The sequence below is a fragment of the Balaenoptera borealis genome (genome assembly GCF_965194805.1).
Source record: "Balaenoptera borealis genome assembly, chromosome: 11".
NCBI classification, from domain to species: domain Eukaryota; kingdom Metazoa; phylum Chordata; class Mammalia; order Artiodactyla; family Balaenopteridae; genus Balaenoptera; species Balaenoptera borealis.
In genome coordinates, this window is record NC_138868.1 from 53,541,612 (window position 1) to 53,807,896 (window position 266,285).

The 266,285-nt window shown below is 41.4% G+C and overlaps 4 protein-coding genes and 2 pseudogenes across 29 annotated transcripts; 4 read left to right on the top strand and 2 right to left on the bottom strand.

Moving 5' to 3' along the window:
• The first annotated feature begins 8,097 nt into the window (after positions 1-8,097).
• RNF169 (ring finger protein 169) lies at positions 8,098-99,987 on the top strand. The gene is made up of 6 exons (XM_082343158.1): positions 8,098-8,643; positions 41,222-41,295; positions 62,030-62,176; positions 67,652-67,770; positions 91,627-91,726; positions 92,178-99,987. Exons 1-6 carry the CDS (start codon positions 8,142-8,144, stop codon positions 93,360-93,362), a joined length of 2,127 nt encoding a protein of 708 aa, XP_082199284.1. The 5' UTR covers positions 8,098-8,141; the 3' UTR covers positions 93,363-99,987.
• On the bottom strand, positions 44,834-50,715 carry LOC309605857 (small ribosomal subunit protein mS31 pseudogene; annotated as a pseudogene). Its single transcript has 2 exons — positions 50,694-50,715; positions 44,834-50,216 (listed from the first exon to the last, which is right to left on the bottom strand). The product of its transcript is annotated as a small ribosomal subunit protein mS31 pseudogene (transcript).
• Positions 50,341-56,635, top strand: LOC309606307 (glyoxalase domain-containing protein 4 pseudogene; annotated as a pseudogene). The gene has a single exon. The product of its transcript is annotated as a glyoxalase domain-containing protein 4 pseudogene (transcript).
• Positions 99,988-100,914: 927 nt separating the features above from the next.
• On the bottom strand, positions 100,915-186,758 carry XRRA1 (X-ray radiation resistance associated 1). Of its 24 annotated transcripts, XM_082343156.1 has the most exons (19): positions 186,499-186,626; positions 183,866-183,921; positions 181,145-181,242; positions 175,951-176,132; positions 172,627-172,698; positions 171,365-171,437; positions 168,139-168,236; positions 162,485-162,618; positions 142,890-143,018; positions 141,915-142,132; positions 130,870-130,910; positions 127,423-127,548; positions 109,898-109,991; positions 109,010-109,125; positions 105,720-106,064; positions 102,985-103,183; positions 102,106-102,221; positions 101,789-101,894; positions 100,915-101,394 (listed from the first exon to the last, which is right to left on the bottom strand). In XM_082343156.1, the coding sequence occupies exons 3-19, from the start codon at positions 181,236-181,238 to the stop codon at positions 101,138-101,140; spliced, it is 2,400 nt and encodes a 799-aa protein (XP_082199282.1). In that variant the 5' UTR covers positions 181,239-181,242; positions 183,866-183,921; positions 186,499-186,626; the 3' UTR covers positions 100,915-101,137. The 24 variants fall into 24 exon arrangements, with proteins under 24 accessions (XP_082199282.1, XP_082199270.1, XP_082199280.1 ...); XM_082343144.1 differs by lacking the exon at positions 127,423-127,548 and having other exon boundaries at positions 186,499-186,575; XM_082343154.1 differs by lacking the exon at positions 105,720-106,064 and having other exon boundaries at positions 186,499-186,575.
• Positions 186,759-186,812: 54 nt separating this feature from the next.
• On the top strand, positions 186,813-211,788 carry SPCS2 (signal peptidase complex subunit 2). The gene is made up of 5 exons (XM_082343234.1): positions 186,813-186,972; positions 199,070-199,153; positions 199,755-199,914; positions 204,472-204,607; positions 211,004-211,788. Exons 1-5 carry the CDS (start codon positions 186,859-186,861, stop codon positions 211,188-211,190), a joined length of 681 nt encoding a protein of 226 aa, XP_082199360.1. The 5' UTR covers positions 186,813-186,858; the 3' UTR covers positions 211,191-211,788.
• Positions 211,789-218,512: 6,724 nt separating this feature from the next.
• NEU3 (neuraminidase 3) lies at positions 218,513-240,415 on the top strand. The gene is given in 4 exon segments (XM_082343192.1): positions 218,513-222,148; positions 226,450-226,661; positions 235,391-236,452; positions 236,454-240,415. Coding segments are annotated over 4 exon segments (1,356 nt in total). The 5' UTR covers positions 218,513-222,123; the 3' UTR covers positions 236,511-240,415.
• The last annotated feature ends 25,870 nt before the right edge of the window (positions 240,416-266,285 follow it).

The following is a 266,285-nucleotide window of genomic DNA, read 5'->3' on the forward strand; positions in this document are numbered from 1 at the left end:
TGGACCCTAAACTCAAGACTCCAAATCCTCGGAATTCAACCACGCTTGTATTTTCATCATTATTATTACTGCTCTCACTTTTAATATCATCTCACAACCTACAACAGTGCCGCATGGCACATGGGGGTACTTACGGTCTGTAGAATGAACGAGTGAATGAATAGACATCAACTTTACAGCTGACCTCAAACTTCGTTCCTAGCCTTATTTGCTACTCCATCCCCAGTCCAGCTTCTTATATATACTAAGCTCCAGTTACTCAAAACCAATCGTTTTCACCTGACACACCATATCTTCATGTCTCTGTGTGTTGGCTTATTCTACTATTCCTTCTATTTAGAATTCCCATTCCCTGTCTTTGATGAGTTCTCATTCTTCCTTAGGACCCAGTTTTGTATCCCATCCAGGTAGTTAGTCACTTCCTCTTCTTGTGCTTCACTTTGTCTACACCACTGTTAAAAACTCATCTCCTGAATTATAGTCATTTGTTGACATATCTGCCTTCTCCTCCAGATAGTGAGCTCCTTGTGGACAGGGACAATATTTTTTCATCTCTGTGTTCTCAGGAACCATTGCTGGGCCTACCACATAGCAGTTTCACAATATCTGTTGAAATCCTGCATCTGGTATTGGGCATAGGCTGCCTACAGGGGCATATGCTAGGTTCTGAAGCAGAAGATGTACAATGTTGGGCAAAACATGGTCCCTGGCCCCAAGGATTTACAATCTAATTAGAGAGACAAGTCCTTTTTATGGAAAGGATGTTATTAAAAACCAGTGTGTTCTAGAATTAAATATGAGACAGGAGAAAGCTTGGTGTGGTAGAACACGTATAGGACTGGAATAGCCAGTAGACTTGTTCCTGGTTCTGACTTTACCATTAATTCACTATGTGGCCTTGACAAATGATTTCTTTTCTTTAGGCCTTGGTTTTCTTCCCTGTAAAGAAAGATGTTTGATCAGAAGCCTTGGATGGTTTCTAAAGCGGATTCCAGCTCTGACATTCCGAGTTTGGCTCCATGGAAACTGGGTGTTAAGAGATGGCAGGGAGAGCTCAGTAGTCTTGGTTTGCCCCCTGGTGGTCGCTCAGCGACATCACAATCCCGGGAGACCCGGCTTTTCTCCCGGGTGGAGATAGCAGAGCCCAGAGCCTACTAAACAAAGAACTGTGGAACAATGACCATTCTAGAAGAGAACCAATCAGCTGGTCACTGGTGGATTGGTATAGAATCCTATCCTCCTTCAGGACGAAGGAACTTGGGAGATCATGCTCTCTGTTCTCGGCCTCCAGCTAAATCCATCTCATATCTGTTTCTATTCAAACCAGTGGAAGTCAATCTTTAGAGGCTCTTTTGTAGTCCCCCTGACTTTTTATTCTGCTCCCATCACAGTACTCTCTCTGAGGCAAATTTTTTTTTCTATTTTCAGAATAATTGAGGAATTGTACTCCTCCATTCTCTCTTTGTTCTTATTTCACATGGAAAGAAACCGATCCTTAGAGCACCGCCTCTTGTCTCCAGCTAGTTTGGGTTCAGAAGAATTGGACAGTGATATGAGTACATAATCCATTGTCCCTCTTGGCCAAATTCGAGTCTAAGGACAGATGAATTTGAAGTTGTAGTTCTGAACCCCAGTGTCCTCCAACTCTACCCCTCCCCCTTGGGCTTTCTGATACATATTTTACAGGAGAGCAATTGAACATCCAGAAGAAAGCAGAGGCAGATTTTTCATTCTGGTCAGTATTACTATCCACCCATTTATTTATGACAAAATGAGGGTTTTTGCTCCTTTCCACTCTTTTCCTGGAGTAGGGCCATGAGCCCCTCCTTCTGGGGCACTCGGTCCAGAGAAAGTGAAGGTAGCAGAAGGATTTCTTTGATGAGATGAGAAAAACAGACAGACTAGAATAAGACATGTTATTATACTGTAAAAGGTAATCAATAATAGCAGAGAAAAGTTTGTCTTTTACTATCATTCTTTTTTAGATTCATGCTTTATATTTTTCTTCCAGTTTTATTGAGATTGAATTCATATACAACACTGTATAAGTTTCAGGTGTGCAGCATAGTGATTTGACTTACATACAACGTGAAATGATTACCACAATAAGTTCAGGGAACATCCCTTATCTCATATAGATACAAAATTTTAAAAAAAGAAATTTTTTTCTGTGGTGAGAACTCTTAGGGTTTAACAACTTTCATATGTAACATACAACAGTGTTAATTACATTAATCAAGTAGTACATTGCATCCCTAGTACTTATTTATCTTATAACTAGAAGTTTATACTTTTTGATCACCTTCATCTAATTCCACCTCCACCTCCATGCCCCCCAGATTCATACTTTAGAAAGATCATTCATTCTGGCTGCAAGACAGAAAATAGAAGAAGGCAGGACTAGATGGAAAATGTGCTGTATATTTTCTGTTTGCCTCTCCAGATATTCTCTCCACCCTGCTCCACCTGTTCTGTGTCCCAGAAGTTTGACCTATGTGGGCTCCCAATGGACCCCAAAGTTTTGCCTTTTAGGTGTCTCACTCTGAAGTGGAGTTAAGAAGGGCCATTTATTTCCTTATTCTCTATATGTTGAACCTAAAGGATTTCTTAGAGCCACCTCTATTCCCTTAAGAGAAGAACAACCAAATAAAAGAGGGAATTCTTTGCTTGGAATCTTGGGCCAGAGCCTGAGGGTAGGGAAGAGAGGAAGCAAGACCAAGGGGATGGGAGGGAGGTGCAGAGAGCGAAAGAGAGAGAGTGAAACCAGCTGTGGATTTTAGGTGGATTTATAGGTATCTAGAGGGGGAAGTTTAAAGAAATTAAAGAATTATTTTTCTCCACCAATGTGCTTGTTGGTTAAACAGATTTTTTTCTTTTCTGGCAATGCACTGCTCTTTGAACCTTGCTAAACACTAAAGACATAACTAAGGGTATAACATTCATTCATTCCGCAGCATCTAGAATGTGCCAAATACTGTACCTAAAGCTGGTCCCACCAAACCTGGCCCAGCATCCACACCTTGCCTGCCTTGTTCACTGCTGAATTCTCAGCACCTATATTATCCTACCACATAGTAGGTACTCTCTAGATACTTGTTGAATATATAAATGTTAAGTGCACTATACTTTCTCCAATGACATCTCAACTCCATGGAGGTGGGATGAAGTCTGCTTAGATTATTTTTATTCCTCACTGGTAATTATAAGATCGAGAGGTATCCTTATAAAATACAAATCTATACCTAACACTCCCTTGGTCCAAATATTAAACTTTTCAGTGGTCCCCCAACAGCCTGAATTTATTTCTCTGTAATATGGAGATAATAATATACTCAGCTCACAGGGTTACTTTAGATTTAAATGAGATAGATGGATTACTGCTGGGCATGTGCCTAGCATGTGGTAGTTGCTCAATAAATTCTAGTTCCTTTTCTTCTCCAATTTTCTAGCCTCATGTCCAACCCAGTGTTCTAGCCACATCAAATTGCTCATTAGTTCCACACAGATCCTGAACTTTCATACGTTTGTGCTTCTGCTCTTGTTTTCCCTCTGCCTGGAATGCCTTTCCTGTGTCTACCTAGTGAACTCTTCCTCATCGTCCAAAACAGAGCTCACATGTCTCCTCCTCTGGGAAACTTTTCCTACTGCCCCCTCCCCACCAACTTTGCTCTCTGCTTCCATAGCACCTTGTACGTGTCTCAGCTTTAGAGCTTGTAATTCTGTTATAATTGTCTCTTTTTTTTCTGTGATAATTATTTATGTATAGTTTTGCCTCTCTGTTAGGCTGTGACCTTGAGGGGGGCAGGAACCAAGTCTTATTTGTATTTGTAGAGCATTTGGAAAGAATCTGGAGGAGGCTGGAAAGACGACAGGTAGAAGGATGAGCTTTGCAAAAAGAACTACCTCTTCCCCTGAAACAAAAGGGAAGGAACTGAAGATGAGTGACAGTAAGAATGTAGCAAGAACCTTTAAAGCAAAAGGGAAGGGGGCCAAATCACAAGGGGAAATCTGGCTTGAGGGAGGAAGAGTACAGGAAGAAGAGGCCACCAGCAGAGATGAGCAGGGCAAAGGAGGGGTGGGGCTGGTGGGGTCTGAGGGACTGAGCCTTCTCCTTCCTAGATGTTTGAGGCCTCAGGAGGGACTCAGTGCCTGGGCTGGCACAAAGGGGTTTGGGGGCCCACAGGGAGGAACAGCCTGTCTCCACCTGGAACGAAGCCAAGTAGCTTTGCTTCACATTTGAGTCTTTCAGTCCAGCAGGAAGTAGCTGGAGCCTCCAGCTGGAGGGAAGAGGGTAGGTTTGCAGTGATGTGGATGAGGAGAGCTAAAGTGATGGCGGTGGTATGGACCATAGAGTGCTAGTTAGGGACACACTATGAGGAGGATGGCAGGGAATTTTGGCAGTGATGCAATCGTCAGAAAGTATGGCAGGAGTGGCAGAGAAAAGACAGCTGGAGAGGAAGCACTGTAGGTGTGGCTGCACCGCGACCTGTTCCAGTGGGCATCCTCAGTGACTGCATTCGAGCAAGCCTGTAAGTCCTTCTTCCCTGGGTGGGCTGTGGTACAGGTGGGGGCTTCGGGAAAAAGCAACACATGCAACTTGGGCTTCTTCTACTCTAGGCTGTCTGACTAAGCTTCTCAGATGGTTTCATATTGGGTCTCCATTGCTGCACGCAGGCTTTCTCTAGTTGTGGCGAGCAGGGGCTACTCTTCGTTGTGGTGCACAGGCTTCTCATTGCAGTGGCTTCTCTTGTTGCGGAGCATGGGCTCTAGGCACACAGGCTTCAGTAGTTGTGGCCCGTGGGCTTCAGTAGTTGTGGCACATGGGCTCCATAGTTGTGGCTCGCGGGCTCTAGAGCACAGGCTCAGTAGTTGTGGCGCTCGGGCTTAGCTGCTCCGCGGCATGTGGGATCTTCCCGGATCAGGGATCAAACCCGTGTCCCCTGCACTGGCAGGCGGATTCTCAACCACTGCACCATCAGGGAAGTCCTTTCAGGTGACATTTTAAAAACAACAAACCAGCGTCTCAGTCAGAGTACTTTGCTGCAAACAACAGAAATTGTAATTTAAGGAAAAAAAAAGACATTTACTCAAAGGATATAGAGAGTTGACAGGAAGGCTGGCAAGCTGGATTGTGGAAAATGGGTTGTAACCTAGGAAGGCCAGGCAGCAGGCACTACGGCCAAGTTCATGCCTCAGGAACAATCTGGCATGGCCACCATCACCATGGTAGGGACACTCCCCCGTCTACCCCAACCCCCAAGGGACCCACTGTGGTTGGACACCTACTGTCTCCGTTCCTGTGAATAATTCTAAACTTGTCAATATGCCTTTGTGTCATCCCCTAAAGATTCAAAGTTCAGAGAGGAGTGGCCACGTGGCCGAGCCTAGGTCATATTTCATGTTCTGGCTGCCCTGGGGCAGGGAGAAGGCTCTCTCCCTGGTTCAGCTTCCCTAGTCTCAGCAAAACTGCACAGAACGGGTCATTCCCCCAAACAGGAGGAAGTTTTGGATCCTGATGGTAACTAAATAAAGCAAAATGCCTACCATGACCTCATCTTTCAGACTGTTTTTCCTTCCCAGTTACTCTCTTTTGTTAGTTGTGATTCGAGATCATAATCTCAGGCTTCCCAGGCTTGACACTTTAAAACCATCCTCATCGCCCTCATTTTCCCACATAGTGAATAACTCTCCAAATTTCTTAGATTTGCCTTGCCTTCTGTCACAGATACTGCTTTAGTAAGATTACTTTGGCAACAGCATAGAGGAGAGAAGAGACTGGAAATTGGGAGTCAGACTTCTAGAATGTTAGAGCTAGAAAGGACCTTTGAATTTATTTATTGTAGTGGTCTTATCTAGGAGTATTCATTAGAATTCCTATGGCATTATAAAAATTTACATGCTGGCATCCCATCCTCAGTTTTTGGGTTCAGTAGATCTGAAAAGGGACATTGGCATATGTGTATATATGTGTGTGTTCGTGTGTGCGCATGTGTGTGTCTTTCTGAAGTGTATCCCAGGTTGAGAACTGCTGAATTCCAGTACACTTGTTTTAAAGATGAGGTGACTAAGGTCCAGAGAGAATTTATCTGTTTGAAATTATCCAAATTAATGAAATGGAGAAAGTGGTCATGACCAATCCTAGATTTCCTGGCTTTTGGTCTAGTATTACTCAGAACTCTTTGCTTTTTCCCTCTGCAAAAAGAAATTTCCTGTCTTTATTTGTATTCGAGAAAGCATGCTACACTGCTATGGTTCAGCTTCTCCAATAGAAAGTAGACTTCAGATTGAGAGCCCCAAACTGTCAAGAGTGAACAGCCCATACCAAGGGCCCCGTCTCTAAGAGTAATTGGCTTGATCTCTGGACCACAGGCCTCCCTTGTCAGAATCTGGGCAAAGCATCCTCAAGAACCTCAAGTGGGAAGTGAAATGAAGAGGACCTTTGGAAGGACAGCCTAGATGAAGCCATACTTCTGAGTTTGTCAGGATTCTGACTGTCTGGGCCTCTGTGCACACAAGCCCTTGTTTCAATTACTCATTGACCCTTCTTCAATTCTTCACTGTCCTTTAGCCATCTGGTTCTCATTTTGGGAATCCACTTCTTTCTTTGCTCTGCTGACTTCCACCAATCACTCTGCCTTGGACTGGTTTACTATCAGCTCAGGCACTGTTTCCAGGCAATCTCATGGAAACCCAGGGCCTCTGATGCCTTCCATTATATTATGTTACTTTTTTTTTTTGCTCTCCATACAAAACTTGTGCTTTCTTATAAAGATTCCCAAGAGGAAATGCCATTTGCTGAATGCCTTCCTGCTCCAAATCTACTTTAGTGCAAAAAAAGCCAAGGGTGGGAGAATTGCTGTAGCAGAACCTTCTCTCTGTCAGAGGGAAGCCATTGTTTCTTTTGTACCCTCTGCATCCAGAAAGGGGACTGGCACCAAAGTTTGAGCACCTCACTCAGTGACTAAGTCAAGCAGGAATGGTGTGGTCAGAGCTGTTCTTTAGGAAGTAACTCTAAGAACTATGGAGGATGGATTGGAGGAAGAGAGTCTGTGGGCAGGGAGACAATTTATAGAAGCTTCTGCAATAATCTAGGTGAGAGATGATGAGACCTGAATTGGGCAGTGGGAATGGGATGAAGAGGAGAGGATAGGTAGGAAAATGGTCATTTTGGTGGGAGAATTGACAGAACTAAGAAACTGACAGATGTGGGAGATGAGGGAGAAGTAAAGATTACCAGGTTTGGAGCTTGAGGAACTGGGAGAATAGTACCTTTACTGGAATGAGGGAAATAAGAAGAGCTGTTTTGAAAGGAGGGTGGAAGACAGTGACTTTAGTTTGGTACATGAGGGATGCAGACATTCAAGATGATGCTTCCATCAGGCAGTTGACTATGCAGGGCTGGACTCAGGATGTCTGGACTGCAGATATCAATTCGAGAGTTTCAGCTGGAAGAACATGTGAGGTGGGGTATGGGCTGGGGGGGCAATACACGGAAAGGAGTAGAGGACTGAGGCCTGAGCCTAGAGGAATACCCACATTTAAGCCCGAAACAAGGGGGAGGGCTCAAGAAAGGAGTCTGAGAAAGAGCTGAGAGGGGGGGAAAAAAACCAAGGAAAGTGTGGCTTTGCCAGCCAAAGGAGGGACGTTTCAGGAAGGAATCTGGAGAGAGAGTATACTGAGATGTGGACTGACAAGAAGCTGCTATTTTTGGCAGTTAGTTGCTGGTCAGGGTAGGACTGGTCTCAGTCACAACAGCTATGAAGCAGAGGCAGGGTTCTGAGTAATTCACATACTCCCCAATCACATTAGCCTCAGTTATCAGGGTATTGCAGGATAAATAAGTGTAATTGCTTCACAAAGTTTAATATCTTTCAGTTTCCAAATAAATCCCCTCAGTCCTCAACTTAATTTGGCTCAATAAGAGGAAATCGCAAAGACTAGAAGGCGAGGCCGAAGACCAGACATATAAAGGATAACTAATAAATATTAATGAGGTTTCACCTCATGCCAACCAGGTCTCGAGAGACCCTCTCCTGGAGCCCCGCCCCTCATGAATATGTATATAGCGGTGCCCGCCGCGCACTGCCCCGCCCTCTACTCTTCTCCCTCGCAACGGACTCTCCCTACAAACGGGAAATAAGATGGCGGCGGCAGGTCCGAGTACTCGGGCCTCTTCCGCGGCGGCAGCGGCAGCTCTGAATCGGCGGGGTCGGCGGGGCCGCTGTGACGAGATGGCGGCAGCCAAGACTGGGACCCCGGGCCCGGCCTCTGGCCCCGCGCTGCTGGTGTTGGCGCCGCCGTTGCTGCAGCCGCCGCCACCGCCGCGGTCGGAGGAGTCGGACTGCGCTGGGTGCCTGGAGACCCCGGGGGAAGCGGCGGCCCTGCCGTGCGGCCACTCGCTGTGCCGAGGCTGCGCCCAACGCGCCGCCGACGCGGCGGGCCCGGGTTGCCCGCGCTGCCGCGTCCGCGGTCCGGGCTGGGCCCGCCGTCGGGCCCGCGACAACTGGCAGCCCGACGCGGAGGTGCTGGGCGAGCGCGCCCGCCGCGGCCCACCCGAGCGCTGCCGCCCGCGTCGTGACGGGGGCGCGGCCGCCGCGGGGCCCAGGCCCGAGCAGGAGACGCGCGCCGCGCCCGCGGAGCCAGGTGGAGCTTCCTCTCCTCCCCTTGGGGTCCGGAGCGAGGCCGCCGCGCCCCGGCCTGGCCTGGTTAGGGGGTGGAGGGTCCCAGGCCCTGGCCCTGCTCGAGCGGGTGTCGAGAGTTCTCGTAGGGTTGGAACCGGGCTCTGCCCAGGTGCAGATGTGTTTCTGAATTTTGAACTTCGGGATGAAGTACGGGCACGATGGATTTGGAGTCAGAAGTTTGGAGGGAGCCATAGGATTTCTTGGAACAAGTTAGGGCCAGGTTGGAATTGGTGAGTGGAGGAGGGTACTGAACTTTGTAGGGGCAGTGGAGGATCCGAGAAGTGCTTGATTTAGTGTTGGGTGAAGAGCTTGGGGTTGAATTGCTTGTAAAGATGTGATCCCTGGGCCTGAATGGGTCAGTGAGAGGTGTGGCATATACGGAGTTTGAGGGGCAGATTAGATTGATTTTGAGGATGCGAAGGGAGCTTTTCAGACTGGAGCGTCTGAGCTCATATGTGCAGTTTTCACAAAATCTTGAAAAACGCAAGAGCCTGGCACGTAGAGAAGACGTAATAAACGACGGCTATTTATATCTATAATAACTAATAATAAGCTCCAGCAGTGCTCTACAAAAAAAGATGGATGGGGTTTAAAAGTTTTGGAAGCGGAGATTGGTTGGCGGAGGCTGCGTCTATCTCGATGGCAGTGTAGGTTTCCTACTATTTTCCTGGCAATTAGGAGTCCGTTGAAGGACTGTTGTCTTCAACTTCTTTGCCTTCCCCCCGTCCCCATCCCCACCCCACAGCAGCCTGCCACTCTTTGGTGCTGAGCTTGACATAGACAGTGCCCTGTTGAAAACACAAAACAAAACTGTGTTATAACTTGGGACTCTTTGAGACACACCCAGTCAACACAACAGCTAGAGTTCTTTGATAAAAGCTTACCTAGGAAGAGATTTTTCAAGAAACATAATTAGGAAAGAACAGATATTTGCACCTTTTGTGTTGGGAATTCTGCCATGTGCTATTTTCAGTAGGGAAAAGGAGACATTGCTTGTGTATGAAAGTGCAGTCACTAGAAACTACAGGTTCCAGAATGCAGTCTGTTTTGATTCAAGCAGTCAGACACCTGCCACTGTCCTAGGATACCTTACTTTTATTTCTGTCTTACTTTCTGTGTTCCTTATTATTCCTTTTAAGCTTCATAGCATCCTTATGAGATAGGTACTTGTATTTCCATTTTATAGGTGGAACTGAGGCCAAGAGAGGTTAAGTAAGTTGCCCAAGGATGAAAACCCAGTTCCACCTGATTTCTGCTCAGAAAAGGGATGAAGACCTCCCCAAACATCATCTATGCTATTTAATTTGCTTCAAATTCTGAGATTATGGTAAAAAAAATTAAGACAATATTTATCTGGTCTCCATACTAGTACTATTGATATGGTCCCGTAGGATAGAAATTTCTATTTCCGAAGCCTGTACTCCCTTGTGGAATATCAGGTCTGAGATTTGAACCATGAGAGGGTGTATGACTTGATGATTTGTGCAAACTTTTTCCTTGAAGAAATTTGTGTATCAGTGATTAAGAAAAACAATATAAAGTGAGATTTCAAATTAGGCTCTGTTGAGTCACTGAATATCCACCAATTACTTTATATGTTTGTATGAGGACCATCATGAAAAATATTTTTCCTTAAATGTTCTTATTGTTGGATCATTGAGTGTATATAATTACATGCTTGTTAAGTCAAAACATTATAGAAGAGTATTGCTGAACAGGGTTTGGGAATGATCTTCTAGCTTTAGCAAGTTGTCTAGACCTCTTGAGTTTATACGCAATATTTTTTAATTTAAAGCTTTAATAGGCAATTCACATAATTCAAACAAAAATATAAGAAAGTATACAATGAAAAGGTTCCTCCTACTCCTTTCTTCATTTCCCATTTTCACCAAAGATTCATGTTGATTCTTCCACAGTTTTGTTATGCTTATACATGGAAATTCAAATATATTTATTTTATTTTTTGATCTTTTTACATAAAAGGTTATATATTATATGCACTGGTGCTTTTTTCATATAACAATACATGATGGATATCTTTTCATATCAGTACATAGAAGGTTTCTTCATTGTACTTATAGTTACAAGGAATTTCATTGAATGGATGTAACATAATTTACTTAATCATCTATTGGTGGATATTTAGGTTGTTTCCAGTCTTTTACCATTATGAATTATTGTTTATAAAATTGTTTTACAATGTATATGTACATTTTTATGAATAGTTCACCTGTAGCTTTCACCAGATTCTCCAAGGGTTGCAAAAAAAAAGGTTAAGTACTTTTGTTTTAACCCAGTTCCCTCATTCTACAGAAGAGAGAACTGAGGCCCAGAACAGAGAAGAGAATGACCAGGTCATTGTGGGTTAGTAGCAGATAACAAGGGCTGAAAGGCTAACCCTTAAATAAGGGCTAAAACATAACCTAATTCACAGTTAAATGTTCATGATGGTTTGTAATAGACAGAGTAAAAATACCAGTTTCATAATAATTACATCACACTTTTATGAGTGGGAAACAGCAACATAATTAGCAATTTTAGGTAAATACAGAAGTATATTGCTTAGCAGTATTCTTTTGGCATAATTAGGTCAATTGATAAAAGAAAGGGCAGACCTGCTTTATAAAACAGGAAATAAAATTTTGTAGTAAATTCACTGGTATTTAAGTGAAATTCTTACTTTTTTTTTTTTTTAATTTCTTGAAGTCCCATGGCTCTTTTGGAATTGAATCAAATTGAATTTTGGAATTTTTTCTGAAAAAAGTGGAAGAGTTTGTGTGTGTTGAAAATTTTGGTTGTGCTGGTGATATTTTTGTTTTTTGTCAGCTTCTTGGCAAGATTTAAAGTTCAGAACCTTAATAACTTCTGTATTAAGTGTTTTATTTTATTCTTACATACACTGTCAGTTTGCTTCTGGATACAGTATCAGTTAATTTGTGCAGCAGTGTGTGTTGAAGGCTAAGTCGTTGATCATTTCAAGATGAACCTAGACTTCAACTGTATGTTCTTTGAGGATCTGCAGCTCATTGTATGTATTGACATATTAAGTATTTGGACCATATTGAGCAATATTCAGCAAGTATGTAATGAGTGCCTACTCTGTGCCAGACACTGTTCTAGATCCTTGGGTGACATCAGTGAATGAAATAGTCAAAGATCCCTCCCTCTTAGAGCTTATATTCTAAATTTAGAAACAGTCCTGGTCCATTGATTTTTAAAAAAGATTTACCATACAGACATACATAGGTAGATTTACAAATACAAGAACACTTAAGCCTCATTGATAATACTCTTTTTAAATTAATTAATTAATTAACTTATTTTTGGCTGAGTTGGGTCTTCGTTGCTGCGCGCGGGTTTTCTCTAGTTGCAGCGAGCGGGGGCTACTCTTCATTGCGGTGCGTGGGCTTCTCATTTCGGTGGCTTCTCTTGTTGTTGAGCACGGGCTCTAGGCGCGCTGGCTTCAGTAGTTATGGCGCAGGGGCTTAGGTGCTCCACATGTGGGATCTTCCCGGACCAGGGCTTGAACCCATGTCCCCCTATACTGGCAGGCGGATTCTTAACCACTGTGCCACCAGGGAAGTCCCAAGCCTCATTGATAATAATTAACTTTAAGAATTCATTTAGTCTTTTGATTTGAAATCAAGGATGATCATTCTAAATTATGCTGCCTTTGAACTTGAAACCAAGACCTTTTTAGGACAGTTCTTTTTCCTTTTACCATGGGTAATAATTGAAGAGAAAAGCTAGACAAAGGCTGATGAATCTTTCAAATTGGCAGTTTAATTTTTTTTCTATTTGTAATGTTAAAAGTGCATTTCAAAAATTGAATAATTCAAAAAAATTGAATAGTGCCCCATTTATTCCTTCCCTTTATCCCACCCCAACCTCCCTGTTCACTTAGGGTTGACATTTATCCATTAAAAAAATTTCTTCTTTCTGTGAAAAACAAGTAGTTCTGGTTTATTACTCAGCTGGCAGACAATGTTTGCTATGTGTGCAAACCTAAATTGCATGTAAGACTAATGAATAATGAAATCATGTGATTGTAGTGTAAAAGGACAGGAATTTCCCTTGTCTGAAGGGATTTGTCTTAAAATGTGTAAAATGACTCAACTTTTTATCCTAGTAACACATATTCCAGAATTTGAGTGTCCTTATGTGTTTTACTAATGTGGAAATATTTGCCTTGTGTTTTTTAAAACTCAGGATGAGATTACCTCATAAACTAAGCCTTAATTGCCATTGACAGAATAGCTCCATTCTGTAGAATTCGGGATTGAGCAGCAGGAATTTAGGTGATATTTGTTTTTCATTCATGTTTCTACTCCCTGTCTAACTTCCATTTAATCTTAGAAGACTTGACTGCCTTGAATTCATTTGAATCTGAGTTTGCTTTAGTGTAGGATGTCGGATATGTTTGTCAAATTTCATTCCACTAATTCAGTGAGCATTTAGGGTACACACTTCTGTAAGAGAATACAATAAAAAAGATGAGTAAGACATGGTTCCTGTCCTTTAAGATTCCACAGTCTTGTTGGGGAAACACACCTTATCAAATAATAATACAAAGTGGTAAGTGAGGTAAATGCATAATGCCAAGAAGAATAGAACAGTGGGATAACTGACAGTCTTTTGAGGAAACTTGAGGAAGGCATTTGCGCTGTGTGTTGGAAAAAGAATAGGAGTTCACCAGGTGAGGGAAGAGGAGATGGCCATTCTCGGCAAAAGAACCTGCACACACAAAGGCATGAAGGCATTTGGCATATTCAGAGACTGCCAGGAAGTTAAATATAGATGGAATGTGGGGCTGGAGTGGGGAAGGAGGAGAGAAGAGACTACAGAAGTTTGATCATGAAGGTCATGGTATGTCATGCTGAAGGAATTTGGGACTTTATCCTATAGACAGTGTGGAGCCCTTAAAAATATTTAAGTAATGGAATGACACTGTCATAATGTGCTTTAGAAAGACAGTATTGGTTGGAGTGTGGAGGAAAGATGGGAATAGAAACTGGAGGAAGGGAGTCTAGTTAGGGGACTGTTTCAGTAGTTCAGACAAGAGGTGAAGACGGGCTGGACTAATGCAGTGACTATGGGGATGTTTCCTTTAGTTATTCATTAATTTAGTAACCATCTGAGTTGAGGGCCTTCTGTGTGCTAGGCACTGGGGCTGCAAATAGAAATAAAGCATAATTCTGTCTCTTAAGGTCAGTGTAGTTGAGAAGATTGCTATATAAACGTGTAACTGGAATGTGGGGTAATAAATGCAATAACTGTAACGCAAGATATAATTGTAGAACGCAATATGGTATATATTAATCGAGCAAGTTAATGGAGCAGGATCTGGAGACAGACTATCTGTGTTCAAATTCCAGGTCTGCCATTTATAGCTGTTTGTCTTTGGGCACATTGCTTAACTTCTCTGTACCTTAGTTTCCTCATTTTGAAAATGGGGATAGTAGTGGTAGCAAAATCATAAGGTTGTTGTTAAGACTGAATGAGTTATTAGCATATAAAGAGCTCAACGAATGTTAGCTCTTTTCACAAAAAAAGAGAACCCAGCTTGGATGGGTCAGGAGTGGCTTCCTGGAAAGGCAGACACTTGACCATGAGTATTCAGTAGGCAGATGAAGGCAGGATGAAACTGAGGGAAATAAGTACTTTTAAAAGCATAAGAGTATGAAACAAAAGGAGATTTCTAGGGATTGCAAATATGGGTAGTTGGAGCATAGAGTACATGTGGGAGAGTGGAAGGAGGCAGAATTGCAGAAATAAGCAGTTACTGGATAATAGTGGACTTTGAATGCCATGCTAAGAAGGGGGGATCCACGGAAGAGTTTGAAAGAGGAGTACATCTTTGCATTCTAGAGAGATCACTCCTATAGGGGTAATATGCATCTTTCAGTCAGATGCATATTAAAAATTGAAGGATAATCACTAAAAGAAAAGAAATACAATGTATAACTTGATCTACTATGTATATATAGAACCATACACTTCCCAAATTAGAGAATATACATTCTTTTTAATTAAATGCGAAATATTTATGTAATTTTATGTAATTTATGTAATTAGGCACAAAGAAATTTTCAACAAATACCAAAGCTTGATATATAAACCATGTTTTCTGACCCCAATACAATAAAATTAGAAATTAATAACAAATATAACTGATTCCCCTCACCTCCTATCCATGTTTGGAAATTTAAAAAGTAAAAGCAAAAATAAACTAAAAATAAATGGATGAAGAACAAAATCATGGAAACTGGAAAATATTTAGAATTAAATAACAATGGAAACACTATATGTCAAAATCTGTGGAATACAGCAAAGCAGTACTAAGAGGAAAATTTTTTTTCATCTTTATTGGAGTATAATTGCTTTACAATGTTGTGTTAGTTTCTGCTGTACAACGAAGTGAATCAGCTATATGTATACATATATCCCCATATCCCCTCCCTCTTGTGTCTCCCTCCCAACCTCCCTATCCCACCCCTCTAGGTGGTCACTAAGCACTGAGCAGATCTCCCTGTGCTATGAGGCTGCTTCCCACTAGCTATCTATTTTACATTTGGTAGTGTATATATGTCAGTGCTACTCTCTCACTTCGTCCAGCTTCCCCTTCCCCTCCTGTGTCCTCAAGTCCGTTCTCTACGTCTGTGTCATTATTCCTGCCCTGCCACTAGGTTCATCAGTACCAGTTTTTTAGATTCCATATGTATGTGTTAGCATACGGTATTTGTTTTTCTCTTTCTGACTTACTTCACTCTGTATGATAGCCTCTAGGTCCATCCACCTCATTACAAATAACTCAATTTTGTTCCTTTTTATGGCTGAGTAATATTCCATTGTATATATGTGCCACATCTTCTTTATCCATTCGTCTGTCAATGGACATTTAGGTTGCTTCCATGTCCTGGCTATTGTAAATAGTGCTGCGATGAACATTGTGGTACATGACACTTTTTGAATTATGGTTTTCTCAGGGTATATGCCCAGTAGTGGGATTGCTGGGTCGTATGGTAGTTCTATTTTTAGTTTTTTAAGGAACCTCCATACTGTTCTCCATAGTGGCTGTATCAATTTACATTCCCATCAACAGTGCAGGAGGGTTCCCTTTTCTCCATACCCTCTCCAGCATTTACTGTTTCTAGATTTTTTGATGATGGCCATTCTGATTGGTGTGAGGTGATACCTGATTGTGGTTTTGATTTGCATTTCTCTAATGATTAGTGATGTTGAGCATCTTTTCATGTGTTTGTTGGCAATCTGTATGTCTTCTTTGGAGAAATGTCTATTTAGGTCTTCTGCCCATTTTTGGATTGGGTTGTTTGTTTTTGTGTTATTGAGCTGAATGAGCTGCTTGTAAATTTTGGAGATTAATCCTTTGTCAGTTGCTTCATTTGCAAATATTTTCTCCCATTCTGAGGGTTGTCTTTTTGTCTTGTTTATGGTTTCATTTGCTGTGCATAAAGCTTTTAAGTTTCATGAGGTCCCATTTGTTTATTTTTGTTTTTATTTCCATTACTCTAGGAGGTGGGTCAAAACGGATCTTGCTGTGATTTATGTCATAGCGTGTTCTGCCTATGTTTTCCTCTAAGAGTTTGATAGTGTCTGGCCTTACATTTAGGTCTTTAATCCATTTTGAGTTTATTTTTGTGTATGATGTTAGGGAGTGTTCTAATTTCATTCTTTTACATGTAGCTGTCCAGTTTTCCCAGCACCACTTATTGAAGAGACTGTCTTTTCTCCATTGTATATTCTTGCCTCTTCTGTCAAAGATAAGGTGACCATATGTGAATGGGTTTATCTCTGGGCTTTCTATCCTGTTCCATTGATCAATATTTCTGTTTTTGTGCCAGTACCATACTGTCTTGATTACTATAGCTTTGTAGTATAGTCTGAAGTCCGGGAGCCTGATTCTTTCAGCTCCATTTTTCTTTCTCAAGATTGCTTTGGCTATTTGGGGTCTTTTGGGTTTCCATACAAATTGTAAAATTTTTTGTTCTTATTCTGTGAAAAATGCCATTGGGAATTTAATGGGGATTGCATTGAATCTGTAGATTGCTTTGGGTAGTATAGTCATTTTCACACTGTTGATTCTTCTAATCCAAGAACATGATATATCTCTCCATCTGTTTGTATCATCTTTGATTTCTTTCATCAGTGTCTTATAGTTTTCTGCATACAGGTCTTTTGCCTCCTTAGGCAGGTTTATTTCTAGGTATTTTATTCTTTTTGTTGCAGTGATAAGTGGGAGTGTTTCCTTAATTTCCTAAGAGGAAAATTTAAGTGCCTATATCATATTTCATTGAATCTTAAGATGTCATCATTTGTGAGATGGACTATTACTTTTCAAATACAGTGCTTTCCTATCACTTAGACTTTGAAACTTTATGCTTACTGAAAGAACTCTTACATGTTTACTTAGATATAGATTTAGCATATCACTCATGCATATATTTATAAAAGGAAGTGAAGTAACAAATTAGTAGAATATTCCTGTGACTTCATATGCAGAGTTTGATTCTTCTAAATCACTTTCTGATGGAATCACAGAGGTTTGTGTTTTTCTACATAGTATTGCTCACTATGTCATTGAGAGCATTGGTGATAGAACATTTCTTAAAAGAGTGCTCCACAGCTATCTCCAGCATTTTCTTTCAAATTGCTGGCACCCATCAAATTTTTTTTTTTTTAATTATTAGCACCTTTAATTATTATTTATTTATTTATTTGGCTGTGTTGGGTCTTTGTTTCTGTGCGAGGGCTTCCTCTAGCTGCGGCAAGTGGGGGCCACTCTTCATCGCAGTGCGCGGGCCTCTTACTATCGTGGCCTCTCTTGTTGCGGAGCACAGGCTCCAGACGCGCAGGCTCAGTAGTTGTGGCTCACGGGCCTAGTTGCTCTGCGGCATGTGGGATCTTCCCAGACCAGGGCTCGAACCCGTGTCCCCTGTATTAGCAGGCAGATTCTCAACCACTGTGCCACCAGGGAAGCCCCCATCAAATTTTGATACTGATGTTTTCTTGAACTGGCCAGCAGGTATCAACAAAAGGTTTTCAGATGAGACTCCTAGTTCTTTGTCAGATGGTCTGTAATAGGTTTATTGACTAACATTGAGAAGTTACAGTTGTCTAGTCATGCCACCAGGTATAACTGCCAAGTAACTACTACTTTTGCAAGCTTATTCTTTAATTGTTTATGTTCATACATATATAAGCAATGACAGTTGCACCATCACTGCTTGCCCGACTGACGGTGATTGTAAGACTGATTGTAAGAAACATCCCAATTTCAGCAATATTAATATGAAAAAATTTATGTCCTAGAATCTGTACGGTTTTTGAATAGAAGAAAGGCTGAAAATTATTAAGTGGCTAACTGAAGAAGCTAGGAAAGTAATAGCAGATTAAACCCACAGGAAGTAGAAGTTAGGAAAGAATAAAGATAAGAATAGAAATTAATGGAGTAGAAAACAGTGAAGAGGATTAATAAAACCAAAATCTAACTCATTGAAGATATTAATATAGGCTCTATGTTATAGACAAATCTCAGGCAAAATTGGTCAATGAAAAAGAAACACAAGAAAGCATGAACTATGTTAGGAATGAAACAGGGAATATGACTATAGCTATGCTAAGGATTTCTAAAAACCCATACATATTGAATATGGAAAACTTTATGCACGTGAATTTGGAAGATTGTGTAAAATAGTCGGTTTCCTAAAAAATACAACCTATTGCAGCTGAGTCAAGAATAAGTAGAAAATATTAATAGAAATGTCACTGAAAAAGAAATTGAGTAGTAAAATATACCCACTAAGTAATATGTGGATGCAGTGAGCAAAATCCAGAATGTGGGAAACTACAGGACAGATGGCCCATTTTTTTCCCCACAAATATGTGAAGAAGAAGGGGAGAAAAGCAATACATAGAAGGGAAGCCTGCAGATTAAAAGACAAAACCAATTTAAGCGTATGGACTAATTTGGATTCTGATTTGAAAAACTGTATAGAAATATTTGATAGGAATTTGAATACTGACTGGATATTTGTTGGTATTAAAGATTATTAAATTTTTAGTGTGAAATCTTTTTTCTGGTTACATATTTTAAAGAGTCCTTACTTTTAAGAGAGATGCTAAAATGTTCATAGGTAAGATGATATGGTGTCTGGGATTTCTTCAAAACAATTTATTCAAGGGGAGAGGGAACAAGTAAAGATTTGGGAAATAGATGAAATAAGATTGACAATGGGTTGACTGTTGAAGCTGGGTGATGGATATGTTGGGGTTCATTGTACTGGTGTCTCTAATAAATATGTGAGTCATTTTCATAGTAAAAAGCAGGAAAAAAAATTCTATCCATTAAAGGAACACAAGGCACAGATGGTTTTACAGGTTACCCAAATATTGAAGGATGGATAATCCTTGTGCAGACCATTCCAGGGAATAAAAAATGTTTCTAGACTCATTTTGGGGGGCTTTTACAACATGATATCAAAATCCCACAAAGACAGTATAAGAAAGGAAAAATATAGGCCAATGAACGTAGATTTTAAAAGTCCCAAGTGAAATCTGCACTAGTCTAGTAGTGTATTTTTTTTTTTTTAATCACAATCAAGTAGTATTTATTTTGGGAATGAGAGTTCAGTTTAACATTAAGAATCTAATGTAATTCACCATATTAATAAAGAGTAAAACCATATGATCATCTCAGTAGATGCTCAAAAGAGCATTTGACAGAATTTACCATTCATTTATTATTTTAAAAGCTAGAACACTTGGAATAGAAGGGAATTTTTTTTTAATTTTAATTTTTTTTAGTGGAGCTTGTCAATACGAATGATTAGTGGCCAAGAACACTGAAGCAAGGTTAAATAGTTTAAAAAGTAATTAAGGGTCCAGTAACATGTCCTCATATATTTGAATTTGGTAGATGACAGGTGGCATTACAAATCAATGGGACAAAAATATTTTCAGTTGTGGATAGTTAGCTAACCTTACAGAAAACAAGGAAAAATAGATCTTTACCTCACACCATACACAGAAAGTTAATACCAGATCGATTAAAGGTCAAACTATAAAACTTAGAAAATACTAGGAGTATCTATGAAAATGAGATAGGAAGAATTCTTTAAACAAAAAATACAGAGTAAAGGAAAAGATTGATAATTTGGTCACATTAAAATCAAAACTTCTGTATGATAAAAGATAAAGTAGGGAGATGAACCACAGAATGTGAGAAAATACTTCCAATGTAATAATTAACAAAAGATTAATGTCCAAAATATATGAAGAACTACAAATCACTATGACAGACACCTCATTAGAAAAATGGTGAGGGGATTTGAATAGACATTTCACAGAAGAGGGAAACTGAAAGGCCAATAAAACACCTGGAATGATTCTCAGTATCGTTAGTAGCTAGGGATGAGATCTAGAATACCAAGGGAAGATTGAGCTTATACATGAACAGGGATATTTCTCCCATTCTGGTGACTCTGTACTCATTGCTGTCTAGTTTTGGACAGTGTTAATTGTTTGAAAGTTAAGTTTCTAGTGAATCAAAATATTCTTCCCTAGTTTCAATATTCAAATATTTAAAGACCATGATTTTTTCTATCTAAATTTTTAGGCTAAACTTCTCAAATTCATCTCTTTGGTCCTCTTTCTCCCTTTCCCAAATTTCTGGTCATGCTACACTACTTACAGTTCTTGTAATATAGTATGCTTTTTGAAACCTTTCTGACCTTTTGTCACCTATGATTATTCTGTCTGGAATAGTCTTCCCTCTTATCCTTCTGTCAGATTATACTCAGGTGAAACAAGTGCTCTGTGAATTTTTTTCTCAAATAGGAGTTGATTGCCTTCCTTTGTGCCACCACGTGAGTATGTGTATTCGTCATGTCACTGGATTTCAGTTCCTTGTTTGTGTGTCTGTCTCTGGCATTACACTGAACTCTTTGAGGTCAGGGACTATGTCTTTGTGTATTCAGCACTTAATATGGTACCTAGAATGTTTTAGATACTCAGTAATAAAGGAAAAAGAGTCCTAAAAAAAATCCTTTAAAAAAAGATTTTTGATTATATATCATGATTCCTTTATCCTTCTGTTCATCTTTAAATATGCCACTCAGAATTGACCCTCATGCTTTAAATAATGCCTGACCAGTGCAAAATGTAGTGAGGTTTACCGTCTCTCCATCTGGATGCTAAATTCTTATTAATGCTGCCAAAGATTGCATTGGCCTTGCTTATCCTGTAGGCAATAGAACTACAGATTCAGGATGAGCAACTCAGTTCTCAGAACAGAACTGAGCCAGTCTTCCTCATTACATGTGTGTACAATTAAATTTTTAAGCCTGAAGACAACTTATATCCAGTTTGGTTTTTATTTTTCTAAATAACAGTGGACCTATTTTCCCTTTACTTCTGTTTTGCCATTTCTCTTGTGTTTTGTCTAGTGTTTGGTTCTGTAAAACTATTATGATAAAACCTCAAAACATTGGACCCTGTTAATTTGGTGTTGACTTGGACTTTACTAAAGTTTACTTTTGGTTTCATTATAAAGAAAAGCTTTACAAATTGATCTTCCTTCAGACAACAAATTCTTTAAAAGATCTTAGTACAAAATGGTGCTGGTTTTAAAGCACTTTCTCATTGGTACATTCAACAAAAAAAATCTTAAGCCACTGTTTTATACTGAGACACATACCTAGAGATCATCCCCATGGGTTCAAGAAAATCTCCTAGTTTGGGGAATCAGAGGCAGAAACAAGTAATTATAACACAGGTAATAAATCCTACTACAATTGAGGTAAGTGCAGAATGTCGTGAGGACCTGCAGAAGGCTAATGTAATTCTCCCTGGGTTAAGTGAGAAATGCTTTGCAAAGGAGAGGGCAATAAACAGGGCTTTGAACTAATTATCATATAGTGAAAAAGAGAAAAAACATTGTGGGAAGAGGAAGTGGCATATGTAAAGAGACAGGGTCTGGCATATCTAGGAATAGTGATACTGTGTGAAGGCTGGGGAGGGGAGAGTATTGAGGGAATATGAGAAAATATGGGGAGGTAGACTGAGTCTTGTTTATAAATCTTGGAGGCAGAGGGAAGCCAATGAAAGTTATTAAGCAGGAGGATGATAGGGTCAGGTCTCTGCTTTATAAAGAACTAGGGAAGCAGTGTTGAAGATAGAAAGGCAAAGAGTCTTAAGAGACCCGCCAGTTAGGCTACCATTTTAATGTGCACAGAATCTGTACCAAGAGGGTACTGGAGGATTAGATGAGGTAAACATCCCTGTTAATGGAGGTATTACTCCCATTTTATGGATGAAGAAATAGGCTTAGCAAGGATAAATACTGGTAGATACAAAGCCAGTGGGTAGTAGATTTGAATGCAGGTTGGTATGGTTCGAAATCCTACACTCTTTCTAATTTTGGTACCATTCCACCTTGTGGACTATTGTGGATGATTCTTCACCTCAAAAAGAGCAGAAATTAAGTCCAAAGGCTTTTGTCCAGGGTGGTGGTGGATCTAGAGATGGGGACACCCACATGGTCTTGGTCTGCCTAGGTCTGCACGGCCTTCATCTCTGCAGCATTCCTGTACCTACATTTGCTTTTGCGACCTCCCTTATTGTGTGCCTCATGCTTGGACTGTGCTGATCCAGTGTGGGCTGCCTTGCTATGCCTGTTGTTTGGGCCATTTCTGGATTCAACAAGGAACCTTATACTTTTGACTCTACTCTTGGTTAGTACCTGCTTTTGCAAATTTTATTGATCTCTCTTACTTTGTCTTTTTCTAATCTAGATGTCTTAGTCAATTTGGGTTGTGATAACAGAATACCATGGACTGGGTGGCTTAAAAACAACAGAAATTTACTTGTCACAGTCCTAGAGGGTGGCAAGTCAAAGATCAAGACTGGTAGATTCAGTGTCTCGTGACGGCCTGCCTCCTGGTTAATGGATGGCAGTCTTCGTGCTGTGTCCTCACCTGGTGGAAGGGGCAAGGGAGCTCTCTGGGGTCTCTCTTTTATTATTTTTTTTAACATCTTTATTGGAGTATAATTGCTTTACAATGGTGTGTTAGTTTCTGCTTTATGACAAAGTGAATCTGGGGTCTCTTTTATAAGCGCCGTAATCCCATTCATGAGAGCTTTGCCCTCATGACCTAATCACCTTTCCAAGACCCCATCACCAAATACCATCACATTGGGGATTAGGTTTCAACGTATAAATTGTGTAGGGGACACAACATTCAATCTATAGCACCAGGGGTTAGGAAATTACATTCAGCAGGCCAGATCTAGCCTACTGCTTATTTTTGTACATTTTTATTGGAACACAGCCATACTTATTCATATTATCTATGGCTGCTTTCATGCTACAATGGCAGAATTGAGCAGCTGTCTTTTGGTCTGCAAAGCTGAAAATATTTACTATCTGGCCGTAAGTCTACACAGACTTAGGCTGCTTAAGACTCATTATTCTTTCCAGATCGAGGTACAAATCACGGTAATTTTTTAAGCTAAGGAAGCAAGATGCAACTTGGAATTTGAATATTTATCATTAATTTTTATTAGCAGTTAATAAGCACTATCTAGTTGTCCCACTTATATATAGAGAAAAAAATCTCTGATGCCATTTTTTTTCATTGAATCCCTTATACTTTCCTACAATTCTGAGAAATTTCTATCCCTGAAAAGATTAAGTAGAATTTTTCCTTATAAGGATGTATCTAACACTTAATGAATATCAATTATATATCCAGCATTGTACAAGACATTACTTTAAATCATGTCATTTAATCATTCATAACAATTTATTTGGGAAGTGGGGAAACTGAGGGCTAGAGAAGTAGTGTGCCCAGTGTCACACTGATAAGTGATGGAGTCTGATTGGTCTCCACAGCCTGGGATCTTTCTACTTTTGAAAGTTATCCGGCAAACACGTGTGGATGGTGAAGTGCTGTAACTGTGTATGGGGAAGATCCTGCCCAAATTTGGCATTGTTACCACATAAAATTAAGGAACATCTTATTCCCCAAGCATGCTGGATAACTGAAGTTTTATTGTTTATTAATAGTTTTATTAATATTAATAAGATTAAATATGGTGGTATCCTTGTTGATGACAGGATGAGTTTAGATTCCCTAGCCTAATATTGAAGGTTCTCTATAATTTGGCCCCAACCTACTCTTTCTGGCCTATACAACTCTCCTACATAAACTTTCTGCTCTAGCAGAATGTATTTATTTACTATCCAGCCTTCACGCTTAATTAAAATTGTGGTAAAAACACATAACTTGAAACTTACTGTCTTAACCTTTTAAATGTGCAGTTCAGTAGTGTTATCACACTTTGGTCATGCTTTGTTGTTCACATGGATTGCTCTTCATCTCTTTTTTTTTTTTTATTTTATTTTTTTTTTTTTAAACATCTTTATTGAAGTATAATTGCCTTACAATGGTGTGTTAGCTTCTGCTTTATAACAAAGTGAATCAGTTATACATATACAATATGTTCCCATATCTCTTCCCTCTTGCATCTCCCTCCCTCCCACCCTCCCCATCCCACCCCTCTAGGTGGTCACAAAGCACCGAGCTGATCTCCCTGTGCTATGCGGCTACTTCCCACTAGCTACCTATTTTACATTTGGTAGTGTATATATGTCCATGACACTCTCTCACCCTGTCACATCTCACCCCACCCCCTCCCCATATCCTCAAGTCCATTCTCTAGTAGGTCTGTGTCTTTATTCCCGTCTTGCCACGAGGTTCTTCATGGCTTTTTTTTCCCTTAGATTCCATATATATGTGTTAGCATACTGTATTTGTTTTTCTCTTTCTGACTTACTTCACTCTGTATGACAGACTCTAACTCCATCCACCTCATTACAAATACCTCCATTTCATTTCTTTTTATGGCTGAGTAATATTCCATTGTATATATGTGCCACATCTTCTTTATCCATTCATCTGTCGATGGACATTTAGGTTGCTTCCATGTCCTGGCTATTGTAAATAGAGCTGCAATGAACATTTTGGTACAAGAGTCTTTTTGACCTATGGTTTTCTCAGGGTATATGCCCAGTAGTGGGATTGCTGGATCGTATGGTAGTTCTATTTGTAGTTTTTTAAGGAACCTCCATACTGTTCTCCATAGTGGCTGTATCAATTTACATTCCCACCAACAGTGCAAGAGAGTTCCCTTTCCTCCACACCCTCTCCAGCATTTATTGTTTCTAGATTTTTTGATGATGGCCATTCTGACCGGTGTGAGATGATATCTCATTGTAGTTTTGATTTGCATTTCTCTAATGATTAATGATGTTGAGCATTCTTTCATGTGTCTGTTGGCCATCTGTATATCTTCTTTGGAGAAATGTCTATTTAGGTCTTCTGCCCATTTTTGGATTGGGTTGTTCGTTTTTTTGTTATTGAGCTGCATGAGCTGCTTGTAAATCTTGGAGATTAATCCTTTGTCAGTTGCTTCATTTGCAAATATTTTCTCCCATTCTGATGGTTGTCTTTTGGTCTTGTTTATGGTTTCCTTTGCTGTGCAAAAGCTTTTAAGTTTCATTAGGTCCCATTTGTTTATTTGTGTTCTTATTTCCATTTCTCTGGGAGCTGGGTCAAAAAGAATCTTGCTGTGATGTATGTCATAGAATGTTCTGCCTATGTTTTCCTCTAAGAGTTTGATAGTGTCTGGTCTTACACTTAGGTCTTTAATCCATTTTGAGTTTATTTTTGTGCATGGTGTCAGGGAGTGTTCTAATTTCATACTTTTACATGTATCTGTCCGATTTTCCCAGCACCACTTATTGAAGAGGCTGTCTTTTCTCCACTGTATATGCTTGCCTCCTTTATCAAAGATAAGGTGACCATATGTGCGTGGGTTTATCTCTGGGCTTTCTATCCTGTTCCATTGATCAATATTTCTGTTTTTGTGCCAGTACCAAACTGTCTTGATTACTGTAGCTTTGTAATATAGTCTGAAGTCAGGGAGCCTGATTCCCCCAGCTCCATTTTTCGTTCTCAAGATTGCTTTGGCTATTCGGGGTCTTTTGTGTTTCCATACAAATTGTGAAATTTTTTGTTCTAGTTCTGTGAAAAATGCCAGTGGTAGTTTGATAGGGATTGCATTGAATCTGTAGATTGCTTTGGGTAGTAGAGTCATTTTCACAATGTTGATTCTTCCAATCCAGGAACATGGTATATCTTTCCATCTATTTGTATCATCTTTAATTTCTTTCATCAGTGTCTTATAATTTTCTGCATACAGGTCTTTTGTCTCCTTAGGTAGGTTTATTCCTAGATATTTTATTCTTTTTGTTGCAATGGTAAACGGGAGTGTTTTCTTAATTTCACTTTCAGATTTTTCGTCATTAGTGTATAGAAATGCAAGAGATTTCTGTGCATTAATTTTGTATCCTGCTACTTTACCAAATTCATTGATTAGCTCTAGGAGTTTTCTGGTAGCATCTTTAGGATTCTCTATGTATAGTATCATGTCATCTGCAAACAGTGACAACTTTACTTCTTCTTTTCCGATTTGGATTCCTTTTATTTCTTTGTCTTCTCTGATTGCTGTGGCTAACACTTCCAAAACTATGTTGAATAATAGTGGTGAGAGTGGGCAACCTTGTCTTGTTCCTGATCTTAGTGGAAATGGTTTCAGTTTTTCACCATTGAGGACAATGTTGGCTGTGGGTTTGTCATATATGGCCTTTATTATGTTGAGGAAAGTTCCCTCTATGCCTACTTTCTGCAGGACTTTTATCATAAATGGGTGTTGAATTTTGTCGAAAGCTTTCTCTGCATCTATTGAGATGATCATATGGTTTTTCTCCTTCAATTTGTTAATATGGTGTATCACATTGATTGATTTACGTATATTGAAGAATCCTTGCATTCCTGGGATAAACCCCACTTGATCATGGTGTATGATCCTTTTAATGTGCTGTTGGATTCTGTTTGCGAGTATTTTGTTGAGGATTTTTGCATCTATGTTCATCAGTGATATTGGCCTGTAGTTTTCTTTCTTTGTGACATCTTTGTCTGGTTTTGGTATCAGGGTGATGGTGGCCTCGTAGAATGAGTTTGGGAGTGTTCCTCCCTCTGCAATATTTTGGAAGAGTTTGAGAAGGATAGGTGTTAGCTCTTCTCTAATCATCTCTTTTTTTTTTTAAAAGACGTTCAAAAAAAATTTATCTGGCTGCGCTGGGTCTTTTTTTTTTTTTTTTTACAAATTTATTTATTTATATTTTTAAATTTTTGGCTGCGTTGGATCTTCGTTGCTGCGTGTGGGTGGCGAGCGGGAGCTACTCTTTGTTGTGGTGCGCGGGCTTCTCATTGCGGTGGTTTCTCTTCTTGAGGAGCACGGGCTCTAGGTGCACGGGCTTCAGTAGTTGTGGCTCGCAGGCTCTAGAGCACAGGCTCAGTTGTTGTGGCGCACGGGCTTAGTTGCTCTGCAGCATGTGGGATCTTCCCAGACCAGGGCTCGAACCCGTGTCCCCTGCATTGGCGGGTGGATTCTTAACCACTTGCACCGGGTCTTAGTTGTGGCACAGGGGATCTTTGTTGTGGCGTGCAGGCTCTTTGTTGTGGCATGCTTCGAACCCGGGCCCCCTGCATTGGGCGCGCGGAGACTTAACCACTGGACCACCAGGAAAGTCCCCTTCCGTCTTTTAACTTAATCTAAGTTTTATCAGTTAGGCTCAGCTTCATCCAACCTTCCTAAAGCCTTGACTCTCCTTCCCAGCCCTTGTTCTCTTGCTCTTACAGATGTCTGTTGGAACATTTGCTTGTAAGATGCATTTGGCACTTGTTCATTTTGTGACTTTGCATTTGTCATAGTCTCTGTAATTATTTAAATCTCTTCTTACAACTTTTTATGACTTTGTCTTAGCTAATAAGCTATGTTAATAAGTGCTTTGGGGAAAGGGTCTCATGGCTTTTTTTGGTGTATTTTCTCTTCCCACAGCACCTCCCTCTTCCTCACTGCTCACTTCCCTCTTTAACTTCCCGATCTCTGATAACGGTTTTCATTATTCTTACACACTTATGTATGATAACTTGATATGTTATCATTAATATTTTCTTCTCCCTTTGTGACTTCTACAATTATATTGTTATTTCTTTTTCCATTTGTTATTTCCATTTCTATATTTAATGTTCATGTTTGAAATTATAAGGCATATTCAGTCTGGCATCTGCATCTCTCATTTAGCATAAATGGTTTCCTATCTAATTAAAGCAATATTGCATTTTTTATAATTTATTTTATTTTACTTATTTTTGGCTGTGTTGGGTCTTTGTTGCTGTGCGCGGGCTTTCTCTAGTTGCGGCGAGCAGGGGCTACTCTTTGTTGCAGTGCGCAGGCTTCTCATTGTAGTGGCTTCTCTTGTTGCAGAGCACAGGCTCTAGATGCGCGGGCTTCAGTAGTTGTGGCTCACGGGCTCAGTAGTTGTGGCTCGCGGGCTCTAGAGCACAGGCTCAGTAGTTGTGGCGCATGGGCTTAGCTGCTCCGCGGCATGTGGGATCTTCCCAGACCACGGCTCGAACCCGTGTCCCCTGCATTGGCAGGCGGATTCTTAACCAGTGCACCACCAGGGAAGCCCAATATTGCATATTATTAAAAAAATCTTTCTATATAATTTTGATGCCAGGATAATAGTACATTGTATGGACTGTCCGTAATTAGCCTAATCATTCCCTCAATATTGGACATTTAGGTTATTCTCAGTTTTTGTTTTGCAGTTATGAACAATGTTTCAATGAAAATCTTTTTATGTAAAAGTTTTTCTGTATTTTAGATTATTTTCTAAGATTCCTAGAAATTATTAGGTCAAAAGTTACAAACATGTTTTAAGTTCTTGGTATGTGAGTTGTGACATCTTGATTTAATTAGTTCTTTGCCAAGGATAGTTTCAAAACACAGTTTGAGTTACTAAGGCAGTAATCTGTGGTGTTAATTATGGTACTTAGGTAAGCAGCTTTAAAATTTAATATGAATATTTTCTTAACTTTTAATTTTTCTCTGTGCACTTCCTCTTCTTTCCAGGTAAACGCTCTTTATATTGCCTACTGTAAATTGTTAATGTCTTGGGCAAGTAGGTAAAGGAGCAATTGCATTAGTTTAAGACAGTTGGTACTTGGCTGTCATCTGCACTCTTGGAGAGTTAGAAGGAGTAAACCAAGAAAATAGTAGATAAAATGGAAAGCACTTTAGTTTGGTTTTAGAACGTATTTGTGGTTCACTCCCCATGTTTCCACCTTCCTACTTCTAAATGGTATGCCTAATTTAACATTAAAGTTTCTCATTTTGAATATTCCATTTGAAGATCGTTCAGAAGTTTGGTGGGTAGTATAAGCAGGTAACCTTGAGATTAATATGGATAATGGCCTCTTGTTTCCTGTGTATCTTTGCACATACATAGGTTTTGTTGTAGAAGATGTACTTTGATTCATTGTCTTCTTTTGCTGTTGTGTACCTCTACCTCATGCTGTTCTGAGCTGCAGTCAGGTGTTTAGTTTTATAACTCTTTGACATTCTGTAGTAGTTTCACTCGCGTATGTTTTTCATTCCCTAGTAAGATTGTAAGTTTCTTTAGTACTTGGACCACACATTTTCTACCTTTATTCGATTCCTTTCTTGACTTTCTTAAAAGAATATTTTCCCCTTTTGTCTTCTTCCTCACTGCTTGTTCCCTCTTTATTAATGGTTTGTGGTTTCACGACGAAAATCTTGTCTTCTCCATTGCTTATGAAGAATGTAGATTTTGCTTCTGGCTATGATGGAGCAGATTGTAGCAGACCAAAACTCCTGCTGAGAATAACTAGAAAAGCCTGATTAAAAAAAAAAAAAATCTATATGAAGGCATTGGTAAATTGCCAAGGCAGCCAGGACTTCAGACATTTGTGGATTCTTGGCAAAGGGAGAGTATAGCTATTAAGAGGCAAAAAAGCCAGCAGAGCTTTCTTCATGGGGCTAGGGATACAAAAATTATAGTTCAGGGCTGCCAAGGCAGCCAAAACTTGAGAGGCCAAGATCCCAGAGAGAAGGGAGGTGCATCTCCCCCCCCCCACTCCCTCCGCCCCAGCCTCTCCACCTGCTTTTTTTTCTCTTGAGGCATTTGCAGATTCTTTAACTGTGTAGGGTAAAAGGTTAAGAAGCTTCCCAGAAGCCTAATGAAAAGCAGAGCACTCTTTTAGCAGTTCTTCAGTGTTGAGGAGAGAAAAGTTGAGGACCTTCCAAGGAAGGCAGGCTTGGAAGATACCCTTAACTCTCAGTTGGATCCTTGGAGGGCTACAAACTAGGGTAGATCAAACTTTTCAAGCTTTACAAAGCCTGCAGCCAACCTTGAATAAGCTCATGTCCTGAATGGATTGTGAGGTGATCTACCCTTAGTCTAATTGCCTGTCAGAGAACATGGTGAATCTTCTGTAGGAGTGTTATATCGTCCACAGCCTTTATAGTTTTTCATAACGCAATGAATGGCATTCTAACAAAAATTATGTGGTAAACCAAGAAACCAGACCAGGAATAAAAACAGACAGTATAGGAAAGGATCCATTGTATCCCAGTCACTTATAATTTATTCAGTCATTCTAAAATAGAAGGACATTTAGGTTGTTTCCAGCCTTTAGTATTGTGATTGATCTGCAGTGAATATTCTTGTCTGTACATCTTTGTAAACATGTATGATATATCATTAAGATAACGAATACCCTTGCTAACTCTTGTCTTTATCAATTTTTTTGATATTTGCCAATCTGGTATATAAAAGCATTTTGTTTCAGAAGTTTTTAATATCTTGAAATGAGCGAAATTGAGCATATTTTAATTTGTTTACAAGTCATCTGAATTTATGTTTCTGTAAACTGCCTGTTCATGTCCTTTGCCCATTGTCATATAGGGTTGTTCAGCTTCTTTTTCTTTTTCTTTTTAATATTAAAGAGGTAATAAAGAACAGTGGGTAAGAGGACCGATTCTGGAGCCAGATTGCCTGAGTTTAAATCATAGCTCTTTCATTTACAGCAGTGTAGCCTTGGGCAAGTTATATGCTCTGTGCTTCAGTTTCTTCATCTGTAAAGTGGGGGTAATAGCATCTCCCCATTGGGTCATTATGAAGATTAGATGAGTTAAAATATAGAGTCCTTAGAAATGGGCCTGGCATAGTGAAAGTGCTATATAACTGCCAGTCATCAGAATGATACTGGTGGTGGAGATAGAGATGGAAATTAGCAAAGAGAATTTTTTATTTGCCCAAGGACAAATAACTAGTAAGTGGAAGTATTCAAATTAGGATCAAGATCTTGGGACTCTTAAGTCCAAAGTTCTTTTTCATTCTGCTGCACTAATAAGAAATTGAACGTACAGGGGTAAAAACTCAAGCATAGCCAGGTACCAAGGGATGTTTACCTTTGGATTTGAGAGTTATTGGGGTAGCGTCTTCCCAATATAGTTCAGTGAGGTTCTTTTTCTAATTTTGTATTGAGTGTGGATTCTTTGACAATGATACTTTATTCCTGAGGGTTTGGTGCAGTTAGCAAAATGCTAGTCTTATAGTTTGTTTTGTTTGTTTGCCTTTATTAATAACCAGTCACCCCACCCTAGAGAAAATCTTTTTCAGGAAGGACCATCAAGGAAGTATAGCTGCTCCTACAGTTCACATTAGACTGAATGCAGTACTCAGCTTTGGTCATTGGCCATGTGTGTTTGTCATTCTTAGGGTATCATATCCTTAGAGAGTTTCTCTTTTAAACATGGTGCAGTTGACCCTTGAACAACATGGGGATTACCGGCACCGACCCCCTGCACAGTTGAAAATCTGTGTATAACCTTATGTGGATAAGTGGATTCAACCAACCTTAGATTCAACCGCAGATCATATGGTACCGTAGTATGTATTTATTGAAAAAAAATCTGCATATAAGTGGACCTGTGCAGTTCAAACCTGTGTTGTTCAAGGGTCAACTATAGTTGTCAGAGGACAGGCATTAAGAAAGTACTTCCACCACTGGATACATTTATAAATACTAAGATACTCAGCAGCTCGGTGACACCTGGAATAGTTTCTAGTATTTCTTTTCTGTGAGATGAAGGAAGGATGAATGGTTGTTTCTGTGCTACTGAAACACTTGAAAATCCCTATAGATTCTGGTGGAGGGATTGGTGGGTTTTGGGACTAATTCCTCTGGGCTAAGGAGGGTGATGTTGCCTTTTCTGCTGCTTTTGACATGTTGTTGCTGTGCTCCGCCCCTCCCCACCCCCACCCCCCACCCCCACCGCCAGCCCAAGAATTTATTTCTTAGGGCAGTTTTAGTTTTACAACAAAATTGAGAGGAAGGTACAGAGATACCCCATATGATCCCTGCCCCCCACACATTCATAGCCTCCCGCATTATCACTGTCACTCACCAGAATGGTAGATTTGACTCTTGGTGTTGTACATTCTGTGGGTTTGGACAAATGTATAATGAAATTTGTCCATCATTATAATATTAGAAAGAGTCTTTTCACTGCCCTAAGAATCCTCTGCTCTGCCTACTCATCCCTACCTTCTCCGTCCTTGGAACTACTGATCTTTTTATTGTCTCTAAAGTTTTATCTTTTCCAGAATGTCATATAGTTGGAGACATGCAGTATGTAGCATTTTCAGATTGGCTTCTCTCATTTAGTAATATGCATTAAAGGTTCCTCCATGTCTTTTCATAGCTTTGAAAGCTCATTTTTTTTCTTTTTTTTCTAATCATAATTACATTTTATTTATTTTTAAAAATTTTTATTGGAGTATAGTTGATTTACAATGTTGTGTTAGTTTCAGGTGTACAGCAAAGTGAATCAGTTATATGTATACATATATCCACTCTTTTTTTAGATTCTTTCCCATATTGGTCATTACAGAGTATTGAGTAGAGTTTCCTGTGCTATACAGTAGGTCCTTATTAGTTATCTGTTTTATATATAGTAGTGTGCATATGTCAATACCAATCTCCCAATTTATCCCTCCTCCCTCCTTCCCCCAAGTAACCATGTTTGTTTTCTACATCTGTGACTATTTGTGCTTTGTAAATAAGTTCATTTGTACCATTTTTTTAGATTCCACATATAAGCGATATCCTGTGATATTTGTCCTGTCTGACTTACTTCACTTAGTATGATAATCTCTAGGTCCATCCATGTTGCTCCAAATGCCATTATTTCATTCTTTTTTACAGCTGAGTAATATTCCATTGTATATAAGTACCACATCTTCTTTATCCATTCATCTGTCGATGGACATTTAGGTTGCTTCCATGTCTTGGCTATTGTAAACGGTGCTGCTGTGAACATTGGGGTGCATGTATCTTTTCTAATTAGAGTTTTCTCCAGATATATGCCCAGGAGTGGGATTCCTGGATCATATGGTAGTTCTATTTTTAGTTTTTTAAGGAACCTCTATATTGTTCTCCATAATGGTTGTACCAATTTACATTCCCACCAGCAGTGTAGGAGAGTTTCCTTTTTCTCCACACCCTCTCCAGCATATATTGTTTATAGACTTTTTGATGATGGCCAATCTGACTAGTGTGAGGGGATACCTCATTGTAGTTTTGATTTGCATTTCTCTGATAATTAGCATCTTTTCATGTGCTTTTTGGCCATCTGTATATCTTTTCTGGAGAATTGTCTATTTAGATCTTCTGCCTGTTTTTTGATTGGGTTGTTTGTTTGTTTGTTTTTGACATAGAGCTGCATGAGCTGTTTGTATATCTTGGATATTAATCCCTTGTCAGTTACTTTGTTTGGAAATATTTTCTCCCATTCTGAGGGTTGTCTTTTTGTTTTGTTTATAGTTCCTTTTGCTGTGCAGAAGAAGTTTACTTAGGTCCCATTTGTTTATTTTTGTTTTTATTTTCATTACTGTAGGAGGTGGATCAAAAAAGATATTGCTGCAATTTATGTCAAAGAGTGTTCTGCCTATGTTTTCCTCTAAGAGTTTTATAGTGTCTGGCCTTGAATTTAGGTCTTTAATCCATTTGGAGTTCATTTTTGTATGTGGTGTTAGTGTTCTAATTTCATTGTTTTACATGTAGCTGTCCTGTTTTCCCAGACTTATTGAAGAGGCTGTCTTTTCTCCATTGTATATTCTTGCCTCCTTTGTCGTAGGTTAGTCGACCATGGGTATGTGAGTTTGTTTCTGGACTTTCTATCCTGTTCCATTGATGTATATTTCTGTTTTTGTGCCAGTACTATAGTGTTTCGGTTACTGTAGCTTTGTAGTATAGTCTGAAGTTGAGGAGTCTGATTCCTCCAGCTCCATTTTTCTTTCTCAGGATTGCTTTGGCTATTTGGGGTCTTTTGTGTTTCCATATAAATTATAGAATTTTTTGTTCTAGTTCTGTGAAAAAAATGCCATAGGTAACTTGATAGGGATTGCATTGAATCTGTAGATTGCCTTGAGTAGTATATTCATTTTGACAGTATTGATTCTTCCAATCCAATAACTTGGTATATCGTTCCAGCTGTTTGTGTTATCTCCGATTTTTTTCATCAGTGTTGAAAACTCATTTCTTTTTAGCACTGAATAATATTCCATTGTCTGGATTATCAACTTTCATAATATAATAGCCAGTTATTTTACCAGCAAAAGTGAGTTTATTTGGGAATAGCCAGAGGAATTGCAGTTCGGGATATGCAAACTATGGCAGACCAGAGACAAATCCAGAGATTGTACAAGGAAGCGGAATTTGCTTTTATAGGGAAAAGAGGGGAGTTGGGAAGGGCTGTAATAACCAAAGAGTCCATTGGAGGAAGCTGGGAGTCCAAAGTATGGAGGCGTCTCATCAGTTGAGCTGCTGCATATCTGATTGGTGGAGCTGTTTTTGGGTGGAGAGAAGTTTTCTTCTTCCTGCTGGATAGTAAAGTAAGCAACACCTTCCTGTCATAGGTGTAGATGTATAGCTCTTCCTATTTGGAGTAACTGATGGATGCATGGGGGGGCATGACCGCTCCCCCTACAGGCCTGTCCCTACTCTTAATTTTAGCTGAGGTTTCTTTAATTAATTTCACTGTATGTACCTCAGTTTATTTATCCATTTACCTTCTGAAGGATATCTTGTTTGCTTCCAAGTTTTGGCAGTTATGGCCAAAGCTGCTATAAACATTTATTTACAGGTTTTTGTGTGGATGCAAGTTTTTAACTCATTTGGGTAAATATCAAGGAGTGCAATTACTGGATTGTATGGTAAAACTATGTTTAGTTTTGTAAGAAATTGCCAGATTGCCTTCCAAAGTGGCTCTACCATTTTGCATTCCCACCAGCAGCGTATGAGAATTTTTGTTGCTCCACATCTTCACCAGCATTTGGTGTTGTCAGTGTTTTGGATGTTAGCCCTTCTAATTAGGGGTGTAGTGCCATCTCGTTTTAATTTGTAATTCCCTAATGACATACAATGTTGGGCGTTTTTTTCATTTTATTTGCTGTGTCTTCTTCTTTGCCATATATTTTCTTTGGTGAGGTGTCTGTTAAGGTCTCTTGCCCATTAAAAAAAAATCAGGTTGTTTTCCGATTAAGTTTTGATAGTTCTTTGTTTATTTTGGATAACAGTCTTATATCAAATACATCTGTTACAAATGTTTTCTTCCAATCTGTGGCTTTTGTTCTCACTCTCTTGACATTGTCTTTTGCAGAGCAGAAATTTTTAATTTTAATGAAGTCCAGCTTATCAATTACTTATTTTATGAATCATATCTTTGATATTATGTCTAAAAAGGCATCACCATACCAAGTCATCTAGGTTTTCTCCTGTTGCTCTGATTTTATGATAGTATTGCAGGAGTTTCAATCACAATTTCAACTTTTGGAGTGGAGGGAGCTGACATATGACTCTAGGAAGGCAGAGGGAAGTAAAGAGAATATTAAGAAAAGTCAAGTCCCGCATCAGCAGACAGGAACTATTTTATTATAAATGAGTGTTCTTTCTGTACCAGAAGTCAGGGAACCTGAAAGGTTAATCATGACTGATAAATATCTTAGTATAATTAATAATGTTGAGTGTATACATGTTCTCCAGTAAGCTTTAAGAGACACTGTAAAAGACTTTGATTTAAAAGGGGAGATTTTCATTTTTCTGACCTTTTTCCAGGTGGATTGAAACCATATTTCATAAGGCTTCAAAGAAATTATTTTCATGTTATAGCTACTGTTATATAAGTTTAAAATCCTAATAGCATTTTTACCTATTATATTAAACTTTAATAGAGTATTTCAGAATTTAGAGAAACCTGTTGAGTAGTAAATGAAAATGAAATAAAAATATTATTACAGGCATACCTTGGAGATATTGAGAGTTTGGTTCCAGACCACTGTAATAAAGTGAATACTGCAATAAAGCGAGTCACATGAATTTTTTGGTTTCCCGGTGCACATAAAAGTTAGGTTTATACTATACTGTAGTCTGTTAAGTGTGCAATAGCATCATGGTTTAAAAAACAATATACCCACCTTAATTTAAAAATACTTTATTACTAAAAAATGCTAATTATCATCTGACAACACAGGGTTGCCATAAACCTTCAATTTGTAAAAACCACAGTATCTGTGAAGTGCAAGAAAGTGAAGTGCAATAAAACAAGGAATGCCTGTGTTGAATCATTAACTTCAGAAGTTATATAGTGTGTTGACTTCATTTCTCTAGTAGAAACTGAGATCTAAAGAGATTTTAGTCCATGATATGTGTGTATGTGTGTCTCAGGAGGGCTCCAAGACACCCCGCCCCCCGGCCCCCCACCACAGGTTCGATGATTCACTAAGAGTGCTCACAGGACTCAGCATATAGTCCTACTCATGGCTGTGATTCATTACAGTGAAAGGATACGGATTAAAATCAGCAAAGGGAAAAGGTACATGGGACAAAGTCCAGGGGAAACCAGGCATAAGCTTCTAGAGTCCTCTCTCAGTTGAGTCTCATAGGACATGCTTACTTCCCCCAGCAACAAGTTGTGACAGTATGTGTTAAATGGTGCCAGCCAGGGAAGCTTCTTGGAGACTTAGTGCCCAGAGTGTTTATTAGGGGCTGATAATGTAAGGACTGTCTGCCTAGCATATACCAAAATTCCAGAATCCCATCAGGAAAGAAGGTATTCAGCATAACTACATTGTACTACAAACAATTTAGGTACAATGAACCTGTACCTAATCAGAGAGGGTGGGAACTCTCCTGAAATCCAAGTTCCTAGGCACCAGCCAAGGGCCAACCCTGTAAGCAGGCCTTAAGATTGGTTAGGCCTATCTTAAGTTAGGCCTGCTATTGTTAAGTCTTTTCTGCATTCTCTGTGTGTGTATGTGTGCAACATTTAGCATATAGTGTGCTCTTATTAAATGTTAGCTGTTTTTATTTATTATAGGGATTCTTCACTGATTACTACTACTACTATTAATTGTGGTCTTCTGCATTCCTATGAGGTAGGTTTGGCCAGTATTTTAATTTCCATTTGATAGGTGCGACCAAGGCAAAGAGAAGCTTTGATATATCTAAATATTCTCACTTAATTGACAGAGCAGGTATCAGAACCTAATATGCTCTTTTTGCAAGCCAGTAGGGAAAAAAAAGAATTTTTTTTTTGCCTTGTTGACGTTTCTAGAGGGCGTTACTAAAATAGGAAATAGGCTTAAATATTTAAATTAATGTCATATCGGACCAATTCATGACCTGTTATGCTTAACTGTTTTTGTATTCAAGAGTTACTTTGTTGACTATGTAATTTTTTGAGCTTTTGGGCATGATGCCAGTTAATGTAGCACAATCCTTTTGGGGGAAGAAGTTGCAAAAAGTGACTATTTCGCATTTTGTATTTTTAAAGCATTAAACATCATTAATCTTAATCCAAGAGTAAGCTAATCTATATCAGTACTAATTTTGGTGAAGATAAATTAGTACTCCACCCCTACCCCTGCCATTACCTTTCACTCTCAAATGAGTCAGGGCATAGTAATATTTCAGTCAGTGTGCCGAGTTCCTACTTGGCCTTATATTATGAACTTTGAGATTTCTTAAGTATCCCAAAGTGAATTTAACTTTTCATATAATATATGTATCAAAGCAGTTGGGTCATTATCTTTGTTTCTTGTAAGTTGTACTTGCAAATAAATCAAACCAAACTACCATTTCTTTATCTCACCAACACCAGAGACAATTTTATAGTTATCAGATTCTACTGCATGCCACTCTACTGGCTGAAAATAGTTTACAAAGTATTTTCACTCTCATTATATTCATTTGATCCTCATAATGGCCTGTCATAATAGGTATTATTCTGGTTTTACAGAAGAGGAAGTTGAGACTGACTTATCCAAGACTCTGGAAGCTTCTAAGTTTTGGGGATCAGGCTTTTAATTTTGTATTATTTACACTATATAATGAAGATGTTAACCTCTTTGGACATTTTCTTCTAAATGTCAGCAAGAACTATTTTAGAGAAAGCAAATTCTCTAACAGTAAGTAAAAATTATAATCATTTTTACTAGTGTATCATTAAAATATTTTTGGTCCCTTGTGTTGGATCATAGACTTAGTAAAAGACTGAATAACATTATGCTCCTTATGTTGCTTCCAAATAAATATACAGATTTAGAATTTTTAAAAGTAGATATGAGAAGAATCTTATACTTTGTACCAGAAGAAACTGTGGTAGAATTTGTTATTGTATCTTGGCCTGAGGAAGGTCTTTCCAAATATGATACAAAATGCAGAAGCCATAAAGGAGAAGTTTGATTAATATAACTACACAAAAATCACCACTATAAGCAAAGTCAAGACAGATGATAAACTAGGAAAAGTATTGCTATTCATGTGACATAAGGGTAATTTTCCTTACCTAGACAGAGCTTTAACAAATCAAGAAGAAAAAGTTAACTCCAACAGGAGTAAAGGAAATGTATATACTTTTCACATCAAAGGAAATGCAAATTACTCAAACATGTGAAAAGTATTCAGTTTCACTCATTCAGTGCATAAGATACAGAATTTCACCAATTAGATTGGCAAAGCTAAAAAATTTCAACCCTCATTGTGCCGGGAAAGGTGTGAGGAAATGGCGCTCTCATGCATCACTGGTGGGATTATAAATCTGTACAGGCTTTATGAAGGGTGATTTGGTATTGTCTGTCAGAATTACAGAAGCACATATTCTTTGACTCAGCAGTTCTGATTCCAGCACTTTAATCTATGGATATACTTGCAGACATGCAAAATGATGTATGTGCAAGATCACTCATTATAACATTGTTTTGATAGTTGCTGGAGATTTAAACTCGCCTTGATATTTCTAATTTGGTCCTCAGTTTTATTCTTAGTATTAATTTGTCGTCTCTTTCCTTTTTTTTCTTAACCAGTTTTAGTAGAGTTTTGTTTATTAGTCATCTCATAGTACCATGTGAAAAATAGAATCAGCCAGTGGTTGTTAGTTTTAATCAGCAGAAATGTACTCTGCCAAATTTAGGCAGATAAGGAATTTATTGGGAAAGAATACTGAGTAATCCAAAGTAATCAGCCAGGTAGCTACAGAACTTGGCTTGGAAAATGGCAGCTAAGACCCAAGAGCAAAGTCTGTATAATATGAATACTTTGAAATTTTTTGCAACTTCTTTGAGTCCTAGTGTATTTTTAATTGTCCCTTGTTTGCTTTAAGGAATATATATTTTGTTCATTGAGTTCATAAATATAGATAATCAAGTTTGTTAATTTTATTGTTCAATTTTTCTTTATTTTTATTACCTCTTGATCCTCCTGATCTACCTGTTTTTAATTGTGGTGTGTTACAATTTTTTACTATAATTTTGGATTTATTAATTTCTCTTATAATCTTTTTTTTGCTCTGCTGTAGGTTCATACAAGTGCATAAATATTATAGCTTCTTGATGGGTTGCCTTTTTCGTCATTATGTAATTTCCCTCTTTATACCTGTTAATTCTTTTTCTCTTAATTTTGCCATGTGCTAGTTGTGTGGCCTTGGGCAAGTCACTAACCTCTCATTTTCCTTATTGTAAAATGGGTATAATACCTACCTTATAAAGTTTCTGTGAAGATTCACTGAGAAAATATAAAGTATCGTTCAGGTAATAGGTTCTCCATAAATGGATTAAAAGTATTTTTTTGCCTTAAGGGTTTTGCTTTTCTCTTCCTTCTTCCCCTCCTCTTTTAAAGCATCTGGTTTTAGATACTATTTGCCTATAATTAGAAATGTACTTAAGAGATATGATTAAAATAGTCATCAGGACTTTTTGTTTAAGTGGGTGAAGGTGATGTAGTGTTTGCCTCCCAAGCCCCGGTTCTAATAATTCTCTGCAGCTTGGTAGAGCTTTAAGTTACTGTTTTCTGCATCTGTATTACGTCCAGTGTTTCTGTCTAAGAATCTTCCACATTTCTCTGGTGTATATGAGCCTTTTTAAGGTAGTTGAGACAACTGAAAAAGGACAAAAGTCAACTTTTTGAGGAGCCCACTTTTCTACAACAAATATTATCAACCTGAATGGGATATAGAGTTATTAGTAAGTCTTCAAATAAATACTGTGTTTAAGTTGCTAAATATACATAGGGGTATATCGAAGTGTTGTGTACATTTAAGGAGAGAGAAGTGCGTATTTTCTCCTTCCTTTTTGATAGCATTTAGGACTTATCTTTTATTCCTGTTCTTAAGTTGGATTTTTATCATTTATATAACCAGTGTGTATTGTGTGCCTCCTGTGGGCCTGGATATAGAGAAGGGGAGAAAAGAGAATTTCAGCTGAGAAACAGCATAAAAGGGTTAGAAGTATATGGCATATATATATTGTAACCAGATAGTCAAGAGATGAGAGACACTTTAGAAAGATAAAGTTGTGATCAGTCTCTGGAAAACCTTGAGTGACATGTTGAAGAGTTTTGACTTTATTCTGTAAGCTGATCAAAACCACTGAAGGCTTTGAGGATAAAAAATCGGTTATATACTGAAAATATTTATAAGTTGTATACAGGAAAATAGTCTGTTGGCAATGTTGAAAAAGAAGTAGAAAGAAACATTAGTAACAAAGTATTATGAGTAAAACTTCAGCTTATTTAAAATGTTACTTGGTAACGTTGAACTAGGAGCTTTAAATATAGTTTTCCTTGAGGTCTTTTAACATGTTACTTTATCAGGGAGACCCTTCAGACCATTCTATACATTGATAAAGTAATCTTCCAGCCTGTGTTTATTTTCCTCCATAGCCCTTAGTACCACCAGTTGTATTATATACACACACTTGTTTGTTCATTGTCTCTTTCCCCCCACAATATTGTAAGCTCCATGATAGTAAGGACTTTATTTGTTCAGTGCTTCTCCCCAGTGCTTAGAACTGTGCCTGGTTTATACCCTTTAATAAGTATTCGTTAAATAAATGAATGAGTATTCAAATTGTGGAAGATGACCACAATTTTTATGTGGTTTATGATGTGGGGGCAGCAGTAGGACGAGATCTTGGTTTCTTCCTAGAAAGTTTTGTTAAAAAGTGTTTTCTTTTCCCTTTCCTCCAGAGTTTATATTCAGAGCACCAATCAAATTAAGCAAGCCTGGGGAACTTCGTGAGGAATATGAAAGCCTGCGAAAGGTACAGTATAACAGTATACATATCATTATGCCATTCATTTTCTTAAAGTTAATTGAAATGATGACATTAAAGAATGCTTAGTGGGAGTTTTGATTTACTAGGGATTTTTAAAATTTATAATGCAGAGCCTGTCTTTCTGTACCCTACCTTACACTGGTCTAGTTAGATTCTGTAACTATAATGGAAGTAGAGTAAACCTTAACTCAGAACCCCTTTTAAGCTGTCCTTTCAAAGATGAAAATGTAGCTCACACGGCCTATCACACACCTGCTGCAATAACGTCACCAAGAGAGGTGTTCTTGGCATTTAAGTGTTAGATAAAAGCTAACATTTAAGCTTTAATAATAATAGTTTGTCTTATTTTTCTTGATCTTGCAAGGTTCTTCTAATTACATGTAGCTGGTATTATCTTTTACTGCTTTCACTCTCTTAAGTACTCCAGAAGAACTGTAACTTAGACTGGTAAGGGTAGTGGAATAATTTTCTAGTTAGAGAACGTTTACCATTGGGAAAGCTTTTAGCTGTGTCCACATCATCTTATTTTTGATGTTCTCAAGCTAATAGTCTGGGAATCACTTGGAAAATTAAGACTTCAGAAAGACTGGTAATAAGAAGTATGTTATAAGATTTGAATCATCCTTCCCCAGCCCTCTCCCTGAACCACCATCCCTTACCCAAGTTCATAAATGATTAGATAATCATTCTACATGTAGAAATTTAATGTTTTATAAAGGCAAATAATCCACTTAATCTGAATCAGACATCATCATAAAACAGAGGCAAGACAATAACATTATGGTGGCATTTTAGACTGAATGAAAAAAAATCAGTATTTAATAAGGTCATGTTAAAAAGAAAAGATAAAAAGCTGTGCTTAATTACTGTATATTTCTGATCTTTTCTTTTAAATGAGAGTGTCAAATGTTGACTTGGGTCCTCATGCTCCTTTTGTATCGGTGTTGTGAGTTTTTTTGTTTTTCGTTTTAAATCAGTTACAAAGCTTTTTTCCACATAGAAACAAATTATTCTCAGGGGCTACATCAAAAGAACCACAAATTTCTCTTAAATAAAATTCCAGAATATGCAGATATTTAGTTTTAATATAACTTTTCAGAAACTTGGAGAATATGGAAATTTTGAAGCTGTCAGCTTGAAGATAATGAGAAAACAGGGACTTGGAGGTAGAAAAAGGAGGTAAAGCAGAAGGCATAGTGAGTGCAGAGATTTTTTATAAGCCTTGGGAGAGAGAAGGATACCTTGGGGAACTGTTCTTTCATTCCTGTTAAGAAGGAAGGACAGGAAAATGGCTTTAAAAGCGACTGATAGCATAATGCTGTTGAGTGAAGCTAGGACAATCTCATTCTGCATAAACTGGATTGGGTTTGAAAAACACTCACCTGTGTCATTTGTGTTAAATAAACGTTAAATAGGTTTCCCCCCACCCATACTCCAAGTACCCAGGTTATCCTACACTCATTGTATAACCTGGAAAATGGAAATCCCAAGTCATAAAATCAAAAGGCACTAATATGGCATACCCATATAATGGAATACTATTCAGCAATAAGAAGGAATGAACCACTGATACATGCTACCAGATGGATGAGCCTCAAAAAGATGCTCAGTGAAAGAAACCAGATAAAAGAGACCACATATTATATGTTTACATTTATAGAAAATGTCTAGGAATAGACAGAAGTATAGAGACAGACAGTAGATTAATGGTTGATTGAGAAGGGGTGAGAATGGGGATTAACAGTAAATGGTCATGAGTGATTTTATTACAACGATGAAGATTTCTAAAACTGATTTATGGTGTGTTCCACAACCTGGTAAATGTACTAAAAATCATCGAATTATATACTTGAAATGGATGAATTATATAATATGTAAAAATATGCCTCAATAAAGTAAAAAAAATTAAGGCACTAGACATTTGGATGGAGAACTTGATAAAAAAGATGTCTCTTAGAATGCATATTTTCTGAAACAAAACAAATATATAATTATCTAGATGAATCCCTGGGGGAGGGTGATGTTTAAAAGTTTCTACTGAGCAAGCGATGGAAATTAATTCTATACAACTCATCATTACTAATTTGATGTGTAATACACTTTTTATTTAGTATACTTTATTATTTTGTTTAAATGACAGTAAAAACCTTTATAAGGGCTATAAAAAGTTAACAGGAAATTTTATTACCCTAATTCTAGTTCTTTTAAAAGATGTTTGCTTATTAATCATAGATCCCTCTACCCATGGTGTAGTGTTATGCTTACTGAGGTTACTATGTTTCTAAATTTTATGATTCTATAAATAGGTTTATATTTCTAAATATGTTTAATATTTTCTTCCTGCCATGTGTTGTAGTTAATTTTGTCTTTTTTATGCAGAAATATGCAGAGCAAAATGTGAAAGTTCTCCTTTTTCTTATTTTCTACTTTCTTCCCCAGATATAACTAGTGTCAACAGTTTAGTGTATATCCTAGATCCTTTATATATTTACACACACACACACACACACACACACACACACATATGTTTTAGTCTTTTTTAGTATAAATAAGATCATGATGTATATTCATTTATTCATCATATATTTATTATGTCCTTACTGTGTGCCAGGTACTAGGAATATGATGCTGAAGAAGACACCCAAGGTTCTTGACCTCAGGGAGATTTCATTCCAGTGGGGAAGATGTATAGTAAATAAGCAAAAAAAATTTAATATATATTAATAAAGCAGGGTAAGGAGAGTTAGAGGGGAGTGGAAGGGAAACTTGAGACACAAAAAGACTGTTTTCGATACAGTGATCAGGGAAAGTCTCAGAGAAGGCAACATTTGAGTTGCTACCTGAAAGAGATGAGGGAGCAAGCCAAGTAAACTTAATGAGTAAAGAGCATTCCCAGCAAAGAGAACAGCAAATGCAAAGGCCCTGCGACGGAAACAAGTTTGGCTTGTTTAAGGAACACTGTGGCTCTAACTGAGTGTACAAGTTGTGGAAGGGTGGAAGGGTGGTATGGGGATTTGGTAAGATGTAAGTTGGGAGAGATAGAGGGCCAGATCAAAGAAGGCCTAGTTGCTTGGTAAGGACCCTAAATTTATTTTAGGGTCCTTACCTTGGGAGAGAGAAGGATACCTTGGGAGATAATCATTCTACATGTAGAAATTTAATGTTTTATAAACATTAAAGGAAGCCAGTAATATGATCTGAATTATACTTTTAAAAGGTCTCTGGTTGTTGTGTGGGGAATAAACTGTAATGGGTCTAAGAATTAGGAATTGGATTTACTGTGAATAGTAGAGACCCCAAAATAGTGACTCAAATAAATTAGGAGTTTTACTTTTCTCCAGTAACAAAAAGCTGGAGGTAAGCTGTCCAGGGCTGATTATGGCAGCTGTAGGACATCAGGGGTTCAGGCTCCTTTTGTTTTTCTGTTTAGACATCTTCAAGTGTGCCTGTCTCCTTGTGATGTGGATCAACCATCGTTGATCCTTCTGTAGAATCCCATCTAGACAGAAGGTAAGGCGGAAGGGCATATGTCAGCTGAATTGGGTCTTTTAAAGAGCCTTCTCCAAAGCCGCACCCAGTGACTTCACCTGTATTTTGTAGTTTAGTGTCACAGACTCCCTCTAGCTGCCAGGAAAGCTGGGAAGCATAGTGTTTTAGCTGGGTACATTAACTTCCTAAGTAAAATTAGGGTTCTTTTATTTATTTATTTTTATAAATTTGTTTATTTATTGTTATTTTTGGCTGCGTTGGGTCTTTGTTGCTGCGTGGGCTTTCTCTAGTTGCGGCACATGTGGGCTACTCTTCGTTGCGGTGCACAAACTTTTCATTGCGGTGGCTTCTCTTGTTGTGGAGCATGGGCTCTAGGCACGTGGGCTTCAGCAGTTGTGGCATGCAGGCTCAGCAGTTGTGGCTCGCGGGCCCTAGAGCGCAGGCTCAGTAGTTGTGGTGCACGGGCTTAGTTGCTCCGTGGCATGTGGGATCTTCCTGGACCAGCGATCGAACCCGTGTCCCCTGCATTGGTAGGCAGATTCTTAACCGCTGCACCACCAGGGAAATCCCTAGGGTTGTTTTAGTAAGAAATGAAAGAATGAATACTGGGTAGGCAGCTAGCTGTCTCTGCCTCATGGGACAAGAATGGAAATAAGACCAATTAGAATAATTTTGGAGTAAGCAAAGGGTTGGGTTTAACGAGGGTTAGGATTTTACCAAAAGTATGACAGAGGGAATGATGCAGTGGACTTGAAGGTGTATACAAGGAAGTTGTTGTAGTTTTGGACCATGGTTATTTTAAGGAGGTTGTTTGAGGAAGGAATTGAGGACATGATGGACAATGAGAGTGGTAGAGTCAGTGGACTGGAAGTTTTGATGGTGCTAAAGAATTATAAAAGTAGGGTGACTAGCATATAAGTGAAGTTGGAAACCTAGAAGTCGTGGTCTAAATGTGAGAGGGTTAAATGTGAGACTGGGAGGTGGTTTAGTTATTGAACATGACAGAGTTTAGGGTATGATTATGGGAGGAGGTAACTGAAGTAGGATGGAAGAAAAGATTTATCTAGAAGGAAGTGAAGAAACTGAGAGAATATACTGATATTGAAATCTTCAGGAATATCACTGGAGTAGCTGGGCAGAAACTTAAGTGCTAAGGTTTTCTGTGAATAAGGGGAGTTGACAGGTGACTACCTCAAAGAGGGGTTGTGGGTATTACAGTCTGATGGTAAATACTTCAAAGAAGCTAGGAGTTTTGAGGAATAATATGATCTATTCTGTAGCCAGTTTTTCTTTTTTTTCCTCTAACAATATGTGCTTTTTTTGTGGAGGGGCAGCAGGTGCTTTCATATAGGTACTTTTTTCATACTGAATGGTATTTCATAGTGTGGGTGAGGCATAATTCATTTAACCATCGATCATTTAAATTGTTTTCCATTTCCCCCAGTTTTGAAGAGATGTTGCACTAAACATACATGAACATATCTGAGCAAATACTGCCTTTAAGTTAGATTCCTAGAAGTGAAAGTGCAGGTCAGATTGTATATACACTTTGTATTTTGGTGGATATTCAAAAGACTTTTTTCAACTTAACTCTCTTACCAACAGTAAAAGAGAGTCCCTTTTCTTTAAATCCTTGCTAAGCCTTTATCATTATTTTTAATATTTTGCTATCTGCTGAATAAAATATCTCATTGTTTTAATTTACATTGCCCTGGTTACTAGAGAGAAGGAGCATCTTGTGCTTACTGGCCATTTACAGGTTTTCTATGAACTGCTTTCTTATAACCTTTAGGTGTGAAAACTAGTTCCATCTTTTGGATATTTGTGATCTTGATTGCTAATGGCATGCTATTTTTTCTGTGCTTTTATAGATGTATTCTATTAAAAAGAAGTTTTCTGACATTTTATGGTGTTTTAAGTAGAAGGAGAAAATTAGCATGTGCTCAGTCCTCCATCTTGTTACATTGATTGGGGAAAGAATTTTGTTGTATTCATTCTTGAATATTTATATTCTCTTTTTTTTTTAATTATTATTTATTTATTTATTTTTGGCTGTGTTGGGTCTTCGTTTCTGTGCAAGGGCTTTCTCCAGTTGCGGCGAGCGGGGGCCACTCTTCATCGCGGTGCGCGGGCCTCTCACTATCGCGGCCTCTCTTGTTGCGGAGCACAGGCTCCAGACGCGCAGGCTCAGTAGTTGTGGCTCACGGGTTTAGTTGCTCCGCGGCATGTGGGAATCTTCCCAGACCAGGGCTCGAACCCGTGTCCCCTGCATTGGCAGGCAGACTCTTAACCACTGCGCCACCAGGGAAGCCCCTATATTCTCTTTTTTTAAATTTAACTTTATTTATTTTTTTATACAGCAGGTCCTTATTAGTCATCAGTTTTATACACATCAGTGTATACATGTCAATCCCAATCGCCCATCTTGTTATATTCTTGTCTGCAGTAAATATATGTTGAAATGAAAAAATAAGTTTTATGGAGAAATTATTTCAATATTGATCTCTTTATGGTTCTAATCTATATAAGATTGACTGTTAGTCATTTTGTGTTTTGAAATAATTGATTCATCCCTATAAATTCTATATATTGGTTGCATTAAGCTTATTATTTACACCATTATTCCTTCTGCTTATACAGTTCGTTAGGTGCTTAACTTTGACCACATGGTTAAACAATAGTTGCTTTATATTAGATTTTGGAAACATATAATCCAGCATGCCCTTGTTTGTCTTCTTTGAATCATTAGACTCTGAAAGGTTAAAGTTAGGGGAAAAAAAAACAGCCTTTGCTTCTAGACTGCTTATCTCCCTCGTTTCTGTAGTGGGAAAGATGAACTACTTTTGATAATTCTGCGGATCACATGAGTGGTTTAGGCTTTCTCTGAATTGGTTTCCTGACCTATCCATTTTCTTTTTTCTCCCTCACCACTGGTTCGTTTTTGAGGAGTATTTTCTCCCCATTGCTGGCTGAATTATTCAAGTAGTAAGCATGCAGTTCTAGTCCTTAGCCAGAGCACAGAGTAATCAGATACGGTCAATGGGTTACTGAAGTGAGTAATGACTCTATAAGGCAGACATTAACTTTTCTGAAGGAGTTTTTTAAAGGTAAGTAAACTTTTAGGGCCTAATTATCTTTGAAATAATATATCTTTAAAGTTCCTTTTATTATTTTTCTGCCATAAACTGTAAAATATAATGTACTTTATTAAAGCTCGAACATTTCACTTAAATCTGTTTGGCTGTACAGTGCATCATGAGCTGAATATTGAGCTGGCCTTTCCCTTATTTTTTTAATTTACTTACTTTAAAAGAAGCTTGTATTTATTAAAATATGTTCTGTTGTACCATGGAAGCAGCAGGTTGTTTGCTTATTTAAAAAATTTTTCTCCTATTAGATTGTAAAATCTTTCAAGATGGATCTGTTTGTTTAGTCTCTTTAACTCTCCACCACTTCTAATATAATATCTTGCACTTATATATTTATTACATACGGATTGAATTGTTGATCATCCAGTTTCAAAGCCCCTTCTTTTAAGAGAAATGACTTGTGTAAGGATATACAGCTGGTTCATGATAGAACTAGATGTATTTTAAGATTTCTAGAGTTCTTTTTACTACATTATTTTCTATTCTTCTTCCTCTGAAATGTGAATATGTAATCTTTGAGGAAATGCATACTTGGGTATGTGCTGATGTGCATCTTTTAGAATAAGAAATAAATACAGAATCTCATAGTACATCTTTAAGAGCAGGTAAGCTGTATGGTACTAAGAAGGAAAAACTCTCAAAAGAATGTTTTGACTGCACGAGGGAACAACTGTTTAGTTTATAGGATGTTCAAATCTGAAAATGTTAACGTGGTTGTTTTTTGCTATTTACAACTACCCAGACAAGGAGAAACAACTTTATCAAGTTATATGCTTTTCAAAGAAAACAACACATTTGGGAAATTCAAAGCATGATCAAATTTAATTAGAATTGCATGTTATTCATGTTATATCTGTAACGCCCTGTTTTTCCTTGTCTCTTTCATTTATGAGAAGAGACGATCAATAGTTATAAGGTTACTACATTAGTATAATATTTTATATGGTTTAGAGACTAGTTTAAATAAAATCATTTCAGTGCTACTTGAAAGCCAAATGAGAGAATTTTCTAGAAACAGTCACAACTCTTCTGTCCCTAGTACAAAATAAAACATTTTGTTCAAGTATCTGATTAGTGAAGCTTATAGTAAATTTAAACAGCTTTATTTTTTCTTATTTATAAAAGTAAGCAGAATTATAAAATTCTGTGAATTGTAAAAAGAAAAAAAATTATAAGATTTAAAGGAGAAAGGGAAAATTACCAGTAATTCTGCCACCTAATAACCATATTTAAATGTTTATCATATTTTTTTCTAGTCAAATTATTTTATTTGGTTATAATACCAATCTCCAATAGCTTGAAATAAAAATTTCCAGTTGAACTGTATGCCACTCTCTTTTAGAACGTCCTGTTTTTCGTTAAAATAATTTCTAAACCACTCTACGTGTTCGACCTTCTGCTTAACACTCAGATATGGGTTTTTGGAAAGGCCAGGTCACCAGCTCCATGAAGTGGCGAGTTGATCCTTGTTTTGGAAAATCCTCCAGGTATTTATCCAGAAATATATGTTCATGAAATTCTGAACCCTTATCATCAAAACCTGCTTCATTGTTAATTGGGACTCCCACAGGTTCTCCTCTTTTGTCCATTGGCTCATCTCTTCGGAATCGTTCTGAAAGGACTGTTCATTGACTGCGCTAACTGCTTCGCAAATTCCACAATCCAAAGTGAAGGTGCTGTCTCTGTGTGTCAGGTGCCTCTTTAGTAACTGCCTTAAGCCCAAAAATATTAAGCCTCTTGCCTTTGAATATATTTTTCCTAAAACTTGTTCTAAGCTCAGTGGTCTTAAGATCAGGTTGAAGTTCCTGACCAACATCATCATCAGCTCCTTCATCAAACTGCATCTGATTCACTAGTCTTGTACTAACTCTAGCTGGGGCAGGCAGATCTGGCAACTTTCGTAGCTGATATGATGTTACTGAAACTAATTTTAGGTCTTTCGCCCTCTTTCTGTGCCCTTGAGTCTTCCTTGTGCTGCTGGAGCAGCTCTGACTTGGTCGTCTGCTTGTCAAAAGGGAGAGTCTGCAACAGCAGATGCAGCCACCACCAACTCAGGACTCAGGGACTCACTTCTCTTTTGGGGGCATCTTCTGGAGCTTTTTGAAGTCTGCTAGTTGTAGCCTCCACACTTTTAAGTTGTCTTCTGTTGGGCGGCTTTGTTGTTTGTACATTTACTGTGCTTTCAACTTTTCATGCCCTTGATAATATTTATCAAGTCTTTTTTCTTATTCTTCTTTACACTGTCTTGGCTGTCTCTCTCCTTGGAATCTCATGGATTGGAGCCAAATCTTATCTTTCTTGCTGTAGATCATGCTGTTAGTACCAAAATATCTTTGGATATTATTTTTTTTGTTCTGACTGTTATATTCAGAGAAGGAAATAACACAAATCGCAGCTACCAATTCCTCTGGGCCTCCAGAGCACAAAGGGAGGTGGGAAAGGGGGCAAAGGGGTAGGGTCCCCCAAACACTTGGAAACATTGTGAAGAAACAAGCTGAAGTGGGAATACAATGGGGGTAGTACATCCTCTGCCAAACATGCCCCACCCCTATTACACTTAGTGAATAAGTCAGACAGAGACCAATACTGTATGATTTCACTCATATGTGGAATCTAAAAAACAAAACAAATGAACAGACATAACAAAACAGAAACAGTTATAGATACAGAGAACAAACAGGTGGTTGCCAGAGGGGAGAGGGGAGGAAAGAAATAGGTGAGGGAGCTTAAGAGGTACAGACTTACAGTTGCAGAACAAATGAGTCATGAGTATGAAATGTACAGTGTGGGGAAATATAGTCAATTACTATGTAATATCATTGTATTGTGACAGATCATAACTAGATTTATCATGGTGATCCTCTTGAGTACAGAAGTATTGAATCACTATGTTGTGTAACAGGACCTAACATAGTGTTGTAGGTCAGTTGTACTTCAAGAACAAACAAGCAAACTTACAGAAAAAGAGATCAGATTTGTGGTTACCAGAGGCAGGAGGTGGTGGGAAAGGGAATTGGATGATGACAGTCAAAAGGTATAAAGTTCCAAGTTATAAGATAAATAAATACCAAGGAGATAAGGTACAACATGATAAATATAATTAACACTGCTGTATATGAAAGTTAAGAGAGGGACTTCCCTGGTCGCGCAGTGATTAAGAATCTGCCTGCTAATGCAGGGGACACGGGTTTGAGCCCTGGTCCAGGAAGATCCCACATGCCACGGAGCAACTAAGTCCATGTGCCACAACTAGTGAGCCTGTGCTCTAGAGCCCACGAGCCACAACTACTGAAGACCACGTGCCTAGAGCCCGTGCTCCACACAGGAGAAGCCACGACAATGGGAAGACTGTGCACCGCAACAAAGAGTAGCCCCTACTCACTGCAACTAGAAAAAGCCCGCATGCAGCAACGAAGACCCAATGCCCCCCAAAATAAATAAATTAATTAATTTTTTAAAAAAAGAAGAAAGTTAAGAGTAAATCCTGAGTTCTCATCACAAGGAAAAAAATTTTTCTTCTTTAATGTTGTATCTGTATGAGATGATGGATGTTCTCTACACTTACTGTGGTCATCATTTCATGATGTATGTAAGTCAAATCATTATGCTACACTTTGAACTTGTACAGTGCTGTCAATTGAGATACAATGTCAATTGTATGTCAATAAAACTGGAAGGAAAAATGTTTATCATAAACTTAAGCTTAAGACTTTTTACAAAATAGATTTAGGATCACACTTTACATGCCATTTTTACTGACCGTTTTATTTAACATATCATATGAAGCTTTCCATATCAGTGTATTTCGATCCATGCCAACATTTTTAATGGCGATATAAAATAACAGAAAATATCATTGTGATATATTACATGCGTGCCAATATTTTACTTAAAGCCAAACCATTCAAGAATCAGAAATCACTTTTAAAAATATGATATTAAAAACGATTCCAGGGCTTCCCTGGTGGCACAGTGGTTGGGAGTCTGCCTGCCAATGCAGGGGACACGGGTTCGAGCCCTGCTCTGGGAGGATCCCACATGCCGCGGAGCAGCTGGGCCCGTGAGCCACAATTGCTGAGCCTGCGCGTCTGGAGCCTGTGCTCCCAACAGGAGAGGCCGCGATAGTGAGAGGCCCGCGCACCGCGATGAAGAGTGGCCCCCGCTTGCCACAACTAGAGAAAGCCCTCGCACAGAAACGAAGACCCAACACAGCCATAAATAAATAAAAAAAAAAAAACAAAAAAAAAACGATTCCACAAGATAATTTGTAAAATTTCCCATCTCTATCCAAATCTGTGTAAAAATTCACTGGTAATCTGCTTTGAGTAAAATTGCAAGCTTGGTTTTATTTTTCTGGATTCAGATGAGAGTTTAAAACCTCCTTTTGCTGTTTACATCTGAGAGTCAACTTTTTGTTTGTTTATCTCAAACTTTAAAAAAAAATTGCAGGTGCTCAGTAAATCACAATACAAATGATGTGCTATTTTGCCCTTAGCTGTGAGAGGCAGTTTATTAAAGTGCTTAAGAGCCATCTGTCTAAGTTCAAATCCTGACTCTCCATGTGAATTTGGGCAAGTTAGTTCATCTCTCCACTTCTTAGTTTCCTGGTCTGTAAAATGGACCCCATAGTACCTAGCTTATAGGGTTATTGTGAAATAGTGCCTGGCACATAGTAATCCATATATAAGAATTATTATTATTCTTTAAAATTTGGAATTTAAAAAAATCTAGCACAAAGTAACCCCCCTCCATTACTGACATTTTTTAATTTGTTCATTTGAGTGAGAAGTGGCTGACTGTCAAAAAGTCATGGTTGGAAGCTGGAAAGTTAGTGGTATGAACCATAAATGATTCCCAGTTTTCTTTAACTTTGGACAGTGAAGACCTGTCTTTGCCTTTTCATAATCAATGACTTAGAGCTCTTACTTTATACTTCTTGTGAGTGCACGCCCCTTCATTTAGCCTTTTAGCTTGGCAACTAAACATATGACTTAGTATCTGCTGGTTCCATTTATGTATAAACTTTAACACTTAAAATTAATTTTATATGCATTTCTGTAGAGCACATGTAATAATTTAAAACCTATATTGAAGTAATTTAAAACACTTTATTACATAAAGGAGAAAATTTGTAAAATGTTATATTGGCATAAATATTTACATATACTTTATTCTAAACATAACATTTAAATTGAAAGGTGTTAAGAATTTAAAGTGAAGAGAGCATAGTGTCATCAGTGTGATTTTGTTAAAATTAGGTAAGAATCATAAGAGCAAATAGTTGCTTTGGTGCTATTTATGTGATTGTTCAAGTAGAAGTCATGACTTTTGCCTTGTATGCAAGATTTGCTATGATTTCTTGATTCTGTGAGATGGAAGCATCAAGTAGTCCTTACTTAACCCCGAACACTTTCTTTTTGTGGGTAGCATCAGCAATAGTCACCAATTAGACTCTGTATAAGTGGTAACTGTTAGTATCAAATGAGAGCCTAGGAACCAGATGGAAGATGCAAAGCATTGATCACTATAGATACCAAAGTAAATTGAAATGTTCTGACATTAATTTGAATATCTAACAAGTTCATCATGGTCTGGAGCAGTGTTTCTGAAGCAGTGGTCCCCAACTTTATCAGCTTATAATATATACTCTTTTCATAACCCCCTTAACAATTTAAAATATTGTTAATGTCTTCTATTAAAGAATAAGCCCTAGATAAGCAACAAAAATGTATTCAACCTATTTATTGAGGTATTTAGTGGGTAGAACCTTATGGACTGTAAGTATATGATTTGTTAGATTGTTAAAAATATATTGAAAATTAAAGATTTCCATCGCTACCTTTGTGAATTCTCTTAAGGGTCTGGGGTCCCAGTTTGAGAACCTTTGGCCCAGAGATAACTAGAAAATGTAAGAAATGAGTTATATATGTATAACTCATATAATTTACTGTATGTTTTTATATATAATCATATTTTATAGGAAAAATCTGTTAGTTGTGTGTTAGGGGAAAGATTAAGGAAACTCCATGAGGCTAGAAGGTCCTACAACTCTCACAAATTATTTCTGTAGTCTACTATCATAGGATGGTGGACCATTTTACCAATTTAGATATGAAAATGAGAAAATTATGGATGCATGAGCCTCTAATCTTTAAAGTGCCATTGGGATTACTGTGCTGGTGTCATCTGTGGGCAGTGCGGCGCTGTACGCGTGAGGGGTGGGTAGTGTAGGCGTTCATGGCGACTCTCAGGGCTCTGCACTTCATGTTCCAAGTGGGAAACCGCTTCCAGATGGTGTGTTTCTATTGTGATGTCCTGGGGATGAAGGCCTTATGATGGGAAATGGAGTAAATCAGTGATAAAATTTGGACCTGAGGATGATCATTTTGTTGCAGAACTGACTTAACAGTTATGGCATCGAAGACTGTAGCTTGGCAATGACTTCATGGGTATCACGCTTGCTTCTAGCCAGGCTGTCTGCAAAGCCAGGAAGCTGGAGTGGCCACTCAATGAAGTTGCAGTAGGTGTTTTTGAAACCAAAGCCCCCAGAGGATATAAGTTCTATTTGCAGAACCGCAGTCCACCTCAGTCAGATCCTGTATTAAAAGTAACTCTAGCGGTTTCTGATCTTCAGAAGTCCTTGAACTACTGGTCTAATCTGCTGGGAATGAAAATGTATGAAAAAGATGAAAAGAAGCAGAGAGTTTTGCTGGGCTGTGCTGATAACCAGTGTAAGCTGGAGCTACAGGGCATCCAGGGGGCAGTTGATCATGCAGCAGCTTTTGGACGAATTGCCTTTTCTTGCCCCCAGAAAGAGTTGTCAGACTTAGAAGACTTGATAAAAAGGGAGAACCAAAAGATTCTGACTCTCCTCATGAGTCTGGACATTCCAGGGAAAGCAACAGTGCAAGTGATCATTCTGACTGACCCTGATGGACATGAAATTTGCTTTGTGGGGGATGAAGCATTTCGAGAACTCTCGAAGATGGATCCAGACGGAAGCAAATTATTGGCTGATGCAATGGCAGAAGTAAAAAGAGATGAATGGTTTGCTCCACAAAATAAACCAAAGGCTTCAGGTTAACTGAAGACATCACGTGGAACAAGCATTAGTGATTCCTGTCGAACACCTGTGAGGCCTGATGTGTGATAAATGCTCTCACAACTTGATGGTTTCCTATACAGGCAAAGAGGCTGGGGTGGTGAAAATTTGTGTATTTTAACCTTTGAGAGCTCTGATATATTTTAGAGAGAAAATCCTATCATTATCAGTCCATTTAGAGGAGAACTCTTGCTGTCATCTGCGCTGTCACTGTAAGGCCACATTCTGTGTGTGACTGTGTTAGATAAGTCATAAATTCTTCTCCAGCCTGGGACAGCTATATGGAACATTATCTTTGGTTGGGGATGGAGGGAATTTTGATAAGCATGTAGATTTAATGAGAACAATTAAATCCAAATTTTAAAAAAAATGCCATTGAGCAGCACTCTTCCCACGAGCCCTGTGTTCATAGCACTGTCGGGTTGGTTACCTTTTATTGTGGAATTGAGAGAAGCTCCCCAAAGCATGGGGACTGGTAGAGTCACCAAAATAGGTATAGTTTGTATTGTAGAGAATATTTGTTGGAAGACCTTTTAAAAATTGATTAGTCCAATCACATCTTTCATTTCAATCACATTCTTACAGTATATAAGCACCATGCAAACAACTTTGTCATTTTTGATCAGGGCTGTATCCTCAGCACTAAAAGCAATGCCTAACACATAGACTCTAGTGCTCTGTAAATATTTGTGGAATTAAACTTATTGAATACAGGCCCTATGTCCAGAACTAAAGTGGGAGGGGGGAAATCAAGGATGAATAGCATGGTTCCAGGTTGAAAGAAGCTCATAGTGTCTGAGGGAAGGAAAATTTGAAAACAAGCAACTGGACACAAGCAATTTGTGTTAAAAATCCATGATAGAAAGAAGTATGTTCTGGATGTTATGAAATGTATTTTAAAATATTTCATTTGAAACAGTGTGGTGTATATGTGTTTTACTTTAAACTCTAAGGATGGCTAGTTAACATTGAAGTACTAATAGGGAATACATACTCTGGAGTAGTAACTTAGCATTTGAGAGACTATAATCAGAACTTTCTCTGCATAGGCTCCTATAAGCCCTTCAATTATTTCTATAATCACCCAGCATCTGAGGTTTTTTAACTTGCACAATGGATGTTATAAATGATTTCTAAATTTTTAATTTGTGTAATATTTAAACAAATATTAAAAAAGAACAAGAAAATGAACAATAAAACCCCTGTATACCCATCACTCAGATTCTACAGTTATTTTATTTTATTTTTTTTATAAATTTATTTTTGGCTGCATTGGGTCTTCGTTGCTGCACGTGGGCTTTTCTCTAGTCGCGGCAAGCGGGGGGCTGCTCTTCATTATGGTACTCAGGCTTCTCATTGCGGTGGCTTCCCCTGTTGTGGAGCACGGGGTCTAGGCGCATGGGCTTCAGTAGTTGTGGCACGCGGGCTCAGCAGCTGTGGTTCACGGGCTCCAGAGCGCAGGTTCAGCAGCTGTGGCGCACGGGCCCAGTTGCTCCACGGCATGTGGGATCCTCCCGGACCAGGGCTCGAACCCATGTCTCCTGCATTGGCAGGCAGATTCTTAACCACTGCACCACCAGGGAAGTCCCAGATTCTACAATTATGAAGATAAATAATTTTTCGTGGTGAAATGAATATTATTCCAAGACATATGGATTAGCTACAAATATTCTATAGGCATCTCCACCCTTGCATGAACAGGATTTAAGAATCTAGTGAGCTCAACCGTCTATTCCTTTGATGGCGCCTTGCCCTATGGCTAGGAATTCTGTTTGCCCCTGTGTTTAGCTGTTTGACATTCAACTACCTGATTCTAATCAGAAGACTAGTTGAAGCCTTCTACTAGGATATTGCCTTGAGTAAACCTGTCATACAGATTGTTTATTGTAGTATCTAAAAGGATAGAAAGCTAGCTGGAGCTTCATGATACTTATATAATAGGTTGTGCTGTAAAATATATATGGCATAAAATTTGCCATTTTAACCGCTTTAAGTGTACAATTCAGTGGCCTTAAGTACATTCACAGTGTTGTGCAATCATCACTGCTTTCTTTTTCCAAAATATTTTGATTACTCCAAACAGAAACTGTGTACCCATTAATATCTCCCCATTCTACCATCACCCCAGGCCCTAGTAACCTCTAACCTTCTTTCTACAAATTTGCCTATTCTAGATATGTAAGTGGAATCATATCATATTTGTCCTTTTGTGACCTGGCTTATTTCACTCAGCATAATGTTTTCAAGGTTCATTCACATTGTAACATGTTTTAGTACTACATTCCTTTTTTTGGCTGGATATCCCATTGTATGCATATATCACATTTTGTTGATCCTTTCATCTCCTTCCCACTTTTTGGCTCTTGTGAATAATGCTGCAATAAACATTGGAATACAAGTATCTGTTTGACTCCTGGTTTTATTTTGGGTATATAATTAGGAGTGGAATTGCCGGGTCATGGGAATAATTGAATGTTTAATTTTTTGCGAAATCATCATACTGTTTTCTACAGCAGCTGCACCGTTTTACATTCCTACTAGCAATGTATGAGGGCTCCAATTACTCTATGTTCTTGTTAGCACTTGTTACTTTCTGATTTTTAAAAAAATAATCATTCTAGTGGGTATCTCATTAGGTTTTGATTTGCATTTCCCTAATGAATAATGATGTTGAGCCTTTTTTCATGTGCTTATTGACCATTTTATATCTCTTCTTTGGAGAAATGTCTATTCAAGTCTTTTGCTTAGTTTTTTTTGTTTTTTTTTTGTTTTTGTTTTTTAAATGTACATCCTAGTTTTTTCTTTTTTTTTTTAAACTTTGGGTTTGTTTATTTATTTATTTATTTATGGCTGTGTTTGGTCTTCGTTTCTGTGTGAGGGCTTTCTCTAGTTGCGGCAAGTGGGGGCCACTCTTCATCGCGGTGCGCGGGCCTCTCATTATCGCGGCCTCTCGTTGCGGAGCACAGGCTCCAGACGCGCAGGCTCAGTGATTGTGGCTCACGGGCCTAGTTGCTCCGCGGCATGTGGAATCTTCCCAGACCAGGGCTCGAACCCGTGTCCCCTGCATTGGCAGGCAGATTCTCAACCACTGCGCCACCAGGGAAGCCCTTTTGCTTAGTTTTGAATTGGGTTGTTTGTCTTTTGGTTGTTGAGTTGTAAGAGTTTTTTATGTATTCTGAATATTAAATCCTTATCAGATACATGATTTGCAAATATTTTCTCCCACTCTATAGGTTGTCTTTTCACTTTTTTGATAGTGTCCTTTGCACAAAAGTTTTAAATTTTGATGAAGTCCAATTAACCTGTTTGTTCTTTTTGGCATAAGTTGTTTATGCTTTTCTATTTGGCTTTTTCACTCAGCATAATTATTTTGAGATTCATTCACTTGTTACATGTATAAATAGTTTATTCTTTTTTATTGCAGAGTACTATTTCATTGTATAGATATGTCACCATTTGTTTATCTATTTGCCTGTTAATAGACATTTGGGTTGTTTCCAGTTCTTGGCTATTACAAATAAAGCTACTGTGAACATTCACATGCAAGTCTTTGTATAGAATAACATTTTTTTTCTCTTAGGTAAATACTTAGGCATGAGATGGCTGGATCATATGGTAGGTGTGTGTCCTTTTTTAAGAAACTGCCAAACTTTTCCAAAGTGGTTTTACCATTTTAATTCCTACCAGTAGAGTATGAAAGTTCTGGTTTCTCTCAATCTTTGTCAACGTTTGCTGTGGTCAGTCTTTTTAATTTTATCAATTCTAATTGGTGTGTAGTGGTATCTCATTGTGGTTTTAATTTGTATTTCCCTGATGACCAGTGATGTTGAGCATCTTTTCATGTGTTTATTTGTATTTTCTTGCTGTTGAATTTTGAAAGATCTTCAGATACAAGTCTTAACAGGTATATGCTTTGCAAATATTTTTCTCCCAGTGTGTGTCAGGTTTTTCATTTTCTTAGAGCCTTTTGATGGCTTTAACTTTTGAAGTTTTTAACTTTCAAAAAATACAGTTTAGGGCTTCCCTGGTGGTGCAGTGGTTAGGACTCCCCGCTTCCACTGCAGGGGACATGGGTTCCATCCTTGGTCAGGGAACTAAGATCCCGTGAGCTGCTGGGTGTGGCCAATAAATTAAAAAAAAAAAAATGGGGGCAGTAATAAGCATTCCACTTGCAGTGGTGGGTGGCTTCACTTGGTACAAGCTGAGATCTCTTTTGTTTTGGCTCCTACTGCTTGCCTCTTGCTTTTAGCTCTAGGGCTTCTCTGTGGTTGCTGCTGCAGTCCCTACCATGAGAACTTACTTGAGTTGTACAAGCCAGTGTCAGGGGTATTTAACATCCAGTGGAGCAAACTTTGGTCAGCAGGATGTGGGAGTCTATTTATATACATATATATATATATATGCTTCCCCCTTTCTCACTTCTGATTGATAGTCTTGAGCTGCATTGCATACAGTTTCTCATACTGTCTTCTGTAGCCAACTGTCAAGCCAACCACTTTTATTGGCTCGCTGTCTCTCCTTGTTATACTACTTCATCCTTAACTCCTGCTCCCCAATAAAGTATTCATGAATCAGCCTTCTACTCAGACTCTGACCTGCTCCCCGTAACAAAGAATTATCTAGCCCAAGATGTCAGTAGTGCTGAGGTTGAGAAACCGTGGTATTTGAAGCCAGTGGTTTGCTTTAAAATCTAAGCTCTTCGATATTCAAACACTGACTTCAGGAAATAACCACTGAATGTCAATTTTTGTGTCTATAAAATGATAATGATAAGGTAAGCTCTATAAACTTAATGCCTGAAACATGGAAGAGTTCAATAAAACAGCAGCTATTGATACTTCTTATTCAAGTTTATATGCTATTTTCTGACACTCAGTCATTTTCGCTGAGTATAAAAACTCTTTCCTAGATACCAAGTTCTCAAGTCCTTATAAGTAACCATCAAAAGGGACAAAAAAAAAAAAGCATCTGCAGAACCCAATATAGAGAAAACACCAACATGATTCATGTGAAGATTTAAATGTGTATATGGGTTTTTCAATTTTGTAAATTTTTAGCTTTAAGGTGATGCTGTGTTAGCAGAGACTCAACACGGCAATGAGAAGGTTGTTTTGCCAACAACACACAAGTTCATTGTCAAAAACTTTGAGAGCAGCCATAAACATTATTAGGAGGCAAAGGATGCATTCTAAAACACTAGAAAAGCCAGAGAACATAGTATGTAGACACAATTAAGCACAAAACAAAATAACACTAAAATACGTAAAACAGGAAATTTAATATTTAGTTTTTTAAAAATAGCAACGTCTGTGTATGTATATATTGTTGGGGGCTATCCTATGCATTTCGGATGTTTAGTAGCAGTTCCTGGCCTCTACCCGCTAGATGCCAGTAGCACCACACACCTTATCCCCTCAGTTGTGACAGCCAAAAGTGTCTCCAGACATTGCCAGATGTATCCTGAGAGGCAAAATCAGCCTTGGTTGAGAACAACTGAGGTAAACATAGATTTGAATTCCAGCTCCAAGGCTATTATGGCTCTGTGAATTTGCCATAGTTTTTTTTAAACCTTAGTTTTGTTTTTTAATTTTTAAAGTAGAGATAATGAGATAATTTAACAGTGCTTTAGCTCTGCATCTGACACATAGAGTTCAGTAAATGATAACGTGATGCTAAAACCTGTTTTTTGTGTGTGCCACTCCGCTTTCTATCCTCTAATAGTGAAATGCCCCTCTGTAGCCTGTGGTCATCTAAGATCATTAAAAGGCATTGATCTAAGATCATTAAAAGGCATTGATCTTTCATGTGGGCAGTTAGCATAGACTTCAGGTTTGCTTTCTACCTAGCTATGGATTAGCTTTCTCCTCCTGATGTAACATTGTTTATGGTGTTCTTTGCATATTCATAACCTCTTGAATTAGACTCAGCATGTTAAAGACTAGTTCAGGCTTATTGGAATCATACCTATAGAAATTGGAAAGATAAGACTAAATCTTTATTGTTGTTTATTGTTATTGTTGTTTTTGTTTTTTAACCCAGTTGACAGCCAATGAAAAATATTTATTTGTTCTTTAATTTTATTTTATAAGTATGATTAAAAATATTAATAGCCTAGAATTGCTTTCATATACATTGTCATTTAAATTTTATTAAAATCCCAGGCAATGAAAAGAGAATAAAGGGAGGTTAGGAAAGGGAACTCTTGATATACTGTAAGTATATAGCAAGATACTACAGTAAATACTTTATATTATTATCTCATTTATTTCTTACAGCAATATCTGCAAAGTAAGTAGCATTGTCCTATTTTGTAGGTGAGCATATGGTGGTTCATTTGCCCAAGATCATATAGCTGCTAAATAAGTGACAGAACCACTAGAACCCAGGTTTTAAATTCCAAAACCCATCTTATTTTCATAATGCCGTGCTACCTCCCCCAAATGAGGAGCATATTAGTCTGCCTTAACTTTCTTTGTACGCCATGTATCTTGACCTATTCTGTGGATCACAAGATCCACATAAATTGTAGGACGTTGGAACTGTGATAAGCCATTTTTTCTGTTTCCAGTAGGCCCAAAGACCTGTCTTGCCTAGACCAACTTCTCTGGCCCTCTGTGGCCTACATCTTTGCTGTTCTCCTGGTCCAGTGCAGTTATATCTGGTTTATGAGAGTAAGGAAAGTTTTTAGGTTCCGCCTTTTTTGGCTAAGTGAATAAACCTTATTTTTTGATTATGTGTATTATCTTAGCCTTTGTGATTTCATATTGCTCAAGAATGCAGAGCAGTTAAATCTTAAGCCATGAAGGGAATGTTTGGCAAGATTCAAGTAAAAGTAGACTTAAAAATTAAGAGGGCTTTATATCAAATAAGAAAATAGTCTCAAAACTTTCCTGTTTGTTCTAATAGACTACTGCGTAAAAGATGTTTTTAAGTCTATAGTTGCCTAAAACTACTGTCTTGGTGTGATTTGTATTTTTAGCTGAGAGAAGAAAAGTTACAAGAGGAGAAAACCTCTGAAGATCAAATCCACAGGCTGTTACCAGAGGATACAGAAATGGGAAAAAGGAAAATGGATGAACAGAAAAAAAGAGATGAGCCATTAGTACTGAAGACAAATCTAGAGCGCGTAAGTAGATCACCTTTTTGATGGACGCCTGCCTCAAAATCAGCAGTTGGCCCAGGTGATGTGGATCTGAAAAACCTTTGTTGGTGAACAGTAACAGTCATTGACTGTGCAGCTTAGGAGTAGTGAAGAACTTAGCGTTCAGATGGAGAGCTGGAGAAAATGATTTGTGAATGGGACAATGAGACTTGTGTGGAAAGATTAAGGGGGAACAGTGGGGGAAAAAGGTGAGTGAGAGGAAAAACCTAGTATAGTATACTACTTGTGGTAAGTTTTATACATATATTGTCATTTTGATTTATGAGTTGTTATTTGACATCTGAGTTCTGTATGTGTTATATCCTCAACTAGATTTCCTTATAGTTTGTATTTTACTTCCCTTTACTCTTTATAATGCCCCAAACAGCACAGTTCTATTTACAAAGTAGGTCCTCAATATTAGATTACTTAGTTTAAACTTAACCTAATTATACTTCTAATTGGGCCAAATCTTGCCTGAATTTTTTTTCGTTACTTATTTACCAAGCAAATTACTGGAAAATGTTGTAAATGGTATATTTAACTAATACAAGAAAGCACTTTTGGAGGATCCACTGATTACGGCTCAAATGGATGATTATACTTGTTTTTTTAATTTAGTAATTCATATTGGATTAGACATCTTCTATTACTTGCTATATGTACTTAGCATACCTTTAGAGTCATATCTATTAAAATGTTTTGTGATTCAGGCTCGTTAGTATTTCAGGCTATATTTTTAATTAGGTGGATTTAATAAAGCTTTACCATATATAAAGACAGACAACATACCAGAATAGAGGGGAAAAAAATCTCTAGACCTGAAGTCTGCCTGTTAAACAGGTTCCAGCGTTGTTACAGATTGTACAACTTTGGCCAGGTTACTTAATTTCTCTGTGCTTTAGGTTTACTCTTTGCAAAGGCATTTTCCCTGAACTTCAAAATTTGAGATTACTTAAGCTTTCTTGGATTGATAGTATTTGCTGACTGTCAATGTATATGTGGGGTTTTTTAACCCAGTTATAATAATAATAATTGTTACTATTTAATTATTGTTAAAAGCAACCATTTGCATTCCAACCTTCTAAAAGATTCAGTGTAACAAATATGAAATGCTTATGTACTCTCAATGCTCTGTTCATTGGGAACTACAAAAGGAAAAAGACTGCTTTTGGAGAGAATACAGTTTATCTAGGAAGGCAAGAATAAAATATATGATAGTCTTGTGCATATAGTATGTCTTCTGACTAATAGCCCCAACTGTTGTCTGTAGTCTCTAAAGACCGCAAACTCTGCCTCTTCACCCCAACAGGACTGTCCGTTAGTGTCCTCAGGGAAAACAGCCCAGAAAGGCATTTCTTTTTAGGACAAACCAATTTTGACAAAGAGAGCTTACTCTTTACTATGGTCCTTTGATAGAAAGAACCTATTGTTTTCGGCCTTGCCAGATCTAGGTTTCCTCCAGGAAATGATCTCTAGTATTAATTCATAGCAAGGATGGGAAATTGCTCTAATTATTTTTTCTTTTGCCACTATAATCTTTGAAGTAGAAATTCATTACATCAACCTAAAATTTAATCTTAAAAGGAATCAGGAAGTACAAATCCTGATTGGCAATGGCCAGTTTTGCAAAATTTCCTGTACATTGAATAAAATCAGATCTATGAACACTTTAAGTTTTAGATTTTTGTGATTTTACCTTTCTTCTGTTTGCTTTTATATTTTATATTTTTGAGGACTTTTACAATTTTACTTTAAATATGTCTTAAGAAATTTCGGTGTTGAACAAATAATTTCATTTAGTTTGGCCAAGGATACATTCATATTGGGACTGAAAAGAAGCTCAAGTGGTCTCAGTGGAAAGCCAGCTGAAGGATTATATTTTATAGAGAGACTATTATGATTAGAGCTGGACTGATCATTTCACCCTCCTGCTCCAAAAACCTCAGTGGCTCCCCATTTCCTGTGGAATTAAATGAGAGCTCTTCACCCCAACATTCAGGTCCTTAGTATTATTCTAGCTTATCTTTCCATTTTTGCTTACATCCGAGAACTCCAGGGAACAGAGCTGTTTGCTTTCCCCCAAATGTATAATCTATGCTTTCCCTCCTGAGAATCCTTGCTCTTGCATTTCATCTCATTGAAATGCCACTGACCTTACCTGTTGAAAGGCTATTTATCTTTCCATGTCCAGTTCAAAAGCTGTCACCTTCCTGGAACCTATAGGGATTCCTCACTTTTTTCTCCACTCCCATCATCCATTCTCTTCAACTTTCCTCTCCTCACTTTGTAACTTTTATAGGACTTATTTCATTCTTCCTTACATTATGGTTATTTGTGTGTTTGTGTTTCTCTACTTAATTTGTAAGTTTGTTAAGTATAGGAAATGTGTCTTACCATTTTTTAAATCTCCCATAGTACCTTGCACATCACAAGTGTTTGATACGTGTTTATCAAGTTGAATCCAAACAGAGGAAGAAAAGTGCTTATTCTAGAAACAGTTATTTGTTCAGAAAGAAAATAAAATAGGCACGATGTTTAATTTATTACGATTTGTTATGGTGCAGTTAATACCGACAATAGTGCAAATTGTTGGAAAACAATTTGGTGTAACAATTATAGTCATACAAAAGGTTATAAAGTTGAAAGTGAAAAATTGCTTGTCATCCCATAACCTAGAGATAACTCCTATAAACATTTTGGTGAATATCCTTCCAGACTTCTTTTCTAAGTGTGTTTGTGTGTGTGTGTGTGTGTGTGTGTGTGTGTGTGTGTGTATAAAATATATTGTTTTTCTTTTCAGAAAATGTAACCCAGGATACATACTGTTTTATAACCTTCTTTAATAAATTATAAGTCCTGGATGTCTTTCCATATAAATAAAGAATCCCATATCATTATTTAGTGGTCTGCTAGTTATTCTTTACTGTAGAATTTATCCAATTAATTTGTTTAATTAATCTGTTGATATTTTGCTGTCTTAAACCACTGCTGTGATGAAATCCACATGTCTCATTAGTTCCTTATAAATTACTAGAAGTGGAATGATCAGATCAAAGGGAGTGTACTTTTTAAGACTTTTTGGTACTTATTATTCAGTTGACCTCCAGAAAGTTTGTATTAAACTTTGAACTTTAAAGTTTGTATTAAACAATAGTAAACAAATGTGCTAAACTAATTTCCTCACACCCTTGCCAACCCTGGGTATTATCATTCTTTTAATTTTTTTTAGGCACAACATTAAAAAAAATACCATTTTAGAGATTTCCATTTTAGGAATCGATTGTCCTATAGGCTTGTTTTTATCCAAAGTTAAAGATGAGAGGTAAATATTTTCCTATCTTATGGCTCTAGGTTTTGTGAGGGTAGAAATATAGAGGGATTGGGGGTCAGGGTACCTTCTGTTTATATAATTATTTATTTATAATAATGTAAATTTATTTTCAACAATTAAAAGGAACCTGGCATATACCTACTATAATACCAGAGTTTTTTCTTAAAAGATTAATAGTATTAAAATTGATATAAATAAAATCTGTCTTTTGTTGAGCACTTACTACTTGTGAGCTAATGCACTATGTGTTTTTAATGGTTTATCACAATATGTGTAGTAGACAGATCATTTTTAATTTTATAGATGAGAAACTGAGGCTCAAAAAGGTAAAGCAGCTAACCTATAGTGACAGTGATAGCTAAGTAATAGAGCTGGAATTTGAGCATTCTTTTATTTGGTACCGAATTGATTATGCAGAAAGACCTAAAAAAAAATTGCCATTATTTATCCCCTGTTGAGTCTGTTGATGTCAAAACTTTTTCTTTCTTTCCAATAAATTTGGTAATGGGTTAGTGCTATTAAAGTTTCTCCAGTGAATAGTTTGTACAACAGGGTTCTTTAAGGAGTGATAGATACCCTACAAAATTGAAAAGCTTCTCTGTAAATTGTAATCCTTCAACTGTTTCTCAAAGGCTGTTGGAAACATAGCCTGTTGTATGAATGTGCCTATCAACCTAGAGAATAACAAAGCATTTAAGGAATACAGGGTACTCTGAGCCATAAGATGCCTTGCATGCCTCTGTCTACAACTCTAACTTTGATAGTCATTTAATCATTAGAAAACTGGTTAATCATTAGATTATTAGACTTTTTTGTTTACCTACTATATAATGGTATCAGAAGTTTTAAAGAAAAGGTGGTCACTTGCTCTCAAAGAGTCTGTTGTCTACAGCAGAAATCAGACTCCTAAATAAGAAGCTACGGTTCAGTGTGATTAGTTGCTCCCCCTAGAAAGAAGACACTCATATTGAATCATGAGCAAATCCTCATATGTGTATGCAAAAGACACACGTAAAAGAAACTTTGAATGTAAATTTAAAGACTCAAAAAGAGACTCTAAAATAAAATGAAGGTAAATGAATGAGTGTCAGCAAGATGGAAAAAGCTGATCTAAGGGTATTTGGAAGCGAAAGTGACATTTAAGATGCCTCTGAAAGGCCAGTGAATATTTTAGGCAGAGAATGTGGAAGGAGAATCTTAGGCAAAGGGACTAATAGCATGTACAAAAGAATAGGAGTTTTGAAAGACTATGATGGTACATGTGGAGAGTAGAAAGTAGTATGATTACAGTAGAGCTCAAGGAGTTCCCTGTGTGGGAACTGGTGGGAGAAAAACTTGGAAGAAGATTGGATCTAGTTTCTGAAGGTTATTGGATCATGCTGAGGTATTTAGACTTTATCCTGAAGTCACCAACGGTTAAGCAGGGGAGTGATGGGATTCTGTCTGTGTGTTTGATAACATGGAGGGGATTGGAGTGAAGGAAGGCTGGAGAGAGCAAGACCCATAAGTAGATTATTGCAGTAGTCAAGGCAGAAGATGATGAGAATCTAAGGAAAGGCAGTGACAATGAGTATACATGAGAAGAGTTAGATCTGAAAGACATTCGAGGAGTAGAATGGAGCAAAGTAGAAATAACGTGGAGGCAGTTTGGAGACAGATGCTCTGGATCACAGTGCCAACGTTAACTACTTATTAACTCCACAATCCTAGACAAATTAACTACCCTGAGCCTCAGTTTGCCATCTGTAAAAGGTAATAATCCCTTCTTAGTGGGGTAGGTTAAAGAGTAGATGAAATAAAATATTTGGATGTGTTGGGGTACTCAAAACCTATATACAATGTTATTAATGACTTTGAAGAAAGGAAAGGAAAGAGTCATGGGTGACATTGAAGCTTCTAACTGGGTTGGTAGGGGGACTTAGAGAAGAGAAATACTGAGTTTGATTTTGGATATATTAAGTTTGAGCTGCATTTGGGATATCCAGATTGGGATCCCAAGAGGCAGTTGGAAACATAGATTGGAACTCAGAGAGAACATGTAATAGAAAGAGAGATTTGAACAATAGCTTTGGGAGATTCCGTGGGAACCCCAAATGGACAGTGTTGTCTCCCTTGTCTCCTGCCAGTGTCCTGCACGTCTCTCAGATTCAGAGAATGAAGAACCTTCTCGAGGCAAGATGATACAGACACACCGCTCGGCATTTGTTTCCAAGAACAACTCCTACTCCTTATCTTTCCTGGCAGGGTAAGAGACTGATACTGAATTCAGTCAGGGTTCTTTCATTTTGGGATATGAGACAAAAGGGACTGGGGGAGCTTTAAAGTGTTTGTTGTAGCTACTTTGGGGGAGGTGGGAGTGAGGGAAAATGGGGGAACTGGTTTTCAAATATGGGTTAGGAATAATGGGCCGACCTGAAATTTTAAAGAAAAGTAAATTTTACCCATTTCGGGTATCCTCAGGATAAGATTGTACTAATTGCTCTGCTGCAGAGTTGAACTTTCTTTTCTGGGAGGAAACAACAAAGCCTTCTTCAACAACCATTGATATTGAAGACAATATCCATGGATTTTCTTTGTGGACTTTTTTCTCTTAATAGGAACTTGAGGCCAGAGTTGATTTATTTACAATGCCTGGAACTAAAATATATATTGATAGGTTTCAAGAGGGTAAACTAAAAAGTTTTTAAGACCTTTGTCAAGGCATTTCTTGTTCCTTTAGACTTTGCAGGCCCTGGGGAGGAAAGGAAGGAGGAATTGGATGAATGTTGGGTGATGGAAGAATAATGAAGGGCTTGGTGGAAGGAAGGAAAGAAGGATGGATAGATGGATGGATAGGTAGGTAGGTAGGTAGGTAGATAGATAGCAGGAGGGAAAGGAAGGGAAGAAGAAATGAAAGAAGGGAGGAAGGCTGGAAGGAATCATTTATTCAACAGACAGTAGGTACTATGTGCCATGCCCTCTCTTTTAATATAAAAAGACACAGTCTTTACCCCATTTTGTTGTCTTTTTTGATTTAAAGCTGGCATTGCTCACCCTTATTTCTAGGGTTCTTCTCCTCCTTCCCACAGCACTATGAAGTGTATCTCTCTTGCTGTTCCTATGGACATATACCTGGACCCTTTATATCTTAAGGCTTTTTATTGCTACTCACTAATAAATATGACCAAAAAAATCTACCAAGTTTAAGAATGTTATAAAGTTCATACTATTGTGATCCCTGTTGTTTTTATATCTGAATCCTTTTGGTATATGTTCTGATTTTCCTGTTCTTTCTTTTTTTTTTTTAATTTTATTGGAGTATAGTTGATTTACAATGTTGTGTTAGTTTCAGGTATACAGCAAAGTGATTCAGTTATACATATACATATATTCATTCTTTTTCAGATTCTTTTCCCATATAGGTTATTACAGAATATTGAGTATTTCCTGTTATTTCTGTGAGTAAAATTCACTAAACCTCTCCTTCTCTTAAATGCCTCCCCTTCTCTGGGTGATGGTAACTCCTTCCAGGAAGGCCCTTTCCTAAACTGTTTATTCACTCATTTGACATTTGTTGAATGGCCACTGGATTGTAGCCACTGTAGCTTGACTGATGAAATGAGAACCCAATACATAAGATGTAAGCCATTGTACTTAACCGTTTATGGTGATGATGAAACTCTTGCTCTTTGCATATGAGCTTGAACTATAGATGCCCTGTAAAGTTAAAAAATTCAAGATTGCTTGACTAAGAATCGTCAGCTTCTGAATGTGTACGTGGATTTTCCCCCATTTATAGTGGGTGTATCTTAATGATTATTAGAGGGATCTACTGAAAAGAGAAAAAGATCATATTAATTCCAATCAAGTCACAATAAATATCCCCTGAAACAAATAAATGTTGCTTTATGCAGTCTGTGATTAGTTAATTAATATCTCTTCATTTGAAATTACTTGGGAAAAAGGAAAATTTTATTAAAACCCAAATATGATGCCAAGGCCAAATTGCCCCAATTAATTGGAGTGGACACTGGATAGGTGAACTACTTATTACCAATTCCAGTCTCTACCCCTGTAATTCATTATTTTAAAGTGGGTAGAAGGTTAATATGTTGATACTTAGAAATGCCTACCAAGGAACTTAGAAAATTCTTCTCTAAAGGGCAAAATGTAAAGTCTATACAGAGGGGTGTGCTTTTGATTATGTGTGGCTCTGGAATATGTGTAGTATATCTTCTTTTCCTGCTCCTTGGCCCATCCTTGCCCTTAGTATGTATCGTTGAGTCACAATGGGATTAATTTATAGGAAAATATTTACTTAACATGTTATTGTTAAGAAATGTTGCAATCAGTATTATACATTTATGGATTTCAGCATTTATTTTTTCCAAATATCCAAGGTTGTGGGCTGAGTTCAGTTATTAGTACAGTTTTTTAAAAAATTAATTGGATTTGGTTGGTAGGGTTATCTTTTTAGGAAATAGTTTGCTGATGTCATGGAAACTTTAGGTTGGGAAATCTATTATGGTAATACTGTGAATTGCATCTCTTATTTAGTCAACATGTTTTACTTCTTAGTTAAGAAAATATTAAGTTTCAATTCTAAATGATATTTAGGAAAACAATATGAAGTTGTTAGTGCTGACAATGAGATGAGGCATATGGATATATTAAAAAAAGAATTAGCGTGGTGATGGTTGCATAGCGATGTGCCTGTAAACTTAAAATGGTTAAAATGGTAACTTTCATGTTATATATATTTTACCACAAGAAAAAAAGAATTAACACTGTTAACAGTTTTGGGATTTTTCAAATGCATTTTTTTCTGTCTGTTAAGCAATAACAGAAGAATAGGTTTTTCTCTGCAAGTTTGTTTCCTAAAGAGAGTTCATCTGTAAAAGCTTTAAAGTTTTTTACATCTGTATTTAAATCAAATTAATCTGCATTTATTTTACTTATCTACTTTATAAACTTTTCTTTCTTAAGCCCAAAAGCATGGAGTTAAGAGTGAGTAGTCCTGATAGGATGGTTGTTTTGGAAGGAATCCATCAATAGATTCTGGCGGAGTCTTGCCAGTAGCTCAGTCTATTTTCATTTGAAACATTCAAAGCAAAGAATGTTTTGCAGCACTATTAATAAAGTTCTATAGCCCTTTTAAAATGAAACTTTTTCCAAATAGGCACATAGAGTAATAGTTAACCCAAGGTCATTTCTAAGTTAATTATAAAATATATGTGAATTGAAAAGAATTAACTTGAACCATAAGATATATAATTATAAAGTTAGGCTTTTATTTTAAATATCGGAAAAACTGGTTTGTTTATTTGTTTAAATTTATTTCCCTTCATTCCTCATGCCCTCTTCACCACTAGAAGAATCAAACAAAAAACGTTGTTGCAAGTTATTCTAAAAGCTCAGTCTGGAAAAACTTTCTCTGTTGAGCTAGTGTCTTTTCTAAGAGCTACACGTTCAGTTGTGTTTTCCTCTTTGCTTTGGCTGTCAGGAAGTGTAGAATTAAGACAGAGTTTTCAATTCAGTCATCATGGCCTTCCAACATGGCATATAATTTAAAAAAATAATTTTTGGTATACTCTTCTCATATTTATTACTTAATGTGGTCTTTATTAACGCTCATTCTTTATGTATTTTTACTGTAAGTCACTTAAAATTCTTCTTGGGAATAGGGTATAACCATAAAAAGAAATATAATCAAACCATCTATCCTCCTTCCAGTTTAAAAAATGAAAAAAAGAAAGTGATGCAGTAATGCCAGTACTGCCATTCTGTACAAAACTGTATCTTAAGTAAATGGTGAGATTACCGGCATATGATAAGCCTTCAGTGAGTATAGCTGCTGCTATTTTGTTGTTATCTTCTTTTAGAACTCTTAGAACTGAAAAGGATCTTAAATATTGTTTTATCTAATTCCTTTGTTTTATGGGTGAGAAGACCAAAGCTCAGGGAGAGACCATGGCTTGCCAAATCTTAGACTGCTAGAGTAGTAGGACGATGAGTTAGAACTGAGATTTCTTGGCTCTTTCCACTATACCCTTTTGTCCCCCATGACTTTCTTATAGATCCCTATGCTGCCTCTGCCCATTTTCCCACTAGGCTTTAAATCCTTTGCAAGCAGGGACAAAAATCTTGTTTACCATTGTATTCACAGTACTTAGTATAGTGCCTGGCACATAGTAGAGGCTCAATAAATACTTGTGGAATGTTTAATGAGATAGGTCTTGTGCCCTTGGGTAGGTTAAAGGGGGCTTTGTCAGAATTGTCAAACTTGCAGTCTCTAGGAGGGAGGACTCTGGGAGCTGTGGAGGAAACAGATTGGCTGGTGGCTGTTGTTTAGACTAGATTCCATAGGATTAATATGGGATTTAGGGGGAGTCTAATAACCACATTGATAAAGCTTTTATACTATAAAGTTGCCTTTAGCTCTTTAATACATTAGCAGTAGCTTATGAGGATCCTTTTTATAGATTCTGTAAAAGAAAAATCTGTGTTACACTGAGTAATAATTAAGCCTTAATTAAGTAGAAATTAACTACATTATTTTGTTTTCTAATGTCCAAATACTTTAAGCCTGAGTCTGTGGTTCAGAGTGGGGTGCAGCAAAAGAGACCTGAAGTGTCTGTGCTTCCTCTAAGGTGTGTGTGTAAGGAGAGATAGAGACAGAGACTGACTGCAGACTCAGTCATATTAACTGCATGCCCAGCCAGTGTTGGAGTGAATTAAAATATGCAGACTTGTTCCTCTTTTTTAAAATGAACGAATGAAAATATAGATGCTTTCAGCAGACAGATACCAGACACATAAATGATGTGATACTGGAGGACTAGCTTTATTATTTTTTAATTAATTTATTTTATTTTTGGCTGTGTTGGGTCTTCGTTGCTGTGCACAGGCTTTCTCTAGGTGCAGCGAGTGGGGGCTACTCTTCCTTGTGGTGCATGGACTTCTCATCGCGGTGGCTTCTCTTGTTGTGGAGCATGGGCTCTAGGCACGCGGGCTTCAGTAATTGTGGCTCGTGGGCTCTAGAGCGGAGGCTCAGTAGTTGTGGCGCGCAGGCTTAGTTGCTCCGCGGCATGTGGGATCTTACTGGACCAGGGCTTGAACCTGTGTCTCCTGCATTGGCAGGCGGATTCTTAACCACTGCACCACCAGGGAAGCCCTGGAGGACTAGCTTTAGAATTGATGAAAGGAGGCAAACCAGAGAGGTGAGGGTGGAGAAACCAGTCTAGGGAGTTTTAGGGAAGTAGTGGTGTGAGCTTGAGTAAAATCAGTTGACCTCCTTCTGTATCATTTATGTAAAATGCAAGTTGTTATGCCCTACCTATTGCTGGGCAGGGGATTTCCCTGAATGATTTCTTAAGATTCTTTTCACCTCTAAAACTGAAGTGTCTAGAAGTGGCTTAGAGCAGGGTTTTTAAAGGTGGAGGAAATGTGACCAGGGCATGAAAAGGAAAGGGTAAGGGCAGTTAGTGAGTTCTGTAAAAATCTCAGGATTAGACTTAGCAAGTTATGTGTGGGGAATAGTCCAAACATTAACCATGAGGGATAGGAGACTATGAGAGAAAAATGAGGTAGTGATTTAAAAGAAATCACAAGGCTTGATGATGGCCTGGGGCAGGTCGTGTGTGTGCGTGTGTGTGCGTGTGTGTGTGTGTTGGGGGAGGGATAAAAGAATAGAAACGAATCAAGTGGATGAGCTGGTTAAGAGGACAAATCTTGTTAAGAGTATGGAGTACAGATGGAAAAGGAAGATAGCTTAAGCAGAAGTGATGTGGAATTTAAGGAGCAGGTTTTAGAGGTGTCAGTAATCTCTCTGCCATACTAAAATAGGAATATACTGGTGGTTTTCAGAGGGGTCTGGCAGGATGGTGAAGGGTAGCATCAGGGAACTAGCTTTTTCCCAGGGCTTCCTGCCATGTTCAGTACTTTACAGACCTCGTTTCCTTTAGTTCTTACATTAATCCTATAAGATTTATAACATTCTCATTTTTCAGCTAAGGAAAATGCAGTTCAAAGAGGTTACGTAACTCGCCCCAGAACTTCTCACCTGAGTAGAGTGACAGAGATGGAATTGGAACTCAGGTCTCTCTTGACTCCAAACCTGTGCTCTTTCTAGCAAACCATTGTCAGAACCCTGTGACAGAAGGCTCTGTGCTTAGCTCTTTGTCTTGAAATGATCTACCTTTACAACAGAAAGCTTCCTTCCTTCTGTTTGTTTAAAGAATTTATACCCTGTCTTGTTCTAAAAAAACACAAGGTTGTACAGAGGTGGGTAAGAAGCTGTCCAGTTATCCTGTTGTTTTAGGGGACTCAAATCCTTTTGCATTACTCTAGGCCTTTTGAAATACAGCTGTGGAAACAATGTTCCTATCCATCAGCAAACAAATACTAGTGCATGTCCAGAATAGGCAAACATGTAGAGACAGAAATTAGATCAGTGGTTGCTTAGGGCTGGAGGAGAAGGCGGGGTTTAGGAGTAATAGCTAAAGGGTATGAGGTTTCTTTATGAGGTGATGAAAATGTTTTAAAATTGTGGTGATGGTTAAATAACTCTGTGAATATACTAAAAACCATTAAATTTTACACTTTAAAAAAAGAAAGAGGGACTTCCCTGGTGGCGCAGTGGTTAAGAATCCGCCGGCCAATGCAGCGGACACGGGTTCGAGCCCTGGTCCGGGAAGATCCCACATGCCGCGGAGCAACTAAGCCTGTGCGCCACAACTACTGAGCCTGTGCTCTAGAGCCCGTGAGCCACAAGTACTGGAGCCCATGTGCCACAACTACCGAAGCCCACCCGCCTAGAGCCTGTGCTCCGCAACAAGAGAAGCCACCGCAATGAGAAGCCCGTGCACCGCAACGAAGACCCAATGCAGCCACAAATAAATAAATAAATAAATAAATAAATAAATAAGTTAGTTAGTTAAAAAAAAAGAAAGAAAGAATGCTAGTATACACAAGGCAGATAACCCAACAATAAATATACAACAGAAGGATCGTAACAAAATCTTACCCATTTCTGGGTGCATGGCAGCTACAGCTAGGCCTAAGGAAGCTGCTGCTTTTATCCAAGTACGTGTGTGGGGGTGGGAGGCCTCACACACCCAGGCTAGGGGCTGGGAGGAGGATCCTCTCAGACCTTCAGCTTCTTGGTGGAACTCAGCTCTGCCAGACCCCTGAGAGTTTGTTTAAAAAACTAATGTGGTATGGGTATGTGAGAGACAGAGAGAGTGATGAGTGAGCAATTAATAACATGAGCTATCTAATGTTTTATATCATGTAATACCATTTGAAAACCCTTTAAGCAGTGTTTTATAAGCATTAAATCTTCTAGCTTTCCAGCTGCATGTTTATACTGGCTGCTCCTCCTTTTCTTTGCTTGTAAGTCAGATGCATTGTGGTTGTGGGTATTTTTAGCTTAACTAGAAATCCCAGAAACCATCTGGTCCCTTGGCAGTGGAAATTTTAAGCTAGTTGCCTTTCAGACAATGCTGCTGTCTCTTGTTTATGACTTCATTATGTGTTTGGAAGAGAGAACTTCTCTAGACGTGCTGGGTCTATTCTATGGCAGAGTAGAGTAGAATGTAAGATCAGTATGCTGTGGTAGAAAGAGCACAGGCCTTAGAGTCTTGGAGATACAGGTTTAAACTTTGGCTTCAGCTGTGTGACCTGGAAAAATCACTTCCTTCAGTTCTTTGTCTGTAAATTGAGGATGCTGATTTATAGGGTTTCTATATGGATTAAATGAGATACAGTATATTTAAAACACACAATGCCTGATAGATAATAGATTGCTAATAAATGATGAAGTTTTCTTTCCTTTCCTTAAGGATGTCATAGGCATTTCTGTATATATTTTTATTCACTTATAAGAAATTTATTGGATATATCCACTGTGTGTTAGGCACTGTATGAGGGTTTGGGAATATAGAAATGGATGTGCACAAAGGTGGGAGGAGTAGTTACTTCCTCTATTTTTTAGCAAAAGTATTGTTTGAGCTCTTAAATCTTAGGAACATTATCAAGTTTACTGCTGATGATTCTCAGCCAGCATTGAAGCATCTTAACCTGACCAAATACTACAATAATAATATCTATATATTATGTTGATGGTTTACACGATATTTTCACATTCATGATTTTTGTGACTCTTCATGTGACAATAACAACATTGGGGGAATATAGTTATATAGGAACGAAGTTTATGTATGCTATTGAAATTGAGTTGGTATTAATTTGAAATATATTGTTTTCAATTAAGATGTTAATTGTAATTCCCCAGGGCAACCACTAAGAAAATAACTAAAACATACATAGTTAAAGAAATAAGAAGGAAATCAAAATGGTACAGTAGGAGATATCTAACACAAAAGAAGGCATTAATGGAGACATTGTGGAACAAAAAAGGTATAAGACATACAGAAAATAAATAGAAAAATTGCAGAAGTCCTTCCTTATCAGTAATTACATTAAATGTAAATGAATTAAACTCTCCAATTAAAAGGCAGAGATTGGCAGAATGGATTTTAAAACAGTATAGTCCAAATATATGATGAGACTCACTTTAGATCCAGAGACAGAGGTAGGTTGAAAGTGAAAGATGTAAACAGTGACCAAAAGAGAACTAGAATAGCTATACAATATCAGACAACGTAGACTTCAGGACAAAAATAATTACAAGAGACAAAGAGAGGCATTGTATAATTATAAAAGGGTCAATCCTCAAGAAGATATAACAGCTGTAAACACATGTACACCTAATTATGGGTCCATAAATTATGTGAAGCAAAAACTGAAAGAATTAAGGGAAATAATAGACATTTTAATATTAATAGTTGGAGACTTTAACACCCACTTTCAATGATGGGTAGACTATACAGATGAAAGATAAACAAAGGATATAGAAGACTTGAATAATACTGTATACCTAGCTAGAAACAAAATACCTAACTGATTCAAGAAGAAATTGAAAATCTGAATAGACCTATAACAAGTGAAAAGGTTGAACCAGTAATCAAAAAACATCTGGCAAAGAAAAGCCCAGGACCAGATGGCTTCACTGGTGTTACTACCAAGCATTTAAAAAAGAATCAACATGAATGTTTCTCAGACTCTTTCAAAAATTAGAAGAGGAGTGAACACTTCCCGACTCATTCATTCTTTGAAGCCAGTATTACCCTGATACCAAAGCTATATGCAGACATCACAAGAAAAGAAAACTACAGACCAATATCCTTTATGAATCTATATTCCAACACACCATTGGAGGAAAAAAAGTACAAGCTTTGATGCATTAGAGAGGGTAAGAGAAACACTTTGACTTAACCTGCATCACCCCTACCCCAAGGCAGCAGAACTCAAGTTCAAGAGAGATTTTCCTGGCTGGTGATTGCCCCTGTGGGAGAAAGTAAGAGCATGTGAGTGAACACCTGGCTTCTCCAACTGTATAAGAAGCCCATTTCTCTCCTGCCTCAACCAGAGTATTGAATCATGATCTACATGACCTAGGGGAAGGAAGAGTCTGGGAAAGCAGCAGATAGGACTCTCAGAGGGCATTAAAGGGATGAGGATCTTACTAACTACATTACAGACTCCACCCCAAGTCACTGGGGAAGCCTCACCTGTGGATCCTCCCAACTGGCCCATGGGCACTCCCATCGCTCCACATGCCTCATTCACACATGCTTCCACCCTGTGGCCAGTTCCTTGTGCATGCTCCCAGTGGCAGTGAGCGAGTTTTGGCAGATGGCCAGTAAGCATGTGTAGAAAGCCAGCTAGAATCTGTGGGCAAGGGAGAGACCACAAATGAGCTTTATTGCCACCCTTGGGAAAACAAAATGGAGGCTGTCAGCTTTCGGCCTGGTGTGTTGGAGGATCAAGAGAAGGCATACAAACTTGAGAATTTTGCCACAGAGGGAGAAAGCAAGGAGCTGATGTATCCATAGAAGATCTGAGAAAATCCCAGCATCCCTACCAGAGCTGTTGGAAGGTTTTTCTCTCCTGAAGGCAGTTAGTAAAGTTCAGAGGAGGTGACTGCTACTTCAAATGTGAGGACAGCAATGCAAAACATCAAGGAACATGAAAAATCAAGGAAACATGACAGCATCAAAAGATCACAACAATCTTCCAGTATTGGATCCCAAAAAACATGGAGATCTGTGATTTATCCAACAAAGACTTCAAATTAGCTGTTTTAAGGAAGCTCAATGAGCTACAAGATATGGGGATATATGTATACGTATAGCCGATTCACCTTGTTGTACAGTAGAAACTAACACAACACTGTAAAGCAATTATACTCCAATAAAGATGTAAAACTAAATTAATTAATTAATAAGAGCTGAGAACTTCCCAAATCTGGGGAGAGATTTGGATATCTAAGTTTGTGAAGCTCATAGGTCACCAAACAAACTCAACTTAAAGCCATTCTCTCCAAGACACTGTATTATCAGGCCACCCAAGATGGCTGTTCTCTTGCTCTCTGTACATCCCCTGCTCAACCAGTCCCTGCTTCACCTACACCCTACTCACATAACCGACCTTCCCTCTTAATCATAGAGCCTAATCAGTAAATGCCTATATACTTGTACCCCCTCCCCCCTCCCCATCTAGTGATTGTTCTAATCTTTAGATCAGAACATCTCCACCATGATAGCTTATCAAAGGGGCAGTAAGGGGCATGCTCCTCTGCTCATTTCCCTGGTAACTGATGAGCCAACATGACATCAATTCCCCCTATAACTGGTAACCTTCCTCTCCCCCTCGTAGTGAAGACCACTGCCATGTCTTGCCCACTGTCTGCTGCACCCAGTGGGGTGTCACTCCAGGACCTTGCTTCAGACATGTGAGATCCCTGTTTAATCCCATTAAACTATTGATGTCTCTGTTGCTGACTCTGGGCTCTTTCTTCCGTCTTGAGGCTGGGCAAGTACAGGGCTTGCAGGCCTACAGGGTATGGCTCAACAGACACATTATGATAAAACTGTCAAATATAAAAGACAAAGTGAGCATCTTAAAAGCAGCAAGAGAAAAGGATTATAACTTACAAGGGAACTCACATAAGGCTATCAGTAGAATTCTCAACAGAAACGATACAGTCCAGAAGAGTAGGATGATATATTCAGAGCACTGAAAGGAAAAAAAAAAACTGCCAACCAAAATACTCTGTCTAGTAAAATTGCACTTCATATATGAAGGAGAGGTAAAGACTTTCCCAGACACACAAAAGCTGAGGGAGTTCACCACCACTAGACCTGCCTTACAAGAAATGCTGAAAGGAGTTCTTCAGGCTGAAACAAAATTATACTAATTAGTAACATGAAAACATATGAAAATATACAACACTCTGGTAAAGGTAAGTATATAGTCAAATTAAGAATACTTTAATAATGTAAACATGGTGATATGTTAACCACTTAACTCTAGTATAAATGTTAAAAGGACAAGAGTTTTAAAAATAACTATAGCTAAACTAATTTGTTAATGAATACACAATATAAAAAGACATCAAGTGTTTTGTGACATTGAAATGTTTTGTGACATTAGAAACAAAATGGATGTTTTGTGACATTAGAAACAAAATGGAGGAGAGTAAAAGGGTAAAGTTTTGTATGCGATCAAAGTTAAGTTGTTATCAAGCGTAAAATAGACTCTTATATCTATAAGATGTTTTATGTAAACCTCATGATAGCCACAAAGCAAAAACCTACAGTGGATTCACATAAAATAAAAAGGGAAGCAAAGCATACCTCTATAGAAAATCATCAATTCACAAAGGAAGGCCACAAGAGAGGGATAAAGGAACAAGAGAACTACAAAACAGCTAGAAAACAATGACTAAGATGACATTAGTAAATCCTTACCTATCAATAATCACTCTAAATGTAAATGGATTAAATTCTCCAATCAAAAGGCATAGAGTGGACTTGCACAAGCCTCTTAGATAGCCTCATCCACCAGAGGGCAGACAGCAGAAGCAAGAAGAACTACAATCCTGCAGCCCGTGGAACAAAAACCACATTCACAGAAAAATAGACAAGATGAGAAGGCAGAGGGCTATGTACCAGATGAAGGAACAAGATAAAACTCCAGAAAAAAAAAACTAAATGAAGTGGAGATAGGCAACCTTCCAGGAAAAGAATTCAGAATAATGATAGTCAAGATGATCCAGGATCTCGGAAAAAGAATGGAGGCAAAGATCGAGAAGATGCAAGAAATGTTTAAAAAAGACCTAGAAGAATTAAATAACAAACAAACAGAGATGAACAATACAATAACTGAAATGAAAACTACACTAGAAGGAATCAATAGCAGAATAACTGAGGCAGAAGAACGCATAAGTGACCTGGAAGACAGAATGGTGGAATTCACTGCTGTAGAACAGAATAAAGAAAAAAGAATGAAAAGAAATGAAGACAGAAGAGAGAAAGGACCCGAGAAAATATTTGAAGAGATTATAGTCAAAAACTTCCCTAACTTAGGAAAGGAAATAGCCACCCAAGTCCAGGAAGCACAGAGAGTCCCATACAGGATAAACCCAAGGAGAAACATGCTGAGACACATAGTAATCAAACTGGCAAAAATTAAAGACAAAGAAAAATTATTGAAAGCAGCAAGGGAAAAACGACAAATAACATACAAGGGAACTCACATAAGGTTAACAGCTGATATCTTAGCAGAAACTCTAGAAGCCAGAGGGAGTGGCATGATATACTTAAAGTGATGAAAGGGAAGAACCTACAACCAAGATTACTCTACCCAGCAAGAATCTCATTCAGATTCCATGGAGAAATCAAAAGCTTCACAGACAAGCAAAAGCTAAGAGAATTCAGCACCACAAAATCAGCTCTGCAACAAATGCTAAAGGAACTTCTCTAAGTGGGAAACACAAGAGAAGAAAAGGACCTACAAAAACAAACCCAAAACAATTAAGAAAATGGTCATAGGAACATACATATCGATAATTACCTTAAACGTGAATGGATTAAATGTTCCAACCAAAAGACACAGGCTTGCTGAATGGATACAAAAACAAGACCCATATATATGCTGTCTAAAAGAGACCCACTTCAGACGTAGGGCCACATACAGACTGAAAGTGAGGGGATGGAAAAAGATATTCCATGCAAATGGAAATCAAAAGAAAGCTGGAGTAGCAATACTCATATCAGATAAAATAGACTTTAAAATAAAGAATGTTACAAGAGACCAGGGAGGACACTACATAATGATCAAGGGATCAATCCAAGAAGATATAACAATTATAAATATATATGCACCCAAGATAGGAGCACCTCAATACATAAGGTAACTGCTAACAGCTCTAAAAGAGGAAATCGACAGTAACACAATAATAGTGGGGGACTTTAACACCTCACTTACGCCAATGGACAGATCATCCAAAATGAAAATAAATAAGGAAACAGAAGCTTTAAATGACACAACAGACCAGATAGATTTAATTGATATTTATAGGACATTCCATCCCAAAACAGCAGATTACACTTCCTTCTCAAGTACACACGGAACATTCTGCAGGATAGATCACATCTTGGGTCACAAATCAAGCCACAGTAAATTTAAGAAAATTGAAATCATATCAAGTATCTTTTCTGACCACAAGCTATGAGATTAGAAATGAATTACAGGGAAAAAAACATAAAAAACAGAAACACATGGAGACTAAATAGTATGTTACTAAATAACCAAGAGATCAATGAAGAAATCAAAGAGGAAATCAAAAAATACTTAGAGACAAATGACAATGAAAACACCACGATCCAAAACCTATGGGATGCAGCAAAAGCAGTTCTAAGAGGGAAGTTTATAGCTATACAAGCCTACTTGTATAGGCTCAAGAAACAAGAAAAATCTCAAATATACAATCTGACCTTACACCTAAAGGAACTAGAGATAGAAGAACAAACAAAACCCGAAGTTAGCAGAAGGAAAGAAATCATAAAGATCAGAGCAGAAATAAATGAAATAGAAACAAAAAAACAATAGCAAGGATCAATACAACTAAAAGCTGGTTCTTTGAGAAAATAAACAAAATTGATAAACCATTAGCCAGATTCATCAAGAAAAAGAGGGAGAGGACTCAAATCAATAAAATTAGAAATGAAAAGGGAGAAGTTACAACAGACACTGCAGAAATACAAAGCATCCTAAGAGACAAGCAACTCTATGCCAATAAAATGGACAACCTGGCAGAAATGGACAAATTCTTAGAAAGGTATAACCTTCCAAGACTGAACCAGGAAGAAATAGGAAATATGAACAGACTAGTCACAAGTAATGAAATTGAAACTGTGATTAAAAATCTGTCAACAAACAAAAGTCCAGGACCAGATGGCTTCACAGGTGAATTCTATCAAACATTTAGAGAATAGCTAACACCCATCCTTCTCAAACTCTTCCAAAAAATTGCGGAGGAAGGAACACTCCCAAACTCATTCTATGAGGCCACCATCACCCTGATACCAAAACCAGACAAAGAGACTACAAAAAAAGAAAACTACAGACCAATATCACTGATGAATATAGATGCAAAAATCCTCAACAAAATACTAGCAAACAGAATCCAACAACACATTAAAAGGATCATACACCATGATCAAGTGGGATTTATCCCAGGGATGCAAGGATTCTTCAATATATGTAAATCAATCAATGTGATACACCATATTAACAAATTGAAGAAGAAAAACCATATGATCATCTCAATAGATGCAGAAAAAGCTTTTGACAAAATTCAACACCCATTTATGATAAAAACTCTCCAGAAAGTGGGCATAGAGGGAACCTACCTCAACATAATAAATACCATATATGACAAACCCACAGCAAACATCATTCTCAGTGGTGAAAAACTGAAAGCATTTGCTCTAAGATCAGGAACAAGACAAGGATGTCCACTCTCACCACTATTATTCAACATAGTTTGGGAAGTCCTAACCACGGCAATCAGAGAAGAAAAAGAAATAAAAGGAATACAAATTGGAAAAGAAGAAGTAAAACTGTCACTGTTTGCAGATGACATGATACTATACATAGAGAATCCTAAAGATGCCACCAGAAAACTACTAGAGCTAATCAATGAATTTGGTAAAGTAGCAGGATACAAAATTAATGCACAGAAATCTCTTGCATTCCTATACACGAATGATGAAAAATCTGAAAGAGAAATTAAGGAAACACTCCCATTTACCACTGCAACAAAAAGAATAAAATACCTAGGAATAAACCTACCTAGGGAGACAAAAGATCTGTATGCAGAAAACTCTAAGACACTGATGAAAGAAATTAAAGATGATACCAACAGGTGGAGAGATATACCATGTTCTTGGGTTGGAAGAATGAATATTGTGAAAATGACTGTACTACCCAAAGCAATCTACAGTTTCAGTGCAATTCCTATCAAATTACCAGTGGCATTTTTTACGGAACTAGAACAAAAAATCTTAAAATTTGTATGGAAACACAAAAGACCCCGAATAGCCAAAGTAGTCTTGAGGGAAAAAATTGGAGCTGGAGGAATCAGGCTCCCTGACTTCAGAGTATACTTCAAAACTACAGTAATCAAGACAATATGGTACTGGCACAAAAACAGAAATATAGATCAATGGAACAAGATAGAAAGCCCAGAGATAAACCCACGCACCTATGGTCAACTAATCTATGACAAAGGAGGCAAGGATATACAATGCAGGAAAGGCAGTCTCTTCAATAAGTGGTGCTGGGAAAACTGGACAGCTACATGTAAAAGAATGAAATTAGAACATTCCCTAACACCACACACAAAAATAAACTCAAAATGGATTCGAGACCTCAATGTAAGACCGGACACTATAAAACTCTTAGAGGAAAACATAGGAAGAACACTCTTTGACATATACATCACAGCAAGATCTTTTTTGATCCACCTCCTAGAGTAATGGAAATGAAACCAAAAATAAACAAATGGGACCTAATGAAACTTCAAAGCTTTTGCACAGCAAAGGAAACTGTAAACAAGACGAAAAGACAACCCTCAGAATGGGAGAAAATATTTGCAAACGAATCAACGGACAAAGGATTAATCTCCAAAATATATAAACAGCTCATGCAGCTCAATATTAAAGAAACAAGCAACCCAATCCAAAAATGGGCAGAAGACCTAAGGAGACATTTCTCCAAAGAAGACATACAGATGGCCAAGAAGCACATAAAAAGCTGCTCAACATCACTAATTATTAGAGAAATGCAAATCAAAACTACAATGAGGTATCACCTCACACCAGTTTGAATGGGCATCATCAGAAAATGTACAAACAACAAATGCTGGAGAGGGTGTGAAGAAAAGGGAACCGTCTTGCATTGTTGGTGGGAATGTAAATTGATACAGCCACCTTGGAGAACAGTATGGAGGTTCCTTAAAAAACGAAAAATTGAATTACCATATGATCCAGCAATCCCACTACTGGGCATATACCCAGAGAAAACTATAATTCAAAAAGACACATGCACCCCAATGTTCATTGCAGCACTATTTACAATAGCCAGGTCATGGAAGTAACCTAAATGCCCATCGACAGACGAATGGATAAAGAAGATGTGGTACATATATACAATGGAATATTACTCAACCATAAAAAGGAACGAAATTGGGTCATTTGTAGAGACATGGATGGATCTAGAGACTGTCATACAGAGTGAAGTAAGTTAGAAAGAGAAAAACAAATATCGTATATTGACGCATATATGTGGAACCTAGAAAAATGGTACAGATGAACTGGTTTGCAGGGCAGAAATTGAGACACAGATGTAGAGAACAAACGTATGGACACCAAGGGGGGAAAACGGTGGGGGGTTGTCTGTGTGATGAATTGGGCTGTTGGGATTGACATGTATTCACTGATGTGTGTAAAATTGACGACTAATAAAAAAAAAGGTCATAGAGTGGCTGGATGAATAAAAAAACAAGACTCAACTATATGCTGCCTACTAGTGACTCACTTCAACTTTACTGATACACATAGGCTCAAAGTGAAAGGGTGGGAAAAGACATTCCATACAAATGAAAACTGAAGTGGGAAAAGAGAGTGGGAGTAGCTCATTTTATATCAGAGAAAATGGACTTTAAGCCAAAAATGGTAACAACAGACAAAGAAGGGCATTATATAATGAAAAAGAGGTCAATTTATCAAGAAGATAAAACAGTTGTAAATATATATGCACCCAGAATTGGAGCACCTAAATATATTAAGCAAATACTAACAGATCTGAAGGGAGAAATAGACAACAATACAATATTAGTAGAGGACTCCAGCAGCTTACTTAAATCAACAATGGATAGATCATCCAGACAGGAAATCAGTAAGGAAATGTTGGAACTGAACTATATTTTAGACCAAATGGACCAAACAGACATATACAGAACATTCCATCCAACAGCAGCAGAGTACACATTCTTCTCAAGTGCCTATGGAACATTCTCTAGGATAGATCTTACAAGTCACAAAACAAGTCAGCAAATTTAAGAAGATTGAAATCATACAAAGTATCTTTTCTGAGCAGAATGGTGTGAAACTAGAAATGAATAACAGGAGGAAAACTGGAAAATTCACAGATATAGGGGCATTAATCAGCAATTAGTCAACCAGTTAGTCAAAGAAGAAATCAAAAGGGAAATAAAAAATATCTTGAAAGAAGCAAAAATGGAAACACAACATACCAAACTCATGGGATGCAGCAAAAGCAGTTCTGAGAGGGAAGCATAATATATAGTGATAAACACCTATGTTAAGAAAAAAGAAAGATCTCAAGTAAACAACCTAACTTTATACCTCAAGGAACTAGAAAAAGAAGAGCAAATTAAGGCCAAGGTTGCAGAAGGAAGGAAATAACAAAGTCCAGAGCAGAAATAAATGGAAACCAGAAAAAAAATAGAAAAGATCAATGAGACTGAGAGCTGATTTTTTTAAAAGATAAAATTACCAAACTTTTAGCTGGGCTAACTAAGGAAAAAGGCTCAAAAAAATAAAATCAGAAATGCAAGAGGAGACATCACAGGTGATACCACAGAAGTACAAAGAATCCCAAGAGACTACTGTGAACAATTATATGCCAACAAATTGGATAACCTAAAAGAAATGGATAAATTCCTAGAAACATAACAACCAACCAAGATTGAATCATGAAGAAATAGAAGATCTGAACAGAGTAATGAAATTGAGTATTGAGTAATGAAATTGAAATTAGTAATGAAATTGAATCGGTAATAAAATACCTTCCAACAAAGAAAAGCCCAAGACCAGATGGTTTCCCTGGTGAATTCTACCAAACATTTAAAGAAGATTTAATGCTGGTCCTTCTCTAACTCTTCCAAAAAATTGTAGGGGAGAGAACACTCCTAAACTCACTTTATGAATCCAGCATTACCCTGATACCAAAGCCAAATAAGGACACCACAAGAAAAGAAAACTAGAGGTCAATATCCCTGATTAATATAGATGCAAATATTCCAAATAGAATATTAGCAAACTGAATTCAACAGCACATTGAAAGGCTCATACACCATGACCAAGTGGTATTATCCTTGGGTTGCAAGGATGGTTCAACATAGGTAAATCAGTAAATGTGATACACCACATTAATAGAATGAAAGATGATGGGACTTCCCTGGTGATGCAGTGGTTAAGAATCTGCCTGCCAATGCAGGGGACACGGGTTTGAGCCCTGGTCCGGGAAGATCCCACATGCTGTGGAGCAACTAAGCCCATGCGCCACAACTACTGAGCCTGCGCTCTAGAGCCTGCGAGCCACAACTGCTGGGCCCACATGCTGCAATTACTGAAGCCCGCGCTCCTAGAGCCCGTGCTCCGCAACAAGAGAAGCCACTGCAATGAGAAGCCCACGCACCCCAACAAAGAGTAGCCCCCGCTCACCGCAACTAGAGAAAGCCCGCGCATAGCAATGAAGACCCAACACAGCCAAAAATAAAAATTAGGAAAAAAAAGACATAAGGGGAAAGCTCTTTGACATTGGTCTCACAACAGTATTTTGGAGATGACACTAAGCAACAAAAGCAAAAATAAGTAAGTGGGGCTACATAAGACTAAAAAGCTTCTGCACAGCAAAAGAAAATCAACAAAATGAAAAGGCAACCTATGGAATGGGAGGAAATATTTGCAAATTTTCTATTTGATAAGGGGTTAATATCCAAAATATATAAGGAACTCATACAATTCAAAAGCAAACATTCCAAGCAATCCAGTTAAAAATTGGCAGAGGAACTGAACGTTTTCCGAAGAAGACATACAGATGGCCAACAGTTACATGGAAAGTTGCTCAGCGTCACTAATTATCAGTGAAATGTAAATCAAAACCACAATGAGATATCACCTCACACCTGTTAGAATGGCTGTCCTCAAGAATATGAGATGATGAGTGTTGGCAAAGATGTAGAGAAAGGGAAGGAACCGTTGTGCACTGTTAGTAGGAATGTAAACTGGTGCAGCCACTGTGGAAAACAGTATGGAGGGTCCTCAAAAAATTGAAAATAGAACTACCATATGATCCAGCAATCCCACTTCTGGGTATGTATCCAAAGAAATGAAATCAGGATCTCAAAGAGATATCTGCACTCCCACGTTCATTGCAGCATTATTCACAATAGCCAAGATATGGAAACAATCTTTAAGTGTCCATACGTGGATGAATTGATAAAGAAAATGTGAGATAGATATGGGTGTGTGTGTGTGTGTGTGTGTGTTTATATATAATTCAGCCATGAGATAGAAGAAAATCCTGCCATTTTCAACAACATGGATGGACCTTGAGGGCATTGTGCTAAGTGAAGTAAGTCAGAGAGAAAGACAGATATTGTATGTCACTTATAAATGGAATCTTAAAAAGCCAAACTCATAAAAACAGAGAGTATAATGGTGGTTGCCAGAGGGTGGGGGAAATGGGGAGATGTTGGTCACAGGGTACAAACTTCCAGTTGTAAGATGAGTAAGTTCTGGGCATCTAATGTACAACATGGTGATTATAGTCAACAATACTGTATTATGTATTTGAAAGTTGCTAAGAGAGTAGATCTTAAATGTTCTCACCACAAAAAATAAATGGTAATTATGTGAGGTGATGGAGGTGTTAACTATCCTTACCATGGAATCATTTCACAATATATGTGTATCAAATCTCAACACATTGTACACTTTAAACTTACACAATGTTATATGTCAAACATATCTCAGTAAAAATGGGAGAAAAGAAAAAGCATCCAGATTGCAAAGGAAGAAGTATTCTTCCTTTCACCTCTCTATTCACAGATGATATGGTATTATTCGTAGAAGATCCTAAGGAATTCATGAAAAAACTATTAGAGCTAATAAACAAATTTAGCAAAGTTGCAGGATACAAGATCACCACACAAAAATCAGTTGCATTTTTGTATATTAGCAGTGAACAATGTGAAACTGTAATTAGGGAGGTAATTTCATTTACAGTAGCATCAAAAAAACAAAAACCCATCAACCTAAATTAGGAATCAACCTAAATGCCCATCGACAGACGAATGGATAAAGAAGATGTGGTACATATATACAGTGGAATATTACTCAGCCATAAAAAGGAACGAAATTGGGTCATTTGTAGAGACGTGGATGGATCTAGAGACTGTCATACAGAGTGAAGTAAGCCAGAAAGAGAAAAACAAATATTGTATATTAACACATATATGTGGAACCTAGAAAAATGGTACAGATGAACCGGTTTGCAGGGCAGAAATTGAGACACAGATGTAGAGAACAAACATATGGACACAAGGGGGGAAAGTGGCGGCGGGGTGGGGGTGGTGGTGTGATGAATTGGGCAATTGGGATTGACATGTATACACTGATGTGTATAAAATAGATAACTAATAAGAATCTGCTGTATAAAAAATAAATTAATTAAAATACAAAAATTCAAAAAACAAAAACAAAAACCCAGAATAGTTATGAATAAATTTAACCAAGGAGGTGCAAGACATGTACACTAAAAACTACAAAACGTTGAAAGAAATTAAAGAAGACTTTAAGAAATGAAAAGATTTTCTGTGCTCATGGATTAGAAGACTTAATATTGTTAATATGGCAGTACTTCCCAATTTGTTTTTTACACATTCATTACAATACCTATTTAAATTCCAATCTCTTTTTTCACAGAAATGAATCAGCTGACCCTGAAATTCACATGGAATTGCAAAGGATCCCAAATAGCTAAAACAATCCTGAAAAAGAACAAAGGTGGAGGACTCACACTTCCTGATTTCAAAACTTACCGCAAAGCTACAGAAATCAATAGTATGGTTCTGAAATAAGGGAAGATATATCAATCAGTGGAATAGAATTGAGAGTCCAGGAATAAACCCATACATCTGTGGTCAGTTGATTGTCAGTAATGGTGCCAAGACCATTCAGTGGAGGGAAGAAGAGTCTCTTCACATATGGTGCCGAGACTACTGGATATCCACATGCTAAAGAATGAAGTTGGACTCCAACTTCACACCATGTACAAAAATTAAGTCAAACTGATTTAGATACCTAAATGTAAGAGATAAAACTATGAAACTTTTAAAAGAAAACACTTGAAGAGTTTAGTTGTATAATTACTGCTCTCTTATAGCCCTTTTGTGGTATGTTGTGGTGAACTTCAGTGACTGGCTGCTTCTGTGGGTCAAAATTATCTTTTCATCAACCTGTCTCAAGTGCTTTGCACAGAGTTGGTGCTCAGCAAAGTCTGCTGATCAAATGAATGGAAGAGATAATGACGGTTTCAGCCATACTGAGGTTTACCAAAAAGATTTTAGATTGTCAGAAACTATTTAGGTGTCCTTGTTGTGTGCTTGAGTGCTGCAAGTGTGAGTTTCTTCCCTGGGCCTTTTCTCTCACCAAAACAGAGTTTAGAGGGTATGTTAAGAAGTTCTCCCCAGCAACAAGTAGTTGTCATTTGTACATCAGATAACTTGGGCATGTCGCCAGTGTCTTTAAATTTGACTGTTATTGCTGACAAAATGGATGCATAGCCTGTTTTTTGAAAAGTATATATATTAAGCTAATTGTAAATTTTGGAATGTTTGGACCTTAAAGTATAGATCCAGCCTCAGTTTGAACACCTCTAATGACATGGAGCTTAGTACTTCCCAAGGCAGATATCATTGAACTGCTCTTACTATTGAAAGTTATAAAGTTCTTTCTTATGTTGATCAGGAAATCTTTTCCTTTAAGTTTGTACTTGTTTCTCCAATGGAATCATGTGAAACAAGTCACATATTTGACATAGTAATGCTGTCTCTTTCAGCTCTATATCCATTCCTCTTGACCCAAAGTAAATGTTATTCATCCCAGCATTTTAACATACTGTACAGTTTACTTTTGGGTAACTTGCACCACTGACAGTTTGTGTGAGTTCTGGGAATGCAAATGAATTTCAGTATTATTCTAGGTAAAATACAAACCAAGCTGACTTGTAAGCAGCTGCCTTTATAGGGTAATGTTGAAGTTTCCTACTTGCTCCAAAATATACCTCCCACCAGATGGTACAACTCTCACATTATTTTTATTTTTTGGTTCAGTGTTGAATTTTCTTGGTAAAATGCAAACATGTGATACAGGTTGGCCATCATTTTCTCCTATTAATACCATAGCATAGATTAGTTCATCAGATTGGAGCCATCTAGCAAGGTGATGTGGCTATGAGACATAGGATGAGAGGGGTTTGAATGGGAGGAATAACACAGAAATGCTGGAATAGGTAGGCTAGGCCTTCACTAGAGATGTAGGGAGAGGAGAGGAACTCTGGGAATGTATACCTTATTACCTCCTTTATAAGTTTTCTCTGAACTAATCTGGCATAGTAAAATTTTAAATCTTTTGCTCAAAAGAGTAGATATGATTATTCCATTCCAGAGCTAAATAGAATCACTCAAGGAAATAATTTCTGTTTGGGATCATCTATGTGGCCATGTGTCCATCTTGCCTTCTGGCAAATTCTTATTTATCCTTCAAAATATATATGCCATAGGAAGGCTTTTGCAACCCTGCTCTCACTCCATCCCAGGTAATTAATAACTCTCTCTTTTATGCCATTCTTAGGCATAATTTTGTTGTTGTACCATTTCACTGTATTGTATTGAATTATTTGTCTGCTTCACTGGACTCTGATTCCTTGAAGACCTAGACTGTACCTCATTCTTTTCTGTATTTCCAGTGCCGAGATAGTGCTCATCAGTGACTGGCATATAGTAAGTGTATGTTAAATGCTTATAGAGCAGAGTTGTATCACAGGTAAAATATCTCTTGCAAACATTTGTAAAAGCATTAGTCTCACCAGACATGTATTAGGCAAGAGTTGGAGAGTAGAAAACAAAGGTGAGTAATAAGATAGTCAAGAATCCCTACTTACAGTCTCTGGGGCAGGTGACAGTCATCTGTACATAATTCTTACACAGTAAGATTAATGTTATAATATAGGTAATTTGGTTTTTGGTTTGCATTGTAAAGTCATAATGTAATGCATGCATAAGACAAAAAAAGAAAAGTCATGTGTTCTTGAAACCTCTTAATTCCAAAGGATGTAGGCCTTTGGAAGCTCAAATGTAATGGATTAAGGGAGAGACTATATTTAATTTTTACTCCTTGCATAGGAATCTAGTGCATTGCTATGCATTTTATAAGTTCTTAAATATTTGTTTCATGGCTGATTTAGATTGCTTGAGGAGAGGTTTGGGCCTAATCAAAGGAAAAAAATGTATTGTTTGTAAAGGTGATTTAATACTGTATCCACCCTATTAAGGAAGGTGAGGTGTCCCTACATTTCTCTAAGCGTGAGTGAAATAGCCATTGGTCTTGCGTTACTTAGGCAGGATCTGAGTTTGGAAACAAAGGCTTAAACCAGATGTCCTCTCTGGAGAATTCCCTCTCTCTTTGGACAGGATTTGTTCTTAGAATGTATTTTGTTAATAAATTAATTCATTTTCTATTGTAGCTGCGTGGCTTTGAAAGCACAGAAGAGATTGTCATTCTTTTTCCTTAGCAATCATGGGCTACTTTTGACTATTTGTCTTTTATTTATTCTCTTTTAGGAACCTAAATTCCAAGATGGAAAGGAGTCAGAGCTGCAGTGACACTGGTCAGGACAGAGTGAAGGGCAGACTGAGAGCAGCCCCAACCAGCAAAGCCAAGGTAGACCTCAGACACAGGCTTCTGGGACTCTCTAGTCCCGTCCTGCACACGGCCACAGGAGAAACTGTTCCAGATGAGAAGAGGCAGAATGGGTCCTAGGCATACTGATTATGTTGGAGAATTTTATAAAATAGATGTGAAGGAAGAGAGTTTGAATTAGTAGCCAGATGGGTGGAATGAGGGCCACTAGAAGAACCTTCTTAAAAGTTCTGGATGAGTTATTTTTCCCCCAGAATTTTCAATTTCATTAATTGTTTTAAGTATGTAGGAATTTCTGCAAATGGTGGGTGCGTTCTAGGTTAGGGATTTTCCACATTTCTTAGGCTCATATGATCCTTTATCCCTTTTCTTACCCTTTTCCTCCCTATCCCTCTACCATCAAGAAGGAATTACGACGAAAAAAAATATGTATATATATGTATGTATCTGTAATCTTTTAAATCTCTTTCAGGTCACAACCATGACCCCAGCCTCCAACCCTATCATTGGCGTCCTCTTGTCCACCCAAAACAACCGCTGCCTCTCGGCCCCTGACTTAACCATTGAAAAGCGTCTGCCCTTCAGCTCCCTCTCATCCTTGGCTTCCTTGCATAAGCCAGAGCGCTCCATCAGCCCTGAGAGCAACGACAGCATCTCCGAAGAACTAAACCATTTCAAGCCCATTGTCTGCTCACCGTGTACTCCTCCCAAGAGGCTCCCTGATGGCCGTGTACTGAGTCCCCTCATCATCAAATCAACACCCCGCAACCTAAACAGAAGCCTGCAGAAGCAGACTTCTTATGAGGCCAGTCCACGGATCCTCAAAAAGTGGGAACAGATCTTTCAGGAGCGGCAGATCAAAAAGACCCTTTCGAAAGCCACCCTCACCTCCCTGGCTCCAGAAACAGGGGAAGACTTACTCGTCACTGAAGTTACCCATTCTAGCAAGGAGAAGCCACTTCTGGCTTTAAATACAAGACTGTCCAGTGGGCAAGTACTCTCTGAGTATACAGGACCTACCCCCACTGACCTTGATTATTTCCCCTCTGTTAGCCAGACAAAAGCAGAACAGGGCGGTGACAGTAAAAGGAGCACTGAGATCCCATTAGAAACCTGCTGTTCTTCAGAACTCAGACTGGGAGCCAGTGGGACTTCTTTGGAGAGAGAGCAGTTTGAAGGGTCAGGGTCATCCCCAGATGCCAAGTTAGATAAAACCTGTATAACAACAACTATGAGAATCTCAGCAGTTAATTCAGTGCTACCTAAAAACAGTGTGTTGGGCGGGGTCCTCAAAACAAAGAAACAGCTGAAGACAGTGAATCATTTTGAGCTGCCTAACGGTGTTCTGGCAGACAACCTAGGTGAGGAGCCACTTCCTTCCTTGCGTCGGGGCAGGAAAAGACGCTGTAAGACCAAGCACTTGGAACAAAATGGCTCCCTTAAGAAACTGCGACAAAGCAGTGGTGAGGTGGGTCTGGCCCCAGCAGACCCAGTACTGCGAGAGATGGAGCAGAAATTGCAGCAAGAGGAAGAGGACCGGCAGCTCGCTCTGCACTTGCAGCGCATGTTTGACAGTGAGAGGCGGACTGTGAGTCGGCGGAAAGGAAGCGTGGATCAGTACCTCTTGCGGTCCAGTAGCATGGCTGGGGCCAAGTAGCACCCGCTGAACAGTGTTGCCTATTTTTCAGAGGTCTTTGGGCTTGATCATTCACCCCGAAGAAATGAGTGTTCTCACTTTGGGTGTCTTTTAATGGCAAAACACTGTCTAGCATGATTCTGAGAGGTCTCGGGCCTTCGTAGTATATATATCCAAGGGAGCTGCATCTCTGCCTCCCTGTGACCCAGGCCAGAAGCGCTCCTCACCCCCTAAGTGACCCACCCCTTAGGGCGTCTGGGCCAAAGCTGGCAGCACCTGCTTGGAATGAGATTCAGGAGCACAATGGCCAGGGTTAGAAATGGTAGAGGAAAAGGGGATACCTTCTCAAACTGATAGACCTCCTGACTTCTTTCAACAGGTGTTGTTTTATATCAGCCGTGCAGATAAAAATTAGTTCCATCTTTTTTTAAAGAAGTGGAACAGTGTAGTTCTTGGGCAGATCCAAAAAGATTATGTTCCCCCTTCTTACCCTTGCCACAAGTAAATATTCCTAATTAAATCAGTTTTTATGCTTCTACAAAAGTTAATTTACATTCCTTGTTTAAAAAATAACATTTGATTAATGCTATATAGTTGACAGGCCACATTCGTAGTCATTGTTTAATTTGGTCTTTTCAGGAGACCTAACATGTAAGTGGTATTAGTCCCATTTTTAGATGATGAAACTGCAGTGCAGATGTTCAGGTTCTCTCAACTACTAAGGGCATAGCCCAGACTGACTGCTGGGTCTCCCAACAACAAATCCCATGGATTTTCCACACTTAAGAGGTTGCCATAATGGACAGCGATCCAAGGACGTACCAGGGGAGCCTAGAGAAAGCTAGCTGGGCTTTGAATGTTGATTGTGCAAAATCCACATGCAGATAATTGAGACTAACTGGAAGTGTAAACATATACTGTGCAATTATCCCCATCCCTACAGTGTATAGCCTTCTGTTTTCCCGGGGTTCCACTCTGTTAGATAAACTACGATTGGACTTCATTGTTACTCTCCATATGGCCAAGAGTTATCTGCAGTGTTGATCTAAAATCCAAAAAATTTGCCCAGAAGTCAGGCAAGAACAATACTGAAACTCCCTACTGTGGAAACAAGGAATCTAGCTGGATGCAGCTGGTAAATTCAGTCCCATGGACCTTTGGGGTTTATTTTCCTTAGCAGCTGACACCATGTGTCTTTTGCATCTCTGGTGGTGCTTGGTGCTTCTGCCCATCTGGGCTCATTGAGAGTAGGGATTAAGATACGATTTTAGGGAATCTCAGGTGGCCTGGCATTCCCTGTGCATGTACGAGCTGTTACTATAAAGTCATGTGACTGGCATTTTAACAAACCTTTCAGATCTTATATATCCCAATGTATGTTGTTCCCCTCAGGTGGCCTCAGCAGGATGCTGCATAGTTTTCCCAATGATGTTGCCATTGGTGAAAACATCTCTGGAACTGTCCTCAAAGTCTAGAGACATCTAGACATCTAATGTTCGAACTGCAAAGGACGTTAATGGTCATCTATTCCAACTTCCTCCTCTTACTAAGGCAGAAGCTAAGATCCAGAACAACGACTCACTTATCAAGATCACAAAGGATTTACTATATCACCTACTTTTGCTTCTTCTCAGGAGATTTGCCTCCCTTCTTCTCGGCAAATCTTTAATCTTTGGGGTTATAGGAAAGAGAATTTTAGTTTGAAACTAGTCAGAAGCTATTTGAAGCTTCTGGAAGAGAAGGTAGGTTACCTAGAGGGTTTGGAGTCAGAAATGAGGTGCATCTGTAAAGCAGTCAGAGCCGTTTTCTTGGGCAGCTCATAAACAGTTCCCAAAGAGGCGTTCCAGAGATGTCTTAAGTATTTTGGTAATCACTGAGATATGTGGAACCTCCTCAGTGACTACTTTGGTGGGGAGTGTCACTTACCTGAATGTATGTATTCTGTGTTCTGTGTGTTTGTGTGTGCACATGTGCAGATGTTTGTTTAGAAAATATACATCAGTACTTTCTATTCATACCACTTCAGTTTTAGGTCCTACCAGCAACATACGCCCTCCAAAGGCTGCTGGAGGGCATATTGGTGCCCAAGATAGAAGAGCTGGCACTGGTTTGTAGAGGACAGGGAGGGTGACTTACTAAATGCCCTCAGAGAAGACATCAGTTAACTGCCATTTCATGGAGTTCCTTTTCGATCTTAGTAAATGTTATTGGAAGGCTAGTCTCATTGGTAGTAGCAAAGACACTTATTTTTCCACTTGTCACCTTTTTCTATATCTTCAATCATTTGAAAAACACTTCAGTTGGAACTGATTTTTGGTTTTGGAAAAAAGATAAATATTTTTAATAGAAAAGATATATATTTTAAATATTTCCCCCAAATAATACTTTCATTTTAAGAAATTGCTTAGCAGTAGCAACAAGTTTTAGCATCAGGTGCAGAGTGAAAATTTCTTGTTAGGCAAATATTCCAAAAGCTGGATCCAGCTTACTGACCACTTACTGTGGAACCTCGAATGGTATTGACAGTTGTTGTTTCCAAACTTCCAGCTGAGCAGCAGTCCTTCAAATATAGACAAAGCAGTTTAGGTTAAGGAGGGAGGAGGCTTAATCTTTAATCTGCTTGGCTTTGGAGGAGGGTAAAACCACTAAGGTATTATCTGTATTTTAAGATGCTTCCCATACTTAACAACTAAAACCTGAACACTTCTTTCTGGAAAATTTCCCTCTCCTGTTGCTTGATTGTGAAGTTGGTCACAAATGGAGTTGTTGACGTGAATTCTTTGGAGAAAAAGACAAAGGAAAACAATGATGGGGAGGGTTTGTGAGCTAGAATGAAAGATACGGTATCTCAGAAAACAAACATTTCTCACAAATCACTGGAATCTGATTCACCATAGAAATTTCCCATGTTCTCCTAACTCTGTTCCTTGTGTATATGCTTTCTGTGTTTTTTCTTATTAAAGGGGAAGTTATGAGAGGTTGGAGGGTAGAGGTCATTCTGATGGGAAATCCAAGAAATGTAATGCCCTAAGAAGGGGGCTCTCAGCCCTTTTTTTATCAAGTGGGAAAGATACTTCGGGAACATGTTCATGATCCGTTGATTGTATCTGCTGAAAGAAGTCATCTGGGCCTGTTGGGTTAATGTCAAATCTGGGGATTATGTATCTAGCTCCTGGCCCCTTTCATGTAATTGCCTCTTTTTAGAAGGCTGCTGCTTCTTGGCTGAAGCTTCCCAGGAAAACCTTTTTTAAGTGGCTTCATTTATTTTTTTAAACTTAATCTTTAAATTTTTGCCTGGAGGAAGCACTGGTGATGAATGCTTTCTGTGTTTTTTGTTCATTTTCTCTTAAGGAAAAATGCCCTTAAGAGATTAAAGCTGCTTAATTAATTGCTATGTTATTACAAACAGACAAACTAAGATGGAAAGCTGCCATTGTGCTTGACTGGTGAAGCTGATGACCGAAGGCTGTGCCGTTTGTCCTTTTTGTTCCATTTGACAGATATTTCCTGAGCTTCGAACTTGTGCCAACCCTGTGCAAAGTCATGGCTATAAAGATGGAAAGGACAGCCCTGCTCTTGATGAGCTCAGTGTCTACTGGAATGTATTTGAATGCATGTGTGGCTGGAGAGCTCGTTAATGGTTTCATGAAAGACCATAGTGATGATTTGGATGGCCCATTGAAGGTACTGTCCAGCACCCTTGAACATTTTAGATACCCCCATCAGTATTTGTGAATTTGATTGCAATACTGCTCTCCATTTCTTAAGTAATTTTACCAGTGGAGAATGATTTTTCTCCTCCAGTGATTATAGGACAATCGCATCTCTTTAGGAGCTGCTTTTAGTGTAAAGCCCCAAGAAATGAGGAAGGTTGTGGGTCACTGACATGGTCAGAGGAGGCTCACTCTCAACTTAGTAACCTACTAACCTCTTCCCCAACCAGACCTCTCACCAGAGCTGGCAGCAACTTGGGATTCCTTTCCTTTTTCCTGCATGGCTTTCCATTGAGATGGAAGGCGAGCAGGTGAGGAAGGGAAGAAAAATGAAGGCTGGATCATAATCATAAAATGTTAGGTAGCTGGAATGGGCATGGAAATTATCCAAGTCAAACTATACCCCCTGATGCCCTTCTTCTTTTTTTTTAAGAAATGAGGAACTTGAGGTTCAGTGCCCTGTGTCATATTTGTACTGTAGTTGTCTAGGGTCTGAATGAATAGTCCTCTAAGTTACACACACACAATCTGCTAATGAGGGGGACACCCAAATGATTGTTTTAAGTTTTTTCTTCCTGCTTTTTACAGTTAGAATTAAAATGTACCCAGATCCCCTGAATACACACCCAGGCAGGGAAAACCCCCATAGTGAGAGTAATGTGAATGTGAAATCTTGGGAAGTGATATATTTTGATTGGAATAGCCATCATTTAAACTACCAAGGATTAGAACCCAACCAACCCTTCACTTTTCTTTGAAAATCAGGAACTCCTTAGGGACTTAATTTTTCTCAGCCAGCCTTTTTCTTATCAACCCAGATTGGTTCCTTTGACTTGGCTTTTAGAAGTGAGTATAGCTGTTTATAAATTCTTGTGACTCAATGAGAAAGCAGGTCTTTTTTTTTTTTTTTTTTTTTTTTTTTGAGGGTTGGGGGTGGGATTCTAGGAAAAGAGGATGCTGAATAGACTTTCCTCTAAAGATGATCCAGAAATGCATCTTTACACGTTATCCACAGTGAATATATACAGAAGTCACCCGTTTAGAAATTGGTTAAATTGTATGAAGGAAAAGTACCAAGACTGAATGTGCACATTGTTCTATGTATTATCAGTATTTTTTTTCCTAAGAGAAATATTTAGACATTTTGCTTTGTGAGAAAATGCTTCCTTAATGCCTTGTTTCAGTAATTGTGGGAGGCAACCTCAAACTGGGGGCAGGCTCTCTTTCTACGTTTTCTGGTGTCTTAAGTCAAGAATTAGTTGGACAAAGCCAGGGTAAGGCCAGGCTTGTTCTTCTTCCTTTCCTCTCATTTAATAAGGGGTAGAAACAGGGAATGTACTCCTCAAAGATCAAGCCATGAGAGCTCAGGAGCAGCTTTCGGGACCGGCTCCAGACGGCGGCAGCAGATTCTCCCTTGTTGGCCCTGCCCCCTCTCCAAGCTGTGCCACCAGTAGGAGCAGGGCTTTCCCTCAGTGGGTTCAACCCTTAACCTCCAGCAGAACCTTCGAGTCCTAATGAGAATGGGTAACTATGTAAAGGAAAAATGATTATCTTAAATGCCAACTAATGGATTTTTTTGTCTGTGTGTGACTGATGTACTATTTACTCTTAGTTCTTCGTATAAACAGCTGTCCTTAGGGCCTTATCCCCTCCAACCTAGAAGTAGAAAATGGTTTGGAGTTTGGTTTCATTCAACCTGCTGTCTGCATTAGATTGCAGAAGGGGCCCAGACCCTTGGCACTGCCATTGCTGGCTGCCTCCTCTCCAGCTCATTACAAGGAGCTTTTTGACAAAGACAGAGGACTCAGAACAGGTGTGCCCTGTCAGGGATACTTCTGCTAAGGGATCAAATGGGATGATGTGCTGTTTAAACAACACCAAAGTGCATTCTTCAGTGTAGGCTTGCCAGGTTGAGGAGAGGCCCAAGTTGAGAATACAGTAAAGCAAACTCATGAATGTTCTGTTTCTAGTCAGTCGTATCTCTGGAGAGCAATCTCAGGCAAATCTGAGCTGAGCTTAAACTATGTGTGTTTGAGTTTTGGTGCTATCTTTGCTCTGGGAGATGCCCTGTGTTGGAATGTCTTGCTTCGGCATTCAGAATGATGGGAGAACCAATTTATTCAGATGGTATCCCATGTGGAATAACTGAGAAAGTTAAGAGCGCCTGGCCTAGATAGGTATAGCCTCTTCAGGATAGTCTCGTATCGGTAAAGGGCCAGCCTGGCAGAGAGAGCAGATATACTCTGGGCCCAAAAGCAGAGTTAGGACTACTGAGGGACTTAGGCAGATGCTTAGTCCAATGGCTAGAGCCATCCAATAGTTTTCCCAACAAAGGAAGGGACAGCCTTTGTAGGGAATGAGCGCCCTGTCACTAGATGTGCAAGCAGGAGCTGAATGATCTGTTGGGGAGATTGCAAGAGGCTTCATGCCTTGAGGCTGGGATAGGATGTTCCCAGGAGCCTTTCAGGCCTGAGAGCTTATGGTTTGATAGTGTTTCTGGCGGAAGGGAGCATTCCAAATCTCCCGAACTTAAACCTAGCGAGGTTTACAGTGTGAATGTTGGGGTGGGTTCTCCTTCCTAACATTAGTGGAAGGATGATTTTGGGCCTAGGAGATCCAACGTGGTAAGTCAGCAACATGCCCCAGCACATGAGTGCCGCTGAGGGTAGCACTGTGTTTATTACCTGAATCTGTCCAGGTGCCTGTGCGAATGAGTGAGATGTAACTGACTTTGTAACTTGATATGTGTATGGGACTGTATGTGATCGTGTATGTGACTGTCTGAACTTGAATATGTGTCTGGTATGACCACAGCTTGGTGTAAATATGTAACTGGCCACATGTATGTGACTGTGGTTGGTTGAGTGTGATAATATGCGAACACTTGTGTCCTAATAGTCTCACACTTGAAATACAGCAGATACTGCACCACAGACCTGTGGCTACAAGACTGTATTTCTATAATCGCCTTAATTGCACCTTAGGTTGTGGGAGTTTGTGCCTTGCTGTGGGTCCTTAATCCTTATGCCACTGCTTCCTGGACCCTGGGAACTGCAGACCTGCTCCCCAGGTCTGAATTGTAGGCACCTCCAGGAAAGCAGTCTTAGGAGAAATCATTGCCCAGGTGACTAGGTCACACCCAGCACCCACACCCAAATGCACATCTCTGGAATTCAGCCCCAGTGGCCTTCTCCTGATCCTCCTCTATAGTAGGTGCTGACTACTATGCATTCATGAGAATGGGGCAACCCCATAGGCTGCTTTGGCCAGAACTAGCTTACTTAACCTGAGTCCAGGTTGACCTTGCACAGTCCCAGGGTCTGTTTTAGAGCCACATCCCACTGTATTTGCATATGGGACTTCAGCTTATGTCCTGGATTAGAAAACCTTGGGAAACTCCATGTAAGCCCTCCCCTCAACTTGTCCCAACTTTGTGGTCATGGCCATCTAATAAGGAAATTCCCAATCCTCTCTTCCCTCTCCCCACATTTGCCTTCACAGTGGAAAAAGCTGCCCAACAGAGAAAGCCTAGAGGCTTTTGGGGGCCTAGAGGCCTCAGTTTTGTACCCGCCCTGCTCCCAACGTGCACGCGCGCACACACACACACACACTCACTCACTAGTGGCTGTGGGCAAGTTAGTTAACGTCTCTGAGCTTTAGATTCTGTGCTGTTTCTCTGTTTCATCAACCCTGTTTTCCGTCCTAGTGCTTATCCCAGCTCTGTGGGGTAACACAGTGTTGTTATCACTCTGTGTGACTCAGGCAGGTTTCCCACAGGACTCTAGGGAGGCGCATCAGCTGGGGTTTCTTTCCCCAGTGCGACAACCTGGCCTAGGCTCCAAAAAGGCATGAGGCCTACCTTGCTTTATGCACCCACTCTTTATTGCTGTTGGGCCACGTGCCGGTTCCTGCCCGGCCCAGGGAGAGGAGGTCCTGACGAGCTCCCCACTCTCGGCGGCCAGCGAGTGAGGCTGAGCAGAGCCCGGAGGCCCGCACCCGTCCCAAGGAGCAGTCAAGGGCACGGAGCCCTTGCGGAGGGTGTGGGGCGCAGGCGGGGCGGCGCACATGGCCCCGTGCGCAGCCCTAGCCTTTCGAGTCACTGGCCGTGGGCTCCTGGCAGAACTCATCCATGAACTCGAGGAAGCGGCTGAACTTCTTAGGCTGGCCCTCGCTCAGTGCCGGGCGGACCTGGGGTGGTGCCGTGGCCCCGAACACCGACCACAGTGAGCAGCGCACCAGCCGCCGGTACCGCGCACGAAACTCCTTCAGCAGCCTTTTGGCCTCCAGGTACTGCTTCTGGTTCACCAGCCGCCGCTCTGGCCGCTGGCACAGGACAGCTCCTGCAGGGAGACAAGCCGCGAGGGCCCCCAAGGTCACCCTGGGTCCCACCTATCCCAAAGCGGCGGGGACTGGGTCCAGAGCCCCCCAGAAAGTGGGAGGGGTGGGAAGAGGATGTTGAGGGCCTGAAAATGGTCTCTCCAGTTTGGGCACTAGAAAGCCAGAGGTATCCCCTTCTGATTCTGTCTCAAGCCATTGGTAACATGCTGTGTGACTTTAGGCAACTCTCTGCCTCACTCAGGCCTCAGTTTCTCCATCTGCACACAGGAAGGTCTGGGGCAGATGCTCTCTAAGGGCCCTTCCTGCTCCAACACAAGCCCTTTGCCTATACCAGCAGGTGAGTAAACTTCTAGATCTTGGATCCTGGCAGCTGAGGACTGGGGGTCAGAGCCGTACCTAGTGGTGCCTCAGTAATGTTCCAGGGGTCCCGCATGCGAATGAGGACGTCATCCAGCAGCTGGGCTCGAGTCTTCCGGGGGGGTGGAATAGGGATCCTCTGGGTCTGGCGGGAGGTAGGAGAGCACAGTGTTATCCCAGTCTTCTCCTCAGACTTTCATGGCCTCACCTCCTCATACAGTCACAGTGACAGGCAGGGGAGAACTTGGGGGCACTAGGGAAAAGCATGGCTCTTTGAAGGTCCCAAGGTGACAGCCACCTCTGTACCCGTGGGGTCCTGAGGGGCAGTTCACATACACAGTGAGGTGGAGGTTTACCCGTTTCTCCTTGGGAACATAGTGTTTCTGAAGAGCGTCCAGCCTGGGCTTGCAGGAGCGGTACACGAGCGGATGTTTCAACATGTGCTGCAAGGCCTGTGCATTCTTCTGGATTCCTAGGGCAAAAAGACAAGGTCAAGGCCCATCCCCCTCCTCCTGGATGCCTCCCCCAATTTCTTCATTCCCCATTTCATAGCAGCCCTAGGTAAAAAGATGAGGGGCTCCAAGAAGAAAACACTGTTCCTATATCCTGCCCTGATCTGTTGTGGTGCCAGAAGTTCCATCATTTGTTCAGTGAATACTTGTTTCCTATGTGCACAGATCCTGATGGAAAAATAGCATAGGAGTGGGGAAAGGGAGTAACCCCAAGTAACCCATTAACCTCAGGGGGTTACACTGCAGAGAATGACACCCAACAGAGCACAGCTGAGCACCACTGCAGATACTGTTAATACAGCAGAGTCTGAAATAAGGGGCCGGAGAAGGCACTGCCTCCCTTGTCTCAAACCACACAGGGAGGATTTTGGGTGTTCGCTTTGGAGATTAACTGGGCTGGGGAGGACCCTGGGAATCTGACCAGTCTGGGTGTTTGTTCGTCACACCCTTCCTGGAGAGACTTTTCCAACCAAAGCAGTTGGGTCCAGACTGGCTGGAATCTCTGAACAGCTGTGGTTCCCCAAAAGCCAATGAAGGTCCAGGCCAGGGGTCCTGACAAGTAGGGCTCCAAACCAGAACACCCTCAGTGGCCCTTTGACAGACATTCAGACAGAAGATGACACCCTGGCCCGGAAAAGAGGCTTGGCACCCGCCTTGGCTTTGCCCTGACTTGCTCTGGGCCATGGAGAGAGCCCCTTGCCTGGAGCCATTCTCCTCACGTACCTTTCGGCTCAGTGAAGGCTGGATCAGGCTTGGCTGTGAGCAGCTCCTCAGAGCCGTGGTACTTTCTGGGGAAGGAGGCAGATGGGAGCTTCTTCTGAGTCCTCTTCACCTCTCTGGGTGCTGTGGGTGGTGGTCTTTGGTCTTTCTCCTTTATCTCTGTATCATCCCTCTGGAAGATGGAGGAAGACAGCCCACTGACCTGTGCCCCAGAAGAAAAAGAAAATGCATTCCCTTAACACTTCTGAGCTCTGTGTGGGTCCCCATGCTGGATCCTGTTATGGGCAAGAACCCAGACTGGGGTGAGAGGAAGCAGACATGAAAATAGACAGTTACCATACACTGTGATAAATGCTGTCACAGGAGAGAGCACAAGGGTTCAGGGTGAGCCCACAGGAAGCCCTAAACAGCCTGGGGGGCCAGGAAGCTCACTGGAGGGGTTGTTGCCTTAGCCTGAGCGAAGTCTTGAAGAACCAGGAGAGCCATTCCCAGGTAGACGGCAAGTGATGAGAAAGGAGGACTGTTGCAGGCAGGGAAGAGCATGGGCAAAGATGCATAGTTAAGACACAGCAAAGTGCATTTGCGGGGAGTAAAATATTGCTGTGGTTGGAGGGTACCGTAAAGAGATAGGCAGCTGGAGCAATAAGCAGGGCCCAGCTCAGTAAGGACCTTTAAATGCCAAGCTGAGGGTGTTTGTTTTGTTTTTGTTTGTATTTTCTTTATCCTCACTGTAATGGCAAGCCATGGAAGAGTTTTAAAAGGGGTCAGTGAACATTGTCTGAATTCACTTTTTTAGCCTTACTGTGATGGTGTTATAAGAAGCATCTTTATGAAACCAGTAGGAATGTAGTTATACCCTTAATTAAAACTTATGGCTGACTAAAGAAGAAATAGAAAATCTGGGTAGACCTATAACAAGTAAAGATATCAAATTAGTAATTTAAAAACTTCCCACAAAGAAAAGCCAAGGATCAGATGGCTTCAGTAGTGAATTCTACCAAACATTTAAAGAATTAACACCAACCCTTCATAAACTCTTCCAAAAAAAAAATAGAGGAAGAGGGAACACTCATTCTCTGAAGTCAGTATTACCCTGAAACCCAAACTAGGGAAAGACATCACAAGAAAGGAAAACTACAGACCAATATCCCTATGAATATAAACACAGAAATACCCACCAAATACTAGCAAACTGAACCAGCAACATATAAAAAGGATTATATGCCATGTCAAAGTGGGATATATCCCAGGTATGCAGGGTTGATTTAACATCTGGAAATCAATTAATGTAATATACCATATCAACAGATAAAGGACAAAAACCACATGATTGCAACAGACACAGAAAAAGCACTTGGCAAAATCTAACACCCCTTCATGATAGAAAATACTCAACAAGCTATGAATAGAAAGAAATTTCCTTGACCTGATAAAGGGCATTTATGAAAAACCCACGGTTAATCATACTTAATGATGAAAGACTGAACGTTTGTCTGCTAAGATCAGGAGGAAACAGACAACATTGTATTGGAGGTTATAGCCTGGGCAATTGGGGGATTGTTTTTTTCAATCATGGTGACTCATAATTGACTGTATTGCTTAGGCCGCTAGGAAGCTCGAACTGCATTTTGGCAATAGACCTCTATTATGAGAGTGGCAGTGCATGATGTGCACATTTGAGTGACAGAATTGGCCTTGCACTCATTATTTCCTTTCCTGTGCATATCTTCCTTTTATCCAACTATCTCAATTATTTTTTAATACTTGTTTATACTCTGTTTTGTTCCAAGAAGGTTCTGATTTAGTTCATAAAGATACTTTTATATTGTACGAATTTGTATGTCACTATAAGTCATGTGTGGAACAAGTACGAGATGAATGGATAGAGAGTTAGGTAATTTATGGGTGGATGTACATCTTGGAAAGATCTGGCAGATTGGAGGGGCAAGACTGGAGGCAGGAAGATCAGGGAGGATATAATGTTACAATAATAAAGTTCAAGGGGGCCCTACCAACTCCTCCAGCCTAAACTTCCCTTTTCCTACATGTCACCTTTCTACTGTATTTACAATGGATCATTCATGGTTCTGTACGTACCATTTTAATTTCCTTCCTCTGTACCCTGCTTCACGCTGTTCACTCTGCCCAGAATGTCCTTGCTACCCAGCTCTTCACCTTGTTAACTCCTACTCAGCCTGCAAAGCTCAGCTCATTTGAACTGCTTCTAGGAAGCCCTCCTGGTCTAGGACAAAGGCATCCCTCCTTCCTCCAGGCTCCCAGCCCCTGAGTTTTCCTCAGTCTCAGCACTGACTGCACGCATAGTTCCTGTCCATCTCCCCTATTAGACTGAGGACATCTTGAGGGCAGGACCCATGTCTCATCCATCTGTGCTCCCAGGATTCAGATGCAACATCAGAAGTGAGGTGACCTTATGCAGATAGGCAGAGGCAGCAGCAAATCCTTCCAAGAAACTGGTCTGACCAACGCCCCAGCCAAATCGCAGATGTTGTCTGTGCTACAGGACCATGACTTATCCCCATGGGTGTCCCTACCAGTAGCCCTGGATCAGTGGAACTCCCAGAAGGGGCTTGCAGGCTCGGCCAAGGCTGCTGCTTTCTGGTTTCCAGAACTGCCTTGTGCTTAGTTCCAGCTGCCTACAGCAGTCCAGCTGTCTAAGGGTTGGACAGGAACCCATGGGAGCTGGGAACGAGTGGGCAGGGGCAGGTGGGTCCAGGCACCTGGGTCAAGAAGATGGACTCTGTGCTCTTGGTGTCCTCATCTGACGGGTGGTCTGGGCTGAGGCGGCCAGCAGCGTCGCTCTGGCGGGATGTGTCCTCACTATGCACAGTGGAGTCGGAGCAGATGGGAGGCAGTGGCACGAAGGCCCGGTGGGAGAGGGGAAGGCCATCCGGGCCCTCGATGGGCATCTCTCGCTCCACAGAAATAGTCTTGGTGGCGGGCAGCTCTTTAGTCAACTCTGCCTCTGTTTCCAGCATCTCCTTTGAGGAAGCCTTGATTGTGGTCATGGGTGGGTGATGGAGACTCAGAGGCTGCTTTGGCACCTTTGGGACTTGGGTTTTCACCTGTCATGGGAGAAGGGCTGAATTGGCTTGCTTCCTAATCAGAATCTCTCCTCCTGGATATCACCAGCCTAAGGCTAACTGGTATAGTGGTCAAAGCACTGGGTGAGGTCTCATAGGGGGAGGGAGGGGGCAAAACCACACTTACTGGGCATCTACGATGTACCCGGTACATGACATGTAGTTTTATTTACACCTCAAACTACCCAGTGAATAAGTGTCCTCATTTTATAAATAAGGAAACTGGGGCTCAGAGAGGTAAAATGACTTGTCCAAGGTCACAGTTGTTCAGTGGCAGAGGCTCCAGGCCTCATTCTAGATGACTGACCATGTCACTCTGGCTTGCAGCAGCCTCATTCCTCTGATCAAGGTGTCCCACCGTGCCCTTGACTCCCCTCGGGGACTCCTAGGAGGGCCTGGGGGAGGTGGTCCCACGTTCTCTGGAAGGCAGCAGCACCAGGCCCCTTTCAGGGTGCTAGTCCCTGCACCTTATATAAAGACCCCTATATAAGGCAAATCTCTCTCAGGGTTTAGACCCAAGGCAATAACTTCTTTCCCACTGAACTGCTCAGCTTCCTTAGTTAGCAAAAGCCTGTCATCCTTCCCCACTCCTCCTCCTCTGCCTCATCTGCCAGGAGAGAGCTGTGGGCCCAGTCTCCCTCAGCTGGGCTTAGTTCTGCTTCCCCTCCCTAGTTATACAGTGAATTGTTTTTATTCTTTGTCAAAGGTATTTGGTCCACTTATATCTGTACTTTGACAGGCACGCAGTGCAGTGGGAAGATCTCAAGCACAGTCTATCGTTTGAGCTTACAAAATGGGAGAATAGTCCCTGCCTGCCTGTCTCGCAGAGTTCTCCCAAATGAGATGGTGTGCACACATGTACCTAACAAACTAGGGAGTGTGACGGATGACTTTTATGTAATAGGATTTATAGGATTTACAAAATAGGATTTTATAAAATAGGATTCTAAGAAAATATTTCCTTTTTGAAATATGTAAAATCTCAGTGTTTAGACTTGAAGCCTGAGGGACCCAGAGTCTTTTTTCAGAACTCATGCCTCAGTGTCCAAAACACCAAGTGCCGTCATTTGCCGGCTGGTGGAGAAGGGGCCACATTTATTCCTCCCTCTCACTGGTCTAGTAGAGGATAAACACCAAGTATCAGTGGCCAGATGAGAAGCACATCAATGCTTTGTGAATCTAGGCAAACACCAAGTGCCGTCATTTGCCGGCTGGTGGAGAAGGGGCCACATTTATTCCTCCCGCTCACAGGTCTGTGCTGGAGGAGTGCTGGGGACACTCTCTATCCCACCACCACTTTCCTGAGGGAAGACTGGATAATCTGATTGCTCAGAGGCTGAGAGTCATTGGACCCTGTGTCCCAGATGGGCTGGACTGCTGAGCATCAAGGGCAGGCCGTTTGATCTTCCCTTTGTGTTCTCACACATAGAGGCCTCATACAGCGTTTTGGTTACACGTTGGGTGGGTCCAGGCCTGCTCTGGCAGGTTCTCCATTTCCCCCCTGTCTTGTCCATGCCTAGTATGAGGGAGGGCCAGCAACCTTGGTCTGTGTAACTGAGTGAGTAAAAGGCTATACATCCAGCCCATCTCTGGGAGCGCACAGGGGACATGTAGGCATCTCCAACCTGCCTGCAGGCCACACAACACTCTCCAGTCTAGCCTGCATTGGAGGTTAGATGGTGTTTGCCTAGATTCACAAAGCATTGATGTGCTTCTCATTTGGCCACTGATACTTAGTGTTTATCCTCTTACTAGTTGGAACTGTAGCGGTGCCCCTGGACCCCAACACTACCTTTTAACAAATAAGTTATTTCACCTCTCTGAGCCTGTTTCCTTGTCTGTGGGTGAGGGTTACAGGGTAGCACGTGTGCAAGTTCTCAGCATGGGTGTTCTGTACGTGGGAGAGGGGATTACGTACTTAGCACCCGGCTCACTGACTGTGCCCTTCCCCAGCTGGCTGATGGGAAGGGAAGTAGCAGGATCCTTAGAGGAGGCAACAGACAAGGGGAAAGATGATGGAAACCCTCTGAATTTCTATTTCTGGTTTTACATGCTGCTCTGGTCCTCTGAGGGCTCAAGACAAGAGCTGGGCTGTACAGAAGCAGACTGGGGGGGGGGGGTGGGGGGTGGGCAGGGAATAACTGTAATTAACTTTCGGGATCAGCAATGCCCAGTCCAGCTTTTGGCTGTAGGAAGACTAAAGTTCAGGAGGGAGCAGCATTTCACAGAAATTTCTGAAATCCTTCGGATGAAAGAGGGATTTGACTTACTTTACAGCATCCCAGAAGGCAAATCTAAGACCACTAGCTGGGGGAGGTACTGAGGGAGCAGACTGCTGTCAACGGTAGGAAACGCTTCCTAAGATTCAGGCAGGAGATGTGTATTCTAGGCCTGGAGCAGCCATTCACGATTCCCATAGGTGACTGTAACCTGCATTCGTAGGGGTTTTGGGAGTTTATAAAGTATTTTTATATCTGTTGCTTCATCCAGTCCTCTCAGCAGCTCTGAGAGGTTTTAGAGTTGAGAAGCTGAAGCTCAGAGAGTGGAAATCTTGCCCCAGTTCAGGCAGCTAGAAAAATGATGCAGCCAGACTCACACCTGGGTCTTCTGACTGATTTCTCTCCACTTCTCCACAGCGTCTTCTCTGGACCTCAGTTTCTCTGTAAAGTTAGGGGGTCAGACTCAATGCCCTCCCAGGCTCCTCCCTACTCTGACTTTTGGGTCTCTGGCTGGCTGTCTTGTCTCTCCTGGGTATATCTGTATGTAAGAGAGCGAGGGAAGGAGAAGACAAAACTGCTGCTACAAACCTAACGGAGGGATCCCAGATATTGTGGGAGGGAGCAGCTCTGCTGCCAGGTTGGTCTGCAGGCATTAAAATAGGCTCCACTCCCCCTGGGCTTGGGGGGGTCCTGCCTTTGAAGCCTTACCTTCCGAGAGTCCTTCCGAGGCATCAAAATGTGATGCTTAGCCTTTACCATCTTCCTTCGGATTAAGTGGATTCCCAGCCGCTCCTGGAGGAAGCTTTTTAGCAGTGGAGGGACGCCTGGAGCCATGGTGGGAAAATAAGATGACGATTAGCTAACATTTACTGGGGGCTTCTGTGTGCCAGGCACTGTTCACGTACATGTATAAACTTACTTAATTCTCGCACCAGCTCTAGGAGGTAGGTACCTATATTATGCCCATTTGACAGGTGAGGAAACTGAGGCACAGAGAGGTTAAGGAATTTGCCCAAGGCAATGAAGACAGTGTAGAGTAGAGATTAGAATACCCTAGTGTCACTCCAGGGCCCAGGATTCTAAAATGCCTCCAGCTGCTGCATCTTTGACAGTGGGTTCCAGTACTGACAGAGCATCTACTGCATTCAGCATGCTCTGGGTGGGGAGGGCTCAGCAGTTCGGCCTCCCACTCCTCCCCAACTGGGAAATGGGTAGTGAGGTCACAACAGACCTGTTCCACAAAGCAAAGTGTTGTTGTAGAGCCCATGCAGGATCTAGATAATTCTACACTCCATTTCCAGCGCTGCCTCTTTGTTGCTGTGTGACGTTGGGTAGATTGTGACCCTCTCTGATCCTCAGTTTCATCTACTGTGCACGGGGACAAAAATGCCCGCTTCACAGGTTTGCCGTCAGGGTGAGTTAGTGCAGAGCATGTGCTCAGAGGTCTCTGTTGCTTTCTACAGCCCCCCAATGCACTATGAACCTTGTCCACCCACGATGCAGAGCAGAGCAGGGCTCGGCACTGAGGTAGGGATGAGGATGCCCACGTTGCTTCTTGGAGACTGGGTTCAGGGGGCAGGTTTGTGGGTACCATACCTTGTGTATGGGCCACCAGAGGGTTGTTATGAAAGATGAGCTCGCAGAGAGATGGGAAGAGAGCTACCGGCAGAATGGCATCTTCCTTTGCAATCTGTAAGGAATGTGGGAGAGCATCAGATCGACACCGCCCTCACCTCTGCCCAAGTGCTTCAAGGCCCCACAATGCAGGGCTGCATGCTTGCTAGGTCTGGGGCGAGGGTGGGGCTGGAGGAGTGAGGCTGCTAGGGACAGGACTTACTGCTGGGCAGTGTCTTATCCTGCAGTTTCACCTGTTCACACTCAGAATACCTTTGCCCCTCCTGTTCAAAATTCCACCATCACATCACTGTTACACATTTGAAAGGTAAGAATTTTTTTCCCTTCTCCACACTGGATAGGTAGCTTATACCAAATATTAAGGATGCTGGTGACAAAATAATAAGAACAAATACATTTAGCACTTGTCTCCCAAGGAGGCTGGAAATTTGGCAAGGCGTGGACTTTGACTTCAGGATACGTTTTGTCTCACACTTCACCTTCCTCAGTGCAACCTCTACACACCCGGTCAGCCTGTCAACAGCACTGATAGTCTCTTTCACTAAAGCCTGTTCTGGGGAGGGATAGGGGACAGGAGGTCAAGGGGACACACACATCTAAGGGATAAGCAGAGCCAGTGGGGTAAGGGAGACCACGTGGCTGTCTGGGGCCCTGACGCCACCCTACCCCTATGAGGCCAGCCTCTGAAGGGCAAAAATACACAATCCTTGTTGAGAAGAGTGGCTGGAACATCTGGGGACAACCTTGGGCAGGGTGTCTATTAGCAATGAAATAGTATCAGAGGGGCCAGGAGCTGGGCAGTGGCCTTTCAGATGCCTAGACACACTGAAAGGTGTTGAGTCAGATTTGGGACCCACAGATAGCACTAAGGGCTGGGAGTGGGATGGTATTTCAGTCTGACTTCCTCTGGAGCCACACTGGGTAGCAGTAGATGCCCATGGGGCAATTACCTATTCATTTTCTTTCATTTTGGTTCCTTCAGTCAACAAATATTCACTGAATGACTACATGTACCAAGCACTGGGTTGGGACTGAGCAAAAGAGATACAATTCCTATCCTCGAGGAACAGTACCTAGTGGGAAACAAGCACAGAAGAAACAGTAACACAAAGGAGCATGAATTTACAACAGTGATTACTGCCACAAAAGAGAGGCGCATGAAGGACTAGGGTGATTTGACCTAGTCACAGAGGTAAGAGAAGGCGTCCCTGAGATCTGAAGGACGGGCAGGAGGTAATCAGTGAATGCAGCGGGGGATGTAGTATGTGTCAAAGAAATCTCTGGATTAACCAAAGCCATTCCCTCTACTTTCTGGGCACACAGCTAGACTGTTTCTTCCTGCCTCCTAGGCAGCTAGATGTGGGCATATGACTCAGTTCTAGCCAGTGCACCTGGGTGGAAGTGATAAATGCTGTTTCCAGGTACAGGCCATTCAAAACCTCCTGTAGGATCCTCTACGTCTCTCACCACCCTCCCCCCACTCAACCATCTATCCACCAGTTGCACAGGATCCAATAAAGTACTCTTAAGGTCCCATGGGATGACAGAGCCATAGCCAGAAGGGACCTGGCTCTCTGAAGGATCATGTGGAAGGCCACCTACCAACCAGGAATATCCACAATAGATTTTGTAAAAGCAAGAAATAAACTTTTGTGTTCAGTCATTGACATTTTTAAGTTTGTCGCAGCAGCTAGTATTAAACTTACTCTAATGCAGAGAGGAAATGTTCTGTACAAAGAGAAGAATGTGTGAAAGGTCTCACAGCAAAGAGGAGGAATGCCTGTTGGAAGGATTTAAAGAAGGCTAGTGTGACTAAAAGCAGAGGGAAAGGGTGGCTGGTGCAGAATGAGGCTGGGGATGCAAGTATGGGCCAGACCAAAGATTAGAAGCCATGAGATGAATTTTTAGAAATATGAGGACCTAGGCTAGTGCTTCAGGAGGGGGATACAGATGGTAGAGTAAGAGGATGTGGAGCTCACCTGACCCCACAAACACATAAAAATCACATCTACGTGCAGAACAGTTCTCATGGAAAACTAACTGGAAACTGGCAGAAGAACTCCTAAACCACCAAGGCTGCAAGAAAGATTCCCACGTAATCAGGTAGGACAGAAGAAAAGTACTTGGTCAGGACCTGTGCCCCGGGGAGGGGACTAAGAGGAAAAGGGAGATCGCATGGGTGGGGAGTGAGCGGGTTGAGCCACAGACAGGGTGTCCCCTGAGGGGACGAGGGGTCCTGCAGGGAGGAGACAAGCCCCTTGGCTGTCTGGAGAAATGCCAGGACAGATAGAAAGGCTGAAGAAGCCTAGACTCCACTTGTGAGGAGTGCACGGGTGCAGGCTCACCCCCAGACACGGTGGAGAGAGGTCTGCCTAGCAGCTGCCGCCGCACCGCACTCCCCAGTGTAAGCCGAGAGAACACCCCAGTCCCGCTCTTCCGTGCCACAGCCTGGCACGGGATCTAGGGCAGTCAGGTCCCGGGAAAAGACTCCATCTAGGTGGCTCGGGGGCCTGGGGTGTGGTCTAGGTGGGCGGTGGCAGCCACTGTTGCACTTACTCAAATAGCACTACAGAAGCAGCCCAACTTCCCACAGCTGCGCAGAGCTTCAATTCCTGAACCAAAACACCGTGATCCCCAGTCCCAGCCTAGGGAAGGCTCCAGCCCTGCTCATTCTATGCCACAACCTTGCACTGGATCTGGGCCAAACATAACGGGGAAAAGATGTGACCTTGGGCTGCAGCTGCGTGGAGCTGCAGACGCCTACACAGGCGGAGCACCGGACCTCTATGAGCGCACAAGCCCCGCTTACTTCAGCACTCCCCTCCTCCAGGGCAAGGCCCCAGTGTGGGGAGAAGGGAGACACACACACTTAAAGGGAACAGAGCCAGCTCAAGCTGGACCCTCAGGGCTTCTGCTCCAGCAACTAGGCAGCAGGCCCCACCCCCGACAGAGTGACGGTGGCCACTGAGCAGAGAGGAAGTCCTGCCTCACACTCTGCTGGAGGCTCTAGCTAATCCAACACCAGCCACACCCTCATTTTAGTGGCCAGCACACCCTGAGGAAAGATGTGGCTGCCATCCACATCAGATCCAGCCGTCACCCCAAAGTCACTGGGTACACCCAGTCTACATATGGATGCTCCCACATAAAAACATCATTCAAGACCGGGGATTGGCCAAGATGGTAGAGTAGAAAGACCCTAAGCTCACCCCCTCTCACAGGCACACCAAAATCACAACTATTTATGGAACAACCATTGATGAAAAGGACCAGAAGCTAACAGAAAAGGTCTTCTATGCCTAAGGATATAAAGAAGGAACCACAATGAGATGGGTAGGAGGGGTGGAGTTGCAATATAGTCAAGTCCCATACCCCTGGGTGGGCAACCCACGAACAGGAGAATAATGACAATTGCAGAGGTTCTCCCAAAGAAGTGAGAGGTCCAAGCCCCACACTGAACTCCCCAGACCAGGGGTCCTGCACTGGGAAGATGAGCCTCCAGAGCATCTGGCTTTGAGGGCCAGCAGGGCTTACTTTAGAGAGTCCCAGAGGGCTGGGGGAAATAGAGACCACTCGTAAAGCACATAAAAATATCACACTCTGGGACCCAGGGCAGAAGCAGTAATTTGGTACGAGCCTGGATTAGACCCATCTGCTGATCTTGGAGTCTCCTGGAGAAGCAGGATGCAACTGGAGCTCACCATGGGGACATACACACTGGTGGCAGCCATCTGGGGAGCTCATTCTGCCACATGGACACTGGTGCTGGCAAGCGCCATCTTAGAATCCTCCCTCTAGCTTATTAGTCCCAGGATGCAGTGCTGCCCTGGTTCAACAGTCTGTAGACATCAGTACTGGGAGGCCTCAGGCCAGGCAACTAACTGGGAAAGGACACAGCCCTACTCATGAGCAGACAGGCTGCCTTAAGAACCCCTGAGCCCAGAGCCACACCTGGACATGGCCCTGCCCACCAGAGGGCCCAGGACCTGGCCCCATACACCAGAGTGCAGGCACTAGACCTGAGGCCCCAGGAACCAGCTCCACCCACCAGTGGACAGGCCCCAGCCCCATAATCCCTTGGACCCAGCCCCACCCTCCAAGGATTCTGCTCTAGCCTCGGGCCCATTTTTACCCACCAGTGGGCAGAGAGCAGCCATAAGAAAACCGCAGCCCCCCAGTCTGCAGACATGGCCTACCCAATAGCAAGTCAGACCCTGCCCTGGGACCTGCTGGGCCCTGGCCCTGCCCACCAGAGAACCTGGTCTAGCGTCAGGCCCAGCTTCACCCACCAGCAGGCAGACACCAGCCACAAGAAAACCACAGCCTACGGAACCAGCCCACTCACTAGTAGGCCATATCCTGCCCTGGGAATGGCTGGGCCCTAGCCCGCCCACTAGCAGGCCGACATGCACTTCAGGATACCCCAGACCCCACAACCAACTGTGTTAGGAATCAGCCCACCCACCAGCAATCTGACACCACCTCTAGGACCTTTGCACCCTGCAACCAGACCCCAGGAAACAGCTCTGCCCACCAGTAGTCCAGCACTAGCCCCAGAACCTTCCTTCACCCACCAGTGGACACACAAGAGACTGAGGCCTCCTGGACCCTGATTCTGCCCACCAGTAAGCTGGACCCAGGGCGCACCAAGATTCCGCAGTCAGCCACCTCATGACTGGGTCCTACGAACCAGCGACAGGCAGCCTCCACACAAGGCAGGGTCTGGCAACCAACAGGACCAGGGGCCAATCAAGTCTAGCAGACCACCCACATGCTCAGACTGTGCACACAGTCAGCCTGCCACAAAAGATCCACACAGCATACATAGCTCTGGTGATGAGAGGGTAGCGTACTGCTGGGACACACAGGACATCTCCTACAAAAGGACACTTCTCCAAAGTCGGGAAACAGAACCAACTTGCCAAATCCATAAAAATAAAAACAGCAACTTAGGCAAAATGAGGTGAAATAGGAACATGTTCCAGATGAAGGAACAAGCTAAAACTTCAGAAGAAAAACTAAGTGGAGATAGGCAATCTACCTGAGAAAGAGTTCAGGGTAATGATCATAAGGATGATCAAAGAACTTGGACAAAGAATGGATGCACAGAGAGAGAAGTTAGAAGTTTTTAAACAAAGAATTAGAAAATATAAAGAACAAACAAAGATGAAGAATGCAATAACTGAAATGAAAATACTATGAGGAATCAATAGTAGACTATATAACACAGAGGAACAGATCAGTGAGCTGGAAGACAGAGTAGTGGAAATCACTGCCACTGAACAGAAAAAAAGACAAAGAAAAGAAATGAGAACAGTTAGAGACCTCTGGGACCACATCAAGTGCACAAATATTTGCACTATAGGGGTCTCAGAAAGAGAAGCGAGAAAGGGGCTGAGAACATAACTGAAGACATAATAGCTGAAAACTTGCCTCACTGGGAAAGGAAACAGACATCTAAGTGCAGGAAGCACAGAGAGTCCCATACAGGATTAACTCAAAAGAGGAATACATCAAGACACATTGTAACTAAAATGACAAAAATTAAAGATAAAGAGAGAATACAAGAAGCAGCAAGGAAACTCCCATAAGGCTATCAGCTGATTTTTCATCAGAAACTCTGCAGGCCAGAAGGAAGTGGCATGATATATTTAGAGTGATGAAAGGGAATAATCTACAACCAAGAATACTCTACCCTGCAAGGCAGTGCTTCAGATTTGATGGAGAAATCAAAAGCTTTACACACAAGGAAAAGCTAAAAGAATTCAGCACCACAAAACCAGCTTTACAACAAAGCTGAAAGGAACTTCACTAGGCAAAAAAGAAAAGGCCAAAAGTGGAAATAAGAAAATTACGAAAGAAAAACCAGTCTTTAAAATAAAGACTGTTACAAGAGACAAGGAAACTACATAATGATCAAGGGATCAATCCAAGAATATATAACAATTGTAAATATATATGCATGCAACATAGGAGCACACCAATGTATAAGGTAAATGCTAATAGCCATAAAAGGAGAAATCGATAGTAACACAATAATAGTGGGGGACTTTAACACCCCACTTACATCAATGGACAGATCATCCAGATAGAAAATCAATAAGGAAACACAAGCCTTAAATAACACATTAGATCACATTGACTTAATTGATATTTATGGAATATTCCATCTGAAAGCAGCAGAATACACATTCTTCTCAAGTGCACATGGAACATTCTCCAAGACAGTTCACATGCTGGGCCACAAAGCAAGCCATGGTAAATTTAAGAAAACTGAAATCTTATCAAGCATCTTTTCTGACCACAACGCTGAGATTAGAAATCAACTACAAGAAAAAAAAAACTGTAAAAAAACACAAACACTTGGAGGATAAATAGTATGCTACTAAACAACCAATGGATCACTGAAGAAATCAAAGATGAAATTAAAAATATACCTAGAGACAAATGAAAACAAAAACACGACAATCCAAAACCTATGGGACTCAGCAAAAGCACTTATAAAAGGAAAGTTTATGGCAATACAGTGTTACCTCAGGAAATAAGAAAAAATCTCAAACAACCCCAACTTACACCTAAAGCAACTAGAGAAAGAAGAACAAACAAAACCCAAAGTTAGTAGAAGGAAAGAAATCATAAAGATCAGAGCAGAAATAAATGAAATAGAAATGAAGAAAACAATAGAAAAGATCAATGAAACTAAAAGTTGGTTCTTTGAAAAGAAAAACAAAATTAATAAACCTTTAGCCAGACTCATCAAGGAAAGAAGGGAGAGGGCTCAAATCAATAAAATCAGAAGTGAAAAAGAAGTTAAAACTGACACCACAGAAATACAAAGGATCATAAGAGACTACTATAATCAACTACATGACAATAAAATGGACAACCTAGAAGAAATGGACAAATTCCTAGAAAGGTACAATCTTCCAAGAGTGAACCAGTAAGAAATAGAAAATATGAACAGATCAATTACCAGTACTGAAATTAAAACTCTGATTTTAAAAAGTCCAACAAACAAAAGTCCAGGACCAGATGGCTTCACAGGCAAATTCTATCAAACATTTAGAGAAGAGTTAACACCAATCCTTATGAAACTATTCCAAAAAATTGCAGAGGAAGGAACACTCCCAAACTCATTCTGTGAGTCCATCATCACCCTGATACCAAAACCACACAAAGATATGACAAAAAAAGAAAATTACAGGCCAATATCACTGATGAACAGAGATGCAAAAATCCTCAACAAAATCCTAGCAATCCAAATCCAACAATACATTAAAAGGATCATACACCATGATCAAGTGGGATTTATCCCAGGGATGCAAGGATTCTTCAATATATGCAAATCAAACAGTGTGATACACCACATCAACAGATTGAAGAATAAAAACCATATGACCATCTCAATAGATGCAGCAAAAGCTTTTGACAAAATTCAACACCCATTTATGATAAAAACTCTCCAGCAAGTGGGCATAGTGGGAATGTACCTCAACATAATAAAGGCCATATATGACAAACCCACAGCTAACATCATACTCAACAGTGAAAAGCTGAAAGCATTTCTTCTAAGATCAGAAACAAGACAAGGATGTCCACTCTAGCCACTTTTATTCAACATAGTTTTGGAAGTCCTAGCTACGATAGTCAGAGATGAAAAAGAAATAAAGGGAATCCAAATTGGAAAGGAAGAAGTAAAACTGTCACCATTTGCAGTTGATGCAATAGTACATATAGAAAATCCTAAAGACACCACCAGAAAACTACTAACGCTCATCACTGAATTCAGTAAAGTTGCAGGATATAAAATCAATATACAGAAATCTGTTCCATTCCTACACATTAACAATGAACTATCATAAAGAAAAATTAAGGAAACAATACCATTTACCATCACATCAAAAAGAATAAAATATCTAGGAATAAACCTACCTAAGGAGGCAAAAGAACTGTATTCGGAAAAGTATAAGACACTGTTGAAAGAAAAAGAAGATGACAAACAGATGGAAAGATACACCGTGTTCTTGGATTGGAAGAATCAATATTGTTAAAATGACCATACTACCAAAGGCAATCTACAGATTCAATGCAATCCCTATCAAAATATCAATGGACATGGGGGGAAGGGGAAGCTGGGACGAAGTGAGAGAGTAGCACTGACATATATACACTACCAAATGTAAAATGGATGGCTAGTGGGAAGCTGCTGCATAGCACAGGGAGATCAGCTTGATGCTTTCTGATGACCTAGAGGGGTGGGATAGGGAGGGTGGGAGGGAGACTCAAGAGGGAGGGGATATGGGGATATATGTATACATATAGCTGATTCACTGTGTTGTACAGCAGAAACTAACAGAACATTGTAAAGCAATTAAACTCCAATAAGGATATTAAAATTCAAAAAAAAATATGAATGGCATTTTTCAAAGAACCAGAACAAACTATATTAAAATTTGTATTGAAACACAAAAGAACCCAAATAGTCAAAACAGTCTTGATAAAGAATAACAGATCTGTAGGAATCATGCTCCCTGACTTCAGACTATATTACAAAGCTACAGTAATCAAAACATTATGGTACTGGCATAAAAAGAGACATCAATGCAACAGTAGAGAGAGCCCAGGAAAAAACCATGCACTTATAATCAATTAATCTATGACAAAGGAGGCAAGAATATACAATGGAGAAACGATAATCTCTTCAAATAAGTGGTACTGGGAAAACTGGACAGCTAAATGTAAAAGAATGAAGTTAAAACATTCTCGAACACCATATACAAAAATAAAGTCAAAATGGATTAAAGACCTAAATGTAAGACTGGATACTATAATACTTTTAGAGGAAAACAAAGGCAGAACAGTCTTTGACATAAATCATAGCGATATTTTTTTGGATCTGTTTCCTAAACCAAAGGAAATAAATGCAAAAATAAACAAATGGAACCTAATTAAACCTAAAAGTTTTTGCACAGCAATAGAAGCCATTGAAAAAAGGAAAAGACAACCTCCTGAGTAGGAGAAAATGATATGACCAATAAGGGATTAATATCCAATATATATATAAATAGCTCATACAACTCAACATCAAAAAAACCAAACAACCCGATTAAAAAATGGGCAGAAGAACTGAAGACATTTTTCTAAAGAGCAAATGCATATGGCCAACAGGCCCATGAAAAGATGCTGAACACTGCTAATCATTAGGGAAATGCAAATCAAAACCACAATGAGATATCACCTCACACCTCTCAGAATGGCTATCATCAAAAAGAACACAAATATAACAATTGTTGGAGAGGATATGGAGAAAAGACAACCCTCATGCACTGTTGGTGGGAATGTAAACTGTACAGCCATTGTGGAAAACAGTATGGAGGTTTCTCAAGAAACTTAAAATAGAACTACCATTGACCAAGCAATTCTACTCCTGGGTAAATATCTGAAAAAAACAAAAGCACTAATTTGAAAAGGTACATGCATCCCAGTGTTCACAGCAGCATTGTTTACAACTGGCAAGATATGGAAGCAACCTAAGTGACCATCAACAGATGAATGGATAAAGAAGACGTGGTATACACACACACACACACACACACACACACACACACACACAATGGACTAATACTCAGCCATAAAAAAGAATGAAATCTTGCCATTTGCAGCAACACGGATGGACTTGGAGGGTATTATTTTAAGTGAAATAAGTCAGAGAAAGACAAATGCTGTATGATATCACTTAGTTGTGGAATCTAAAAAATACAGGAAACTAGTGAATATAATAAGAAAGAAGCAGACTTACAGATATAGAAAACAAACTAGTGGTGACCAGTGGGGAAAGGGAAGGGGGAAGGGGCAATATAGGTGTAGAGAAGAAAGATGTACAAACTATTAGGTATAAAATAAGTTACAAGGATATATTGTACAACACAGGGAATATAGACATTACTTTATAGTAATTATAAATGGAGTACAACCTTTAAAAACTATGAATCACTATGGTACACCTGTAACTTATATAATATTGTACAGCAACTATATTTCAATTAAAAACATTTTTTAAATTGCATCCGAAAAATACCTAGGAATAAACTTATCCAAGGAAGTGAAAGCCTGTATTTGGAAAACTGTAAAACATCGATGAAGGAAATTAAAGATGATTCAATGAAATGGAAAGATATCCCATGCTGGAGGATAGGAAGATTTTAATATTGTTAAAATGGCCATACTACCCAAAGTAATCTACACATTTAATGCAATCCCTATCAAAATACCCATTACTTTTTTCAGAGAACTAGAAGAAATAATACTAAAATTTATATGGAATCACAAAAGACCCAGAATTGCCAAAGCAGTCCCGAGGAAAAAGAACAAAGCTGGAGGTATAACCCTCCCAGACTTCAAACTATACTATAAAGCTATAGTAATCAAAAACAGCATGGTGTTTACACAAAAACAGACACATACATCAATGGAACAGAATAAAAAGCTAAGAAATAAAGCCACACACCTACGGTCAATTAATCTACGACAAAGGAGGCAAGAATATAAATGGAAAAAAGACAGTCTCCTCAGTAAGTGGTGCTGGGAAAACTGGACAGCTACATGTAAAAAAAAAAAATATTAGAACATTCTCTTGGGAACTCCCTGGCAGTCCAGTGTTTAGGACTCCATGCTTTCACTGCCAAGAGCCCAGGTTCAATCCCTGGTTGGGGAACTAAGATCCCACAAGCTGCGCAGCACGGCCAAAAAAAAAAAAAAAAGAACATTCTCTTACACCATATACAAAAATAAACTCAAAATGGTTTAATCACCTAAATGTAAGACCTGAAATCATAAAAGTCCTAGAAGAGAACATAGAACACTCTTTGACATAAATTATGGCAATATTTTCTTGCATCACTTTCCTAAGGCAAAAGAAATAAGAGCAAAAATAAACAGATGGGACCTAATTAAACTTAAAAGCTTCTGCATAGCAAAGGAAACCACTGACAAAACAAAAAGGCAATCTGTGGAATGGGGGAAAATATTTGCAAATGATGCAACTAACAAGGGGTTAATATCTAAAACATACAAACAGCTCATACAACTCATTATCAAGAAAACCCAAATAATACAATTGAAAAGTGGGCAGAAGATTTGAATAGACATTTTTCCAAAGACATACAGATGGCCAACAGTCACATGAAATATGCTCAACATCACTAATAGAGTAATGCAAATCAAAACCACAATGAGATATCACCTTACATCTGTCAGAATGGCTATCATCAAAAAGTCTACCATGGGACTTCCCTGGTGGCACAGTGGTTAAGAATTTGCCCGCCAATGCAGGGGACATAGGTTCGAGCCTGGTCTGGGAAGACCCCACATGCTGCAGAGCAACTAAGCCCGTGCGCCACAACTACTAAGCCTGCACTCTAGAGCCAGTGAGCCACAACTACTGAAGCCCGCATGCCTAGAGCCCATGCTCTGCAACAAGAGAAGCCACCACAATAAGCCCACGCACCACAACGAACAGTAGCCCCTGCTCACTGCAACTAGAGAAAGCCTGCATGCAGCAACGAAGACCCAACACAGCCAAAAGTAAATAAATAAATAAAATTTTACAAATATTAAAAAAAAAAAGTCTACCAATAACAAATGTTGGAGAAGATGTGGAGAAAAGGGAACCCTCGTATACTATTGGTGGGAATGTAAACTGACGGTATTACTCAGCTATAAAGAAAATGAAATAATGCCATTTGCAGCAACATGCATAGACCTAGAAAATATTACGTTTAGTGAAATAAGTTAGACAGAGAAAGACAAATGCTGTATGATATCACTTATATTGGAATCTAAAAAATAATATAAATGAATGTATATACAAAACAGAAACAGACTCACAGATACAGAAAACAAACTTGTGGTTACCAAAGGAGAGAGTGAAGCAGGGAAGGACAAATTAGGGGTATGGGATTAAGAAATATAAACTATTATATATAAAATAGATAAGCAACAAGGATATACTGTATAGCACAGGGAATTATACTCAGTCTTGTAATAACCTGTAATGGAATATAATCTGCAAAAATATTGAATCACTATGCTATACACCTGAAACTAACACAATATTGTAAATCAACTATAATTCCATAAAAAAAAGAAATATGGAGACTTAAATTTGACAAGACTTGGATTAGATATGGGTGGGGAGGAGGGATGTACAGGAGAGAGAAGTATCAAAGATGACAACCAGGTTTTGGCTCAAGTACCTGAACAGAGTCAATAGCTCAAGTAACTCAGCTATTGACTACGATATGGAATCATGGAAGAACATCCATTTTTGAATTGATAAGATCATTAATTCACTTTGGATATGTGTTTTTGGAGGTGCCTTTTAGACCTCCAAGTAGAAATTCAAGTAGACAGTAGATACACTGGTCTCGGGTACAAAGGAGTTATAAGTTTGTGAGGCATTGGTCATGGGCAATGGGTATGTGAAGCCAGCCTCGGGAGAAAACACAGAGTAAGAGGAGAAAAGGGACTCAAAGTAGGCCTTGAAGGACTTTGACATTTGATCATCTAGACCAGGGGTCAGCAAACCTTTTCTGTCAAAGGCCAGATAATAAATGTTTTAGGCTTTGCAGGCCATACGGTCTCTGTTGCAACTACTCAACTTTGCTGTTGTAGCACAAAAACAGCCATAGACAATTCATAAGTAAATAAGTGTGGTGACTCTTCCAACAAAACTTTATTTATGGACTCTGAAATTTGAATTTCACATAATTTTCATGGGTCATGAAGTATTATTCTTCTTTTGATTTTTTCAACCATTTAAAAATGTAAGAATCACTCTTAGCCAAAGAATATACAAAAACCAGGGTCAGCAGATAAAGCCTGTGGGCCAAAATATAGGTCCCTATCTGTTTAATAAGGTTTCATTAGAACACTGCCATGCTCATTCACTTATGTATTGCCTTTTGTGCTACAAGGGCAGAGTTGACTAGTTGTGACAGAGTAATACATTTACTATCTGGCTCTTTTACAGAAAAAGTTTTGCTGACTTCTTATCTAGACTGTAGAAAAAGAGGGAAGGAAGATGAATCTACGAAGAAACCTAATATGTGTTGATAAATGACTATATAATGATGGTTAAAGAGGGTGCAGAGTCGCTTTTGTGCAAATCAAGTAGTCAAGAAGCAGTCACCACAAAATGGGGGATGGAGAATTTAATTTTGTCAGGATGCAAAATTACATCCATCCAAATCAGGTAGCTAAAAAGTTGAAGCAAGTTACAATTAAAACTGGTGGAGGGACTTCCCTCATGGTGAAGGGGTTAAGAATCCGCCTGCCAACGCAGGGGACACAGGCTCGAGCCCTGGTCTGGGAAGATCCCACATGCCGCGGAGCAACTAAGCCTGTGCGCCACAACTACTGAGCCTGCGCTCTAGAGCCCGTGAGCCAAAACTACTGAGCCCACGTGCCACAACTACTGAAACCCACACGCCTAGAGCCCGTGCTCCACAACAAGAGAAGAAGCCACCGCAATGAGAAGCCCACGCACCGCAACAAAGAGTAGCCCCCACTCGCCGCAACTACCGCAGGCAGCAAGGAAGACCCAATGCAGCCAAAAATATAAATAAATAAATTTATATAAAAAAAAAACTGGTGGAAAGTTGAAAGATATTCAGGGCACGTGTGTCATATTTTCTGTGAAATTAAGTCCCAGCTGAAAGATACGGGCTTAGGATTCTGGCTGATTATTTTAAGCAGAATTTGACCATCAGGTTAGCCTGTTCCTCATAAGGTGAGTTTAATGCCCCTGGAAATAAATTCAGATTCCAATGACACCTTGAAATTTCTGCCCAATTTTTCATTGGGTTAGGGTGACTATAACTTAACAGTCAAACTTACGAAGTAAGTAAATATTAGTTAAAGGTGGAGTGAAAGTGATTATTTTACTTTTGGCACAAAAATTACTAGATTTCTAAGTGAATATTCTAGATGTATATAAGTTCTTTTTGAAGGCATAACTGGTTTTAAAATTTTTAACTTTAATAAATTGAATATTAATTTCAACACAGGTTGCCTGAGTACTCCTTGACATGATCAGAACATCACTCATTCATCTCACAAACATACTGAGCACCTAACATGTATCAGGTGCTATTTGAAAAGATGATGAAATAGTTGTAAACAAAACAAAGTCACAGCTCTCAAAAGAACCTACATTCTGGCAGTAGACAACTGATCACAGACAAAAAGATACATGTAAGGGGAAAAATGTTTAAAAACTCAAGTGAAATGTAGAAAAAAGGAAAGACTGCTGCTCGCCTCCTAACAACAATATAAAAACTGAATAACCTACACCTGCACAACTTTTCTTGAGTCCAACAGAGAGCTAAGGTCTCAGGGCAATCAAGTGGCCTGAAATATAAGGAAAGTAGGGCACCTCCAAGGAGGGATGGGACACGGACCCTGGCTCACCTGTGGCAGAACATGGGAGGAAGAGATGATGAGTGCCATTTAAGTATTTAAGAAGTCAGCTAAAATTTTTAATGAATTGCTAAAGGCCAAGTGTGGGCTACAGTAGGAGAATAGAACTCCTGAGAGCTGCAGACACAAGGGGAATTCACGCCCACTTGTAGGCAAAAGACTGGACACAGTGAGGGAGACTGGAGAAAGCCTTCCTTGGGGTGTAGGCCTGGAAGAGGAGAGCAGCTGCCATTGTAGGAAAGGCAGGAAGCCCTGCCAACCCTGTTCCCTAGTGAACAAAAGCCTTAAGTTGCTGAGGAAGGTCAGCAAACCCTGTTGGGCCCAGTGCCCTGCATCTGGGGAGGGAAAAAATTAAAACCTGCTACTCCTGGGGTAGGGGAGGAATTCAACCTGGCCCACTACATTAGAAGTCGCCTACTGCTGGGACAGGGGTAGGACCACTGAGAAGCGTCCATCCTTGAGACACAGGAACCCAGGGCCTACTTAAGACAGGGGTTGGGCCCTCCCACTGGCACCCTACCACCAGACTAGCAAGCACTAAGTAACAAGCAAAAGCAGTCACTGCTGGGGGAGGAACAAGAGTGTGGAGATAAACCCTCTGAGGTGTAGGAACACAGAAAAGGCTGCAAGATGAGGATAGAGCAGGAATGCTGAGAAAATGCTGCAGCATCCCAGCAAGAACCAACTATATGCTGTCTCAGTGAGATACACTTTAAATACAAAGCTATAAATAGGTTGAGAGTAAAAGGAAAGAACGATACACCATGCAAAGAGTAAGCATAAGAGAGCTGTGCATCTATACTAAAATCAGACAAAACAGACATTAAAACAAGGAGTATTATTAGAGGCAAAGGAAGACAAGTCATAATAACAAAAGGATAAACACATCAAATAGATATAAAAATTCTAAAGGAATATGTACCCGAGAGTAGAGCTTCAAAATACATGCAGCAAAAACTGACAGAACTAAAGGGAGAAATAAACAAATCCACAATCATGGCTGGAGATTTTAGCATACTGCTCTCAATAATTAACAGAACAAATAAAACAATAGTACATAAAAGATCTGAGTGACACCACCAACCACCTTAACTTAGTTGATATTTATAGAACACTATCCCCCAAAACCGCAGAATATACATTTTTTTCCTAAGTGCACACAGAATGTTCACCAAGCTAAAATATAGGGTGGACCATAAAATAAGTTTAAATAAATTTCAGAAGAATGAAATCTTACAGATTATGTTATCTGACTACAACAGAATTAAATTAGAACTCAACAAATATAAGTTATCTAGAAGATCCCCATGTATTTGGAAATAAAACAACTCACTTCTAAACAACCCAAGGGTCAAAGAAGAAATCACAAAAAAATAAAAATATTTTAATTGAATGAAAATCAAAACACAATTTATAGGATGCAGCTCCAACAGTGCTTAAAGAAGATATTTATAGCTGTACATGCTTATATTAAAAAGAAGAAAGGTCTAAATCAATGATCTAATATTATACTATTTATGAATCTAGAAAAAGAAGAGCCAATTAAGCTCATTGTGAGTAGGACAGAAATAAAGTTATGAGCAGAAATCAATGAAATGGAAAACAGACTATAGAGAAATCCAAAGAAACCAGCACCTAGCTTAGTGGTTTTTCTAAAAAAAGTCAATAAAAGGGATAACTTCTAACTATTTTGGATCAGTTAAATAAAAGACACAAATTACCAGTTTCAAGAATGAAAGGAGGACCCATAATACATCTATGATCCACTGATTTTCAACAAGGGTGAGCAGACCACTCAATGGGGAAAGAACAGTCTTTTCAATAAATGGTGTTGAAGGACTTCCCTGGTGGTGCAGTGGTTAAGAATCTGACTGTCAATGCAAGGGACACGGGTTGGAGCCCTGGTCTGGGAAGATCCCACATGCTGTGGAGCAACTAACCTCGTGCGCCACAACTACTGAGCCTGCGCTCTAGAGCCTGCAAGCCACAACTACTGAAGCCCACGTGCCTAGAACCCATGCTCTGCAACAAGAGAAGTCACTGCAATGAGAAGCCCGCGCGCCACAACAGAGTAGCCCCCGCTCGCTGCCACTAGAGAAAGCCCGCGCACAGCAATGAAGATCCAATGCAGCCAAATATAAATAAATTTATTTAAAAAAATAAATAAATGGTGTTGAGAAAACTGCATATCCACATACAAAAGAATGAAGCCGGACCCCTATCTCACACCATATATAAAGATTAACTCAAAATGGATCAAAGACCTAAATGTTACAGCTAAGATTATAACTCTTAGAAGAAAACACGCAGGAAGTTTGGCTGTACTAATCACTTGCCTCAGAAGGAATGTAAGCAGAGTACCTTAAAAGTTGCCTGCATTTCACACCTGAGTAGGGCTCAATTAGTGGGGTTTACTGGAAGGTTTATAGGACATGGCTGTTGGAAAAATATGTTAACATAAAACATGTTAAGGAAACACATGTTAAATCTGTCCCATGGACTTTACCTCTGCTGTTCCCTTAGGCTAGAACATTTCTCACTTCACTCTACCCTCACTCTTCACCTCATTAAACTCACTGATTCCCATCTCAGCTTAAACACCACTCTGTGGAGAACCTTCCCTGATCCCAAATATTAGGTGAGACCCCCTGTCCTGTCACATACTTCATAGCACTGTGAATGTCTTCGTAACACTGAGCAGTCTTATATTGTGATTATTTGTCCAGTATCAGTCTTCAGATTCAGAGGCTGAATCTTTCTTTGCACAGCTGTATCCCCAGTGCCTAGCACAGAGCCTGGCACATGTTAAGTGCTAAATCAATATCTGTGACTGAATGGATGGACTCCTGCCTTGGCCTGCATGCCCTGCTTCCCCCCACCCTGAGAGTTCCTGAGCCTGCATACTGCTGATGCAGGGAACGGGAGGGTTGGCTTTCAGGCCAGAGCAGCTCACACCCCACCCTCCTGTCTGTGCCCCTGAGGAAAGAGTTAGAGAAGCAGAGAGTCACCTTGTTGTAGGCCAGGCTAAGGTACCTCAGCTCTGGGAAGGGCAGGGCCAGCATCTGGTTCCTCGCCTTCAGTGACTTCACGGGAAGAGTCTCGAATATGGGAGGAAGTGCACATACCTTGGTTGTCTTAGAAGGAAAAGAAAGTCAAAGTCAAAGTGCCCTGGTGATAAGAAGTGGGCCAACAGACCCTTCCTAGGGAGTGTGGTGGAAAGAGTGACCACTCTAGAGAGGCTGGGTCAAAAGAGACATCCAGGGTCATAAGGGGGGATGTCAGCAAGGGCCCAGAGTTCTGGCTCCAAGCTTCCTGTCACATGGTGAGCTAGTTCTCTGGCACCCAAAGTTCCAGTTTCAAGTTCTCTGAAGCCAACGTACAATACAGCAGTGTACCGCTGCTGAGGCTCTTTGCTCTCACCTCCCACTTTCTGCCCTATAGCGGCTTATCCTGAACAAGCCCCTCTATACAGTTGGGTTAAAGTTTCTCCAGAAGGTGAAAGGGCAGGGCTTGCATTGTTAAGGGGACTTTTCCTAGTGAGGAGATGGAGCAGGAGTGACCTGAGCCTTGAACACCTGCTCTGACGGGCTAGTCCACCTCCTACAGTGGAGGCTCTTCATTCCGAGATAAAACAACAGCTAAGTCCTGGGCGATTTCAGGCAGGCTGTGGGGCCTGGGTGTAGCCAGTGCATCTAGCTCACTTGCAGCGTCATGGTCTCTCAGCACAACTCAGCCTGCCTTAGGGTCAACATGGTTGATCAAGTAGAAAATGGAAGTCGCTGGATTAACCATGCCAAACTCAGTTCACTCACTGATTCCTTGAGTTAGATGGAGCCAAAGGACATCACAGCGTAGATGCTGGGCTAACGACTGGGTTCAGATGAACTAGATTCATCGAAGCTCCATTAATTGCTGTGTAATCTCGAGCAAGTCACTTAAATTTCCTTTGCTCATTCAATGACCATTTGTGGAGCACCTACTTTTTTTTTTTACAGCAATCCCTTTTTATTTATTTTTTATTTATTTATTTTTAAGTTTTTGGCCGCACCCCACGGCATGTGGGATCTTAGTTCCCCGACCAGGGATCGAACACACGCCTCCTGCACTGTAAGGCAGGGTCTTAACCACTGGACCGCTGGGGAAGTCCCTGGAGCACCTACTATTGGCCAAGTATTTTTGTCCCCTCCTGGGGTCCAACTTGTACAGCCACAAGTGAGACGGATGAGTCATGGGTGACAGTAAAACAGAAACCAGTGATGGTGCTTGGGAACTCTCCTCTCAAGAAAATCTGAATGCAATCTCCAAGAGGCTGAGTGGAATGTGGTGGCAGTCTGGTAAGGTATCTCCTCAACTGTGCAATTCCCTACCTGGAGCGAGGCTGTGTGAGCCAAAGGGGGCAAGTCAGACTGGAGCACAGAGAAGAAAAAGCCAGACAGGCTTGGGGGTTATCTAGCCCTGTCCAGTGGCAGGAATGTCCTGATCCGAGGGCACGACTGGCTCTGCTGGGGACAGAAAGGGCCCTGTCTTAGAGGGGGATGTATCTGACATTGATAGAGAGGCCGCTAAAAGTTTCAACCATTCAACTCAGTCTCTACATTCTCAGATGCCACACAGTTGGGATCTGAGCACTAAGCAACCTAATTCTGTGGCCATAAGCCCCTCTATCCCTTATGCATGCGCTTGTGTGACCTTGCTGCTCCTCCCATTCAGACGTGGAGTCTGTATCTCTAATCCCTTGAAACTAGACTGGCTGCTGTATAATAAAGAATTTGTCTGGTCTTTGTCCTGGATTCTTGGCACTGACCTTCTAAAACCCCTGGAATCTCCTGAGTGATAGGAATGTCTTTGTTATGCATGACCCTTGGATCATACCTGAGTTCACGCTAATGAGATGACTTAGGATGGCGGCTGGTCATACTATAAAGACAACCACGTGATCAGAGGATTGGAGTTGAGCCAGCCTGACCTCTGGGGAAGGGAGAGGGGCTAGAAACTGAGTTCAATCATGTGGCCAATGGTTCGATCAATCGTGGCTATGTAATGAAACTCCAGTGAAAGCTCTGGACACTGAGGCTCAAGTGAGCTTCCTGGTTGGTGAACACATCAGATGTGCTGGGAGGGTGACACACTCTCATTCCACAGTAAGAGGGCAAAGAGGCTTTGCGTTCCGAACCCTCCCAGCCCTCATTATGTGCCTTTTTATTTGGCTCGTCCTGATTTGTATCCTTTATAGCCAAACTGTGATTGTAAGTATAGTGCTCTCCTGAGTTCTATGAGTCATTCTAGCAAATTATTGAACCAGAGGGGATCACTGGAACTTTAGAATTTATTGCCAGTAGGTCAAGTAGCCTGGGGGCCCCCAAACTTGCAGCTAGTGTCTAAAGTGAGGGCAGTCTTATTGGGGACTGTGCCCTTAACTTGTGGGACGCATGCTAATTCCAGGTGACTAGCATCAGAATTGTACTGCCGGAGTATACTGGCCTTATGACTCGCTTTGATCAACAGAAAATGCCATTGTTTGAATTTCAGAGCCTTGCTCTCTTGGAACCCTGATGCCACCAGGCTGTAAAGAAGTCCAGGATGAAAAGACAACAAAGGATGCCAAGCCGTGCCAGCTGTCCATGAGTCCAGCTCCCAGCTAACCAGCCAGCTGCAGGCATGTGCCCTGGCTAAACATCAATAGAACCACCTAACCAACCCAAATAATTGTGAGAAATAATAAATTGCTATTGTTTGAAGTCAACAATTGTGTTGGTTTGTTAAGTGGCAATAATATAGCAATTGATATAATTTCTCACCCAGTTGTATGTGTGGGGAGGAGGTATACTGAGTTGCGTCCCAAGGATGCAGGTTGGCTAACTGTATAGTGGTACTTCTTACTATAAATGAATGAATGAATAAATGAATAAATAAATAAATTTTCAGTTACCGTGTCAGTCTTCGTGAGCTTGCTTAGTGAGCATCTACTCTGAGAGAAAAGACAATTTTCTGTGCTGACAAAAATCAAGTGTCTAGGCCTGTGACACCAAGGATTAGACCCCGGATGGTGGTGTGTTTGGCCAGGATCACTCTAACTTTGGGGGTTTTTTTTTGTTTTTCTTTTTCACTCTAGCTTTGGGGCGGGGGCTCTTGTTAGGGAGCTATTGGGCTTCATCCTGGTGGCAGCCTCACTTCAGTGCCAGCTTGATCACTTGAGGCAGCAACCATTACTACTGAACAGCATCTGAGAACAGTGGAAGCTAGTCTGTGGGCAGTGTGAGGTCTGGGACCTGTCTGTTGAGTCCGCTGTTGCATCTCCATAGGCCAGCATAGTGCCTGGAACATGGTCGGTTCAGTGAATGGGCCTCCTCAGTGTTATATATGTAAATGCCTCTCATGGCTCCATTAACCTATTTTTGTTTATTAAAATTAATGTTCTGACTCAAGGATGCAAATATAAAGTAGGCAGTTCCTACCTCTGAGGTTGAAAATCCAGGATGAGATGAGAACACAACCTCTGAAATAAAAGAGAAACAGAATGAAGGTTGGTGAGAGCACTAACTGACCCCCGGAGAGGCCAGGGTCTGGGTCTACCACCCATTGTATGCAGCAGGGTACCTCCTAGAGGGAGTACTCATTGGTCCTGAGGTTCAGTGCTAACTAGGAAGAGGAACAGCTGTGACATGTGTCAGGTAATAAGCCCTTTGTGCTTAGAAAAAAATTCAAACTCCTTGGCCAGGCTTTTGAGGTCCTGCCTGATCTGGCCCCTGCCTACTTCTCTAATCTTATCTCATGCTACCCTGCCCCTCACTCACTATATTTCAGCCACACTGACCTTCTTCCTGACTTTGCAACATGCACGCTCTTTCAAGCCTCAGAACTATTGGGCAGTCAGTATTGGTCAGAAGGCAAACCAACTGTCTTAGAAGAGAAAAATGTATATAAAAGATAGTCTATCAGAGGATTTGAAAATACTGTTTGTTATATTAGTACAAATAGAGTGTGTTAAGACAGTGAATTCAGGAGAGATAAGTAACTAAGGAGGAGGCTGCAGAGTGATTTCATTCTTGGGATCATCAGACTAAGATGAGCCAATAAAGAGCTCAGTTCAACCTAATAAAGCAAAGCATCTGCTGGGACTGGATCCTGTGCAGGGACCACTCACCTTTGCCCTGACTAATGGGATCCCTTCCACATGTTAATGATATTATGCTGAGAAGGTTACATTAAAATGAAATAAGCAATAGTATGGGTGGAACATCACATGGCATAAACAACTCCTATGACAAGGGTCTGAAAGGAATTTGGGAAAGGTTTGTGCAAGGAACAAAGTAGGAGTTAGCTGCAAGATGGGCCGTGGTCACAAGTGTAGGTGCTAAGCAGTGATCTTCTGGGCAGATAGAGAGCCCCCATATCTAGAAAGATGAACTGAGGTGCACTCTATCCAAACTCATGTCCTGGCCCTCCCCAAAATTACAGGAAGCAACTCCAGAAACCAGAACATGCATTCTAAATTTCAGACTGGAGACTGTTCAAGAGAAAGATGCACAATCAAGCACTTCCTAATGTCTGAGGAAAATTAACAATATGAAAGAAAGTTATGAAATATAAAAGAAGAACTAGCATCTGAAAAAAACAAAATTTAACCAAAAGAATAAAAACTTTAAATAGAATAATTGGTGTCCTCTAAGGAATTCAAAAGGCTATTTCATTCTAGAACAAAATCAGTCATTATGGAAGAGAAACTATTAATAATTTTGTAATTTTAAAGTATGATAATCAAATAAAAGATTTAATAAATATGTTGTACAGAAGAAAAGATCCATTTGAAGAGCCAATTCATAAAATGGAGAATGGAAAGGGGATAAGAAAGAAAATTTTTCCAAGATGATGGAAACCATCTTGGAAAGAATACAAAGTATCTAACAGGATAAACAAAAAAGAATTGCACACCCAGATGCATCTTAGTCAAATTTCCAAAGGAAAAAAGGGAAATCTTAAGAGATTCCAGGGAGCAAAAATAGGCTTGCTACAAAGGGATGGGAATCAGATTGGTGTCAGACTTCTCATTGGCAGCAATGGATTTAGAAGGCAATGGAGTAGTATCTTCAAAGTTTTCAGTAAAAATTATTTTAAGGCTAGAGTTCTCTATTCAGCAAACTAGCATTCAAGTATGATAACAAAATAAAGGTAATTTTGGATATTTTATGGGCTGAGAAAAATCTACTCTATGTAAACCCTCTTTGAAAGAATCATTCAAACAGCAAAATGAAAAGCAATACAGAATAGGAAACTATCTTTGTGACTATGAGAAAGGGAGATACTTCTCAAACAAGAACCCAAAGGCATAAACCATAAGATAAAATTGTATAGATTTGGTGTGATGGACTGAACTGTGTCGTTCCCCCCACCCCAATTCATATGTTGGAAGTCCTAACCCCTAGTACCACAGAATGTGACTGTATTTGGAAACAGTGCCTTTAAGGAGGTAATTAAGGTTAATAAGGTCATTAGGATAGCCCTAATTCAATATGAAAGGTCTCCTTGTAAGAAGAGGAGATTAGGACATAGACAATTCAGACAGAGGGATGACCAAATGAGGATACAGCTAGAAGGTAGCCTTCTATAAGCCAAGAAGAAAGCCCTCAAAAGAAACCAAATCTGACAACACCTTGATCTTGGACTTCCAGCCTCCAGAACCATGAGAAAATAAATATCTGTTGTTTAAAACAAACAGCCTATGGTATTCTGTTACGGCAGTCTTAGCAAACTAATACATTTAGTTAAATCAAAATTAAGAACTTCTCTTCAAAATGTCATCTCTACCATTACAGATGAAGTAAACAGACAGGTGATGACAGAATAAAAGAAGAAATTGAAAATATTAAAATTATCAAGGGAGATGAAATAGCAATTCATAAAAGTTGAAAACCAAATGGCTAAGTAAATGAAGAAATACTTAACATCACAAATATTTAGAAAAATTGAAATTAAAACAATGAAATATCACTTTATACCTACAAAATAACAAAACTTAGAACAATTAAAAAGTTGGGGAATATCAAGTGCAGGCAAGGTTGTAAGGAAACAGGAACCCTGATGTACTACTGGTGTGAGTGTACACTAGAGCCACCATTTTGAAGAACAATCAGGTGGCACTTCTTTAAACTACATATGCATATATTCTGTGATCCAACAAAACCACTACTAGGTAAATATTCCAGAAAAACTCTGGCACAGAGGTATATGCAAGAAACATACACAAGGTAGGCGACCTAGGTGTCCATTAGCAAGGGAATAGATGAATTAAAGTGTGGTTAGAGCATAGTGTGGAATAGTACGCATTAGATAAAAAGAAAGAACTGGATGGGCATACAGCAATAAGAACAATCTTAAAAACAGTGCTGAGTGAAAAAACTTAAGTAACAGAATGAGCTCAACAGCATATTACCACTATATAAACTAAAAACACATTACACACAAAATAATATATACTTTACAAGATACATCCATATATCCAGGAAAATATACCCAGCAAAAAAAAAACAGATACTTACATGAAAATGGGAAATGGGGGTAGGGATTAAGAATGAAGGAGAAAAAATAAAATAGGGCAAGAGGAGCTTTATAAAGACTAATGGTTAAAGTGCTAATAACCTGAGTTTTATTATTAAATCAACTCTCTGCTCCTAAGTTATACACAGACACACAACAGGGAATGTAAGAAGGAGGAAGATCTGCGATCTGAGCAGCCGTGGTGAGTACAGAAGTAAGTAAAACTGAAAGTTCAATCTCTCAGTGTAATTGTTGATGCATAATTTAAAAAAATTAAAACCACTCAAATCATTATTAGTGTTTATTACTTTATGGGAAGTGATGGGGTAGGGCGGAGTAGGTAAACACATATTAAGATTTTTTTCTTATTAAAGAATAACACTTGAATTTGGTTGATTCTAGGTATTGATAGACAAAGGTGAGTTTAAATATGTGGATTAAGAGGTCTAGGGTAACTATTGAAATGGAAATGAGATGTATAACTTTAAACAACTAGAGAAAAAGTAGAATTAAAAGAAAACTCATTCAGTGCTCACAGGAGGCACAAAAGAAGGAAAAGAACATGGTAAATAGAAAACATATGGAGAAGGAAATCAAGATGGTGCAGCAGAGGGACGTGGAGCTCACCTCCTCCCACAACAGTTCTCACAGAATACCGACTAAAAGCTGGCAGAAGATCTCATACAACCAAAGCTGCAAGAAAGATCCCCATATAACCAGGTAGGAGGAGGGGAAAAGGGAGAAGAAGAGGAATTGGGATGGGACCTGCACGCTTGGGAGGGAGCTGTGAAAGAGGAAAGCTTCCCTTACCCTGGGAACCTCCTTCACCACCAGTTGGGAGGTCCGCCAGGACAGACAAGGAGATTCAGAGGCCCGAGAGGAGACTGTGGGAGCTGGCCTGCAGCCCCACAGTGTAGAGACTGACCAGCACAGATGGTCCTGGCCACGCTGCTGCATTTCCCAGACCGAGACACGCGCCTGCTGGTGTGTGCGTATTGGGTGCTGAAACTTGGGCTTCAGAGAACAGACCCCGGGAAAGGGCTAGGTTTGGCTGTGCGGAGACAGCCCGAAGCACCTGGAGCGTGGCCCAGCCCGCAACTGGGGGCACATGCAGGACACAGCGTGAGTCCAGCAGAGGAGCCCCACTGTCAACACGGGAAAGGAGGGGCATGGGTCCACCACAGCAGCCTTATTGTCAGCGTGCTCACAGCAGGTGTGGCTCTGGTCGCCGCAGGTTCTGTGCACTTGGTGGGCCCACGGGCAGATGCACGCCTGAGGGATGTCTGAGCTGATTACCAGCAATCCCACTGCTGGTGCCCAGGATGCAGCTGTGGTGGGTTCTCACTGGCGGATTTGGGGGCCAGGACTGCACACACAGGCCTGAGGGCGATCTGAGCTGACTATCTGTGGGCTTAGGGGACACAGTTCCTGCAGGTTTATGCGCCAGTGGCTTTGTGAGAGCACATGCGTGCCTAAGGGACCTCTGAGCTGAATACCGGAGCTCCTAAGCAGAGGCGACCACCCAGGACAATGCCAGCAACAGTGATCTCTGTGGGCACTCACACCGGGTGGCAGGTGGCATCATAGAATCACACGTTCTGGCAGACAGCTCCTAGGGAAGAACACTCAGTGGCTCTTTTCCCAGTAGGAGCACTCCAGTCCTGCTTACCTCACACCACAGCTTAGAACCGGATCTGGGGGCTTCTACTCGAACAGCTGGGGAGCAGACCCTGCCCCCAACAGGGCTGAGACAACCAAAGAGCACAGAGGAGGCCCCGCCTAATATCCAGTGCAGGCTCTCACAACACCAAACGCACCCCCTCTATCAAGGGGACAAAGGCCAGCAGACCTTTAGGAAAGACGTGGCAGGCATCCATACTAAACACAGCCCTCGTACCAAAAATACTGGACACAAGCAGGCTACACAGGGATGCTCCCACATGAAAACAGCCCTTGAAGACCACGGTAGATAACTGTTTCTCCTGAATTCATAGAGTCTGAGATATACAAGAAAAATGAAAAAGCAGAGGACGTACAGGTGGCCAACAGGCACATGAAAAGATGTTCAACATTGCTAATTATTAGAGAAATGCAAATCGAAACTACAATGAGGTATCACCTCACACCAATCAGAACGGCCATCATCTGAAAGTCTACAAATAATAAATGCTGGAGCAGGTGTGGAGAAAAGGGAACCCTTGTACACTGTTGGTGGGAATGTAAATTGGTGCAGCCACTGTGGAAAACAGTATGGAGGTTCCTTAAAAAACTAAAAATGGAGTTTCCATATGATCCAGCAATCCCACTCTTGGGCATATATCCAGAAAAGATGAAAACTCTAATTCAAAGTGAAACATGCACCCTCAATGTTCACAGCAGCACCATTTACAATAGCCATGGCATGGAAGCAACCTAAGTGTCCATAAATAGATGAATGGATAAAGAAGATGTGATACACACAAATAGAATACTACTCAGCCATATAGAAGAATGAAATAATGCCATTTGCAGCAACACGCACGGACCTACAGATTATACTAAGTGAAGGAAGTCAGACAGAGAAAGACAAATATATGATATCACTTATATGTGGAACCTAAAAAACAGTACAAATGAACTTATTTACAAAGCAGAAACAGACACAAAGATATAGAAAACAAACTCATGGTTACCAAAGGGGAAGAAGGGAGAGGCATAATTGGGAGTATGGGATTAACAGATGCATACCACTATATATAAAGTAGATAAACAACAAGGATTTACTGTATAACACAGGAAACTATTTTCACTATCTTGTAATAAACTAAAATGGAAAATAATCGGGAAAAAAGAATATAGATATATACATACATATGTATAACTGAATCACTCTGATGTACACCTGAAACTAATACAATATTGTAAATCAACTGTATTTTAATTTAAAAAAGGGAAAAAAAGAATATATCTTAAACATTTAAAAAAAGAAAATATACACTACTGATGATAGAAATAAATCAAAACATCAATAATCACAATGTGAGTGAGTTAAATTCTTCTATTAAAAGTAAAAGACCCATATTGGGGAAAATAGGAGGGTTATATTGTTTTTGAGATATTCCAAAATAAGTGTTCATATCAAACAAAATGGAGGCCCAGGCTGAGGCCAAAAGTATTAAGATAAGGTGGAGTATTTTACAGTGATTAAAAGATACAATGTACTAGGTAATAGTCATGATCCTCATAATGGAACTGAACCAATTAATAATAAAAAGTGCCAGAAACATAGGAGATACTGACAAACCCAAAATAGTGGTAAGAGACTTTAATATACCTGTTTCCAAAGTTAGCAAACCAAGTAGACACAAAAATAATCTTGGGGAAAATCTGAATAACATAATTGTGCCAATTATTAAGCTATTATTTTTTACTTCCAAACCCACCCTTCTCTATTCTGCTTTGGGATGTTGGAGCTGGGGTTCTGAAAACCACTTTTCTGCTTTGCCAGCTGCTTTCCTGTTAGACTCTGACAATAGGGGTTGGGGCTAGAAGGAGACTGCAAAGCTGGAAGAGGAAGAAGAGGCTTGCTTCCACCAGTCTGCTTCCCATGGGTTTCCCGACTGCTTGTGATATGAATGTCGCTGGAGTAATGTCACTTCATCCCAGCTTCAGCAAGTCTCTCCCCAGCAGCAGCTGAATCCAGTTTGCAGTTTTCCAACCTTTATAAACCAGCTTCAGGGATACCAGCACCAGCCAGTCAGTCTCCTCCTTGCAGAGATTTGGGGTCTCAGCTCCATGAGGCCCCTCTGAGCTCAGAGACACCAGCAGCCAAGCTCTAAAGGGCTTCTCTTCCAAGCTTCTGAATTTTAATAATTCCAACCTCTTCCCACAAAGGAAAGCCCAGGCTCAGATGGCTTCATGGTGAATTCTTCCAAAATTTAAGGAAGATATAATCTCAATCTTATACAAACTTTCCCAAGCAACAGAAAAACAGTGAATATTTCTCCAAACGCATTTTATGAGGCAAACATAACTTTGATTGTAAATCCTGACAAGAACATTATAACAAAAGAAAATAATATACCCACATATCTCCTGAACATAGATTTTAAAATCCTTGACAAAATATCAATCAGCAAGTTAAATCATGACCAAGTGGCGTTTATCTTGGGAATGCAAGGCTGGTTCAACATTCAAAAATTGATATAAAATAAACAGGTGGGATTATATCAAACTAAAAAGCTTTTGCACAGCAAAGGGAACCATCAACAAAATGAAAAGACAACCTACTGAATGGGAGAACATATTTTTAAATTCTATATCTGGCCAAGGGGTTACTATCCAAAAATATGTTTTTAAAAAACTCAGAAAACTCAGTAGCAAAAAAACAATCAATCAAGAGGATATGAATAGACATCTTTCCAAAGAAGATATGCAAATGGCCGACAGGTACATGAAAATATGCTCAACATCACTAATCATCAAGGAGAAGCAAATCAAAACCACAATGAGATATTACCTCACACCTGTTAGAATGGCTGTTATCAAAAAGAAAAGAAATAACAAGTGTTGGCGAGGATGTGGAGAAAAGGGAACTGTTGTGCACTGTTGGTGGGAATGTAAATTGGTGCAGCTATTATGGAAAACAGTATGGAGGTTCATCAAAAAAACTGAAAACAGAACTACAATATGATCCAGAAGTTCCACTTCCTGGTACCTACCCAAAGAAAATAAAATGTACCTTTATGTTCACTGCAGCATCATTTACAATAGCCAAGACATGGAAACAACCTAAATGTCCATCGATGGATGAATGGATAAGGAAAATGTGATTTTATATATATGTACACACACACACATAAGTAAATTATTCAGCCGTAAAAAAGAATGATACCTTGCCATTTGCAACAACATGGTTAGGCCCTGAAGGCATTATATAAAGTGAAATAAGCTAGACAGAAAAAGATAAATACCATATTATCTCCCTTAAATGTGGAATCTAAAGAAAAACACAAAAACCAACCCAAACCAAAACAAAAAAATTGAGCTCATGGATATAAAGAACAGACTGGTGGCTGCCTGAGGCAGGGGGTTGGGGGTGGGCGAAATGGGTGAAGGGGGTGAAAAGGTACAAATTCCCAGTTATATATGGGAATGTAATGAATATAGAACGATGTCTAGAGTTAACAATACTGTATTGTGCATTTCAAAGTAGCTAGGAGAGTGGATCTTGAAAGTTCTCATTACATGAAAAAAATTTTTTTGTAACTAGGTATGGTGACAGATACCAACTGAACTTAAAAAAAATCAATGTAATGAACCATATTAGTAGATTAAAGAAAAATCACATGATTGTCTCAATAGATGCAGAAAAAGCATTTGACAAAATTCAATACCTATGCATAATAAAAACTGTCAGCAAACTAGGAAAACAAAGAAATTTCTTTAATCTGATAAAAGGTGTTTACAAAAATATCTACAGCTAACTCATAATTTTGAAATACTGAACAGTTTCCCCCTGAGGTTGGGAACAACACAAGGATGTTCACTATCACCACTTCTCTCAACATCGTACTAAAGTCTTAGCCAGTGAAATAAAGAAATAAAAAGGCATAAGAGGCATAAGATTGGTAGAGAATAAATGAAATGGTCATTATCTGTAAACGTCATGATCATGAACATAGATAATCCGAAAGAACCTGCAAATGACTAAAAGTGATAAGTGAATTTAGAAAGGTTACTGGATACATGTTCAATATTGGAAATGAAATATAAAAAAGAAATACCATTGATGATAGCATAAAGAAGACCAAATACCTAGGAATAAATCTAATGAAAGATATGCATAACCTTGCCATTGAAGCCTACAAAGCATTGTTGAGAAGAATTTTAAAAGATCTAAAAAATGGTAGGATATATTATTTTAATGAGGCAATTCTCTCCAAATTGGTCTGTAGGTTCAATGCAATTCCAATCAAAATCCCAGCAGGATTTTGTTTGGAAGTTGATAAGCTGATTCTAAAATTTGCATATAATTTGCATACTGTTTGTATGCAAAGATCTTACAATACCTGTAGCAATTTTGAAGAATAACATCACAGCTGTAGAATTTCACCATCAGTTGTCGAAACTTGTTACAAAGCTACAGTCGTTTAGATACATACACTGTCACCTGCCTTACCACAATGCCTCCCCAACAACTCAGTGGGGAAAATGATATAGTCTTTTCAACAAATGGTGCTAGGTCAATCAGATATCCATGTAAAAGAGTTAACTTTGACTCTACCTCACACTATATACAAAAATTAATTCTAGATAGATCATAGACCAAATGTAAAAACTAAAATAATCAAGCTTCTAGAAGGAAATATAGAAAAATATCTTCATGGCTTGAGACACGCAAAAAAGTCTTGATCAGGAAATAGAAAGCACTAACTATATATAAAGATTGATGAATTGAATTTCATTAAAATTAAGAACTTCTGTTCACCAAAATTCACCAGTAATATGAAAAAGCAAGCCACAGACTGAGAAAAGATTTTTGTGATATACGGATCTACCAGGAACTTGTATCCAGGATATATAAAGGACTCAAATCAACAACAACAACAAAAAGGATACACAACCCAATTTAAATACAGGCAAGAGGCGAGTAAGCACTTCCAAAAGAGGATATCAAAGTGACCAATAAACATATAAAAAGGTACTCAACATCATTAGTCACTTGAGAAATGCAAATCGAAAGCACAATGAGATATCACTACCTATCTACCAAAACCAGTAAAATGAAAAAGACTGATGGTACCAAGTATTTGTGAAGATATGGAATAACTGGAAATCTCTTACATTAATATGGGATTGAAAATTGCTACAACCCCATTGGAAAAGTATTTGGCAGTATCCACTAATGCTAAACAAACTTTTACACTCTGCGGCTCAGCAATTCCACTCCTGGGTATATACCCAACAGAAGCAAGTGCTTATGTCCACCAAAAGATGTGTAAAAAAATGTTCACAGCAGCTTTATCCATAATAGCTCCCAAATAGAAATAACCAAAATGTCTATCAACAGTAAAAAGTGTAAATAAATTGTGGCATAAATGGAATAAAAAAGAGAAAAAAAAAAGAGTGAACCACTGACATAGGCAACAACATGAATGAATCCCACAGATTTAACGTTGAGTGATACATGAATTTCAAATCAGGCAAAACTCATCTGTGGTGACAGAAGTCAGAACAGTGGTTATTCTTAGAGGAGATACTGATTGGGAAGGTACCACATGGGATGCTGAAAACGTTCTATATTGTAATATGGGTGATAGTTAAAAGAGTATATATATGTAAAAACTCAAGCTCTGCACAAGATTTCTGTATTTTACTCTATGTAAATTATTCCTCAATTTAAAATAAATGTTAAGGAAAAACAGTGTGGTATTGGCACAGTAATAGAGAATTAGATCAGTGGAGCAGAATATGTAATCCACAAATACACTCATGCATTAAAGGGATTTTGGTTTATAATAAAGGCAACGTTTCTTTCATTTTCTGCCTCCAAATGTTGCCATCTGGATGTGATTCTTGGGACTGTGGTAGCAACCTTGAGACCTCAATGGGAACCAGCCTAAAAGAACAAGCAAGAAGGACAAGCAAGCAGGCCAAGGATGGAGAGGAGAGGATGGAAAGAGCCTGAGCCCCTTGAGGATATCAATGCACCCCAGAATTAACCATCTCTGGAAAGCCTTACTTCTCAGTTTCTCGTTATTTGAGATAAAAAGGAAAAAATCCACTTGTAACTGGGTTGTAAAAGCATCTTCACTGACAGAACCAGTTAGGAAGTCATAGAAATAGTTCATGTAGGACCATGATCTCCCCTGGCCCAGCAGTTGAAAAGCAGCAGCTCCCCAGGGAGCCACAGACTCTCAGAATAAACTCTTGGAAGCTTATTCACACCATGGGGCTAGCATCTGCAACAAGTGGTATCACTAACCTGTCCGGTCAACATCCTTTTTCATGGGCAGTACAGTATAATCCGGTTGGTCATCCGAGGCCTCAAATATCCACGACTTGGGCTGCAGCATGGATTGGGGCTCTTTCCTGGGACTTCCCCTGCCTCCAACCCAGTCTCCAGACCCATCTCGGAGCTGAACCTGCTGTAGGTACGGGATCCGGAAAATCTTGTTTTGGTCCAGGCTTAACTTCTTCAGTCTTCAATTAAGGAAAGTGAACATAGAATCACAGCAGTAATGATACCTCAGGGACATTTACCAAGCAACTTTAGGGAAAGAACATGGAATCAGGCTTCGACAGTCACTTCTCTTGCGTGACCTTGAGCCAGTGACTTACCCTCTCTGGGCCTCAATGTCCCTATCTCTAAAATGGGGATAGTATTTATTAACCTTTCAAGGGTCTTGTGAAGATTAAATGAGACAATATGTAAACGGTGCCACAAAGTAGTGTTCAGTAAATGGTATTTGAATCCAAAGTAAATTTTCCAGGGATCTAAAACTTAACCATTTAAATGCCAGCATTTCATTACTTTAACCAAATATAGTCAGCCCTCCATATCTGTGGGTTCTACGTTGGTTGAATCTGTGGACGCAAAACCCAGATACAGAGGGCCAACTACAGGTAGAGCTCAGAGTTTAACTTACCTTTCTGATTCTGATTCTTTTTTTTTTTTTGGCTCCTCTCTTAGGGTCAGGATCCCATATCACCTCCTACCCTCCTTTCTCTTTACTGCTTCTAATCCAGTCACATGATCAGAAATATCTTTACTGATGCCTCACTTTTTTGGCTTGAGCTAAAACTCAGAGGGGAGATGACTTACCCATGGCCACACAGCAGAGATAAGTGATGGAGCTGGGATTTAAACCCAGGCATTTTGGCTTCCAGAGCAGCACTCAAGGTGTGAGCAAGGCTGGGGGTTATAGAGGGCCCTGCAGAGAGAGGCTTGTAGCTTTACCTCCTGAGCCCGGCCAGGCTGGCAAAGCAATTGGGGTTGGAGAGTTTGTTGTCATCCAGCATCAGGGTCTCTAGCGCCGGGAACCTCAGGATGTACCTCTTGCTGGTCAGCGATGTTACATATGCCTCCCTGTGGGTGCAAAGACCTTGGGTAATGAACAAGGGCAGGGGACAAGCGCTACCATTCCCAGGAAGAAATGGAGGATAGGAAATCAATCAAGAGGCCTAACCAGCTTGGGAACTTCTCTAGTGCCCAAGAGTGGTCTCCGCAGTGAGGGACCAAAAGGTGTAATTCCCTCTTCAACTGACCCCCTTCCCCAAACCCCACTCACACATACAATCTTTTGTATGGAGAAAGGTTGCACATATTCACTGATGGACTCAGTGAGACCAGTTTGCAGCAGGATGGAGGGGCACTAGTAATGTTCACGGAAAACACCAGGGTGACAGAGTTAGGGGAAGCATTCTGTAGGAACAACACTACACAATTTTGGGTCAGGGCGGACTCCCAAGTATGCTGTGTCACCCCCAAGAAGTGGTAACCACGGAAGTACCAGGAGACAATGCCCTTGGCAGAGATTAAGTGGGGTAAGGTAGGATGGATGAAGGGCACCATCCCTAGCCGCAGTGAGGCTCTCCTCTAAAGTGACTTTGTAAAGTGCACACATCAGTATGGAATTGGGAAGTCTTTTCTTAAATTCAAACTCTCTGAGGATTCCCAGAAACACTTGAGAGTGGGATTTAACAGGCTGAAGTCCTGAATCACACAGGTGGGGCAGGAAGTGGTGGCATCATTGATGGTGGTACTACCATCAATGATGTGACCTCATTTGTGTCCCCAGGTGGATGAGGCCTAGGTATTTACTTTTAAGCACACGAAAGGCAGATGACTCACATCGTGTTTTCATTCCTCCCTCCAACTCCATCCTCTGTATACACGAAAACAAACACATAGGGATATCCAGTCACAAAACATACATACACATATGTAAATCACAGACGTGCCTACAATAAGAGGACAGGAAAGCAGCCTTTCTTCCGAGCCTACTGCATTCCTGGAATTGTTAGCTGTTTTATACATGTCATCTTAGAATAGCACTTGAGAAGGACTGGTGTTATCCATCTCCTGTTCAGATGAAGAAATTCAGACTCAGCGTCACTTGCCCAAAATCTCACGGCCAGAAAGTGGTAGAGCTCAAACTAGACTCCAAACCCCAGGCCCTCTCCACTGCAGCACCCGCCTCTCACATCACATCTTCAAGCTCTCTGTGGATTAAAGGGTGGGGAAGTGGAAGGGTAGCTGTTGGCTGGGCTGGAGAGAACTTGACAAAGGTAGGCAATGAGTTCAAAAGTCCAAAAGGATTGTAAGAGTACACCTAAAGGCAGGAATATTTCAAAGATGAATTTAGAGACAGCATATATCCAGCCGTGTAGTCGTTCATTCATTCATTCATTCATTCACACTCATGAATTTCTTCAACACGTATTTGTGGAGCCAGGGACTGGGAATACAAAGAGAAAAAGAACACATCTCCCTCTCAAGGTGCTTATTAGAGTCTCGTGGAGGAGACAGATGCACAGCACACAGTGAGACAAATGCTCCGGCAGAGGCAGGCATGACGCGTGATGGGAGTCACCCACCCCGGTGGGGAGGACCCAGGGAAGGCAGTGTTTAAGCGAAACCATGAAGAATGGAGAGGGAGGGAATTCCCTGGCAGCCCAGCGGTTAAGGGTTAAGACTCCATGCTCTCACTGCTGAGGGCCCGGGTTTGATCTCTGGCTGGGAAACTAAAATCCCTTAAGCTGCATGGTGTGGCCAAAAAAAAAAAAAAAAAAAAAAAGAATGGAGAAGGAATTTGCCATGTTCTTAAGAACTGCGAGAGAGGGAGAGGAACAGGAGAAAAATCATTTCTTTGTGGCTGGAGCTGTAATATTTTTAGGAGCTCTGGCCGGTCATGTGTGGCCCATCACGGGGCCCAGAGAGAGACAGGTGCTCACCCGTAAAGACAAATGGAGCGAGTCACAGGGACGAGCATATGTGAAAGCTGAGAGACAGAACTTCTGGGCTGTTCCACAATGCTCAGGACCTACATTCAGTATGTCCCTAAGGCATGGCTGTTAGATGCCCCGTTGTTCTTATAGTAAACTCCTCCTTTTCTGTTACTCTAATATTGATGGATTTCTGTAGATTATAACCATGATAGTTCTGACTAAAAAAAAGGCACAGGTCAGATATGGTTTCCAAAAGAGCCCTGGCAAGGTGTGGGGGAAGAGGCTTGAAGTCCAAAGACCAGAGAAACTCAACAGAGAAGGAAAGAAGCCTTTAGTTCATGGTACTTTTCAGGGTCATGGATGACTCTTTGCCTCTTCCTGAAAGGGCCAACTTTCATACACTGACGTTTTAATCTACCTGAAAGCAATTACAGGACGGTGCCCAGAAGCTCTGTTGATTTATAAATAACTGGCCAATCTTTATTTTGCTCCAATGGAATATGAAACAGCTAAGAAATAAGCCTTCAAAAAATTCCTCTTAAGCCCCCTAACAAACCTTCTTAAAGTTCAACTCTAATTGTAACATAGAGAAGTTTCATTCTGTCTCTAAAATAGATGTCTTAAAATAGGGGGGCCATCAATAGGTAGTTGAGGAAGACAAGATGCAAAGCTTCACAGGAAAGCATCAGACTCCCCCAGTGAGCCCTTCCCGTGGCAGTTTTGGGAGAAGAGCTTTTTGCAGTGGCAGGAGTCTGTCAGTAACGGAGAAACCGAGGTTTCCAGCTGTTCAGAGTAGTGCTATTTTTATTATACCTTCTCTTGGCAAAAGGAATTGATACGATTTAAAATCTGATGGCTTTAAAGGAATTTTTTAGCAGGTAGAAGTATGCCCCAGTGGTTGGATTCCCATTCAGGAATGGGAACTCGTGCCCCATATTAGAAAAAGCATGGGAGTGGGGATCAGGAGCCCTGGGCTCTGGTTCTGGTGGTGCTGCTGCTTTGCCTGCTGTGTGATTTCTAGTTGGTGCCAAGCATCTCTGGGCCCAGTCAGTTCCTCCCTCTATCTATATGATGGAAGAGGATTTCTTTTACTTTACATTGTAAGACTTTGTATTAGGCTAAAATTATTGTTCAACAGACTAGACCAAGGACTATAGCAAACAAGACAAAATTTAGCAAACACTGATGTTTGTTCAAATTCAGTTCAGCTTCTGTGATAAGATACAGAAAACCCACCACGCAAACACAGGATGAGGGAGACATGGCTTAACAGCTTGTTTGTGTAAGAAAGGACTTATGATGTGGCTGCTAAAAGCTAGTGCTCTTTCAAGTGGCATTATTAGGCATATAGTGATGAGAAAAAAGGAGGTCACAATGCCCCTCTGCTCTGTGCTGGTCAAGCCTAAGAGCCGACTCTTGAGGTCCAAGGGGGAAAGGGAATAGGCCTAATGGGAGAGGCAAAGTATCAGCTGTCAGTCAAAACAAGTAAGAGAGCAGTCTAAAGATGGAGTAGGTCAAATATGATTCCCCTAACTCACCCAGACAGACTGTGATCTACCCGGAAATGGAGATATAAATAGTTCAGAATTGATGAGGTATGTTGTGAAATGGAAAAAAGGAAGGAGAACAGAGGATGGAGAAATAGGCAGAGTCAAGTCCTGAAAAGCCTTGTAATCAATGTTAATGGAGTTTAGAACGTTGGGAAGCTGCGGAAGGACTTTAAGCAGGGCGGTGATAGAATCAGATGTGCATTTTAGAAACATCACTCTGGCTGATGGTGAGGAGGATGGACTGGGAGGTGAGAAACTGGAGACTGAAACCAAACAGGAGGATAACAGAAAAGGGCAAGTTTAAGAAAAATTTAGGAAGTACAATGCACAGAATCTGGAGACTGAATGGATGTGCAAGGTGAGGAAGGAAAGAATTCAGGCTGCTGACCGTGTTTCTAGCCTGCACAACTGCACAGCAGATGAAGAGCAGTGCCCACCACTGAGGACAGGGACGCGGGAGGAGGAGATGTTGGCATGGGCATGTGTCTGATGAGTTTGGTATGATAAGCAGGATACATGGGCGTACAGCTCAGAAGACAGAAGTGAAGTAGAGAAATAACTAAGACTTGGGAAGGGATGAGACCACTAAGAAAGACTGTAAAGATTAAGAAAAACAGTGGGTTGAGAGTGGACAATGGGGGACCACCAAGATTTAAGAGATTGGCAGAAAAGGGGAATCCATAGAGCATACTGAGTGTGGACAGATGTGCAGGGAGGAAATGACCATAGCAGTTGTCTGGAGTCTCATCGCTTTCAAAGCATAATTATTTCCGTTGTAAGCAGGAGTACATTTATTCTCCTGATGTAAGCAGGAGTAAGCAGGAGTACATTTATTCTCCTTTTCTTATATGTAAAGAACTAGGAAGTGCAGAGTGGTGGAGACTTGCCTTACTTTATGTAATAAGACTTTCCACTTGAAAACAACTAGAATGATGAATAAAGTATAAAAAGAAAAAAGACCCATCATTTAGAGCTACCATATGATCCAGTAATCCTGCTCCTGGGCATATATCCAGAGAAAAACCATACTTTGGAAAGATACATGCACCCCAATGTTCATTGCAGCACTATTTATAACAGCCAGGACATGGAAGCAACCTAAATATCCATCGACAGATGAATGGATAAAGAAGATGTGGTACATATATACAATGGAATATTACTCAGCCATATAAAAGAACGAAATAATGCCATTTGCAGCAACATGGATGGACCTAGAGGTTACCATACTGAGTGAAGTACGTCAGAGAAAGACAAATATCATATGATATCACTTATATGTGGAATCTAAAAAAAGAGTACAAATAAACTTATTTACAAAACAGAAACAGAGTCACAGATGGAGAAAACAAACTTATGGTTTCCAAGGGGGAAAGGAGGGGGGAGGGATAAATTGGGAGATTGGGCTTGACATATACACACTACTATATGTAAAATAGATAACTAATAAGGCCCTACTACTGTATAGCACAGGGAACTCTACTCAATACTCTGTAATGACCTATATGGGAAAAGAATCTAAAAAAGAGTGGATATGTGTACACATATAACTGATTCACTTTGCTGTACACCTGAAACTAACACAACATTGTAAATCAACTATACTCCAATAAAAATTTTTAAAATAAATAAATAAAACCATGTAAGAGATGCAAAGACAGTAAGGAAGTAGTGTGCCACAATCTAAAACTCCAGAGACAGAAACTGAGCACAAGAAGCCACTTTTGCCTTAAGGATATTTGCTATCTTATACAAAGAGAAGGCAGGCATGTAATTGGAGACCCCCCCCCCCCACGTGAATCTGGGATCCTAAAGAGAGGTACCCTCAGGACAGAGTGAACCAGAACTAAACCCATTCCCCTCATCCCACAACCAGGGGAAAACTACCTTGGAGTGAACAGAGAAGGGGAGGGGCGAGGGCAGGCTGGTCCTCTTGAAAACTCTAGCCCAAATTTGGATTGTCAGAGTGGTTCATAAAATATCCAACTAGTTAAGTTTAGTTTAAAATGGTTCCATACCAGGCACCTAGGCACCTGGCCAAAATAAATGGAAAGGCTTTGGGTCCTGCAGACTAAATAACGTGAGGCAACTCTCCCCTAAGTAAAAACTATAAAATCCAGACAAAATATATACATTAAAAATAATCTTCTTTAAGACATCTGGGAACTAACAAGCTGTGAAAAGTTGGGGGACCAAGATTTAGAAGAAGGAGGAAACCCAAAGGGATTCATGTACCATTTGGGGCCACTTTTCCCCTACGGCTCCCCTCTAACTACGGAAGTGGGTGAGAGGCTAAGAAGCTGAGCAGAGATTCTGACAACCTTGTTAGCCCAGGAGGCCAAAAATTGGAGTCCAGGGTGCGCTACAGAAAGGGAGCCCTAATCAACTGCCCCTGTTTTAAGTTAGGGCAGTGGAGGACTAAATCCTAGGAGGAAGTGTGAACTAGAAACAGTGTGTTCCTTGCAGGGATTGAAGACTAGCTTCAAACAACTTCAATTTCTGTAAATGAATTAAGATGATTTGGAATTATTGGTGATCTATATAACCAAAAACTCTAGATCTGGTGAGAAAAAAAAAGTGATTTGAGTTGCCCGAAAGGGAGAGTCATGGTCTCTCATTCAGTTCCTGACTATTTACATTTAAATTAAAACTAATTAAACTTAATAAAATGAAATATTCAGCTCCTCAGTCACACTAACCACATTTCAAGTGCTCAATATGACTAGTGGCTACCATACTGGACAATGCAGATATAGAACATTTCCAACATTACAGAAAGTTCTAATGAACACTGCTTTCAAGGATTACTAGTTACTAGAAAATATCTGCAAACTGGTGTTAATGTCTGGGGATATGAAAGGCATGGGTGGCCCACCATGCAAAGTGGGGGATTGTGAAGATCTGATGGGAGAATGGAAATTTAGCCTGTGAATGGACCCAGTGAAGTCACAAACCTACTGTGTGGTTATATCCCCAGTTCCTGAATGTATAAATAGACATACTGAGCAACTGACAGAATAACCACACTTTTCTTACTGACCAACAAAGCGAGGGCTATTATAATAGGAGGGGCCAAATTGAAGCCCTAGGAATTTTGCTTCCAAAACAGTAAACCAAAAATAATTCCGCAACCCTGAGGTAATTGCAGAGATTACTGCAAACACTAAAGACTGGAAAGGTAGAAGGATAATGAGTCCTATGACATCCCTGTTTAACTTATTTGGCTTGTGCAGAAGACGGGTCTTGAGTAATTACTGTAGATTACTATCAACTCAATCAAGTGGTGATTCCAATTTCAGCTGCTGTTCCATATGTAGACTCTTCTTACTGTAGCACATCCCCTAGCACTTGTGATACAGCTAAGGACGTGCCAGATGTTTCTTTCTCTTTATCAATGAACAAGAACTACCAGAAGCCGTATGCTTTCGCCTGACAGGGACAGCAGTATATCTTTGTCCTCTTCTCTGGGGGCTACATCAACTCTTTAGCCCTATTATAATCTATTGCACAGGGATCTTGATTATTTTGGTATTCCACAGAACACCATGTTGATTGGAGCTGATGGGCAGGAAATTCAAATACCTCAGATGCCTCAGTATGGAGTGTACCACAGGATGCAGGTAAACCTTGTAAAAATTCAAGGAACTGACACCCTGATTAATTTTCTTGATGTCCAGGTATCTGGAGCATGTTGGAATATACCTCCAATGTGAAAGACACCTTTCACCACCTGCTACTAAGAAAAAGGCACAAAGCTTTGTTGGCCTTTTTTGATTTGGGCAGCTACGCATAAAACATTTGTGCTATTCTGATCCATTTACTGAGGCTGCCAGTTTTGTGTGGGATCCAGAGAAAGGCAAGGCTCTGCAACAAGTCCAACTGCCATGCAAGCTGCTCTTTGGGCATTATGTCTTTGGCCAAGGGCATTGGGTGTTACTACTCCGTAGGTCCAGTTGTGCTCTAAATGTCTAAGGCTGCACAGATAGGGTTACCATACATCCTGGTTTTCAAGGACAGTTTGAGTTTTCACCTGTTATCCCAAAATAATTAATAGTGGTACTTTTCCCTCTCAACTATGTCTTGGTTTGGATGATAAATTAATGGTTGCTCATTCGATGAATAGAACCTTTTAAAGGCACCAATTACAGAAACATTTTTGAGCAAAGTTATGCTCTATTCTGCAGACAACTATTTTCCTTATGAAAAACAGTTTCTGGCTTACTACTGCATGTTGGTAGAGACTGAACACCTGACCATGGGACACCAAGGTGACCATGCCTCCTGAGCTGTTCAACATGAACTGAATGTGCAGAACTCCCTCATCAAATGAAAGCAACATTGGAGATCAGGCTCAAGCAAATCTGGAAAAGTTGCATGAACTAATATTGCTTAGATTCCTGTGATACCTACTCCTGCTGTACTGTTACTTCTCCATCAACCCATAATAAACGTCCTATGACCATTGGGTGTAGGAGAAAAATCTGCAGCTAGGTTTACAAATGATTTTGCATGATATGCTGATACTAACCAAAACCAGACTGTTGCAGGATTATAAGTCCATACAAAGGTGGCTCTGAAAGACAGGGAGGGGAAATCCTCCCAATATGTAAAACCTAGAACAACATATCTGATTGCTCATTTTCCTTGGTTGGCGAGATAGCCAGAAGTACAGGTCTATGCTGATTCATGGGCAGTGGTTTAGCTGAAGAGTCAAAGTTTGGAAAAAATAATGTAAAACTGCTGACAGGGAGGTCTGAGGGGAAGTCATATGAACAGACCTCTCAGGATGAACAGGATGTGTAAGGACTATTTCTATCCCATGTGAATGTTCCCAAAGACTTCCACTGCAGAGGAGACTCTCAGTGATCAGGTGGACGAGATGACCCTTCCATGAATGTCAGCTGGATACCCTGGTGCTTGCAAAATGGCCTTGGCAGCAGGGAAGGAGGCTACACACTCCCCCTCAACAAAGCACATCTGCCTACCACCCCTGCTGAGCACCTGCAGAGGCCAATGCTGAAACCCTAACATGGCACCATTTCTGGGAGGATTAGCCAGTCACCCAGTAGCAGGATGACTACAGTGCACACCTGCCTTCATAAAAGGAGCAGTGATTTTTCTCTTACTGAAATAAATATGTATTTGAGATATGGATTTTCCATCCCTGACCACAATATTCTGCAAGCATCACAATCTGTGGACTTCGAGAATGTCTTATTCATTATTCTGGTAGCGCACATAACATTGCTTCTAACCATGGAACACATTTCATGGCAAAGAAGTACAACAATGGGCTCACAGACATGGAGTTTAATTTTTTACCATGTACTCCATCACGCAGAAGTAGCTGACCTAATAGAATGGCAAGATAGTCTTTTGACAACTTATTTATTGCACTACCTAGCAGACTACCCACTGTGAGGTTGGGGTGTGGACTTACAGAATGGAGTGTCACACAAACTAGCAACCAAGACTGATGCTGTTTTTCTCACAACCAGAGCATAAGGGCCTAGGAATGAATGAATGAAAATGAAAGCAGCTCCTCTTATAATTATACACAACAATCCACTTGCAGCTTGTAATTTCTGCAGCTTTGAGCTCTTGAGTTAGAGGTCTTAGTTTCCTAGGGAGGAACACTTTTACAGGGGACACAAGAATAGTTCCACTTAACGGGAAGTTAAGTTTACTAGTGGCCACTTAGGCTCCTCATTCCACTGAATCAACAGGCAGGAAAACAGGGGTTTATTACATTGGCTAGGTGACTGATATTACCAACAATAGGTATGACTGCTGCTATACCTTGAGGGCAAAAAGGAATATGTTTGGAATCCAGGGAATTATCTGGTGTTCTTCTTTTTTTTTAAATCATCTTTAATATCTTTCATCAGTGCCTTATAGTTGTCTGCATACAGGTCTTTTGTCTCCCTAGGTAGGTTTATTCCTAGGTATTTTATTCTTTTTGTTGCAATGGTAAATGGCAGTGTTTCCTTAATTTCTCTTTCAGATTTTTCATCATTCGTGTATAGGAATGCAAGAGATTTCTGTGCATTAATTTTGTATCCTGCAACTTTACCAAATTCATTGATTAGCTCTAGTAGTTTTCTGGTGGCATCTTTAGGATTCTCTATGTATAGTATCATGTCATCTGCAAATAGTGACAGTTTTACTTCTTCTTTTCCAATTTGTATTCCTTTTATTTCTTTTTCTTCTCTGATTGCCGTGGCTAGGACTTCCAAAACTATGTTGAATAATAGTGGTGAGAGTGGACATCCATGTCTTGTTCCTGATCTTAGAGGAAATGCTTTCAGCCTTTCACCATTGAGAATGATGTTTGCTGTGGGTTTGTCATATATGGCCTTTATTATGTGGAGGTAGGTTCTCTCTATGCCCACTTTCTGGAGAGTTTTTATCATAAATCGGTGTTGAATTTTATCAAAAGCTTTTTCTGCATCTATTGAGATGATCATATGGTTTTTATTCTTCAGTTTGTTAATATGGTGCATCACATTGATTAATTTGTGTATACTGAAGAATCCTTGCATCCCTGGGATAAATCCCACTTGATCGTGGTGTATGATCCTTTTAATGTGTTGTTGGATTCTGTTTGCTAGTATTTTGTTGAGGATTTTTGCATCTATATTCATCAGGGATATTGGTCTGTAATTTTCTTTTTTTGTAGTATCTTTGTCTGGTTTTGGTATCAGGGTGATCGTGGCCTCACAGAATGAGTTTGGGAGTGTTCCTTCCTCTGCAATTTCTTGGAAGAGTTTGAGAAGGATGGGTGTTAGCTCTTCTCTAAATGTTTGATAGAATTCACCTGTGAAGCCATCTGGTCCTGGACTTTTGTTTGTTGGAAGATTTTTAATCACAGTTTCAATTTCATTACTTGTGACTGGTCTGTTCATATTTTCTACTTCTTCCTGGTTCAGTCTTGGAAGGTTATACCTTTCTAAGAATTTGTCCATTTCTTCCAGGTTGTCCATTTTGTTGGCATAGAGTTGCTTGTAGTAGTCTCTTAGGATGCTTTGTATTTCTGCAGTGTCTGTTGTAACTTCTCCTCTTTCATTTCTAATTTTATTGATTTGAGTCCTCTCCCTCTTTTTCTTGATGAGTCTGGCTAATGGTTTATCAATTTTGTTTATCTTCTCAAAGAACCAGCTTTCAGTTTTATTGATCTTTGCTATTGTTTTCTTTGTTTCTATTTCATTTATTTCTGCTTTGATCTTTATGATTTCTTTCCTTCTGCTAACTTTGGGTTTTGTTTGTTCTTCTTTCTCTAGTTCCTTTAGGTGTAAGGTTAGATTGTCTATTTGAGATTTTTCTTGTTTCTTGAGGTATGCTTGTATAGCTATAAACTTCCCTCTTAGAACTGCTTTTGCCGCATCCCATAGGTTTTGGATCGTCGTGTTTTCATTGTCATTTGTCTCTAGGTATTTTTTGATTTCCTCTTTGATTTCTTCAGCGATCTCTGGTTATTTAGTGACGTATTGTTTAGCCTCCATGTGTTTGTGTTTTTTATGTTTTTTTCCCTGTAATTCATTTCTAATCTCATATTGTTGTGGTCAGAAAAGATGCTTGATATGATGTCAATTTTCTTAAATTTACTGAGGCTTGATTTGTGACCCAAGATGTGATCTATCCTGGAGAATGTTCCATGAGCACTTGAGAAGAAAGTGTAATCTGCTGTTTTTGGATGAAATGTCCAGAAATATCAATTAAATCTATCTGGTCTATTATGTCATTTAAAGCTTGTTTCCTTATTTATTTTCATTTTGGATGATCTGTCCATTGGTGTAAGTGAGGTGTTAAAGTCCCCCACTATTATTGTGTTACTGTCGATTTCCTTTTATAGCTGTTAGCAGTTGCCGTACGTATTGAGGTGCTCCTATGTTGGGTGCATATATATTTATAATTGTTATATCTTCTTCTTGGATTGATCCCTTCATCATAATATAGTGTCCTTCCTTGTCTCTTGTAACAGTCTTTATTTTAAAGTCTATTTTATCTGATATGAGTATTGCTACTCCAGCTTTCTTTTGATTTCCATTTGCATGGAATATCTTTTTCCATCCCCTCACTTTCAGTCTGTATGTGGCCCTACGTCTGAAGTGGGTCTCTTTTAGACAGCATATATATGGGTCTTGTTTTTGTATCCATTCAGCAAGCCTGTGTCTTTTGGTTGGAGCATTTAATCCATTCACGTTTAAGGTAATTATCGATATGTATGTTCCTATGACCATTTTCTTAATTGTTTTGGGTTTTTTTTTTTTTAATGTCTGAAACATTTATATTAACATATTTCCATACATATTTCCATACAAATACAAATATAAGATTTTTAGAAATTTCATGTAATGTCTGAAACATTTATATTAACATATTTCCATACAAATAACCGAATGAAAGTTTAGTATTAGTTGTTTTGTTTGTTTTTTTATACTGCAGGTTCTTATTAGGCATCAGTTTTATACACATCAGTGTATACATGTCAATCCCAATCACCCAATTCAGCACACCACCATCCCCACCTCACCGCAGTTTTCCCCCCTTGGTGTCCATATGTCCATTCTCTACATCTGTGTCTCAACTTCTGCCCTGCAAACTGGCTCATCTGTACCATTTTTCTAGGTTCCGCATACATGCATTAATATACGATATTTGTTTTTCTCTTTCTGACTTACTTCACTCTGTATGACAGTCTCTAGATCCATCCACGTCTCAACAAATGACTCAATTTCGTTCCTTTTTATGGCTGAGTAATATTCCATTGTATATATGTACCACATCTTCTTTATCCATTCGTCTGTTGATGGGCATTTAGGTTGCTTCCATGACCTGGCTATTGTAAATAGTGCTGCAATGAACATTCGGGTGCATGTGTCTTTTTGAATTACGGTTTTCTCTGGGTATATGCCCAGTAGTGGGATTGCTGGGTCATATGGTAATTCTATTTTTAGTTTTTTAAGGAACCTCCATATTGTTCTCCATAGTGGCTGTATCAGTTTACATTCCCACCAACAGTGCAAGAGGTTTCCCTTTTCTCCACACCCTCTCCAGCATTTGTTGTTTGTAGATTTTCTGATGATGCCCATTCTAACAGGAGTGAGGTGATACCTCATTGTAGTTTTGATTTGTATTTCTCTAATAATTAGTGATGTTGAGCATCTTTTCATGTGCTTCGTGGCCGTCTGTATGTCTTCTTTGGAGAAATGTCTATTTAGGTCTTCTGCCCATTTTTGGATTGGGGTGTTTGTTTCTTTGATATTGAGCTGAATAAGCTGTTTATATATTTTGGAGATTAATCCTTTGTCCGTTGATTCATTTGAAAATATTTTCTCCCATTGTGAGGGTTGTCTTTTCGTCTTGTTTATGGTTTCCTTTGCTGTGCAAAAGCTTTGAAGTTTCAATAGGTCCCACTTGTTTATTTTTGTTTTTATTTCCATTACTCTAGTAGGTGGATCAAAAAAGATCTTGCTGTGATTTATGTCAAAGAGTGTTCTTCCTATGTTTTCCTCTAAGAGTTTTATAGTGTCCAGTCTTATATTTAGGTCCCTAATCCATTTTGAGTTTATTTTTGTGTATGGTGTTAGGGAGTATTCTAATTTCATTCTTTTACATGTAGCTGTCCAGTTTTCCCAGCACCACTTATTGAAGAGACTGTCTTTTCTCCATTGTATATCTTTGCCTCCTTTGTCATAGATTAGTTGACCATAGGTGTGTGGGTTAATCTCTGGGCTTTCTATCTTGTTCCATTGATCTATCTTTCTGGTTTTGTGCCAGTACCATATTGTCTTGATTACTGTAGCTTTGTAGTATAGTCTGAAGTCTGGGAGTCTGATTCATCCAGCTCCATTTTTTTGCCTCAAGACTGCTTTGGCTATTCGGGGTCTTTTGTGTCTCCATACAAATTTTAAGATGATTTGTTCTAGCTCCGTAAAAAATGCCATTGGTAATTTGATAGGGATTGCATTGAATCTGTAGATTGCTTTGGGTAGTATACTCATTTTCACAATGTTGATTCTTCCAATCCAAGAACATGGTATATCTCTCCATCTGTTGGTATCATCTTTAATTTCTTTCATCAGTGTCTTATAGTTTCCTGCATACAGGTCTTTTGTCTCCCTAGGTAGGTTTATTCCTAGGTATTTTATTCTTTTTGTTGCAATGGTAAATGGCAGTGTTTCCATAATTTCTCTTTCAGATTTTTCATCATTAGTGTATAGGAATGCAAGAGATTTCTGTGCATTAATTTTGTATCCTGCAACTTTACCATATTCATTAATTAGCTCTAGCAGTTTTCTGGTGGCAGTTTTAGGATTCTCTATATATAGTATCATGTCATCCGCAAACAGTGACAGTTTTACTTCTTCTTTTCCAATTTGTATTCCTTTTATTTCTTTTTCTTCTCTGATTGCCGTGGCTAGGACTTCCAGAACTATGTTGAATAATAGTGGTGAGAGTGGACATCCTTGTCTCGTTCCTGATCTTAGAGGAAATGCTTTCAGTTTTTCACCATTGAGAACGATGTTTGCTGTGGGTTTGTCATATATGGCCTTTATTATGTTGAGGTAGGTTCCCTCTAGGCCCACTTTCTGGAGAGTTTTTATCAGAAATGGGTGTTGAATTTTGTCAAAAGCTTTTTCTGCATCTATTGAGATGATCATATGGTTTTTATTCTTCAATTTGTTAATATGGTGTATCACATTGATTGATTTGCGTATATTGAAGAATCCTTGCATCCCTGGGATAAATCCCACTTGATCGTGGTGTATGATCCTTTTAATGTGTTGTTGGATTCTGTTTGCTAGTATTTTGTTGAGGATTTTTGCATCTATATTCATCAGTGATATTGGTCTGTAATTTTCTTTTTTTGTAGTGTCTTTGTCTGGTTTTGGTATCAGGGTGATGGTGGCCTCATAGAATGAGTTTGGGAGTGTTCCTTCCTCTGCAATTTTTTGGAAGAGTTTGAGAAGGATGGGTGTTAGCTCTTCTCTAAATGTTTGATAGAATTCACCTGGGAAGCCATCTGGTCCTGGACTTTTGTTTGTTGGAAGATTTTTAATCACAGTTTCAATTTCATTACTTGTGACTGGTCTGTTCATATTTTCTGTTTCTTCCTGATTCAGTCTTGGAAGGTTATACCTTTCTAAGAATTTGTCCATTTCTTCCAGGTTGTCCATTTTATTGGCATAAAGTTGCTTGTAGTAGTCTCTTAGGATGCTTTGTATTTCTGCGGTGTCTGTTGTAACTTCTCCTTTTTCATTTCTGATTTTATTGATTTGAGTCCTCTCCCTCTTTTTCTTGATGAGTCTGGCTAATGGCTTATCAATTTTGTTTATCTTCTCAAAGAACCAACTTTTAGTTTTATTGATCTTTGCTATTGTTTTCTTTGTTTCTATTTCATTTATTTCTGCTTTGATCTTTATGATTTCTTTCCTTCTGCTAACTTTGGGTTTTGTTTGTTCTTCTTTCTCTAGTTTCTTTAGGTGTAAGGTTAGATTGTTTACTTGAGATTTTTCTTGTTTCTTGAGGTAGGCTTGTATAGCTATAAACTTCCCTCTTAGAACCGCTTTTGCTGCATCCCATAGGTTTTGGGTCGTCATGTTTTCATTGTCATTTGTCTCTAGGTATTTTTTTATTTCCTCTTTGATTTCTTCAGTGATCTCTTGGTTATTTAGTAACGTATTGTTTAGCCTCCATGTGTTTGTCCTTTTTACGTTTTTTTCCTTGTAATTCATTTCTAATCTCATAGCGTTGTGGTCAGAAAAGATGCTTGATATGATTTCAATTTTCTTAAATTTACTGAGGCTTGATTTGTGACCCAAGATGTGATCTATCCTGGAGAATGTTCCATGCACACTTGAGAAGAACGTGTAATCTGTTTTTGGATGGAATGTCCTATATATATCAATTAAATCTATCTGGTCTATTGTGTCATTTAAAGCTTCTGTTTCCTTATTTATTTTCATTTTGGATGATCTGTCCATTGGTGTAAGTGAGGTGTTAAAGTCCCCCACTATTATTGTGTTACTGTCGATTTCCTCTTTTATAGCTGTTAGCAGTTGCCTTATGTATTGAGGTGCTCCTATGTTGGGTGCATATATATTTATAATTGTTATATCTTCTTCTTGGATTGATCCCTGGATCATTATGTAGTGTCCTTCCTTGTCTCTTGTAACATTCTTTATTTTAAAGTCTATTTTATCTGATATGAGTATAGCTACTCCAGCTTTCTTTTGATTTCCATTTGCATGGAATATCTTTTTCCATCCCCTCACTTTCAGTCTGTATGTGTCCCTAGGTCTAAAGTGGGTCTCTTGTAGACAACATATATATGGGTCTTGTTTTTGTATCCATTCAGCCAGTCTATGTCTTTTGGTTGGGGCATTTAATCCATTCACGTTTAAGGTAATTATCGATATGTATGTTCCTATGACCATTTTCTTAATTGTTTTGGGTTTGTTTTTGTAGGTTCTTTTCTTCTCTTGTGTTTCCCACTTAGAGAAGTTCCTTTAGCATTTGTTGTAGAGCTGGTTTGGTGGTGCTGAATTCTCTTAGCTTTTGCTTGTCTGTAAAGCTTTTGATTTCTCCATCAAATCTAAATGAGATCCTTGCCGGGTAGAGTAATCTTGGTTGTAGGTTCTTCCCTTTCATCACTTTAAGTATATCATGCCACTCCCTTCTGGCTTGCAGAGTTTCTGCTGAGAAATCAGCTGTTAACCTTATGGGAGTTCCCTTGTATGTTATTTGTCGTTTTTCCCTTGCTGCTTTCAATAATTTTTCTTTGTCTTTAATTTTTGCCACTTTGATTACTATGTGTCTCGCCGTGTTTCTCCTTGGGTTTATTCTGTATGGGACTCTCTGCGCTTCTTGGACTTGGGTGGCTATTTCCTTTCCCATGTTAGGGAAGTTTTCGACTATAATCTCTTCAAATATTTTCTCTGGTCCTTTCTCTCTCTCTTCTCCTTCTGGGACCCCTATAATGCGAATGTTGTTGCGTTTAATGTTGTCCCAGAGGTCTCTTAGGCTGTCTTCATTTCTTTTCATTCTTTTTTCTTGAGTCTGTTCCGCAGCAGTGAATTCCACCATTCTGTCTTCCAGGTCACTTATCCGTTCTTCTGCCTCAGTTATTCTGCTATTGATTCCTTCTAGTGTAGTTTTCATTTCAGTTATTGTATTGGTCATCTCTGTTTGTTTGTTCTTTAATTCTTCTAGGTCTTTGTTAATCATTTCTTGCATCTTCTCAATCTTTGCCTCCATTCTTATTCCGAGGTCCTGGATCATCTTCACTATCATTATTCTGAATTCTTTTTCTGGAAGGTTGCCTATGTCCACTTCATTTAGTTGTTTTTCTGGGGTTTTTTCTTGTTCCTTCATCTGGTACATAGCCCTCTGCCTTTTCATCTTCTCTATCTTTCTGTAACTGTGGTTTTTGGTCCACAGGCTGCAGGATTATAGTTTTTCTTGCTTCTGTAGTCTGCCCTCTGGTGGTTGAGGCTATCTACTGGGTTTGTTTTTGTAGGTCCTTTTCTTCTCTTGTGTTTCCCACTTACAGAAGTTCCTTTAGCATTTGTTGTAGAGCTGGTTTGGTGGTGCTGAATTCTCTTAGCTTTTGCTTGTCTGTAAAGCTTTTGATTTCTCCATCAAATCTGAATGAGATCCTTGCCGGGTAGAGTAATCTTGATTGTAGGTTCTGGCCTTTCATCACTTTAAGTATATCATGCCACTCCCTTCTGGCTTCTAGAGTTTCTGCTGAGAAATCAGCTGTTAACCTTATGGGAGTTCCCTTGTATGTTATTTGTCGTTTTTCCCTTGCTGCTTTCAATAATTTTTCTTTGTCTTTAATTTTTGCCACTTTGATTACTATGTGTCTCGGTGTGTTTCTCCTTGGGTTTATCCTGTATGGTACTCGCTGCACTTCCTGGATTTGGGTGGCTATTTCGTTTCCCATGTTAGGGAAGTTTCCGACTATAATCTCCTCAAATATTTTCTCTGGTCCTTTCTCTCTCTCTTCTCCTTCTGAGATTCCTATAATGTGAATGTTGTTGCGTTTAATGTTGTCCCAGAGGTCTCTTAGGCTGTCTTCATTTCTTTTCATTCTTTTTTCTTTATTCTGCTCTGCAGCAGTGAATTCCACCATTCTGTCTTCCAGGTCACTTATCTGTTCTTCTGTCTGTTATTCTGCTATTGATTCCTTCTAGTGTAGTTTTCATTTCACTTATTGTAATGTTCATCTCTGTTTGTTTGTTCTGTAATTCTTCTAGGTCTTTGTTAAACATTCCTTACATCTTCTCGATCTTCGCCTCCATTCTTTTTCCGAGGTCCTGGATCATCTTCACTATCATTATTCTGAATTCTTTTTCTGGAAGGTTGCCTATCTCCACCTCATTTAGTTGTTTTTCTGGGGTTTTATCTTGTTCCTTCATCTGGTACATAGCCCTCTGCCTTTTCATCTTGTCTATCTTTCTGTGAATGTGGTTTTTGTTCCACAGGCTGCAGGATTGTAGTTCTTCTTGCTTCTCTGGTGTTCTTCTTAAAAGGCTCATAACCATCAGTCAAAGTTGATGGAAGTTTTGCAAGATGAACAGAGTTTTGGAGCAGGATGATGGTGGTGGTTGCACAACAATGTGAATGTACTTAATGTCACTGAACTGTACACTTAAAAATGGTTAATATAGGAAGGCTTCTCATAGGGAAAAGAGGACAGTCTGAGATAGCCCTCGGAATATGTACAGAATCTACATAAGAAGAGAATGTAATGGTCGTAAGCAGGGTCTCTGGAGTCAGACGGACTTGGTTCAAATTCTGGCTCTGCCACTTATTAGCTTTGTAACTCAGGTTGAGTTATGTAACCTATCTATGCCTCAATTTCCTCATCTATAAAATGGGGATAATAATAGGGCACTTACCTCATAGGGTTGTGAGGATTAAATGAGTTAGTATATGTTTAGTTTGACAGAAGAGTGTCTGACACATAGTAAGCATTACACACGTATCGTTATTATTTTTTTTAATACTAATTTTTAGTGTAGTTACAATATTGTATTAATTTCAGGTGTACAACACAGTGATTTGATATTTTTATAAATTATACTCCACATAAAGTTATTATACAATATTGGCTATTTTCTCTGTGCTGTACATTATATACTTATATCTTATTTGTTTTTGTTTACATCTTTACTGGAGTATAATTGCTTTACAATGTTGTGTCAGTTTCTGCTGTATAACAAAGTGAATCAGCTATGCATATACATACATCCCCATATCTCTTCCCTCTTGCGTCTCCCTCTCACCCTCCCTACCCCACCCCTCTAGGTGGACACAAAGCACTGAGCTGATCTCCCTGTGCTATGTGGCTGCTTCCCACTAGCTATCTATTTTATATTTGGTATTTTATATTTTGTTATACATGTCCATGCCACTCTCTCTCTTCATCCCAGCTTACCCTTCCCCCTCCCCGTGTCCTCAAGTCCATTCTCTACGTCTGTGTCTTTATTCTTGTCCTGCCCCTAGGTTCTTCAGAACCATTTTTTTTTTTTTTTTAGATTCCATACATATGTGTTAGCATACAGTATTTGTTTTTCTCTTTCTGACTTACTTCACTCTGTATGACAGACTCATCGCTATTATTAAGCGAGGAAGGACCAGTACATTCTGGCCAAAAGGCATGGCTCAGCAAATGTGCAGAATGGGAATATGCAAAGCTTATTTAGAGGTTTCCTGAAGGGGAATAGTCTGGCAAGAGCAATAGCCACAACTTACCAGTGACAAATCAGAGGGAGGGAAAGTGACTCTCCAGACACCGGCGTCTCTCCTAATAGCACAGAGGAGTGTGGGACACCCAGCTGAGGCCTCCCGAACCTCTGGGGCTCTGTTCCCACCAGTGCCTTTTCTGGGAGCTTCAGTAGGTGGCATTCTACCTGCTTTGAGCACTCAGAGCCTGTCCTTACAGACCTTTTGAGCTGCTTTGGACTATTTCTTTGGACACATGTACCCAGACAAAGGCTCAGGAGGGAAACACATGGGACAGACTCTGGGATGTAGAACTTACTGCTCTGCGACAGCCAAATTGGGTGGCAGGGAGGTGAGCCCATTGCCTGTGAGGAGCAGGACACGGAGGTGTGGCAGAATCCCCAGATCACAGATGGCCTCCGCAGTCAGGTTGTTGAAGGAAAGGTCCAGGAACTATGGCGCAAAGATATAAGATGGGGAAACAGAAGCACTACTCGTGACAATGATGCTCATACAGGAGGTGGGAGCTGGCTACTTTTTTTTTTTTTTTAAACCTTCCAGGAGGGCCCATCGCCCACAGGCTAAAACCCTCCTGACTCTCAGGATGAACTTTCAAGGTCTACTAGAGTCATTCTACTATGTCCAACCTATTTGCCAGCCTCAGCCCCCACACTGCAAGCCTTTGTTTACCCCGTGGTACTGGCCAAAGTGACCGCTCCCCATTCCTTGCCGCACCCCACCTAGAGATCTTTGCTTGAGCTTTTCACTCAGGAATGCCCTTTCTCCATGTATCTGAATCCAAGCCCTAAAAGGCCAGCTCAAAAGCTGCCTCCTTATAAAACCTTTCTTAATTCCCCAGCCACATGGAATCTCTCCCTCCTCTGACTTTGGATGCTTTATCTAGACTGTTCTGAGGTTATTTCTCACAGTCAGCCAGGTAACTGTGATAACTGGATATAAGCCTGAGGAATAGGGTACTGGTACATGGATGTGCTGAGCAGGTCCTGGCACACAGTGGTGGACTAGGCTATAAACTCTCTGAGGTGAAGCACCTTGTCACTGTATCGATGTATCCTTATAATCTAGCATAGCACCTGGCACATAGTAGGTGCACATTAAAAAACCGGCTGAAATGAACTGGCTTATGAGGACAATGACCCAAACTGACACCTCATCATAAAGCACCTTCTAACTAGCCACCTAGATTCATGAGATAGTTGACTTGAGTTAGGAGACCAGTCAGGAAACTGAGTTTCTCTCTGCAAAGACAAAGGCAATTGTGATAAATTATATCACCCCAGTCTCTGGTCTCCCTCTTCTAGAAGAGCCTCTCTGGACACTCACTTTAGCTCTTATGTACAAGTCTGCTCCCTTCCCTCTCCCTCTGTAATAGGGAAGAAACTTTGTACTCTATTACAAGTTAATCACTAAAGGAATGTTGCCTATAAGCTTAAATTATACGTAATGGCCCATCTCTGGGAACCCTGTCTCCCAGGTAATGAGCATTAAGCTAAAATACCTTTATCTCACGGAAAACATCCTGACCAGGCCCACCTGTGAATGACTGCAGGAAGGAAGAAATTAACACATCCCCTCCGGAGGCTGACCAGAACCAGGAAATGTTAGACTTTACTCCTTCCTCTTTTAGTATAAAAGAAGCCTGAATTCTAACTCAGGTAAGATGGTTTTTTGGGACACTAGTCCACCATCTTCTTGGTCTGCTGGCTTTCCAAATAAAGTCGCTATTCCTTGCCCCAACACCTCATCTCTCAATTTACTGGCCTGCTGTGTGGCAAGCAGTACTCGGTAATACCTCCACCAACACACACCCATAGACGCCTACTGAATGGGGCCAGTTTCCGCATCTTATTCCACTGGTGCAGGGACAAGGTTTCTGGTCCGCCACTTCAGTGAAACACAGTCAGTCACACATACACAAATGACTGCAGGTCATTGCTGGAGGAGGACTGGGTTTGGTACTCCACTGTACTTAATTGACAGGCTCTGTAGACCTGGGTTTAAATCCTGGCTAATTGTGTGATCTTGGGCAAATTATCAATACTTAACCGAGCTTCCTTATCTATAAAGTAGAAATAATAATGGATTTTTATGAGGAATTATGTAGGTAAAGCCTTTAGCATGAAGCCTAGTGCACAGTAAATGCTTAATGTTGGCTGTCATGGTCATCACAATCCCTTCATTCAAGGCCCCTATACTGAAGGCTTACTTTGAACCAGTCCCTGCCCTGTGTGAGCTCACAGCCTAGTTGGGCAGCTAGATACATATATGTGTCTGTTAAGTAGCAATGCTGCTGGGATAGATGTTTGAGCTCTACCAGGGGGTCCAGACGGGCTTCACAGAGCAGGTGATGCTTAAGCTGTCCTCAGAGACTAGTCGGTATTCACCAAATTGTTAAGGGCAAAAAGACATACAGCACAGCAAGTGGCATGTATAGAAGCCAGGAGGCAGCCTTGCTTATTCTGAGAACTGCAAATGGTTTGGGTATGACTAGTGTCCATGGTATACAGAGAGCTTGATAGGACTGCACAGGCCATGAAAGATGCCCAGCACCAAAGGAATGCCGAGTTCATGCTGCCATCAGTAAATTCCAAGTTTTGAGAGTTCACACAAACGGGTGATCCCATTTGGCAGGGGCAGAGAGAGAAGCCTTCAAGGATGAAGACCTGGAAAGCTGGCTTGGATAAACATAGATAAAGATGGGGATCACTGTCTCCTTCATACACATATGCGGACAGTCAGCAATGGATTCTACCTCCTTAATATCTCTCATACTTGTTCCTTCCAATCCATTCTTTATACAGCAGCCACGCCACAGTGGTTTTTCTAAAATACAGTTCAGACCCTGTTACTCCTCAGTTCCAAATCCTTCAATGGATCCCTGTTATCCATTGGATAAGATTCAAAGTCCTTCTAAGGCTCTCTACAGTCTCTCTTCCGTTACCTCGCCAGGCTCCTCTATCGCCACACACTATGGTGTCTCACTCCATTCCAACCACACTGAGCTGTTCCATCAGTGTTCTAGCTCAGAAATTGGCCAACAAAGGCCTGTAAGCCAAATCCAGCCTGCTGCCTCTTTTGTACGGCCTGTGAGCTAAGAATGCTTTGTACATTTTTAAATGGTTAGGAAAAAAAACACAGAAAGAATAACATTGTATGAAAATTATGTAAAATTCAAATTTCAGCATCATAAAGTTTTATGGGAACACAGCCCTGCCCCTTTGCTTACATATTATCTACAACTGCTTTCCTTCTACAACAGCAGAGTGGACTAGTTATGACAGTTATGACTAGTTATGACCGTATGGACCGCAAAGTCTAGAATATTCACCGTCTGGCCTCCTACCAAAAAAGTTTGCTGACCCTTGCTCTGGCTGCTTTGGCTATTTCATGTCGGGTCCAAATCTGCTTTCTATGGAACTAAGGGCAGCTCAAAGAAACGAACAGTCTTAGAGCTGCAGGTCGCAGAATTTCACAGCTGGCCCAGAATTTACAGAGGGGGAAACTTAAGTTCCAGAGAGGTAAGTTATTTGGCTGAGGAGGTATGGCAAAGTAGTGGCAGACCAAGACTAGAAACGAGGTCTCCTGACTTTCAGGGCAGAGCTCCAGCTGACACTTTTTCAGGCCCGTATGCAGAGAATCAAATCATGACAAAGCTGTTTTTCTAAACTGACTCCTGAAGAGTTCTACTCTGGGTGACAGCCTTTCTGGCAAACAAGGACAGAAGATTCCTAACTTGGATTCTGCATCTGCTGAGTCACATCAAGTTTTATTACACATCAAAGTATTCACTGCCATGAGCTGCAAATTCAGGACATTTGACAGGTTTATCCTTTTCCTTAGAGAGCCCTTTCAAACCACAGAGAGATGGAAACAAATGATTGGCCAGGAGATTTCCTCTTCTCATTTATGTTCTGCATCTTGACTTTGGTCTGCTCTCTTATGTAAATAAATTCCCTTGGGTAGGGCTGGTCTGCTGGATAAATAATCTTCATCAGTTGTTATCAAACTATAAAGTAGGGCCTCCCAAAAGTCAATTATGATCAACCAGTAAGTCAGCTGTGGGGTCAGAGCCTGTAGTCATGTCCCCTCCCTGCGGCCCACTGGCACTTGAAGTAGGGGTTTGAAATGGTAAGGGTGACGAAGGTAGGATGCCTGGCACAATGCATGATATACAGAAGCTCAATAACTACTTTTTAAAAAAGCAAAATAAAAAATTAATGGAAGCTTATGGGCTTCCCTGGTGGCGCAGTGGTTGAGAGTCTGCCTGCCAATGCAGGGGACGCGGGCTCGAGCCCTGGTCTGGGAAGATCCCACATGACACGGAGCAAGTGGGCCCGTGAGCCACAACTGCTGAGCCTGCGCGTCTGGAGCCTGTGCTCCGCAACAAGAGAGGCCGCGATGGTGAGAGACCCGCCCACCGCGATGAAGAGTGGCCCCCGCTTGCCGCAACTAGAGAAAGCCCTCGCACAGAAACGAAGACCCAACACAACTAAAATAAATAAATAAATAAATAAATTAAAAAAAATTAATGGAAGCTTATAATAAGCTCCCAGGCCTGTAGGTGAGGGAAGTGGCTCCCTGTATCTCTAGAGCATCTGGAACCAGTTTCCCACTGTCTATAATAAACTCTGGTATAAAATGTTTTTAACCTAGCACAAAATTGCATCAGTTGTTGTAAATTTACTTTCTCCCTCTCCCTGTATTATTGGACTTTCAAGAGCTTTGCTTCCTGGATAAGCATGAGGGCCGCTCCTGTCAGAAATCATAGTAAAGCACTGTTATCCTCAATATGGCTGGAAACCACGGAGAAAAGGTACCATTACATTCAGTATAGCATGCTTTAAAAATGCAAGGACTTATAATCCATTTTAGAAAGATCACCATCCCAAGCGGTTAAAACTTCTTAAAACTTTGGCATGTAAAAGGCATCAACTCTTAAAAGTTCAGTGTTGTGGAAGGTCTCTCCCTGGCCAGACCAGGTTAAATGAGGTTTTTATGAAGAATGGCCAACTCTTGATGTTTGTAGATTAAATAATTTAAATTACCAGCTCTTTGGGGTAAACCCCAAGGCTCATGACATGCAGACATTTTGCTGAGGTGTGACTCTGAAGCTCTTCTAGAAAGCCAACATCTGGGGAAGAGCCCATTACTCAGTGAGTGAGCCTGGCCAGATGCCCGCCCCACACCTCAAGCCAGCTCTACTGTTCTCTACTCTCCACGTATGCAGACTCTCGGGTGGTGACAAAAGCTTTGTTTCTTTGCGAAAAATGGTCTTAAAGTTTTCATGGATGTTGAAGAGGTGATTAACTTGAAGTATGAGAACATGTATAGAAAATGCGTGACGATGGGAAATTTAATTTAGGAGAAAGCCAAGAGTGCAAACAAAGTTTTTTGTATTTGTGAATACAAAACAGCTGTGGATGTAAAAATGTCAAGAGTCTGCTATAGAACTTATAGCAGCTCTACTTTATTTCACACTCATCCCTGGGCCTATGGCCCATAACCTTATCCGAGCTCATTAGAACCAATCTGGCTCACTCATACCAGGATGGGTCTCTGGAATCGGTCCATAACGCCTCTAGTTCAGCAGGTCCAATTTGCTGTGCCTAGCACTTAACCTCCATGGCTCAACCCCCACTGGATCCAGATCTCCCCTCAAATTCTCCTTCCTATAGTACTCTATTCAAAACCACTCCTCTGCACAGACTCCTTTGGACATGACCTTTGGCATTTATTTTCCAAGACCATGCCCTGTGGCCATTAAGTATAATATATTCTCACCCACTGGCCACCACCACCAACTCAACCACCCTCCCCAGAGGAACACCCTGAAGCAAGGTGGCTATAAAGGCCCAGAGAGCCCCTTCCCACCAATTTTAATCAGTAGACTCCTTACACCCATTCCTTACAGGGATACAGGTGGGCACCAAAAACTCCCTACCTCCAACTTACTTCCAAGGACTTAAAGTCTCCATATTTCACGTAGACTGTTTTGATGCCATTAAATGCGAGCTCCAGTTCCTTTAAGACTGGAAATGTGTGAAATGCCTCTAAGGGGGAGGAGAAAGAGAGAAACGGTAGCTTGTGAAGGACGTAAGAGAAAGATATTAACAGTGGTCATGTACTCGGTTCCCACTGCGTTAGGCCAGACACTGTGTAAAGAGCTTTACATACATGGACACTAAATCTCTAAAAACCCTGAAAAATAGGGATTACTACTTCCATTCCACTGCTGAAGAAACCAAGGCTTAGCTAGGCTAAGTGATTTGCTAGAAATAGAATTGCTGGTAAGTGGAAGGGCCAAGAACTGAATCTAAGCCTAATTCCAAAGCCCATTTTAAAAATGATCTTTATTATTTCTGGTTATAAAAGTGAAACATTCCCACCAAAAAGCTTTAAAAAACATAGAAACATAAAAGTTCCCTTTAATCTCAACACCTAGAGGTAACTATTCAAAGCTTCATGTATAATACCCGACTTTTTCTCATGTGTCTACTGACACACACACACACACACACACACACACACAGCTTCTTTTTACAAAAAGGGAATCATACTACACACGTTGTACTGTGACTTGCTTTTTTCCCTTAACAATATGACTGAAAGATTGTTCCAAGTCAAAACATATAGATCTGCATCATGTCTGAATTATGTTCTGTTGTATAGACATACCCTATTTTAGTTAACCATTCCCCTAGTGACAGTCGCTAGACTATCTGGATAAAAGGTTAAGAACACTCTTCCCCTTCTGCTCGAGAACTGGACCTTGGGTTAACTTTCTAGCCTTCTTCCCTTGGTAACATGAAACAAACGGTATGGTCACTGTATTATTAGGCAATATTGCTGTGGTAAAATGACCCCAGGTTAGTAAACCACATCTGGACTAGGAGAAACTGTAAATGAACTGTAACTATCTCAAGGGGGCACCATAACTTTGGGCTTCGCTGTGTGTGGTGATGCCTATAACTGGACACGGCCTCTGTAGGAACTCTGGGAGCCATGTCTACGGAGTGTTACAACAGCTACCTGATCCTATGGGGAACAAGGTGTCTAAGCCAGAGTGGCTCCTGCATCCACCCAATGAGAGTTTCATTGTTTTGGACCTGAGCTAGGGGCCACAGAGAATGGCTCATGGATGGCTACGTGAACAGCTATGTGAACTGCTCATGAACTGCAGTGAGGAGTCCACTGAAGAGGAACTGCTGACGTTGTGCCGCTGGCATACTGTGTGGAATTACTCAGAGTCTTCTAAGTGAACCTGGTGTCAAGTGTGGCCTATGGCGGTTTTGTGAGTTGGAATGTTTTGTAGAGCCTAATAGAAAGATGTGCTTTCGGGATGTTTCCAGTGAACATCCTTGTACAAGTGTGTTTCTGTAGAATAAATTCCTGGGAGTGGAACTACTAGACTGTGTTAAGAGACATCGCCAAACTACCTTCCAAAGATGTTGCACCAATTTATTACACTTGATTATGAGAGCACCCATTTCCCTACCAATGCTGGCAGTCATCAGTCCTTCTCATTTTTGTCAATGTTTGATAGGCAGAAAATAGTACTTTGATGCTGTTTTATTTACTAGTGAGGTTGAGCATCTTTTCATATGCCTGCTGCCTGTTTTTCAAGCCCATGCTCCTGACAGACCATGCTGTTTCCTCAAGGGCAGGGACTTCGTCACATCCTTCTTTAAAAACACCCCTCAACCTCAATGCATTCGAAACTGAATTCATCTTACTTCTCCCTAAACCTGCCTCTCCTGTAGTGCTGTCTGTCTCAGTAAATCCTCTTGGTTCCTCCCTTTCTCTACATGCCCATTAGTTACCAAGTCTGGTTATTCTACCTCCTCTTGAATCTCTCTCACTCTCTCAATCCCCTCCACGCTTATTGCCACAGCCCTGGTTGAGGTCTCACTTCCTCTCTCCTGGAAAAATGAAACCATCTTCCAGGTTTCCGGGCTTCCATCTTATAATCCACGCTCCTCACAGCCACCACTGAGCCTCTCTATTTCAAAGCCTTCCAAGGCTCTCTTTTGCCTGCAGGATTAAGTCCAAGTCACCCAGGGCCCCTGATAATATAGTCCTTGCCCACCTTTCTAGTCTCCATTCTCCCCTACCTATATACCCTGCACACATACAAAGCTTCTTCAGGGCCCCTGATCAGGCACTGCCAGCCCACATCTGCTCCGTTGGCCTGAAATGCCTTCTCACCTTCTAATTCCTGAGTCACTCCTATTCGTGTTTTAGGTTTCAGCCTATGTACTCTTCTTCTCAGAAGTTTCCTCTGACACTCTAGGCCCGGTTGATGGCCTGGTTGATTTTCTGATTCCCTCTATCATTGCACTGACCGTACCCTGCTATAACTGAGCTCACCAGAACAGGAACTGGACACACTGATTTCTAAAAGCCAAGCAGTCATATAGTCCTGACACCCAGCAGGGGTCGCTGTGGATCTGCTGAATAAACAAGAAGGCTTTACAGTCCTACAGGAGCTTTCAAGGACTTAACAATTTCTTACATGCAGTCCCTTGGTATCTGCAGGGGATTGGGTCCACCGCTTCCACCCTAACCCCCACCTTCACCACCGTCCACCATGGACACCAAAATCGTGGATGCTCAAGTCCCCTGTATAAAATGATGCAGTGTTTGCATATAACCTGTGCCCAGCCTCCTGTATACTTTAAATCATCTCTAGGTTACCAATGCTACCTAACATAATGTAAATGCTCTGTAAATAGTTGTAAATACAATGTATATGCTACGTAAGTAGTTGCCAGTGCATGGCAAAATCAAGTTTTGCTTTTTGGAACTCTCTGGAATTTTTTTTCAAATATTTTCCATCCATATTTGGTTGAATCTGTGGATGTGGAATCCACAGATATGGAGGGCTGACTGTACTTATCTCATCTGAGTCTACAAGGTATCCTGCCTTGGGGAGGAAAAAAGGAAGGGCATTATCTCCATTTACAGTTAGAGAAGCAGGAGCTCACAGAGAAATGTTCTGAGTATGCAGTGCCAGCTCTGGGCTGGAATCAGGTCTGTGTGTTCTCCCTCACCCAGCCTACTGCACTCCAAATAAAGGGATGCGTGGCCAGTCACAGGTGGACTGACAGGCCAGTTCTAACACAAGAGACTGGCTGTGACAGCCAAGAGGCAGAAGGTAGTTTTCAGGAAGAAAACTTACCTAGAGGCAGTAGGTTTTCTGAGGCATTGATGTAAATCACAGAATTAAAATGCTTGAAGTCCTTTTCCTTAGCCTGTGAGAAGGCATTTCAAAGAACACAAGGTTAGTTCCCTGCCTGCAGGCCTTGCTGAAGCTCCAGAGCTGCTGTCAGAAGGAGCAAAGACCTCAAGGGGTAAGAACAAGAGCAGATACTTGAAGGCAGGAAGGTCTTTTCTGCTTCTTTTTTTTTTCTCTTATGAAATAATTCAAATGTTCAGAAAAGTATAGTGAATGTTACCCTGAAGGCCCGTGTAACCACTATCCAGCTTTAATAAATCCTAATATTTTGCTGTCTTTGCTTCAAATTTCCTTAAAGAAACAGAACACTACAGAGAGTTGACCACCACCACTCCCCATAACGTATCCATCCCCAATCGTACTCTTCTCCCTGTCTCCCACAGATAACAGCTATCCTGAATTGGTGATTATCACTCCCATACCTGTTTTATACTTGTATTACATGTATGTGTATCCATAAACCATTTATACAGTGTTATTTACATGTTTTAAAACTTTATATCAAATGCCATCATACTGTATTTATCATTCGGCAACCTGCCTTCTTCACTCAACACTATGTGTTTGAGATTTACTTGTGTTGAGACACATAGATCTTTTTAGATTTATTTACGTTGATACATTTTAACTGCTATGTGGCATTATATAAGCAATCTCTCTTTATATGCCATGGAAAGCCTACAAACCGAAAATATATGCCCTATGTGGTATACAGCAGTACACTGGCTACTGGTAGGCCACAAATCTAGCTCCAAGCTACCTATTAGCCAGTGCAAAGAAAGAAACATGACTCATAACGTAAGTCACAGAGTCTGCGAGTTGAGAACAAACCAGCATCTTGGGAGAACCACTACCACTCCTGGCACTGAAACCTGAGAGAAACTTCTCCTGTAGGCTCTTCTGATGGGAACTCAGGGTCATCCAATGAATCACACCCCAGTAAAATTCTATGCACATTCAAACCACTTCCATAAGGTTATTTATTTCCTTTAACTCACTTCAAATGGGATAATGGCAACACCAAATTTATAGCAAAAGATTGTGTCTGTGAATGTTGTTTCCGCCCAGTGAGTCCCTGTCTGACCCTCCCCCTCCCTATGACCAGATTCCCAGTCCCCAAGGACTCTGGAAGTACAGTGGTCAAACAGCCAGGAGCTACCTCAGGTCTGGCTCACCCCAATCACATCTCTGCTAGCTGGCCTTACCTTGGAGAACTTCAGGCCGCTCACGTTAATGTTGCATAGGTCAGACGGATTCTTTACACAGTGGTGCTTCAGCTGGAACACAGTGCAGACAATCAGTGTCAAGGCCCCAACAAAGCTTATGTAATTGGCCAAGACAACAAATGACTCCCTGTTGAGGAGGGCAGCCTGGCACAGTGGAAAGAGCATGGGCTTCGGAGCTGCTCAGAATCAAGCTGCCACCTCAGCTCTCCCACCTCTGTTTCCCACCCATAAGGTGGGGATGGAAACATTGACTTTACGTGGTTCTTAGGAGGATTCCTGCCTCTTTGTTCCTTCTCTGTCTTTGCTGGGCCCCACTTCCTCTACTTGGCTCTTAAAAAAATCTGTATTTCTGGGGCTTTACTAATCTCATACATTTGTCATAATTTGTGTGCTTGTTCATTCATTCATTTATTCACCAAATATTTACTAAGCACTACTTTGGGCCATGTTTTGTGCTAAATATATCAACAAACTTTCTCCTAATCCTAACTGAACTCTTTGACATAAGTATGATTATGTCTCTTCATAAATGAGAAAAGCAAGGTTAAAAGAGATAAAGTGACTTCTCTAAGGTCCCACAGCCAGTAAGTGATAGGTCTATGATTTGAATCCAAATCTGTAATCACTAAACACTATGCTCTTAGGACTACCATATGTTGCCCTTCACAATTAAAAAGTCAGAAGAAAATCTCAGCTTTGGAGTTTCTATTTCTGTTTAATCAAACCCCATTCTTTTTTTCAGTTAATCATTTAGTTATGGTACCTTTTATGTTTAGGCATGGAACTAGGAATTTAAAAGACAATGAATAAGAAGCAGAAATATTCCATGCCTTCTGAAAGCTTAAAACTGCATGGAAGCCAAGGAGCAAGCAAGTATTTATAAATGTGATAAATATTTTAAAGGAGAAATTCAAGATGCTATGGGAGACAGTAACAGGAGGTCCTAACCTCAGTGTGGAAGTGAGGAAATACTCACTTGAGGAAGTAATATTTCAGCTGATACCTAAGTGCTAAGTAGGAGCTGGTCCCATGAAAGTGGGTAGCAGGGGTCGTGAAAATTATCAAGGCAGGTGAAAGCAAGGTGCTTTTGAGAGGATGAAAAACAAGGTAAGGCTAGGGAGGCAGTCATTAGATCATTTGTGTCCACGTTGGCTCTGTAAAGGAGCGTGGATTTTATCCTATAGTCAATGGAAATCTGTCAGAGGTGTTTTGGCAGGGGGCTAATAGAAATTTTATAAAAATTGCTATGTCTGACACACGCAGAAAGGATGAGAAGACAGGAAAGGGTGGTGAGAGACCACTGTACTAGACATTGTTAACTGGCTTCTCTAGAGCCACTTCTCTACTTCTTCCTTGTTAAAGAACCCCAATATCGTTCACATTTCTCTGAGTGGATATATCCTTCAACTCCAGCTCCACAGGCTAAGTCTTGACTTTGTCTAATCCAGTCATGGTGGTCATGTTCCCCTAACCATTGACTGTTGGGATTTGTGATATAGGTTTGGCCAAGGAGACGCTGGCTGCTGGGGGTGGGAGGCCAATTCCGGGAAGTTCTTACCTTTAAAAATCGATATAAGACAGTGACAATCCCTTTTCTACCTCTGGACGTTATCCTTTAAATGTGATGACCAGAGTTCAGCAGCCATCTCAGGATCATGAAGGCAATCAGCCCAAGAGGACAAGCTAATGTGCCGAGGATATAAGAGCAGAGAGATGGAGGAACCTGGGACTTGGAAGAAGTCATTAAACCAATGAATTAACCTACTCTAGAATAACAATGCCTCTGGCTTCTTTTTATGTGAAACAAAAGCATGCTAGTTGGTTCAAACTATAATAGTTAGGAAGTTACTGAATTAGTCCAATAAAAGATGATGGTAGCCCAGATTAGGGTGGTGGCAGGGCAGATGAAGAGAAGAATACAGATTTGACAACTAATGAAAGTACCAGGGTTTGGTAATGGCAGGGATGAGGGTGGTGAGGGAGAGGCACGTGTCAAGGATAACCCCAAGTTACTTGCTTGGTGACTGGGTAGATAGTATTGAGACCATCATTGAGACCATATATTAAACACTAGAAAAGAGGTGTTTTGGGGACTTGGAATAAGGGGACTGGTGCAGTAGGTCAATATGAAGTGCCAGTGAAACATTCATATCCAATAGGCGGGTAGGTACCCCATTACTCTGAAAAACATCCTTGATGCTTCTGCTATCCAAAGTGGCAACATGGGTAACGAGCTATCTCAATTAATGGGGGATGTATATGTTGAAAACAAAGGGGAAAAGAAGAGTCCTATGGGAAGTGCTTCTGCCCCTCCTCAGTACTGCTGCTTCAGTCTTCCTCATTCCCAGTGAGAAGTGGACCTAATAATCAAAGAAATTCCACAGGACTCTGCAAAAAGCTTATACTATCCACCTTGAGGGGAGATGTACCCAGCTGCCTCCTTGAAGCTCTCTTTCAACATCTGATCTGTGCAGAAACTTATCTCTTGGGAACCATAAGCAAAGCCTGGGAACAAAGTAGGCTGCCAGGGAGTTCTTCCTAGGGAGCTATGAGCACTGGACTGCACATGAATATTGGCTTTGCAAAGCCACTGAAGCACTGCACAGAGCAGATGTGAAATTACCTGGCTGGTCTCTAACACAGCCACCCCAGTTCCCTTTGTAAAGCCTGCCCCAGACACTGGGTATATCTAGTTGGCATCCCTGGCTTTCAGCCAGACACTAAACCCAAAGGACAAAGGATGTGGTATGTGGGGCCTCCCCAATCCCCCTGCTCCTAGAGAGATCTCCCCAGAGCAGAGCAGGAATCTTTACACTCTACTAGGTGCTAGAATACGATTTTTCAATTTACTGTTCCACCTGACCTACTGCTTTGCCTCTCTGGCTCAATTAAGACTTTTTACTTGATAAAATATAAAGGCACAGCCTTTGCAGTCGGTAGACCAGAGTTCTAATTCTGAGTAGTTCTAATCCTGGGTAAACCAGAGTCCTAATTACTAGCTGAGGGACCTTGGCCAAGGCAAATTACTTCTTGGGCCCTCAGTTTTCTCATCTGCACAATGGCAACAACATAATAGGGATGATAATACCTATCTCATAAGGTGGATGTAAAGAAAGCTTTACATATAAAGAAAGCTCTGGGTCCCTTCATCATCCTGGCTACACTCAATTTGCCAAGATCACTCTAATAGTTTGGGGTGGATTGGGGGTAACTGTACCAGAGGGAAGCAGGGCAAGTCCTTGCCCCCCACCAAGACGGTCGTCAGCTGGTGCTGCCAGCCTTTCAGGATGCATTTACTCTCACCAGAAAAGCCTGGTCCAGCACGTGTCCCGGAGTGTTCACTTGGTTTTCCTGTCGAGACCCTTTCTTTCCTCCAACCTCAAAAGAAACCTTCTGGCTTTCCTGACCTTCAGCTCGTGCTTCAACCACACCCCTGGGCTTCTTCTTGAGGCTACATTTCCGAGCCACTAACCAGTGTCCTCGGCCTGTTGAGAAGATCAGAACAGTGACAAGGAGCAAACTCCCCCAAAGCCACAACTCGTGCACTTACAGAATGTTTATCTTTAATACTAAAACAAAAATTAGCTCATTACCTAATATGCACCAGATACCGTGCTGCAGCTGGGGAGGGGGAGCGGCTATATACCTGTCTTATTTAATTGGCCCCCAACCCCAAACCCAGTGAAGACATGCTACTGCCCCCATTTTACAGACAAAAAGGCTAACACTCAAAGTGTAGAATGACTTGCCCAATTCCTTCCTCCACATTTTTGCCTCCAAACTCTAATTGTTCCTTCAAGATTGTAGGTCAAGTATTTCCTATTCTGTGAAGCCTTCCCTGACTCTCCTCAGCAGAGCTGATCATTTTTTCCTGGGCCAGCTAGTTATTGCCCCATTTGTCATCTCTTGGGTAAAGGTAAAGCCCATTGTGTGACACCAACTCAATGGGCTACATCTTCCCAGAACATACCCTGGATTCTATCATTATAGGGCAAAAGTTGCATTAGGAGCTCAGGCATTTTTTAAAGACCCAATAATACATGCTCACTGTAGAACGAACTAGAAAATGTATGTTAAGTAAAAAGAAGAATATGAGGTTTACTAGTAAGCCTGCCTAACAAAAATCATGACAACATTCTGGAATCTGTTCTCTCCTTCATCACTAGTTTATTCATTGTAATCTGTAATTATTGTATTTGTTCGCTTGTTTATTGTCTGTCTTGCCCTCTAGAGTGGAAGCTCCATGAGAGCACAGACTTTGATTCATTCATCTCAGTATTCCCAAGGCCTGCACAGAGCTTACCACACTGTGAGTGTTGCTGAACTTACCCTGAGCCACAGCTCTCACCCACAATCATCCATTCAGACCTTTTCTGAGCATCTACTTTGTGCCAGGAGTTGGGGCTATGGAGAAGAATACAACGGAGGATTCGAAGGAGCTCAATAATGTAAAGGGTTCTGTGAAGCCCAGAGCGGGGAGCTACCAGCATAGGGCATGAGCTAGATCTTGTATGTTGAAAGTTGACTAGGTGGAGATGGAAAAACCAAGCAGCCTGGGCAGAGGGAAGAGCACAAGTAGTACTCAGATGTATGAAAGATGGAAGAGCACAGGCAGAGGGGAGAGCACAAGCAGTACTCAGATGTATGAAAGATTGGGACTGCACAGAAGAACAGCATAGAGCTGTGGGAACCAGCCTGGTGCCCCTGACCACTGGCTCTCTGCCTGCATAGCCCGCTACCCCTGCCTCAAGGGCTCGCCTTCGCTCACCTGACCACTGCTGCTAATCCTGCCTCTTGGATGCAGCTCCCATCCTACGTCTGAGGTGAGCCAGTTCCTATTCCCATCCTGGGTCTGACAGCCCAGGCACTCATTTCCCAGGGCTGCCCCCATCTGGGCCATGGACCTTTGTCCTATCCCAATAGCCCAAACTCCTAGAGCCTCCAGCCTGAGTTGGTGCCAAAACCGCCAACAGAGCCAGGAAGGAAGGCCTGGAGTGTGTGGGGAGATAGACCTGAGGGAAAAGAGATGAGGCTGCAGAGGTCAGCAGAGTCAGATCTCAAAGGTCTTGAGGACCAGAATAAGGAGTTTGGGTTTTAATGGGGTAGGCTTTTAGCAGGAAGAGTATTCATGGGAAGGTTTTTTTCCCCTGTAAATTTTCATTTTGAGATAATTTCAGACTTCCAGAAAAGCTGTAAAAATAATACAGAGTTCCTGTACAGCTTTCACCCAGGTTCCTTAATGTTAACATCTTTTATAATCATAATACAATGGTTAAAACCAAGAAATTAACACTGGCATAATATTAGTAATGAATCTACAGCCTTTCTTTGATTTTTGTCAGTTTTCTCACTAATGTTCTCTTTCTGTTCCAGGATCCAATCCAAGATCTCACATTTCATTTAGTTGTCACGTCTCCTTAGTTTCCCCCAAACTGTGACAGTTCTGTAGTCTCTATTTTTCTTGTGTGATCTTGACACTTTTGAAGAGTACTAGTCAACTGCTTTATCAAATGTCCCTCAATTTGAGTTTGTTTGATGTTTTCCCATAATTAGACTAAGGCCTTGCAGTTTGGCAAGAAGTGATGCTGTGCCCTCCTCAGCACAAAATGTCAGGGCATACGTGATGTCAATATGTCTCATGACTGGTGATGTTTATTTTGATCACTTGGCCAAGGTGGTATTGGCTTAGTTTCTCTTAGTTACTAAGAAGTCCCTTTGTAATTAATAAAGATAGCTCAAGACTATACAAATATCCTGTTTCTCATCATACTTTGACCCACTAATCCTAGCATCTGTGATGATTAATTTTGTGTCAACTTGGCTAGACTATGATAAGCAGTTAGTCAATCAAACACTAACTAGGTGTTGCTGTGAAGGTATATTGTAGGTGTGGCTAACATCCACAACCAGTTGACTTGAAGTAAAGGAGACTATCCTTGATGATGTGTGGGTCTCACCCACTCACTTGAAAGACCTTAAAAGCAAATACAGGCTTCCCAAAGAAGTAAGAAATTTTGCCTTAAGACTGCAGCATCAGCTCTTCCCTGAGTTTTCAGCTTGCCTGTCCTATAGATTTCAGACTTGCCAGCCTCCACATTTCATAAACCAGTTCCTTAAAAATACATAATTTATATATGTGTGTTGGTCCATATGTATATACACATATACGTATATGAAAACAAAACTTGTAGGAGATACACACACACACACACGGACATACATACACACATCTTATTGATTCTATTTCTCTGAAGAACCCTGACTGATACAGCATCCATAGAAGTTTCTTGCCTGTAAAAGTTATTATTGTGATGTTTTAATAGTGATTTTTTTCCCCCAAAAAAGTGATTTTCCCCCAAAAAAGTAATTTTCTATTTCCTTCATTCCTTCTACATTTATTAACTGTAATTCTATTTTAAGGAAGGACTCTTCCTTCTCCCCCACTTATTTATGTATTCTTAATTTAATTATATCAGCATGGGATCATGACTATTTACTTATTCTACAGATTACAACCCAATTCTACCTTTATTTATTTTGCTGCTCATATTGTTCCAGCTTTGGCCATTGGGCGCTCCTTCAGTTTGGCACCTATGTCCTTTCAAATTGCCCCCATCATTTTTCTGAGCACTGCTTTATTTTCTGGCACCACATAATGTTCCAGGCTCAATATGTATTTTTCTTGCCTCAGCCCTAGAAACAGGTTTTTGTCTGAGGAGCCCTGGCTTTGTTTACTGGAGAATGGTATTTAGAAATCAACATCTAGGTGGCAGGCATGCTCTTTGCGACTGAGGTGTCATTGCCCTCAGTGGCCCAGGAAATACAGGTACATATACTAACACATGTAGATACATATGGCTATATTTATTTCTCTATCTGTCCATCTATGTGTGTGTGAGGGGGTGTGGATGTGAAATCATGAGTGCATACTGAGAGCTCCATGGGAGGGTTTTCAACAGATAGGTGGCCAAAGAAGGTCTCTGTGTGAAAAATGAAATCACTCAAGAGAAGTGGGGAGCACAGGCTGGAGGAGAAGGTTTTTCTACTCTTCCATGTACAGAGTGACCAGCACGTCATTTCATCTAGGGTAAGCTAGGGGTACTTCTCCCTGGCTCTACCCTTTCAAAGCAGCAAATCCAATCCAGTGAACCCACACTTCTCGGCAGTGTTCCATCAGCAGGACTCTGCTCAGCCTGAGGAGGAGTCCCTGCCCCAGGGGAGTCTTTAACTAGATAAATGTTTGAAAAACTACTTAGCAGAGTCAACTTTAAGCCATTTTATTTAGGAGCTGGGCAGACTATAATTACACAGCAAGTAAGAAACACAGAAAGGAAGATGGCTGACAAGAGAGGATGGGCACTGAGGGATGGAGTAGCTGGACACGGCTTACTGGAAGAAGTGGGAGAAAGGCTGGGCCTTGTGGGATGGGAGGAGTTTGGATAACTGGGATGAGGGCTGGAACATTCTGGGTGAATGTTAAAAAGCTATGTGAAAATATTAGAAACACTATGGAACAGGGCATAAATCAAGGAAAAGGGTTGTAAAACAGGATAAGGGGGGTTAGAGCAGAAGGTAAAGGAACCAGCAGTGAGAAGTCACTAAACAGAAGGGAACACTATGGTTAGATGTGCACTTTAGAAGGTTCCCTGAGAACCCTTGTGCACTGTTGGTGGGAATGTAAATTGGTGCAGCCACTGTGGAAAACACTGTGGAGGTTCCTCGAAAAACTAAAAACAGAACTACCATATGATCCAGCAATTCCACTCCTGGGTATATATCCGAAAAAAACAAAGTCACTAATTCGAAAACATACATGCACCCCAATGTTCACAGCAGCATTATTTACAACAGCCAAGACATGGAAACAAGCCAAGTGTCCATCAACAGAGGAATGGATAAAGAAGCTGTGGTACATATATACAATGGAATACTACTCAGCCATAAAAAAGAATGAAATTTTGCCATTTGCAACAACATGGATGGGCTTGGAGGGCATTATGCTAAGTGAAATAACTCAGAGAAAGCTGAATACTGCATGATATTGCTTCTATGTGGAATTTAAAAAATACAACGAACTAGTGAATATAACATAAAAGAAGCAGAGCCACAGATACAGAGAACAAACTAGTGGTGACCAGTGGGTGGGGGTGGTGGTGAAGGGGCAATATAGGTGTGAGAGAGTGGGAGGTACCAACTGCTGGGTGTAAGTTAGGCTCAAGGATGTATTGTACAACGTGGAGAATATAGCCAATATCTGTAAATGGAAAGTAACCTGGAAAAACTGTATAAAAATTTAAAAATTCTAATAAATAAATAAAATTTAAAAAAAAATAAGGCTCCCTGAGACTGCTTGGGGGAGATGGATTGGAAGGGAAGAGATTGTGTAAGGGCAGGGAACAGCAGGGAAGGGGCTGAAGAGGAAGAAATGGGTGTCAGGGACATTCTGAAGCAGTAGCTGGGTGTGAGGCAAACGTACTGATCTGAGAAGTCACCTGACCTTCCTCTGGCATCCGAAGCAGATTTTTGGCCGGAAAGCAGTTGCTCAGATAAGGCTTCCCATCATCCAGTTTGTAGACTCCTGAGGAGGCCATGTCCCTGAGAGCCAAGCAAGAAAGTAAGGAGTGAGAAGGGACAGGGCTGCTCTCTCACCCCAACACAGTCTGTGAGCCCACCAGGACCACCCCTAACACATACCCTAGCTCCGAGGCCCTAGAGGTCCACTGTCCTGCTTCAGAAATGGGCCGACCCTTTAGATAACAAGGGAGATAGGCCCTGGGTTTTTCGGTTCAAATCAACCGTAGCTCAGTGAAACACTAGAAAAAGCATCACTTTTGGGCTCAGACAGACCTGGTTTGAATCTTGGCTCTTGCCTGACTTACTGACTGGGAAAATTCTCTACCCCTCTAAGCCTCAGTTTCCTCGCCTGTAAAATGTCTACCTTAATAGACAAAGGAGAAGATCAAGTTGGAAAGGTAGTGCCTGGTACATATTAAGTGTTCACTAGCTATGTTCTTTGTTTTGAGTTCAGGGAAGAGGGCTCTCATACTTTAGGCAAGATGATGTGCAAATAATGAGATGTGAACTGGATAAATGGGGTTTGAGAGATGAACTGAGTTTTCTGATAGAGAGAAGGATAAGCATTAATAGAAAGGGCCACAGGATTAAGGGCACAGTGGTGGGTACATCTGGCACAGTAAAGAAAGAACCTGATCCAGGAAGGGGAAGGAGGTGTGTTTGGGAGTCTTGGACAATAAGGCTGAATGGGAAGGATGGTGCCTGCTTCTTGAAGGCCTTCAGTGCCAGGCTAGGAGCCCAGACTCCACATTGTAGGTAACGGAGAGACATGGATGATATCTAAGTTGGGGAGAGCCATGACCCAAGCTGTGCTTTAGAAAGAGAGGTCTGACAAATATAATGCCTGGTGAAATGGGATTCCATTGGTCAGGAGTCACGAAAATTCCAGCTCAGAAGTACACTCACTGCTTTCATTAAATCTTTCATCGTCTCCCACCTAGAACACTGCAACAGTCTTCTGACTGGATTCCCACTGAGCAAGCTTGAGCCTGGTCTTGAAGGCCCCTGGAGACCTATGTCCTAACTTTCCAGCTCCAGTCATTCCGTCCAAGAGGCTCACAGAATCATTTTCTATTCCCCCAAACACATTCGGTCTTCCATGCCTTTGTTCTTAGTGTTCCTTTGGCCTAAAATAGCTCTTTCCACCTCGTTCATCTGGCTGATCTCATGCGTTAAGATTCTGCTCAAATGTCACTTCCTTTAGGCAAAAAATCTCTTATCAAAGATCTAAATTTTTTGAACCTTAAGCTCTTATAGATTGAGATTTTTCTTTAAAAGGATCCAGTCATTCCCTAATCTGCTTTGGGATAGCTTCAGACAATTTGGGTAGCAGAGGTTTGGGAACCTGGCCAGGGAAAGGGTTCTTTCTTGCCTGGCAAGAATGTGGAACCCTGAGATGGAGGGTCTGGGAAGAGATTCAGTACAAAGAAGGAGCAGAGTGGAGAGCTGGGATCAGGTGTCCTGAGAAAATGTTTCCTGGAAGTGACAAATATGAAAAGTAGAGGGGTGCAGTAGGAGGCGGCAACAATTTTAGAGACAAGAGACTTAAATTTGAGACTAGTTTCTACTACTAAGCTGAGTGACCTCCTGCAAATCACTTTACCTCTTTGTGCCTCAGATTTCTCACATATAAAATGAGGATTAAAACCTGTGCCTCAGACAATTGTTGTGAGAATTAAATGAGGTAATAGAAAAAACAAGCTTCTTTCTAGACCCAGTCCAGATGTCATCCCTTCCATAAAGTCCTCACTGAACCAACCAGAGGGACATAACTGCTGTTTTAGCTAAACTCTGGAGTTTTTCTTCTGTAAGTCTTTCATGGCCAGACCCCTTCCTACCTCATAAGATTACTAACAATCATGAGGGGGCTGTTTCAATGGTCTCTGAACCTCCAAGTCTGGAAACATGTCCAATTTACTGTCTCTCTTCCACTCTTGGAAAGCTCATAGGAAACACCCAATAAACATATGTGAGCCAAATGAAGGGTACAATGGTACTCCCAGGGCCCAAGAGTTTTTATACATATTTTTAATCTCCCTAACTAGACTTTGAGCGCCTCCAGGAGAAGGACAGCATCTATGGTGTTCATCTCTTCACTCCCAGTACCTAACACCTGGCACATAATAGATTCCATAAGTACCTGTGGAATGAATGAGTGATCTTGACATCTCCTTTGGTTCAACACAGGGCACTGTGAATTTCCTGATCCCTGACCACCCTGAAAAGGGTTGGGGGCCCTTTCTATGTGCTTCCACGATACTCCATACTTCTCCTAGTATAACACTTATCACTTTATTATAATTGTTTTCTCCCCTTACCAACTTCCCACCTGCTATGGGGCCTATAATACCTAGAGACCTATATAATCCCAGAGCCTAGCATAGAGCCTAGAACACATTAAAAATGTGTTGGGAAGATGAAGGGATGGATGGATGGTTGGATGGGGAAGACAGTCATCCAGTCAATCTGTCTTTCAGGAAATCTCTCTTGTGACCAATCACACCTATCTGCTAGATGGGTGAATGAATGAATGAATGAATGAGTAAATAGCTGCCTGGAAAATGTTAGAGAAGATGACTTCTGGAGAAAACTCCAGTAACTTACAGAATATGGGGACCTTGGCTCTGATTTGCATAGTACTTACTTGATCTCTGATCTTGGGAAAGACCTCTTGACTTCCTTTTTTTTTTTTTTCTTCACCTGTAAAATAGATATTGCACTCCTTCTTAGTTTGCCATTTAGAGCTCTTGAACTTTCTCATTAATTATATCATACTGTGACCCTTTGCTCCAAAATGTGTCTCACCTGGGGCCTAGAAAAATACCACAGGACTAAAGATCCCAGAAACAGATAGAAAAGAAATAGAGACAGAGACATAGACAGGGGGGTGGAACAAGAGAATAATTTTATGACAATGGGGTGGGCCTAGAGTGCTTAATAGGAAGTGCAAATCACAAATTAGAAAGGAAAGGATCATTTATATGACCATTTACACAAAATAAACTTATGCATGTGCATGATAAAACCAGCAAAGACAAAGTTGAAAGGTAAGACACACACACACACACACGCAAACACAGAATAATGCTTCTCATCTGCATGCAGTTGCTTTTTCCATTCCTTTGGTCTATCACACTTCTGCCCCTCTTCTTTGCCTGACGCATACAGAAACATTTCCTGTATATCCCCCTCCTCAGGTTGACCCTTATCTGTGTTACCACCTCAGCCTACCTCTTAATGAAGGCACCGTGCCACACGGTATTATAATGGCCTGCTTACCTGTCTGTTCCCCACTCCTCACACCCTAACCTCAGTGAGCCTCTCTAAGGCCAGGCCTGGGTCCTACCTATATCTTTATCCCCAGCGCCTCAAACAAGGTCTGGTCCATTGAAGAGGCTCAATTGAGTGCTTACTGAACTAAATGGAACCATGAACACAATACTATGGAGTTCTTCATTCTGTCTGCAAAGAAGGAAGAAGGATCAGGGAAGGTTTCACAGAGCAGGTGACATTAGAGCTGGGTCTTGAAACATAAGTTATAAAAAGATAAAAAGCTACAGGGGCATCTGACTGGATTGTTTCACATAGGTGAAGAAACTGCATCTAATAGTTTTTAGTAATAATTATGGTCATGTGAGCGTTAGCTTTATCAAGACGGGTGTTTTGCCTGTTATTCAGGGGTATGTGCCCAGTGACCAGAACAGTGACCGCTCCATAGTAGGTACTCAGTTTGTTCAATCATTTGGACACTTATATGAGGAATTCATGGGGAGTTAAAAAAAAATGAAGCAGTGTAGTAGATCATAGTGTATTAAGTCCTGTTATGTGATAACTCTAAGTCATTAGAGTCGGAGTTCCATGAATGTAGGGAACAGGTCTTTTCTGATCCCCTAGTATCCCTTAGTACAGTTCCAAGCAATGTTGGTGCTCAATAAATATTTGTGTAAAAAAAAAAGAATTAATAAAAATCTGGAATATTATTACATCCTAAAACTGTAAAGGCAGAGTGGCAAAGGTGAGATAGGCTGAGACCTGTGACCCTTTACTAGAGTGCTTGCACCTGGACAAACATCTCCTTGAACAACAAAATACAAAGAAACTCGAAGGGACTAAAAGTAACTGCATGCATGCACAGTTGGGGCAAATTATGAACAGTAAGACACAAAAAGGCCAAAAGCCAACTGCCACTTCTGAGGTGTTAGGAGCAAAAGCAGGGTGCTGCACATGACCCCTGCGCACAGCACCACCAAGGGGGTGGGCAGACCACCTAAGGCACCCCTCCCACCACACCCCCACCCTCACTCCATTTAAGGGACCAGCTCACCCGCCACCCCCCACCCCTCCACCCCCACCTGTTTCTTGTTTTGCTCCCTCCTGCTGCAGGACGAGTCCCAATAAAGCCTTGCCTGAATTCCCCCCACCTGGCCTCTTACCAATTTCTATTGATTAAAGAGTCCAAGGACCCCAGGTGGTAACAAAGGGAGCATGACACTGGTTTGATGTCAAAAAAAAACCAAAAAAACAAAAAAAAAAACAACATCTGGGGGCTTCCCTGGCGGCGCAGTGGTTAAGAATCCGCCTGCCAGTGCAGGGGACACGGGTTCGAGCCCTGGTCGGGGAGGATCCCACATGCCGCAGAGCAACTAAGCCAGTGCACCACAACTACTGAGCCTACGCTCTAGAGCCCGCGAGCCCCAGTGCGCCACAACTACTGAGCCTGCGGTCTAGAGCCCGCGAGCCCCAACTACTGAAGCCCGCGCGCCTAGAGCCCGTGCTCTGCAACAAAAGAAGCCACCGCAATGAGAAGTCCGCGCACCACAACGAAGAGCAGCCCCCGCTCGCCGCAACTAGAGAAAGACCGTGTGCAGCAACGAAGACCCAACGCAGCCAAAAATAATAAATAAATAAAATAAATAAATTTATTTTTTAAAAAATCTGGCTGCTAAACTAGGTTCTGATACATGCTATCTGGCCTTGGTTAAGTTCCTTAGTTTCCTCATCTGACTGGTCCGTTTGGGGACTAAATGAGAGGATGGATATATATGCACTTAAGACAGCGCCTGGCAGGCAGTAGGCACTCAGCGAATGTGAGTTCTCTGTAACACGAAAACAACGCTAACAGCTAAGATGACAGTCACCAAAGAACCAGTACGTGCAGTTACAGGGCTAGAGAAGGATGAAGGACGAGCTCCTGCCCCCTCCTTGCCAAACGCTACATCTGGGGCGGGGGAGACTCTAACCCGTCACGCAAACTAAGTTTCCAGTTTCCAGCCGCACCTGCCTCCGGCGTCGCTTCCGCCTCCGAGACGTCCGCGGGGGTGACGGCCCGGTCTGGCGGGATGCGCGCCTGCGAGCCTCCCGGGGAACTCGGAGCCGCTCCACGGTGGCGCCTGCCACTACCTTCTCCACCCCTTAGTAACCGCGACGCGGCGGCTGCCCGAGTAGGCGGCAACTGATGACTGGAGCTTCTAATTACTACAAGTTCCGGCAAGCCCCGCGGCCACTTCCGCTGGCAATCTCGCGTCAGCCAGCCCCAACTACGGATCCCGATTGACTCCGCGCGGCACGTCACGCCGTCAGCTCCAGCCAATCGGCTTCGGACAAGTAGGAGGGGAGAGAGACGCAGAAGCAAGCAAGATGGCGGCGGCGGCTGCTCAGGGAGGGAGAACCGGTGGTGGCGGAGGCAGTAGTGGGGCTGGCAGTGGTTCCAGCTGTGGGACAGGCAGTAGCCGCAGCGGCTTGCTGGACAAGGTGAGAAGTCGGTTCTTGGGGGCAGGCGAGGCCTGGGGACGCCCGGGAGGCGGCGAGCCCCCTTTCCCATCCTCGCCCCCATTCCCATCCTCGCCCCCCTTCTGCGGCTTCCCAGGGGGAGTTCTCGTCTGGCCCACCGTGGGAGCCCTACGGGCGCTTGTAGTCCGCTCCCTACACACCTCAAACCCGGGCTCTCTCCTTTTTAGGACTTCTTTTCTTTTCGGAAGTGTTTGGTCCTTAATGCCGGCCACTACAGCTTCTTAGGAATATTCGATTATTCTCACATTTCAGTGCGGCCATCGCTTTTCCTTGGTGCTGCTGGGGGCCACTGTTGAATGTGCCCATTTTACCGATAGGGAAATGTGAATCCTGACTGAATGAAAGCCGCTGTTCTAAGTCATTAGTCTCCAATCTCCCCATCACGACTGCCACACTTGCGTGCTGCTACAGATTCCAGAGTGCTCTTGGCCTTTTGCTTACTGAAGTTTCTAGGCGTTTTATCTCGGTACCCCGAATACAGAGCTTCGAGTATTGACTTCCCCTACGCGCTGACAGGAAGCTTTTAAGATTTATCTTTTTTTTCTCTCTCCCTCTTCACCCTCCCCCATCCTTCCCTCCCCCCTCACGCCTGCCACCAAGTGCCCTAGGTGACTCGTATTCATGAGCTTGCTGCCTGCTCAGGTTTACCTCTTCTCCCTCTCCACCCATCCAGTTGTGTTTTTTTGTTTTGTTTTTTGTTTGTTTGTGTTAATGTGGTCCTAACAACAAGGGCTTAAAAGAAAAGAAAAAAAGGAAGATTCTTTTCCTGGGTTGGTCCTTCTTGCCCTTTGCATAGCATCTTGAGAGAAACAATTGCGTGTAGGTCTGGGTCCTAGTACTGGTTCTGCCTCTGATTAGCTGTGTGACCTTGAAATGTGCTTGTTCTCCCTGTGTTTTGTTTCCTCATCTGTAAAATGAGGGACTTAGCCTTTACCCTAAGGTTCCTTCCAGTTCTCTCATTGTAGGGCCCTAAGCCAGTTTGATGAGAAATGTTAAGCATGGGGTCTTTAACATAGTAAATAGTCAGGATTGTTTACTTTAATTGGAAACAGCTTTCAGACTTCTCTGTGCTTAACACATGGTAGGGGCTTAAGAAATGAATACATGATCATATCGAGGGGTTTGGATCTCTTTTTGCTTCTCTTTTTGGGTGTCATTGGTTTTGAATTACATGGTTCTCACACTCTTAACCCTTTTTAAGAGATAGGAACATGTTCTGGGAGTTGGGATGGTAAATCGTTCCAAGGTATGTGAAAGTGTTGAGAATTGATGGTCATTTTCATACACAGATCCTGCCTTCCTACTGGGTGAACACCTCACGGCCTATGTTCATTCTGTCCCATTGAGTGCTCTTGCTCTTTGCTCCACTTGGATCATCACCAGCAAACATTAAGCATGGACAGTCTGCTAAGGCTGTGAGTGATTGGCAGTGATTACTGAAAAGTGTATGGCATCAGTGTGTTTTGGAAGAACCTGTGTTTGGGGGTCATAAGATTTGGGCTTGGACGTATCTGCTAGTTTTAAACTGTATGAAGACTGGCAAGTCAGTTAACCTCACCAAGCTTCCCTTTCTTCACCTGAAGTATTAGGGTTTTGGGGAGAATCAAATGAGATGATATACGTTAATGATCTCTGTAACCTATAGTATCTAATACAGAGGTGTGATGGCAGAGGAAAAAATCAAGAATCCTACTGTCAGAAAGTACTCAGTATAGCTGAGTATAGGACATGAGGTACCCAAAATATTAAACATAAAACTATTTGGTATTCACATGTGTACTTTTTACAGAAGTTAAAGTGAGAGAATGATCCCTGAGATCTAATTGATAAGGGGATGAGAGCCCTAGGGAAAGACCTCATGTTTGAGAGTGGAACTGGGACCTTATTTTGAGAGAGAGACAGAGACAGACGGCATACCAGTTAAGAATGTCCTTGAACAAAGGTACATGGTGCCTGATGTTTCTCAGGTACTGAGTTGACTGACCGTTCTCTAAGACAGGGGTCCCCAACCCCCAGTTCCTGTTAGGAACTGGGCCGCACAGCAGGAATGGGGTGCCAGCGAGCAAGGCTTCATCTGTCGCTCCCCATCGGTCGCATTACTGCCTGAACCTTCCCCGTGCACCCACCACAGTCTGTGGAAGAATTGTCTTCCACGAAACTGGTCCCTGGTGCCAAAAAGGTTGGGCACCGCTGCTTTAAGAGACCTGTAATGACAAATAGGTAGAATCAGATGAAGAAGGGCATGGATTGCTTGAAGTAGAAGTAAGAAGGAAGCCTGTTGAAGGTTTTTGAGCCTAATATATAAAGTGGTTTTAGAAAAGTTATTCAAATAGTTTGGAGTGGTAGAAATTAGAAGTATTCTAATAAGGCCTCATACCATACTAGTATATGGGGTTTAATGTAAAAAGAAAGACAAGTTTGAGTTCTAGTGCAGCATGTTAAAAACTACACGGTCTTGGATAAGTTATGATATCACTGAACTTAAATTTCCTTATGTGTACATTGTGGATGCCCATACATATTGTAGGCTTGTTGTAAATATTAAGTCATAATATTGGTAAATGTTCTTTGTACAGGGCTATAAAAATAGAATGATAAGGTGAGGGGAACCCTAACCTGAGTAGCAGAGATAGATAAAACGCCTCAGAAAGGAGCACTTGGCAGAATTAACTAAGAAGTGAGGGGCCGAGGAGAGAGAAAATAAGGCAGGAGCTGTTTAGGTGCTTTTTCTTGGAGAGCTTCATTTCTGCCTTACATTGAGTTGTTTTTCCTCCGAAGTCTCTGGCATTTATTGCACATGGGAATTAAGCTGTCACTTAATATGACATACTGTTTTATATTGTTCTACCAATTTGTCCGGTTTCCCATGAGACGTTCTCTATAGTGATCAACACAGAATAAATACTTGCAGCATTGAATTTAGCAGAGAAAAAACTTCAGATCTGCCACCCCAGTCTTCAGAAACTGCCTTAGAGGATGATGCCTCTATTTGTCTGAAAACTGAGGGTACTGTGGAAGAGAAAATGGGGAAAAAATGTTACTCTCAGTAGAGCAGGAGCTGAATGAATAGAGAAGCTTTTGCTCTGTGGGAATGAGAGGCTGTTACCTTACAGTTTCTTTAATTTGATTTGTCTTGATTTTTTGGAGGGTTTTTATTTTATTTCTTGCAGCTTTGGTTTTACTTGCCGTGAAGAAATGTAACAGAGATGCAAATGTGCTTGTAGTTTTCCCTAAGCAGATGTGAGTTTCTGCTTCTATGAAACTGACTTTGAGAACAAAGCAATTTTAGTTTCCTGATCTTAAAGATAGGTATGCAAATATAACCTTCCAGCTTCCATCACAGAATAACTTAGATCATTGCAGTAAGTTATTTTTCCCAAAATACATCAAAGCATTTTGTTCTACGTAGCAGGCTATAAAAATTGTTTGCTTTATTTGTTTTGGCTATTAAAATTGACATGTGGCATTAAAGCATGCTTTCCAGAACTATATCCAAATTCTTTTAACCTCATAGTTGGATTTCTGTCTCCTGGCTGGATTTCTTTTGGCTATTAAAATTGTTTTGGCTATTAAAATTGACATGTGGTATTAAACCATGCTTTCTAGAAGTTATATCCAGGCCCTTTTAACTTCATACGTGGATTTCTGTCTCCTGGCTGAACTGTCAACCTGATCTTAAAGTACAGCTTTTATACCTTAGTAGCTGAGAACATAGGTTCTGGAGCCAGGCTGGCTGGCTGGCTTTGAATCCTTGCTCTGCCACTTAACAGATATATGTTCTTGGGCAAGTTAATAAATCTCTTTGTATCTCAGTTTCCTCATCTGTAAAGTGGCGATAATAATAGTATTTACCTTAAAAAGTGGTTTCTGGCACATAGTAAGCACTCAGCAAAACATGTATAGCTGCCACTAACTAGCTTGTTACTCTGGATTTCAGCTTCCTTAGATAATATTTTTTATAACATATGAAGACTGTCTACATCAGACGCTCGTGGGGTTTTAGTTAAAAATACAGATTTCTGGACCTCATCCCAGACCTGAATCAGATTCTCTGGGGCTGGGGCCTGGACAGCTGCATGTTTTCACACATAGCTGTTTATTTATTTATTTCCTCTACATTTTAACAGTTACATCCAGGTTGAGAACTAAGGGTTTTTTTTCTTGTTTGGTTTTTAACTATTCTGCTTAATCAATAGTGATTTCTCTAAAATGTTTATAATGAGGAGACCTTGAAGTTCATGTGTTCAGCCTCCTCATTTTATAGACATGGACACAGTTGGAGAGGGGAAGATGAAGCAACTTGTCCAAGAGCACACAGCGAGTTAGTTACAATTCCAGAACCTGGCTTCCCAGCTCTTAATCCAGTACTCTTACCTTACTTAGTACATTGCCTCTCATACTGGAGCAGACCATGTGCTAGCTAATGTAGTAGTGGAAAGAGCATCTGTTTTTGAGGTTGGAAGACCTAGGCTGAAGCCTTGGCTTTGTCACCCACCAACGTGTGTCCTTAGACAGGTCATATATACTCTTTTGCTCTCTTCGATGGGATCTTAGCTTGCCAGACTCGAACAGGGTAGTATGCCTGTACCCTAACCCAGCTCTGACAAAGAGGGTGAACAGTCTTATGGCAGTACTGTGATAAGTGTGTTTGTGTTTAAAGAAACAAGATGCAGGCTTTTAATACTGTTTTGCAAACTAAACTTTAAAAGCATCTCAAAACTCATTATTTTTGACTTCATCAAAATTAAAAACATTTTCATGTCAAAGGACATTATCAAGAAAGTGGAAAGACAGTCCACAGCATGAGAGAAAATGTTTGCAAATCATATCTGGTAAGGGTCTAGTATCTAAACTATATAAAGAATCTTACAACTCGATAATAAAAAGACAAACCAGTTTTTAAAAGAATAAAGGATGTCGAACTTCCCTGGTGGCGCAGTGTTTAAGAGTCCACCTGCCAACGCAGGGGACATGGGTTCTATCCCTGGTCCGGGAAAATCCCACATGACGCGGAGCAACTAGGCCCATGTGCCACAACTACCAAGCCTGCGCTCTAGAGCCCACGACTACTGAGCCCATGCACCACAACTACTGAGGGCTGCACTACTAGAGCCTGTGCTCCACAACAAGAGAAGCCACTGCCATTAGAAGCCTGCACACTGCAACAAAGAGTAGCACCCACTCATTGCAACTAGAGAAAGCCCACGTGCAGCGATGAAGACCCAGTGCAGCCAAAAATAAATAAATTATTTTTTTTAAAAAAAGAACCTGTCATTGCTTCCCCAACATTGATTTTAAAAAAAGCAAAAAAAACGATAAAGGATGTGAAAAGACATTTCTCCATAGAAGATATACAGATGGCCAGCAAGCACATGAAAAGATGCTCAACACCATTAGCTATTAGAGAATGCAAATCAAAACCACAATGAGGGGCTTCCCTGGTGGTGCAGTGGTTGAGAGTCCGCCTGCCAATGCAGGGGACACGGGTTCGAGCCCTGGTCTGGGAAGATCCCACATGCCGCGGAGCAACTGGGCCCGTGAGCCACAACTACTGAGCCTGCGCGTCTGGAGCCCGTGCTCCGCAACAAGAGAGGCCACGATAGTGAGAGGCCTGCGCACCGCGATGAAGAGTGGCCCCCGCTTGCCGCAACTAGAGAAAGCCCTTGCACAGAAATGAAGACCCAACACAGCCAAAAATAAATAAATTAATTAATTGATTTTAAAAAAATACTATCATTAAAAAAAAAACAGATTACAATAATGGCTGGTAAATTGTTCAAAATTAAAAAAAAAACACAATGAGATACCAGTAGTATGGCTATAATAAAATAAGAAAAATAACCATTATTGGTGAAGATGTGGTGATATTGGAATCCTCCTACATTTCTGATGGAAATGTAAAATGATGAAAGTTAAGAAGAGTTACCATATGACTCAGTATATCCCACTCCTAGTTATAAACTCAAGAGAATTGAAAATGTGTGTCTACACAAAAACTTGTACACATGATCGTAGCAGCATTATTCACAATAGCCAAAGGGTGGAAGCAACCCATAAAAGTGTGGTATATCCATGCAGTAGAACATTATTTGGCCATAAAAAGGAATGAAATATTGACACACGTTACAACATGGATGAACCTTGAAGATGTTATACTAAGTGAGAAAAGCCAGTCACAAAAGGCCACATATTATATGATTCCATAGATATGAAATGTCCAGAATAGGCAGATCCATGCAAACAGAAAGTAGATTAATGGTTGCCAAGGCTGGGGGTGGGGTGGTGGTAATTGGAGTGACTGCTTATGGGAATAGGGTCTCTTTTGGGGGTGATGAAAATGTTCTGGAGTTAGATGGTGATGATTGCACAACCTTGTGACTATAATAAAAACCACTGAATTGTACATTTTTATTTTTTTAAAATAAATTTATTTATTTTTGGCTGCGTTGGGTCTTCATTGCTGCGTGGGCTTTCTCTAGTTGCGGTGAGCGGGAGCTACTCTTTGTTGCAGTGCGCGGGCTTCTCATTGTGGTGGCTTCTCTTGTTGCAAAACACGGGCTCTAGGCGCGTGGGCTCAGTAGTTGTGGTGCACGGGCTTAGTTGCTCCGTGGCATGTGGGATCTTCCCAGACCAGGGCTCGAACCCGTGTCCCCTGCATTGGCAGGCAGATTCTTAACCACTGTGCCACCAGGGAAGGCCAAAATTGTACGTTTTTAAATGGTGCGTTTTATATGTGAATTAGATCTCAATTTTAAAAACATTCTTTTTATTTTTACAGGGTTTATTGAGTAACCTTTAAAGCTTCAAACTATTATTTTTTTAAACTATTTACCACTGTATACACAGTGGTATCAAAGGTTTTAACAACCTCTATCAGCCCAAGTCCCTTCTTTAGCTGTTGCCTGCACCATTTCTCTGTACTGACCTCCGTCTTGTCAAATCTCAGTAGTGGTTTTTCTTATTACCTGGCCTTGAGTATTTGACTCATCGATCACTTCTTTCTTGAAATATTATCTTTATGTGGCTTCTAGAGCACCATGTGCCCTGGTTTTCCTCCTTCTCCACTTATCTGTCTTTACTGTTGTTATTTTTTCTTCTGACTTGTAAATATCAGTAAGCCCCTGGCCCTCTCCATGTACACTCATCCCAAGGAGATAAACAGTGTCATGGCTTAAATTCCATCTTTAAGTTGATGACTTCCACATTTATATTTACAACCTGGGCGTCTCCTCTGAGCCCAGATTTATATGTCTAAATGCTTACTTGTCATCTCCACTTTGATATCTGTTAGGTGTATTAGACTTAAGTAGCCACAGCCAGTCTACTTACCTCCAGTTACTCTGGTGTTGCCACTAATACTCATGCTCATAATTATCGTGTGGTCATTTCTAACTTCCAACTTAACTCCAGTGATAACTGTAGCCAATAATAAGCCACTATTAAGCAAGTAATTTTCTTTGCAGTATTTCTTGCCCATTTTTATAAAAAATAGGTGGAAATTGAAGATTAAGTATGTTGCCAGGAGCTATAATATCTCTCTTTGAGATATCCTGGTATTTCTGAATTGGAATCTAAATTAGATAATAGTAAGCATTCTCAAGACAGACATCGTTTGCTCCCCAAATTGAACATTTTTTCCTTTTTTTAAACTTACTGCTTTCTGATCTTTTCCCAAATAAGTGCATATGGGAGGTAGGGGTGCGTATTTCCAACTCAAAAAGTATCTCAGCTTCTGAGTCTGCCATCAGTTTTCATAATCTTATTTTGGTTTAGAAAATTCTGAAATCAATGTAACTGTAGAGCTTAAACATCTCAAACTCATCATATACAAATGGGTATTTCTCCTTTTTCCTCCTCTGTTCCTTCTCTTGGAAAACAATATGACAGCTCAGAGAGTTATCTAAGCCAGAATTCTAGTAGAATGGTCATCTCTATCTTCTCTCTTTCATGTTTCTTGTAACTAGTCTGATGTTAAGTCTTGCCAATTCTACCTCATAAATAATCCCCTTTCATCCCCTTGCTGCTGCTCTAATTCAGGCCTTGCATCTAAATCAGGCCCCATCTGATGTGTTTATCTCCAGTCTTACTCCCCTCCAGACCATCTGCTAGGTTGCCACTAAAAATGACTTTTTTAAAAAACATAAGTTTGATTGTGTTGTTCACCTGCTTAAAATATTCTCCACTGCTTGTTTCAGAATAAGGTCCCAAGTCCCCTAGCCTAGTAAATAAGGCCATCTAGAATATGCTCCCTCTGTCATGTGCCTCATCTCCTACTACCTTCCCCTTTGCAGCCTACATCCACTTTGTAAACTGAGAGAGACCAAAGAAGAGAGAAAAAAGGTTTATTAATTTTTCTTAGAGCCATGTTCAGTTCTTTTAAAATCAGAGCAGGGTCCTTCCATTGGCACAGCTCACTTCTGGTATCCTTCATCTCTTCAGTGTGCATTGAGGAATCCTTTGAGTCTTACTGCCCAGTTGTCAAGCTAAGGAACTTTATGAAGCAATCCACTGAGATCTTTATCACTGTATATAACTTTACTTCTGTTTTCACTGCTACTAAAATCTTTTTATTATTCAAATTTGCAGTGGAGAATAACTGAAGTAAGTCTTTGTAATGTTCTATCAAAGCCATCAAATGCATAATTTTTGTGTATGGTTCATCATCCAGGTCTGGCATCAGTGTGCTGGTTTGATAAAGTGTTTTATGTTGATAGTGGCAGGGAAGTAATTTCTTTAAGATAGGACTTTTTTTGAACTATATTTTCAGTCAAATAGCAGTTGGTTTTAAATGGAGGAAAATGGAAAATTCCAAATATTTTGTATCCTGCAGGTTTTGTTGGCATATTCAAGATTAAAATCTTTTTAAGATTTTTTTTTGTTATTAACTATAACTTATTAGATAAGAATCAAGATACTTTGTATGGCTGTCATTTCAGGGGTCTGTGTGCTTTTGTTTTTATGGCTAATAATTCCTTTCCTTATATTTTGTGGGAAGCAGTGTAGAATAATGAAAGAGCACAGGTTTTGAAATTATGAAAACTTGATTGAGTCCCAGCTTTACCACTTCCTAGCTTTCACCTTGGGCAAATTTCTTAAACCCTTAGTGTTATCTGTAAAAGGAGGATGCTAGTCAGTTTGGGCTGCTCTAACAAAAATACCATAGACTAGATAGCTTAAACAACCAAAATTTATTTCTCACAGTTTTGGAGGGTGGGAGGTCTGAGATCAGGGTGCCAGAATGGTTGAGTCTAGTGACAGCCCTCTTAACTGGTTACAGACAACTTTCTTGTATCCTCACATGGTTAAAACAGAGTAAAAGCAGGTTCTCTCATGTCTTTTTATCAGGGCACTAATCCCTTTCACGAAGGCTCTACCCTCATGACCTAATTAACTTCCCAGAGGCACCACCTCCTAATACCATCACATTGTGGTTTAGGATTTCAACTTATGAATTTGGGTGGCGGGAGGAGGGTGGAGATGATGGACAGGGGCTGGAATGGTAAACCAAGAAAAGAGTAAGACATGGTATCTAAGAAAAGGGGAATTAGCCCAAGAGGAGGTTAAGGGAACCCCCCGGTCATAGTAAAGGGAGATTCCAGGATGACAGTTAATACAGCAGGACTGGAAAGAAATCCACCCAGATTGAAGCAGTCCCGAAGGCTCCAAGAGAGATTTCTCCAGGAAGATGAAATTCACAGAATGCTGAATATGATTGCAAATATTGAAAGGAGAGTTAAACAATTGAGGGAGAATTTGAGAATATATTGGTGAGAAATACGTTGTATGATTAAAAACAGCAACAAAAACAATAGTAGCTCCAAGAAAAGCAAAAAGCTATGCAGGAAAGAAAAAATAATCCTAATATACATGACTCATCTGTGAATAGCATTTATGGTCATGTTGTAAACTCCAAATAATGATCTAGCAAAAACTAAGGTATAAGACCAAATCAATATTGATCTACTATAACTATATTAAAAAGATGGTGAGGGAGGAGCAGGAAAAATAAATGTGAAAGTGGCAGGGGATGAAGTGGTTAAATCTCATCTTTCATGGTGAAAAGTCAATAGATTTAATGCTGAGAACTGAAAATAATAATATAAACTTTTTTTTTCCCCCCAGAGATGTGGATACCCAAAAAATCAGCCAAAGGAGTTGAAATTAGTGCCTGTCTCTGGGGAGTGGAAAATGACAATAGAAAGAGTCTTAAGGGGAGGGGAAGCAGGACTGCTGTTTTTTTTTTATAACTTACAGAACTCTTTAAACCGTGTGTGTGTGTGTGTGTGTGTGTGTGTATATATATATGATGTTGGTGCAAATAACAACTAAATAAGTCAATACTTGTGATTGTTGATTATGCTCAATATACACATATCTATAATACACAGGAGGGAATGAGGGGAAGAAGAATTGTGTGCAGAGTTACCACATCCTTACAAAAGGAAGGTAATTTGCACTTAGGGTTGAGGAAGAGAAGAGTGAGGAAAAGAAGATAGTTTTTTAAATACCCTGAATAGCAATAGAGGGTACATGACCAGTATCGTACATTTCAGTTGATGGGCAGTTTTTGAGAATGATAGAAAATGTCCATCCTCCTGCCTTTTTTCCAGATGTGTCTCTGTACTACAGCAGAGATGCTATTTGCTTTGATATAGGCTAAGGTTTTTCATATACACAGAAAGGATGATGCTCCTGTCTCTTCAGAAATCAATTATAAACTTTCTTGTTTATGTAATTCACTGGAAATGTTCCTGTTCCACTTACTGAAGATCCTTCTAGGTACCAGTGGAGTTAGAGCTGAGACTGTTTTAGCACATGTTGTAATGGCTCCTTCTGTGTTTTATCCCCCAAAATTGCCAAGAAGTTATCCTCTGAATTGTAGAGGCAAGTTTCTTTTCTGTGATGCACTGCAGGTAGTGATGTGTGGCTGGGTTTCTATGAGAACATAATTTTTTTTTTTTTGGAACGAGCCAAAAAAATTTTAATGACTTTGATTCACAAATAATTCAAATTCTGTTATGGATTCTGGCTGTACAAGTTCTTTCTTTTGCTTGCTATTGTCAAAATGGGATTTACTAAACTAAGTGTAAGTGAGCTATTTAGCTAGATAGCCTGTGAATTTCTTCTTGGTTCAATTTGTATTTTTAAAATTAAGTGTCATGTTTGATTTATAGGCTGGCAGGCTATGAGAATCATTATTACAACATGCTTCCACTAGTAATTTTCTCAAAGAAAATTCTTGTTTTTATGAGACACAAAGGGGAAAGGCCTTGATTGAGTTTTAATCACTTGAGGTATGACCGTTTTAGTTCATGTTTTTTCCCCCAACAAACTTCACAGAATAGTTTTTCTTTTTTGTGTAATAGTATATAGAATCACAAAATTAAGTTTGATGAATTATATTTCTACACTCCTTTAAAATCTTCTCACATTTTACAGATGTTTGTTCCATCTTTATTTCTCGTATGCAGCATCTCTGAACTTGTTCTCAGTCAGAACAAAGTCATGTACCTAACTGGTGATAGGACTCAGTTCAAAATGTTCTTTCCAACAGACTACACTGGATTTGCTGTTTTCCTACAGTTAAGACATGCTGATAAAATATAAAAGTTGTTAGCAGACAAAAATGTATTAAAGGAGACCTTCGTCATTTTGTTAGCATCCGAAAGTTCATGGATGTATATTGTCTGGGTTTTGTGGTCACAGAATGAAAGGATGAACAAGTGCAATTCCTTTCTATTCCCACATTTTAGTAAAATGGGGATGGGATATTTGAGTTCACACTGTAGGCTCTGCAGCCTATGTAAGTGTTCTGGTTTTGGCCTTGTACATTTGACTTTCTAGCATGGAGACTGGCAACATCATGCGAGTACCACCTGATTCTAGTGACCTAGTCTCCTTCAACTTCATTTTCAAGTGTCTTGTCTTTTAGCTGTCCAACATCAGAAGAGAGAATAAATGTTATATATACTTGAGAATGCTCTTAAGGAAGTAGTTCATTTTACTTTTAGTAAGATGCCATATCTCTTAACGCACAACTTATCTGTTTGTTTTACAGTGGAAGATTGATGATAAGCCTGTAAAAATTGACAAATGGGATGGATCAGCTGTGAAAAATTCTTTGGATGATTCTGCCAAAAAGGTACTTTCTTTGGGGGTGGGGAGCGGGGAGCCTGTTAGTATGTATACAGCTGATGGCACATCTCTTGCAGGGTTTTTTCCTTCTATGACTTAGAATGACTTTAGTTTTCAGTGTTACGAATTGAACCAGAAAGCATTTTCTAAAATCCTTACACTGTATATAGGGGAACAGGTGTTAAAATATAATTGTTAGTTACCTCAAATTTCTCTTCAGAGTCTCTAATTTTTGAATTCCAGAAAGCTGGTAATCTATCATTTTTGAGGTTAATTAGCCTAGAGGCAAGAGGGTTGAGGGAATATAGGACATTCAGCCATGATGGGTCATCTCTGTATTTTAAAAGGGAAAAGAAAAGTTTAGCTTCATTCTAGGGAAGATGAGGATTTAAAAAAAAAAAATGTATGAGAAGTTGATGAACTTTTTCTCTGGGCTCTTTGTAAACAGGTTGAATCTTTTTTTTGCTCGGAGTGGCAAAATTCTGATTGGAGATAACAACTTGGTCATTTATATGATTAACATAACTTTCATCATGGAAATTAAGAATAAAAGCAGATACAAAGAGGGAGGTATTCCTATTAGCTTGCTTCCTTCTTCTTCTCACTAGGTACTTCTGGAAAAGTACAAGTATGTGGAGAATTTTGGTCTAATTGACGGTCGCCTCACCATCTGTACCATCTCCTGTTTCTTCGCCATAGTGGCTTTGATTTGGGATTATATGCACCCCTTTCCAGAGTCCAAACCTGTTTTGGCTTTGTGCGTTATATCATATCCTTTAAGCTCGGGTTTGTTTTCAACTGACAGTTTTTTAAAATCCCTACTGATACTCTTCTCTGCTCCTTACAAAAAGCAAACTTTCATCTTGGGGCCTGCTCATGTTAGGATTTAACATTATGAAATGTGAGCATCTGTAAATTTATGTCATAATTATCATTGATATTTTAGATTCAGTGCAGTTATTTTATCTTTGATTCTGTTTAGTTATTAATGTAGAGGTTATAATCCAAGTGTGAGCACCTAATAGGAAAACACAAAGGAATAGTGAGACCCAGCTCTTCTCATTTCTAGCCTAGAACTTAACCCATTAGACCAGGTTGCTTCAAGCCACTCATTCCAGGGTATAGGTATACCTCACTTTATTGCACTTTGCTTTATTGTGCTTCATAGATAGTGCATTATTTTTTTTACAAATTGAAGGTTTTTGGCAACCCTGTGTGTTGAGCAGGTCTGTCGGCGCCATTTTTCCAACAGCATTTGCTCACTTTGTATCTCTGTCACATTTTGGTAATTCTCACAATGTTTCAAACTTTTTCATGATCCTTATATTTGTTATGGTGATCTGTGATCAGTGATCATTGATTTTACTATTGTAATTGTTTTTCGAGGCACCACAAACCACACCCATGTAAGACAACTAACATTTTAATTGATACATGTTGTGTGTGTTCTGACTGCTCCAGACCAGCCATCTCTCCATCTCTCCCTCCTATGGGCCTTCCCTATTCCCTGAGACACAGCAATATTGAAATTAGGCCAATTAATAACCCTTCGGTGGCTTCTAAGAGTTTAAGTGAAAGGAAGAGTTACATGTCTCTCACTTTAAATCAAAAGCTTAGAAATGATTAAGCTTAGTGAGGAAGGTGTGTTGAAAGCCGATATAGGCCAAAAGCTAGGACTCTTGTGCCGGTTACCCAAGTTGTGAATGCAAAGCCGAAGTTCTTGAAGGAAATTGAAAGTGCTACTCCAGTGAACACATGAATGATAAGAAAATGAAACAGCCTTAATCCTGATATGGAGAAAGTTTTAGTGGTCTGAATAGAAGATCAAGCCAGCTACAAGATTCCCTTAAGCCAAAGTCTAATCCAGAATAAGGTGCCATCTCTCTTCAATACCAAGAAGACTGAGAGAGGTGAGGAAGCTGCAGAAGAAAAGTTTGAAGCTAACATGGGGTGGCTTATGAGGTTTAAGGGAAGAAGCCATCTCCATAACATAAAAGTGCAAGGTGAAAGAGCAAGTGCTGATGTAGAAGCTGCAGCAAGTTACCCAGAAGATCTGACTAAGATAATTAATGAAGGTGCCTATATATACTAAACAACAGATTTTCAGTGTAGGTGAAACAGATTTATATTGAAAGAAGGTGCCATCTAGGACTTTCATAGCTAGAGAGAAGCTTCAAAGGACAGGCTGACTCACTTGTTAGAGGCTAATGCAGCTGGTGACTTTAAATTGAAGTCCTTGCTCATTTACTATTCTGAAAATCCTAGGGCCCTTAAGAATTATGTTGTATCTTCTCTGCCTGTGCTCTATAAATGGAACAACAAAGTCTGGGCACCAGCACACCTGGATGACAGCACATCTGCTTACAACATAGTTTACTGAATATTTTAAGTCCACTGCTGAGATCTACTACTCAGAAAAAAAGATTCCTTTCAAGATATTACTACTCATTGACAATGCCCTTGGTCATCCAAGAGCTCTGATGGACATGTACACCAAGATTAATGTTGTTTTCATGCATGCTACATGACATCCATTTTGCAGCCCATGGATCAAGGAGTAATTTCAACTTTCAGGTTTTATTATTTAAGAAATACACTTTGTAATGCTGTAGCTGCCATAAATAGTGATTCCTCTGATGGATCTGGGCAAAGTAAATTGAAACCTTCTGGAAAGGATTCACAATTCTAGATGCCATTAAGAACATTTGTGACTCATGGGAAGCAGACAAAATATCAAACATTAACAGGAGTTTGGAAGAAGTTGATTCCATCCCTCATGGATGACTTTGAGGGATTCAGTACTTCAGTGGAGGAAGACACTGCAGATGTGGAAACAGCAAGAGAACTGGAATTGGAAGTGAAGCCTGAAGGTGTGACTGAATTGCTGCAATCTCATGATCAAACTTTGACAGATGAGGAGTTGCTTCTTGTGGATGAGTAAAGAAAGTAGTTTCTTGAGCTGGAATCTACTTCTGGTGAAGATGTGAAGATTTTTGAAATGACAACAAAGGATTTAGAATATTACATTAACTTAGTTGATAAAGCAGCAGGGTTTGAGAGAAGATTGATTCTAATTTTGAAAGAAGTTCTGTGGGTGAAATGCTATGAAATAGCACTGCATGCTACAGAGAAGTCGTTCATGAGAGGCAGAGTCAATGAATGCAGCAAACTTCATTGTCTTATTTTAAGAAACTGCCATGGCCACCCCAGCCTTCAGCAACCACCACCCTGCTCAGTCAGCAGCCATCTGAACATTGAGGCAAGACCCTCCACCAGCAAGAAGATTACTACTCGCTGAAGGCTCAGATGATGGTTAGCATTTTTTAGCAATAAAGTCTTTTTTAATTAAGGTGTGTACATTGTTTTTTTTAGACATAATGCTACTACACACTTAATAGACTACAGTATATGTAAACATAACTTTCATATGCCCTGGGAAACCATAAAATTTGTGTGATTCAGTTTATTGTGACACTCCTTTATTGTGGTGGTCTGGAACCAAACCCGCAATGTCTCCAAGGTATACCTGTTTTAGGAAAGGATCAGATTTTGGAGGTTCAGATCTGTGTCAGGTTTCCTTGAAGCTGAGGGGCTAGACTGGGAGTTACTGAGCATGAGGTATAGGTGTGGCTTGTGTAACAGCTAGAGAACCTGGGTTTGAAATTTCAAGTTGTTTTCGTGATAATTACTTTTTGGAGACTGTTTGAATGCTGCTTACTTATAAATATGAGTAGTACACACTTAGAATTATTATAAAGATCAAATGAGAGATTTTATACTATATTTAGAATATAAAGTTAAATATGTTGATAGTTTTCTTGTGGTCCCCACTCCTTCCTCCCCAAGTCAATCTATACATACTGAACTTTTCTTTTTAACTTAAAAAATATATTGAATGTCTTTCCATATTAGTATATATAGGACTACCTCATTCTAAATAGGACTACCTCATTCTAAATAGCCACCTCGTGCTATTGCATGTCTGCTATGTACTGCTATGTACTAGTTGTTGAAAACAGATCATTTTGGTAGGCAGTTTACTTTTCATAACAATCTTACCACTACCTGAAATATTTCTAAAAATTCCACTTTGGGGATTTTTCTTCAGAGGCAGTTAGAAAGCCATTGAATGAAGCAGGTTCTGATCAAAAGTGGTATTATCCAAATTGATCTCAAATCATAGTCACAGAATTTGCACCTTGACTGCTTACAGTATCAGATAAATCATCCCAGTATGAACTTTTTCACTATTAAGGCAGTTCAAAAGAATATGCCATAGGTTCTAGAGACAGTTCTCAAAAGAGTTCCAAAGATGTTTGAACAATGACAGCAACCTTATTATAGTTATATGGCCTCCCAAGAGAATGGCCTTGATGGAATTTCATTTGTTTGATTATATTTGTTTAAAACAAAACAAGATCTTGCCATTTTTATAATCACGTCATTTTTATACATAATAATAGTACCATTATAAATGTCTTCTGTGTGGTGTACACTAAAAATATATATACCATCACTAAATCTCATGACAATTCTAAAAAGTCAGTTTTATCCCCATTTTAGAGGTGACAATATTAAGCCTTGGGATAAGGAGTAATTTGTCAAGGTTACATTGGTTAAAAGCCAGAGTTCAAATCTAGGACTGCTTTACTCCAAAGCTCATACACTTTGTACTGTCCTGCCTGTCCCTTTCATAAAATTTAAATGACACATGTACACAAAGCTCTTATGCCAGTTTCTGGCACACAGGTACTCAAGTATGATAGTTAATACTGTCAAAAACTGAGTATAATAATAAGCCTACATGTATGGAGGAAGTAATTGTCCTTATAGTAAACTAAATTGTGGTAGTCACCCAGCTAGCTCATTTGGTAGAGCATGAGACTCTTATAGTAAACTAATTTGAAGTCAGTTTTCCTCTTTTAATGACCCTTGGAATTGGTTGAGTGTGGTCAAATCCACTGTGATTATTGGTTTTGTATTGTATGGAGAAATAAGCACAAGTCTTGACAAACTAGGTTGGAGGATCTCTTTATATATGTTGTCCTTGAACAGAAAAGATGAGAGCTGATTTATGCCCTGTACCTTTTTCCTTTCTTCTTTTTTGAGATGTTCTTTGCAGAACTAACCAGAGAGAGCCTTGCTTCTCTTGCATAAACATAAGGATGAAAATGAAATAGTTAAATTTTCAGTGTTTTTATAGCAAGACAAAACTGTCTTCTTTAGGACTATCATTATGAAAGTTTTTGTAGCCCTTGCTTGTCAGTTTGTGTTATTTCTCTTTTGTGTGTATGTTTGTGTATTTTCCCCTTAACTTTATCTGAACCTATTTTGTGATGATGGGGATCCTGACCATTTATACCTCATATAAGGAGAAGAGCATCTTTCTCGTGGCCCACAGGAAAGATCCCACAGGGATGGATCCTGATGATATTTGGCAGCTGTCATCCAGTCTCAAAAGGTATGACTATCCTCACAGATTCTTAAATCCTGATGTTGGGTTTTCTCTGCGTGTTAATCATCAACAGACTATTGTATGCCTACTCTTTGCAGATCATAGTGCTAGTCATATAAAATGAAGAAAGGATTGTGAACTAGAAGGTTTTCCTTAGTATTGCACTTCTGAGATTCCATTATCACAGAAGTGCTCTGAGGATAAACTGTGGGAGAAAGTACGTTGGTGGAAGAATAAAGAATGATTCTTTTTCCTTGTGGCCAATAAACTGAGCCAATTAGAGAGCAGAACTATAAACTATATATGTAACTGTAAAGGCCAAAGGTATGAAGTCAGTTGTCTTTGAAGAACCCTATTAGCTTCTATGTCATCTGTGATCCTGACTGCAGTCTGTGCAATCAGGAATCTCTGAAACAATGCACTAGGCAACTCAGAGAAGCACAATTCAGTCAGCAATGGGTGTAACTTTGTGCAGCTGACACCTCAGGTCTTTCTAGGTATCTAGAACTGGGTTCAAATTCCAGCTTGTCTCTTTCTAGCTGTGTGACTTTTGGTATACAGGTAAACTATTTGAGCTTTAATAGAGTAAAAAATGACTCATACAGTTTTTGTGAGGATGCCAACTGGTATATATAGTTGACTCTTGAACAACAGGGGTTTGAACTGCGTGGGTCCACTTATACATGGGCTTTTTTTTCCCAATAGTAAATACTGAAGTACTGCACAATCTGCAGTTGGTTGAATCTGCAGATTCGGAACTGTGGATACAGAGGAACCACCTATATGGAGGAGTGACTATGAGTTACACATGGATATTCAACTGCGCAGAGCATCAACACCCCTAATACCCTCTAACACCCTCCCCCCGCCCCATAGTGTTCAAGGGTCAACTGTATACCAAGCATTATGAGAGATGGCATCTGTTAAGCATTTACTATATACTAGGTATTGTGGCAACTGCACTGTCTCATTTAAACCTTAGAACAACCCATTTTAAAGATAAGAACCCAGGCCCAAAGGGTTTAATGAATTATTCCAGGGTTATAGCGCCCAAAAGTGAATTTAGCCCACATCTGAACTCATGCTCTCAGTCACTATCCTAAAAACACATGGTATAGTTCCTAGCACATAGCAGGCTCTCAAATTTTAAGTACAGTTACTCACATATATGAAGGTAAGTATAGCATCAACGCCAAACAGCCTCTCATTACCAACTTGTGGAGATATCTGTAAGGAGAAGCAGACCTTCATTCTGATGTTGCACCTGAGTTCTTATCTCCTGGCAGGACTCATAGCTGCCATTTTGGTCTCAGCTGTCATAAATCTGCACCTGTGCCAGGCCCCTAAAGCAGAGTTGCAGAATTCTAGACCCTAGCAACATCTTGATTTCATTATTTACATTCTGACTTAAGTATTTTTTAAACAGCTTTATTGAAATATAGTTCCCATACCATAGTTAACCTATTTAAAGTAGTTCAGTGGTTTCTAGTGTTTTTAAAGATGTTTACAACCATCACCACAGTCAACTTTTATTTATTTATTTATTTATTTATTTATTTATGGCTGCATTGGGTCTTCGTTGCTGTGCGCAGGCTTTCTCTAGTTGCAGAGAGCGGGGGCTACCCTACATTGCGGTGCGCAGGCTTCTCATTGAGGTGGCTTCTCTTGTTGCAGAACACGGGCTCTAGGCGCGTGGGCTTTAGTAGTTGTGGCTCGCGGGCTCAGTAGTTGTGGCTTGTGGGCTCTAGAGCACAGGCTCAGTAGTTGTGGCGCACAGGCTTAGTCGCTCTGCAACACGTGGGATCTTCCCGGACCAGGGCTTGAACCCGTGTCCCCTGCATTGGCAGGCGGATTCTTAACCACTGCGCCATTAGGGAAGTCCCCCACAGTCAACTTTAGAACATTTTTATCCTCTCCAAAAGAAACTCTGTACCCTTTAACAATCATCTCCCTATCCCCTCATTCTCCCAACCTGAAGTAACCACTAGTCTACTGTATACATTTCCCTGTTCCGTTTATTTCATATGAATGGAATCACGTGTAATATGTGATCTTTTGTAACTGGCTTCTTTCACTTAGCATAATGTTTTCAAGGTTCAGCCATCTTATCAATATTTCATGCCTTTTTATGCCAAATAATATTCCATTGCATGGATATACCACATTTTGTTTATCCGTTTATTAGTTGAGGGACCTTTGAGTCATTTCCACCTTTTGGCCTTTAAGAATAATGCTGCTATGAACATGCATGTACAAGTTTTTGTGTGGACAAATTCTCATATAATATACCTAGGAGAGGAATTGCTCGATCATATGGTAACTCTTTTTTAATTGCTTGAGGAACTGCCAGACTGTTTTCCAAAACAACTGCACCATTTTACAATTCCACTAGCAGTATATGAGGGTTCTGATTTTTTTCCACATTCACTGCTCACTTTTACCAACTGCCATATTGTTGGTGCCTGTGGAAAGGAAATATGCCACCTCTGTTCCTTCTTGTTGTAGTGAAATACAGGCTCACTCCTCTTTCCTTAGAGATGGCTCCTGGCTCATTGGCACTCTCTTTAACATAGCTCCTTTCAGAAGGCTTGATTGATGATTTCAGTATCCAAGTAGATGATTATTCCAGTACTCTGGCCTCTTAGTTTTACTTCCTCTCTTCTGATTATCTTGTTTTCTGCCATGTCTTAAATAATTATTTCCCTGGACATACCCTAGATCTTGCTATTACTGATAACTAATTACCTTCAATAATTTCATTTTTAAGTATCCCACTCTTTGACCATTGCTTTATATTTTTCTAGTTTATCTCCTTCTTGTTCTCTTGTCCGAACAGTTCTTCAGCCCCAGTGGCATCCATAATCCATTGAGCCTGCCACCTTTTCCCTGGTCCTCTTCTCTTCATTGTCTCACTTCCTCCTTACCTAGCTTAGATTCCGTGGCATTTCTGTAGTGCGGTTACTCTCTCACTGTCCTAGAGGATCTTTCATACCTTCTTCTCTATCTTCAAACCTCTTGCCCTCCTCCCCCATTTCACTCTCAGCTTCTTTTGTTTCCGGGAAGATAGCAGCAGTCAGAATTCTCCCATCGTTACCCACTCACAGTGCTCATCATACTCTACCTTCCTTCTCAGTTCCTATCTGAAGCCTCCTCTCCATTTGTCCACTAGATTCTATCCCTTCTCATTTACTTGATGTTTCCCTCTCTGCTTGGTTATTCTTTCTGGCATACAAATATGTTGTAATTTCTCCCACCTGAAAAAGTTGTTTTTCTTTTCACATATTCTCCTCACATGGTCTTCTCATTTCTCTGCTCCCCTTTTTTCTTCTCCCATCATCTCTTGGATTTGCTTATCTTCACTTCTCTTTCCTCATTGTATTTGACCTGTCAGCAGCATTTGAACAGTGGATCACTCTCTCCTTGTTAAACTTTTTTTTTTTAAACTAGGCTTGTAGGATACCGTAATCTTCTGATTTTCTTCTTATCTTAGTGTCTCTGTTCCTTAGAGTCCTCTGTGATTCTTCATTATCCCCTGTCTCTGAATTTGAAATGCCACTAGTGCTCGTTCCTAGCAGCTCTTCTCTGTCTATATTCACTTACTATGTGTAATCTTATCCAGACTTTCAGGTCTTTAAATACCATCTATAATGATGAAGATCTCTAAATCTGTATTTTCATCCTAGACCTTCTCCAAACTCCAGCTATGTCCCAGCTTTCTGTTTGACATTGGATCCTAAAAAGCATCTCAAAATTAACATATCCAGAACCTAACTCTGCTATCCCCTACCTAAACCTGCTTTTCCCCATCTAAATAGATGGCAGCTCCATCCTTATAGTTACTCAGACCAGAACTCTGGAATCATTTTGACTCCTCTATCTCAATCCTTTGAATAGGTTGTCAGCAAATTCTGTCAGCTCTACCTTCTAATTATATTCATTCTAACCACTTACTGTCTCCACTGCGGCCATCATCTCTCAATTAGGTTACTGTAATAATGTCCTAATGGACCTCTGCAGCTGCTCTCCCTGCCCACAGTCTCTTTCCAGTACAGTGGGCAGAATGATCCTTTTAAAACATCAGGCAGATCAACTCAATCCTCAGCGCAAAATCCTCTCACGTAGAGAAAGACCGAAATCCTAAGCATAGCTTAGAAGTCCATGCTTATCTGTTCTCTGCAGCCCCACACCCATGGACACACACTCCGCATCTCCTGTGGCTTTTATCCTCTCCCTCTCCATTCTGTTTGCATTGGCCTCCTTTCTGTTCTTCAGACATTCTGGGCACGTGCTTGCTTCAGGGCCTTTGCATTTACTGTGTCCTCTGCCTGGAATATTCTTTTTCCAGATAGCTTGTTCTCTTACCTCTTTAGGCTCTGCTCAAACATCTGCTTAGTGAAGACTTTCCATATTTAAAAGAATATCATAATTTTTATTTTATTGTTGGTTCCCTCACACAGCAAAATAAAAGTCTCAAAGACAGATTTGTCTGTTGTGTTCACTGATGTATATCCTTCGCATCCAAAACTGCCTGACATATATGGTTGGTCCTGAATAAATATTTGTTGAATTAATGAGTAACTTTTAAAAAATGCATTAGATCGTGTCCTGCCATCAGAGCCATGGAACTGGGCTCGAAAGTCCAAAAATTACTGTGATATCAGTTAGCAGCAGTTGATCAGAGCTTGAGAAAAATTTTTGAGGTGTCGAAAATATTCAGGGACCTTTACTCCTGGCTATCCAGGTTGGAAGTAACTGGCTAGACAACAATTTATTGAGCTATGATTTTTTTTGAGCACTGGTTAATGATAGGCACTGTTATAACCATAACAGTGATCCTGAAAAGTAGATGGTGCTTTTCCTGTTTTAAACATGCAGAAAAAAGCAGAGGCTCAAGCCTCTGCTTCCTCTGAAGATAATACCAGCCTGACAGTCCACCGAATATGCCCTAATTAAATGGAGACAGAAACAGGTGGAGTTGCGGGGAGAAATGTCAGCCTGCCAGGGGTTGATGTTATAAACCCTCTTGAATGAGTAGAGATAGTAAAAGCCTTCAAGATACCTTAAGGTGTAGGTAGCTAAGGGATCTCTGGAGTTCATGTAGTAAAAGATATCCCTGGCCTGGGATCAGGGTAGAACCTGGAGCTAGATTGATTACAGGGAACAAGGACTGAGCAGCCTGGAATTGGGGAACATCTGTGAAAACAAGGGTTCTTCATTTATCAATAAAAATTTGATTGCCCAACAAACTCCAAGCTAAGAATAGAAAATAAGACAAAATCCTTGCCCTCAAGAATCTCTGAGAGGGACTTCCCTGGTGGCGCAGTGGTTGAGAATCCGCCTGCCGGTGCAGGGGATGCGGGTTCGATCCCTGGCCCGGGAACTAAGATCCCACATGCCACGGAGCGACTAAGCCTGCGCACCACAACTACTGAGGCCCGAGTGCCTAGAGCCCGTGCTCTGCAGCAGGGGAAGCCACCGCAATGAGAAGCCCACGCACCCCAGCGAAGAGTAGCCCCCACTCGCCGCGGCTGGAGAAAGCCTGCGCGCAGCAGCGGGGGCCCAACGCAGCCAAAAATAAATAATAAATAAATAAATAACTTTATATTTGAAAAAAAAAAAAGAATCTCTGAGACAGGGACTTCCCTGTTGGTCCAGTGGTTAAGACTCCGTGTTTCTGATGTAGGGGGTACAGGTTTGATCCCTGGTCAGGGAAGATCTCGCATGCTGCATGGTGCAGCCAAAAAACTAAAAAAATAAATTTCACAAGTGATACGTGAAAATTAAAAAAAAAAAAAAAAAGAATCCCTGAGACTAGTGAAGACCAAAAATACGTAATTATCATTTCAATAGGTAATTTCACTGACAGCAAAGGAGCCTGTCATTAGACCTAGCAGATGATAGGCACTCAGTATTCGGGTTGACTATTAATTGATGGTGCATGGATGACAAAGGCAAGACATCTAACCCAGTTTGGGAAGGTTTTCCCAGAAAAGTTCATGCCCAAGTATGAACTTAACAAATGGGAACGTTTGCTATAGACAAATTAGTCTCACTAATCAGGTGAGACTGGAGAAAAGTGTCTACTAGGAATACCCTTCTAGCATAACAACGAAGCAAAGGCCAGCAGTGAAGAGAAGATGGTCCGTGTGGTTTAACAATCTATGACAAGGTAAAGGAGGCACACAGTAATTAAATCAGGGAAGACATGGCAACGCCTATGAACCAGAACTTCTATCCTAAAGGTGCCCTGGAATTTTTTTTTTTTTTTTCTGGAAAGGATAATGCTGTATGTTCCCTATATCACTGGTAGCCAGCTCAGCCCTATTTTTCAAAAACACTTGGTGCTCTGTTGTTACTGGCTGAATGTCTGTGTTTGGTTTTTGATTTGTTATCTTTGCTTAGGTTCGATGACAAATACACTCTGAAGCTGACCTTCATCAGTGGAAGAACAAAGCAGCAACGGGAAGCCGAGTTCACCAAGTCCATTGCGAAGTTTTTTGACCACAGCGGGACCCTGGTCATGGATGCATATGAGCCTGAGATATCCAGGCTTCATGACAGTCTTGCCACAGAAAGAAAAATAAAATAGCCACTTCTAAAAGCAGCCATCTTTTGGCTGGATCATGCTGAATTGAGGGGTGAGGGAGAAAGAAACAGAGAACTTAATATGGATAAAGTAAGAAATGTAAAAAATGTCCGTTTTGTCTTGAAATTTTAGTCCATTCTGTATAAATAGAATTTTCTAGCTCAGATATGAGAAGTTGTAGCTCTGATATCTAGCTGTAGCCTCTTTGGTCTGCTGATTGCATTGTTTTGATTTGCTTTTCTGGAAAAGCATTTTTGCTAAAAACCGTACAGACTTCCTCCTTCATACCTAGCAGTACTTTATATAGTATAGCTTTGTGCCGTGCAGCATTTGAAGACTCAGTTTTTTAAATTGTTAACCTGTTGCTGACTTTACTGTGTTAATTCCCATTTCAACAGCTGTTTCCCTTAATTCAGGGTACAACTTCTTGTGTATGACAGTTTTCCTTCACACACCATTTTTGTGGGTGTGTATATATCTGACTTGGGGAGAATTGGGGGAAAAAAACCCACAGCTTTTTAATTTGTTTAAAAGAGACTTTCTGCCTGTTACATTTTGTGCTCTTAACCAATTAAAGAAGCCAATGGCATTTTTAGTTTTATTTTGTCTATGTTTTCCACTAGTATATCCCTGTTGATTTGTTTGTACCCTTTATCAACTGCCATTTTCTAAAATTTTTTTCAATAAAAGGAAAGAAGATGTGAAAAAATGGAGTCATAGTCTTAATGGAAGGAACAGAGCAGCGCATGTTAACAGTCTTACTGCTATAGGTTCCTTTTGTTTCTAGGCTGTTTCACTGGTCAGAGGCCCCTGAGAACCTGTAGGTGAGGAACTGCTAGCTTTCCAGTGATAACAGTAATGACACTCAGTACTTACTTTGTGCCAGGTAGTGTTCCAGGTACTTTACATGTATTAACTCACTAGTGCTCACAACTGTCCCAAGAAAGTAGGTACTGATATTATCCCCATTTTATAGATGAGGAAACAGAGGCACAAAAATTGAATAATTTGTCACATGGCTAACGTTAGAGCTGGGATTTGAACCTGTTGTGTCTGGCTCCAGAGTTGTGAGCAGCACCGTTTCTAGTATTTTCCCATTATGGTCAGAGAAGAACTGGGCAGTTGCCCAGATCCTGTGACCTATAGGGATATTGTCCCTCTAGTCTTACATAAATACAATTCCAGCTGAGCCTGGTACCTAAAACTGTAATCAGCTTATAAGAAATCCCAGTTATCACATTTTCCTCTTTTACTTGGGAATGTTGCCCTATTTAGCACCACGCAGTAGGGGACTGCAGAACATCACTAGACAGGGAGTTGAAGCCTTGGATTCTATACTCTGTTTCCATATACCTTGGGTAGGCCGTGTAATTCTCTGAGCTTCTAGTTTCCTCTCCCCCTGACATCCATCACATTTTCCTCTTGACTCAACTCCTCACACCTGCCGAGGAAGAACTTAGGTCTTCCAAGTATTTAAGACTGCTGAGGAGAGTGGGGAAAGACAGCTGTGTTTTTCATTATTTGCAAATTTGAGCTGCTAATGTGTATTTGACAATTGGTGCTGTATGTATTTTTAGAAACAATCCTTTTGCTTCAGAACAAGCAAATGGAATGGAAGAAAATGCAAAAGGTCCTTTGAATACACACAAGTTGTATTTTTCTCTGGGTCCAAGTTCCCACTCAATTGAGAGCTTTCTCTCACCAACTCTCTGTCATATTACCACTCCTGGCTAGACACCCCTTCCCTGACCCAAACCTTGTCTCCCTGATGAAGTTATCTGGGGAAACTGCTAATACCACAATATTTTTTGTAAAATATCCTGTCCCCACAGACAGTGTCTAATGTTATTAAATAGAATATTCTTAATCCAGCCTGAAAGCACATGTGCTCAGGTGACTCCTCTGATATCCACAATTATTCAAGAATAATTGATGAGGATAATTAACCTCTTTTTATGCCATGGATCTTTTATGACAGTCTGGTGTTGTCTATGACCCCCTTCTCAGAATAATGTTTTAAATATATTATTGCCTGCTAATGAGGATTAGGGAGGTGGTTGTAGGCTCTTAGTACTGGGAAGTAGGTTCAAAGACAGTTGCTCAGAAGGTGTGCTGGTTGGTGCTCACTTTCCTCTGAGCAGGAGGACTTCCTGACTAATCTGGCAGTCACCTTCGGATTTGCCCCATTATAACTGCTGACACTAGTATTCATCCCTGGCGGGCAGCAGATTCCTCTTCCTTTCAGACAGCAGTTACAGAGACACACACCTACACAAGCATGAAAGGAGGGAAGTTCCCTGCTTCTGTGAACAGAAACCAGGTGAATTGTTAGAACTTTGGCTGGTTTGCTTGGGTGAGGAGGGATGGCAGCGGTTAGATTGTCTGGCAGCCAGCCCCCTCCTGCAGTTTATCGTGCCAACCTTAGATCCATTCAGAGACAACAGTAAAGGTCTCAAAATGTTTTGCAGTAGGTCTTGGCTGCTGTAAGGGAGCTTTGGCTCTTTGGGGGAGATTTCCCTGTGACTGACAAACTCCTCTGGGAAACTGCTGATTAGTATTGAATAGTATTCAGTATCAGTATTCAGGCTCTTAGTGCCCTGGATTTGGTTTATAATGCTGTCAAAGGTGACCCACTGGAGAATGAGAAAGTGTTGGGAGAGGCAATCTGCCATGAGCCCTGAGCATCCCTGCACGTTCTTGCTTCGTATGAATGCAAGACCCTGACCACTGTTTTCCTGGGCTGTATCTCAGTGTTCTGTTGATAGTGAGCCATCTTGAGAGAGGAGGTAGTGTCTCTTCCCTGGGAGCAAGTTTGCCCACTGTTCACTATAAGTGTTGACTCCCCCAAGCTCAGGGTTCTTTTCCCAATGTACAACCCACTGCACGTGTAGGCATCCATCAAGGCCTATCTGCGTCACTTTCGTTGGGGGAGGGGGGAGGGGGAACTGGCATTGCTGCTTGCTGCACTATAAGTAATAAAGTTCTTTGATCCAGGAGTCTCATGTCATCTGCCAGTATCCATGAAAAAATAATAGGTTAACTTGTTAGTTTGCAAATAGGATAAGATTTGAGACCCTTCATAGGCTACTCTTGACAGTTTGGTAACAAGGATGGGATCCTGACAGACAAGGCTTTCCAGAAGAGAAAGGTCTTGGGCCAGGTGAGGATATGAGAAGATAACCTGGGGTCTGGTAGCACATGTTGCTGAGCGAGGAGAGGAATAAGGGTCCCTAGTTGTCCTATGTGTTAATGAATGTTTTGAGGCTGAGCAGTGAGAGGTAGGATTGAAACACATTGTCCACCTGGTACTTAGGTTGTTGCTCATTCTCTCTGGGGCAGGAGGAGGAAAGGATGTTTCGACAGTGAGGCAGCAAGCCTGTGGCCCCAGCTGAAGGCAGTATGGCTGGCTGATGAGTAAAAGCTTCTCCAAAGGTGAAATAAGTGGTGTCAGCAATAAGGATGTAGAGCTTTGAGTGGACCCAAAATATTAGGAGTCCAAGCAGGTAACCACTTGAAGCAAACGTAGTACATGACCTGATCCCTCTTGCTCCCTCTCCTACTTTAAGGAAAGAAGCTGTGTATGCTGGGGGATCTTTGAGGAGGGGAGGGATTCCTCTTTTCTAGTTCTGTTGAATATAAGTATCTAAGTCACCATCCTACTTCGCCCCATGGGGACAGGGAGCCCTGGGCACAGGAATGGTCAAAAGTGCCAAGGACTGTGAGGCAGATGCACAGTGGTGTGCAGGGGGGCAAAAAACCCCAAAATAACAGTCCCTGAGCTGCAGGTGCTTATCGGAGCCAAGAGGTACACAAGGGAAGAGGCAGCACTGACCCTGGAGGAGGAGTCAGGAGCAAAGTTCTCCCGGACCCAGCCTTCCCCCTGTAGGTTAGCCTCTCCCACTCCTGTGATGTCCCCACACTCTTGGCTGGGAGAGAGCAGAGTCTCTTGGTGGCTGTGGCTGTGACCTGCAACATACCTATTTTAAACTACTTGGTTTGGGTTCCCGTGATCGGGGGAAAGTACCTGAATTCAACTGGTGAGGTTTGGACGCAGTTTGCAATGGGAAAGGAAAAATCAAAACGACCCGTAGAGGGAGCCTCTAAACGGATTCAATGTACTAATGTTTTATGGATTTCACATCAATGTGTTATTGAGAGCAATTGGATATTTGATTAAACTGTGAATGCTCTTAAGTCTCCCATTCTGGGGCTACTACTGCATAGAGAGAAGGGACCCCTGTCTCCTCTTGGGTAGTCTAACAAAAATAATATAGAATTCTAAGAGGAAAGATGAAAGCCACAGATTTAGTTGAAAACCTGGTGACTGCTGGAGTACTCAGGCCATTTCCCAGTACAGCAGTGTACTTTGCAGGCACCAAGTACCTCCTTTTAAAAAGGTGGACAGCTGTTAGGCTACTACAGAGCTACTGCTGAAACTAAACACCTGACCCATAGAAGCCTCATAACTCTGGCCTAACATCCCCATTTTGGGCCATATTAACTCAGAGTTGACAACTAACAAAAAGGAGCCCAGGGGCTTCCCGGGTGGCGCAGTGGTTGAGAATCCGCCTGCCAGTGCAGGGAACACGTGATCGAGCCCTGGTCTGGGAAGATCCCACATGCCGCGGAGCAACTAAGCCCGTGCGCTGCAACTGCTGAGCCTGTGCCCTAGAGCCCACGAGCCACAACTACTGAGCTGCATGCCACAACTACTGAAGCCCACACGCCTAGAGCCTGTGCTCTGCAACAGAGAAGCCACCGCAGTGAGAAGCCCATGCACAGCAACGAAGACCCAACACACACACACAAAAAAGGAGCCCAGCAGTCCCCTAGTCAAGAGGAAATGGCATGTTCTGGGATGCAGCCAGCCTCACCGTCTTAGTTTTACATGAAAAAGTGACAGCTACTCCCTCGGAGAAGTGTAGTCCCCACCTGGCTACCTGAAGTAAAGCTACTGACTCACTGGGGTCTTTGATCCAAAGGGATTTCTCCAATCAAATTCCTGGGCCTGATTTCACTGATGGTCCAGTTAAGTTGAAAGCTGTTGGTGTCCAGTGACAATTCTGGAAGACTGACTACAGTAAGGGCTTGATCAGCACAAAGGGCTGAATTGAAAACTGTCACTCTTAACCCTAAACAATATTACTGGGGACCAGACAGGTTATATTTTCACTGACTCTTGGCTATTGCCAAAGGCCTGGTCTTCTGGTGTGTCGCTTGGAAGATTACAGACTGTCAAAGATACTCTTCTTTGGGGCCCCAAAATAGAAATGAATTACAGCTATTAATTGAACTGTCTGGGTCATTTATGTGGGGACCTATTCTGTGAGGGCCAACTACAATCAAGCTGCCAATGGATCCATCATCACACCAAACATGGCATTAAATGTACCATCACAGCCTTGGCACAAAGTTAAATGGCTTATGCTTCTGAGGCAGAGGCTACCACTGCATACCACACTTGTGACTCCTGTTTGTCTAGCCATGAGTGAGGCTACCTAGCACAGGGCATGGCCTCCACCCACTCCTGGCTGATTACCAGTAGTGCCTCACCACTCTTGACACTTTTTCAGGTTATGGTGTTGTTCTAGTCCAATCCACCAACTCCAACCACACTATTTTTGGTCTTGAAACCAAACTGCCTTATGTTTTTCTTGTCTATATGCAGTCTGACAATGGTACAACTTTTATTGCAAAAGTCACCCAATAGTGGGCTAATAGTCAAGGTATTTGATGGACCTTCCACTCTTTCATCCACAAGCATATAGTGTTGTTGAGTGTTGGACCAGCCTACTCAAAAAATGTACTCAAAACATTTCCGATTCTACCTCTCATCTCATTCTAGTCAATACATCTTGGTAAGGCAGTGTGGTCCCTGAATGTGGCTGTCCCTAGATCAATTGCTTCCTCTTTACTGCTGTATTAGGGTTCTCCAGAGAAACAGAACTAATAGGATATGTTTGTGTATATATAAAGAGATGTATTATAAGGAATTGGCTCACATGATTATGGAGGCTGAGAAGTCCCATGATCTTCTGTCTGTAAGCTGGAGACCCAGGAGAGCTGCTGGTGTAGTTCCAGTATGAATTCAAAGGCCTGAGAACCAGGAGAACCAATGGTGTAAGCTCCATTCCAGAAGCAGAAGACTGATGTCCTAGCTTGAAAGCAATCAGGCAGAGATAGTAAATTCTCCCTTACCCCGACTTTTGTTCTATTCAGGCCTCCAACAGATTGGATAAGGCCCACCTACATCGGGGAGGGCAGTCTGCTTTACTGAGTCTACTGATTCAAATAGGAATCTCTTCCAGAAATACCCTCAGACATACCTAGAATAACGCCTAACCAAATATCTGGGGACTATCCCAGTTAAGTTGACACAAAATATCTGTCCCAGGCAAGCTGACACATACAATTAACTATCACAGCTGTTTACTGAGTAATGATCAGAATGAGAAGGGTTGGGGATTGTTGTACAGGTTTATTTTGAAAATTTAGTATATGCCCTGACCATTGTTGGGCATGATGTTTCTTTGCCCTAATAGCATTTGCAGGCCAGCCTAGTTGCTACATCCCCCGGGTGACAGCTAAGCCAGAAGGAGGCCTAGAGTCTTCACATTTAATTCTGGTTCAGCCACCTGGATTCTCTTGTTGCTTTGACATAGTCCTAGATCATAACATTTGGAAAAAGAGTCAACCCTGGAGCCTTCCCCTCAAAGGAAAATGGCCTAGTACAACTATCTCAAACTACTGCAAGCTCCTTAAAACTCAACTAACTGCTAGGTTTGCTATCCCCCACAAGATGGCTCTCACCACGGTTTGATTCCTTTTAACCATTCCTTTTAACCTACTGAGAAGTCTTATCAGAAACATCAGGTGTACTTTCAGCTCCTATAGTCTCGTGAAAAACACATGTCACAGGCTCTAGACATGTGTCCCTCATCGTCATTCTTGTAGCTATTGCTCAGTCATCCTGTGGAATGGACAGATGCTACCTGACTTGTGGCGTGGATGCATGGGATAGGTTGGACTAACTTGTCAGGCAGTCTTTCCAAAAATAAGGACTGGTTTCAATGATTCTAAATGAACTGGGAGGGACTTCCCTGGTGGTTAAGAATCTGCCTGCCAGTGCAGGGGACACAGGTTCAATCCCTGGTCTGGGAAGATCCCACATGCCATGGAGCAACTAAGCCCGTGTGCCACAACTACTGAACCTGCGCTCTAGAGCCCGCAAGCTGTGACTACTGAGCCCGTGCGCCACAACTGCTGAAGCCCACGTGCTCTAGGGCCCGCGAGCCACAACTACTGAAGCCTGCGTGCCTAGAGCCCGTGCTCCGCAACGAAGAGTAGCCCCTGCTCGCCACAACTAGAGAAAGCCCTCATGCAGCAATGAAGACCCAATGCAGCCAAAAATAAATAAAATTAAATAAATAAATAAATAAATGAACTGGGAACTCTGAGGCCTACCAGGTGGGCAGGAGGTTACATTAGGGACATTGTCAATCTGTGTCCCCTGAGTGATGTAGATCCCACTTGGGAGGCCCCAGCAATTGTAAACAGGGACATCATATATGTCCCCAGGACTATACTTCCTTTGTGGAAGCCAGCCATTAACTTGCCTTCCTCCCTGAAAACATGGTATCTTGCACCATAGGGAGGGTCATGATCAACCTTCAAGCGTTTAAGGAAGCACCACCAGCAGATCATGTAGCCTTCAGATGACTGTGGAGATGGCTCCAATGTGAGGCTACCCTTGGTTACACAGGGGAGCTTCCTGGAGGGGTGACCTACTCATTTATGCACTTCTGCAGGAGGTTATCCCTATCTTGAGAGTCATCCTATTAGAAATGTTGATATGAAATTCATTCCCGACTTTAGCTGAAGCCATCAATAATATACCTCAGCCCTGGAAGGCATTCAGGTGAACTTCAACTCACTGGCCACTGTGGTTATGAATGATAGAATTGTTCTTGACTTCCTTGTGGGCCAAGGTAAAGTCTGCAATGGCTAATATAACCTGCTGTACTTGGATTAATGCCTCAGGCAGGGTACTAAGGTCAATGCATAAACTAGAGAATACCACCTGGCTTTCCAAGATAGATCTTAATGGCTTATGGTTGGTTTTTCGGTTGTTGTTTTTCCAGCTGGTTGGGTCCAGGCCCTTGGTTGTGGTTGAGGTCAATCTGCAGATTGGTCTCATCCTGTTGCTTGGATGTATACTTGGATAGTATCCTTAATTAAATGCTGTATGAGACCATTAGAATAGATTTGGTTCCATCTCCATCAGATTAATCAGAGTGGCCGATGAAGTGGCAAACTCAGAAAAGTCATCAGAAGCCATCTGTACAAAGTGCTGTGGAGGCCAGAAGAGGAATAACTGTTTAGCATGGAGGCCTGGAAGGTCCTTATACAGGAAATGAAATGTATTTGATCTGAGCCATGGATGAGGAGTGGGGCCAAGGGTGCCCTCTTTACAGATGAGGAACCTGAGGCACAGAAGTTAAACAACTTGCCAAGCTTACTCAGCTAGGAAGTGGGAAGTGAGGATTGGAGTCAAGATCGCTTCACCTCCAAATATAGAGATTGCTACTAAACTTCACTGCCTCAGGCATTAGACTGAGACCAGCAAAGAAGAACTGAGAGAGACTTGGCATTAGCTTTAGATATTTTTCTAAAATTGACTTGGTGATCCAAGTTGGTGATTGTGTGCTTGGAGAGGTCTGGTGAAAAACCCTAGGATTTTGTATGAAGCAATCTTTAAAAATGAAATATTTTAGACAAATAATAAGGTTTAAAGAATAATAAAGTGAACACCCATGAACCCACTGCCACCTTTAAAAAATATATGTTACCAATACAATTGAAGTCCGTTGGGTTTTCTTAATCACACCCTACTTCCTGCACTCCCAGAAGTGACTATGATCCTGAATTTGCTGTTTCTTATTCCTTTGCATTTTCTTCACACATGTGTCCACTAACAATACATAGTATTATTATTTTACATGTTTTAAAACTTTATATATTGTATTTGGTTGAGCGTTCCCAAGATTCAGATTCAGCCCTAGATTCAGAGATTTGCTAGAAGTACTCACAGGACTGAAACAGGAGGGAAGGGGGCAGGGCACAACCTTTGAAAGAATGACATAACCCGAGGACACAACATAAACTGATTAGAACCAAATAGGTCCAAGGTGGCAGACGAGTCAACTTCCACTAGACCTTGAGCCTCAGTATATGCTCATTGTAACACATCAGCAAGCTAAATGACACACCTACAGGCGCCATGATAGTTCCAAGGCTGACCATAAAGGTAAAAAATTAGGCAGTGGCCTGGTTCCTAGAAATCCCCACCCCTTCTCCCAAATAGCTGGAATACTCCTCCCACTCATTAGCCTATGCAATTACCCACCTCTATAAAAACTGACAACCCCATACCCTGGTGCCTTTCTCACCTTCTGAGATGGCCCACACTGTCTGTGCAGTGTGTTTCTCTCTAAATAAATTCACTTCTTACCTCTGACTTTGTCTCTCACTGAATTCTTTCTGTGATGAGACATCAAGAACCTGAGCTTCATTAAGTCCTGAGACCAGGTGTGTGATCTCAGTTAAAAGACCGTGGGTTCAAGTCCCAATCTGGATTTTGGCTGGGTTCGAGTCCCGGCCGGTGTGTTCAAGTCCCATTTGGAGTTACACGGTTTCAGCACTAGGTTATAGCTGTACTCACGGCTAAGATTGATTACAGCAATGTATTTAGTATGGACACACACTGGATCATAAGAGAAAAGGACTGCAGGCTGAGTCTGAAAGAATCCATGTATAGGCTTTCTTATGCTCTCTCCCTCTCATGAGAGATCACACTAAGCACACACTTTCCCCCAGCACAAATGCAGCATGTGTGCCATGTTTCTGTCTAGAGAACCCATTAGAGACTCAGCACCCACAGTTTTTATTGGCCACGTGGGCACTCTCTTCCCAACATGTTTCAAAATTCCAGACTCTCAGAAGGAAAGCAGGTGTTTAACATAAACCGTAATGTGTTCGAATAGCCTGTGCACGGACTACTTTCATAAATTGTAATTCTACTATAGGAAGAGCTTTCCTTTCTCCCCTGTTTATAATATTTATTCAATTGTGCATATCAATGTGGACTTGTGGGTTTTTATCTTATTCAGAGGGTCGTAATCTAATACTATTATTTTCTCAAAAAATATATACACATGCACACACATACATATATAAAATAACACATAAATATAATTTTTATTTTCTTAAGGGTGGGTTGCCCAATGCTCTGGATCTCTGGACCTTTTAGTTGAGTCCCCTCTGAGGCCCGGAACCTTCGCTCCACTCTCAAGCTGTCCAGGGAAGTTTTAAGCGTGATACCCATCAACAGACCGGCAACCAATAGGTGGGAGCGTGGGAAAAGGGAACTAAAGCCAGAGAGGAGCGGAATGGAGGGGTGAGGGGCGGAGCCAGGGAGCTGCGCAGCCGTTGGAGGGGGTGGTGGTCGGGTGGTGGGAAGGAAGGGGCAAATCCTAAGCCACGGCTGGGTCAGGAGTGGGGGCCGGAGAGAGGAGGGATATCCCAGCCTGGGCCGCGAAGGCACCGGGCGGCGGAAGGAGAGGGGTGGGGCTTTGGCTGCAACGGCCCGAGGGGGCGGGGCCGACTCCCCGCCGCAGCCAATGGCCTGTCCCAACCGCCGGCGAGCTGCGGCCTCCGCGCGTCCGGGACCGGCTTTCCTACCTGCTGTTCTCGGTGTTTTGGGTCTGTCAGCCCCGCTGCCGGCCTCTCGAGGTCTCTGTCGGCCTGCTTCTTTACTTTTCGTGGTTTGTGTCCGCGTCCGCAGTCCCTCTCCTGTCTCCCCAGCGTTGGTCATTCTCCCGGGCTTCAGTGTCCGAGACGTGAGGGCTTGACCCCGCGCCCAGACCTACCAAGAGACATGGAGGAGCCGGGGTCCCGCGCAGGTGAGTGGGGCTGGGAGACTGGAGAGCCCCCCAGAACGTGGGGCGCTGTGACTCTGGGGACAGGTTTGGCAGCACTATCTGGGCTTAGGGAATCCAGGCTGCGGGGAATATTGGGTCAGACACACCCCAGTTGGCTAGGGTCTCAGACAGAGCCAGAAAGTATTCTTGGCTAGGTCTGTTTTTGTTTTCCTTCGATAGAAACCAAACTTATTTAGAGATGAAAGGGATCTGAGACTGGGAAAACCCTTCTTACTAAAGAGGGTCTGTGGGCAGCAGAGAGCCCTGAGCTGAAACTTAGGAGACCTGGGCCTTGGTCCGGGTTTTGTTACTGACTCATTGAGTGGCCTTAGAGGAGTTTATTCCCCCCTGTGGGCCTGAGTTTTCCCATGTGTACCGTGAGAAGGGTTTGGACCACAGGATCTTCAAAGGCCTGACGTGTGACGGGTGCTCCTTAAGTATTAGTAATTAGCAGTGAATAAAGAAAGGAGGCCTCCTTCCAGGGTTCACTGGAGGCTGCTTGCTGCTCTGGATTAATTGGAGTCTGTGGAATTACACTGTTCTTCAAGCTTGAGAAATAGGTGGTATTATCTCCATTACAAGTGAGGAAACTGAGGCTCAGAGGTAAATTTAACTTGCTAGTGTCAAAGCCAAGTCAGTCTTCAAAGTCCATGCTACACTATACTTTCTTCCAGTGAGAGAGCAAGGAGGGCTTGATTGAAAGGTGATTATATAAAGCAGCAATTAATCACGTTGAGTTCTCTGCTAAAATGAACAACTCCAGAGCAGAACTATATCTGATTCTTCTCTATCCCTAGCTCCCGGCTTACGGTTTGTGCAAAGCAGTTTGGGTATCAATGCCAGAGTCACCACCTGTGTTACCGTTGTCATCAACATGATCAGCATAATTAATAAAAAGTAATGATAGGGACTCTAATTGTTATAGTGATAGCAAAGCCATAAGTGAAATTGTGAAGACATCTGAATTTATAATACTTTTACTTACATAGTGCTTTAAAGTTTATAAAACATTTTTGAGTGGTTCTTCATTCAGTCATCTTAGGTAGGTATTATTGTCATCCACATTTTATAAGCAAGGAATCCAAGACCTAGAGCGATTAACTGACCAGCACAAGGTCATGCAGTAAGAACTTGTGCTTCTCCTTACGTGCTCTCTTCCCTTCCTCTCCTTTTCTTTTTTCCTAGTCCTCTCTGCCCATTCCCATGCTTATTCTGTGCTTCATTCTTCTTACCACCCAGAGACATCCTGTTTTGGTGTTAACCAATAATCATGTGTTGGCTGATGATTAATAGTATTGATATTAACTTACATATCTTATAAGAGTTTAAAATGTGACCTCTCCCAGAGGTGCCGAGGGATTTAAATACTTTTAAGAAGGGGAGTTGTAATTGTGGTTGTCGTTATCATCATCATCATCCACAGGTTTCAAGGAGTAAAACTAGAATATGTAGTGATTGACAGTCTAAAAATAGTAACTGTCCTATATTGAGCTCATACTGTGTCATGGGCCCTGTAACAGACACTTAAACTTTTTAACTTAATTCTTTTACCCATTCTACTGAATCTTATAAATGAGGATCCAGAAGCATAGAGAAGTTAAATAACATGCCCAAGTTCATGCAGTCCTGGCCTGGTCCAGACCTTATGTTCTAAACCATTACACCAGCTTGGCCCAGGGACAGATCTTTACTTAGAAGAAAACCTGACCCTCTGGCAGGAGAGCCTGAACTGGGGAGAGAGAGGTGTGCTCAAGTATGGTGTGAGGAATGGTGTGAGGAAGACAACTGAGAGCCCAGAATTGGAATGAGGGGAGGCTTTTCTTCCGGACTCAGGAGGCCACCTCCCCACCCCCTCAGATAGTGAGCTGTGATTCTTCTCGCTTTAGGTTAGAAACAAGTGAAATGAATTATTCCTATGCTAAATGAATTCATATGCTAAATAAATCATTCATATACTGTCAATGACATAGCTTGTCTTGATTGACACTATGAGGCTGTAGCCCAAAGCAGTGCAACTTTCCCCTTCAGTTCATTGCCCAGAAGGCTACCTGAGAGAGAAGTCTTAAGTGCATACTTGATCTTGGCATTCCTCTGCCAAAAACTGTTGAGTGGCTCCCTACCTGTGGGAATAAACACTTTAATAAGGTATCAAAGCCTCCCAGGATTTGCACTCACCTGACCCCTTCAGTCCCACCTTTGCTCACAGCTTTTGCACTCCACTGTAGTCATACTGGATTACCGCGAGTCCCCACAGCTCACTGTGTTTTCTGTGACCTTTAGGCTTTTCACATCCACTCCCTCTGCCCTTCTTTTCACCCTTCATTTGGCTAACCCACTATTCATCCTTTAAGATCCAGCTCACCCATTCATTCAATCATTCAATGAATATTTGTCAAGTGCCTATGAATTACCAGGCAAGGTTCTAGGTGTAGAGGCATATCAGGGAATAAAACAGACATATCCCTGCCCTTCATGGAACTTCTATTCTGTGGGGTATATTAAATAAGTATAATATACAGGTGATGGTAAGTGGCATGGAGAATAGAGCAGGAAAAGAGGATAGAGAGGGGCAAGGGAGTTGTCAGGGAAGGCCTCACTGATTGGATGATGTTTGAATAGAGCTGAAGGAGGTGAGTGAGTGAGGTCTGTGCCTATCTGAATGTTCCAGGCCCAGAGTATAAGGATATGAGAGAGGAGATCCCGTGGCTTATTACCCCTCCAAAACTCCACCACTGCTGCCTTCATCTGGACAGTTGCCCTTTTCTGTTTTCCTGCATGCTCTCATGTTGACCTCTAAAGTAGCACTTACTACATGATATTGTAATTGTCTATGTATATGTCTGTTTCGCTCACCTGGATGTGGGTTTCTTGAGGGCAGGGACCTCTGATTCCTTTCTGTCTCCTCAGCACCTACCTTATGGCCTAACTTTCTGAGTGGGCACTCAGAAATATTTATTAAATAAATGAGTAAGGCCTTATGGGCCTCATTCTTACAGCCTGACTATTTTTACAAATGACTTGGAAGACAGAGCTTGGATGACAGGTGGTGAGAGAAAATATAATAATTCTAAGCTTGGTTCTGTCTGTCTGACTGGATTCCCTTTTTGGGCCTCTGAGAAGTTGAACACCTGGTTTTCTGTGAGAAATGTACCTAGAGATTTCCATTTTCAGCATTATGGCAGGCTAGCTAACCTGTAAAATGGTGGATACCTGTAAAATGGTGGATAAATATAACAAAGTCTTTTATAGCTGAATTTGCAAGAAAGTAAGAGAAATCCCCAGGCCTAAAAACCAAGAGTAAACTGAAAACTGGAGAAGTTAGCCCCTTTACCTGACCTCAGCTGCCCTAGATGTTTGCATGTCCCACTTACCTAGAAGCTTGGGCTTTAATATACCTGCTGTTACAGTGAATGAAACTGTGGGCCCACCTGGGTTTGACTCTGGTTGGAAGTGAGATCCCCGCATGAAGCTAGATGCCTTGAAAATCTGTATCCTCTGATCAAGTGGAGTAGGAAAAAGAAATCTTACTACTGACAGAGATGACAAAGAAGATTGCCTCTTCTAGGCTCCAATAGAAGGGAAAAGTTTGCCTGGAGAATTCTTTTTTTTTTTTTTTTTTTAATAAATAAATAAATTTATTAAAAAAAAAAACAGGACAAAGATTCCCATATAACTTTCATACCGACTTACCAATTTTTAACATTTTACCCCGTTTGCTATATCATTTCCTCTCTGTCTCTGTCTCTATCTCTGTCCTTGTCTCTTCATGTATACATACATACATACATACATACACACATAAATGTGTGTGTCTAATATTTCTTCAGAATCACTTGAGACCAATTTGCACACATCATCCCCATCTACCTGCCTGGAGAATTCTTAACCACAGGCATTCCCTCATACGGATTTGGGTTTATGTTTATATTACCTGAATGGCCTAAAAACTCCACGCCAAGAAATTGACATTAGAAACCATCTGGGCTGGTAATACCTCTGAATGCTCGGCAGAAGCACATACAGAATCTCTCTGGAGAGACACTTGACACAGGCTGCATAGGAGCCTCCCACAGAGTCTGGAGGATAGACTTCTTGTTAGATGAGAATGCCTATTGCATGCTTCGTACTGTTGAGATCATGATGTTACTTTTGTATAAAAAAATAAACATTTGAGTACATCTTTGCCTCCCAGTGATCTCCAGAAATGGAATGATAGAGCAGAACTTGTATACAAGCCAGCATTTGAATGTGGACACACGTTTATCTGCCTCCTATCCTTGCAGAGGTCATGGAAGAAATGACATCGTGCTCCTTCAACAGCCCTCTGTTCCAGCAGGAGGACAAGAGAGGGATCACCTACCGGATCCCAGCCTTGCTCTATGTGCCCCCTACCCACACCTTCCTGGCCTTTGCAGAGAAGCGCTCCTCGAGCAGGGATGAGGATGCTCTCCACCTGGTGCTGAGGCGAGGGTTGAGGACTGGGCACTCAGTACAGGTGACTGCTTATCCCAGATCTGAGCCTGGGCCTCAGTTTCTACACTGCTCTGAGTATGTCAGAGTCTGTGTCTTTTCCCATCAGTGCAAGAAAAGCCTTGTGTCAGAGCTGAGGAGGAAAAAAAGCAGTAACAGCAATGCTGTCAGTTACTGAGTACTTAACTGTGTGCCAGGGGCACACTGAATCTCACAGCCATTCTGTGACGTAGGAACTATTGTCAGTCACATTTTACAGATGAGGAAACTGAGGCTCAGAGAGGTTGCTATTTGCTCAAGGTCACACAGCTATAATAAAGCAGTAAAAGCAGGCTTCAAACTCAGTCTCTGACTAGAGGCCTCCATGGTTTGTTCAGTTTGGCCAACATGTGGTGTGCTTTTCTTTTTCATTCACATTCTCTTTTATCCTCATAAGTCATCAAAAGAAGTAAGCATTGTTAATCCAGTTTTGCTGATGAGGGATCCTGGTGCTCCAACAGGTAGGTAGCTTGTTCAAGACCACAACTACCGGAAGATGCGGGGGAGGATGACAGCACCCATACTCCCGCTCCTCTTCCCATTCCTGCTCTTCCTCTCCCCTATGCTTTATGTGAGGTAAATATTATGATGCCCGTTTTACAACAGCAAGCTGGAGCTCGGAAGTAAAGTGACTTGCCTTAGGCACACACCTAATAAGAGGCAGAAATGGGTTTGGTGCCCTTGTCCCTAAGTAGCACATGTTTACTGTGTTTTTATGGGGGAGAGAATGGTTGCTGCCCTTGGGCCTATGAACTACAGGGTTACTTCAGATCCCACTTTTCTCATTGTTGCCTTTTATCTCTCAGAGATTGCTGAAGTGAGGATCAGGTGAGACAATGGATTTGAGAGTTACACACATACATATATTTTTTATAAGAGGTACTTTAATCCCTCTAACCTGCTCTGCTTTTCTACTCACAGAAACCTCACCACTAAAACTTCATGTCCATAGGGATGCCTTGTTTTGCTGTTACAGTGCAAATGCTATTCTGCTGAGGGTGGCCCTTGCCAGCAACTCCTGTCTTTGCTTTTGATGACTTACTCACATTTCCCTGTAGGGAAGTTTTTTACTTCAGGGAATTTCCATTCCCTGCTCTTACACCTTGTCACAAGTCTTTCTTGTGGCTTCCCAGGGTCAAACCTCTGCTTATATCCCGGGTGTCCTGTAGCCCTACTTGGAGTTCTAGCTCTTTTGTTTCCTCCAGGACAGGCAATGCCTGTGGTTATGTTGCCCTGCTTTCTGTCACAGACAGTTGGGCAGTTAAGCGTTTTTTATCAGACCATACCTGTTACATAACCTCACTGCCCAGTAGTCACACACATTCACAGATGTGTCCACTTTAACTCATTCTCTCTTCTCTTTATTTTATTCACATTAATTCTCTCATTTACTTAATTGTAGTATCTTAAAGTTAGAAGAATTATCAGCCCAACTTCTTTCCCAATATAGAAATCTTCTGTATTCCATTGGTAGCTACTAATAGCTTAGTGGTTAAGAGCCTGGCTTTGGAGTCAGGCAAGACCTATCATTTATTGGCTGTGAACTTGAATACCTGACTCTTCTCTGTTTCATTGTCTGCAAAATATAATTAATAATAGCAATTACATAGTAGGAACTCAACATTAGTCATCTTCTATTAAGGGTCTACTTACACAACTCCTCAAATGAGGAACTTAATCCTGTAGCAACTGTTAACTTTTTTTGAATGAGACGATCTGTACTTCTCTATAATTACCCATTGGTCTTGTTCTGCCTTCTGTACATTATATAGGTAAAGTCCCTTTTCTGGAGAACTGCTCTTTGATGTATCTGAAAACGGTATTCACACCCTCTGAGTCTTCTATTTTTTGGGTTCAACAGCTTCAGTTCTTTTAGCAGCTTCTTAGACCACAGTCTTGATTTGGTTTCTGGTCCCTTGAAAACTGTGATTACTGTCCTTGGGACCTGGTGTGGGATGTCAGTGTCTTTTTTCAAAGTATGGTACTCAGAATTGAACTTAAGACCCTAGGGATAGATTGACCAGTTCAGCAGTGAGGTGGCTATCCCATCTTGTATCCTTTTAATACAGCCTAAGGTAAAGTGACATTTACTTTTTTTTTTTTTAATAAATTTATTTATTTATTTATTTATTTATTTTTGGCTGTGTTGGGTCTTCGTTGCTGCGCGCCGGCTTTCTCTAGTTGTGGTGAGCGGGGGAGCTACTCTTCGTTGTGGTGCGTGGGCTTCTCATTGCGGTGGCTTCTCTTGTTGCGGAGCACAGGCTGTAGGCGCACAGGCTTCAGTAGTTGTGGCTCACGGGCTCTAGAGCGCAGGCTCAGTAGTTGTGGCGCACGGGCTTAGTTGCTCCACGGCATGTGGGATCTTCCTGGACCAGGGCTCAAACCCGTGTCCCCTGCATTGGCAGGCGGATTCTTAACCACTGCGCCACCAGGGAAGTCCGACATTTACTTTTTTGGTAGCTGCATAAACGTTAAGTAGATGGTCAACTAAAACCTCCAAGACTTTTCCACATTTTTTGTTCTTTTTAAAACAGTTTTAATTGTGGTAAAATACTCCTAATGTAAAACTTTCCATCTTAACCATTTTAAGTGTACATTGCAGTATTGTTAACTGTATTACATTGTTATGCAACAGGTCTCTAGAACTTATTCATCAGTGCATGACTGTAACTTTATACTCATTGAACAAATCATTTCCCCCTCTCCAAGCCCCTAGAAATTACTATTGTACTTTGTTTCTATGAATTTGATTACTTTAGATACTTCATGTAAGTGGAATCATGCAATATTTTGTCTTTTTGTGATTGGTTTATTTACTTAGTATAACATCCTCAAGGTTCATCCATGTCATAGCATTATGTCAGGATTTCCTTCTTATTGTATGTTAATCTATTATTTCATTTATCCCTTTCGTTTATCCATTCATTCCTTTATCCATTTTGTTTATCCATTCATCGGTTGATGGACACTTAAGTTGCTCCCACCTTTTGGCTATTGTGAACATGGGTGTGCAAATGTCTCTTCAAGATGGTTCTTTCAATTCTTTTGGATATAGACCTAGAAGGTGATCATGTGGTAATTCTATTGATATTTAAAATTTTTGAGGAACCTCCATACTGTTTTCCACAGTGACTGTACCATTTTGTATTTCTCCACATCCTCACCAACACTTACTTCGTTTTGTGGGGGGTTTTTGATAGTAGCCATCCTAATGGATATGAACTGATTTCATTATGATTTTGATTTGCATTCCTCTAATTATTAGCAGTGTTCAGTATCTTTTCATATGCTTGTTGGCCATTACATTTGTTGTTCTTTAATCACATTTCTCCATCTAAATTTTTAAGCCCAAGACTTGTTTTATCTCTGTCAAGCCTCAGCTTGTTTGTGTGCCATTGCTTCCACCTGGTTGAGATCATTTGGCTTCTAACGCTTTCATGTTTTGTTCACATTTTTTTCCAGCTTCATGTCAACTTTATATTAGACATATCTGGCCCATTTCATTTTCTCCTCTCAGCTAGTAAGGATGGCTGAGCTTCTGACTTCCCAATGACTAGACTGCCCAATAATTTTTTTTCTTCCTGTTCTTAAAGGGAGTATCTGTGTTAATGGATTTCTTATATCTTCCTGGATCCTGCTCAAGGTTGTTGATCTGAGCAATCTTAACCATCCAAATGAGTTTGCAGCTGTTACTTCTCATCAGATCACATATTCAGTGCTATCCCTGAAGTGTTGGTTTCCCACAGGGTGCTAAGGACACAGGGGTACTATCCCCAAGGTGACAATAGAAAATTAAATCTGCTCCCCAGACCCTCTTGTTGGCACTTGGAAGGGAGAGGAGACACTTACTGGAGGAACGTGGAGAAGAGCCTCCATACATTGTTTATAGATTATTGTTTCCATCTGAGAGCACTTCTGTGATCCTTCTTCCTTCCATCCCTTTTTCTTTCCTCCCACTTTCCTCCGTTCCTCTCTCCCTCTGTCATCTTTCTTCCTTTCTCTTTCCCTTCCTTTTTTCTTCCCTTCAACATTTATTGAGCACCTACCAAGTACCAGGCATTAAGTCAGGGGATGTTGTGAAGGGAGGGGGATGCAAAAATTGATAGACTCTGACCCCTCTTTGGGAAGAATTTGCACAACCAAATTATAGAGAGAAAACAAAGCTGTGCACAGATGTAACTGTCCAAAACTCCCAATCCACAAAGTGTCACAAGGCAGGTTTATGCAGAGTGAGGTGTTTCCTTAGGAGTTCAAATGCAGCTGGGATCAGAGAAGCTGTTGTGCAGGGCATGGCATCTAAGCTGATACTTGAAGTGGGTGTGTTAAAAATGAGCAGAATAGAAGGTGATTTCTCCCTGGATTTCCCATATCCAGACACGGTCTTTTCCTTCTCTGACATCCACAGTGCTTTCTTTATCTCCTCTCTCTGGTGGTGTCTTCAAGGCTCTGGAGTCAGCTCTGGGGGTGCCTGTTCTCTCCCTCTCGAGGCAGGCCTGGCTGCCCCTTCCTGCTGGTGGCCTTCTGAGTTTTGATTACCCAAGAGTCACAAGGAACTGAGGACCCTGCCTCCATTGGTTTAAAATGCAATCAGATCAGACAGCGATGTGGACTTCTCATGCACATAGTTTCCAGAGAGGAAGAAAACCATTTGAGAGGACTTAGGAAGCAATCCTTGATCGGTTAGCCAATCTGGGAGAGCTTCGTGGAGGAAGGTGGGCTTCTGCCCAATAATTAAGTTGACTTTGGCACATAATGTTTGAAGTGTTTACAATGTACAAGGCACTCTGGTATAGAATGGGCTGCCCCAGAGATAGTGAGTTCCCTGTCCCTAGACCAGTTCAAGGAGAGACTGAATGGCCTTTATCCACAAGACTTAGAGGAGAATCTTCTGTAGGATGTGAGTTAGCACAAGGTCCTTATAACTCAGATTCTGTGATCTGAGCTTTGCTTAATAATATGCTTTGCTCATTCATGCAGGAGTTAATTTTTTAAAATCTTATTTTTTGTTTAGGGTGGTTAATACTTTCATATTGCTGAAGAATAAAAACAGTGTAAAAAGGTATATACATCCGATTCCCAGTCCTCTGCCTCTCATAGGCAGTCACTATTGTTTCTTATGTATCCTTTTAGTGCTTCTTCATACAGAAACGAAGTACAAGTATATAGTCTTTTTTTTTTAATTTTTAAAAAAAATTTTAATTTATTTTTGGCTGCATTGGGTCTTTGTTGCTGCGTGCAGGCTTTCTCTAGTTGCAGCAAGCGGGGGCCACTCTTTGTTGCGGTGCGCAGGCTTCTCATTGCGGTGGCTTCTTGTTGTAGAGCACAGGCTTTAGGCGCGCGGGCTTCAGTAGTTGTGGCATGCAGGCTCAGTAGTTGTGGCACACGGGCTTAGTTGCTCCGTGACATGTGGTATCTTCCTGGCCCAGGGCTCAAACCCATGTCCCCTGTGTTGGCAGGCGGATTCTTTTTTTTTTTTTTTAACCCCTTTCCAGACAGCATATGAGGCAACTGATCATAACACTGTACTTCCTGTGTTAATTTATAACATTGAAACTAAAGATGGAGTAACTTTAATATATTCTAAATATTACATCTTGAGAAGCCTTCACAGTGCCTTTTATGTTAAAGGTGCACAATATATGTTTTTTATATAAATAAATGAGTGAAGTCAAACAACATGACCAATCTCAGTGAACTCTGTAACTCCACAGTTATGTAACTATTAGAGTTATTACATTGTGGTGGCAGGCGGATTCTTAACCATTGCGCCACCAGAGAAGTCCAAGTATATAGTCTTAATACTACCTTAAAAATGTTTTTCATGTAAAGTGATAACAGATACAGAAAACATAAAACAACATAATTGTCAAATGCACAAAACGTAAATGTCAGCTCTGTGAATTGACAAAGCCAACACTTGCGGACTCACACTCAGCTCAAGAAATAGAATATTGCCAGCACCTCAGAAGCTTCTCTTATGCCCCCTCTCTTCTTCCCCAAAGGTAATTACTAGCCTGATTTATAGCTCTAGAGTTTTGCTTGGTTTTAGTCTATGGATTCTTTATGTTTGGCTTCTTTTGTTCAGTATTCTTGAGGTTTATCCAGATTGTTGTATACAGCTTTATTTGTTCATTTTCATTGTTACATAATTTTCCATTGTATGACTATACACAATGAATTGATCCGTTCTACTGCTGTTGGCGATTCAGGTTAGTGATTATGTGTATAGACACTGCAGCTCTGAATATTCTGCACATGTTTTTCAGTACTATGTGCGTGCTTTTTGCTGGGTTGATATCTAGAAATGGCGTTACTGGATTATAGGGTATGTTTATATTCTACTTTTGTAGGTAATGCCAACCAGTTTTCTAGAGTGGTGGTTGTGAGGGCTGGTCTATCCAGTTTCATCTGCACTTCTGGGACTTAGCCCTTTAAGGTTCCAACTCAAAGCCTGGTGGGTTTACCAGGGCCTCTAATTTTTGTCCTACTAGCCCCATAGGGCTGTCAAATGAGTTGCTTGGTTTCTCAGCTTTTCAGTTACCTCTTTGAGAATTAGTAGAGATACCTGAGGGGAAAAGGTACTCAAAATACCAAGTCAGCTGCTCTGAATGAACTTTCAGTTCTTGGCCTATAATTCTTCATGGCCTTGTTTGCTCTCTGGTGCTTTCAAATGATTTTTTTGTCTTAATTTTTTTTTATCTATCCTAGTTCTCAGTAGAAAGTTTGGTTCAAATTACCTAGTTTGTTGTAATTGCAAGTCCTTTTCCTTTACATTTTCATTTTTTTTTCTCTTTCTGTTGGGTTGTCTGATCTTGCTCTTTGCCCAGTTCTGTTGGGGTTTTTGGAAATTTTCTTACCAATTTCTAATATTGTTTTAAAAATATATTAAGGAAATTAGGTCTTTGTGGTATGTCTGATTAGGCATTATTTCATTTTATCCTTACATCCCCTCTGTGAGCATGTTATTACATCCTCCATTTAATTGATGAGGAAATGGAGGTAAAGTGAGATTGAGTAACTTGCCCAAGATCACATGATGAGTGGTGAAGGCAGGGTTTGAACTAGGTGTCTCTGACTCCATGCTTGAGTTTTTAATGACGTCGTTATGAATTGCCTCCTGGGGTAGTAGAGGAAGGAAAAAAAAAATCTTTGTCTTAAATTTCCCTTTTTTTGCCTAAAACTTCCCTATGTGTTGGCCTTTCTTTTCTTCTTTTTTTGGGGGGGGGGAGGTGTCCTTTCTTTTTAAAAATATTTATTTTGCTCCTATCATGTGCTAGGCACTGGCAACACAAAATCAGAATAATTTGGTTTTTACCTTCAAAAGACTGATAATCTAGGAATGGAGCCAGTCACATAAAAAATTACAGACATACCTCATTTTATTGCACTTCGCTTTACTGTGCTTCACAGATAATGCGTTTTTCACAAATTGAAGGTTTGTGGCAACTTTGCATCAAGCAGGTCGGCACCATTTTTCCAACAGCGTTTGCTCACTTTGAGTCTCTGTGTCACATATTGGTAATTCTTGCGGTATTTCAAACCCTCCACCAGCAGAAAGATTGTAACTTGCTGAATGGCGGTTAGCATTTTTTTAGCAATAAAGTGTTTTTAAATTAAGGTATGTACATTGTTTATTTTTTTTGACATAATGCTATTGCACACTTAATAGACTACAGCCTAGTGTAAATATAAATTTACAAAAAAATCCGTGTGACTCACTTTATGGCGACATTGCGGTGATCTGGAACTGAGCCTCAAGTATCTCAAGTACCTCAGGTATCTCCGAGGTGTGCCTGCATGATATATAATATGTGCTATGACTCTTCTGTGTGTACAAAGAGGAATAGGGCTTCCCTGGTGGTGCAGTGGTTGAGAATCCACCTGCCAATACAGGGGACACGGGTTCGAGCCCTGGTCTGGGGAGATCCCACATGCCGCGGAGCAACTGGGCCCGTGAGCCATAACTACTGAGCCTGTGCGTCTGGAGCCTGTGCTCCGCAACAAGAGAGGCTGCGATAGTGAGAGGTCCACGCACCGCGATGAAGAGTGGCCCCCGCTCGCTGCAACTAGAGAAAGCCCTTGCACGAAACGAAGACCCAACACAGCCAAAAATAAATAAATAAATAAAAATAAAAAAGAGGAAGCCACCGATTGTCTTTGGTAATGGGGGGGGGGGAGGGAGACGGCTTCATAAAGGAGGTGACTTTGAGTTGAGTTTTGGACAATGAATTGGGCATGTACACAAAGTGCAGAAGAGTGTTCCAGCCAGAGGAGATAGCATGTACAATACCTAGCATTGCCTTTTTGCAGCTGATAAGTTAGCCTATAATATTTGAGAATTCAGTGAACACTTGGGCCTTCGTGATTTTATAGATTTCAGTACCATTTATGTCTTATCTCTGAGAAGTATTCATGCTTTTTAAAAAAATATTTATTTATTTATGGCTGCATCGGGTGTTAGTTGAGGCATGCAGGATCTTTTGTTGCGGGATCTTTCCATGCGGCATCTTTTGTTGTGGCGCAAGGGCTTAGTTGCCCCGCGGCATGTGGGATCTTAGTTCCCCGACCAGGGATTGAACCCGCGTCTCCTGCATTGGAAGGCGGATTCTCAACCACTGGACCATCAGAGAAGTCCCCAGTATTAATGCTTTTAATGAACCTCATGTCTTCCTATTAGTCTTTCATTCCTGCTCTTTCTTCCTTCCCCTTGTCTAGTGGGAACCCCTGAAGCCACTGATGGAAGCCACATTACCTGGGCATCGGACCATGAACCCCTGTCCTGTGTGGGAGCAGAAGAGTGGCCGTGTGTACCTATTCTTCATCTGTGTGCGGGGCCGTGTCACTGAGCGTCAACAGATTGTGTCAGGCAGGAATGCTACCCGCCTCTGCTTCATCTGCAGTCAGGATGCTGGCTATTCATGGAGCGAGGTGAGGGACCTGACCGAGGAGGTCATTGGCCCAGAGGTGGAGCATTGGGCCACGTTTGCTGTGGGCCCAGGTCATGGCATCCAGCTGCAGTCGGGGAGGCTGATCATCCCTGCATACGCCTACTACATCCCTTACCGGTTCTTTTGCTTTCGGCTACCATATAAAGCCAGGCCTCATTCCCTGATGATCTATAGTGATGACCTAGGAGCCACATGGCACCATGGCAGGCTCATTAAGCCCATGGTGACAGTGGAGTGCGAAGTGGCAGAGGTAACTGGGAAGGCTGGCCACGCTGTGCTGTATTGCAGTGCCCGGACACCAAACAGGTGCCGGGCAGAGGCTCTCAGCACCGACCATGGTGAATGCTTTCAGAAACCAGCTCTGAGCCAACAGCTCTGTGAGCCCCCTCGTGGCTGCCAAGGCAGTGTGGTGAGTTTCCGGTCCCTGGAGATCCCAGATGGGTGCCAGCACCCTGCTGGCAAAGATGCTCCTACCATTCAGCAGAGCCATCTGCTGGACGGCTCACTGAGGCTGGAGCCAGAAGCTGGAACCCTGTCAGAATCATGGCTCTTGTACTCACACCCAACCAGTAAGAAACGGAGGGCCGACCTAGGCATCTACCTCAACCAGAGCCCGTTGGAGGCTGCCTGCTGGTCCCGCCCCTGGATTTTGCACTGCGGGCCCTGTGGCTACTCTGATTTGGCTGTTCTGGAGAAGGAGGCCTTGTTTGGGTGTTTGTTTGAATGTGGGACCAAGCGGGAGTGCGAGCAGATTGCCTTCCGCCTGTTTACAGACCGAGAGATCCTGAGCCACGTGCAAGGGGACTGCACCAGCCCTGGTAGGAACTCTGAGCCAACTCAAAACTAATTGGCTTAGGACCCAACTTTCCATAGAAGGGCTACCATAGGAGGCAACCACAGCCAGGACAGTGGAGGCCAGGATAACAGAGGTTACTGAAGTCTGCAGAGAATCCAAAAATGTAATATTCTGTTCCCTACCTTTTTTCACTTCTCCAAAGAGCAAAATGAAAATTTTGCCATAGCTACTGCAGTCGAAAGGGCACTGAAATGTGAGTTGAGAGTAGTCCTGGCTTTTCCACTGGCTTGCTTTGGAACCTTGGGCATGTCACCTGTACTCTCTGGGCCTCAGGTCTCCATCTGTAAAGTGAGAGGATTGGGTCTGTGATTTCTCTTCTTCCCATCCCTAGGAAAGGCAGAGTGCCTGCATGCTCCCTGATCAGCAAGTCCTGGCTGCATATAGGACTCTTATCTCAAAATGGAAGTCAGAGGACTCAGCTTTTCAAATGACTCGCCACTCATCCAAGTATGAGGTTACAAGCAGGTGGCATGGCACAAAGGAAGATGTGGGTGGATTGTTTTGTTTTTAATAACAAAAACACACACATCCTTCTAATCATGCTCAGAGCTCTACAGGCTCACTGTTCGAGAGGAATTGGGCAAAATAGTAGAATCATAGAATCATGAGGTCACTTACCTTCTCCAGCTTTGCAGCTCTGCTCAACCTTCCCTTATCCAGAAAGCATTATCTCCTAGGGAGAAAATGAGAAGCTCAATGTCAGTGGTCCTTGATGATGGTACTTATTGTTTCTGATGGCATGACTCCTATGAAAGATCAACTTGAAGTTCATTTATTAGGATAGTTCTTAATGGGAAATGGACACGGGTTAGGACTTTAAAGCATTGGACAAAACTTCCCACAGTCTCTGCCCTCAAGGAGTTCACAGTTTATGGGGCTAGAAGAGGGAGAAAAGTCAAGAAAATAAATGCAGCTGGTAGGGTAGTTTGTAGATGTTGGGCTCTAACTTGGGGTGATGGTAGCTCCTGACGTCATTATCTCAGTTGTGTCTTCATTGTGCCTGGAGTCATCTGCCCCAGAGCTTGCCCAGGCTGCTGGGTTTCTCAGTTTGTTTTTCTCAGAATGTTGTCCTGGCCCAGCCACTCCTTTACCCATGGAGAAGGTCTTCACCATTAGGAAGGTCTCCCAAAGGTCTGAATCAGGCGTATTTGTTCAGACCTACTGAAATCACTGTTGGGGAAGTAGGGATGCCTCTTTGTCTAACAGATTAGGGGCTGCACTTTGCCAGTGCTGGTTCTCTCAGACGAAAGCAGATGGTCGCTCTTACTTTTGATTGTTTCTCCCATAAGCCTGTTACTGTGACAGATATTCTATCATGAGAGATATCTTTTTTGTCCCTATTTTGGGCGGATAATGCCTTAAACAGGCATCAGGTAAATATATTTCGTGCTGAGTAATGACCCTGGGGAGCAAGTCTTAGTCATGGAACACAGCCTAGGAGGCTGGGGGTTGCAGTCATACCAGTCAGATGGTAGAGAGTCCTACAGGATGAAAGTAGAGATTAACTTCACCTACTTTAGCGTATGGCTTAAGCCCAGGGCTTAGAGGGGCTTTTAAAAATCCCCTTAGCCTCATACATTTGCTAAAGTTATCTTCCCAATACACAGTTATGATCATTCATTCACTCATTTATACATTTATCTAAATATTTCTATAATTGAGTGTCTAGGCATAATGTGAGATACTTTCTATTGCCATTCCCTGGTTGAAAATCATTTGTGGCTCCTAATTGCCTACTAAAGGGTGTTTACATTTAGCCTGGCATGTAGGACCTTCAGTTGTTGGGCAAAATAATGAATACTCATCTCTATCTCTTTATATTGAAGCCACTCTCAGAGAAGGCCTCTGTTAAGTTGGTAAGTGGAGGGGATGGGGGTTTGGGAGTGGGCAGAGTCGGTGGTACAGGGAGGAACTGGGGAGGGGAGAGGACTGAAAGGCAGTCCCCTCCTGACTAGTAGAAACCTCGTTCAGCAAAGCTGTCATGGGCACCATACCCCAAATAGACAGGAATAGGGAAGGTGGCTAAGTTCTAAAACCAGAGTTAAAGGATGGAGAAAATAAGAATACGAAGACTTCTTTGGGGCCATCCAAGAAGGGAGTCAAAGAAGGGAGCTCAGTCACATGCCAGTGTGGACCACAGATGTCCAGATCTCATAAGAAGTCCATCCATCTCTAAATTGCCCTCCCCTTTCTCCTTCCCCTTTGCTTCATGTTTGCTTCTCCTTGGTGACTAGCAATGAAACTCTTAATAGGCGCAGGGGCTATGTGCATATTTCAGGAATAGCCAGAAAAGAGGATTGGGGACAGGGGTAATCCAGAATGAGGATTAGAGAGAGGAACAGAGGGGTGATGGCAGCTGTGGAGGAAAAGAACAATAGGTAGGAGTCCTGACACCTTTAGGCAGGGAGAGAAAGGGGTGCAGACATGAAGCCCAGGCTGGAGAGCTGGTGTAGGTGGTGGCCGCTGTGAAGAAGAAATGACAGTAGGCTGGAGCTCGTCCCCGAAATGTGTGGGAAGGGAAAGAGGCCCGCACAGGTTAGGCTGCAGACAAGTTCCGACCCAACCCTGTAATTTTAAGCTGTCTCTGTGCCAGGTGACCAACAGAAACAGCTGTAGGCACTCCAACTCTGTTAGTGTCAGTTACCCAAGGTCTTCAGGGCCCTGGGACCTATACCATGATACTGGTCCCCTAACTGAGCCCATTTCAGCCACTGTCAGGTTGGGAGAATGGAAAAGATAGGGCAGGTGATGGCAGCTGTGAAGAAAAGAGGAAAGCAGACTGGAGGTCGCTAATCTAGCGCATGAAGAGAGGACTGTGTAGGCTCTGGTCCTTTGACCCCAGAGGCCCTCCTGGTTCACTCACTCCTAGGCTCCTAACCTTTACCATGGGCCCTTGTTATTTGGACCTGTTCCTCCTGGTCACCAGTCTCCCCTCAGATATCCACAGGATATCATGCAGCTGCATCCATAGATAAGAGACCTTGCACCCTGCCCGTTGGGTAGCCCAGGGGACTCACAGAGGTCAGCCGGAGGCTGCACAATCCCCTCGCCGAGGCGGTAGGATTCATTACTTCCACTTTGGCCAGATTAGGCTGCTCAGTCTTCTCTGATAAGCTGTGAATTTTCCCCACTGCGTCATCCAGTGGCTGTTGTGTCATCCTTCCCTGTGCTGCCAGAGCACACGGCCTGAGCCTCTCTTTGGTCCTTATCACAGGCTGCCCCGTGTTATTGTCCGTGTTGCAACCTAGCCTAGGCCTCTGCTAGGCTGTGAACTCCTTAAGGGCCAAGTTTGTCTGACTCCTTTCTGCATCCTTTTTACCTTGAGTCACAATGACTTATTTATAAATATATGATTTTTCTTTCATATTCGGAATTCCCTGAAAGTAAGGACCGTGTCTGATTCCTCTCTTTGTTCTCTGCAGCCGGCACAGGGCCTGGCACAGAATAGACAGCAGTAAAGTTACGCTGAATGAACAAAGAAGTCAAAGGCCCTTGGCCTTCTGGAGCTAATTGAGAGGCCAGGGCAAGTTTCCCCATGGGAGAAGCATGTTGTGTCCCTCTGTGGCTTGCACTCTCAGCCTGCTGAACACTTGTCCTAAATGAGTCTTCTCTGTGGGGCCTGTATCCAGGCCAGTCACAGTACTTCCTGGGAATGAGCTGCTCTCTGGCTTGAGCTTGGTCCTGCCTGGATGTCCCAGGATCACAGCCCAAGTCTAAAGCCAAGCCTTGACCGGGGGTTCTCATTTCACTGGCATTTCCTCTCTGTCCCTGACTGGGTTTTCTGAAGCTGTCACTCCTCCAGGGAGATGCTGGGGCTCAGCGTGTTTGAGCGTGCCTTGGTTCTGTGCTACCACGTGCCAGAAATGCTCTCTCTACTGTAAGAACTACCATAACTCTTTGAAACAAGGAAGGTGAATAAAGAGCTTTATTCTGATGGCTACTGTTTTTGATTTTTGTTGCTTTTGTTAAAGAAACTGAGATGATTATCATCCTAATACTTATGTCTAGTGTGTAGCCAGCTTCTTTCAAAAAATGGATTTTGAAGCACTTTCTTGCTTTTCATAAGAACTTTTACTTTCAGAAAAATCTTATTAATCATAATCCTTTGCGTTTTTACACATTGTCATTTGAACATAGTTACCTACCGAGGGAAGCAGGGCAGAGATTAGCATGACTGGTTTGGTTGCATATTACATGCTAGCTATTAAGTGGAGGAACTGGGCTGCACAGAATCACCCCTGTCTGACACCAGCCCCGTGCTGTCACTGCACGTCTTTTTCTACTTTGAAAATAACCTTGAGGTTCTCAGATTGAAGCTGGAGAGTCCACAAATGTTTACCTCAGTGAAGTGGGGTGATAGCTTTAACTTAACTCATGATTTTTACTTGACTGTTTGTTCCATTGAAATGCTCAATGCACTGGCTGAATTTCGACAAATGTTTCCACATAACTCAAGTTCTATCAGTAGGTCAGTCTGCTCCTCTTAAAACAAATTGACTACTGACAAACTTTCAAATGGGCCTACCTTTCGTCAGAACACTGAGTTATATAAAGATGAAAGAATAAATGAAGTTCAGAGAACTGCTTATTTACCTCTTAAAATTGTTCTACAAAAATTATTTATATAATCATTTTTTTAAAATCCAGTGATCTATTTTATTTTTGTGTGTTCTTTTAGATTGCTTAATGTCTGAAGGACCTCTGAGCTTGAGGGGAATATGCACTACTACATAAACTTTAGTGCTCAATTTATTAAACTCATATTCAATAAAACATTGGAAACCTCTTGAATATTGAAACAATGGCAAATTTGATTAAACTGGCTTAAACATAAATACCAGTTACAAATTTAGTGTAGTTGATCCTTTTGAACATTCCAAATAATAGCTAAAACATACACAAATCCAATGAGTATAAAACATATCCTTATACCAAAACAGAGTACAAAAGAGCTGACGCTGGGGCTTCCCTGGTGGCGCAGTGGTTGAGAATCTGCCTGCTAATGCAGGGGACACGGGTTCGAGCCCTGGTCTGGGAGGATCCCACATGCCACGGAGCAACTAGGCCCGTGAGCCACAGCTACTGAGCCTGCGCGTCTGGAGCCTGTGCTGTGCAACAAGAGAGGCCGCGATAGTGAGAGGCCTGCGCACCGTGATGAAGAGTGGCCCCTGCTCGCTGCAACTAAAGAAAGCCCTCGCACAGAAACGAAGACCCAACACAGCCAAAAATAAATACATAAATTAATTAATTAATTTAAAAAAAAAGCTGATACCATGGTTTTAACTTTGATACGTATTGTTATTACACCTTTTGGGAATTCTAACGTTCAAACCTCTCTAGAGTTTTAGTATCTTTAAGATTTTTTCCCCTACCTTCTTAGGGATTTAGTAATAGCAGATCCAAAGGAAAAAGAATACCATTTCAGATAAGCTCTCTTTTCTACCGGAAGCATTAAACTGAGAGGTTGGAGGCTTGGAAACACAGATAGCCACCTTCTCCTTGGCCGGTGGATGATGCGGCAGAAGCCTGAAAGGATTGGAGCCAGGCTGCAACGGTCCCGATGATATCCACTAGGGTCCTCCCTGTTATGGGAACCTATAACCCCCAACCATTGTTTGATTATTATTTTATTTCTTAAGCCAGTTTGGGCTGGATGTATACAGCTTGCAGCCAAAAGAATATACCCATACTCAGAGAAAATTTGATTAGTTGTTACTACAACCTGTTAGTCACTACCTGGAGCAGAAGTACAAGCCATGAGAAATTAACTTTTAGTATAGTCTACTAACGTTTGATTGACAGTATTACCAAAAGGGTACATTACCAGGAGAGACATTGGGATAGAATGGAGAAAAGACTGGACTAGGAGGAGTCAGGAGTCCAGGGTCTTTGTCTTTGGGTTGACACTGGCTTGATGGGTGATTTTGTGTCAGCCACTGGCCCTCTTTGGGAACCCATTTATTCAGCTACAGCAGGAGCATGCTTCTAGCCCTGCCACCAGGGAGTTGTGTGGATCTGATGACCTAGTGAGTCCTCAAAAGCGTTTGAGGAAATAGTGCAATTTCATGTAAATAGGGGATAAATGACCTTTCACCCATTGTTCTTCATTGGCGACACTGGACAGTAGAATGCTGAAAAAGAGGGTGATAGATGGAGGGGAGGAAGGCAGGGCCCACTGAGGAGGGCACTCCAAGGCTGCACAGCCGTCTTGCTTCATCTCTGTCACATCCTTAGCAAACCACAGGCCGCATAATTTTGCCCAACCTTCTGACTTTGCCCCAGACCTTTTGCTCCCTTACTAAGGAATGTCCCAGTCTGTATACAGAAGAGGGAAATCTCAACCCCAAGTAGGAAGGGACTTGGTCTGAGTCATTGCTGTTCTCCTGTGCCCACCATAGGGTCAGGCATAGCACAGTACAGGAAAGTAGATGTGAGGGGAGTAACACTTACAAAGTGCCTACTGTGTGTTTTGAGTTATACATACATTCTCTCCTTTAATTCAACAATTACATGAGATATTCCAATGTCACACAACTTAGGTGATGAAGTCAGGTCTGATTCCAAACCTATATTTTTGTCACGTGGCAAAGGGGCAGAACTGTGGGTGATGCTTACCTTGCACGTTGATGTGAAGCAGAGATAGTGCCTCTTAAGACCCTGGAACATGGTGGGTATTCAGCAGTTAGTAAGAGGCTGGTTGTGATGATCCCTGTAGTAATAAGGTCGCTACAGTGGCCTCTCAAACCAAAGGTCTTCCCCTTCTATTTCATCCAAGAGAAATGCATTAATTTCTCTCCTCGGGAGCCTAGATCTAGCTGGAAATTACTTTCCAGTACCCTCAACCTTCAGAGCAGCTGCCTTCCAAGACCCAGCATCATCCTAAACATAGATTTTGTTGTCATCAACTAGGAATAGAATCAGAAATGAGAGCATAGGTTCCCTTGACGGGTAAACAGAACTTGATAGCAGGTGAAGCTGACTTAGTGCCATGTGAGGTCAGGGCTTGCAGGCGCTCTGGGCAGGTCTCCAACTGAGCCACAAGTTGGAGATAGCAACACTGCCTCTGCCTTTCCCCACTGTGGGCCAGTCCCTGGGGCTGCACCAGTGCCAGGTCTGAGCCCATCACACCATGTGGGTGGACCTCCATACATTGTCTCTAATCCTCACAGCAACCAGGGAGGCAAGACATTGTCTCCTACCCACAGGCAAGGAAACCGAGTCTCATAAAGGTTAAATGACTCAGGCAGTTATCTTAACTATAATTTCTTCACCTGCAAAAACTAGGATAATAAAAGTGTCTCAAGGGGTTGCTGTGAAGGTTATGTAAGATAAGGTATTTAAACTTAGATAAAAGTGCCTGGCACATAGCAGATATTAAAAAAATGGGAACTGCCGTAATTATGATCTTCCCCTGTAGTAATTATGTTAGCCCATCACATGCACACAGCGTGGTAGTAGTACTTTTCAAGCTTATGTGTGCATATGGATCACCTGGAGAGTTTTTCTTAATGGTTTCCTGCTCCCCGCCCCACCCCAGGAATCTAATTCGGTAGGTCTGGGGTGAGGCCTGAGAATTTGCATTTCTAACGAGCCCCCAAATAATGTGATGCTGGAGGTCCATGGACTACTCTTTGTGTGGTACTATGTTACGGTACTTACCTCTTCATCTATCACTCACCCCCCTCGTACTCACACTCTCGCCAGGCCCATGGGGTGGGAGGAACCGAGACTGCTAGCACCAATGTTCGTGTAGTACCCATCAGTCAGACAGTAATCTGATCCTGTGTCTGGTCGGAATTGTCATGTTCTGCCTTTGGTGGTCACACTGTGGCCACAAGGCAAAGTTCCTCCTTACTGTTTCCCGATGCCCCTCTCTTTAACTCCCTCTCAGGGGCCCCAGGCCTAGGTTTCTTTGGGGTCAAGACATTGGAAAATGGTCAGGAAGCAGCAGCACCCATCCTGCTACTCTATGTGCCTGGCTTAAAAGCTCAAGTTCCTGTTACTGAAGTTGAATGATGGTTCTAGGCCAGGGAGTTCACGTTAAGGCCGAGTCCTATGGACAGGTACGAGCTTTAAGGGGAAGGTGACACGCCCATTTGTTCACAATATTATTCCATCCCCTAGCTTAGTAGGTACTCAATAAATACTTGTTCAATGAATGAATTAATGGCCATTCCAGTTTCAATTATTTGGAGAAGTAGAGATTCTCCAAAATTGGGAACTCAAAGGTGGGGCTTAGGCAGGATAGGACACTTCTGCCTTTCCTGACCTCATTCCTTTGGTCAAGACTTCATGGCAGGGCTTCCCTGGTGGCACAGTGGTTAAGAATCCGCCTGCCAATGCAGGGGACACGGGTTCGAGCCCTGGTCCGGGAAGATCCCACATGCCGCGGAGCAACTAAGCCCATGCACCAAAACTACTGAGCCTGCGCTCTAGAGCCCATGAGCCACAACTACTGAAGCCCGCGGGCCACAACTACTGAAGCCCGCACGCCTAGAGCCCATGCTCCACAACAAGAGAAGCCCGCGCACAGCAACGAAGAGTAGCCCCTGCTCGCCACAACTAGAGCAAGCCTGCGCACAGCAGCAAAGACCCAATGCAACCAAAAATAAATAAATTAAAAAAAAAAAAAAAGACTTCATGGCATCTAAATGACCCAGAGGATGATCCCTGGTAGCCCAGGTTAAAGTGAACCCTGGATTCAGGGAGGGGCCATTAAGTGGCTCCCAGGCTAGAGCTGAGGAACAGCTTCTTTGCCATTCCAGCAATCCAGGCTCATGCCACGTCTTGTGCTGTTACTCAAAAACCTTTCCTAAAGCCTGATCTAACACTGCAGCCTGGCTTCCACTGGGTTGTTGGTATTGAAGGATGGTTGGGTGAGCACACTTGACCTGGAACCTTGGAAGTGGAGAGCGAGGCTCCCAAAGGCCAGCATGGTGGCGGCTGCAGGAATCAGTGAGAAAAGACCCAAAGGGGAAGCTGAATCTTGAGACCAAAGTCTGATGTGTCACTTGCCTTCCACCCCTTATGTGAAGATTCTCTTTGCAGGAGAGTAACAACTTTCTCACACCTCTCAGGAGGGTGCGATCGGGCTTGGGGGTAGGGTTCCATGCTTGCTTTCCAGGCCAGTGAGTATCCCAGTCCTTCAGGAGTTGCAGACGGAGGGCAGAAGCCTCATACTGAGCTCAGGTCCTCATCAGACCTCCCTGAGCCAAATGGGGCCTGACTAGGGTCCACAGCTGTAGACACACTTAGACTTGCTGGGGAGGTGAGGCTGATCCTGCCAGCTAGGGGCATCTGGGTCTCAGAGTCAGGGGCTCAGGTAAGTGATGTGTTTGGGAAGCGCTGCTGCTTTTGGTGTATCATACAAAAGTGCCTTGCCGAGGGGCAAGTGGGGCCTGAAATCCGGTCAGTGCAGAGCTCCCCAAGCCATGTACCTGTAAGGCTGCAATTGCCCAGAGGGTGCACCTTCTTCTAATTAGTACAGGGTGGTCCTGGGAAACCCTGGGTTTGGGTGTCTGAGGCTGGGCTGAGCATGGCTGCGTGAGGGCTCTGGGCTGGGAAGCCCATGCCTGGCTTCTCTGGGGGATGCTGGGGCCAAGGGTAGGCTCTCCTCCTTGCCATGCCTGAGAGAGGTTGACCTGGGCCTAGGATATGCCTGCCTTGCATCTAAATATGGGGAACTCACCTCCTCTTCTGTCTCCTGGGGCTGACCCTTGCCCTGAGTCCGGCTAGGACAAGATCCAGGTGTATCAAACCTTTACTGAGGGGCCTGCCCAAGAGCGGTACATCAGCACAGTTGTTTAGTTTAATGCCCACTATGGCTCTGTGAGGCTGGCATCATTATACCATATTTTAGATGAGAAAAGTGAGGCACAGAGGGTATCAGTGACTTGCCCAAGGTCATACAGTTAAAGTCAAGCCTGGATCTAAGAGTGGGGTCTCCCAGACCAGGATTTTGCCTGTAGCTCCATGGCACTGCCAACACTGACCACCAGGTGGCAATCTCCCCCGACTCCCTGCTGGCCACAGACAACCTGGAATCTTAAACAGCCGTGCCTGGGGGTGGTGGCAGGACAGCAGTCTCTGCCAGTCTTTCAAAACTGTCCTGAGGCATCAGTTATTAACTCTGTTGCCCCCAAGGAGAAACTGAGATGCCCTGAGATGGGCGGTGGCTTTCTAGAGGAGGAAGTTCTGGGTGTGCATAAGCAAAGGATCTGCTTCAGTCCTGTTCTGTTTGAGACCGCAGACCCGTCGTCAGTTGAGAGCCAGTGGGCATGGTTTTCTTGGCACGGTGTTCTTTCCCACCGCCCCCCCCCGCCCCCTCTGCTGCCAAGACCTCACTCAGAGATGGCAGCTGAGCTTTCCTTTGACTCTGTCAGAGGCCCAAGGCGCAGCCCCTTCTACGGATGCTGTCACCCTTATGTGGTCGGAGGTCATCTGAACGGTCCACGGATCCCTCCCCTGTTGTAACCTGCGTGTTCTTTGCGTGGAGCGTGGGAACTGCTGTGATCGCCTTCCATGCCTGCCTATGGCCAAGAAGAACTGGGAGGGAGTCCTCTGAGTCCTTCCTCGAATACCGCTCTGTGTTCCTTTCATCACGGCTGGCTGGGATGGACGCCCTCCGTGGGAGCCCTGCCACTGGACAGCTCTACCAGAAACTTCGTCCCGGTCCCTGTGCTGCTCAGGGGCCACCCCAGGGTGGGCCTGGGGCTTCCCACCTGCCCCCAGCTTTCTGCGCACGATCAGGCACGCCCATCTCTCTGAGGAGCTCTGGAACACTCTCCACCTCCGTCATGGCAGTAACTTCTCAGCATGAACAGAGCATTCCTCGTAAGGCTGCTGCTGACTTCTGCCCTTTTGCCTCCTACGTCCTGTCATGTGTCCTACACGCTCCTTCATGTCTCTCTTGACAGAGTGTATGTGGTCTTAGAGCCTCTGGTCCTCAGCTTGGGGCCTGCAAGGCAGTTCCACAAATGGGAGGCTCAGGGGAGGGCCTACTCGACATCCTGTCAGGTAAAGGTCATGACAGCAACGTTGGCAGGTCCTGAAAGGGGTTCACTCAGAAGTGAGGGAGACCGGGAGCACCGTCAGTGGGGCAGAGACCTGCCATTAGAGCTGTATCCCCAGCACCCATCACAGGCCTGCAGAGAACAGGCATCGGGAAAGGTTTCTCACATGCATGAAGGGCTCTGAGATTAGATCGGGTCACTTCTCAGAGCAGGACAAGTCCTCCCCTGCTCTGTAGCTCCCCACACTCCCTTCCACAGGAAGGCGGGGTGGAGAGCAGAACAAATATTTATCATTTCAGGGTTTCCAAGCTTCTCTCAGTCTCATGTCTCCTCCATGATTTTTTGCTAAATCCATGTATTACTCTTAATATTTTTCTTTAGCACATTTTATGTATATACCTAATTTCACTGTCTCCCAAGTAATAATACTCAGGAGATGACAAGTTTGATATGTTAATTATATTTTTCCTAATACACAATAAATATGTAGCCATTAAAACAAATAGCAGAGACCACCATCGGACATCCTATGTACCACCCGTAAGGTGTGTGCCACACTTGGGTTATTTCATTTTCGCAAAACCCTATGAGGTTTTACAGGTGAAGAAATAGAAGCTCAGAGAGGCGAATTGACTTGGCCAAGGTCACACAGAGTCTTCTGATCTTGACCCCACTGCCTACTGATAGGAGAGGGGACAGGAGGAGTGTGTGCTTAGGGGGATGATGAGTGAAAGGGGACAGGGGAGGGGTGGGGCAGCTACCAATGAGAAATGAAAGAGACAGGAAAGGTGCTGAGGGGGGGATGGGGGCAGCTCTCCGCGTCAGAAAGGCAAATGACCTGAGTCCCAATGTCCTATGCACAGTAATGGCCATGAAAATAGCTGCAGATTTGCCTGCATTTGTGTGACCAAGATTTATTGTGCCAGCAACTCCAGTAATTGGATGATGAAAGCACTGCAGCTGGGACTGTTGGCTGGAGATTAATTATTAGGGAGGAGGGGGAGAGGCCTGGATGATGCCCCGGGGCGGTGGAGACTGTAACCCACTGGAAGAGCAGGCGGGCGGACCTTAGAAATCCAGTGGACCCCTCCCCACTCAACTGAGACCCAGAGAGGGAGGCAACTGGCCCAGAGCCACAGCTGTTCCACAGCAGAGCCGGGGGAGAGCTCTTCTCTGAATGAAGCTGGTTCCTGGGGAAGACAGGCAGCTGCAGCAGCAGGAGGTGCCTGGACTTGGACTCATGAGGCCAGAGGGGAAATCCCAGCTTTGTCGCTTACTGGTTATGTAGTCCTGGGAAGGACTTAATGTCTCTGAGCCTCAGTTTCCCCAGCTGTAAATTGGGGATGACGGTGCTGACTTTACTAGGAAGACGTAAGGTTCCAAGGAGATTATTGGGCCTTGTGTAGACCTGGCACCCACTCTGGGGAAAATTATTTTATTTATTTTTGGCTGCACTGGGTCTTCGTTGCTGTGCATGGGCTTTCTCTAGTTGTGGCGAGCAGGGGTTACTCTTCATTGTGGTGCACAGGCTTCTCACTGTGGTGGCTTCTCCTGTTGCGGAGCATAGGCTCTAGGCGCGCTGGCTTCAATAGTTGTGGCACACGGGTTCAATAGTTGTGGCTCACGGGCTCTAGAGTGCAGGCTCAGTAGTTGTGGCGCATGGGCTTAGTTGCTCCGTGGCGTGTGGGATCTTCCTGGACCAGGGCTCGAACCCGTGTCCCCTGCATTGGCAGGCGGATTCTTAACCACTGCGCCACCAGGGAAGCCCCTACACATAGTTCTTGCTCTTCTGCACTCATTTAACATTCAGCCACAGTGGGCTATGGCTTCTTCCTTGCTAACTACAATTTTATTAGAAAACAGCATCAAACTAAAGTGTCCTTTTCTTCTTGGGGGGTTCTCAGTTATCATACCTCCCTAACAGTCTTTATGTATTTCCCAACCTTTCTCTCTCCTTCCCTCAGTCTTCTTTTTTCTTCCCTTCACATCTCTACATCCCTTCCTAACAGCACTACCTTCCTCACCCAACTCAGGATTTCTGGGAGAGGGTGGGTAGGATTCACCAGTATGCCAGGGTCAAAAATGCCCCCAGGGCCATGGGTAGAGTGTGTATAGGCCCCTCCAACCATTTGGTAACACTGTGCCCATGAAGACTACTTTGCAAGGTTCCCAGTGCCTGCTGCCTGCCGGTCCCTAAACCCAGTTTTTGGCTTTCACCTTTCTGGCCACTCAGCAGCATCAGGAACCACTTACTCCTTGACCTTCCTGTAGCAATTCCATTCCGCCTGGGCTGACGTCACATTGCACCACTCTCCCTATAAATCTTCCTGCTTCTCATCCTCTAAGGGTTGGAATTCTCCAAAGTTGCAGCTTCAATCTTCCATTTGCTATACATTTCCCTCTAATGACCTAATCTACTCACACAACTGCGACCACCTGTTTGTCAATGATTCCCAAATCTCTGTCTCCAGGCTAGGGCTTGGCTCCACACCCAGATATCCAACTGACCTCTAATTCAACCACCAAACCCATCCACTGCTCCCAAACCCGTTCCTCCTCCCGTGCTCCCTCTATTCACCCAGCTTCCCTGGCCAGAAGCCTGCACAGCTTCCTTGAATCCTCTCTGTCCTTTGCTTTCCACAACTAAACAATCACAAAAGTCAGACAGATGCTATGCCCTCTTAGACTCTCTGGAAGCTGTGCCTTCCTTTCCAGGAAGTAGAACATAGTAGAAAGAACGTGGGCTTTAGGGTTTGACAGACCTGGGTGGAAATCCTGCCTCTGCCACTTATTGGCTATGTGACTTAGGGAAACTCTTTTAATTTACCCAAGGCTTAATTTCCTTAATTTATCTACAAAATGGGGATAATAGCCTACTTTGAAGAGTTGTTGTGAGGATTAGAAACAATGCTGTAAATACCTAGCACTGTGCTTGTCCCATGGTAACACTTAATGGTAGTATTCATCATAATGATGATAATGATGATGATGATGATTTCTGGATTCACTGTTATTGCTCTAATCTAGGACATCATCTTCTCTCTCCTGGACCATTGCATCAGCCTCCTCACTGAACTCCCTGCCTTCATACTTCATCACAACCCCCTGAAATCTGCTTTTCACAGTTGGAGAGATTTTTCTAAAATGCAAATCTGATCACGATACTTACCTGCTTAAAACTCTTCTCCCTTGGGCTTCCCTGGTGGCGTGGTGGTTAAGAATCCACCTGCCAATGCAGGGGTCACAGGTTCGATCCCTGGTCCAGGAAGATCCCACATGCCGTGGAGCAACTAAGCCCATGCGCCACAACTACTGAGCCTGCGCTCTAGAGCCCATGAACCACAACTACTGAGCCCGCGTGCCACAACTACTGAAGCCCGGGCACCTAGAGCCTGTGCTCCGCAACAAGAGAAGCCACCTCAATGAGAAGACTGCGCACCACAACGAAGAGTAGCCCCTGCTCGCCACAACCAGAGAAAAGCCCGCGCGCAGCAACGAAGACCCAACGCAGCCAAAAATAAAATAAATAAAATAAAATATATAAATTTATAAAAACAGAAAAACTCTTCTCCCCCGGGTCCCTCTACCCTATGCCCCAGCCATACTGGTGGGTTTCTAAGCACACGTTGGTCACTCACTACGTTCTGCCATGCTTCATTCAAGCAATCGCCTCTGCCTCTGCCTGAACGTCTCCTTTCTCCCCCTTCCCTCACTCCCTTCCTGGCAAATCCTCATCCTTCACACCATCGCCAGTGTCTGCCACCCCTCCATGGATGTCTGTTTACTGGGAGTTGACTGCCAGCTCCTTGAGGGCAGGGAGCAGGTCTGATGTTTCTTTGTGGCCCCTGCCTCCCTGAACAGGGCTTGGTATAGAGAAGGGACACACAATGTCTTCAGACACTTGCCCAAGGTCGCAGAGTGCATCAGCAGCAGGGCCAAGGCTTGAACCCAGGTCCCTTGTCTTCCTACCCAGGACTCTTTCTTCTTTGCATGTCATTTTGACCCAGCAGAAAGCAGGAGCCCAGGGCTGGTGGCTTGGGGTGGGGGACCTCCCCACGTGAGGGCAGCAGGCTGCCTGAGGACATCACATACCCCGTCTCAGTGCTGCGCCCGATAGTGGGGGAAGGATAAAATCATCCACTGCCCACGCCCTGTATCTCCCCATCCGACATGGACTGGAGATAAAAAATGAACAACACAAAATCCAATCTTCCTTGGCGCAGAGGCTGGCAGGAGTGCGGTGGTGGTGAGGCTGGCCCGAGCAGCCTCTCCTCACCTAGCACATCTCATATTTATTGGCTCATAACTGAAGACAGCCTGGAGATGTCCCAGCACCAGCCCCAGCAAGACAGATGGGGGCACAAGGATGGCTCAGGGAAGGAGTCAGGACACAGACATCCTCACAGGGCTGCAGCCACGGAGGGGAGGCCACAGAAGGGGAGACAACTAGTTGGCTACTGCACTGGCCCCAGAGGTCTGACCCAGGCCCAAGGTCCTGCTTCTGCCACCCACTTGTGACGATCTTGGGTCAGACCCTTCCTTCTCTAGGCCTATTGTTTCGGGCTTCTGTGTTTTATTACCAGGGTATGGGAGAGCTGTTCTGGGATTTGGGAAAATCTGGGCGACTAACTTGCTGTGTGGCTTTAGGTGATTCTCTTTCCCTCTCTGAGCTTTGTGCTTTCTCATTGTAAAAGACGGAGGGGGTTGAGTTGGCCCACAAGCATCCAGGCTGTGTGTTTTAGCATCAGTGCTGGAAGGCTCCCTGCCTTTGTGGGAAGGCAAAAAGAAAATTCAGAAATGCTGCCAAATATGAAGAAACTGCTACGGCCCCTCATGCTCTGCATTCCCGGGCTTGGCGTCCGAGGCCCGTGGAAACTGTGTAGTCTCATCTCTATAGTTTGTGCTGCTGTGGGAGAGGGGTCGGGGCTGGTAGCCAGGGGCCTGGGTTCTGGACCAGTGTGTCCCCCCTCTCCTGCTGTGTGACCTGGGCAGGGCTTTGACATCTTCAGGTGTCAGAGTCCCTACCTGTAACATTTCTGTCCCTGTTCGCGGAGGCAAGTAGGGCCCCAAGCCCAGAGCCAGTCAGAGGCTAAGATCTGCAGCTCCCCTTCTAAGTGTCCCCCAAATCCATCTGTCCCCCTCCATTAGGGCCACTGCTTTTACCTCAGTACCCATCTTTTCTTCCAAGATCAGTGCTGTAGCCTCTTTGCTGGTCTCCCAGCCTCCGCCACCCGCTCCCTAATCTCCAGTCAGAGCGACCCTTCTAAAGCATATATCTGACCACGCCTGCCCCTCCCCGTGCCAAACCCTCCCTCAGCTCGCCCTCAGTTGAGCTCCTCAGCTTGGCATTGAAGACCCTGCGTGACCTGGCCCTGCCTTGTCCACCTGTCCCCCAGCTGTCTGCACCCGCAGGCTGGCCTCCTCGCTCCCCTCCTCCATGCCTTTGCTCAAGCTGTTCTCCCAGGCCCTCCCCCTGCCCTCTCTTCAGCTCTGACACCAGGCCTGGGCTTCCCAAACTGGCCACTGGAGGCGCCGGAGCCCTGAAGACAGCACGGGTGGGGTCAGCATTTTGCCTAGGCCCGTGCTCCAGCCCCTCCAGAAGCTTCTGGAGATCTGAGCCCCAAAGGGTGCCTGTTCCGTGGAGTCCCCACAGCTTCAGGTGGAAAGGATACAGCCTGTTCTCCCTCCTGCTGCTGATGACCAGAGAATGTCTGAGCCACAGGGGGCCCAGAGGTGATCTCCTATAATCCCCCACTGTACAGATGGAGAAACTGAGGTCCAGAGGGGACAGTGGCCACCTAGCAAGTCAGTGCAGAGCCAGAGCCGGGGCTTCTGCACCCACTGTCTGGGGTGGGGACATGGGCTGGAGTAGGACTGTGAAAGAAACAGAACACTCCAGAGGTGTGGGCAGGAGGGGCATCTGGACTATCCCACGCCTCAGGGTGAGAGAGCCTAGCAGGACAGGCTTAGGGAGGGGCAGGGGCTTCTGCTGATTGAGCTCCCACCCTCATTGCTGGTTCTATTCTGTCAGGGTTTGCAGGTCTCAGAACTTTACCTGACTGAGGTTCCGAGTGGGGTAGGATTTCCCCAGTTGTCCTAGAATGTTAGGACCAGACCTGAGACCAAAATCCAAGGCCCCAGGTCCCCAGCCAGGAGCCCGCCCAGCATACCGCATTCCAACCCATGACATGGGATGGTGAGCCAGAAACTTGCCCAGAGGTTTTGCAGAGACTGCTGAGTCGGGCTCGTGCTCACTGAAGAGGGATGGGCGCAGCCTGCCCTGCAGGAGCTCAGAGTCCAGAAAGAGGGCCATGGGAAAGTCACTTTGGACCAAAGGCTATTTTATGCAGGCCCAACGTGATGTCACATTAGCTGGCACCATTAGGGAGCTTTTTCAAGGGTCAGGTTATTAGTTTCCTAGATGTAATTTCATAGGAGGAATATGGTCAAAATGGAAGCGTGTCAGTCTAACAGCTGAAGCAGCCTATTCAAGATGCAAAATCGAGGTACCTACATAGCTTGTCTGTCAGTGACATCATAAACCCTGTGTTCATTCTGCAGATAATGACAGAACACTGTGAACTAGGCTCAGTGCCAGGCTTGGGGAATCCACAGCCCAGAACTACTTTTCCTTTAGTTTTTTTTTTTTTTTTTAATTTAATTTATTTATTTTAGGCTGTGTTGGGTCTTCGTTCTGTGCACGGGCTTTCTCTAGTTGTGGTGAGCGGAAGCTACTCTTTGCTGCGGTGCGCGGGCTTCTCATTGCAGTGGCTTCTCTTGTTGAGGAGCACAGGCTCTAGGAGCGCAGGCTTCAGTAGTTGTAGCACGTGGGCTCAGTAGTTGTGGCGCTCGGGCTTAGTTGCTCCGCGGCATGTGGGATTCTCCTGGACCAGGGCTCGAACCCGTGTCCCTGCCAATCCCCTGCATTGGCAGGCGGATTCTTAACCACTGCGCCACCAGGGAAGCCCTCCTTTAGTTTTTATAGTTTCATTTTCCACATTTCATTCTTTAACTCAGAGTTTATTTGGACATGTGGTATAAGACGAAGCTGTAAAATGATCTTTCTCCCAATTGGACTGGGTACATGTGAGTTGTAATCCAGGTCAGAATTTTCCAGAGCGATGCTATAGAGTACTGGTCCCATAAGATGCTCGGGAGGCAGTCAAAAAGATATGTAGTCAAAAAAGGTTAGGAACTGTTGCATCTCAATAACCTTTTACAGACTCACAAAGGTCATGAACATAATGAAGGCTCAGAGGAGTCCTGCGGTAAGGAAATTTTTGTGTATTTTTTTCTATTTCACTATAGAACCTGTTGTTAAATAATAACTCTGAATGCAGTGCAGAGCATCCACTTTGGAGTAAGGATGACAGCAGAATAGAACCAAGGCAGAGGACTCCTCTGCCTCAGCTTCTACGTGCTTGTGGATCTGGGGTCTGGCCAGGAAGAGTGAGATGCACATGACCAGTTCTGCTCCAGGGCTGACAGTCCTAAGACTGTGGCCAGGAGCCACAACCCATGGGTGCCCCAGGAAGGGCAAGGTGGCCTCTCTGGCATTCGGCTAAGACTTACAGAGGAGTGTTTGCTCTGGGCCTTGAAGGCTGAGCAGAAGTGTGTGATGGAAGTACCTCTTGTGAGAGCAGGACCTCCAGCAGTGACGCCCTGCCAGGGCAGTGACACAGACCATGCCTTCAGAACCGTGGGACAGCCTGAGCTATATGAACAGAGCCACCAAAATTAGATGCCCATGGGAAGCCAGGTGAGAACACAAATGCCTATAGCCTGGGGCAAAGCTGGGTGTGGGTGTCCAGCCAGAACAGGTGCAGGGAAAGGTACTTAGCATTCATTTTCCAAGTTCCAGGTCTGCTTTGATAAAGCAGGATCTCCTGGGCCTCATTATGACTGTCAGCACAGAGCACACATGTGACCTCCTCACAAGGCCTCTCTTTCCTCAGGGAGTCTGCAAAGTTCCTTTCTTGTCTGGAACAAGTAACTGGGGAGTTGGTGTGGAGTGAGAGGAGAATGTGGGGACCCAGATTTCTAGGGATTAATTAGGGCCCTTCGATGAGATCTGTTTCCCCTCTGGAGGCCAATTAGGGCATCTGGAAGCTTGGGAGGTGGGGAGAAGAGAGATAGGTATGTGTGTGTGTGACTGAGGCAGGCCCATCCGTCCTGTGCTGGGTCCCTCTGAGGGGAGAGTAGATCTCAGGGGTACCCTGTTCACTTACAGGAAAAGTACAAGTGCAAAGATAATCACAGAACTGTTTTCATCATCTAAGAACAGAACTTTAGTGTTGCACTGTATGAAGTGCATTATCACCATCACCTCTGTAGCATTGTCCTGTACTGAGCACTCACTAGGGGCCAGACCCCAGGCTAGGTCTTTACATTCATGATCCAACAGCAATGCACAAGGGTTCCAGTTTTCCCACATCCTTGCCAACACTTGTTTTTATTTGTTTGTTAGTTTGTTTTGATGATAGTCATTCTGATGGGTGAAGTGGTATTTCACTGTGGTTTTGATTTGCATTTCCCTAACAGTGATGTTGAACATCATTTCATGTGCTTTAGGCCATTTGTATATCTTCTTTGGAGAGATGTCTATTCAAGTCTTTGGCCCATTTTTATTTTTTTCAATATATATAGTTTTTAAATTTTATTTATTTATTTGGCTGTGTTGGGTCTTCGTTGCTGCACGCGGGCTTTTCTCTAGTTGCGGAGAGCGGGGGCTACTCTTCATTGGGGTGCACAGGCTTCTCATTGCGGTGGCTTCTCTTGTTACGGAGCACGGGCTCTAGGCGCGTGGGCTTCAGTAGTTGTGGTGCACGGGCTCAGTAGTTGTGGCTCGCAGGCTTTAGAGCACAGGCTCAGTAGTTGTGGCGCACGGGCTTGGTTGCTCCGCGGCATGTGGGATCTTCCCGGACTAGGCCTCGAACCCGTGTCCCGTGCATTGACAGGCGGATTCTTAACCACTGTGCCACCGGGGAAGTCCTTGCCCATTTTTAAATTGGATCGTTTCAGGGTTTTTGTTGTTGTTGAGTTGTAGGCATTCTTTATGTATTCTGGATGTTAATCTCTTATCAGATATATGCTTTGCAAATATTTTCTCCCATTTTGTGGGTTGCCTTTTTACTCTTTTTGATAGTATCCTTTGACAAAGAAAAGGATAAAAATTTATCTTTTTTTTCTTTTGTTGCCTATGCTTTTGTTGTCATATCCAAAAAATCATTTCCAAATCCAGTGTCATGAAGCTTTTCCTCTGTTTTGTTCTAAGAGTTTTATACTTTTAGCTCTTATGTTTAGGTCTTTGGGATAGGCAGTTTTTAATCTTAATTCATTTAATAGACATCTATTGAACACTTGCTAAATGATGGATCCTGGACCAGGTCCTTGAGGATAAAAATGATGAACACAACTCTTAAGTCAGGCATGTCATAGGTGAAGTATTTGAGCTTCAGAGAAATTAAGTAAACTGTCTAGGGTCAAGAGACTAATAAGTGGGGGAAGCATGACACCACTTAGGTCTTGTGACTTCAATTCTACTCTCCTGTACTATATCCCTCCCCTGTTTGCACACCTCCTACAGCTCCTGAATGTCCAGAAACCAAGACCATAATCCCCAGTGAGGCACCCTGGACTCTTAATTGGGCCAGCCTACACTTCCAGCCTCATCTTTCCTGAGCCACCCTTAGGTACCTCTCACTTGAGCCAGTGACCAGGTCTCAGTCCAATGCCCCGTGCTGTTTCTCTCTTCTTCTTTGACTCAAACCCACTTACGCTCAAAAGCCCAGCTGACAACCCACCTGCTCCAGGAAGACTCTCCTAACCTCTCAGCCCTCACACATCCCTCCCTGTGGGAGCCCCTCCACTGCCTTGAATGCAGGCAGAGCTCTGTGCCACCCTCCCATTGTGGAGAGGGGATGGACAGAAGACGGGGTTCCAGAACCATAGACCTGTACCATAGAACCCTACCCTCCATCTGTCCAGATAGGGATATTGAGGCCCGGAAGGAGCCAGGGACTTGTTCAAGACACACAAACGAGCTCCGCACTCTGGCTCAGCTGCCCAGGCTCCTGCGGAGGAAGCCCAGGTGAGCAGATTTTGGCCCCCTTTCCCAGGCACCCAGCTCTGCCACAGGCTCTATGGTTGGGGATCCACCACCAACTCATAGTGTGACACGGGCTGGTCATCCCCCTGCTTGGTCCACTTATACAATGGGGAGAATAATCTCTTCCACACAGGCATGTTGTGAACATCAGATGAAACATGTCTGGAGAATTCTTCAGAGAACTCTGTTATGCTGGGGACTTGAGTCTCCTTAACCCCAAATCCTCACCCATCTTAACTGGATCTTCAGCATCATCCTGAAATCTTAGTGTCAGCTCACTCTCCCATTCTCTACTGCACTATTTGGTACGTCAGATCTTCTTCACTCTCCTCAAATCCCTCTCATCCTTCACCTTTACTTCTCCTCCCCTTCTTCCTTTCTCTTCCCCACCTCCTTCTAATCCCCTTTCTTCTTCAAATTCTTCTTCTTTTCCCTATTTCTTCTCCACCTCCTTCTTCTTTCTCCTTCCTTCTCATCCTCCTCTCCACCTTCTGCTCAAGATTATCTTTTCTATTCTTGGCTCTCTACATTTACATTTAAATTTAGAATCAGTTTGTTAATTTCCACACATACATGCACAAAACTCTGCTTGGATTTTTATTGGAATTTCATTGTATATATACATCAGTTTGGGAAATTTTGACATTTTTACAGCATTGAGTCTTCCAATATATGAGCATGGTATATCCCTCTATTTCTTTAGGTCTTTTTAATTTCTCTCAACAATGTCTTGAGTTTCCTGTGCAAAGGTCTTACATGTGTAGTGAATTGGGATGGGATATTGAATTAGCACTGGCTTAATATCTCTAGCATTTGAGATGGTCATTATAAGGACCACGGAGTTAGTTAGTTGTTGCTAAGTAACATTGTGTGTGTGGGTGGGTGTGTGGGTAATCTCACTCTGTCTGTTTCTGCCCATCTATCATCAGGATTTGGTTTCCTTTTGCTTGAAACATCCTTTATTGTGAACTTGATGATGATGAATTCTTTCAGCTTTTGTTTGTCATAAAATGACTTTATTTGGTTTTCTTTTTTAAAGGATACTTTTACTGGGTAGAGAATTTTTGGTTGACAATTATTTTCTAACATCACTTTAAAAATATTATTACATGATCTTCTATTTCCTTTGCTTCTGTTGAAAAATCTGCTGTCAGTGTATAAAGGTTGTTCCTTGAAGGAAATTTGTCTTTTTTCTCTGGCTGCTTTAAGAATTTTTATCCGTCTTTGGTTTTTAGCAACTTTACTATGATATGCCTGTTTATCCTGATTAGGGTTTGTAAGATTACTTGAGTATATATAGATTGATGTCTTCAGTCAGTTTTGAAAAATTCTTGGTCATTAGATCATATATTGCTTCTTCCCCATTTTGTCTCCCCATTGCCTCTGGGGCTCCCTGTTAGACCTTCTTTCTTCATTCCGTAAATCTCTTATATTCTCTTCTGTATTTGTCATGCTTTTGTTGCCTCATGCCTAATTCTGGATATTTTATTCTGACATAGGTTCCAGCTCATTTTTTCATTCAGCAGTCTAATTTTCTGTTAAACTCATCCATTTAATTTTAATTTCAGTTATTGTATTTTTCAATTTTAGAATTATTAACTGATTCTTTACCCTAGTTTCCTGTTCTTTGTTGAAATTCTCCATATCTCTTAGTGGGTTTTAGAAAAATATCTAATATTAACTATTTCTTCCTCTTTGTTCTTTCCTTCTTAATTCTGGGCACTTTTTTTCAATGTAGTCCTTCAATTTCCTAATGGTTTCTCAGTTATATCTATTCTTTTGTTAACTTCATAGATAGTATTCTTTATTTCCACTATTATACTTTTCATCTTTATTTCTGTATGGATCTTTTCTGTTTCTTTGTTTGTGTTATACATGGCTAATGTCTTATTGTGTCTTATACGTATATTTAATAAGCTAACTATAATTCTTGGTCCCTCTTCTTGAATATTTCTGATATTGTTGAAATATGTAACCCAGTATATTGTTTTTCCTTAAAAATGGTTGTGCACCTCAAATGCCTTGTTATTTTAGTCTACTAATTCATTTTCCCCTGTTGGTATTGGTTTAGCACTATCAGGCAATGCATATGAAGGAAGGCCAGACCCAAACTCTGTCAGTCCCAATTAGCTCAGGATGTGCAGAGCAGCTGAACCCCCAGTTGGAGAAAACCACAATCGATCCCTCCCTCCCCAGCAAGACAGTCCTCAGGAGGTCAAGTCATCCCCTTGCCCCACAGGCAGAAGCAGTATTAAGGTCAGACTGTAATTAGACTATACTTAGTTCTGGGGTTTTGGAGGTGAACAGTGCCTGGGAAAATGCCGAAATCAGTTATTCACACCTATGTTTCTCAGTTCCTCAAAGGTGCTTCTGTACTGCCCTGATTTTGCTGAGGCCACTTGGAATGGAGTTCTGAGTTGCTGCTGGTGTCGGGGGCAGGCAGTTTCTGTCCCAAGACAGTGATGAGAGAGAAGGCAAAGCAGAACTCCAATAGCCCCCCTTTTGTTTTCTCCTCTTGCAACTTTTCAAGGTTGCCTCCTGCCCAAACCAATACTTCCACTCTCCAATATACCAGTTCTAAAAAGGCCCTGTCACACCACAGATTTTGTACAGTTTTCTCAGCATCCTGGTGTTTTTCCTCTTTGGCTCTTTGAGGTTGAGATTGTGGGAGGAAGCCAGCTCTTTTGCTAGTTCGATGGCTGGGACAGAACCTCTTTATTTATTTTCGAAATGAAGCTTCTTTTATTTTTTATTATTACAAGTCCCACTAAAAATATAAATAGTTCCCTGTGCTATATAGTAAATCCTTGTTGCTTATCTATTTTTATGCGTAGTAGTTTGTATCTGTTAATCCCCTACTCCTAATTTATTTCTCCCCATATTCAATATCTTGCAATAACCTATAGTGGAAAATAATCTGGAAAAAAAAATATATATATACATATATAAATAGTTAAATTTTATTTTAGTTAAATTTAATAGAAGGAAAAGAAACTGAAGTGAAACTGGAGAAACCAATGAAGGTCAGCTAAATGTATATTCAGCTCAAGAGATACTAATTCTTAAAAACAACACAATAGGGCTTCCCTGGTAGCGCAGTGGTTAAGAATCCGCCTGCCAATGCAGGGGACACGGGTTCGAGCCCTGGTCCAGGAAGATCCCACATGCCCCGGAGCAACTAAGCCTGGGCGCCACAACTACTGAGCTTGCGCTCTAGAGCCCACGAGCCACAACTACTGAGTCCGTGTGCCACAACTACTGAAGCTCGCGAGCCTAGAGCCCATGCTCCACAACAAGAGAATCCACCGCAATAAGAAGCCCACGCACTGCAACGAAGAGTAGCTCCCGCTCACTGCAACTAGAGAAAGCCGTGCACAGCAACAAAGACCCAATGCAGCCAAAAATAAATAATAACTAAATAAATTAAATTTAAAAAAAAACCAACACAATGATTAAAAAATTAAAAGGTTATAAAAACATTAAGAGATTGGAGTCATTTTTAATCTCTCATTTCAAAGTATTAACTTTGTACACTTGTTCACACTTCCTTTGGATTCTCAAAAATGTTAGTAATTTTACTTTGTCAAGGTTTATAACATTCATTTCTATTCTGCAGTTATAATCCCCAGAGTTCTCAAGTCTTAGTTCTGTATTTAAGTGGATTATTTAGTACTCACCATTATCCTTTTGTCATGCTTCTCTCTTCCAGAATTCTTTATTTTGACTTATCTCTTGGTTGTCTGGATTTCTTTATGAAGCAGGTTTTCAATGAAGAGCACATAGATGCCATACTTCCTGAGTTCCTTCATGTTTCAGAATATTTGCCTGCTGCCTTTAGGCTTGAATGACTTCAGAGACATTGTTTCCCTATTTGGAACATTGAATGATGCTGAGGAGAAATACAAGAATTATTTTTTCTTCCTAAGTGCTCGAAATAGTTTTCCTTTATCCTTGGTGTTTGATAACTTAATCAAGATATGTATAGGTATCAATCTTCCTGCACCAAGTTTTCTTGAAATATGCTGCACCATTTAGTGCTGCAGAATTAGTTCTTTATTTCATTGAACTTTCCTGCTGTTTTTCTTGGGATACTCTTTCTGTCACAGTCATTCGGTTCTCTACTTCAAGGACACCAAATAGATAAAAATTTTTTCTTCCCTACTTGCCTACTCTCTCCATTTAGGCATTGGAAAGAGGGAGAGGCACCTCTCTTACACTTCTCCGTGGGAGAATATTTGTGGTGCTTGTGGGTGGGAGAAAGTAACAAACAAACTGCTTTTTCTTACACCCCACCTCCTAAAAATGGTGTCAGAGGGAAGGTCCTGGGTAAACAAGAGGCTGGGGTCAGGGAGAAAAGAGAGAGTCCTGAAATCACACTGACTTTTCAAGCTGCACTCTATAGCTTTCCTGGTCCCTGTTATCCTGCCCTGGCTAAAACTCAGTCTGATCCATTCTCTCTCCAGGGACAAATGAGCTTTGACTGCTGGGAAGATACCACCAATGATTGGCTCTGTCCCCTGAGGAAGGGGCAGGGGCAGAAGAGGGCTCTGCTGTGTATTAGAACACTTTTGGTTGTAAGGGACAGAGCCCAGCTCAAACTAGCTGTACCTTGTAGAGTCTTGCAAATAGCAGAAACCAACTGTGGCTGGCTTAATCAGCAAACAATTTTACTAAAGGATATTAGGTAGCTCACAAAAATCTCTGTTGGGCCAGAAAATTTAGGTCACATGCCTGGGCTCTACTTGCAAGGGAAGCGGGAAAGCAAGCAAAGGCAGCTTTAGTGGGAGAAGATGGGGAACTCCACAAACATAGGAAGCTTCTGGGAAGCCAACAGAATAACAAGCATCCAACTCACCAGCTTGCATAAAACGCAGAATCCATTGTTCACTTAACTGGGGAGTCCAAGGGGATAGTTAGGTTTCTGACATGGCCGATCCAGAGATTCACGTGATAACTTTGCTCTCCTTGCTCCATCTCTCAAAGATATTTTTCCCATGCTGGTTTCATTCTCAGACAGGTTCTTTCCAAAGCCACATTACAACTTTTATGGATCCTCAGTAATTTTGCTTTTTGAGTTCCTTCCTCTACACAAAAATATAAAAGATTATATTTTACAATTACATTGTTATGAAGATGAATATAACCCAGGCTGGATTGTATTCCTTTTCTTCTTCTGATTTTAAAAGAAATTAAAACATTTTCGTGGGTTCCTAAAAATATGGTGAGCCTTAGGCACTGCAGCTACTGTGCCCATGGATAAGCCAGCCCTGGCTCTTTCCACCTCATGGAAAAGTTGACCAGGAGCAAATCTTGACTCACAGCATTTATACTGTCCTTACAGTTTATACTGTCCTTACACCACCTGTCATAATCCCAGGTGATGAGAGTGCACAATGCTCTTTCTCCCATTGTATATATTACTGCTTGAAGAGTCCCTCTGCTCGTGTGTGGAAAGATTGCTGTGTTCAGGGTATGGGAGTTTTCTAGTTGGACAAAGTCATGTGCCCACCCTTGAGGTGGGGGAGGAGATTCCGTGTGTGGTTGATGATCCCATCAGAACTGTATGGCGTGGGGAGTTGCAGTTTCTAAAAGGAAGAGATGCTGGGCACACAAAAAGTAATTGGTGTCCACTCCAGCAACATAGTGATGAAATTGAAGGCAGAGAAGAAAAAAAAAAAAAAGGAAAAAGGAAAGAACATAGTGGACTTTTGAGAAAACATTTTTTCTCCCACTGCAATTAAAGAGAAAGTTATAGGGCAGTGCTGAGCAATAGAATGGGTACTGTAATCAACTCGTTGGTTCTGCAGGATGATATTTAAAACATAATGCTTACTGAGTGCCTACTGTGTGCTCACTTGTGTTAGAAATGCAGGTTCTTGGGCCCCACTCAAGACAAACTGAGTAAAAATATTCTGAGCAGGAGGCCCAGCAACCTGTGTTTGAACAGCCCTCAGTGTGATATCAAAGCGCACTGAAGTTCGAGAACCACAGGTACGGAGGATTGGAGAACAAGGGGAGGAGCAGCTCGGGATTCTGTGCCACCAGGAATCATCCTCTGGGACCTTTGACCCTCTCGAGGAAAACTGACCTTTGACTCTGGTTTTACTCGACTAAAGAATCTGCCATCTGTTCTTCTGGTGAGATTAAGAGAAGGGACACTTAAGGTGCAGAGACAGCTTAATGGAAATGAAATGGATCTCAGCCAGGAGACCTGGGCTGTGGCTCCAGCTTTTTCTTTACTTTACTCTGCGTCCATGGGAAACACATCTTCTCTCTCTTAGGGCGTGAGTATATCCATCTATAAACATGGAGTCTGATGTGGTGATTGTTCAGAGTGTGGGAGGGAACTAATGTCGAATGACACCACGTGCCAAGGGCTGAATTACTTATTAAGCGACTACTGTGTGCCAGGCCCTATGAGAGGTGCTGGGCATGTAGAGATGGAAAAGGCAGAGGCAGTGCCTATACTCATATAGCTTGGAGTCCAGTGGAGAATACATACAAGTAATGACAATGTAATTATAACTCAGTGTGATAAGGGCTACGATTGGGAACCTCTATACTAGCTAGAAACTGGTCTTCTTTTTCTAGCATAACAACTAGAAAAAAAAGTTTAAATGCTTTTTTACAATAGTAACACAAATGATGAAGTTTATACTATCAAAAATGACTACCATGTTCGTTGAAAAAATTAAAAATTTGAAATAAAGACATAAAAGAAGATTTGAATAAATGGGGAGCTATATCAGATAAGTGGGAGCAGTAGCTTAATGCAGTCTTAAAAAACTATCACTGCATTTTTGAGGGAGCTTACAAACATATTCCAAAATTTAAATGAGAGACTAAAGACAAACAGGTAAGTCAATTTAAAAAAATATGAACGGTGAGAAGGGGCTTCCTGAATCAGATATGTAAAAAGAGATACTACAAAGCTATAATAGTATAATAATATGGTACTGACATACCAGTATGCAAGTAGACAATAGAACAAAATAAATAGCTCAGAAGTAGACAAGGTGTATGGGAACTTGATATTGATAAAAATGGCACTGTAAAACAATGAGGAAGGACAGGTTTTTTTTTGTTTGTTTGTTTGTTTGTTTTTAAATGTATTTATTTATTCATTTCAGGGTGAAAATTATTGAGTATGTGTTCAAGGCTAACAACAGTGTGCTAGTCTGAGATTTTTTTTTTTTTTTTTTAATTAATAGCTACTTTATTTATTTATTTATTTATTTTATTTATTTTTAGCTGTGTTGGGTCTTCGTTTCGTGCGAGGGCTTTCTCTAGTTGCGGCAAGTGGGGGCCACTCTTCATCGCGGTGCGCGGGCCTCTCACCATCGCGGCCCCTCCCGCTGCGGGGCACAGGCTCCAGACGCGCAGGCTCAGCAGTTGTGGCTCACGGGCCCAGTTGCTCCGCGGCATGTGGGATCTTCCCAGACCAGGGCTTGAATCTCTGTCCCCTGCATTAGCAGGCAGATTCTCAACCACTGCGCCACCAGGGAAGCCCCAGGACAGGTTTTTTTAAAAGCAATTGGTGGGACTTCCCTGGCGGTACAGTGGTTAAAACTGTGCTTCCACTGCACGGAGCTCGGGTTCAATCCCTGGTTGAGGAACTAAGAGCCCACATGCCATGCAGGTGCAGCCAAAAAAAAAAAGAGAGAGAGAGAGAGAGAGAGAGAGAGATTGGTGAAAAAATGGCTTCAAATATGAAGAAAAATAAAGCAGAATTCCTACCTTACAACTTAGAGAGGAACTCCACATGAATTCAAGATATACGTATAAAAAAACTAGGAAGCTAATGAAAGAAAATGTTGGGGAATAGTTGTGATATAGTGATGAGGAAAGGCTAAAACCCCACATATCAAAAGGTTAGAAAATGTGATGGATTTAAGTATATCAAAATGAAGAATTTCTGCTCAATGCAGGACAGATTACAAACTTGAAAAACATAATTGCAATATTTAAAGTTGACAAGGAACAAACATACAGAAGTCCTGAAAGCAATGAAATAATACAGGAAATCCAAAGAAAATGAGCAAAGTTTCTCGATAAGCAATAAGGGGAAATGTGAGTTGTTACCAAGTATTTACAGAGATGCTTCATTAGTAATCAGAGAGATGCAAATGAAACAATGAGTTACCACTTTAGCCTGATAAAGATGGAAAAAATTAGAAAGTTGGGTAATACCAATTTTGGTGAGGATGTGGGGAGATGGGAACTATAGTCTATAATCCATTACTGCTGGGGGTATACAAAGCACAGACATTCTAGGAAACAGTAACGAAGTACATACAGTCAGTTCTCATTATTTGTGGTAGTTATGTTCTATAAAGTCCCTGTGAATACACTCATTCTTCTAGGGGGAGTACAAGATTAATTTCCTGTGAGCCTCTGGTCATAACATTTTCGTCAACTAATGTGATCAAATACATAACCTTGTTTTATGGATGTTTCTGATTGACATATACACATTACTATATATAAAATAGATAACTAATAAGAACCTACTGTATAGCACAGGGAACTCTACTCAATACGCTGTAATGACCTATACGGGAAAAGAATCTAAAAGAGTGGATATATGTATATGTATAACTGATTCACTTTGCTGTACAGCAGAAACTAATACAACATTGTAAATCAACTATGCTCCAATAAAAATTAATTTAAAAAAACCTTACTT

Coding starts and splice junctions, on each gene's coding strand:
- RNF169 (XM_082343158.1), top strand. CDS start 8,142: ATGGCGGCGGCAGGTCCGAGTACTCGGGCCTCTTCCGCGGCGGCAGCG. Junction 67,771..91,626: donor TCCTTATCTTTCCTGGCAGG/GTAAGAGACTGA, acceptor ATTCTCTTTTAG/GAACCTAAATTCCAAGATGG. Junction 91,727..92,177: donor CCCCAACCAGCAAAGCCAAG/GTAGACCTCAGA, acceptor AATCTCTTTCAG/GTCACAACCATGACCCCAGC.
- XRRA1 (XM_082343156.1), bottom strand. CDS start 181,238: ATGGCCTCCTCAGGAGTCTACAAACTGGATGATGGGAAGCCTTATCTG. Junction 172,699..175,950: donor TGCTGGACCAGGCTTTTCTG/GTGAGAGTAAAT, acceptor ACTGTGTTCCAG/CTGAAGCACCACTGTGTAAA. Junction 109,992..127,422: donor TTAGCCTGGCCTACAACAAG/GTGACTCTCTGC, acceptor CATTCCTTACAG/ATTGCAAAGGAAGATGCCAT.
- SPCS2 (XM_082343234.1), top strand. CDS start 186,859: ATGGCGGCGGCGGCTGCTCAGGGAGGGAGAACCGGTGGTGGCGGAGGC. Junction 199,154..199,754: donor TGGATGATTCTGCCAAAAAG/GTACTTTCTTTG, acceptor TCTTCTCACTAG/GTACTTCTGGAAAAGTACAA. Junction 204,608..211,003: donor CTGTCATCCAGTCTCAAAAG/GTATGACTATCC, acceptor ATCTTTGCTTAG/GTTCGATGACAAATACACTC.